At 38.0% G+C, this 288,358-nt stretch overlaps 2 protein-coding genes across 4 annotated transcripts; both read left to right on the top strand.

Moving 5' to 3' along the window:
* The first annotated feature begins 97,742 nt into the window (after positions 1–97,742).
* Positions 97,743–253,792, top strand: unc5da (unc-5 netrin receptor Da). 2 transcript variants are annotated; one of them, XM_056732053.1, is made up of 18 exons: positions 100,173–100,313; positions 106,973–107,431; positions 199,755–199,955; positions 210,461–210,604; positions 211,103–211,206; positions 221,067–221,247; positions 224,732–224,899; positions 226,235–226,399; positions 227,995–228,030; positions 230,661–230,849; positions 233,619–234,011; positions 234,816–234,900; positions 242,285–242,456; positions 245,273–245,500; positions 248,818–248,967; positions 249,867–250,031; positions 250,779–250,957; positions 252,961–253,792. In XM_056732053.1, the coding sequence occupies exons 2-18, from the start codon at positions 107,341–107,343 to the stop codon at positions 253,199–253,201; spliced, it is 2,892 nt and encodes a 963-aa protein (XP_056588031.1). In that variant the 5' UTR covers positions 100,173–100,313; positions 106,973–107,340; the 3' UTR covers positions 253,202–253,792. The 2 variants fall into 2 exon arrangements, with proteins under 2 accessions (XP_056588032.1, XP_056588031.1); XM_056732054.1 differs by lacking the exons at positions 100,173–100,313; positions 106,973–107,431 and adding an exon at positions 97,743–97,754.
* Positions 253,793–267,414: 13,622 nt separating this feature from the next.
* On the top strand, positions 267,415–287,506 carry tnfrsfa (tumor necrosis factor receptor superfamily, member a). 2 transcript variants are annotated; one of them, XM_056731634.1, is made up of 10 exons: positions 267,415–267,654; positions 281,065–281,215; positions 281,939–282,067; positions 283,532–283,643; positions 283,923–284,059; positions 284,203–284,286; positions 284,505–284,542; positions 284,648–284,944; positions 285,120–285,156; positions 285,291–287,506. In XM_056731634.1, exons 1-10 carry the CDS (start codon positions 267,625–267,627, stop codon positions 285,578–285,580), a joined length of 1,305 nt encoding a protein of 434 aa, XP_056587612.1. In that variant the 5' UTR covers positions 267,415–267,624; the 3' UTR covers positions 285,581–287,506. The 2 variants fall into 2 exon arrangements, with proteins under 2 accessions (XP_056587612.1, XP_056587611.1); XM_056731633.1 differs by having other exon boundaries at positions 284,200–284,286.
* The last annotated feature ends 852 nt before the right edge of the window (positions 287,507–288,358 follow it).

Raw genomic sequence — 288,358 nt, 5'->3', positions numbered from 1 at the left:
TTTGAGAAATGGTTTTATGTCCAACAGTGGAAGTCAATGGGGGCCAATCTTGTTTGGTTAAAACAACAGAAGAAAGTCAAACAGAAATGATATGAATGTAATCAATAAACAAAGAACTTTCATTTTTGAAATTGTATGACAAAAAAGTATGATTTACCATATCGGTTATGGCAAAAATCTATTCATTTAGGCAATGCAGTACAATGAAATGCTGTTAAAATAGTTTTGAAATGCTTATAAACACATCAGGCAGGATTATCTTATTTTTTCCCAGTTCTATTAGAGGGTTTTAGGTAACAATTCATATTGTTAAGTTAATGTTAATTGGATTTTGTTGTTGTCTTTTACCCTGAAGTTGTTTTTTTATGTTTGTGTCTCTGTATACATTTATTAGTCATTGTCTGTTGAAAGGCCAGTCTTGATGAGCTTTAATTCATCATTGTTGTACATTGTGGGGCTATTAACATTTTTCAATGTTCAAAGCAGATTTTAGTAGTTCAAGTAGTTTATTATGTTAACATTAAATTAGTTAATTTAATTAAAGTTTATGAACTGAAAATTAAACGGGAACCAAAGGTCCTCTGGTCATGAAGCCTCACGGCTACATTTATTTACATTTAATGCATTTGCCCGATACTTTATCAAAAGGTGTATATCGCTGCTGTCCTTCTAATATCTCATATCTATTTGTAATATTTTTTTTGTGCCTTAAAGCATTATTATTATTCACCCTTAGATGTTTTTCACTGGACACTTGTAAATGTTTAACAAATAAAAAGCTTTTAAAAGTGCTTTTCTACTTTGACAACAGTGGGTTGAAAAATTACAGTGTTTTCTATATCCTGAAATCAGTAAATTTGGACACGCAAGGTTTCAGAAGGATTGGAACGATATAGTGCTGATGCATTTCTTTATTATATAACATGTGTGTATAATTTGTAAAAAGTATAAGTTTGTGGACAAGATCACGTAGGAAAGATGAAGTGTTAACAATTGTAAAAAAGTACATATGTATAACAATAACACAAAGTGTAATAAATCAGAATTATATATATTATTATATAATTATATATTATATACAGAATTATATGCCTTTATAAACCCAAATGTTCAAAATAATCAAACAGATTAAGTTATGTAAGTTTTTACTTTTGAGTAAAGTACAATGATTATCTTTGATTAACTTGAAGTTTTTACTAAAACTCAAAAAATGGATTTAGTCCTTGTTCAATTAACTTAATTTAATCAAGTTAATTCAACACAATTGGACAAGAAGGATTTCCAATTCACAGCATGCTTTGCGTCAGACTGCATTAAAGAAAAGAAAGATTGATTTACATGTTTTTGTTTTTACTGTTTAATGTTCACTTCTCTTAGATATTTATAAGAGTTTGACATATTTTTCAGTTTTGTGGTTACCATTGTTTAGAAGAATGGTGCATGTGCTAAGGATCTGCGAAGCTACAGTAGACCAGTATCATATGTGTTATGTTACAAGTGAGCAGGAACTGATGCCAGTTCTGAGTCTCTTCTTGCTCGTTTTGGGTTGCACATGTCGAAGTGTTTGATTTATGCATATTAAGATTATGAGATATGTGAAATAAAACAAACTGAAAGAATTTAGTTTAGTTAACTTAAAAATGCAATTTTGTTACAGTTCTGTCTACTTAATTTCATAAATATTAGCACTTGCTAGGATTTGGAAAGAACTTTAACTTAAGAGTAATCAAAATTTGAAAATTCTGCTTACTTAAACCAAGGACCTCAAAATCTCAATAAATGTTTGAGTATTGCCAATTTATCTGGGTTTAAAGTGTAGCGTTAGTTGCAAATAAAACTTTTTTAGACTTTAAATTATGAAGTGAGGTGCAATATTAAAGGCCTCTCTGAAAGATGTACAACAAATTCATCCTAAATTTAAAGTGTGAACAAGACTAGGTGTTACAGAATGTGCAGTCAAAGATGGGAAAGGAAATCCAAACGACAAGGCCAGACAAAGCGATAGCTGGAGGGTTAGCTTGAACAGAGAGAATGAAAGAGAGAGAGAGTTAGTCTGTTCAGAATGGAAGGGCTTTCACAAGTATGTGCTGTACCTGAACTTAGCGCTCACATGAAAGTAAGTTCGGTTTCGTCTTCTCACAAAGACTTTTAATAGTGCTCAGTTCTAAGGGGTAAATTCAACGGAGCTTTATCTACCATCATATTAAAAAAAGACACAGAAGTTGCCACATTTCCAGCAGAAATCACTTCCCTTTTCTTTTTCCTACTCTCTGAGCTTCGTGACGGTGCCTTCAGTCAAAGCAGGAGGGATTTAACCTGATTTCTTTGAACCGTTATGCAGAACACACTCGAAGGAAAATGTGTTTGCCTATTTGGCTTGTGATCTGATTCTAAATTTAAGTTAGCGTTACTATTTTGATTCTTTGAAATGTGAAAGTAGGGAGAACAGATTTTTGTTTTGCTATCGCATTGCATATTATCAAATTTGGATTGGACTGGGTTCTCAAAATAGCAGTGTAGCTTTGTAGCCATCTGGTAATGTACTGTAATTTAGGTCATATTCTATCAAATCATTCAGTACGAAGATGATCAGCTCCAGGGATTATGACAATTGTCATACCTTTTCATTATGCAGTCAATCCTTTTTAGTTTTTAATGAAGTTTAATACCACCAGCATTTATATATTAGTGATGCATGTTTGGTGTACCCTATACACATATCTTCCCTTAGCATTCCAATTATATTCTTAACAAGGATCATTCCTGTCTGAATTTTGCAATACATTTGAGCTTGGATTGTTTGGTTAACCTGTCAATGTGAAATGCATTATTTGCAAACAGGTTGTCATTGCAAGCTTTTACATTTCACGTTTGAAGACAGTGCTTATTGCTCTCTTAAAGGCTCAGCAGAAAATTGTAAGCAAGAGTCAAATAGATGGGAAAAATTGTCATAAAAATGTAATTATATCTTTTGTGTTTAGATGACATAAGTATATGTGACATATTTAACTGCATGGGTCATTGGAAGAGCTAGTTTTCAAAGACCCAAGGTGTGGCGTTAAATGTCAAATTGATGAAAAACATTTTCTCATATACAAAACGAGAATAAACTAGTATAAAATGAACTTGTTCAAAGAATCTGTGAACTGGTAGTTGCTGTTGTTACATGCCTTGCTTTTCCCATATTTAAAAAGTTAATGGTGACTGAGGCTTTTTATTTTTAGGTTGACTAGCCCCAAAGCAAATAAATATTCACAAATGTGTCACTAGTTTAAACACGACACAATTATACAATGCCTTATTTAAACAGTCAACAGGGTCTGTAACATCACACATTAATTCTGCAAAATGACCAACAAAAAAAACCCAACAATCTAAAGCTGTTTTCATATCAATTCACAGCGCTAACTTTCTCACAGTATACATGCCAACGAAGCTTTATGCTGAGAAAGTGTCACTTTTTCGGAGAAAGACTAAAAAAACCAATCAGAATGTGAACTCCAGTTTTACATAAATTGTCACTTGTGAACAATCAGATGCATTGTCAGATGTGTGCCTAAGCATTACCTGAGAGGCCTTGATATGTTAACATATAGCAACAGCTGGGTGTTTACTTAAAAATATGCAATATACACAAAATAAGCAACTGTGTTAAAGGAATTTGTTAGAAAACCTTGTGAGGCAATCAATGACATTTGTGGTTCATGCAAACCCCTTTTTAATCAAATGCAATGATTAGCAAATCTACAGTAGCAAACTCAATGCCCGCTAAGTCAAACTTTGTAGTTTTAGCCCCTAGTAACTTATGTATTTGGTCAAAATAAATGCAGTTGTACGTCCATTATACAGTACATCATATGTGAATGATTTATCGATTAATAACCTCATTTGCATTTAAAGAGGTCTTAGCACTGAATATTCACTGACCCTACAACAGCAACCCTGCAGGAAGGTGAGAATTAAGGGCTGGTTTTCAAGCTGCCGAGAGTAAACACAAGAAATATGTAAGAGACTTTTGTGAGAATATGTGTGTGTGTAAGACAAGCAAGTGAGATGTCTCTTTGCTAGACATTAATTAGGTCTTGCAAACCCTCTACTCAGAGAACCTATCAGAAAACCATACAGAAACCTGATCGGGCTCTATGCATCTCCTTTCATCTCAGCCGGAAATTCCTCACTTCCTGATGGAGTATTGGACCACAGAAACGGTTTTAATGTTCACAGCAATCAAAAGACTGTTAATTAGAATGAATTCTAACAATGTTGCTCATGCATGCCAATGAGACAAAGTCTACACTCAGAGTTTACTTCAAACTATGATGCTTAAAAGTTTTTAGGGTAGAAATTATTTTAAAAAAATCTGAATTTATATACTGCCTGTATATAAGTCGAAATGGTAGCGTATGAGACGTAGATGCACGTAGACTTTACAGCAGCAGTACATTCCCGACATCAGTCGGTCTGTCGATCAAGGAAGCAGATGTCTGCTTTTCATAAGGCCACTGGGTGTTGTGGTTGTGAAGTCTGAATGCAATTAAAATTTCAGCTGCCACCTATCATGAGAGTAATTACCAGCAGCACCAAATCAAACAGTCCAGCCACTTCATTCCAGACGTTTAGGATGCCGAGGGACTGGGTAAAGCCTGACGTTTATCCTCTTTGGATTAGATTTTCTTCTCTCGCTTGCTCTGTATTGGACTGTCTTAGAGAGCTGTCATCAGGACTCCTGAGTCACAGTATGCTAAATACAAAAGTACTGTTTTCGTGGTGGTAAAGTAAGTATGTATTTTAAAGTTTGGTATAAATCAATAGTATAGGGACACACAGCCATGTCATCAAGATGCGAATGAATGCAATGAACTTCTTTTGGCGTAGTTGCATGCATGTCAGAGAAATATATGGGAATATACCGAAAAATATAGTGTAATGCATAAATATAACATTTCCATATATTGGAAACAAGTGCTTATCTTTTTTAATATATAAAAAGCTAAATTCTTTAATTGTTATTCAATATATTGTATTGTAATACATCATGATCTCCATGCTTTTTTATTTACCATAATCATTATTACTATTCACCTTTTATGTTTGTCACTTGGTTTCACAGATATTGAAGCAATAAAATCTAAAATTGCTATAAGCAAAACTTTGACAACACTGTATTAAATCATTTAAATCCATTTCCTGAAATCTGTGAATTTGCACATCTGAAGGTATGAAAGGACAGCAACAATATTATTTTTATTCTATATAATTTGTAACATTTTAAATGATTTAATATATATTGACAATTATAGTTTATTTTCTTTGCGTTACGGACAGGAAATCGCAAACGTTTATGTAAGAGTTAATATTAGCCCCAACAGCATGGACATTTGCACTATTTAGCAAAACGCCTCTTATTTTATTAATACTATGCAAATTAAGAGTCAGAGACATTATTTATATATTCATATTTACTATTCCTATATACCAGTATCCAGCAATAGAACATTACTTACAGCAGTGATTTTACAGTCATTTTATTCCAGATTATATTTTTAAAGTAGATTACGTTACTGCATTCATTTACACTTATGCATTTGGCAGACGTTTTTTATCCAAAGCAATTCACATTGCATTGTACGACATATTTGTTTCTGACTGTGTGCGAACCTCTGGGATCAAACCAATGACATTGGCGTTGCCACTGAGCCACAGGAAAGCTGTGGGTTTATCATTAAAACATGACATTTTTTCCTTGCTAAAAATGCATAAAATCTGGGATTATTAACATCTTCAATGCATCTATGAGTTAATTTCATGCTAGTGTACAGCATTTTTATAATGTGCATCAGAGTACATTGAATGAGTCGTGCTGGACATTATCAAGCACTAGGCAGAGCGAGTAAGTGGTCCGTCAAATGAATCCTGTGTCACTCGCCTGGGCTGAGATGGGACTATCAACCAAACGCGTCAAGCACTGTCAATCTCTGCTATTTAGGGCTATTACTGAGACGCCCTGTGCCAAGGCCCCGTGATAAGTGAAATACAGTACTCTCAGATGACAGGCATCATTATATTTTCATTACCATGAGGTTCCCATAAAAAAGAAGATGGGGGAATTTGCTGAGACGTGGAGGGAGAAGGAGCCATGAATCAGACAGGAGGAGAAACACATGCAAGAAACTTTTCCGCAGAGTCATCTGTATTAGATCGGCATGCAAGGACATGTGTCAGGGACATGACGAGTGTCAAGTTGCCATATTATTGATGGTACTGAGTGAGTTTGGAGTATGTATCGTTTATAATGATGAAAATTGATCTCCGCTGAGTTGGTGATGATGCTTAAGACAGTTGAGATCAATGTGCGTTTATCTCTCTGACTCTCCAACACATTCTTTTAATTCACCGTAGAGTCTTGATTGCTTTAATTAGGCAGAACTTGCAGCCGATCGCAGTGAGTGACTGAACTCATTATCACACCGTGTGCGCATAAATTTGTGTTCTTCACAATGAATTGTTTACGCTGGCTGAAGGTATTTTTAGCTTTCCAGCATTGCTGGAAATACAGTATGATTTGGATGCAGGTGCATGGGAAAAAATGTTATGGGCTTCTTGTGTAGCTTTACCAGAGATAGATGGAGATCACGGCACTCCGCTCTGTTGGTTCAAATCCTACCTTTCATACCTTTCAGAACCTTCAGGGTGTCTTTGAGGGGCGAGCTTTCCAAAGCTCGTCATTTGATCACTGGGGTCCCTCAGGGATCGATGCCAGGGCCTCTTCTATTCTCTATGTACACAACCTCGCTATGCCCTATCATTGAGTCACATGGCTTTTCATATCACTGCTAAACTGACGACACCAAGAGCTTCTTTCTCTTTCCATCCAGAGAATACTTCAGTAGCTACACACATTGAAGACTGTCTGGAAGATATCTCCACCTGGATGAAAAACCTGGCTAAAACGGAGTGCTTGTCATTCCAGCTCGTCCGGGGGTGCAACATAACCTCTTCATTAAGATTGGAACTACAACTATTACACCCCCCACATCCACAAGAAACCTTTGTGTTGTCTGACCATCAGCTGTCCTTCACGGAACAAACCCCCAAGACAACACGGTAATTCCCTCTACAATATCTAGAAGATTATGCCTTACCTAACAAAGCATGCAGCAAAACTGCTTTTCCAAACCCTTGTACTTTCTAGGCTGGACTATTGCAATGCTCTTCTTGCTGGTCTTCCAACACAAGCCATCTAACCACTCCAAATGGTCCAGAACGCTGCAGCATGGCTAGTCTTCTAAGAGCCCAAGAGAGCCCATGTCACCCAATCTCATCTCCCTCCACTGGTTACCAGTAGCAGTTAATTTCAATTACATTGACATCTCTAATGCTGTCTTTCAAAACCATCACTGACTCCTCACCTGCATACTTTCACTCCCTCCTTCACAAATTCTTCCCAACTAGACCCCCCGCAATCAGCAAATGAGCGGCGACCTAGTAGTCCCTTCACAGAGGGGCACAAAATCAATCTCCCGCTTATTCTCCTTTGCTATCCCTGGCTGGTGGAACAATCTTCACAATTCAAACGGATCACCTACATCCCTCCCATCCTTCAAGAAACATTTAAAAACTCATATTTTTCAGCAACACCTGACTGGAAAATGATAACTTTCGATAAAAAAAATAAAACAAACAAACTAATCACTTGTTCTCTCCCAACAGGTATTGTCTCGCCTTGTGTAACGTGATCATTATAGCACTTCTTCTATTGCTACCTCTACGATTTAACGCTTCATTGCTTTCGTGCCTCTTGTAAGTTGCTTTGGATAAAAGCGTCTGCTAAATGCCTTAATGTAATGTAAATGTAAATGAGATGCAGTGGTTACAGTGTAATTGAAAAGACGTGTTATGTTATGACCTTTGCCATTCATTATTTTTATACTTCAAATGGTTTATTCAATCTTTCTGTCATTTATTCTCTCTTGTCTTCACAACAAGCCAAACACCTCTCTGTTAGGTTCCCTGAACTAATTGTCCGTCTAGACTGAGACATGTGGGTCATGTAAAGGTCAAATATCCATTGGTTTTTCTATCCATAAATCCTTTTTAATAAATGTCTGCTTGTCTCATGAAAGCATGTTTGCACTTTTCTCCGGAGTCAAAATTCGTTTTTCTCTCCTAAAGCATATGATTTGTTCTCATCTCAATCACTTTCTATATCTGTCCACTGTCGCTTGTATAACGCTGCCCTAAAAGGTATGTTTTCAACATTTACTTGGTGATTGTCCTTTTCCAATAAAGAGCAGCTGGTGAATTTATATGCCAAGCAAGAATGCAACACAAAGAAATCATTAGTTTAGATTATCACATATTTACATCTTTGGAATCTTTCATTTGGAATTACGTCTTTATCAGATTAATTATATAACTGATGATAAAAGCCACTGACTTGGAGCACATTAGTAAATGACATTGGGCTGAAATACAAATAATAGAAACAAATATATGTCAGATTACTTGTGAAAATGTTTATATATTGCATTTTTTAAAATATCATTTTGAATTTAATAATTTCAAGGTACAGTGTGTAGGATTTTGAAGGATTTATTCACCAAAATGTAAAATATAATACAAAACTATGTTGTGAGTGGTGAATAAATACCTAACAAAATGAAGCGAAATGTTTATATTACCTTACAATGAGCCATTTTATGTATATACACCGCGGGCACACCCTTACATGTAATTTATCAATGTGCACAGCCATGTTTCTATAGTATCACTACACGGACAAACTAAGCGCGTTTCGTAAAACGAAGGATGCACGGGACTAGTTCTTCTTCTTCGGCTGTGTTTTGAGGCTGCTTGCAAAGCAACTACATAGAAGGATTAGCAGAAGAAGAGGAAGAACAATAACAGCATTTGCTTGTCGTGTTTTTTATTAGAAATATAAACGTTCGTTGTTGCAGTAAGAAGCAAAATTTGCGCTAATGGCGGACCACACATACTCTGAACAAGAGCCGATAGAGCGTCAATCTGTTCGTTCAAAAAAGAGAAAATACGATGCGGCAAGGCGAAGGCTTTTCCCAAATGGAACCAGTAAGTTTGTCCAATTTCCGCTATATAAGTCAACTGTTTGTTTGATAGCTTTAGATAATAGATGAGCATGAGCATCAAGTGAGTTTTTCCTTGTTTTTAGCACTCTAGCAATTGTACTATAATTCCTTTTTGCATGGCCGTGTGCAAATCAAATTAGAAATCAGTTTTACAATCATAATTTGTAAATTATATTATAATGCTGCTTAGCTTCTGTGCATACAAATGTGTAATTTAATAATTGATAGGATAAAATCCAAACTTCCAAGTTGCATAGTTTATCAGCAATACAGTGTCAACGAAGATTTGAGAAGATACAATTGATCAATTGGGGTGATGCCAAACGTCTGCTAAAACTTTCGCGGTTAGATTACACGCCTTTATCATTAGCAAACGGTTTCAATAGGGAGTAAATTACGAACCAAGTTACCGTGCCAAAAAATGCTATGCAAAATAAGCGAATACATCACTGACACAATGCAAAACAAGTAACAATAGTATTCACTATAACGATTAGAGTAAATAATGAATTAAGTCAATTTAATTTAGTTATTTTTCTTTGTAAATAAACCTCGTCACTTGACTTGCAAGGTTACTCTCTGCTGTCTCAAACAACGACATCTCGTCCTGTGTCCGTAACTTCGGTCTGTTGTTCGTCTGTGAGATAATCAACACCACCGATTGTAAACTTAAGGTAAATTCATAATATTTCAGCTTGATTTGAGAATGCTTCTAGGATAATTGTGTGTGCTTCAAAGGATTTAAGAAAATCTGACCTTTTTATGAACGTGTTATGGTCAATGTCACAAATTTGCTTGTATCATAAAGTTATGCAGAATCTTACGTATGTTTAATTAATTGCATCATTGCCTGTCAAGTTTCATGAATTATAATCAGCTTTTTCTTGAGACATTGTGAATTATAAATCGCTGTGGACGAGAGCAGTGTTCACTATGAATATAGACGCAGAACACACAGTACTTCAAAGCAACAGAAGTAAAGATCTTCAAAACAAGACAGAACAAATCAGGTAAAAGCCCCCTTTTGATCTGTACAGTAATGTTCTGTATTTTATCCTTTAGAATCGTACTGCGAATACATTCAAACGATTCTAAGCAAAACACAACGATGGCATTATCAATTAAACTGAGTTATGAGTACAAACTGTCATAGTTTTGTGAGAAATGTGATCACATTAACGAAGGATCACATAGTCTGTGTCCAATTATAGATATCTGTCTTTTTCACTGGGTCTTTTTTAGCTAGGCCTACTCCATAAACGACATCACGACTGGAATATTCTTTCTGCCCGTCGACCATCCCGTTCGAAGGCATTTAAATGTAATGAATATGGTTTAATGAGTCAGACGATTACGATGAGAAATGCTTTGGGTGTATGTTCTGGGAGCTTAATCATTTGGTTTGTGTCTCCAACACAAACAGCATCTGCTTCATTGTTTTCCACCTGATTGGAATGAATGCAACGACGCAATAATAAGAAAAAAATAAGGTATTTATTATTATTGCCTTCATTGCTCTCAGCATCAAGCAGCAAATTCACACTCTTTAAATATCCCCCATGCACTTTGCAAACTGGTGTGCACCTGTTGCAGGACACTTAAGGTGGACAATTTGTTTGGAGCCACAATAAAATGTTGAGTAATATTAAAACTATGCAATGCATTTAAATTTCTACTAACACTTCGCATGGATGAAAGATTGTTTCACACAAACTTGTTTTTCTGCAGTAATTACAGATTAACTATGTTTTTAGTAATAAAAGGGTTGTATATACGTATGTGTTCGTGGCAAGTGCTGTAAACGTTCAGTCGTGTTAAATCCGCTTGATTTTTCTTTCCATTGACTTCAATTCATGCACATGGGAATGTGTCAGACCGGAAGCCGCAAAGAGAAAGAGCCGCTTTCGAAGATGTTTCGCTGTGTAGCAAAGTTCACGTTGGATGAACTCTGACCTGCCAATTCGCATCACGTGAGACCAATAGAAGATCAAAAGGTGACAGGGTGACCTCTCGGTACTGCAAATGTAAAGATGTCGGAATCACTACCGCCTATTCTTGTACCACCGTCAGAACGAATTTCTCAAATCAAATCTGACTGCGGCATAAATCGAGATACGTGAACCGCTTTTAGAAATTTCTGTATCACTTTCTCTTTCTAGATAAACATCAAGTGCGGTGCAGGTATAGAGAATTGTTATAATGTAAATTTGTAAATGCGCACTCAAGCTTAAGGTGATGATTGATTTGACCAATTATTTTATATTTTACATCTTACATTTACATTATTGAGGCTTGTGCTGTTTATACACTAGAGGGTGCACTCATTGTTTTTTGCGTAAAATCGTTTGAATGTTCATAATTATAATTTTTTACATTTATATAGCGCTTTTTTGGACACTCAAAGTGCTTTACATGGATGGGGGTATCTCCTCAACCACCACCAAGGTGGTCTGAAAAGAAAACGTTTCTGGGAACCATTGCCAACTTCGTCCCTTTTATCGTTTTCAACAAACAGAGGGCACAATAATGGAGCAGGCTTTTGTGTTTAAGCATATAATCCATTTAATTTAAATATGATGTCTGCAACTTTTACTTTGTTGACATGGTCCTTCTTTGCAAAGCTTTTGTTGGATTACTGCATACTAAAATTCGAAACATATTTGCACCGTCAATGTAGCCTACGGTAGATTTTTCTATAGAAACTGTGAAACGATTTTTTGGATTATTCTGGATTACATGCCAATAGAGAATGTGAAGCTACATCACGCCGTTTTGAATGTCTCGCCATCTTGGGAGGATCCCTGTTAGTGCGTTCAATTCATTTTTTGTTTTTCTTGTTTGATTAGGAAATATAGCTATGGTCGGTCGGTCTCGCTGTGTTATAAACTCCAATTGCATTACGCAGAGTCGTTCAGGAAGCGCCAATGGTTCTTTCAGTTTGGATTTATCCATATATCAAACAAAACGACTAATGGTACATATAAAAACAATAATAGCAGTGGAGTATGATCCTCCAAAGATGGCGGTGCCATTGCAACGTAGGACATGACGTCAGCTCATTGTCATCTCATCTCATCTCATTGTTTGGACAGTCTATAAGGCCAGTTGAGTTTTAAAATGCATCAGTATCTGTGTATTGTAAGCATTTCATGTCTTATCTGTTTTCTGTTATCTTACTTTATACATATTTTAAATGTTTCATTGTTCAACACTGAACTTTTTTACCGCTACAGTCTGAAAAAAGACTGCACGATAGGGTGTTGTTCAGTACCAGTTAGAACTATGTTTTACTGTTTTTCCTTTTAATCATTTTGAAATTGAGTCATTTTTGTCTCAGTTTTTGGCCAGTGTTATTCTCATTTTACAATTTTTGGATGTGATAGTGTTGTCATATGATCCCACAATTTTTCTAGTTTATCACATATTTCAGAGAGGGATGTCTATATAAAATGCTTTGAAGTAAAAGCAATACGTTTTAAGTAAAATGCAACTATAACCGCATTTCGTTGTGGTATATAAAGCACTGTTTATTGTGTTGTGTACTTCAGCTTTTGGTAAATCTACTGCAGAATGTCATTCAAGTACTCATATACACAGTTTGCATTATGTAGTAGTGAGGTAGTGTGTTACTCCAAACGTAGGATGGAATTTGGCTGAAATTGGCAAGTTACCAGTTTGCATTGTTTCCTTGGGTCCTATTTCTCTCATCCCCACCTCGCCATTCTATATCATGCGTTTAAATAAAAGTTGAGCAAAGAAATGATTGTATAGGTTATACATCAGTGCACCACATCAAGGAGGAAAATACATCCCTGCGTTCTCATTCAGATAAAAGAATTCAGAACATCCTCCAGCAGCAGAGGAAGAGGTCAATCACAACACACTTATAGATCACTGTTACACAGAGCGATTGTAATCATCTGTCATCAGCCATCAGTACGCCTCTCCTGTCTGCAGCGTGACGCTTTGAAGGATTGTGTGCGTGTGTATTTATGTGTGTATGTGTGAATGCTTCACTGTAGCTCAGTGGTTAGAGCATGGCACAAGTAACGCCAAGGTCAGGGGTTCTATCCAAGGGATTGCACATATAATGCAATGTAAGTCACTCTTGATAAAAGCATCTGCTAAATGTAAATGTGTGATGAGACAGGATGAGGTGGTCCAACACCAGTCCAGTATTATACCTTTCATCGTATTTCCACCCTATGATACACACTCAGGAAACCAAGTAGGAGGTTAACTTCAACACCCTACCTTAAACAACTCAAGAATAATCCAACGTATTCAAGCTAAACCTTTAGAGCCTGCCATCAGAAAGGCAGCGTGTTTGACAGGTGGTGGTGGCGATGATGGGAAAGAGAGCTAATGGAAATAATCTGTAAAAAAATTCTGCTAGAAACATTGCCTTGCCAGAAACTCAAGCATATGTGACCCGGGACAACAAAACCAGTATTATTGGTAAATTTTTCGAAATTGAGATTTTTACAGTATCTGAAAGCTGAATAAATAAGCTTTATGTTGATGTATGAGTTGTTCGAATAGGACAGTATCTGGCTCAGACACAACCGTTCAAAACTCAGGAATCAGAGAGTGTAAAAAATTCTAAATTTTGAGAAAAGTGCCTTTGAAGTTGTTAATCAGGGGCACTGTGGCAGGCCATCCACTCACAAAAATAAAGTTTTTATATATTTAAGGTAGGACATTAACAAAATATCTTCATGGAACAGGATCTCTACTTAATATCCTAATGAATTTTGGCATAAAAGAAATTTTGATCCATATAATGTATTTTTGTCTTTTACTGAAAATGTTCCAGTGCTACTTAAGACTGGTTTTGTGATCCAGGGTCACATATGTGTTTTGTCAGTCTCTGTCCATTGAACAAATAATTTATTTCTAGATTTTTAAGTAAAGGTTTCTAAAAATGATAAATGTACTTGAGAAGCCAAAATGACTGTTCTTGGATCTTAAACAAATCTTTTTCTCTCAACACTTTGGAGGATTGTTTCTTCTCACTTGAAGCATAAACAATAATTAATTTAATTAAGTAAGCCCATAATATCATTGCAAGTTTGTTTATTGAATCTTTTTTTTCATATACATACAAATATAGCGAGAATATTTGCTTCTGTTATTTACAGATCCCTGATTCATGTGTGTTTTGAATTCAGTTTCGAAATGTTGCTAAATATTTCCGAATGCCTATGGATTTTAACATTCGGATCCGATTCGCAAGTAGTTTTTTGTCAATTGCAAATGTGAAGACATACATAATGCCCAACATCGTTTTCAGCTGTGGAGCTCATGTCACTCATTCTTACCCAATAGTGAATGAGACATGCGAGTTGCCTTTTACGGTGTAAATGTATGTTTGATTGCATAAAAAGGCTCTGACTTCTGTTTTTTATGGTAGATATCAGCTAGATAAGAATGGCCGGTTTTTGTTCTCACTTTCCACAAAAACTGCTTTTATTTTTCAGTTGTTGATATGAATGATATTGAAGAATGTTAAAAGCATTGACTTGCTAAAAATGCAATATGTGACATGCTTAAAGGTGATAAAATGTATTTAATTTGTATTCCAATATATTTGAAAACTAAAAATTATATAATCGAGATGTGTCTGTCTCTACATCAACATTGAACTTGGACTATACATACCTTTTTTAAGTATTAAAATGATCCAGTTATGGCTAACCAGTGTGATATGCGTATTTTGATCATATTAATAATGTTAATATCTTGCAGCTTTTTAGGTAAAGGGACAGTTCAACCAAAAATGTAAATTCTGTCTTCATTTACTCACCCTCAAATTGTTCCAGATCTGTATACATTTCTTTGTTCTCATGAAAACAGAAAAATATATTTGGAAAAATGCTTGTAACCAAACAGTTCTTGGCCACCATTGACTACCTGAGAAGGAAAAAATGCTTTATACATTTCTTTGTTCCGTTGAACACAAAAGAAGATATTTTGAAGAATGTAGGAAAGCAAACAGTTCTGGGGCACTTGTAATTTTCCCTATAGTAGTAAAGGGTGGCCAAGAACTGTTAGATTACACGACTTCTTCCAAATATCTATCTCTGTATTAAGCAGAACAAATTCATTTACACAGATTTGGAACAACTCCAGGGTGAGTAAATTACATTTTTGGGTGAACTGTTCTTTTAAGTATCTATAATTATTCTGGTGTTTTATTGACGTTTGCATCATTACTATAGTAGCAATTGTAGATAGGCCACAAACTTGCTGCACCATTTAAACCAAAACATCGGATTTCATTACTTACAAAATACCAATCAGTCCTAAAGATCAGATTGCAGTGTGAACGCAGCTTTTGTGTTTTATATGGACGTGATTTTTTTTATGTGCCTGTGTGTGTTTCTGTGTGCATGAGCGAACATGGTTTGATTTAGATTTTTGTAGGTTATGAGAAAATCAAAGTTGGACAGGGACAGCTGGCATCCGTTCAGACATGGCTTGACCTTTCAGTATAGTGTGCTCGCATGCACACACACATCCGCGCAGAGCATCAGGTGTAAAGTGTTTCAATTTAAAGTTTGGCACAAACATTATCAGGTGTTTTATCTAGACTTGAAAGGAGAAGAAAATCAAAGGTGCTTTCTGCTAGGCCTCTCAGCGTCGCGTAGATGCACACCGCATGGATACCTCATATGTTGATGTGGTGTATTGGCTTGTTTAGGGAATCATATTGTTGAAAATGGCTGGGGATAGCCAGACCTACTGGATCCCATATGCCATCAAACACACACAAGCACAAATACTAAGGAATAAAGAAAAACTGCATTCAAGCCAAAAATGTGGCAGTTTTCACAAATAATGCACAAAACAGGATATGAAACCTTGTTATTTTTAAATCAGCAAATGTCAACGAGAAGAGGTCCTTAACATAATGTTGATTGTCAACTTTAGAGGATAATATATATATATGAGTTGCTATTGCTTACATTTTTATGAGGTTTGCATTTTTATGCTAAATGTTAGTAACGTATGTGGTTATAAATACCTCTAAGGTAGCCTGGAGTCACATTCTATGTTAATTTTGTGTAAAAAAATATTTAAATTGGGCTAATCTGTAACCTTCTATTAGCATCCTTCAGAGGCAAAACATACTTGAATATGCAACATACATGCAAAATGTTACACTTACATTCAAAAGCAGAACATTTGCTATGTCGCACAAAGTCTATTCTTAAGCCTGCAATGTACTTCAGACATACCTTATGGTGATACAAAGTGCGCAATCATTGAGCACTTGACTTGTATTCTACATTACAATGACATGCTGAGATGAATACCACAAAACGTTCGCTGTCTTCACACCCAGCCCTTTCTCCCTAACACCAGGCACAAATTCAAACCAGCGATCAGGAACCGTTTTACAATAAAGAGGCCGTGACCCGATGGAGAGCAGGAGATATGAAGGGTTTAGAAGCAGAACAAACACGAGAATGAATCTGCGAAATTGAAAGATAATTAGGGCGGAAAAATGAAACCCGGAAGAAAGAGCTGGTTGTTTTTTTCTTTTTGTTCCTTTTCTATTTTGCCTGACGCTAATGTGAATACGATTGCAATTTGTCACGAAATGATTATTTCGCTCTCATGAATGTTCTTTGTCTAATTCTATCATATGTCAGAGTGCACAATAGTTTGAATGGTGCCGAGAATGAGTCAAATAAAAAACAATCAGCTCTGAATGGGTTTGCAGGCGCTTGACCCTCTCGTCTGTTCGGCAGCTTTAATAGGGAGATATTTTTGCCTTTTGTGGTATTGTTGTATAGCCTAAGCTTACGCCAGTCAAATGCTTTGGTTTAAAGTAATAGGCACATTGATGGAGGGAAAGTTGTACAGTATGTGCATTGTAAATGGAAAGCTGGCAGTTGTAGCAGCTACATACTGTGTATTCATGATTTCTATGCAAACACAAAAGGTGAATATTAAAAAGAATCCTGGTCGCTCTACAATAAAAAGGAATAGGGACTGGGCCTTTCACGCTTCGAAATAACTATAAAAACACCAAAGAAGTATCATAGAAGTGCTCCGTGTGACATCTGAATTCATGCAATGGCTTTGTGTGAGAAATGAACCGAAATGTAAGACTTTTTTTGGAGACCTTTCACTCAGCTTTCAAAGCAATTTGATCTCATCAGGGTTGAGGTCACCGTTGACTTATATGTGGAAAGACCGGATAGGATATTGTACAAAATAAAGCTGTTGTATCACACATTCAGAAAAATGTACTCATTGACTTGCATCAATGAAAAAAAATCCTGTCCTTATTCATTTTAGTCCGTTTTACTTCAGAAAACCCAGAGAACATTCATTTCAAATTTCTAAAGTCCCAAGTGCAACAAATCCATACAGTTGCTCATATTATTAGCTCAGGTCTATTTTAATCTTGAATTGTGTGCTGTAGGCTGACACCCAGCAACTCATAGCAGTGCTCTTCCTGTTGTACTTTCGCTTGTATTAGTGGAAGATTTTGTCCCTTTCTGACTGATAATTCCTTTTTCTCCATGTTGTCGTTTGGCTGATCAGCACAACCCTGCATGCCTGACCAATTTTTAATGAGTGCTTATTTGACAGCTAGGGCTCCCACACGCTTCTGTCCTAGTGTGTATTGCATGTTTTTAGGGCGGATGATGAAACGTGCTGACATTTTCCCAATTTTGACTAGAAGGTATACAGCTACCTCCACTGGGCATGCCTACTTCAACACCGCATAATTTTTGTCACGCTGAAAACACTTGATTAAATTTTTTTATTACTATGAGGTTAGGTTAAGGGTTGGGGTAGGTGTGCCTTTAGCTGATGTAATTTATTGTAATTATATGGCGAGATTGTGCACCAATTCCGGCCTTAGCTCTATTCCTTCTAGCAACAACATATTTACCCCCTCAACAACAGCACTTACATCCACATTTTAACTTCCCTGCTTCTTCTCCACCAGCTTCCTCCTCTGCGTCAGGCGTTTCCCACCTGGGCAAGCTGGGAAATGCCACTCACCTCGCTGGACCTCATTTATGACCTTTCAAATACGTTTCGCCGAAAAGCCAAGGCTCCTATTAACCACCCTTGCTCATCAAACCACTAATCAAACTATCAATACATGTCACCTGATCAAACACAAATTGAGATTTCAGTCTCTAAAACATGGCGCTGTACATTCCCAGACCTTTAAAATGCAAAGTTGTTTTCCATTTTTAGCTTTCTGTAATTTCACATAGCATGCTATTTATTGGACTTTTTACTAAGTAGCATACTGCAGTTTTGTCAAAAGGTGGCACGGGAAGTTGCTGGAAGCTAAAACTTAGAGGCAAATGCATTTTAGCAGGAACCTGCTGTTTTCAGCCATTTGATTATAGGACGATTTAATGCTGCAAAAAGCCCTTTTTTGTTTGACATTATAACATTGCAGGGCCAGTCCCACTCTCTCGTTTTCAATGCCACTGTAAAATAGCCAGGATGCAACAAGATTTAACCGTATTTTCTGACCATTGCTTATTTCTTATTCTGTATTTTACTGCTAAATCAATTTAGTGTAATAAATTGGAGTGTAATTTAAAGGGATAGTTCACTCAAAAATTATTTGATCCTTTATTCATCCTCATGTCATTCCAAACTTTTTTTAATTCTCCAAAACACCAATCCCCATTGATTTCCATTGCATGGACACAAAACCACTGAGACATTTCTCGAAATATCTTATTTCGTGTTTCACCGATGCAAAGGTCAAGTCAAGAACAACATAAATTAGGATGGGTGAATAAATGATGACAGAATTTTTATTTTTGGGTGAACTATCTCTTTAATTATTCATTAATTTGAAAAAGCTCTGAGCTACATAACTACTAGTATACAATAATAGCAGCTTGTTACATGGAACAAACTCTTTTTAAACAGTGTTTTTTCGTATGTCCATTCTCTTTTCAAGGTGATTTTTGCATCTGCATCTGCATTTGTGGTTGCAGCAGTTGTGTGACAGTGTATACGGGTATGCACCCCTCATGGTTCAGCACACACACGGATCACTTAGGGTGTGCTCAGAACTGTCCTAGATTTATGATTTATATACAGAACATCTGCAGCCCCACACACCCCATACACTTACACAAGTCTAGCACTCTCAGTACAAAATGTCATTGAAGATCGATTGGACTGTGTTGTTATTGGATAATCTGAAGACCAGGCTGGTTTATTTTGCTGATAAGGGTCAACAGTTGAGTCTGTATCGAAGGGTCATTATCCAACTCTCTCTCTCATACATGCAAAGAGGATTTAGCCAAACTGTCGGCAGTATGTATGTGTGTGTGTTTGAGCTTAACTCTGCAGGACTGTGGCCCTTCAGGAACAGGATTAAACATCCCTGGGTTAGGGGTTGAAAAATACTGTCATCTCAGTGATACATCCTCATAATTATAGAAAAGATTATGTTGTGTGTGTTTGTCTTAACTTACTTTTTAAAGGTCCAGTGTATGAAATCTGACAGCATCTATGGGTGAGGTTGAGAATTGCAACCAACGGCTCACTCCACCCCTCCCTTTTTAAGCACTATGGCTGCTGACACAAAATTTAGAAGTCATCATGTTTTCGGTTCTTTGTTTAAAGATATAATGTATTTACGAAACGCAGCTGTAGAGCAGTTTGTCAGTTTAGGGATACTGTATAAACAACATGGTTAATTCCATGTAAGGGAACAGCCAGTGTATGTAGATAGAAATATCTCATTCTAAGATAGTAAAAACATAAAGCAGAATGTGAGGAAAACAGAATAGAGATAGCTGATGTAATGATGGAGGACAGGTTATGGTCTTTAGTTTCAAGACTGCGGTTTAGAATTATTTTATTATTTATTGATTCATTTTGTCTCTTATGCTTGTGCATCTGATCACTGTTTGTGTTTTTCTCGACATACTGCAGGCTACAGCATTTTTTACGTAATTCTGTTTTCTTACTGCTCATCAGATCTGTCCCTTTCTCAAGTTCTGCTTCATGCACTCTCTTCTCGTTCTCTCATTCTCTCTCGCTCATCCTTTCTTTGTGCTCCAGGTATTTCGTGACGGATTAATGCCCTTGCGATTGTTGTTGTGTCCACAGGGGTCTGATTTAACACACACACTCGGGCAAACTTTCTTTGCCTTAGAACTGTGGCTGTCAGAGCGATGTCCTTGCGGATAGCGTATGCGGTCTGAAACATTGAGAAGCGGTGTTCAAACATCCAAGTTTAAATCTGGCTTGCAACATTTTTGTGACGACCTGACCACTTCTAATTCATTTCTGGTCTTGTACTACATTTTAAAATTCTGCTTTAGAAGAACAAAATCCATCATTGTTTTTGGTGGGTACTGAAAAGGTTCCTGGGTAGTTATTTGTTCATCTTATTTTGCTTTGTCATTTTCATCTCTTAGAAAGAAGCTAAATAAAAACAATGTTGTTTTTGTTATGTTGAGTGAATTATTACTGCATCAACCACCAAAAGGACGCAAAGCATTATAAAATAACACAAAGCGGCTTGTGCCATATATTCTAAGTGTCTTGAAATCATTCAAATGGGTTTGGTGAAAAACAAAGTTAAATGTATCACTTTATATCGCTGTTGCATAAATACAAATTTCAGACACAGAGAAAGAAGAGCAGGTCATGATGACTTCCTTCAAATAACTTTTTTTTGGGTATACTGTCTCTTTAAATATTGATGGTAGTTCTAAATGATAGGATTGTTTGTAAACAGTGAACTAAGCAATTGTGTTTTCACACAGGTGCATTGATGTCACACTCCACGAGTGTGACATCACACTGCTGTGAAGTGTATAAAAAGACGTCACCTGTGTAAACAAATCAATTCATGTTGTTGTTGTGTTCAGAAACAAACTCTTTCATCACTGTATAACATGTAGTTCAGTTTTTGAAAAATGATACTGAGTCATCATATATGTTTTTATATAAGGATTTGTTTAAGTTATTTTTTGTACAAGAGCAATGCTGCCCGTCTGAGAAATGCCCTCTACAAACATTTACATAATGCTCACAGGAACAGTCGTGTATAGCCGTCCAGTGTTTCTGCTTAATCTTCACATCTTATCCTTGATACAAGCATAATCATGCTGCGGTACTCATATCAGGAATTACAACGAGGTATCAGACACTTTAAACAGAAGCTAAATGTACTGCAGTATACTACCATTACATACTAAACACTTCTCAATGTAAAATCTAAATGTTAAAGGCTTTAATACAGCACTTTCAGCTGTTTTATAACTGAATGCATTTGATTTTATTTCTAACAGAAAGTAAGTTGGTGGTCCTTAAAGCTGTACACGCCATTTATTATAATTCAACCAAATTCTACCATAATTCAACAAATGCTATTGAAATGTGCCAGTTTAATTGAAACAATATAGAAACATGTTGAATTTAAAAGCGAACATGACCTTTATGCCATGTATTTTTGAGGACATTGAACTTGCTTCTTTACTTTCTACAGCTTCTTCAAAAAGTAGCCTACATTGTTCTATTGTGAGTGCAGCAATTTAGTGTTCGCATTTACTTCCTACAACAAAAATACTGCACTCACTCTGTGGTATAAATGAATATAGAAAAATGAGAATTAAATAGAAACAATAATGCACTATAAAAAAATGAGAAAATACATAGACAAAAAAACTGTACAGATGTGTTATTTACAGGTTGAACGTATTGTTTCTTGCAATGTACAGTTTTCAGATGCAATATGGAATATGCAAGTGTGCAATGTGATGGACAGTGGGTAGTAGGAGCTTTTAATTGTTCAGGCTGAGTATAGCCTGCAGGAAAAACTGTTCTTGTGTTCTGGTGGTGAGTGCTCTGTAGCGCTGTAGGATTTAAGGTTGTTAGAGTGAGTTTGCCCTCCAGAAGGTTTCCTGGGCAACCTAATCCACAAGTCTGTATCTCTCCTTAAACCATTCAGACAGAAAGTTTTTGCTAAGAGACGAATGAGCTGCATGTTTGTCAGACATGGTTGAATTTGCTAACAGCAAAGTCTGTGGTTAGCGAACCCTATAGCCTTTAGCCTTAAAGGGATAGTTCACCCAAATATGAAAATTCTTCGCACATTTACTTACTGTCTATTATGACAACACATCCTCCAACCCATACCACACACGTATATTGTTGTCCCTTCCTCAACATGACAAACATTAGGTTTTACAAAATTAGCGCCACTCCCAACAATCGCCTACCGTCATTTTAAAGTGTACATTATAAAACGGGCAGATCTATTCCTTGATTCTGATTGGCTGAGCCAAGTTTCAAGTCGTTATAAAATATCCCGATTTATAACTAAATATAACATAAATATCATTATTTTCTTCATTTTATAAAAGCTTGTTAGGCATAAAGAAATGCAGTTTTATAAAAGCATTAAGCCCCGCGCAGCAGTGTGTTCAAGTGCATTTTATAACAGCGTAGAGTGTTTTAGGCACTTCTTGGAGATAATTGCTTTATTTTGGGATATTATGTTGCAAGAATAGCATGTGTTGTGGTTTGATTCGTGATCACGGTTAATGTATTTATATTACACATTCGCACATTCAGGTATTTTGAAACAATTATTTATAGAATAAAAAAAAACACATGATACTGATAGCAAAACAGTTAAAATATTTAAAATATATACATATTCCTACAAGTGTTCTGAGGTTAAACAATCAAGATCCGACAGGTGGATGACATCAAAGTACCGCGAGAGCGATTCGAAAGCAAACTTTTGTATGTTTTTTTCGGATCGCTCTCGCGGCACTTTGATGCCATCAGCCTGTCGAATCTTGCGCCCCGCATCAAGTCGAACAAGCCTGTCTCTCGTTACAAATAGTTTTTTATATACCGACAAATAGTCGGTATTATGCGCATACGCTGACGGATCGCGCAGCCATCCCAGATCTTTTTTTTTTTATATTATTAGTAGTGTACCGACAGAGGGTATGGACGTGTCGTCACTTAACCACGTGATCACGCCTGAGCGTGCCTGGGTGGTAAAGCACTCAGCAAAATTAATGCTTACAATATCAGGACAGGTTCTCTTAAAATATCTTTGAATCCATAAACATTTATTAAACCATTGATACATTTACAAATGCAAAAATAAACACGTCTTTATCTGACTGCACAAAACGGCATGGGGTCCTTTTCATAACAATATGGGGAGCTTAAATTTAAATCCTGGACTGTTGTTGTAATACGCTATGTGAGCAAACAACCTTTTGAGTAGTTTTTACTTGTATTTGAGGAATGTTGGTAACCAAACAGCATTTGCCCCCTTATTCATTATATGGGCACAAACCCAAAAAGTCTGTTATTGCATTGTCTGATGTGAAACCAGCCTTCATTAAACTTGTGAGGTGAGCTGTCGCTTTTCTTTTTCCGTGAGATCCTGTAAGCTCTGAATAAATAGGTGTGACTTTTGAATGTGCTCGTTTTCTCTGGAACATCTGGAGAGGTAGCTGGATGAAGAGCAGATTAAGTAATTGTGTTTGAGAGTTCCTGCATTTCCAAGTTTTACAGCGTTTAGTTTTGTCTTTAAACCGCTAAATCACAATTTGTTTCCTTCAACTGATGTTACACTGGACACGATCTTATAAAACAGTCATATTACAATTCATTTTAAAGTAGAACCCATCAATACTTTGAACGAAGACAAGACTTTCTTTTAGTTTGATTTTTCTGGGGTGTGAAATGAAAGTGTAAGATGAGTGAAGATCTTACTCTGACTGGCGTATTTACATATGCTCATGCGTCAACCACACATTAACATTTAGGCATTTATGTGTTTTGGTGTTAAGTGAGGCAATAACATGAGGAGAGGGATTTTTTAATTAAAGTAACTAAGTGTTTTAAAGAGGCAGTGTCAGCATTTAGCTGCATCTAGTGGTTAGGTTGTGAATTGCAACAAAGGGCTCACTACACCCCTCCATTTCGAAGCACTATGCAACTCACACAGGAATAAGATGTCATCACGTTTTCGCTTCTTTCTGAAGGAGATACCATATTCACGAAACGTGCTCTGTAGAGCAGTTACTTCGTTTATGGCTACTGTAGAAACAACATACACCCGCGGTGTATCTACATAGAAATAGCTCATTCTAAGGTAATAAAAACATAACTCTTCATTATGTAAGGTCTTTATACTATGGAAGCCCGTCACTGCCAGGGTTGGGAATTTTTTTAGATTTAAAAGTCATTATAGGGTTATCTCACAATAATGAAAAACTAAGTTGAAATTTCGACTAAGTACTAAGTATCTCATAGTAATAAGAAGCTAAGTCGAAAGTAACTCATTATAATGACTCAGTAACTCATAATAATGAGAAACTTTCTTATTATTTTGAGTTACTAAATCGAAATTACTCATAACAATAACTTAGTATCTCATAATAATGAGAAAATAAGTAGAAATTTCGATTTAGTAACTCATAATAATGAAAAACTTTCTTATTATTATGGGATACAAGTCATTATTATGAGAAACTATGTTATTATTATGAGTTACTAAGTCGAAACTTTCTCATCATTTTGAGATACTAAGTCATAATAATAACTTTTAAATGAATAAAAAAATCTCAACCCTGGCGGAAACGGGCTTCCATATTCACCTCTGAACCCATAGTCGTGTATATTATATCGCATTTTTGCCAACAGACCCTCCAAAAATGACATGCTGGACCTTCAAGCTATTGCAAGATTATTTCTGTTTGACAGAAATTTTAAGGTCCTTCAAAGCTAAATCGAAATCTTTCTACTTGTTACAGCTTTTTGAGAATCACTGGTTTAGTGTATAAACTGGTCGAACTTGGTAGGAGTCTTTCAGAGATAAACGCAAGCATTTTTTAACAGCTGTGGATAAGAGTGTCTGCTACATTGCATATAAAGTGTGTTTGGGTGTATGGTTGTTGTTCACGTGTGTGCTTGCATGTTTCTTACATTGGTCTTCTGGAGGGAATGGCTGAGTTAAAGCCCCCTGTTACTGTTTTTGGCTGTGGTGACTATATGACTTATTGATGCATACAGTATACTCATAAACACCTACACATATCTCCAACATTCCATAATGCCCATAAAGGTTAGGTGCGGCTTAAACCAAAGATAAGGTAAAGTAATCTAGACCTTATGACTTGCCATCCACACGTAGACATATTAAAATGACACACAAACACACAGACTGTTTTCATAAATACACAAACACACAGACACACACAACCTCTGTATGCTATGACTTCAAGACAAACCTCCTGATTGTTATTCTCGTCCACAGCTACTGTAGCAAATAACCAAGGTGCTGTTGGGCACTCAGTATCGCCTTTCCCTGTTTAGAGTAAGCAAAAATTCACACACCCACAACCTCATTACGTTTATCGAGCCCCTTATCAGGCTTCCCGCAGCCCTGCGACTGCCCCACCCTCCTCCCCCAGTTACACACGCTGGGGAGCCCCGCGGGCCGCCCGACATGCACGCAGAATCACAGAACATAATGCGAAGTTACGCTTTGCACGGTGCATTAGAGCAGAGTTATCAGAACCTGCAGCGGGCCACATTTGGCTCCTCATTTTTGTCTCTGGTCTTGTTCGTTCAGGAATGTCTCTCAGGAACAGGGTACAGGGTAAGGTCAATGTTCTCTAAGCTCCATTATTGGGATTCCCGGTGGATGGGTGGTTGAATCCAGGACGTTTGAGGACACCATTGAACTGTCTACAATGGTGGGAGTGAGAGGGATTAATGTCCCGAGTATGATTACAAAGTATCTGTGTATGACAATGAGGTTTTTAAATGTGTTTCTGCATTTGGTCATGGTGCATATTTTATGGCATGATGAGGATTGAAACAGAGTGATTTATTCTATTTGATTATTGATAGTATTTGTACAAATGTTATTGACACTACCATACAAAGGTTTAAGGTCATATTTTATTATTTTAATAGAATGATATACATGTATCTATATGAATGGTTAAACTGAGGTCTTGTATAGATGTTCGTAAGTAACATTTGCACAGAATTTTCTTTTTTTGCATGTTATCCACCAGTTTCACCCTACTTTTTAAGTAGTACTGAAGGAGTTCTCATTGGGTGTCTTTTTTATCTGGTCTATTGGTTCTTTTTTAATATTTTTAATTTATAAAAATATATAATATTTCTAATATAATATATTGAAATAATGTGATATTTTTCTCCACATAATAATTTTACATTCAGATATGCTTTTACATTTTAACATTAAAACTTTTCTAAACAATTCTCTGAACATTTGAATAAAAGTGTTTGCTTGTAAGGATGTCAGATATCAACTTTAGAAATTACATAAATCCTACAAGATAAAAAAGTAAACAGAATAGCAAACTAAAATGACAATTATGAATAGAAGTGCTAGACTTGACCCTCAGCGCCAAGTCAAACTTCTGTGCCAATTTAAAACTTTTGTTATATGTCATTGTTATGACCCTTTAGATTTGCTACATTAAATAAAGAGTTAGCCTCAACACAATAGCAGAAAACTGAAGAGTGATGTGGGAAAGATAACATTTATTCTACCTATGGCAGCTGACACTTTCACAAATGTGTTAGCAGAAATATGCTCCCACACAGAACATCGGAGAAGTTGAGGGGTGCTGAAACTTTCTGAGCCTGTCACCATAACAACCAGGTGTCTTCTTGAATGCCCCATCACAATGACTATTGTGCCATTCTTGTCTTCTCTTGTAGGGTTATGGCTGCTCTATTTTCAGAGATGTGTGTTTTCTTCAAAACATTTAGTCGCTTCGGCTGTCTTGATGTCCAAACGAAACTAATCAAAGAATTGCTGGCATATCTCTCATAACCATTGTAACCTTATTTAAAGAGTACATAGCTAGGGATATTTAAGGTCCTACTTTAGTTTATGGAGTGTCCAACAAGTTTATGTACGTAGAAGGTGTAAAAACGCTTTTATTTCGTAATAATTGACAGTTGTTCTTACATTACTTCTTTACTGCATCTCAAATGATTTGTTCCGCATCTGTCTAATCCTCTCCTTTCCGCTAGTCTAGTCTGATGTGATCGGTCAGAAGGTCTGGTCGGCTTTGATCGGTCTAACGGTAATGAGGCTCACGAGCTAAAGTGTTAGCGGGAGAATAGTGAAGTTTTCACTGCAGTCCTAGCGTAATCTGCAGTGGATATTTAGTGCCGCTGTTTAGGTCACATCAAATGTTCGTTTATATTGCATTCTGAAATAGTGAAAATCTTATCTGATGTTCAAAATGTGAGATATTACGTCAACAGTCGCCTACAGAAATGGATTACTGAAATGTAAATTTACAGTTGTAGAGAATCTCAAAGTAGCCAACATACAGTATGAGCGTTTTCAAGACCTCAAGTGGGCCATCTTGCTTTTCAAAGTCTTTATATTTAACATTTCCTACTCTGTTTTATGACTCCATCCTATAATGTTAAAATGGACCGTAGTCATGCATTCAAAATAGACTTGTCTAAAATTACACACATGCTCACATAGCAGTGTCAGTCCAAAAGTGGAGTCCAGAAACGCTCATGTCATTTCACAGATGTCCAGTCACGGTCTCAGCAGACCGGAGTTAATAGGCCGTAAAATCACTGATTACACGGAGATCACTGCATCTCCTTCGCTCTATTTCTGCTATCGCTGCTCGTATCAAAGAAATAATCTCGCTCACTGTAAATAACAGAGCACACACAGTCGCTTTCAATCGCTTTCAGTCTCCGACCAGTATTGATGTCCACTGAAGCCGAACCTGATGGTGTGATTCATTCTGCAGAAAATCCCTGTCAGGACTGCTCATTTCATATTTAGACCTTTGCATTGACACATGTTCTAATGAACCGCTCGTGGTCATTTCTATTATGCAATACATTTTCATGTTCCCATCATAGGTCGGTCTTAGTAAACCGCGTAAAATATTCAACTCACATTTTGAGAGAACTTTTTTAATTAGTTTTCTTTTATCACTGTATTACATTTAAATGAACATGGGGTTGATTTTTAATAATCCCAGTGCTTTGGTTTGAAATGTTGCCATTTTAGTCACGTCCCAGAGTGTTGTATAGAGCTTTTAAAATTAAAACTTAAAAAAAAATAAGTGGTGTTAAAACTTAATGTTTATTTGGAAATATTGATTTTTCATTATATCAATTGCTAGTTTTTTAACAATATCATCCTCACAGTAGTGACATCATAATAGGGTAAAAGAACAGAACAAACCTTTGTCATTTTTTGCTTTGGTTTGATGAAATGTGGGATGTTTTGGTGTTGGTTGGTTTGTTCCGAAATAACCTGTGTAATGGAGTTACAAATAACGCTACAACTATATCTTAAAATGGATTAAAAATATATCAAATTAACTTTATGTTGAGGCCTTTATGTAAGCTAACTGTCTCTCTCTTTTATTTCCATACTGTACTGTTTATTTTCTTGAATTGGTTAAATAATCAAGTTACAATAAACTATGTTATATTTTATTGTACCATATGGAGTTATAGTATTTATATTCTTTAAAATATTACCATCATGCATTGCATTACAAAATGATATTTTACTTTAAACATCAAATAAAATTAAAGGGACAATTCACACAAACATTTTTTTTATCATTTACTCACACACCAGTTGTCCTTAATCTGTACAAATGTACTTGTTCTGATGAACACAGAGAATTGCACTTATGCACTGTTGTCTTTGTGTTGTACTAATTGCTTCTATTGTTTATCTGTTTATCTGTGTATTAACGTCTGCTAAATGACTACATGTAAATGCAAAAGCTTGTATAATGCATGTAACCAAACAGTTCTTGGCCACCATTGACAACCATAGCAGGAAAAAATACAATGGTAGTCAATAGTGCCCCAGAACTGTTTGCTGCCCTACATTCTTCAAAATATCTTCTATTGTGTCTCACAGAACAAAGAAAATTATAAACCAATTTTTCTTGCTATAGTCAATGGTGGCCAAGGTCTTTCTTATTTTTTATCGATTCAGAACAAATAAATGTTTACAGATTTGTTGCAGCTTGAGTAAATAAGGACAGAATTTTCATTTTTGGGTGAACTGTTACTTTAAGTACACAGATCACATTGAAGAAACATTTCCTCAGATAACAACATATAGCAACATTTAATTACAGAGTAAATTCAAAAATAAGTTCATATGAAAGTTAAAGAGGTCAAATGGTACTGCACAACAGAAATAAGCCAATACAGGGGCTGTTCTGAAGACGTTCGAAATAAACATCTATGAAAAGCAGCACCCTATTCCTTAGATGTTAGCTCGGAGCTGGCCATCTGTTTATCAGCTTGTGCATTTTACATTTCTCTCTGAGTTTAACATATGGAATAATGTTTTTCCATTAAAATGCCTGTCTAGTGTATTGAAATGCAGAGACAAAATAGAAAGTGTGTGCATGTCTGTGTGTGTTATCTGGAGGGTGTTGAAAAAAGAAAAATAGTGATTGATTTTATTCATGCCTTGAAATTCTCGTCGCTGTTGTGCTTGAGTGCATGATGCGTCCAGAATGTTAATGACAAGAATGCTTTTTAGCAGCCGCGGGTCATGAACCCTGGAGTCCCGGCCAAGGCACAAATCAATTCCAATTTGTCACAGGAACATCCGAGGGGCGTATTTGGTGGCACAAAATCGGGGACAATTTGTTTGGAGGGAGGCCTATGTCAGGTCAGCACTACCTGTGTAAGTCTCATAAGCTTAAGAGAACTCTAATGGCCCAGAGTAAGATTTTCTCTGCCTTGCCTCCACGAGCTTTAGAGGTTGCTTGGAAAAATCTGTTGAAAAATGACTCTGCTGAGGCTGATGTTAGACCAACCTGCAGTCTTTCTCACAGAGACGAAAAAAAGTGACTTAAGCATGGATATTTAGGCGCAGAGGGATCATTCAGTGTTCATTTACTTTAATGCTGACAAGAGTACAGGTGGAAGTCCTTTTTGGGCTTTTTAGTAATTCATTTGTGCTTTGAAGGATTTTATTTTGTATAGTTTGTATGAAGTTCCTGCTGTGGTAACTCCAGGGAAGTGCTGGCCTCACTCAAGTATGTTTATTGGAATGGTGTCAGTCTCTCAAAAGTGGTACCATCAACAGTTCTCAACTAATGGAAAGGTTAGGTCATTTGCTTTCAATCAGATCTTTGCACATCCCAGTGCCTAACCCTGCACAAACACGCTCACACACACACACATTTGCATGCAAATGTGCGCACACACACCCGCATGCAGATATTGCCAGATTAAGGAGGATCTCGCTGTGTGCCAGTATTTTAATTGTGTCCTAATTATGCCTTAACCCTAATTAACCTGATGGGATGGCAAGCGAGTTTAATTAATCTTGCGGCGTTTTGATCCCAGCATGACGGAAAACGCAACTTTTTCAATGCACAATTTTTCCGTAATCTGCCATCGCCCCCCGCCCTTGCAAGTGCGGTTATGGGGGCTTGTGCCGTTCCTGCACAAGCAAAAACAACTAGGCAGATTAGCTAATTACCAAGAGCTCCACCAGGACCACAAGCCGACACTCGAAGTATGAAAGACAACGAGAAACAAACTTTACCACAAAGTAATTTGAAACAAGCTGTGATTAAAGGTTAAACAGTTAATGCATTTTCTGATAGCATCTACGGTTGAGTTTACCCAAAATCTTGTTCAAAAACAAGTTCATGAAACAAAGAAAACAGCCTTGATTGAGTTTTCCATGAGGATCAATTATTTTTACAAGTTTTCATGACTATTTTTCTTGAGTCATTCAGAGCTGCAGTTGACCTTTTGCTCAGCTCCGCCCTCTTTGGTAACTGTTGCTTGTCAGATAGCTTTTGAAGGGTGTTTCATATACTGGCAATTATGCTTGGACAGCATGATTATTAGTAAAATGTGCCCTTAAAGTGATAAAAAGTTTGAAGTTTTTATTTTGCAATGAATTGTGATATTGCAAACTGTTTTATGTGCTGCTTTTCTTAAAAACACATTTTAAATTACGCACAATGATGGGAATGAGAATCGAAGCCAACGTTAAGCACAGTCAACTTGAACAGAGAAAAGCCTCTTTTGGACATTTTCAGTTTAAGTTATATTGAAATGCAAGATTTACATAAAATGTATATTTTTCTGCATTTAAACATCTATTTTAAAGCAAATCATAATCCATAGTACATATAAACTCAGACCTCAATATCTGCTGACTCTATTTAGTTTGTGTGCAGTCGTGTCTCGTGCCGTGTGACCAAGTTCATATTCTTCATGGTTTGCTGTTCTTTTTGTCTAACACTCCTGTCAATCTTTGTTTTATGCTCATACATGCCTATATCTGGGCGAGATTCCAGAGTCACCCTGTTGTATCCCTCCAGGGTCACACTTTCCAATCTCACCCCTCGCAGCTCTGGGTTATATTTTCTTGGCTCCAAACACCTTTCCACCTTTCAACTTCTCCTTGTCACGCCGGACAAAAATAGTTTTTGTATTAGTTCCTAGTAGTGTAGTATTGGGTGCATAAGGTTGCCCCCGAGGAGCGTGGAATAAAAAGGAACGAAGGAACCAGGAACACAAAAAAAGAAAAAGAACACGAAATGACGAATGAGTGGTTTGTGCTAGAGCGTTCGCGATCAGGAAAACAGATCCAGCAGGAAGAGATTGATACTCGATCGCTCTGTAAAAATGAGCAGGTGTCGGTAGAGAAAAGGAAAATGTGAAATGTGAGTTTGTGAATGAGTTCATTTGTTTTTGAAAGCCCAACTCTTGATTGAGGTTTGTGTGATACAATGCGGCTGTCAGGAAATGCAAATTCAATGTGTTGTAATGTGTTGTACTCTTGGCCATTGCAGAAATATATGGGATTAAGATTGTCGGCTGCCTCCTTAAATGGTAATTAAACAAGCAACAACTGAGAAAAAGATTTATATACTCTAAAGTGACATAACAACAACTCTGGCTCTGGGGAACTATTTTATTGACAGTTCTCAAATGAAAACAAAGTGCCTTTTCCTTTCACACCTCAAACAGAAGTTGGTGCATTATCACCCCATCGCTTTTTAACCTGGAAAACAATTGATTTGCTACCCGCTTTCAGTCACAAAGCTGCTTCAAATACATGAGCTTATTTAGTCTTAATCATAGTGGATCAAGGAGTCTGTTTCATTAGTCCATTAAAGGGATAGTTCACCTAAAAATGTTAATTCTTTCATCATTGACTCACCCTCATGTCATTCCAAATGTGTATAACTTTCTTCTGCAGAACACAAAACACAATATTTGAAAGAATCTCGGCAACCAAACAACACTGGCCTCCATTAACTTCTATTGCTTGGACACAAAACCACTGAGACGTTTTTCTAAATATCTTCATGAGAAGGTTTATGTTTGGTTCATGTTTTGAAGTTTTGAATGACATCAGGGTGAGTAAATGATGATGGAATTTTATTTTGGGGCGAACTATCCCTTTAATATTCTTAAATAGGCCCATCATATATTTATTTGGTTATACTACATATGCACAGTTATAATGCCACCCCACTTACAATTAACAATATTAAATTATATTATACATTATAAAAAAAATCTAATAGAATAGTATAGATTTGTAGAACATTGTGCTAGAAACATCAGACGCCATGGGTTAGATTCCCAGGGAATGCATGAACGTGTACTGTGCATCCATTCTACAGTATGCATTTTTAGTCGCTTTGGATCTAAGCTTCTGCCAAATGCATAAATGTTTACGTCGTGCTTTTCTTGGCTTGCGGATATTTTGGCCCCTGTACTCAATGCTGCTGTTTATGATGCTGAACTCAACTTTCCCTGTTTATTGACGTATTCCCTATTTTTTCATGTTCGCCACTTCTTCCTCCTGTTGTCCCCTCCAGGAAAAGAGAAGAGCACCAGATGGGTGAGTGTATGGGTATGAACGTTCTAGGGCAGTGATGAGATGCACCCCATCTCTTTGAGAAATGACGCTATCCGTACTGTGCCCCTGAGTTGCTGCTTCGTGATTCCATGGCAAAAGGCATTCTGGGTATTATGGAGGTTTTGTTGTTGTTACTGCTGACTCATACTACTTAAACCACAGAGACGTCACAGAAATGCCTCGAGTCTTTACAAGTTTCAGGACAATACTGACTTTGCGGTTGTCCATATATCTTTATGTGAAGTGTGTTCATTTTTCCAACAACCAGCACTCGTGGAATATTATTTTTTGGTCTGGCAAATGAATTAAAGTGATTGTTAAAGGCTGGGAAATATCCCTTCTACCACTGATCGAAAAAAAAATGAAACAGTGAAAAAGTTACGCACTCCACTTCTAATCATGTTGTAGAAATTCTGTTTTGTAAAAGAAAACAGTGGCACGAGAACAATTGCAGTGTCATCCTATGCAAATCCCTTAACCCCTGTCCGCATGCATTGACAGGTAAGGCATACGGTTATGTGCAATTTGAATAAGCTGTCGCTTTACCCGAAGTGCACTGGATGCATGTTTGTTTCCAACTTCATAAGAAAAACAGTAATTATCTTTTTTCATAGACCTTGGTTGTAATGTTGACATCGCACTTGTGAGGGCGAGTGTGATGTATTCAGATGAGTCTCCACTTCGTGCCCTTTTTTTGCATTGCAGATGAGTTGTTTGCGAAAGACAGTTATTTTCTTGACTTCACAAAATAATTTGAACCTGAATTTCAATTTGCATACTTTTTAAACTGCCTGTAGGAGGCCTTTGTTTTTGGTTTATCGCTCTTTTATTTTATCTCTCTGTTCTTGTATTGCTTTTCTGTTTGACGTCCTTTCTGTTGGTTATAATTGAGATTTTCTTTTTTTCCGTGTTCATCCATGTGAAGCAGAGAAGCGAAAGGTTATCTCGCCACCTTTATCAAACCATGGGCCGTTTATCCTTTCCCCCACTTTGCATGTGTTTACATGCACACAATTATTCCGTCGGTGCTCGGTTGCCAGTGATCTGTGACATCTGCGTGTGGGGGCCTGTATGTCGCTATCTCTGGTTGTGTTTGTCTGCATGTACTTGAATGTAAAGTATTATTTCTCTATATGCGGTCCTTTGAATGTTACAGTATAGAAATCACAGAAAACCGGTATTCATGAGCAGGTGAATATCTGTCATAAAAGAATGCATAGTTATGGTATCTATATTCTTTAAAATAGTACCATCATGCATTACAATACAATTTGATTACATACTGTAAACATAAAATACATTTGAAGAGACAGTTCACCCAAAACTCAAATTTCTGCCATCATTTACTCACCCTTGATTTGTTTCAAATCTGTATACATTTCTTAGTTCTGATGAACACAAAATAAGATATTTGGAAAAATGCTTGTAACCAACAGTTCTTGGCCACCATTGATAAAAATAGTTGGAAAAATTAGTTAGTCAAACAAAAGTGCCCCAGAACTATTTGCTTTCCTATATTCTTCAGAATATCTTCTTTTGTGTTCAACAGGATAAAAAAAAAAAAAGCATTTTCCCTTTTATTGTAGTCAATGGTGGCCAAGAACTGTTTGGTTAAAATCATTCTTCTAAATATCTTTCTCTGTATTCATCAGAACAAAATTGTATTTTAAGTAAATGAGGACAAAATTTTCATTTTTGGTTGAACTGTTCCTTTAAGACTGGTCAGAACTATTATCATACATTATTATAACATGGCATTATGGTTCAGAATCAGACATTTGTTTATGCGTTTGTTTATCAAATTATGTTTTAATTGAAGGAAACTAAAATCCAGATTACACCGTACTAATCATGTAAGTAAAGACTATGTCATCCAGGTCTTTGCAAAATTCTCCAAGCCACAATAAATGGATAAACGCTCCGACCCACTACAAATGGATAAACGTGTCTCAAAATCCTACTTGGCATTTTACCAGAACCTGTATAACCTTCACCTATAGAAGACCTATAATCTGGTCCGTATTCATTTATCTACGACAAAATGTCATAATGTTAGTAATATCAAACCATATGTCAAACATACATTGGTGCAGTCCAGGGTGCTGTCCGTGGTCCTGAATTCACAAACACTCGGATTCTACAAACCTGTGCTGCTACAATATTCCCATTTTACAGTTATGAATGTGAGAAGGGATGACGCGGAAAATGCAGATAACCTGTAATGCTATTAGTCCTTTGTTTTAGTTCCCTTTACAGTCTTTTAGTTATTACACTATATTAGTTTACAGTAAAATGCATTAATTTTTTCATAAATAAAACCACTTTATGACTGTACAGTACTATATAGAAATGCTAATCACTTGTGCAGCGTAGGTTTAACTGTTTTTCCTTTAAGAACGAATTACTTATTTCATTCTTATTAGATTGACATTATTTACTTAATGACATACACCTGCGATATCACCCTCCTGGGTTTTCTTTGAGAGCTTTATTCATTTCAACAGTATGAGTGCAATCATCCCAACAGCAACCTATGCGTGCTGTGTTTAGCTAATTACTCTAAATGACTATGTGTAAAAAGCATGCTTAGGTTCCGACACGAGCTCGGGTAAAGAGCATGTGTCTTGGTTTTTGTAGGCTAGAGGTATGTTTATTGTTAACCATACATTGTATAGAATATCCTGTAAAACGGTAGGTAGAAACCTTTAAGAGATACTCTATAATCACACAATTAGCTTGCGCAGACTCTATTTTTTCTTCAAACATCTCCCCTGTCACCCTTCGCCAGCTGTGCTTCCAGCGGTTAGGGACCCAAGGTGACGCAGCTTTTTCCTGAATAACGAGTGAAAAGCTGTCGCTTTGTGGACCCAAACCTCCCTACAAATATCCTCCAGAGGCCTAAGCCACGTAATTAAGGCAGTTTATTATAATTGCCAATCAATTCTGAGAGGGGCGAGGACTTTTGTGTCCGTATGTCTCACTCGGCACTGTTCTGCTCCTCGGGAAAGTAATCGTGCGACAGAAGTGAGGCTCTTTTCCACTCTTACGGAGGCGTAGAGCGTGTTTCAGATCAGCTGCACATATGCGAGGGCGAGGCGGGAGGAGTGTTTAGGGAGTACAGACTGTGATTAGGAATAATGTAAGAAGGAAGGAAATATCATAAAAGAGAGCACTGAGTTTTTTTTCGTATCCAGACGTACAGTATTATATACAAGACTGTGTGCGTGACATTAATTTACACCCGATGGAGTGTTTCTGTGTTCAATTCTTTCTTTCTCTTTCTTCCTGTCTTTCTTTTTTTCTCAGTAATAGCGTCTATCTGTCTATCCTACAATCGTTTCTGTCTGTCTGTCTGTCTGTCTGTCTCTCTCTCTGTCTGTCTGTCAATCTAATCTATCTTCTCTCTCGCTCTCTCTCTCTATCTATCCATCTATCTCTTCCTGTCTGTCTGTCCTTTTCTGTTTCTATATTTCTTTCTGTTTCTCTCTATTTCAGACCTCCCTTGCAGGCAGGCAGCAGTCACGCATCATTAGCGGATGCTGACCTTGTGTGAGTGGCCCTGGCTGAGCAGTGATAGACGAGGCCGTCTCATCGGGGAGCCGTTGAATAGGTGTTGGCATAGTCCATGGCTTCACCTAATGGCTCCCATTCCACCTTGTGCCATTAGCCACAGAGAAAGAATGCTTTCACCACGAACATCCGCACGCACACAGCCCGATAGTGCGGGAGGTGTGCGGATGTGTAAAAGCACATAAATTACAACAGGGTAAGAGTTTAAAAAGCGGTATTTATGGATTTTGGCTGGAGTGTGTTGTTTATTTCTGCAGAATCACTGCAGCTCTTGTTGAAAGTGAAGGACAAATTCCTTTCTCATAGCGTTGAGACAGAGGCATCAGCTTTTAAAAAGAAAAGTGCACCTCTCAGGAACAACTGGAAGCTTTTTATTTTTCTCAGAAATGCGTAAACAACTTCATAAATGGCTTTACTGAAGGATGGCTTCACTGAATCTGCGCAATTACTTTGCAGTCTGATGGAAATGCCACTGTAGAAAGAATAAAAAAGAGCGAGAGAAAGAGATTGTTTCGTATAAATCTCTTGCTTATGAAATGGAATTTGCCACTTGCAGTCTTGGAGTGGGTGATGTTACCAGATTTTGTACAGATTTCCATTATGTTGACAGGAGTATATAGTTAATGTATACCAAGAGGTCTCAAACTTAGATGGTGTCACTTGCCACATGACTCAAATATTAATGAAGGATTGTGGTTACGTATATCAGTGATTCTCAAACTTTTCCATTATATGGTCCCCTTTGTGTAGAGTGCCGCCCAAATCCCCCCATAAAACGTACGATCTTAAACTTAGAATTTTACAGTATTCTCAATCGCTTTGGCTCATTTCTGGAATGAGACTTTATTTTTCTCATAACAATAAATATGGGTCTCTGAAAAGTTAGTTTCTTGTTCACATCAGACTTGAGTTTCTTATTGATTTAGGCAAATTGGATGATTTTTGGCAAATGTGTGCAAAATGTTGAGTACAATTCTCAACAATATGCGCAATAACTAAAAGCACATTGCTTGTTGATCAAAACGGATTAGCTGATTCTCAGTGAAACTTCAATCTCTTCAAATCTTCTGAACATTCTTTCATAGTGTGAACCATCACGTGCAAAATTATCCATTCAGTTATCAAAATCTATAAGGCATGCATGTACTGTATATTCTGTGAATATCTATGACATGGGAAATTGCTAATTGTCTGCCACTTGCTGCAAAAGACTAAATACAATAAACCAACCAATCAAGCAGATTTGTAAGCATATACTGTATATGGTGTTTGCCCACAGCACAAAGGATTTTTTTCAGCATGGAGGTGGAAAGTTTACGACCATCAAACACAAATGTCTCTGTTAGATGCAATGAATGCTGCTTGTGAAGACATTACAGGTACATAAATCACTATAGGGGATGATTACGCCAATCAATGAGTTTTCATGTCATTTTGTGTAAAATGTTGTTTACAGTAACATGTTTAAAAAATGTATGCGATTTTTTTCATTTTACATAACATATTTTTACACACAGAAATACATCTATGTTATATTTTTTTTCTGGGTATTACAGTACTCATTATTCCCAGTAAATCTTTACTTACTGTAAGCTTTATAACATTTTCTTGGATTACAGTAAAAAGTCAGTTTCATAAATAAGAGCATAAAATAAATTTGCATATTCCAATAATTTTCCCATGTGGGAATAAAACCAAAAACTAATTCTGTTATACATCATTACTTTTGGTTGTTGGACTTATTTTTTTGATGTCTCTTAACATAACATGTATGACAAATTTCAAATCTGTTGCCCCCCTGGATCCATCTTGTGACCCCATTTTGAACCACCAACTTATATGATACAGTATCTGTGTTTGTTATCTAATTTAATAGAAGGACCATGCTAGACTTGAATGACTATTAGTCTTATGAGCCACTGGCTGCTGAAATGGTTCGAGTCGACTTTATCAGAGAGAAAACATAGAAGCTTTGACATAATTACCAGGCCCATCAAAGCACAGAGGGGTCTTCAGATTGTCTGAGGGGTTGAGAACAGTAATGAATTGATATGTCTTCGTGGAGATGAGTTTGACAGGTCTCGACGCAGATGTGTTTGCACACTTAAAGCCCTTGTCTTCAGAATGAAGGATATAAAAGCAAATCGCTTCTGTTTAAAAGATGTTGTGAGATGCTGTGATATCAAGAGTAATACGAAGCAATGTAAAAAACCTATAAAAGAGATGTTCCCTGCACATTCACACAGAGAGTGCCAAAAAGCACTCCGAGAGAGTACATAGCATCTCAAAGCATGTTACATGTCCAAACAAACATTTTACTTCACGAATATGTATAATCTTTGAGGAAATGTAAAAAAACATTGTTTGTTTAATAAACTGTGCATAGATACTTACATAAATGCACTTCTTTTGTGTGCAAATGTTGGTGTTTCCTTGAATGTGTAAAAACCGGCGTGTATTTGCGGCGTTATTTATGGAACAAATTGACCAGGCTTTAAAACCAGAGCTATGTTATTAAAAGTGTCACACAGCCAATTTCCTATTGCCAAACTAATATTTATCCTCTCTTTCAATACAGAGAATACTGGTCACGGATTTAGCTGCCAAATTCTATTTATTTTTCTTGTTGGCAGAGACGGGGGATTAGGCTTGTTTGTTTGCTGTTTTGTAAAGACAAACATTCATTCTCTCATGGTGGATGCATTGCAAAAGATGAGGTCTGAATGGGTATAAGGAGCCTGAGATGCAATGCAGTGGCTGCTTTGCAGCCTGTATTGTCATTGCGGGGTTTTCGCGGTCATAGAGATCTTTTGGATCATGTCTTAAAGGGATAGTTCACAAAAAAAGAAAAATCTGTCATCATTTACCAACCATTTCAATCCTGTATGGCTTTCTCTCTTCTGCAGAAAACAAAAGAAGATATTTTTAAGAATATTGGTATAATGGTGGTACCCATTCACTTCTATTGTATGGACACAAAACCAATGCAAGTCAATGCTGCTATTGTTCAGTTACCAACACTCTTTATATCATATATCATTTATATAAGTGATGACAGAATTTTCGTTTTTTGGTGAACTATCCCTTTAAAGAATAGTAAAAATAGCAACGGTGACATTACTGCTTAAATGACACAAATGCACCATGCTAATGAATTTCCTTTTTATTTTTTGCGAATGGGCCATAAATATTTGAACAGTATGAAGCTGTAAAACAAACAGGAAATCATCTGTTCTCCATCTCGCTTTGAGTCGGAAAATTGGACATGCACCAGTGATAAGCAAGCGCGGGCTTATGACTGCATTACAGACAATTTGCATGGACTTCCCCTCCTACTCAATCCTCTTCATCTCCTCTCACGCTCTCTCTCTATCTGCATCTCTTTTCACCTATGAAAACATTCCTGACATTTCTCTCAGCAAACCTTCTTGTCTTTGAATGCCGTTTGGCCTGGAGTGTGCTTGTATGAACCATACATTTTTCACAGCTCTGGATTTGATGAAGTAAATGAATCATAAACCACTCCTCACGCCATAGTTAATTAAAAAAGGATGATAAAAGAACTGGCACTTGTCCACACAACAGTAAATTACTGTTTTTCCCACTTGGAGTGTGTGTGTAAACAGACAGAGGCAGATTGGCTAATGTTCAGAGGAGGATGTGTCAGAGGTCAACATCTCTGTAATGTTTTCATGAAGACCTGAAGAGCGGCCCCGTCAATGAGAGCAGTCATTCGGAATGGCCTTTGCTTGACCTCTGCAGGATGTAATGACATCATGATGCCGATGGGACAGAAGATGAATGTTTGTAGGGATTGTGATGGAGAGGAGCGTCTCCTGTGAGAGGGGAAAAGCGATGAAATAAAAGACTTCTCATGAGAGTCTAATGCACTCTCCGCATTGATTTTTAAATGACGCCTGGCCAATGCAATGTTTTGTTTCTAAGTGTTGCCGAACAGTAATCGCTGTGGATTGACACAGGCTCCTTTTGTTTTTTTTCATACTGTAGCTTTCAGTCGTTCATAAATCATTTTTGTGTATGTATACAACATATGAACACATGTACACATTCTGTCCTGTTCACAAGTCAAGCACGTGAGCTTTTATTTAGTTTGATAATGCTTTTTGATATTGATACAGATTATGCTGACATGATTGTCCAGAAGCTTCAGGTGAAGGCTAAATATTGTGTTTAGATCTACAATTGCATCCAGAATTGTTTTGTATTTACAACCACAATACCACAACACCAGTTGAATAATATTCCAAACCTGTTTTACTTCTGTACCGTGTTTGATATGCAATGAGAACAAAATCCTGTATAGCATCAGGCTTCATTTTATCCAACGTATTGAATTGTGAAAAGCATAAATGTATTGACTTTAATATCCACATCCGAGTCATTAATATATAAATAAATTAATGATTTTGAAGACCAAATGGCGAATTATATCTGGAAAAAGATTCCTAGGTTTTTTTGTAACAGGAAAAACACTATGATGCTGATGGCAAGGAATATTGTTTACAATTCCCAGACCATCTTAAGCTGTGACATCAAATACAGCAGACAGGCTAAACAATATCAAATGTTACACTTAAAAAAATCCTTAAATGCATGGGTTTAATATATTACATATAAAGTAACATTAATTTAGTATTGCTGTAATAATATAAAAGAATAATGTTGAAATCTTATACTGTTGATAATTTATTTTATTTTGCAATGCTACCTATTGAGCAACATGAATACCACATACCACATTATAAATATATGTTTGTGATTCATAAGTGCTTGGAAATAAATATTTTTCCAGAAAGCATCCTGCTGTTTTAAATAGCTGTCAATGAATAAACAATCATTTTGATATCAGCTTCAACACTCATGTGTACTGTGGGTAGATAATGGACATTTCACAGTTGGCCATACTTGCTTTTGCAATAACCCATCTCCGATTATGCTTAGTAAGCTGATTACAAGTAAGGTCACGTTAACGCGTAAAACGGTTTTCTTCGATCGGGGAAAGCTCATAAACGCCGTAAGCTAAACCCACTCGGCAGAGGTAGTTTTTTGCCAATTATTCCGATTTCACGCTGCATTTAAACGCCTTTACCTGTTTTCTCTTAGTTTTGTTTTTATGTGCGTATGTTTGACACACCAAAAAGTAGTAAAAGTCCCAAACGAAAGAAACAGTAAAATAACGCATAAAAGTCCGGTCTCGAATCATGCAGTTGATGTGGAAATGGCGAAATGAAAAACTATTGTTGCAGTTGCAAGTAAAGCGGAAACGAAAATAGACATAAAAATACAGATTCTGAGCGATTTCCTTGGCATTTTTATTTACTGGTTACTGTACACGAGAAACCTGGCAAGTCTCAAATTTCAATGTAGGACTAACGTTAAACGCGGTTTTCTGCGTAGCCAGTTTATTGATATGCATGTGAAAACAGTTTTCTTTTATAAGCTGATTTTGGATAGATATCCGTTTATTTTGTGCATGTAAACGCACTCATTGACCTCATTTCACAAACAGCACAAATGCATTTTGGTTTAGAAGAAATGCTCATTCCACTTGGGTTGTGAAGAAAAGCATTTTCACAGACCTGTTTCTAGTTTTTATACACAACGCCTGTTACATGAGTATGTGAGACATGGAGAGAGATTGAAAGAGATAGGAGGGTGGAGAGATGAATGCATTGTTTCCCCCCAAGATAAAACCATATATCAATAAACGGAAGCTAATTAATAGCACCAGAGCCTCTAGCGTTTCCTAGTTGCATGAGAACTGCATTTTACAGCAGTGAAAGACTCAGCGTTGCACAGCTGGCTGCTTAAATAACAGAATTCTGCTTAAGGAAGAAAATTAAACAAATGTGATACGTCAGCATGACCCCCTAGAGATGACATACTTATGATGGATTCAATCCTGTTTAAGGCTCTAGTCAAAGTATCTAAACTGCATACAAGTATGAGCCCTGGATGGGTTGGGGCAGATAGGCTGATGCATGAATGGATGGACGCACAGTGATGGTACGTACAAAAAGTGCTTCAGGGTTTTGTTCTGTTATTTCATATAGTTTAGTCTTGTTTTAAAAACAGTATTAAGGCGTTTCGCAGAAGGCTTGTTTTCTTTTCTTTTAAGTGTCTTCCTCCAAAGAAAGGGTTAATGTTCCAAGTCACTTCGGAACATGTAGCCCAGTCTGGCTTATATGGAAAATACCCAATGTGCCATTTGATTAGATCTGGCAGCTCTCAAATGCAAATTCAATGACCGTCACAATATTCTCTTTCATCATCTTATTAACTATTATTATTTTTCTGAGCTTGATCCCGTTTTAAATAAAGTGAGGGGATGACAGGAGGAAAATGTATCTGCATCTTTGAAAACCTTCTCTTGATGGCTGCCTGTTATTCCCACCCTGTTGTGTCCCACCTGACTGGATCTTTCCCACAATCCTTTGCTCTTTACAATCCCCATTACAGATTTATCGTGAACTTGCGTTATGATGTAAATGACCGCCAACATGCGTCACAAATAACCCTGTTTCAAGATATGAGCTGCTGAACAAAGCTGGAGAAAATAACCAAATCTATCCTCTCATACAGCCATGAAATCCCTCATCCTGTTTCATTCCCGTGAAACACGAATACAATCTCTCTCTCTCTCTCTCTCTCTCTCTCTCTCTTACACTCCGTTGCCCCAAAGCGCTCCCCATACACACCTGAACTTGTCTAAAAATTCGCTTCTGCATTTTTAACCTTCAAACACGGCCGTCCCCTGACACCAAGAGTCCCAAACAACCCTTCAACCAATGTCACTTGGCATTCTTTCTCCGTCATACTTTTAATAAGCGTCTGAAGAATACAGAGCGAGGGAGAGGGAGGGAGAAAGAGGCAGAATACATAAATGTTTAAAAGCATAGCCTAAAGCCACATATAGATTTCTCTTTGCCTGCTACATCTCTTTTCATTTGTTGACTGTAAGTGGTTCTCTCTTGTCTGGCTGAGGAGGTGACAGCACCTTTGGGCTGTCTGACAAGTGTTATTGCAGAATGAAAGCGAAGAAGATCACAGAGAAGTTAAGAGGGGTCAAAAAATTCCACAGCGAACAAAGAATCAAAGAATAGCTAACTGGAATCTATAATCATCTATATGATCAATCTGCTGCATTTCATAAAAAAGACTATTCAGTTTTTTCATAGACTTTAGCTATTTACTAAAATCTTGACCGATCTGAATTGATCTGTTTTAAATGTATATTATACAACAGTAAGTCCACAAATCTGATTAGATGAGAGAAAGGGTTTTACTTTTAGTGACCATCACAGTTGTTTACATTATTAATATCTCACAGCAAGTAGCCAAGTCCGCAAAAATGTATCACAAAAATAAAACTCTCATTTTGATGTCTTTCATTCACTTGGATGCTTCGCACTGTTTTAGCTGATATCACAAATGCGTTTTGTTTGTCAGTTTTCATATTTTCTCTTTAGGCTTTAAGAAAAAAAAACACGTCCCTGTTGTTCACTCACCCCCTACTCTCTCCCTATCCACCAGCGCATTCTTCTATTACCATCACTTTCTTTTTTTGAGCTTTGAGAGAATTCTCATCATTGAGAAGATGCTCCACTTAAGTCTGTTTCGCGCAGCTTATACAATGGAGTGTTTGCCGAGTGCCTCAGTGGCTTAGCGACTTCAAAGGCTCGCTGTGAGCCTCTCTTCATTAAGCTCCGATTCGTCTCTGTTCCATCTGAAATTGACAAACAAGCCATGTGTGTTCTCACTGTCCAGTGGATGTGTTTAATGATTCCAACACAAGCGGAGATGAAGGAACGCGCTGTTAAACAAAACCCCCGGAGTCGCTTTTGCCGTGATTAACTTTTGAACAAAACGTGCTTGAAAGGCAAGTTCCAGAGCTTGCGTGTCCTTGGTGGCGTGTGGGGGCGCATGTGTTTTCTTTATTAGTGAACTCGCTAGAATACTCGTGTTATCTCACAGCTTAGATCAACACTTAAAAGGCTTTGTGGTAAATACAGCAGAAAAGAGTCTGCACTTACAAGTGTGATGTTGAAAACATGAAATGTGTACTTGATTTCAAAGACGAAATGTAACATTCACTCAGTCGCTTTAAAAATCACTGATGTTAAACACTTAAGGCAGCGTTTGAACTTAAATTATGTATGCATTTTTAGTCAGTTTTATATAATTCAAGTTCAGATTACTTGTAATGCCAACGGTGCAACGGTGTTTCATGCATTTATACTTCTTTACAATGTTAAACATGCTGTCTTCTCAAAAAACGAGTTGGACGAATCACGTAGTATTTATATGCTCGATACAATTTCCCACTTTTCGGAAAGTTTTTCTCAAATATGAAACACGGTTACTGTCAGGATCCTGTCCTTCCTGTTCTGAGTTACTTTTCGTGCCTTGTGGACAGGTCGTGACAGTACCATTGTCTTGTCTGGAGACACGTGTTGTATGTTTTCACATTCGGCGCGTGTCTTCCGTGTAGCTCCGCCCTCTTGTTTCTCCGTTAAGGGCTGGTTAAAGGGCTGTTTATACTCGACACATTCGCTAGTTCGCTTGGGTGCATTTTTTTGTGAAGGCCTGTTTATACATGAGCCTGGCTCCGCTTCGCGCGCGGCGCCGCAGTCAAAATGAAAGCTTTAAGAGATAAAATAAAAATAAAACAATATTTATCAACATTGCTCTTTTGAACTGTTCTTATATCTTCTCATTTTATATAACATAAAGACATCCAATGGGTTAATCTATGGCAATGTACATTTAGCAGTCCCTAACCAACAATATGTAGAAATGTCTCCCTTTAGTGTTACATCTCCCTCACCTGTCCCATCTTCTCCCCGCTAGTCCTCTTGTTATGTTAAGTCTTGTCACCTGCCCGTCACCGTCCCTGTCCTATCATCCCTCATTAGTTGTCCCTTTATTAATCCTGTTTATTCCCAGTTGGTTCATTTTATATGTAGCCTATATGCATGTGTTGCAGTGATTTCAGTGATGGATGTTATATAAATGGTGAATATAACACATGCTTTAGTGTGTAGGATAAGAAAGCTATTCATTTTTAAACCTTATTTTGCAAAAATGAAGCCAAATCAAACGGCTAATTAAAATTTTTCCAACACTTTTTAGTTGTCAGATTATATTTTGTCACAAAACATACACTGTAGTTAAGAAATTCATATTAAAAGAACTTTGTGTTCATCTGAGGAGAGGACGTCATATAAATCTGAGATGGCATGAAGGTGAGTAAAGTGTTAAAGCATTTCTATTTTTGGGTAAACTATTCCTTTACGTAGCAAGGTTCGTAAATGTAATTTATTTTATCCTCAAAAAGCACAAAAAAACATTCATGCAAAAATTGTAAATCTTACTATATCTTGTAAATATATTACAATTCCCACCCGCCCATCTTTCAGTTACATCACTGCCTTTCGGATGAGTCAGACAGCAGATGCATCTACTGTCTCATGTAATGCTTGCCTCATTGTCATTGCATGTCTCCTCCCGCTTGCGTCAGACCACCCAAAAAGTATAAAACCCTTGTTAGTCCAGATGCAGGGGAGGTGAGTGATCTCGGTGTGGAAAGAGCGGCATGACAAAGCAGCTGTAAGCATGGTGGCAGTAGAGGTTGTGTCCTCCACAGGGCTCTGTTCAGATAGTATCAGTAAATAAAAAGATCCCAAGGGAGCAGACAGAGCCTCAAGCAATACTTCACGGTCTACACAGTGCCTAATCCACCGCTGTGGACAAAGCTAATGAAGAGAAACGGCATTTGAATTGATTCTGTTTTGAAATGCAGAGAAGGGATGATGGGGTGGAAAAGACTTGTTTATTTTTTGAGAGTATTTGAGAGTATTTGGGTTTTATTTCTCGGCTTTGGTACTGGAGAGTAAATCTCTGCTTGTTAATGCCATAACTGCAATAGTCTTCAAATTTGAAGTTACATCGTAGCTCAGGAGAGTCATCAGCATTGTCATGATGTCATTTTCATGGTAATATGAACTTATTTTGTTGCAGTCATGTACAGTACCAGACAGTTCCTTCATTTCACACAATGTTTCTCTCCTTGTTAAAAACTATAGAAACCCATCACATAAATCCTAATGGCTGTAATGATTATAAGGGGAATTGTTTTGGTTTTAATAGAAACTAATGGTCTCTGCTGGTAATGTATTGGGATATTGAATACAAAAACACACAGGCTTCTCCATAGCATGAGGACGGAAGGTGCACACAGCCGTTTTAAAGGTTGGTAAGCGATCAAGTTTATTGAAGCGCTGTGTACTTTCTTGTTAATATTTTTGATAGTAGTGATTTCATATTAAAACAGAGTTTAGAAGCAGATAACTCTATTCTCCCTTATGTTTGGTGATTATGACTATTGCATTCATCCATGATTAAGCTAAAGACAAATAGTAGGAACAATTTTTTTTGTATTTTATTTACAAAAAAAATCGCTTAGCTATATTTGTTTTCACAGCCAAATTATTTTTACGATTTATTATAGATGTGTGCCATCACTACATGGCTTTTACAGCATTGTTTCTGCCTTTTGTTCACACATGGCGCTTTCCAGGACTGATCCCGTTTATGTTACTAGGTCCCCTTTCCAAAAACTTTTCATCTATGCGTTTTCGTTCACACAGAAGGCCCTCTGGCAATTTTTGGGCAATTTTCCGGGATCAGCGGGCTGTGTGAATGGGGTATTGGTGGGAAATTTTCTGGAGTTCGGACCAATACAACACCTTTTAGCAACTGGTAGATTACTTGTTGCATTAAATCCTACTTCAACAAAGGCAAAAACTCACTTCATTAATGAGTTTTGTAGAGGTTTTAAAGGTAATTGTTACTATTAGAATATGATTTTTTCAACAACTTTCAATTGATGCTTGCTAATGCTACTATCACTGCTAGTATTACTAATATGGCTTCTACAAGCATTTAAAAACCTTCAGTCTAATGAAAATTTTAAAGCTAAAGGGTATTTTAGGTTTGCGTAGCTCTTAGTTGAAATTAGATTTGCTCAAGTCCTGGGTATGGCAAGTCCGTCACATGGTGTTTGATATGGTTGAACACAGGGGCAGATGCTTGACTGGAAGACCTGCTGTAAAACAAACAGACACACAGGGGGTTGGTTTTCAGAACAGCATCACAGAGCTGACCTTAAAACCTCAGGACACAAACAGTATTTGTATACAGCACTGACACACACCACCCACACGCATACACACAAGAGGAAAGGAGAACAGAGGACAGCTTGATTTTAACATTGACTGGCTATGCAAAATTTGCTACCAGATATCTCATGTTTGGTTATTTCAACCCAGCATTGGGTCAAAAATGGACAAATTGAACTATTGGGTTATAAATTAGTTTACCCTACGCTGGGTTGTTTCAACCTGAAACCGGGGTTGTTTTAACCAATTGTTGGGTCAAATCTAAACATTTTCTGGGTTAATTTAACCCGACAGTTGGGTTTGTACTTTTTGACTCCATGATGGGCTGAAATAACCCAACATTTGTGTGTAGAGTTGAGAATTGCATGTATGGATCAGCAGATTGCATGTGGACAGAGAATTCAAGCTAGATAAAAGGAAGGAAATATGTTACAAAAACACAAATTAAAAAGAATTCCTGTAGCTCCACTTGTAGAGCACGCCTATAGCATCTCCAAGGTCATGGGTTTGATATCAAAGACATGCATTCATTGATAAAATATAGAGTTTGAATGTTGCTTGAAAACATTGAAAATGAAAACATCTGCCCAGCGTATCGTTCTAGATTTTTCTTCATTTTATCCAAAGCTATACATTCAAGGAATTCTTTTATCTGTTTGTGTGTTGCCATGAAATCAAACCCATCTTCACCGTAACGCTGCTATCGCAATACTTTACCTGAACTACATGAGCACTAGATGAAACGCTAGATAGATGGTCTATTTTTACGATATGTGGAATAGAAAGATAATATTTCCACCTTTCAGTCTGGGATAAAATCTGCCTTTAGTGTCTAACTTAAAAGGAATACCTGCAAATCCTGATAGCCCATGAGGGATATGTGGAATTTATCTATATAGCTATATGATGTTCAAAACCACCCTGGCATTTCCACTTCAAACCAACCTAATTTGTTCCCAGATCCCCCCAATTTTCCTTGATTCATGCTGAAATACATTTACACACCTTTAAAGAAGTATATGAAAAGACCCCTGGAGTGGCAATGGTAAAAATATGCCAACTCTTCAATTTTTGCCAGTCTTAACTTTACACTCCTGCGAGGGTACTTTCTCCCTCCGTGACATGCATGATTTCTAGTGGATTTGGCTGATTTAGGCTTAGTCTGGTACTTATGATTATTGAGTATGTGTGTTTCAATTTTCACACGTATTAATCCTAGAACACGCTTGACTGGGACGCTCTCCCCACACATAGCTGGCGTTTTTCCTCTGAGCTGAAATGTGATCTGCCAGCCATGAGAGACTGTTTTGTAAAATTTCATGAAGGACAACAGCTGCTGTTGTCTGAACATGTTAGCTTTGTGGTCTGGTTCACTTCTGGATTTGGTTAAAAGAACCTTTGTCGACTTTGTCCTACCTTTTGTATAAGAAAAAGTTAAAAAGTGTTTTTCTGTTACATCATGTAACACTTTTTAGGTATGTATTTAGAAACTTGTTGAATAAAAAATACATATTCAATATGTAGTTTTTATTTTCGTCACACTGTATCATCATGTGCACTTCTTCATACATATAATGTTCTACCGAATGTTTTCTTTTTCATGTTTGTGTATTTTTCGCTGTCAAATTTATTTATTTAGCAATTTTTACAATGTTGCATTGTTTCAAAGCAGCTTAACATGAGAAAGAAAACCAAAGGAGATGGAAATTAGTGGAAAGCGTATACAAACAGAGAGGACCATCACAATAAAAGCAATGTCATCTAGTCTAATATCATATCTAATATCAGTCGTCTCCCAGTGAGCAAGCCAACACGCCAACGATGGAAAGGAACCAAAACTCCAATGATGAATAAATGGAGAATTAAACCTTGTGAGAAACCAGTATCAGCTGTTCAGGCTGTTCCTGTAGCTACAGTGGTAATCGCATTGGGTTCGATCCCAGGGTATTGCACATACCTAAGTATAAATGTATAGGTTACTGCGATGTAAGTCGCTTTGGATAAAAGCATCTGCCAAATGCCTAAACGAAGATGTTCAACAAAGAACTTGTATCCTTTATTTGCATCCCTTTGTCGTAAGTGAAAATTTGTCTGCAAGACGTTGTACATTATCTAGCAGGATTTGTGGCAGCTTTGCAAGGGACTTGGTAAAGTCCATTTTGAGGCGCTAGCGGAAGTAACGCGACGCTGCTTCGCGGAAGAAGCAAACAGTCGTTCCTGATATGACATTAAACATTCAACAAGTCAATCTGTATGGGTACATTTATCAAAGTTTTGACTAGAAAACATGGGAACACTGTTACATTTTCAATGTTATTGTCTAGGAAAAACATGTTAACCTTAAAGTTGTCCCAACTGTTTATTGACACATTAAGGAATAATAGTTTTTGAAGAATGAAATGCAGCATGTAGAGTAAAAAGCCAACTTGCACAACATAAATTGTAAATATTATAGTCTGTTTTTTTTTTACTTTTTTTTCAGTGATGCTGCAGTTACTGACATGTAGCCCTTGTTACAGCTTCACCATGTGACTGTCTGAATAAAAAGGATATAGACATGATGGAGATGATGATGTTGCTAATTGCAGAATGATTCCCATCAGAGTACTAAATCAAGGGCACAATGATACCCTATCAGAATACCAAACCTCTTCTCCCACCTGCCACCCCACCCATATATCTGTTTGTAAGCAGGAGAGAAACTGTTGTTCTACCGAACGATCTATGTCCCACCCAGCGTCCCCACGGGCTCCCCTGCAGCATCCTCCAGAGTCTCAAAAAGCCTGACCTTTCTACCTGTTCTCCACATGCTACTGTGTAAACCGTATTAAGAGCAGCTGCCCAATATAATTACACTTTCAGCCTCACTAAACGTGGTCTCCGCAGTATTCTTTCTCTCTCTCTCCTTCATTTCCTGTGCTTCTGCGCTGTGCTGAAATAGGTGGGGGCAAATTACTACAGATTCAATCCAGAGTATGAAATGAGAAACCCAAAGATCTTTCCTTTTGCTTATTAGTCAGGCTTAAGTAGCCTTAAGCCGGTCGCATGTAATGCATGAATTATGTGCTCTGATATCTCTCAAGTTAGCTAATGGGTGACATCAGACCATTCGTACCTCAGACTGTGGGTGAAAATGAGCTGCTGGTGAAGGAATAGTTCACCCATAAATAAAAATGTATAATTTGCCTTCCTGTTGTTTCAAACCTGTATGACTTTCTTTCTGCTGTGGAACACAAAAGCAGAATTCTGTGTCGGTTGCTCATGTCCATGCTATTACAAAGAGTGGGGACCGAAGCTTTGAAGCTTTAAAAAGGATATAAAAGTATCATGGGAGCATGTGTGTCATTTTAAAACATACAAAATATAGGTTTATAATCTCACCCCAAAATGAAAATTCTTCAAAAATAAATTTACTTACCCTCATGTAAGACTAAACCTGTATGAATTTCTTTCGTCTGCATAAAAGAAGATATTTTGAGGAACGTTTTGAACCAAACAACATTGACCCTCATTGACTTCCACTGTACGGACACGAAACCACTGTGAAATTTCTCAAAATATCTTGTTTTGTGTTTCACAAATAAAAAGTGTCACATACAGGTTTGAAAGACATGAGTATAATTAAATGGGAACTTCATTTTAGTTGATCCAGTTCACAAAACAAGTCTAAATGATTCATCCACAATACTATAATTTCCCAGATGAGAAGGTCACCAGTATAATACAACACAAAGCTATCATATGACAACAAAATTTCAGTCCCCATTCATTGTAATGGCATGGAAAATAGTGGCCAGTAAAGTCTTCAGCATTTCTTCTATTCTTTGTTTTTGTTCCACAATACAAAAACAGCCATTTGGGTTAAAAACGACATGAAATGATGACACAACTTTTATTTTGGGGCGAACTGTTTCTTTAAGAGTGTGCATGTATTTGGCTGCCAAATCATTTACACTCTCTCTCCTTCAAACACACACACACACACACACACACACGTTCTAATGAGAGGCAGTCAGGTGGTGTAAAGCTGTGTTACGCTGACGGGGCCCGGCTGGTGACAGATCGCACTGCTTTCTACAGCCTCACTGAGTTAATTACACAATCCTGTGTCAGCGCACTACCTGCCAAAAGGAACGCGGGAGGCGAAGGGGAGGGGGGAGGAAGCAAATAACATAAATAATGACAGATGCATTGTACAGTTCATTAGTGACAAATCAGGCCTCATGATTTAAATCTGGTGATTAATATGCATGCGGGCAAAGCAGAGGATATTAGGCGATATGAAAGTTGGATTCAAGTGTGAAGGTTCTCATCACCTGAATACATAATGACCATCAAGCATTTAATTGGGAGTTGTGGGCAGGCGTCTTGGCGCTAATGCACACCTGCTCTCTCTCTTTCTCTCTCTCTCACACTCAGTATCTCCTCAGGTCTTGATTAGCAAAGATGGGAAGAACTTGGACTGAAGAACGTAGGGTTGCATGGCAACCTGGACCTTTGGGTGATCTATTAGTAAAGGTTGTGCAGAATGTGTATGGATGTTTAATGTTTAAAGCTCGATATGATATTAAAATGGACTTCTTATATGTACTTTCTTAATGATGTCCCTGGTCTTGTTATGAATGATTTATTGGTGCATGTACCAATACTCCTATTTTTTGTCAGTAGGCTTATATCGTATTTTATAGAAACAACTTGGTCTTCCTGACTTGGAGGGCATGTTAACAAAGACGAATATAGCTACTCGCAGGAATTGCTTTAGCGCACCCGCATGGTTCCATTATGATATGAAACACTTAGTTTTACAGTCCTGGCCATTTCAATTCAAATTGAGGGTCTTGTCACTTTTTTGCAAATAATCAGTGGCCTTTAGTTCTCGTTAGAGCCATGAACTATGATTGGATTTTGAATAAGAAACATTTGGAAACATTTGCAAGAAGAGCTAACAATAATAGCGCTCTGATTTACTGAAAGTACTGAACGTTTTACTTTTACTATAATCCTCAAACTTTTGGGGGTCAGGGATCCCGTGCAGGGGAAAATTGTTCCAATTTATTGAGCATGTACTTACCACACTTGATAATTTTCGATGCCATGAAACTATTTGTATTTTTTATACATAGAGTAAATGCATCAAATCAGTTTCATTAAGCGCATTTTAGCTTGAACCGTGTTAATAACACTTATATAACATTCTTACTTTCCATGTTATCAAGACTGGCAACTATCTTGGTTATCAATAAAAAAACACTGGGTTTTTTCTTAATTTACATGGTTTAGGATTCATTTTGGGGAATTTAGGGAGTAAGCAGACATTATGGCAAACTGTTTGTACCCCAAATGGAGATTTTACACATGTGAACTAGACATAGCAAAACTGAAAAACTGTGCAGTTCCACATTAAATAAGGCAACAACAGATTGACAGTTAGAGGAACTGATAGAAAGTGAGTGAGAGAGAGAGAGAGAGAGAGAAAGAGAGAGAGACTTTTACTGCACATTGAACTCAATTAGTGTAACAGCGGGGGGTTTACTGGATTAGTAGCATTCTGTTTTATTTGTTGAAATGAAATAAACCAGATTTGTTCCTACAGTGCACCTGGCAAAGTTTATTTTTAGTATTTTATCTCAGGTATTAATTATTTGGCAACCAGCATTAAACTTCATAAATTGTAAGAAAGAAATGAACATTTTTGGAATATTCTAATAATTCTAATAATAAATAATCTGTGTATTCATCTAAGTGTTTTATCTGAACAATCCAGCATTCAGCAGTGTAATAGTGCAAGACACAAGCTTGTCTATCACAGCGGTGCAGGTTGGCTATGCAAAGAATTGTGAGAAGAATCTGGCCAAAATAATTCAGAATTGTATTTTTTCTAAGATCAGTTAGGGCATTTGTGTTTTGTTTGTCAGGTTTTAAGGTATTTGATATCTAGTTCTAGGTTCTAGTTGAAAGTTTTATCAAATTTGTTGTGATATTGGCTTCTGAATTCCTTCAGAATTTAAATTTGAGCTCTTCTCTCTCTCCTTTCAATTAAATGCATTGCAAATTGTGCATGTATATGTATATGTATACTAAGTGCACTGTTCGTTCACAAAATTTGTACTTGTATACTTTGCACACAAACATGCCAGTACAATATTATAATTTCCAATGATTGCAGAGTGCTTATTAAAGACAACATATATATAAACAAGATATGTTTATTAATTGATTTTAAAGTTTTACTTAATTAATATTACATATAGGAATTTGTTGTCAGTTGTGGTCTAATGGTTAGAGAGTTGGACTCGTAGCCAGAAGGTCGCTGGTTCAAATCTCAGTGCCACCAGGAAATGACTGAATTACCCTTGCGCAAGGCAACTTACCCCTGTTTGCTCTGGAGTGAAAACTGCCAACTGCACTCTACTTGATAGTCGCTTTGGATAGATCTGAATGTAGTCTGTTTAATATTTGAACTGTGTTTCTCTCTCCTTTATCTTGAATGTGTGCTTAAAATTATCTGCATGATCAATATGCTTTAGGTACAGCTGTTTTCTTAAAAAGAAAATTGTAAACAGCGCTATATAAATAAAGTTGACTTGACTTGACATACTTGCACTCATAACTCAAATGCTAATAGACTTGGCATAGCCTATTGTTAATACCAAAGTGCTGTTTTTATCTTAATTGCTGTTTTGAAGTATAGTTTTTGTACTGCCCAGACTTGAGTCTAGGATTTTAATGTACATACTGTCCCTGGTACTTTTAGATAAACCTTTTAGATAAAGGACCTTTTCTTGACGTTTTCGGGTTTCTCAACAGCGAAAGTCATCATAGTTGGGTAAACTTCTATAGCGGTAATTAGGAGAATATTTCACAAATATATTTGTTGCATTCTTATTTGCTCAAATAGCAAAAGAAAATTCAACGATCATGTTTTCACTACTTTCTACAAGAAAAAAATGGAGATGATAAAGGCAGTCAAAAGAGAGAATGATGTCAAATTGACCGCGAAATCCATAGACGCTGTATAAATAATCCCTTGCATTAGCATTAACTATTTTTTGTAATTTGATGCAACGGTAATATAATACAAAATATAGTGTTATAAACGTGCATACATTTAAAAAAATGAATATGTAAAAAACTTTTCTCGTAGGTCCTTTTTGTACTTTTTGTAATTCAAGTTGTTTCAAATCAGCTTTATAAAGAAAAGTAGTGCAAAATCCTCTGTAAGCAATTTGTAGAAGATGAGGAACAGAGCTATTGGGTAACATGTATGTTTGTGTTTGTGTGCGTCTGTGTAATTCTGTAGTCAATGGCCATTTGCTGTATTGACAGTCGGTTTAAATAATTTGTTCAGGTTTTATGTCAGTGTCGTGTGTGGGTAAAGAAGCCGCTGTTGTGTTGCCATGAGAACAGCATGGGCCATGGGGAAGAATCACGCCATTGATTAGCGACCAAAGATTAGAGAGAGGGCAAAGCAATTATGCAGCATAATGGCTTTAAGTGCCTGTGTGTGATTTACAGTTGGCTGATGCTTACATCCAACAAATCATTGAGGACCTGACACTGCTCATTCATGTGTACATTCTTGTGTTACTAGTGATTTTTTTAAATTGCATGTGCTTTTGGTTTCCTCTGCCCGTTTGTGGAGACAGGTGTCTGGAACAGCACAATATCTTGCCTATGTCTGTGGTGAGCCTTCTGTTGTGTCATCAAAAAGATACGGCTGGGTTATTGTATCTCCATGAATCGGTTATTTTCAGGTCACTTTTACAGACGCCAGGCTTTGCAAACCTTAGCTCCTTCTTATTCTGTTTCTTCCTCCAGCTGCTGCATTGGAACTATTGATCTCTCTTTTCACAATAGAACAAAAAAACTGCAAGTCTTGATGCTGAAAGAGTCAAATATGCAGACTCGTCATGTATTCAAGACAGTTCTTTTCTGCATATTGTGTGTGGGAGTTTGGGTCACTGCTTGAGGGGGTAACAGTCATTGTTAGGGGCTGTGACCACCGAGGCACATTTACGTGGCTGAAAACGGCAGGAGCTTGGCTAAAAACGCCCGCTGCAGGCAGAGTGTTCTGCCCAAAGTTGAGCATATTTTAACTCTGGGCACCTGGTCAAACGCCGGCGCTGATCGTGGGAAAAACGCATAGCACCAGCGCTGAGCGAAAATAAATGGCTTTTTTTGTGATTGTGGCTTAACCGTTGAAAACAATTGAAAAAACACGCCGGCAGCAGGCGTAAACGCCGCGGTGGACACAGTCCCTTACTTTTTTTTGGATCACTGGTGTGGGTAAACTTGACTCAGGCCCGGCTCTTTCTGCTACTAGCAGGCAAATGTGTTCCAGCTCAGCTGGAGCAGGCGATATGAAGAATTCATGATACATATAATTTGTGTATTTATGTATATAATAAATATGTGAGAGAAGCTTACAGGTAATTAAATGTAACAAATATGAAAATTTAAATATTTTATTAGAGAGTAATTATTTTTTCCGGTTTCATCTGATGCGCACATGGTTCCGATCTGTGTTTGTTGATCAGTCTGGGAAGTCTATTTTAATTAAATTTAACTTATATTAACTTATATTAACCTTTTGTGTATAAGGATTGTATTAAATAAATAATTTGTTGAATTGTATTGTATATAAAAAAAATTGTTGAATGGGTTGTGTAACTTTGTCGCATTTAAGATTAGCCAAGCAATGGTTCATCTACTGGTACAGTATACAGTAACCAAAAATAAAACTGGCTCTATAACTCTATTCTTTGCAGATGTCCAATGGAAGTTAAGTTTGGGCCACAAAAGCGTGCATTCACGGAGTCCCCTGTAGTTGTTGATGTGCATTTATGCCATTACACCTTAGTGTTTGACTTCTATATATACACCCTGTTCAAATGACATTATATTGGACACCTAAATCTATGTATGTTATAGAAAGAATACTTGTTTGTGTGTTTAAGGAGAAATTTAAGGGGACGTGTGTATCTCTCAGCGTGACCTTGGGAACAGTCCCGGCCAAGAAAACCACAGCAGAGTCACTGATGAGTAGTGATTCAATTATAACAATCCAAGGTGTCCTTTTCCCTACCTGAATTCTGGATTATCCCTCTCTCTTTCTCTCTTCTCTCTTCTCTGCTGTGCTACTCAACCACCTCTGGTACCACTGGGCTCATTGTTTAGGGTGACTTGCTTTTACAAAGGAAGAGAATGTTCTTTCCCTTTGACCACAGTGTAGTCAAACTCCTGAGAGGACATTGTCACTGCCATGGAGACATGGTGGAGATGTTGCCTTGGGAACGGTAATCATGGCTTGAGCGAGGGGTGAAATGGAGTTTTTTGAGAGTGAAAGAGTGTAATCCCTTGCACCTTGTTATTAGAGTTGCAATTGACTCAAAGATTAGGCAGAGATGAAGGTGAGAGCTGGAGATTGCTTCTTTTCATACTTATTTCTTTTAACATACTCTTCCTGCCTCTAAACTCTATCATTTACATCCTGTCTTTTTCTTTCGATTGTCCTCTGTCTCATGCATTACTAATTCAGACCTATTCATGCTTGAATTTGTTCATTATCTATTAATTGAATTTGGAAAATTAGCATCAATGCATTTTCAAGGGCAGGGTCTACTAAAATAACGTCATGAAAGTATTCCCTTTATGTTTACATGTATTTCTGTAATTATAAGTGGTATCATTTTTAAAGCTTATCGTATGAAATTCATCGCATCCACATGTCATAGCCCCTTTAAAATCATGTCTTTTTATGATCATGAACATTTTCATAACGCTCAAATATGACCAAGTTCAAGTCAAGTTATATATCAAATGAAAGCTCTTATTCTACAGAATATAGATCTCAAGTTTGATTTATTGATATTTTACCATAGACTGAATGCAAGTCAAATGAAAATTATGTATGAAATTGTTCACTGTATGTGGATATGATTTGCGTTTAAAATTGGGTTTTGCATATTCTGGCGGAAATCCAAAAAAACAAGTTAAATAATCACTGTATCTTCTACAACAAATATTATCTCATTTCTATTTATTTGTCCATTTTTATTCGGTCTGAAGTATACATATTCAGTAGGCAGGCCTTGGGTCCCTGTCACAAGATGCTGCTATTTTTTGTGGGTTCCCATTTCCGTGGACCGCAAGTATAACGAAGCAAAAAACCTGAAAAGGTATGCATAAAAATATGTTGTGTTGTTTCACATATTGGACAAAGACGATAATTTTTTTTTAGAACTGGAAAGGAAGCCGGGCATTCATTATTATGATGGGGATTTAAAGGGATAGTTCACCCCAAAAAAAATCTTTTATTATTTAGTCACCATCATGTCATTCAAAACCAGTACATGACTCTTTCTTCTGTGAAACACAAAAGAAGATATTTTGAGAAATGTGTATGTGATCTTGTCCATACAGTGTAAGTCAATGGGGTCCAATGTTGTTTGACAACCTTTTTTTTTAATTTTCTTTTGTGTTCTGCATAAGAAGGAAAGTCACACAGGTTTAAAATGAGATATGAACAAAATAATTTGTACCTTTCATAAATACGTTATATCCTTCTGTAAAGAAGCTAAAACCTGGCAACATCTTAGTGCTGTGCAGCCTTTTTACAGCAGTGGGCTAGAAGTCTTAACTGGGCGTGTCAGACCACCTTCACCCCCGTTTTTGCACCCCTCAATAACTATTCTTAAACAATAACTGATTTGAATGAAACAGTTCGCCCCCCCACCCCCGCATCTGTCTCTACATTGCACTCTTACATCCGTTTGTGTGTGGCACATCGTGTCGTCTGTGCTTTCACTACGTCCCAGTAGGGAGTCAAGCACACATCATAGTTCTCCCCAGCTGCTCTTTTCACACAACCGGTCTCGCATCCGCCTCAGCTGTTCCTGAATGAAGACAAACACGCCCGACGCCAATAAAACCGCAGCGCCACGCTTCTCTCCGCGATTACTGAGCGGATGAACGTGACAGGGGGGCTGCAGAACCCTACCACCTCCCCACGGCTCCGACTATGGATCCAGCCTGTGCGGCACTGTGTGATAGAAGATTGCGAGAATTCAATAATCATCAGACCTCGTCTCTACATGCTCCACTGAACAGTAAAATAATTACATTTCTTTCATTTTTTTTGTCTCAGATAAATTATGGATCCCTTATCTCGCTCCAAGGATAAACCAATCTGATTCACGGGCCAATTAACAAGCATTCTCGCCATCTACACAGCGCGCTCGCTCTGTCATGAATGAGTGAAGTGAGCTCAGAAAATCAGTCGCGATGCTTTTATGCGCCTCTCATAACATATTCTCTCTCAAATGTTTCCACTGCACATATTTTGATTTCTTACAGTGCGATATATTGTCTATTATGCCATCTGTATTCCAATTCTGCATGCTTTTAAAATACGACGCAAATTCTTTGGCTCCTCTCTTTCACCGCCGGTCTTCATCGTACACCTGACTCTCACCTCTAACCTCACGCTACAGAAAGGCTTGGATGAAGTGTAATGATGGTGAGGCAGAGCAGCGCTGAGATGCAGGAGGGATTGTTATAAGGGCGCTCTTTGGTGCTGGGTGCTCTGAAGCGGGCTGCGTTTGATCTTCTCGAAATGCCACAGGTCATTGTGTTTTTGCTTAAAGTGACCTTACAGGATTCATCTGGAGTGCTGTCAGGTATGGGGCTGAATTGGGATGGAAAGAGGGAAGTTTTAAAGAAAGAGCTCTATTTTGTTGTTCATGGTGAGGTGAACTACTACAGTAGTTCCACTAAGACTGTAAACTTTTATTAGCGCGCTTCATCATATTTCACAGCTTTCACGACAGCGAGAGAGGAAATGTAATTATTTACAACGATATTGTTTTCCTGCCTTTATTTCACACTCCTGCACTACACCTACAGTACATCAGGTGCGCATAAACAGAGGGGGAAAACAATAAAGAACAAAAACAAATATTTTTTTGCTTTCCCTTAATCAAATCCCACCGGCAAATAAAACTGTTTGTTATAACACCCTGTAAGAACTCCCTGTAGTCCACACGTTTCTATATAAGCCTAAAGATTAGGCGCACACATTTTTTGTATAATGGTGACTTTCCATTTGCATCTATTGCCTTTATAATGAGCTGATGATGTTTTCCATTCCCTAATTCTCTTATTTTAGCATTTTTAGATTTTCATTTAGTATAAGTTTTATTATTTCTTAGACAGGTGCCCTTCAAATTTTTCATTTGTGATCAATGTGCCAATACACGCACACACCACACCCACACACACAAATGAACACACGCACACACACTTTTTTATATTTTTTTAAATGAATTTATAGTACTTTGTCAAAATGCAGCATTGTGAAAAGTTAATCGATTTTATTCAACAATTACCCTCTATTAAATCAATATTTGGAGTGATCATCCTTTGTGTTTTAAACAGCTTTTTTACACTTGCATATAGGTTTCTTTATCACAGTTCTTTTAAATCAAATCTGTCTCAGTTTTGTCTCTTTGTTCGTGAAATATTACAACTCAATCCAAAGAAATTATTATAATATATATAATAAATATAAATGTTTTGGACTATTCACAGGCATTTCGCCTTGTAAGCAGAGGTTATTTACACTAACTTCAGTTAGTGTTAGTTAAAGTTTCATATTGGAATAGAGAAAATGTAAGAATGGCACAAACAAACAGGCGACTCCACTGGTGTAGAGTGTGAAGCACGGGTTTCCCTGTTACATTTCAGATAGTAAATTAATTTGTTTTCAACAAAAGGATGAAAATATTTGAAAAGTAACATTAAGCGCTTAATTGCTGTCTGTTGCTTAGTTCGTCCATATTGTTCTCGATATGCGGTTTCTATTTTCTATTGAAAGATTAATTAAATTGTATTTGATAGAAAACTTGTCTCAAATAAATGGAAAATGTCACAACTTTGTTGTTTCATGAAATGTATCAGTTCAAAACAAAATGTTGAAAGTTCATTAATATATTTGTAGCCTATCTGGCAATGGCCGAAGTAATAAGTGAGATTGAGAAAGAAATGTCCATCTGTTTCCCCTTGATAAGTCATGTTTGTCATTAATTAGCAGTGGGTTGCCAAAGGTTTCCGTCCGAGACCCACGACAGGTAATATGTGTCAGACGCACCAATTTGTTTACATGGGGAAAACAGACACAATCTTTTCAGTCATTTTTATTTTATCACAAATTGATTGTTTAAATGCAGTATTAAAACACCTTTTACATTAATTTACATTTATGCATTTGGCAGACGCATTTATCCAAAGCATTTTATACCGTGCATTTTATTTAGAATTATGTGCAATCCCTGGGATCGAACCCATGACCTTGCCGTTGCTAGCGCCGCTAAGCTATAGGAGAGCTATACACCTGATGGTAAAAATCATTATTGGTTTTCCCAATGATATTGTAATTGTGATCAATAATGTTTATGCATAGGGGAAAGTGGGGTGAGTTGTGCCAGTTTTTACTCAAAGTGACTTTAAAGTGAGTCCATGACAGTAAGAATGTACATATATTTCAGGATGTGGTGCATCCCTGAGAACAATAACTTTGGATCTGAAATAAATTGTTTCAGGAATACATCTTTTGGGGAAAAAGTGGTCTTGTGGCACAACTTGGACCTGGTGCGGGCTAAATTGTGCCTTTGGGGAGAATATGTTGGGGTAAATTGTGCCAGTGATTTCTGAAGTAAAACAGAACATTTTAATGTTATGAACTGTAATGCTATATGAAAGCAAGACAAATTCAATACAAAATGACTCATTTAAGGTTTATTTAGATTGTTATTGTTGAAATAAGTCCTATTTTGTAGTTTTTGGGAAAACACAAAAACTTAAATACACAATATATGATATTTGTGAATCATTTCAGGCAAAAAAGCTTTGGCAATAGATGCCTGTTGACATACATATAACGCTGTCTGTCAATTATGTAACATATAAGAATAAAGTGACTAGGCTAATTTCTAAACATCCTATTGTGACTAAAATCTGGCACAACTTAACCCAGGCCCTTCGGCACAAACCACCCCAGACCCACAAGTTTGAAAAACTAGCATGATCCAACAGTTAAGAGCTAACATCATGCTAACTGTATTGACTCATTGTGGAGCCTGCTAAAGCATTAAAACGTGTGAAATGTTTGCAGACTTGTCTATAATTGTTCAGACACTACAATCAAAAAACCTTGTAAAAAAATTGTTTAAGCTAAAATGTGCTTACATCTCATGCCATGTGTCGCTCTTCTTTGGAGGATGAGTAAAATGGATGGCTTTTCAAAATGATCTGGTCACATGACCAATTTCTTCTATGGTTTTCCAGAAACAAGGGGTGGAACTACTTCCCCCCTGGCACAAATCACCCCACTCTCCTCTACCGCAGACGTGTTTTTTCATAGAATCAAACCCATGATATTTGTGCTGCTAATGCAATGCAATTGAGTCCCATGAACACAGACAGTGGTAACATGCTTGGTTATAACGCTCTTCTCTATTAGTAGATGAGAAACATTTGCATTTATCTTCATGTTCTATGTGCATAAACATGTCTTTTAAACAAAACCTCAGAGGAGCACTGTAACCGTGTTAATTTTGTAAAACATATAGCATCAACTTTTTAAACACCATCTATATTAAGCCTAACTGCTATCGAATGAATACCTGCTTGAAAACAATGATTTATTTAAATGCGCATGGCACAGCTGTTGCAAAAGCTCAGCTAGCGTCTGGTTTAACTGGATTATGGATGCTTAGTGAAAATAACACAGGGTTTTAAACAAAATACATGCATAAAAGTTGCTGTTTAGTGTATTTAAGTCCAAAATAAATAGTTTAAACTATGGTATACAATGCAATTGGATTATTCTAATGCAAGCCAACTGAGAACAGGTTTTAAAGCAGATGAAGTGTTAAACGTTGCCAGAAAGCCTGCTTACAAATGAGGTGCATTGTACACCTGCTAAGGTGGTCTGTGTTTGTGTGTGCAACAGAGGAACCATAGCGATGTGAAAAGAATAAATCTTGAACCCTGATAGGGAAAAATCCAATAAATCTTAATAATGTGGCACTTCAGTAAGAATCACTGAGAGCTATTGATCCCAGACGCCCTAAGAAACCAACCAAAAGAGACCAGAAAACTTGAATGACTTAAGCCTTGATAAAGGACGTCAATGATTTATTGTAACTGTTGTATCCTCTCAACAAAATCTGACGGATGCGCGTTTCTGTTGTATTACCATCAGGCTTTGTTATTCAATAAAGGTCTTGTAAACAGATCAATGGTAATCTTAGGCAAATCATTATAATAAAAATTGCCCTTCCGTCAGAGACGGTTCCCATAGGCAAAGCACCCAACGTGTCAGGCATAAGTCTTACTGACAGACAGATTCAGATCCAGGCAAGGCTCAAGGGACAAAGGTATAAAGCAGTTCACTTAAACACAGCTAATAAAATCGAATCCATCTGCTTCTTCCGCCCACACAAAGGAATGGAAACTAAAGGGCTGTAAGTACAACTTTCATTGCGTTAATTAATTTCATTGTCGGATTACGCAAGAAGGTCGAAGAGAGAGCGAGGAACAGCGCGATGGCTTGTATCGCTCTTTCATCTGGATGTTGAGGATGATGGAGGGATTAGAGGATAGAGTGATATAATAGGATCTAGATGTCTTTTCTTACAAGGCCTCTGACCTGACTCTTCACACTAAACAGAACAGAAGAGCTGCCTGTCTAGATAACAGCATGTCAATAAACATTTCCCCCTCTTCAGTGTTCTTGTGCACCACCTTCTTTCCACCTGACAGGTGCTGACATCTAAAGAATAGGAGAAAAAAAGAGATGTTATAGACACTAATGTGAATTTCCATTCTGGTTCTGGCTGGTTTATGCTAGTTTGGCTGGTTGATGAAATCTGTTTTTTACAGTATTTTAAACTGCACTCTTAAAAGTAAAGGTTATATAAAAGGTTATTGACATTGATGCAAGGGCGTAATGTCCAATGGGGACGGGGGGACATATATCCCCCTCACTTTTCAAAATCCCGTTTGTGCCCCCCTCACTTTTAAATTTGTTTGTAATAATTTTTGAACCACACGCCGTCATCGCCACCGAGCAGGACACAGAGAGTCTGCCTGTGTTGATGTGTGTCGACACATCTAAAAATGTATCCATGAAAGATTGTTTTCAATCATGTGCTTTTGATTTGAAACCTGGTTTACTTAAAATGGACTTCTATGGGGATGAAACGCGGAACTAGTGATTTATTACTTTTTTGTTTAATAAGGACTCGTTCTTTGAATAGCAGCTAGTGTTTATGACAAGGCTTGACATAAACATGGGCTTCCCTGGACGTTGTTTAGGTACGTTAAACCTTGTTAAGCATTTTACTTCTCCTTCTGAGGTTCAGGTTTACAAGCCATGCTTTCCTCCGTTTCTCAGCAAATACCCGCTGTAATAAAATTCAGACATGGAAGGAAGGAGGCGGGAACCGGCAAACATTTAAACATTTAATAACAGAAATAATAACAGCCGGCGGCCCCTCATGGACGACCGCCGGCGAACAAAACATAAATACAAAACACAAGAACATAATTATAAACTTAACATATGTTCGGGCCCGGTCCTCTCACTTCGACGGTCCGGTCGCTTTTTCCTTTTATATGCTCCCAATCTCCTACGTGATTCGAGCCCGGTGTGCGCACAGCTGGCGCTCATTCACAATTACTCACCGGACTCGAACCACGGTCTCGCCCCGCCTACTCTACTACACTCGCATTTTTCCACTTCATGAACATCAACTTTTGCTACACAATAAAAACAACTCAAAACATAGCTTTTTTAAATTTGTGATTGGCTTCAAATCAAAAAGATTTTCCCCCATTTTGTGTCCTCCCCACTTCTCAAACCAAGGTTTCACCAGCTGTCCTACTCTTTTCTTTGTAGTTGTAGACCTGATCCAATTCACTCATTCTCTAATTTAATCTCGATGAACCCCATAAACAGGATCTGGATCGTACCACTGACCCATGTGTGTAGTTTCATAAATCATAACAAGATCTTTTTGGCCTGGGGGATTTTTAAAGTCTCTCCGCTAAAAGATTTGAATGGCTCTTCTTTAAAAGTGCCCAAGGCGATTTAAAAGTCTGTATTATCTAAATGAATTATCCTGATTTAGTCAAGTATCTTCAGACTGTATAGCAGCTGCATTAAATCCCACTGTGAATAGCGGCCAGGTCGTTCCTTTAGGAGAGGGGAAATCCAGAGAGAGCCGTCGCTTACGATTCTGACAGTGTGTGCTGATGATCCATCACTGTTGTCTAACACCAAGATACTGCGATGACGGATGACTGCAGTTAGAGGAAACCGGCCTGAGCTGTGATTGATTGACTGCGTGACTGCTAGTTGAGTTGCTAGTGCAGTGTACTGCTCATCCAGAGCTACTGTACTGTATATGTTAAACTCTTATGGGGAGCGTTGGAAAGTAATTCAAGGCCTGCTCCATTTGCACCACATCCCTGCTATTATATATGACTGACATAATTTTTTCCCCAATATTTTTATTTCATTTGGTTATTTACTTTTGTTTATTTTTATCTGTTTGTTTATTTATTGTTATTTACTTATTGTTATTTTACCTTTTCATTTTGATTCCTCGTTTTCATATATTTGTTTATTTATTTTTATCTGTTTATTTCTTATATCTGTTTTTTTTGTACTTTATCTATCTGTTTTACATCCATCCATCTATTTATTTGATCTGTTTTTTTATCTGTTTATTTCTTTATTTTTATCTATTTATTTTGATTTGTCCATTCATTTTGTTTAATCTTATTTATTGATATTTTCATGTAGCCATTGTTTGAGGGTTAGAGGTCATGGCACATGAACCTGGTTAAGCTCTCCGTCGAGTGAATGAGTTCTCATGTCAAGGTACTTGACTCGAGAGAATTTCAATTTGAGATATTTCGAATGAGAACACACAAGAACGGAGCCCAGGCCACAGGGTTGTTTGCAGTACCGGATAATTGTTTGTTCTTGTACCATGATTTAGATTAACCGGTGTGTCATGACACATAATGGGTGACAGATCTATTCTGATAGATTTGCAGGGAAAACAATGATGAATGCAAATTAAAAGATGCTGTTGGTGAGATAGCGAACTAAATAGGCTTGTTAGCTTCTTAAAGAGAAGAGAAAACACGTCCCAGATCTTTGGTGGTGTGACAGACATCCATATAAGCTAAATTGATCTCCTTCCTCAACAGGGAGAAGCTGCATGATTATAATTTTTTTCAAGTGCATATTTGTACAGTTTTGTGTAGCTTGTACATATTTGTCTAGTGTTGAATCGCCACCGGATTAACTAAGGAAAATCTAGGCCCTGAGGCAAAGCAGGTAATTTAGATAACAACCACAAATTTAGATCAAAACTGCAGAAAGTTTATGATTGCAAAAAGTTTACACTGCCGATGAAACTTCATTGTGGAATTCAGAAATGCTTTCGCTTTTCCCTTTCTGTGACTGTGCAGAACTGAGTTTAAAACCCCAGTCAGCACAAATTCTCATCAGTAAGTCAGCATGGCGCTGCGTTGTATCCGTGAGAATCCATCAGTTCAATGCTGTCAGTGTTTAAGCAGGGAAATCATCACTATTGTCTTAGACAGTGATAGATGCAGCCATGATGACTCGGAGTATTGGAGTAATGAGCACTGTTTGGAATAACCTCAAAATGACAGAGCATTTTCTGTAACATTACCCACAATGCCCCTGTGCAATGAATACATTGTCTTGAAAACGATTAATCAGCAAGCTCTTATCAGTAGTTTTGATTAATAGTGCACCGATGGGTTCTATTGCATATATCAGAGCTACATAAAGCTCCTTTGGAGATGCATTAGTTGAGAAGCTCTAATTGACTCAGTTAATGAACATTATTAAGTTACTATAATGAGTTGAATTAATGCAGCTAATTATACAGTTATTTATTATCTGCATAGTATGGGCATCACTTTTCCTTATTTTTAGAAACAGTGAATGGAGATGCATCTTCTCGCATTCATGCTTAAAAATTGGAGATCTTCACCTGTGCATAGAACCTCTCCGAACGTATAGATGCTTAGAAAGTTTGTTTATTTTTGGCACCCAGAAATTCGTCAATGTTTGGGTAAATGGCCGCTGTGCTGAGGGCACGGCTTCAGTGTGGGAGAACGTCCATCAATCTACATCTAACATCTATATCTCCCGTTAGGTTCCCTGTCACGGGTGATTTCAGTAATAAATGGACATGCATAATCCCCGTTCTTGCTCGGTTGTTGAGGATGTGGTATGCTAAACGCAACTTAAATCTGTTCAGTCAACAAAACAGACTGGATATTTATGAGTAGCAACAGTATTTATGAGAAGTCTCTGAGTAGCTTTCCAGTGTTGGAAGTTTGTTGTTTAGGCAATACTTGTTTGGATTTTTCAGTGCACCTTAACAAACTAGCAAAGCATTTTAATATAGAATTAAAGGCATAATTCGCCCAAAAATGAAATGTCTGTCTTCATTTACTCAACCTCTTGTCATTTCAAACCTGTATGACTTTCTTTCTACTGCAGAACACAAAAAAAGACTTTTTGAAGTACGTTGGTTGCCGAACAACACTTATACCCACACCCACTATTGTATGGACAAAAAAACAATTACATATTTGTTCAACACTATCATTGTACTGCCACAGTAAAATAATTTAGGGTTACAGAGAATCATCTCTGTCAATATTTGTAAAATAAAATATGCATCAGCTTTCTTTCGACACTTGTCATTTCACATCATGATTCATAACTCAACTTCTCTTTTTTTTGCTGTGGTTATTGATCATTTTCTGCGTGACCGACCGATCAAAACCTCATGCTGATTCTAGAACGGCTTCTTCCTCTCTTTTGTATAAATTCTTTTCTACCTTAATTATATTTTCCCATCAGACATCTGTGCATGCTAGCTTAGCCTTGTGTCATTATGCCAGTCAGCTGGCGTACTCAATTGAATGCTGTTTAGTGTCTCTCCAGTGAATCACACAACTGAATGGTGTTTAATAGGATATTTGACATGGATCACCACGTGATGCTTTCAAAGCTGATCAGGTCACTAATGATGCAATTCGCATCATCACGTGTTTTGGTTCGTGCGTGACGATGGAGGTACTGTGGCCTAGAGGTTATCGATCCAGGGTGGTTAGAAAAAGGTTATAGGTTCCGCTCCCTCAAAGGGTGTACAAGGAATTAAGGGAGGTCTAATGATTATCATTATGTCCTTGAGCGAGGCACTTAACCCTCAGGTTGCTCCTGGGAGATTTTTCCTTGTGACAAGTTAGGTTAGTCGCTTTGGATGAAAGTTCCGGCTAAAAGACTAATGCACAAGTCATCTTCTCAATGGTCTCGCTGCGTAAAACAATGAAGGAGGGAGAAATAAGTGGATACAGCTAGAGCTTTTTGGTGAATCTAAACATTTATCTCAGCATTTATAAAAGTCATGTGGTGAGGGGCAAATGTCACGTGAATGAGATGCATCTAATCTCAGTTTGCAGGCGTGCAGAAGCCAAAGAGCTCATAGAGTTCGCTTAGGGCAACCATGAATATATTTCTCAACGGTTCACCTTTAAAGCAGAATATCTTCATCGAAATGTTTGATATTCATGTACCATAAGGAGACCACAGAGTTGGATGGCTAATGCTAAAAGGCGGTCTTGCTAATGTCTGTCATCCATTCGCTAATAATCACCCGTTGACCTTGTGTATAAGCAAGCACCGGTCTGTCTTTTGTTCCAATTAAAGCTGGCTAATTATCTGCTTAGCCTTTTAGCCTTCATTTGCAGTTCAATGTTAGCCAGAAGCCACAGCAATTAGCAGTCGGGCAGAAGCAGAAGAAAGAGGCGTAAGCCGCTAACACACAACCATTTTTTTCTGTGAATGTTGATGCGAACGTATCATTAACTCACTGGGTCATAAATGAGTTTGACAGATAACGTTGATACATTAATAGAAACTGATGGCAGTTTTTGTGAAAGTTCAAGTGATAGTGAACATTCTGTCTTCATTTACTCACCCACAGGTTTTTTCCAAACCCGTATACATTTCTTTGTTTTGTTTTACACAAAGAAAGATATTTGGAAGAATGATAGCAATTTTCCATTCTGGGATATCATCCAGAACCATAGATGAAAAAATATTGTATATTTTTTTATTCTGTTGAACACAAAATGAGACGTTTTGAAGAATTTAGGAAAACAAACAGTTTTGGGACACAATTGACTACCATTTCATTTTTCCTATTATATGGTATTCATTGATGTTCCAGAACACTGCTAACATTCTTCCAAAAATCTTGATTTATACAGGTATGAAATTACATGAGGCTGAGTAAACCATGGCAGAATTTCATTTTCAAGGGGAACTATCCCTTTAAAACTAAAAGTCAAGATATTTCATGTTTAAGGTTGGTGGTCATTACTGTCATTATCTTGTAAGATGTACTTGAACATTCCTCAAAAATGTATTAACTGTAGATAAGGTTGTCATTTAAATCATATAAAGGCACATGTGAATGATGTAAAATGTTGTTCATTTAGCATCCACTGACTCTCGGTCAGTTGCCGTCTCTAATAAAACACAATCGTCAAGCTCTAACACAAACACATTCACACATAAAACTCTACATAGCTTTTAACTGATGGCCACTGTTGAATTAACTGACCATTAAAACCAATAATGTCCCTTTGACAGCGTGAGGAATGGAAGGTCGCTGGGGAAGGACTCTGCTCTCTGTCAGCGAAGCATAATCAACACTGACAGAGGTATCATTTCACAAAAATGCCTCGCCCCCTCTCTCTCGCTCTCTTTCTCTCTCTTTCTCTTTTTTTCCACACTCACTCTCTCATGCATGCATAATGCGACTTCATAAAAGAGTGGTGACATGAAACAGGTTTGATTGGCAATTCAGCGCCCGCCGTTCTGCAGATTCATTTAATGCAGAGAAAGCTTTTTTCATATAGATGATAATGTAACATAATTCTATTTACACTTACTGCAAAGCGAAACTCAGATGGCATTTTGATGACATGTTATTTCATCTCTGAATAAAATAACTTTTTGTTGCCATTGGCAAATATGGAAAGTTGCGCAGACAGCCGCCTGTTCTTTTAGACGGGCTACATTTTGCCTGTTATGAAAGGATTCAGAATTGGAAATTATTTTGAAAACCACGCAGAACCCAAACACACTTTTTTATAATATTTTGAAAAATATGCTTCAGCTTGGAAAATAGACTCTTCTCTTACAACAGTCACTCTTTAAAGGAAAGTTATTTCATGTCAAGCTCTGTTTGAATTAAATATTTCGAATGCAGAGACGTCTTTAAAAATGTTTTCTCAGGGCCATTACTGGGAATTCAAAGTTTTTGTTGATAATGGCAAGTCTGGAGGCTGTAAAAGTTCTTGTGCCCCCTGGGCATGAACTCAATGCAGCACTTATAATGTGTCCATGGTGGCAAATTTTGCCATAATTTGTCCCATACACATCTACACATCTATTGCACCCCAAGCTGCCTTAATCTTTAAATCATAACAAAATTATTTTTACTTTTATTTTTCTCCATAAATGTTTAATGGAGAAAAACTATATTGTTCAATACACATACACTTTAGAAATTTCATTTTTCCCCAAGGTTATCATTTTGCACTCATGTAACCCACACTATGATTTTATTGTTCAAATCAGTTTCATATCTTTAATTTTAATTTTGCAGGACGAAGGTGGAATTGAACTCAACCCTGCCAAAGGAGCAACGGTCAGTCCTCTCTATTTAGCCTGCCCAGTGTCCAGGGCCCGGGGTCCATGTGCAGAGCATGACAGTGATTTAATTAAAGTGTCATTTCAAAGCAGAGGAAAATGGGCAGGCAATGATATAGGGTCATTCTAAGTGTTAATACGAATTAAGACCAGAGAAAGGCTCAAGGGCAGATGATGAGTAGAAATGGACATTACCAGTCATGTATGCAAACGAGAGAGAGGATATGGAAGGACAGAAAATTGGAGAGGAGGGGTAATGGGAAAAGAGATGAAATGAGGAGAGGGAGAAGACGCTAGAGCTAGGTTCAGAGACCCATTATGTAAACCTTGAATCCTTGTGCAGGGGACAGATCAGCTATGAAGGGAATGTTCAAACAAAATAATTGACCTGAACAAAAAAATAACAAAAGATTTACTGGTAATCTACACTTCCATAGAAGAAAATCATTCTTTGCATGAACCAAGTTAAGTCTGTTTTAAGGCCATTAACTTTTATTTGGTGAGATTTTAATAGCGATTACGCACATTTAAATCCTTCTCTACCGATTCTCAATAACTTACTCTAAAATAATTATATTTCATTCTTATTGTAAAGAATAGTTGTGAAGGACAATTGTACTGTAACAGCATTTGTACTGAATTTAATTTCCACTGGTTTAAATCAGTCTGGCCTTTATTATTGTGTTACAATAATGAGAATGAAACACTTCACATCACCATAATGAGAATTTGGGGCTTGATGGGCGGAAATGTGCTCAATTGTCTAAAATATTGCAATTAAAAGGTCTTAATATTCCTAATAGCTTTGTTTTACAATGCTACCCAAATTTAAAAAATATATTACGATTTTGTGGTATAAAAATGCAGACTTTTTTTCACCCAAATAAATAACTCAAATACACAGAGGATGTATAAAGCTCTGCTTCGATCTAGATACTTATTATGTGTTTACATGCTGAATTATGTATTCTATGCATAATTAAATATGCATTTAGTTTGAATGGTTGTGGTAAACATACGTTTATGGAGGCAACGTGACTAGAGAGACCAAAAAACTGAACTCCACTCTCATCCTAGGGGTTTTCCCTCCTTTAATAATAAGTGACTTTGAAACCTACATGACCTTTCTGATCAAAGCCTAACACTGTACCTTTCTGTTTCTGCCCTTTATCTCTGCTCTCTTACTGATTCTCTCATACACACACAGCAACATTAATCAAGTCTTCGCCCACAGCTAGTCTGTGGTGCAGATGTGTTAAAAGAATGTTACACCTATAGCTATTTGACATTAATAGTCTTGTACGTTTGCCGTAGGAAGGGAGGGATGGATGGAATGACATGTGGAGGAAAAGAAGTCAATCGTTTGGGCTGGGACAGCAGGATCTCCGGAGCTCTCGGAGTCGGCATGACACTCTTCAGCCAGTGCATATGGCCCTCAGGCCTTGAACAGCAGGACACCTCAGATCTTCTCAAAGATTGAAGGTTGGTAGAACGGCTCTGAAAAGAGAAGAGAGAATGAGAGAAACAGATCATGAGAAGACTATAAGCGCACACTGAACGTTATTCATGAGATTGAGAAAATCTATATTTGTGCTCTAGCTACTGACAGTAACACGCTGTGTGCAAAATTCTTTGTTCTTTTATTACAATTATGACATTAAAACAGAATCTAAAAACTTTAATTCACTTTAGAATTAGTGCGCACAGTAAGAGTCTCTTATGCCTCGTTTCCACTGAGTGTTACGGTTCAGTGCGGTTCACTACGGAACGATAGTTTTTCCCTTTCCACTGTGAATGGTACACAAATAGCGATCCATACCGCACCGCTTTTTTGGGACCCTTTCGTAAGGGTACCTAGCACAGTAGTACCAATAGTACCAATAGTAGTCACACTGCAGAACGCTGATTGGTTTTCAGAGAATCGTCACTTGCACGCACTACAAGGAGAACCAAAGAGTATAGATGCCAAGAGGTGAAACTCAATAGATCGTTCCATTGCAACACCTGCGGCCTGGGTTTCTGCCATTTTGGGGTGAAAGCGACTCTGCTTTCTGCTCTGGCGATGGCAATATCAGCTGCTTTTTTTAAAAAATATATCATTAAAGCTGAAATTCAACCTGAATGATAATACATGACGACAAAAGCCTTGGCTAGCTAGAAATCTTGTCAGAAATCAAGCATTTTCACCCCAAAATGGCAGCCGCGCTGTTTTCTCTCAAAAAAGCCCCAGCGTTGCGCCATTTACAGTGTCATTTACAGATTGCTTTGTTGCGTGAGAATGACTTCGATCGCTACTTTCAAGCCTTCCTGGAAACTGCAAGCCTGATAATGGTTACCTGTAACGAAGCGGACCATACTGTACTGTACCGAACCGTAGAAAAGTAGAAAAAAAAGAACCCAGTAGAAAATGAGGCATTATGTGCTTTATAGGGACAGGTTTTTTAAAACAATATTCCAAATAGATGAGTTTATACAAAACCTTTCATTTTGATTTGAAAAGGTCTTTAAATGTTTCACACCATTAAAGGGATAGTTTACCCCAAAATGAAAATTATTTTTTTATTATTCAGCCTGCAGATTATACCACATCTGTGTGACTTTCTTCTGCAGAAAAAACTATTTGAAGAATGAAGAGCAATTTGGGACACCATTGACTTCCATGGTATGGACACATAACCACTTAGACGCTTCTTAAAAGATTTGATTTTGTGTTCCACAGAAGAATGAGTTATATATGGGTTTTTAATGACACAAGGGTGAATATTTGATGATAGAAACATCCCTTTAAATCCCTAAAACATTTTCCTTGTTGATTTTTTTTTAAATTAAATACATATACTGTATCCACATGACCATTTGATACCCCTTCAGAGCAACACGTACATCACTGATGGCAAATGTTATGAAAAGCACACGTGATGCACTCTGATGTGATGCGTGAATGTTTGTGCTTTTGTGTGTTTTGAGGTTTACTCTATCTGCAGAGCTCCAGGTGTACCACACACACCGCTGCTCTGCCAGCTGTCATCTAGCAAGAGGAGACACCGATCGTTTGAAGTGTGATGTGTGTGTGTTCTGTTTCTCTCTGTTGCTTATGCTGTCCTTCTCCCTAAGCCCATCAAACCTGTCACTTGATGTTTACACTGACTATCTGAATCTAGAATGCTTCTTATGCACAGACCTTGAAACAGACATACAGTTCTTTGAAAACTTATCAGACAACACAATATATTAATACATTTAGCGGTTTCAATATTCTTTTTAAAAAACATGTTGTCGAATCTCTTGCAACTACATCACATGCTCTGAATCTATTAGGGATTGTTTGAAAAGGATAGCATACATGCAATTTTTATGATATTTTAATGGTGCTTTTGTTGTTTCTTTTAGAACTTGACAGCCCCTAGGCAGGTCCCTATCCACCTTCTTTGAAAAATTCTTTGATGTTCGACGGAGAAAAAAAGAACATCATACATACTCGGAATGACAGCAGGGTGAGACAAAAGTGTCCCTTTAACTACCCAACAAAGACATCCGTATCATTTATAAACTCAATTCACAGATGGCTGTTGTTTTTAAAATCTTGTCTCTTCAAAATTAGAAGACAACTACACGTGCCAATGTGAATCCCAGCTGTACTTGTGAATGTGATTTTATTAATTGAGTTTCACAGCTCAAGAATGTGTTCAACCATGCAGAAATACCTGCTACTTGTACAATGTCCCTGAAACAGTTGTAATATCGTCTCTAGGGAACAAGTGTTGGCTCTATCCACACACAGTATCCGTGGGGTTACTGGCTTTTGAAAGACTCCAGAAGGAGTCTGATGTTACAACACACTCCTGAGGGGGTTTAGGTTGGCTGAGGAGTTAGTTGTGGAATTCCTTTGTGAACTTGTGAAGACGGAAATAAGAGAAAGCTAATTTAGGAATTAAATTTAAAGGAATAGGCCTTACTTTAAAGATCTGCATCAGACTGAGAATGCCAGACATACGGACAGCTGAATGTTTGATTTGAATGAAGTTGAGACTGTGAGTGATAGACGTACTGTACTGTTTGTTCAGTAGGTTGGACTATTATGTCCATAAATTATCAATATTCTTTCCTATCATTGTTGTTTATGCACAGCAATTTTTTGAAAATATGTTTTTCTGATCTATACTACAAAAAACACAGCCAATTAAATATATTTTTGTAATTTTATATTTATCCATTACAGTTTTCACATTGAGTATGGTCTTTATAATATTTTTCTTAATTTGTAATTTGGTTGGTTTTACTGTACAATTACCTAAACATCATTAAAATGATATTTACTTAATAATACAACTTTTCAAAGCTTCAAGGCAATGTTTTAGAATAATTAAATTCACTAATGGGTTAAGTAAACATATCTATTTCAAAAATAGCTGCATGAAAACAGGTCCTAATATTTTATTTTATGCAATTCTCCTCACATACAACTTTTTATAAAGTTTAGAAATCGTCACTATAAATTCCTGCTGAATTATCTCGAAATTACCCATGCAACTTAAGTACATGAGCATTTTCATTATCAAAATTCTTTAAAAAATCTGATTGAAATCAAATATGGAACAAATTATGCACACAGACAACAAAAATTCCCCCAGAAGCATTATATTTTTAGATTAAGGGTCATGTGCATTGCTCGAAACCCTTTTTGAACCAAAAACATTTCACTTCATGTTAATAACCCTTCATGCAATTCATAATGAATTGCTAATACAAATAGAGAGAGCACAATTGAATGCGTCACAGAAAAGGACTCTGTGACAGTTAACCTTATTGATAATTTGCTTTGATTTGCAATTATCTGCTGCTGTTGCTCAAACTGGAGCTCAGTAGATATGACAATACTGTGATTTCCCTTCATTTCATTTGACATTTTATTTCCTGCACAGTAAATGAGAAGCAAAGTCAGAGTCACAAACACAGCGTGCGCCCTGTGATCCGGCTTCGCGGATGCGCAATTGTCTTCGGGCCAGTCTCGTGGTTTAAAAAGCACTTAGATTTTTCACAAGTGTCTTTTGTGTGTATTGGAGATGTCCTTCTGTCAATGTACAGTCTGGTGTTTGAAAGTTAAGCGAGAGAATTTTGCGAGGCTTTAGAAACCAAATGAATAAAACATGGACCAGGGCTGTATGCAGCACGCCGTTTGATTACTATGAGGAATGATGTTTATGTGGAAGAGTGTGTGTGCGCGTGTGTTTGAGCGCAAATGTATGCAGATTTCAAGCTCCCGTTCCCACAGCCCCTCCATTTTTCCTTGTAATCATGTTATCAGGGCAGAAGAAAGGATTGCTGGAGAGTAATAAAAAGAATCAGTGAGTTATCTGGACCGCTAGCTACAGATGCAAATGTTTGAGATATTTTCCAAGTGAGGTATAGGGTGCTTTTCTTACCTTTACTGTCATTTTTTTTCCTTTTAGAAACTTTGTACTTAAAGTGAAGGTTCATTCAAAAAGGAAATGCCTGTCATCATTTAGTCACCCTCAGGTTGTTTCCCATTTCATGACCAAGACATTTTCAAGAAAAAAAGGACATATAGCAATATGGGTTTGGAATAAAATAAGAATAAACAATCACAACATTTTTATTAAAAGTAAAATCTTGGTTATACAGACAAAGTTTAGCTTAAGACAGGACTATGCCTTTGATAAAATAGGATATTTAAGGTTTTAATAAAATGCCTTAAATAAAAAACATCACTTTTGTGCATCTTGATAAAAAAATTTTTTCATTTAAAACAAACTTTCATTTTAGTCTGGAACCTGTTTAAAGCCTTGTCTGTGATACCGGGCTTAAATAATCTCATATGTTCTAAATAAATGGTCATTTTAAAGGTCCAGTGTGTAATTTTTTGTATGAACTATTGACAGAAATGCAATATAATATACATAACTATGTCTTCATAGTTTACATCTCGTCTTTAAGCATTTATATAGTTGTACAAAGACCTTAAATAATGAAGCGTTATGCTTTTATTACCTTAGAATGAGCTATTTCTATCTACATAAACCGCAGGTCGCCTTGCATATAATTCGCCTTGTTCTACCAGCCGTCGTTGTGTTTCTAAATGGGGGGGGGGGGGGGGTGTTGGGAGAGGTGGAGAGAGCGGTTGGTAATAATTCATAACCTTGACATAATTCATAATAAGTGAGTGTGGCTAACTCATGTTCAAACGCAAAGTTCAGGAGGACTCACAAACAAATCCTGAAATTGTAACTGAGAATGACTACCACACAATATATGTGACAATGGACCACAAAACCAGTCATAAGTAGCTCGGGTATATTTGTAGCAATAGGCAACAAAACATTGTATGGGTCAAAATTATCAATATTTCTGTTATGCCAAAGATCCATATTAAGTGAAGATCGTGTTCCGTGAAGACATTTTGAAAATTGTTTTATCGTAAATATGCAGCAAAATCGTGAACAAAAATGGTCGGAAAAACTCCTAAACTTCAAGTTTCTATATCGAACTCAAAATTTCCGCTTTCGGGTTCATCAACTCCACACAACATCATTATAGCTGTAAGCCTGTAGAGAGCATAAAAAGAAACAATCATGTTTCTTCTTAGCAACGGCCTGCTACGGCGCTGCTGATTGACAACTTTAATGACAATTTCTCAATATTTATAATATTTTCAAATAGTTGTAACTCGGTCAAATATTATCCTCTACTAACAGCTTATTTACTCAGCTATCAGATGATGTATAAATCTCAATTTAAAAAAATGGACCCTTAAGACTGGTTTTGTGGTCCAGGGTGACATATTTGGTCTCAACCTTCATAAATATTTGGAAATTCACCAATATTTTACAAGTGATGCTGGGATTAGGGGAAGGGCTACAGTGTTGCTTTTTCAAATGTATATGAATTAGCCACATTTGTACAATGTGAATCGTATAAAAATAAATGAATATGAGAAAATAGCAATACTGAACCTGCTCCCCCATCCCAAAACCTGACATCTTTGGGGTGAAAGCAGATATATATTGTAGAAATTTACTAACTAGCCACATTGTAAAAAAGTTATGAATTCCTGTGATATTGTGTTGGTGAGACCATGAAGACATTGGTAGATCAGATCTTTGTGCAGGTCAAGTAAATCAGTGCCATTGTGTTTGTATAGTAAGACGGTTAATATGACCTTACTCAACAATTGCATTAAAAGATAGTCATAGATACAAAACCCAGACATCTTCATACACTGACATTTGTATTTAACAGTGATCGATTTAGCCATCAACAGCCGATCAATAAAAAATCAATCCTTTGCCACCCCACACTGACAGATATGGCAAGTTTATGGCATGTTAAAGCACATCGGGGGAGTTTTTCTGGTAGGGAAATGTTTTTATGACAGGTTAACGATGCAAGGGGTGTAATTGCAGTAATTAGTGAAAATGTAATTGACTTTACCTTCTGGCTGTCAGTTAGAGTTCCTTTCAGTCTTCCCATCGTGAAGAATCGCCCCTTGTGTGTTCAAGGTAACAGCGAGACACTCGCTGCATGCTTCAGGCTGTATTGATTTCAAATAGTGTCATGAAAGAGCCCATCAACAGTGTCAATATGGAGTAAAACTTCATATTTGTCCTTTAGAGTGACCTGTGTGTGTGTTTGTTTTTATGTCTGAGCTTTGCTTTTCATCTCAATTTTGTGATCAGACAGTAATTTCAAAAAATGTTCTTTGGGACCAGACAGCGTGTTCAAATCACCTGACCAATACAAAAAAGGAGAGAAAGAGTTGGGCGGGTAACAGATGAGACGGAAAGAGAGAGAGAGAGAGAAAGAGAGTTTGATGGATCAAGTGTCCTCTGTTAAAATGTAGCGACCCCACCTGCCAGTTACACCATTCGGAGTGATCCATCACCCCACACAACACCCTCCTCTTATCGCTAATGCTCTGAATCTTTCTCTCTTTCTTTCATCACCACGAACCTTCACTCCATCCCTTTAGTTCAGAGATAGGAGACACTATTACTAACTGTCGTCAAGTACTTGTTTCTCAGGCGAGAGACGACTGAACATGGAAACGGTTGTTGTGTAGATGTTAGACCACAGGGTCATTGGCTACGCTGTTTTTCTAGTTTATCTAAATAAAGTGTCCTCTTGGTCACTTTCTCTTTCATTTTTTGCTCATTTTGTCTTTTTTGTAAGGAATCCAGTCGAGTGTCTAGGATCATGGAGAATGGTATTTATCCATCAAATCTTTTACCAGGTAAATGTGGGATGTGAATGGAAGGTTGTCATGCTTTTATATTAAGTTTAAAACCAATAAATCAGATTGCATTTGTGAAGTTGTTTAAATGTTTCATCACTCAAACTGTTTGTTCTTCTCCCAGAGGAAGTGTGGTTCTTAAATTTGGGGTTGCCAGATCCTCTCCCTCAAACCACTTCTCTTACATCTAGTGAACTCCACAGTGAAAAAGAGTTAAGCATTTTGAAAGAAAGAAAATATCAAAATGAAGTATGTTAATTAAAAAAAAATATATATATATATATATCTGCCATGCTCATGGAAAAACGTAAACCAAAATGTACGTTTTTCACCCATGATTTTTGCTTGTTTTAATAAAAAAAAATCTCCTATACTTTAATTCTTATATTTTCTTTCATAAAACAAGACTTAATACATCTTATTAAATGTATCTTGATTAAGAATATTTAGATTGTACTAAAGAAATGTGTTTGGTAAGAAATTAGTTTTTTTGCTGATGAATAAGGCCATTTTTCTCATCAAATTTCCCATTTTACCCAGAAACAAACTGGTTTGTGAATGCTGTTTCAGGTTGTGTTGAAATAGTTGCAGAGGTGTAGGCTACTTATCTACATGTGAAAAGCAAGAGCGATTCTAAAGCCATTTATCAGTTAAAGCAATATTTCTCACTACCACCCCGTGCCTGAAAAGGTCTGCATTGAAAAGCGGGACACGCAATCTCATGTGATTTGGAACGAACAGAATGCAACGGAGCTCCCAAGATTCGGTGTAATTCTTTCCCAAGGTAGTTTATTTGTCAGAGAGAAACTGGAATGTTTCCTTTAGACCATAAATTTAATCTGTTGATGTTATCCTGGCCAGACTATGCAATGTGACTGAATTTATCTGATAAAGGTCTCCTATCTTTTCCTTACTTCTCCTTTTAATAAAAATACATTTTTAAGCAGTCTGTTTACTCTCTAACCCTTGGGTTCTGACCCTTTTTTTTCAGTGACCCTTCATTCTACCACACAACAGTAAGAAAGCACAGGCACCGTTTACATTGTAATCTTTAGTCCGTTGCTATTTATTGTATTATTTTCATTCAGTGTTCATGCATGAAATAGGTTAAAAAATATTGCTACGTTTTGCTCCCTTTCTCTTTATCCAACCGTTTTGAACACAATAGCACATCCAGTGAAAATGGCCCACATGGGAGAGCAACCATAGGGTTAGATAACTAAGAAAGGGAGAGTGTAACACCCGTCTAAAACAGATGCCTCCCACGAGAAGCATCTGACGGCCAAACGTAGGTCACGCATAATTCATAGATCTCAGACGCCTGTGTCAGATATGAACGTTCAAAGCATCGAAGTACTTGTCTGCTGAATAATAATCTACCCTTACACTTCACTCAGATTTCTGAGGAAATCCCTGACTCTAAGCATCCTGCATCAGGACGGCATAACCAACCCATCTGAGATACTGAATTTCGAAAAAATGCAATTTGAGTTCTTTTCTGATTTGCGGAACGTACTGCACCCGTATCAGCAAAAAGAAATGCACACCGGGGATTAAACCCTAACCTGCAGTCATATATAGAACAAAATTTACCCAAAGAATTACCCAGCCGACCCCAGTCTCTATTACTGTCCCTCTCATTGTTTAACAGTGTTATTGGGCCTGGCAGAAGGGGGCAAGGTAATGAGGTTTCATAAAGCTTTAAATATATATTTGGAAGTCAAATGTTTGGAAGACTCATACTGGGTGAAGATTGGATCCCCAAGAAGATCTGAGTCTATTTCCTTCTAATATATTTCTATTTGTCCTCTCTGTGTGCCAAAATCTGAGCTCATTATCGAAAAATATCTCACATCATTTCCTCTCATAAAATTGAGAGAAAATTCCAAGCAGTGGATTGATTATAAGAGACATCATTGTACAGCACAACAGTACAGTTCACTTATATACTGTAAATGACTACCATAAACTGTTCTTGATCAGAGGTCTATACCATATTTAAACAGTTCCAATGCTGTTTAGGATTATGCAAAAATGTCTGCACAGCCGGAATGAAATTGGGTGAGAATAAAGTTGATAAAATTAGTTTTTGCCGCTTTGCCTTTTATTGTATACAGCTTATTGATAGAGAGGACAGGAAGTGAAGAGGGAGAGAGAAGGGGGTGGGTTCAGGAAAGGACCACAAGAACACGGGTCACCCGATGCGCAACCGCACCACATGTCGGAGCACTGCCCACTAGGCTATCGGCTCCGACAGATTCTTTTATTTTTACAGGAAGTGGGAATGAAGAGAACATTAAACCCAATTAGTCAATGTCTTGTCCTCTGATTGACCCACTACTGTAATAAAAGCAGAAATTATAATATGGCTGTAAATCAAATTTGAAGAGTATTGAGGATGAAAATTTGGAATCCTTTGTAGTGTCCTAATCTCAATGTTTTCTATCCTCCAGGTTTTACTGCTACTCGTGCCCATCCCTGCTGACAACAGCCTAAGGTACTTCAGCTGTGATGTCATAATGCTGAGCAAATGGAGGATCGGCTTCATGTGGAAGACTGTTGGACTTTGCAGAGCCAGAGATGTTTATATAGAAAGATTTGAGAGATTTCCCTCGAGTAAACCAGCGTGAACACAAAATCAGCAATCGATGGAGGTCAAGGGTTACAATAAAGTGAATGCAATTCTGACAGTTCTTGTGTACATGTCTGCGCAAGTACATAAGGACAGAGACCAGTGAAAAATGGTCCACATGAGTTATTCCCTCGAGACTTATTACCTTTGTGTGTGCTTTGACTAAGAGAGATTGTAGTGGGCTTTGGTGAAAAGTTATAGGCCTCTATGTTTCACAACATTAGGGTCTTAATATAATATTTAACAATTCCCTCTGTAATTGGATCCTTGACTCTCTAGCCGGAAGACCTCAGTCAGTCCGTGCTGGCCAGAACACCTCAAGCACTACCACACTGAGCATAGATGCCGCACAAGGCTGTGTACTTAGCCCGCTTCTCTTCACGCTGCTGACCCACGACTGCATTGCCAAGTTCAGCTCCGACCACATCATCAAATTCGCTGATGACACAACGGTGGTAGGTCTCATTTCATCATCGATGAAACACACAACAGAGAAGAAGTGGCACAGCAGGCGGTATGGTGTGGCACAAACAACCTGTCCCTCAATGTGGAGAAGACAAACGAGGTTGTGATGGACTTCAGGAGTATCTCGACTGACCACACCCCACTGACTATCGAAGCCAACAGTATTGTGAAGAACCCAACCCAACCCACCCCTCCCATAGTCTCTTCCAGCTTCTACCATCAGGAAGACCGGATCATCTGCCCACTCGGCCAGACTGCTCAACAGCTTTTTACCCCAGGCTGTAAGTGCCCTGAACTCAATTCAACCTGCCCCTGTGAAACCCCACACAAACCCTTTTGTGCAATTCTGAGTGTGCTCCTCAAAGGTAAGGGGGCCTTCAAAACCACCTGCAGTAACATGCTCTCCTCTATGTCCACTAGACACTTTTTCACACACACACTGCTGCATTTGCACACAGACTGTACCGGGGGCGATTCTAGGTTTTCAATATTAAGGGGGCTCAGCCTCCAATGAGGATATATATACATTTTGCTGGAGGTAATCTAAACAACTAGTTAACGAGGGGTGAATGCACAAATCTTTTAAACAGTTTATGGGAAAGGGTCTTGAATCGCTCCCGTATCATATTAAGCTGCATTTAAAACAAAGAATGGCAAAAATGCAGATGTCATGTTAATCCACAAACCTTGTTATGTTACTCTGCTAATGACGTTCACTCCAATGTGCTGCTGTGTGAACTGAAGAATGCGCTAAATAACGCAGTCTAACGCTGTTTTTCATAATAAGAGTTTTAAAGGGGCCTATAAAGCGATCTCGAATTCTTATACATTATTACTCACAATATTTTACCTCCCCTAAAAGGGGCCTATCAACGCCACTGGACTGTACTATATTTATAGTCACTGTTTCAGTAAATTAGAAAGTTATTTTGTGTATAGTTTGTGTAAAGGGTTTGTGTAGTTTGGGTTTATTCTTGTTTTACTCCACTGTTGTATGTTTGTATTCGTGTAGCACTGTAGTCCTGTGAGGCACGACATTTCATTCCAATGTATGTCCCCAACAAATTGTAAATTGTTATTATTTATTATTGTGGGACATATTTGCTAAAAAAAATTCATCTGGAACAAATAAAATCATACAAATGATTCAAGTTATGTATGACCTGAGGGTTGATTTTATTTTGTCTCACTAATCTTTAAATTTCACAGTGTGGAGGGAAAGAATGTGAACACAGTGGCATTGAAACGGTTTTACAAAGACAAATCTGTCAGTGTGGCATCTTGGCAGCTATTATCGGTAAAAACCTATTTAGCCAAGACACGGAACACAGAAGAAAGAAAGGTCCATGCTTGAACTAGGAAATAACTGTAGCAGAAAGTGTCAAAACAAATCACAAAAGCGGTTGAGATTTGATTTGAAAGAACTTTAAACTCAATCAAAATGTTAGGAGGTAGTGTTGAAATGTATTTCATTTTTGTAAGTGCATGTTATAATACAAAATGAGTTGTATAAACCAGTATAAATGCAAATGTGAATGTGTGTTAAAATGAAAAGTGCAAATCTATCTTTCTCTTTAACTGGCCTGATATACTTTTTAGAATTCTCTAGTCAATCATTAAGATTATTATCATTTTGGTTGAATACTTTTCTATTGGTTGACACCTCATATACTTTTAGGCTCTCCCTTACCATTTCCTATATGAACTAGCATTGCTAGGATTGTGGTTTATGTTTCTTCAACTAACAAATAATAATGTATTGGAAACAGGCTTACATATATTTAGTGTAAGAAACATTTGGAAATAACATTTGCTTGCTGATATTTCCCTTTGTATTTCTATAACTATCAGAGCAATAAGCCATTCAATGGCCTGTATTACAGTGATTTGGCCATGGTTAAAGGGCTGTGGTTAGGCCTAATGCACAGTAAAATCACCTCCATCAAGTATTATGGAATGCAGTCTTTTTACGGTTGCCAAGCAACATAGTGGATTGATACATTGATGTAGAATTCATTTGATGTGCTGCCATAGCAGCTATTTTACAACAGCTTCAAACATTGGACATTTCATATAATTTCAGAACCAACCATAAACAGCTGGTCAACATAGGGTTTCACATTTGCTGAGAACAACCGCTTGAAATGTAAAATATAAATTCTGTCATGAGTCATGAATGTATTCATAACAATACAAGTCCATAAGCGCCAGAGTTGTTTGGTTGTTCTTCAAAATTCCTTTTTTAAGTTTTCTGTAGAAGAAAGAAAGTTAAACAGGTTTGATATGACTTGAGGGTGAGTAAAACCCTTCCCAAGGCGATCAATCCAAAGAGGTTTTTGGAGGGTTTTGGGCAAACAATCTTATCCAACTAACGCAACTAAACTCCAGTTTTAGCTTTGGGGGTGACCAGTGAGACCAGTTAAATGCCAGCTTCAACCAGTTAAGACCAGCAAACCACTTTAGGCTGGTTAAAGATGTTTAAGCAAAAACTATGTCTATTGAAAGATCATTTAGAAAAATAGACTTGAATCACAGTGGCACTGTCAAACAATGAACTATTGGGAACCAACGCTACAAATTGATCAGAAGGACAGTTTGTTTTATACTTTTTAAATCAGAACATTAGCATTAAATAATACTTGATGCACAGAACTACTATGAAAATAAACCTTAAATGCAGCCAACACATTCTGAGGGCATTAGTCATACAAATTCAGCTATCATGCCGCTTTTTTATGTGGACATGCGAACTGTCCCATTTAAGACCCTTTTCTATGTTGCGGTGATAAGGCTTGACATATCCTAAGCAGTCTGACAGCAACACAAAAGCATGCGTTGGAGGGGCTATGAAAAGGTGAAGGAAGCTCTGACAGTATGTGATTCCAGCACATAAGAGAGTCAGATGGTGAATTATAGTTCACAACCAGGGATAGACAAAACTTTAAATTAAAATGTGACTCGTGAACTTTTTTGTGAGAAAAAAAATCGTATTAAATTACTTTTCTACATATTTCTCAAAACTGTTCAACATTGTTAAGCAAATAAATTTGACATTCAAAGAAATTAAATGTTCCCACATCATTCAATTTTATCACATTTTTCTATTTTAGTTTTGAATCAAAATAAAGGAACTAGATTGAAATTTAATGGCACTCTTAATTGAATTCTGAATGGTTCCCAATTCCGAACCGCAGTGGCTCTCCACGCCTTCACAGTTCAGTTCTTCTCCCCTCTCGTTCTGATGACATATGCTGTTGTCCAAATCAGATGGACACGGCCATGCTCCAGATGGGCAGTGTTTCTCTGGGTTTGTGTCTGATACCATCTTACTGTCTTCACTGCACTATAATCGAGTTAAAGATAGAGGGAGAGTGCGAGAGAGAGGGAGCAAAACAAGGAGAGGCTAAGTGATTGAATCAGGAAAGATAGATGGAAATATATAAAGGAAGAGAGAGAGGGGAGGAGAGAGGCAGGGCGAGAGAAGAACACAACTTATTTTACTTTGCGAAAACGTAATCTATCTGTCTCTTGTTTACCTGTGCGATTTCAGTCTCTCGGGTCCCTTTATTTCGTTCAAGCCCATATTGTCTTTTATTAATCTATTGCGTTGGTGCAGCAAGATATTGGTTTGAGATGATGTTATTATATCTTTGTGTGTGCGCGCATTACCTCTCCATATGTACGCTGTGCAATGGACTGTATGATTTACTTCTAACGCATTTGCATTCTGCATGCCTGGATCACTGTTGCCAGGAAATATAAAAGCGTGCAGTCTGAGAGCCTTCATAAATGTCAAAAGCCTTCTTCGAGTATGCATACATAGTGTCTAGAGACATGTCTCTGCATCCGATTTGAATTCACTTTGATTACAGCACTTAAGCTATCCACAGGTGAGCAGAAACTCAAGAGGCCAATTTGTAGTCTTATTGTTGACTTTAATAATAGATGTTGTAAAGTGTTGGTAAATGCTTTACATGTCGCAGGAGCAATTCCACATAAGAGTCAGGGTGGAGCAAGTGCACGTTAATGTCTGGTCTAGCCAATTAAAATGGGGAAAATTGCATGTCAACATATACGAAAATAACACTAGCTCAAACAAATTCATTTCTGTTGTGTTAAAAGAAATCTGCGATCTTTTTGTGAATACAAGTTTTTCTTTTAATTGTCGTTCGGAGCAGATATCATGTGAATGACATGCCTTCTATAGGTCCAATGCAGTCGTAGCGCGCATGCATCAAGCGCGTCCATAACCGAATGTTGTGCGAGTGGAAGATCAGAACGCTGGAAACGAGAAGTTCTTTGGCCTTTAACATGAAGTCAATGTACACATCTCTTCAGTTTGTGGGAATCGAACCCGTGGCTTTTTGACCCCATAGTCAATTGAGTTTAATGAACAGTCAGTTGAACGGGTTTGACTTGAATCTGTCACTTGATTATGATCGATTTTGCAGTCAGCTTTTTTGTGTAACGACCGCTACAGTGTTTGAGTGTTGTCCTTTAAATCCCCTGAATAATACACTATTGCATAGGTTAGCCTATATGTTCAAACTTCAAAGCAGATGCTTTTCCTATGATAAAGTGGACAAATCATGTTTATAAACAGCAGGGCGTAACAGGTGTTTAAGAATGCGAGGACCTGTCAGTTACATAAGCCACCTAAATCAAGTTTGGGTAAAGAGATTGAACCTTCTGTGAACCTGTATTGAAAGGCTCTTGCCTGCTGTCAGTCTTTGTTTGGCTTTTGTTAGTTCAGAGCAGCTGTAACAGTGCAACGGTCCAGCACTCTCTGTGAGTAGGGCAGTGTGTGCTACATTGCTGCACTGTTTACTGTGTTTCTCTAAATCTACAGTGAGATTTCTACTTTAAAAAGGATAATGGTCTCTTTTATCTCTCATTTGTTCCAATTCATGGCTTTGGCTTTGTTTTTAAACTTTTCAAAGTGTGTTGGTGTGATATAATCTGTATTTGTTTATATTCTCTATTCAGATTGCTTTTTTGCATTTTGGTTATCGCTGGCTGGAGATTTTTTTAATCAAGCATTCCAAAGCCTCAGAAAGAATGTGCTTCCAAATACAGTTCTTAAATCTTTTATCTTTAAAACCATTCTTTATAGCACTGAAGAAAAAATCAAACGTGAGGCCAAACTTGAGGTGAAAATGGTCCCTTCACATTTTAATTGATTAACCAGCTCATAAGGTATTTTTACATCCCGTCTTAAAACGTTTTATTTTAGGTTGGCTTTTAATCGATTTCTGGTTTCTAGTGTTATGTAATTATGCATTCATGTAATCTTTTTGTTGATTAATGTCATGATGCCTCATCATGTCATCTCTTTCTTGGTCTGTGGCAGAATCATGGCAGGATCCATTGTTTAATGTTGAGAGAGGCATTTTGATCCTTTGGGCGTTCTATATGCTCTCTACGGTTCCCGCTCTCTTGTCTCTTTATTATTGATTGTTAATAAGTTCATGCCCCGCATCTGTCCCCTCTTGATTTGCTCCCCTCTAAATAGCCCTCGTGTTTATTGTCCTGTGCTCGTTCATTGTGCTAACTTGTGTGCTCGCCTGTATTCTTGTACCTAGGTGCTCAACTGTATTCCTGTACCTCGGTGCTCACCTGTATTCTTGTACCTCAGTGCTGCTGTGCATGTTTCCCTGTGGATTACCCCAAGTCAGTTAAGTCTAGTAAGTGTTTAGTTTTGTTTATGTCAAGTGGTGTTTAGTTTAGTGTTAGTCAGTCTACATCCTGTTTTGCTTGTTATCCTGTTTTCTTGTCTACACCCCATCGTGGGTTTTCGCTTAAATAAATCCTTTTGTTAACCCCGGTATTCGCTGCCCGCATCTGGGTTCTTCCTCTGTGATTCATGACAGATTTATATTGTTTTCTTGTATTGTACAGTGCGTTGAGAAAGCAACTTTTAAAGGTGCTTTATAAAATAAATGTATTATTCTTAATAACTATTCATCAGTGGCATTTCGGATTTCATCACAGCTGATGTTGGTCCTGCTTAATTTTTTTATTTTTAAATCGAGTTAGGGACATGGTTGATCGACACAGGACGACCCTTTATGGTTTATGGTCTGCCCAACATTGTGTGTGCTCGTGCGTAAGTTGTCAGCTCTGGGGCTTGTTGGGTCTAGTTTTGCAAAAAATCCAGTATTTTAATTGCTTACACACAAGTGATGGCGTAGTTGACAAATATACCATACATCTACCGTATCTTATGGTGTGACAGCAAAAATGTTAAAAAAAATACAATGAAGATAATTCTCTCTTATGCTATTTTATATATAAATATATAGATATTAATAATATAAAATATGTTAGTAACAGTTTGTTTTCATCATTTTTGCTAACACACCATATGACTGTTATTGGTCAATATACAGATGTTTTTTCCTCAAGTGAATGACTAATTTAATTTATATTTTACAAATGCAAATTAACACAATTTTACATGTTTCCTCTGATTCCTTTAGTTTTTTCTGGTTTGCTTTAAATCGTAAAATCAAGATTGTAGTAGAGTAGGCGGGGCGAGACCGTGGTTCGAGTCCGGTGAGTAATTGTGAATTAGCGCCAGCTGTGCGCACACCGGGCTCGAATCACGTAGGAGATAGGGAGCATAAAAGGAACGAGCGACCGGACCGTCGAAGAGAGAGGACCGGGCCCGAACTTGTGTTTGTATTTATGTTTATGTTATTTCGCCGGCGGTCGTCCATGAGGGGCCGCCGGCTGTTTTTATTTCTGTTAATAAATGTTTAAATGTTTGCCGGTTCCCGCCTCCTTCCTTCCCTTTTATGGAGATTTATTACAAAGATGTTTCTTGTTCTGTCATCTGACTTAAATGTTGCACCGCTGTAGCCTACTGACTAACCCAGTTGCATTTATTCTGAACAGCATTATTATGCCAGAAGCAATATAGATTTCATAAAGACAAACCGTTCTTCTTAAGAGCAACTTTATGTAGTCCTATAACACTGAATCAAAAGAAAAATATCAACCCTTTTTACCACAAAGATCAATCTATCCTTATAAATGGACAGAAATAATGAAACATCTGACAGTCTAACAAAAGTGCAATTTTGTTAGGCATGACAAATGTTGTCAAAGTACTGTAGATGTAAGTAGTAAGTACACTATTCAGAGTTTGTGTAAAAAGAAATGCCAAGTTCAGATAAAGAAATTCTTATATGCTGCGTTGCGTGTATAAAGTAGTGGTTAGATGAATAAACTTTATAGAAATCAGAGAGTCACAGGATAATTTGAGGGTTGGGCCCTCAAACAGCTGATCATTATATTTGACCTGTGAGGTATACTATAATGAAGAAGGCTAGTTGTTAGTATTTCCATCTCATTGACGGTTGGCCTAATTTATAGTACTGTTTTTTATCCAAGCAGCATATAAACCCCAAATTCTGATTATATGGTCTATCATATTTTGATGTTTTACCTTTTTAGTTTGCTCTTGGATCAGCCGAGTGAACGCCATTGAGATGAGTGAGGAATGCAAACAGATAACCTTCTCAATAGGTATTATAAACCTCCTTGCCAAAACCCCTGAAGCTAAGTATTCAAAATCAAACGATAGTTTAATTTCACCTGGGATTTTTCTCAGTTGATACGGCTGTTTTAGAACACAAATGAGAGGCTGTGTTTGCCACCATTTGAGGCTAGCTTTTCCCTGTTCTTTAATTTGAGAGCCGCATACTTCATATGTCAGACAGAGCCAGGCATGCTAGCTTGTAGCGTTATTTTATTCAAATGCTGCCGCTGAATAAAAACTTGTATCTTGTTCGTATGCTTTCAGGCTCCGAAAGAAATGTTGGACCTTGAAAACTGTAGCAGCTGGAGGAGGAACGTGTTTGACTTCTGTGAAGTTAGCTGTTTTATACCCGGATAGTGAACAAAGTATGAGCACTACATACACCTTATATTCAATGACAGAAAACTTGTGTGTGTGTAGATGAATCGTGGTCTGTCTCAATGCCAATCACTTGAAAATGTAGATGGCATCAGTAGAGTCTTCATTAAATGTCATTTATTATGCAGATTAAACCTTGAAATTAGGCTTTAGTTGAATGAGAAATATTTATAAGTATCCACTTATGTAAATGGTCGATAATCAAACGTGTCCACGTCTTTTCAAAAAGTCAGAGAGGTCCTTGTCTGCGATATTTATGAAGTTTGAGAAAACTAATAGTAATTATGTTATTTTTTTATTCAACCTTGAGTCACAACATTATGAAAATATTTGTATTACATTAGAAAAAATGTGAGATTGAAGCCTTTTCATTAGTACACCTCAGACTTTTGGACCTGTTCATTTCTGTATTAAATGACATTCTTGAATCGCCAACTAAACTTTCGAAAATTCAGCAGTTGAATTTTTCCCTTCATATTGTCATATTTGATAAAGTCTGGCGGTGTATTGTATTGGTAAAAACTAAACTAAGAATTACCAAAATAACATCATGTATTTCAATTAGTGATGTTGCAGAGATGAGTTGAAGCGTAATACTGCACTGAAGCATTTTATTGCTTTTTAAACTTTGCTTTTTATGTTCCAATCCTGAATTGGTTGAGGAAAAGAAAATTCTTGTTGTCCTTGTTTATAGGCTTATTATTGGGACTCACTCTACCCCTCCCTTTTAAAGCACTATGGTGGCTGCACAGCACTAAGATGTCGTCACATTTTTGCTTCGTTGCCGAAGAAGATAATCTATTTACAAAACGCGTACCTGTGATGTATGTACATAGCTCATTCTGAGGTAATAAAAACATAGCGCTTCATTATGTAAGGTCTTTATACACCCCTGAAGACATAGTTATGCATATTATGTTGCATGTCTGTCCATAGATCCTACATAAAACATAAAATTACACACACCACCTTTAAATTGTCTATATTGACCTGGCATAAACATCGTTGAGCAGAGATTGAGATTGCTTAATCTTCAGCAATAATAACAATTAGGCATGGTTGTTTAAAAAAAATTAAAAAATGGTTTTTTTTTCTTTAAACAACAAAGTAAAATTAATGTATTTTAAAGCCTAAAATTCAGAATTAGGGTTAATGTTTGGGTCTTTATAAACTACAATAAACTGTACAACAGGTCTTTTTTCACATTATGATAAGACAATTTGTCAAGTTTATGAAAAAAATTAAACGTGGGTTTGCACTTGCAATAATGCGATCTAAATTAAACAGTTCTGCAGAACAAATTGGGGGACAGTTTGTACCTACTCAGAGTAAATTACAGTAGAAATTGGTGTGTGTTGAATGAAAAATATGTCCTGGAAGTCAGTGAGAAATGTGTCACTTTAGTCATTTTGAATAATATTAATGAAAAAAAGCTACATTAAAATCTAATTTATGTTGTATTTTCTCTTGGAAGTTTGCTGAGGACCCAGATGGTAACGTTACACAATGAATAGACTGTGGGTGGTCTGTGAGCAACAAATGCAATTATATATAAAATAATTTATTAAACAAAATCTGCTAAACAAGATTGTTCAGCTTTTCTGTTACAAATGTGCAAGAGGGGTTAAGGATAGTAACCACTACATTGTGATATTCCTATTATAACAAAAATCGATTAAACTATAAAAGTGCAGTTTGTTCTAAAAAATAAAAATGTCTAACTATACCTTTAAATCCCACAATGTGAAACATTTATAGCTGTAATATTTGTAGCAAACAGGCATGGTAATGAAGAATAGGAACGTTTTCTTATTGCTCTCTTTAGATAACCTTTATGTTAAAGCCATACTAAAAGTTAACAGTCCAGGTATCGGGACTTTTTCCTACTCATAATTGGATTAAGTCTGCCATAACATTGGCTAGCTATTCCTTTCATTCTCAGAGTGGACGGACACAAGGATTGAACCATTGCTAAATGTTTCTGTTGTGTCTTCAGCATAATTGCTTTGTTTTTACAAGGACACAGCGGTCAGAGATAACCCACCACGGCCTGCTTGTGTGTGCGAGCCTGTTTCTACCTCAATATAATGGATTTGGCCTTTCCGTCTCTCTTCCTCTGTTTTACCTTGTCCTCCAATACGTGTGAAGTTGTATACATGAAAGCACAACAAGCCTATAGGATTTTATCAGCACAGCCACAGAAACCTCTCTAATCTTAACCTGTGCCCATATCTTCATTTCCATTCTTGCTTGTGATCGTGTGCTCTCTCCATTCCTCCGTATGCGTCCGTCCTTTTTTTATCTCTCTCTCCCTTCCCTCGAATAACTCATTGATTTCTCCGTTATTTATAACAGATTAATTTCAGGGGTGGTGTATATTTTTATTGCAATCATTACTAAGCACATTGGCGGCTGCTCAGTGCTCTGGTTAGTGTTTTCTAATGAAGTCAAAAGGCCTGCTCTGAAACGCAAATGAATAGAGGTTATAGAGTCAATGTCAACTTGGATATACAGTATAATGCTGCATGGCTCAAACCGCATGTCAGATGCAAGGACACAAATAAAAACAATAAGGACCTCTTTGTATAAATAAATCATACATTATGTTGATGCTTATATTACTGTATGGAATACAAAGGTTTATAAAGGAAAGCAAATAAGAGCAACATGGACCTCTATGAATTTCTATACATACAAATATATATTTTGGAGCAGATCTTGCTGTATTCCATGTCACCGCTGTCCTTCTAAAACCTTGTATCTCAATATTTCATTATTTTTATTTCTTACCATAAATTATTATAATGTTTGTAATCGGGTTTTGCAAATATCTAACCAGTAGTATTAAAAGTGCTTGTCAACTTTGACGAAATTAAAAAAATTTCTTCCATTCGGACATCCGAGGTTTCAGAGGGATAGCACTTCAAGACTCGACTGTGTTGTGTATTGTGAAAACCAGAACTTCACCTACATACTTAGAAAGTGTGAAAGATTGTACGTAACACAGTATACTGTGTTTTGTTCACTTCCACTGCTGAGTATGCACATTATGCGTTTATACCATCATTTTTATTTATTTATTAATAACTAATTCTCCTCTATCGTATCTGCAAAGTGACAGTGTGCCATTTTAAGGAGGTTTGTAACCAACACAACGTTAAAAACATTGTCTGTTAATGTGGCGTGTTGTGTCAAATTGAAGCTAAAAAGCTCAAGGTAGGCGAATATATCAACGTACGATTTTTCCTCCCGTCATAAAATTAGGCAATCGTGATTGTTTGCAATACATCTTATAAACGCAACGTAAATGCAATTTCTTCTCACAAAAGTTGAAGTGTCCCCTGTGCACATGTTTATGTTATCACAACATTAAAAAAATGTTTTGAAACCAGTAACTTTGTATTGACACCTATTGTATTATTGCTCCTGTATGACATATCGCTTATTGCTCCCTAAACTCTTTGTTAGTAGGATGACAAAATGACTTAATGTAAATGTATCTAGGAGCTTATTGAAAACACTAAGAAACGTGCTCCACCACAACCAAACACATTTAAAAATCTAAGAAACATGTATATCACAGTATTGATTTATTTATTTATTTTTCTTCTAAAAAACAAGTTTAGTTTACTCACCTTTATTGTCTGAGGAGATGATTTTCAGAAAATGACCGTCAGCGCTCTAGAAAGCCAGTCAGTGGTTGTTGCTAGAAGGCGAGTAGCTGTATCCCTTCTAGCCAAAACCGTCAAGTTTTTTCTTCACATGATCAAACAAAATCTTAAAGGTGTGGTTGCCCGTGATGCCAATTTTCAAACTAATGTTATTGTGTAGTGTTGCTGTTAGAGCATAAATAATATCTGCAAAAGAATAAAGCTGAAAGTTCAATGCCAAGCGAGAAAATGGGTCACTTTCACTAAGCATGTGTTTTGAAGTGAAGATGAAGGGAAGTTGACGCCATTGTTACAGTCCATACATGTGCACTCTTTTTTACAGTGTGAGTTCAACTTCGCCAGCATTGTCTAACAGAGCATAATTAGACACATGTGGGTTGGGAGAAGTGTGCTAATATAGTTTCTTTTAATTGTCTTGAGCAGTAAGGGTGATAATGTTATGCAAGGTTAAAAAAAACTGCACAGAAGGAGAAAGAAACATAGTCTTTCAAAAAGTCAGTTTTCAATAAATTACTAGCAAACCTTTTCTGTATGTTCTTGTCTTTTATCTCTGTCTCTCACTGGTGCCGTCTTTTAAATCATGAGGCACTCGAATGATCGATGTGGATGAGGGGAGTTTTGATTGTTTGTTTTGAGATGTCACAGCGGGGTGACACTGATGTCTTTTTCTAGCCGTTGGCAACCGTTAACAAGACGTGTCCCAAAATTCAATTCAACACATATTTCCCTGCCCATCATTTCTTAGCCTCTGGGTTTTATATTTGGAGTTATTGGATGATTTATTACAATCAAAATATCAGAATAATAAAACTGTCAATAATGGTACTTGTTTTATGTGTGAAATGAATTGTGTTGTGTGGCAAAAATAGGGAAAAGTTGACTCATTCTTTCCTGGAGGTATATTCAAGTTTTAGTCAACAGTTCCACTTTTGGTTTGGTTTTATGTCATTCGTATTAAAAATAATGTTTGCCATGTTAATAATGTGCCATATTTTATACTTAGTTATCTTTGATTTGGAGCTTTTCATGATTTCAAGTATTCACAGGCTCAGATCAAGGATGGAACTCCTGTGATTTAAAACAAGCTATTAATAAGGTTTTTGTAAGCCTGATGCAGCTCATTGAACTGATTGTACACCTGTCTCTTGCAGCTTTGTTTTGATTCATGTAAAATTAAATATGCTGTCTTCACCGGATAAGGTTTATTTCGCTATACCTACTGTTTCACAATAGCCTCAGTGGAGTCTGTGTAGTACCTTGAATAGACAGTAACAATGGTTTCAGACTCACTATTTATCCCTTGTTTTATATCGTCCAACCATTCTGTTTCACTGTTTGGCCACATACACATTGCAAAGTTTCAGGAGTTTACAACTGCTTTTATATTCAAAAGTAAATGCAAAAAAGCAATATTTTGTACATTAAAGCTCCAGTGTTCACAATTTAGCGCCATCTAGCGGTGAGGTTGTGATTGCCACCAATGGCTCACTCACCCCTCCCTTTCAAACCACTATGGTGGTTCACACAGGAATAAGATGCCGTCACATTTTGGCCTCTTTGCCGAAAGAGTTAATGTATTTAGGAAATGCTCTGTAGAGCAGTTTGTCCATTTACATGTAGAGCCACTATAGACCCAACATGGAGAATTCCATGCAAGGGGACCCGCAGTGTTTGTAGATAAAGTAATAAAAAAAAAATAACGCTTTATTTTGTCAAGTCTTTATACACCTCTGAAGACATAGTTATGTAAATTATACAGCATTTCATTTTTAAATGTATCCTCCAAAAAAAAAAAACACATTGGACCTTTAATGTGCTGCTTGTAAACTTGTGTTCTTAACCCTCCGTGTTTAAAAAAATCCGCTCCACTTTCTACAGTATATTGCTCTGTTATTGTTTTTCTTGGTTTCCTGTTTGTAACCGCATTTGCTGTTTTTATTTTCAGGTAATGTGCGACTGATGAGATGAAACCCACAATGCTCACACCGCTGCAGAAGCAGGTGATTGAGTCGGCTTCTGTTTGGTGCAAAGATATCCATTCTTCTAATAGGTCTCATTCAGCGCTTGCTCCTGCGGGAGACATAGGGAAACAAGCCCAGTCTGAGGCCTCATAGTCTCTCGCCTCTCTCTAGACCTCTGAGCTCAGGTGGATGAGTTTATATGAGCTGCCAATTTAACTCCGGTTCACACTCTCAAATGTTTTTCTCCTGGTCAAGTTGAAAAAGAGAAAATGAGAAGGACATGACACAAACACGGGCCAGGAAATGAAGGAAAGCAGTCTGGGATGGTTTACGATTGTGCTGTAGGAGCGGACCAGGGTGAACATGTAGTTGTTGTATAAATTGTCTCTAAATATGGAGTTGTGATAACAAAAAGGGAAATAAAATCTGTGTAATATGAAAATCGGTCATACAGAACATAGCTATATGTTTCTGTAAGCTGTTGTGTGAATGGGACAACTCCAGAGTAAATACGCTTATCAATCTCAAGCACTGACTTTGTGAAAGCAAGTGTTAATTGTGTGAAGTGTTACAGAACTGAACAGCTTCCTGTTAAATGTGCTTCTTTTAAGCATTGACAACTCATTCAAGGTGCAGCGTTAAACAATAAACAAAGGTTTGTGTTTTGAGTCATTTACACTTTTGAAACAAGTCTTGGTTTTTGTGTTACTTGTAGTTTCTCATAGCAGCCCTGTTATACATATATATTACATTGAGACATGAGACATTGAGGGCAACAAATATAAATGTTTTGCTCAGTATACAAAAGTATGTATTTTTTAATCGGTATACCAATGTGGTGATTGTATGACCTTCCCTTGAGTCAGAAGAGACTCCTTTCAGATAGATGGCCTTTTATTTTGACATGGGGCAGCAGAGAAGGCACAAAGACCTAGCTTTTGGATGTTAAGGGCTGCGCATGTTGGGAGCCATAAGCCTTGTTCACATGAATCGGAAACTACGTCACCGTAGGGTAAAGCAACTTCCGCTACAGATCATATCCCATCGTAATAAAATGCGCTTGTTTCATTTAAAGCTACTTGTGTTTATCTGTACTGTCTTGTTTTGCAACATTCAAATTAAATACATTTATCTGTTTTGTGCACTCAGATTGCTAATATTCATTTAAGTGTTTTTGAGATTGTATTGAAATGAGATCACGTCATTGTATTATAAGAAATTACTTAAAAATGCTGGCACACTGTTAACAGTGTAACTCGTTAAAATTTGTTAGTAAATAAGATATCATAAACTGCTAAGGTGGTTTCTTTTTTTATTGTAAATAAATAATAATACGATTATTTGTTCATTTATAATACCATATGTAAGATGTTAAAACTTAAATTGTGAAAACGTAATAAATTTAGAACTTTAAAATGAACCAAGGTCAAGAAATACAAAGTATCATTGCACTGTAACCTATATTAATATATTAGACCTTATTATAAAATGCTTACCATAAACAGCTGTACTGTTCTTCTCCAAATTTTTAATGGGTCGCTTACAATACTACACATAAGATTCTAATTATTCTGAATAATCATGGTCTTTCGTTCATTTTAATATACTGTATAGGCTACAAAAACAATTATTCACTCCCCTATCACAGTAACACAGAGCAGAAATAATAAATCACGCATACATGATGCATGGCAATGATCCAATGCACCCTTGAGTAAAACAGAAAGTGGGATGCGAGTTGGGTGATGTCTTTCCAGCACAGCGCGCTGCCATTACTGTAACGTTTATTTTATCGATATAATGCAGAACCAAACCAGACAGACATAAAGAACAAAATGAGACAGAGAACACCATCTCTGGATTTATTATATGCAGTTCAGTAGTTAAAATCAGCAAATACCTGCCTCAGGTTGCTGTCCCATAAGCGTACAAACTTTATATTAAGTCCAGTACAGTAGTACTAGTAGTAGGTGTTTTTAAATTAAGATCTTAACTTTAAGCAGGGGGTAATAAGGTATTAAGATCGTTTACATTATTTATATGAAGACATTTAATCCAGACACTGTTATTGTACTTGGATATTGATATAACCGGAACATCGTTTACCCTGCGTCAAACGATGCGGAAGTCAAAAACCCGGAAGCGTTAATAATGTATTAGAGCTGGGGCCGTTTCAGAAAGCAGGGTAAGCGCAAACTCAGAGCGCGAGCGGTGTTGAAATAGCATACGTCATTTGTTTATTGATTCGTGTTCCTAATCGCGCTCTATTTAGTCACACAGAATTTAAAATGGCATTTCCGTTTATTCAGGAACCCATAGATGAGGAAGCTGCATTAATTCGCAGAGAATTATATTTATGTCGGGAGAGAATTGTGAGGCCCCGTTTGGACGTTTTATCTTAACTTTTAAGGCCAGTTTAAGAAGTTTATTTAACATTTCCCAATCAGGCATCTTACTAGCAAGACCATTTTATTTCTTTAAACTTTCCTGAATGAATGATGTTATTGTATTTCTACGACGGCGTTTTAGTGCCACGTTAAAAATAAAATAAATTCAAGATTACGAGAATAAAGTCGAAATGTTACGAGAATAAAGTCGAAATGTTACGAGAATAAATTCGAAATTTTACGAGAATAACGTCGAAATGTTAGGAGATTAAAGTCGAAATGTTACGAGAATAAAGTCGAAATGTTACGAGAATAAAGTCGAAATGTTAGGAGATTAAAGTCGAAATGTTACGAGAATAAAGTCGAAATGTTACGAGAATAAAGTCGAAATGTTACGAGAATAAAGTCGAAATGTTACGAGAATAACGTCGAAATGTTACGAGAATAAAGTCGAAATGTTACGAGAATAAAGTCGAAATGTTACGAGAATAACGTCGAAATGTTAGGAGATTAAAGTCGAAATGTTACGAGAATAAAGTCGAAATGTAATGACAATAAAGTCGAAATGTTACGAGAATAAAGTCGAAATTTTACGAGAATAACGTCGAAATGTTAGGAGATTAAAGTCGAAATGTTACGAGAATAAAGTCGAAATGTTAGGAGATTAAAGTCGAAATGTTACGAGAATAAAGTCGAAATTTTACGAGAATAACGTCGAAATTTTACGAGATTAAAGTCGAAATGTTACGAGAATAAAGTCGAAATGTTACGAGAATAACGTCGAAATGTTAGGAGATTAAAGTCGAAATGTTACGAGAATAAAGTCGAAATGTTACGAGAATAAAGTCGAAATGTAATGAGAATAAAGTCGAAATGTTTACGAGAATAAACTCGTCGTAAAACGTATTTTATTTTCGTGAAAGTTGTAGTTTAAGAGTATAAATTATGTTTAAGCATCTGAATCAGTGAGTTTATTCGTAGTTCATGTCTGATTTTTTCTTCTGAATAAATTCAGTTTCCTACATGATCGCTTCAGTGTCCTTTTACTAATTATAACTCCGTGATGATGCGCCAAAAGACAAAGAATTTCCTTATTGCTTAATCCTAATCTAAAGTAGGATTCAACGAAATCCTCCACAGCGATTGTTTCTAGCAATTCTGTGTTTTTTTTCTCAAAATATTACGAGTTTATTCTCGTAATATTTCGACTTTATTCTCGTAACATTTCGACTTTATTATCGAAATCTTTTTTTTTTACGACGCCGTCGTATATTTCATATTCAGCTGCTCCCAAGATCTTTTTATTGCAGAAGGATTGCACCTACATGAGAGAGAGAGCGTTAAATATAATTCGCATTTTCACAGTTTCAACAAAATAAATATAAAAGTGATTGACATATAAACTTGCGCATTAACACGTGAAGCACTTTTCTCCCACGCCAACTCTCTTTCTTTTGCTGCTGCGGCTGTGTTGCTCTTTTATATAAATATGTGCTCATATTCACCGTACACTTGGAATAGTACCTTCAATTCCATTGGCGAGAAATGAACAGAGCGCTTTTTGTCACGTGCCGTTGCCATGGTAAATCGTGCTATCTTCACTCAATTGATGATGGCTTTTCATCGCCATGCTGCACGCGCGTACCCTTTGAGTGAATTTACTCAGAGTGGACTGAACTAACTCAAATCCGTTGGTTTGAAACTGAAAACTCAGAGTAGCGATTCTCAGAGTAAATCAACTCAGAGTTCAGATTTTAACTCGGTGTAGGTTGAACTTCCTTATTGAAACGGGCCCCTGGTTGGAAGGTTTGTTTTCCTGTTGTACACAAACATTTGAACATTTCAACGTCATTACAGCGGTTAGCCAATAGAGAACGTTTCTTCTTAGCACGGCCTGCTACAGCGCCTCAGATTAACAACTTCAAAGGCCATTTTCTCAATATTTAGACTTTTTTCACCTATATATTCCAGAGCTTCCGGCTTTCAGAGATTGTATAAATGTACCCTTAAGATTGTTTTTTTTCGTCTAGTGTCACATATATTATACTGTAAATTGTTATATCCCATTGCAGCTTTATGCCCTATGTTCTATTCAGGCATTTTAATATGAAGATTTTATGCGTTTACCCCGATTTCCCTCGAAGTTTAAATGTAGTTCTATGATCGGTGATACATAGCATGCATATTCATTCAATATCCGCTAGAGAGCGCATGATAAAAACAACAACTATCGTGTAGCTTGATGACGCTGTGTAGAAGCGTGGAATGATGGGATATGTTGTCTTCACCTCCACCGCTGATGGTACCGCTGTGATACACCAATCAGACGGGAACGAGAAATAATGTATCCGGAAAAGGTAAAGTTACAAAGTTTTATAAATGTTGTGTTTGATGAATTTATTTTGTTTCATTATAATGAAGTAGACCCGAGTACTGCAAGGTTTAAAACTAAATTGTTAGTCATAGATGTTACAGTTATTGTCCAATTCGATTGTGCGATAACACTGCGCAGTTTTAAGTGTTCAAATCAGTCATGGTAAAAGTTATTTTGAATGGACCAACATCATTTGCAAACTACTTCCGCATCTATCTATGACAGTGTCAGGCGGATGCTACGTCAATAAAGGGGGTAACAAAGAGTAACGCGGATATGACGCCATTGATGGGCGACTAAACGGCCCCGGTCCACTGTTAAGAATGGCGATTTTCTCAGGATTTAAAAGCAGTTGGAAACATTTGAGGTAGTGGAAGTACTCAACTGAAAAAAATATATATCATTGGCGTAGTGTTTTTTTTTTTTTTTACAAAATTCTTACAAACTGTACCTTTAACTATTATGCCTCATAAACTTTTCTCTGTTCTTTAATGTTTCTGCTGCTTTAAACAAGGTTACAAAAAATGTGCGTCATGTTTTTCATATTTCAAAAAGACTGCATACTTCAGATTCCCCTCTAGTATCTCAGAGGAGCAGAACAGGATCTCTTCACTGGTTAATTGCAGTTAGATGGACTTTTTGTGCTCATCAGAACAAAGTATGAAGGACAGATAGTTCAACGGCCACTTTAAATGTGGCAGTCTGAGTAATTTTAGTGGAAGAGCAGAATGAGAAATGTTTTAACTACCCTAACAGAAGTTCTGCCTATGGTGAATGAAGCGGTTTTCTTCCATTTCTTTTGATCACAGAATCCTTCAGACTATTTAAATTCTCAGATTTTTATATAACGACAAAAATGTTTCAAAGAAACAGTTTGCGAGTCCCCAAAAAATTGTCATGTCATTTTCTCATTCGCATTTCTTTCCCAACACAAACCCAGAGTTGTTTTGCAGAAATAATTGGCCAAAGTGTTACACAGTGAAAGTAAATTGCTATGCCCTTATGGAAAATGGAAAAAATAAGTATGGTATGCTTTAGTAAACCTGTTTTTAGAGACTTGATTAGGATTTACCTTAGTTTTACTGCAGACATGAATGTTGAAATGGTAACTGTCAGACATAGTACATTTTTGGTTATTCTGTTTATACAGTAAATCAATGGCTTATGTTACCATGGTAAATATGTTTATTTTATGGTTAAGGACCAGATCAAAACATGACACAAAAGTAGTTTGTATGACTTACTGTATGTACTTTATTATTATTAAGTCTTCTGAAGCAATACTAAAGCCTGTGTGAGGAACTGGAATTTAAATTATTATCACCGTAACTCAAATCTTAATAGTGCATAAGCATATTCTAAATATCACTGTGTTGTGCCAGATTTCTACAAGAAGGTCATATGTGACCCTGGCCCACAAAACCAGTCTTAAGTAGCATGGGATCATTTTTAGTAATTGCCAAAAATGCGTTGTATGTAATTATTGTTTTTTTCTTTTATGCCAGAAATCATTAGGATGTTAATTAAAGATTCTGTTCCATAAAGATTTTTTTAATTTCCTACTGTAAATGTATACAAAAACGTTATTTTTGTGAGTGGGTTCTGCACAACACTTACAAAAATGTCTGGAAACAGGCCTACAAACATCGCTCACTGCTGCCCACTCAAGGGAATTACCCACTCAAGTTTGGTATCTATAAAGCTTAGAATTTCAGCTTTCAGGTTCATATACTCTCTAAAACGTCATTACAGCAATAACTCAATAGAGAACATTTAAACAAACCTGTTTCTTCTAAGCAACGGCCTAATACAGCGCCTCCAATTAATAACTTCAAAGGCCATTTTCTCAACATTTTGAAAAACTTTTGCACCATATATTCCAGAGTTATTCGACTTTCAAACGAAGTATAAATTTACCCTTAAGATTGATTTTCAACGTTTTCCCCCGATTTCCCTAGAAGTCTAAATGTAGTTCTGTGATCAGTGATACAAACTGTAGCATGAATATTCATCTCAATGTACTGTACCAATACCTGAGGAAGTAATTAGAGGCTGATTTGTTCTTTCTTTAGCAGCGGAATTCGTTCAGTGTAAATTTTGAATTTCAATTCAAGCCCTCTTGCTAATGCAACAGGATGTTAATTTTACACAGACGTACTATAAATGATACGACTAAATTGAAAAGGTGTGTTACATAGAGGTTTGAGTGTCAGAGAGGGAGAAATGTATTGAAAGCTGTAGAGACAAGCAAACTACTTGACTTTTTGTCCTCAACTCTCAAATGCAAGCTCATCTTACATATGGATGCTGACCCAGTTTAAACCTTCGAAACTGGGAATGCTCGAATTTAGCTCAAGGACTACTCGAGTCCCTACTTGAGTCTATTACACATCAACCTCTGGAAATTCCTCTCCAAGAAGTCTCCCAAATGCCCACACATGCTGTAAAAACCAAGTAAATGCAAATTTAGTTTTTCTTTAATGAGACCACAAAGCCTGAGGCACAGCGCCTATCAAATAGCGCAAAGTGAATTATGAAAGGTTTATGTTACCTGGGGACAGGACCCTTAATTATAGCAAATCCAGATGTCTTAGTTAGGACGAATCCTAGATGTAGACAGGTGGAGAAAAGATAACTTTTAAGGGAATATAGCCTTGGAATGATCAAAGCTTTTAGAGTAACTTAGAGGCCAACCACTGAGTGGAAAAAAACACATCCCGACCTCTACAAACACATCTAGAATAGTGAAAATCAAAGTATCTGTTTCAAATCCCTCATTAGACCTGAATCGCTGCACCGTTAGATGCCATTTCTTCTAATCTGGACAACAAAATCTTCTAGTTGTAATAAAGAATGCATGAACTAGCTATAGAGGGTTGGGGGTTTCTCGGCTCCCACTGCTCGGCTCTGTCCCTTCAAGAAACGAAAGGATTTTTGTTCTTTAAAGTTTGTGAGAACATGAGTTGTTGTGGTGTACAATGATGTATGATGTTAAACTGTGGTAAGACTCCTTTCAGTTGCATGCTTTAAGTCTCTGGGCATTTGTCACCTGTCACTGTACAAAAAGTGTGGGAGATTAAGCTTTTATTCCGAAGAACAAAAGTTGCAAGGATTTTCTTATTTAGTTGTAGTTTCAGTGACATCAGAATTGCATCAGGACAATGTTTTTAAAACTATGCATTAAAGATGCACACAACATTATAGATCAAGAGCAGGGTTTTGTGTGCGGTTGAAGGCTACAAAATAACATTTATGTTGTGTAAACTTGGCGAAGTGATATGGAACTGTAATGTGATCAGCAGACCTGTAACACCTTCATAGCATTTAAGTGAAAGTTAATAAATACCCATAGAACGTTTGTCAACCAATCAGATTGAACCATTCAACAGCACCATGGTATAAAAAGAAATGTTGACACTGTTAGTCACTAACATTATTCGAAACATATTTTTGTACACACACACACAACCACACAAGGAGTACGAGTTATGACAGAATTATGATTTATAGGTCACGTTTTTTACTTTCCGTTTAAGGTAAGCACAAGAAAATTCAAGCCTTACATGTCATAAAAGCCGTTACGCATTGTTTTATTCACTTATGGTAGTTCACGTGTCCAGCAAGCAGTCTTCATGTCATGTGATATAAAGATATTTTCTTCATGCTACTTGTCTAATTTTCCTGCATTAGCGTTGATCGACCCATGATTTTCCTCCTTTTTTTCATTGGTATACAGCCCTCTGACGGCTCGCTCTTTTCAGCTCTTCAAGCTCTTTTAGGATTTTTCCCACGTTTGTGGGCAGGAATAAGTGTTTATCTCGACAGGGTGCATGCATTAAGGAGAGCTAAACTGCCTTGACATGCCTCTGTCAGTGACTTTCAAACCGCTTTATGGGGTTGCGCTGCATGTGTAAAGCGATTTTTCATTCTCTTACAAGACCAAACGTATGTTTGCGGTTGTATGTGGGTCTCGTAGATGGGCACACAAGTGACATTAACAAATGTCTTCCTCTATACCAATTACTGTAGCAGCATGTGGCGTGCACCATGAACTGAGAATGAGGAAAAGTGTTGAAAAGTTTGTGGTGGAACTGAAACAGCACACTAACTAACCGTGCAACTGAATAGTGCAACTCAATAGATGCTTTATAAAAAATTTAAAAAGCTTTTTAGAACATACTTCTAAATTTGTTTCTTTGTTAATCCTACCAGAGGCTGTGTCCAAAACAATATTACTGTAATTATTAACAATTTTATTAGATGGCTACTTTGTATGAATTCATATGATCTTGTTTGTTGATTTTAACATGATCTGCTTTTTCCTGTTGATGGTTAAGTTAAGGGGTGTGGCTTCATTATGACCTCTTTTCTACTAATCATTTATGTTTTTATGTTTTCAAAAATTTTAAGATCAGGCTGGAAGGTCTGAAGTATTCAAGTAGAGGATACCTATACAGATTCATTCCAAATGTACCTAAACACGAAACTATACACTATAAAACTTTGCAGCAGTTTTGCCAGTAATGTGTTGTAGATTTAATGGCGAAATAATGATTTTATTTAGCAGAGTACGAAATGAACATTTGTAAATCTAGCAGTCACATCATCTCCAGGTTTTGGTTTTGGATATATGTACTGCCAATTAAAATTGTATATGTACAATTTCGGAAGAAAAAAGGTACCAAAACGGTCACTAGGATGCTACCCTTTCAAAAAGTACACTGTTGCACCTAAAAAGTGCATATTAGTGCCTTAAAGTTACATATTGTTGCCAAATGTATATAGTCCATATTTATACCGATATGGCAAATATTAGGAACTTTTCAATAGTTGCTGTCCAATGAAAGCCTTTCTACCTGTTTCTGAAAGTGTAGTCCCAATGCAAATGCATTAAGTAAACTTCCATTTTAGTAATCTACATGGTCTGTATACCCTGAATTTAATTAAATGTTGAAAAATTGTGTTGCATTAGCTGATTATAAATACCTCAATTTAAAAAGCAGCAAATATTCATTTTCCCAGTAAACGGAACCGTACGCATAGAAGAAGCTTGTTGCCACCTGGACAATTTGGAATAGGCCATAAATCGCAAAAGCATACAACAGTAGACAGCCCATAATAGACCGAATGCCAACTCTTGATATTTGCTCTTCGCTATCTCATTTTAGAGGGCAACTAATGGCCCACAACAAAAATTCTGTCTCATTGTCTCTGATGGGGTTTCTCTGTCTATTAAAAAGGACAACTGTGAGTGTTTCTTGTCCTCAGGGTAGGAGGCCAGTCGCTTTTACAGAGAGATATTTAAAGCCTGTTAAACATTTAACCCTGGACACAAGGTCGACACATGCACACGCGTATACACATGTGGACTTTGGTAGGACACACTCAGACAAATTGCACCAAATATTAACAAATGCTTCAGGCTGCTATTATGTTGATGTTCTCGGTGGGTTCTATTAGTGGATCTGGCAGCGTGTAAGCATGTGACAGGGTGGGAATAGCTCTTTACTTTAAAGTGTAGCTGTATGTGCTTTTTCATCTGAGACGTCTCTCCCTGCTGTACTTTTAATCTCAACTTTGGGTCCCATTGTGGCGCTTCTCATCACTATAAATATCATGCCCTGAATTCATTGCTATGGGGAGTCATGTTTAATCAGCATCATTATTGGACTGTAACCATGTGTTTCAGTCCCATTATGGTACGTCTAGACGCATTTTGAAGGACGGACAATTATCGAGCACAGAAAGATATTTTCATATTTAATGTGGTGTTAATATGGGTTTATTTGCCGGTGAGCAAAATGACCCCATGAATTATGTGGTCAGTGATGGTTGCCTTGCCAGGTGGAAGAAAGAACAGGCAATAATACTGCATGAGAGGCACTCGCTGTAACATCTTTGACAGTGTCTGAACTGTCACTGTGGGCTAATCTCTATAACTGAAAGATAATTAAGAAATGATAACCAGCCAATTGAAAAGAGAGGATCAGACGCACTCATTTAAATAAATGTCAGATAAAAATTCGGGTCTGAATGCTTATGTTTAAAAACGTTACAACATCAAAATCTAAGCACAATCTAGCAAGGACTATAAAGGACTTCTCAGACTTACTTGTTAGAGATGCTGATGAGTTCATTTTATGCTATTTATTTAAGTGACGTTGAGGGGCTATTCGTAATTTGTATATTACACATTTTTTTAAAGTAACATTCCGTCTCCTCATGTTGCATATTTGTTTGCATTCTAGGTAAAACTATTTGTGATTACTGTTTAATTAATTGATAAAGAGTCGTTTATTTTTCTGTTTGTAGTTTATTAAATACACAGAGCCCATACTAATGTAAATTGTTTTCTGTAAATGTTATAGTATATGAATAATTAACTTCCATATTACCGGGTATTTATTAGGCTATTAATGTTTGAATAAATCCATCCTTCTATTACACGATAATTACACGCAAGAGAATGTGTTAATAGCATCTCCTCTACTCGGATGTACAGCGCAGCTCCCACCCCATGCAGAGGCCCCGCGGAGCCCCATACAACCCGTGATGAACAAGTCTAACGTTACCAGATGTTCACATGTCATCTCGAATTTAGAAGACATCTGACATGTATGCTCATCCTTTTCTCTAGAACAGCTGGTCACTTCCCACCGCATCCGCGTACCGTTGAGCGGCAGCGGGGTAGAGGACAGCCGCCGCGCTCCCTCCGCCCTCCATCACCCTCCGCTATTGGCCAGCGCGCAGCCGGTTCATTATTTTAGTCTCACGGATGCGAGAGACGCACCCGCTCGGCGCTCACTACCACACGCGCTCCGCCCGGATGAAAGAGATGCTGCTACTTTCTCCTGAGTGAGATCCACGTGAAGTCGCAGAAGATCGCAGAACTTCGGGTTTATCGCGACGGGAGAGACCTGTTACTAAAGCCGAGGGAAGCGATGGCACATGCACGAGAGCGTCCGAGCGGCTCCCCGGTTTAGTTGGGGACGCAGACGAGCAGCGCAACGATGATGGGACGCTTTGGAAAGAAGGGACGTTACACTTGCGTTGGCTTTCTCGCGGTCCTCGTTTTCCTGCTGCCCAATGCGATGGCTCGAGGTAAGAGAACTTAAGTCTTTCCACAAATGACATTGATACGATGTACTTTTTTCCACGGTTATCATCTATCCTACAGAGTTCGTGGGCTCCTAAATTGCCATAATGTGCTTGTGAATATTAGGTTTTATCAGTCCATGGGAAGCGCGAGACAGAAATGCGCATTAAACTTAATACACCCATGTACAGGTAATACCCACGGATAAGTTCATCTCATACCATTGGTGCCTGTAGGCAGCACTACGTTTATTTCGCTTAATGCCACAGATAAGCTCAGTGCCAGTGCAGAGAGAGCAACACATTTGCGCACATTATTCCGTAAACGTGTGCATAAAGCAATTGACAGTCTTCAATTGGATTCTTGTCGGCAATTTTGTTAGCATGTGTCCGTATGTATTGCCCCATGTGCGTGACTGCATGTGTGTGCCGCGAGATGCGCAGCGCAACAGGCGTGAAAGCACATTTCCATCCCATTCCCCACGATTCAGTCTTCAAATGTTCTAAATGGGAGAAGTGCCATTTTGTGCGCTATAATAAGTTTCATTTTAATTAAGTAATTTTTAAAGCATATAATTAAAGTCAGCTTCATAACGAATTTGAGACTAATTCTCTGCGCGCAATTATAATAATTTATATGTACAATATGACTTTTTAAGAGCAATGCTGCGTTTCTTGCTGCATGTTTAACAAAAGTATCTGTACAGGAGTCACTGATGCGCACTAAATAGGTGTACAGTGCATGCTGTAGACAAGTACAAAAACTATCATTAAGATGTTCAATTAAGATAGCTAAATTGGAGGTTTATTAACAAGTGTCCAATTACAATGGGTTATTTGCCAATGCTGTTTTTGTCCTTGCATAAAACCTACAGTAAAGGTTTGTTAATTGATGTATTTGCTCGGTTGCCGTTTCTGCAATTTGAGACAAAACACTTATAAATAAACCTGATGCTATGAAGTGGGCAATTTGAGGTTGATAGTCTTGTTACTGGCCGAGTACGCTGTTATTACCCGAGTTACCCCTTAGGGCCACCGTTCATATTGGCAGATCAAGACATTGTTGTTAGCTGGTTGTGAGGGTCATTCATGTTAAATTTTGGAATTTGTCTTCTATGAACATGCTGAACATGTGGTTTCTTTGATATGCTATCATATTAGTTGGATTAAATACTCAAGTTCAATAATAAAGATTTGAGTCAGCATCTCGCTGTATTTGTTGAGCCAGACTCGACCTCCTGATACCAGCATCCTTTATAATAAACCATTTGCAAGTCTATTGTCAAATTAGCCCTCTAAATTTGAACCTCCTTCTTCCCTTAAACTATGGAAATCAGCTTGGCCTAACATTCATAATTAATAAGTTGTTCCCCCAGCATTAAGACCATATTACGTAATGTATGTCTTTTTCTCAGAGAGAGACTGCTTTGTTGCCTCATTTAAGAGAATTCATTAATATGTAAATGAGACCGTGTCATTAAAATATCCAATCGTCCGTCACGTTCACTTACACCACCTCGAGACATTATCTATTGTTTCGCATCCATGTTTGGAAACGTTCCACAACTGTCAGAGCGAGCCTGTTATCGAAAACCATAAACAAACCCAAACTGTTACGGCGTTCGCCACATTGCCTGTGGTCAGAACGTTAATGTCGTTTTCCTTTAATGTATTGTTTGTTTTTTCATAAAGTTGATGTGAGACACAGAATGAAGCTGTAGCCCCGCGGCGGCAGTAGATGGAGATGTAACAGTCTCTGATTCAGTGATAGAGGCAAATGGTAATAAGTTTAAGTAGCTTTTGAAGTCTCCAGAGAGGCTCTCTCATTGCATGCGTTATGAATAAAGCCAGTGGATTTCATCTGAACATAAGGAATGTTTAATTTATAGTCCGGTATCGCTAGACCGCAGCTTACGCCATGCTTTTTGATGCACACTTTAGTTTAAAGAGAAACATTTGCAATGTAGGGCAAAATTCTTTGTGTTTTTGAGTGTGTGTGTGTTACTGTGTGTGTGCATCAGCAGCGACGTGATTTAATATGACTTGTGCAATGGTATATTAATGTGTCATAAATATGTGCAACGATATAACACTGAGCTCATTGGATATTCTCGAGATACATCTGTTAACGCTGATGCATCGTGCTGTCGGCAAGAATCTTGTAACGCCAAGACATACATTTCCCAGAATGCATCAGTGATATCCCCAGAGAAATGTTGAGCTGGTCGTGTTGTGAGAGGTTGTCACGGTGCTGGTTGGTGGAGAGTATTTATGAGAGCACGAAGAGGGCCAGGTCTACTTATCCTCAGGGACCATGGAGCATAGCTGGATCAGAAGTTGCTTGTTAGGTTGATGGAATCCTCTCGTCATTTGTCATAGCTCCAACATGGAAAGCCAGCTTTATCCCTGTGGAAGACCTCAGGAGATGCTGCTTGCTTTTCAAGAGTTGCACATGCGATTTTTGTATTTGTGTGAAAGGGTGTTGTGTGTAATTTGTTGAGGTTTGTGATTTTATATGGGTGATGTTTGCTGACGAAACCGACAAAGGTCACGTTTAATCTCTCGAAAACAACCTTGGCACTCATAAATTTGTCAGAGGGAGGGAGGATCTGAATAACTACATGAATTTTTCACCAGGAGGTCGGCAGGGTTGATCCTGGGGGAGGCTGAGGAATTCTTAGATTTTTATGTGGTCAGATGCATTTCCTTATGAGTGCTTGGGGGTGGATAGATACGTTGTATTTTTTTAGATGTTCATCTTATACTGTAATAGGTGCTCATTGACAGCTCTCTTGACTGACAATGACTACATACCTAAATGTGGGTTCTGAATTCAGAAATTGTCAGCATAACTACCCATAACACCACCAGAACTGCCATGTTTTAGAGCTTGAGTATGTGAAAGAAGTGGAGTGATGGCAATTTGCCCTCAACGCGTTCTACAATCACTCCTCTCCAACTCCACTCCAGGTTTTACATTTCCCACACCTTGTTCCCACACTCCATCGCATAATTTACCTTTATTTTTATACATAGACTAACAAAAGCTTGGAAGCACTCACTCTTTATTTATATTTTCCCACCTTTTGAAATATATGTTAAGTCATCAAAAATATAGAGTAGCGCAATTGTAACTGTATGAAGTGTCTTGCAAAAGCAAAGAAAAAAATATAAACTGGAATATTTAAGCATCTTCAAATTGTTCAAATTTCGCAGGCACAAACCAATGCAAGTCAAAGGCCCACCATTGTTTGGTTACCAACATCCTTTAAAATATCTTCTTTTGTGTTCTGCAGAAGACACAGAGTCATACAGATTTGAAATGACAAGAATTTTCATTATTGGTTGAAATATCTTTTTAATCTTTACTAAGCGTTTCGTATTAAGGCTAATCGCTAATAAATGTACACATTTCTAACATTTAGGAATGAGGTTGTTAATGACTGTCAAAGGTGACATCATCGTAGTGCTGACTGTGTTAGCAACAACACCAACGTTCCAACGCTCCAACTTTCCTAAAACAAACACTCTTCCCACTAGGGAAAACCTAGCACTCCGCTCCACACTCCTCACAGCTCCGCACACTCCACCTGACAGGCCGATAGCAAATTCGCAGTGAAAGCTTAAAACGCAGCTGTCTCGAAAACATTTCTCTGCCTTGCTGTTTCATTTAGTTTTACGGATTTTCACAGAGCCCTTAAAGTATTGGCGCTCGCTTCTCCCAGAACATGCACCCACCTCGCTTCTCTCCTCCTAAGTGGCCTTGTTTCCCGTTTCTCCATTTTCATTTGTATCTCTTCGGAGTGCTTTTGATAGAGCGCTGAACGAAGAGCCTTGAAGATGGCTGTCCTTCCTCCACTGACCCTGGGTTTCACCACCCAGCCATAACCCGCACTATTAACCATGAACCATGAACCCTTAAGAAACAAGTGCTTCCCTTTCTCTTCTCCTGCCCTCCATCTATTTACCTTTTCAGCATGCACACAGACCACTAAAGGTTCTCTAGATGTCCCGAACTGTCTTCTGTATCTTGAGTGCTCTTTCGGTGTAAATATCTGTTTTATATTTCCACTTCGGGTCTAAACCTTTTGCATTGTGCATGGTGGTGTTGTTGTTTTTTAGATGGGAAGAAAAAGAAAAGGACTGACTGGTAGGTGAAAGAAGAAATGTAAAAGAGGTTATTAATAAGTGTAGATACGCAGTGTGTGGGATAGAGGTCAGCTTTAATGGACTTTGGCTATTCTTGAAAAAAAGCTTTTGTGTGCTGGTCCAATAACAATTTCTCTTATTCTAGGATCCAACTGGAATGCAGAAATGATAAATTAACATCCATACACACTCATATCGTAATTATTTTTTTGATGGATAACATGCATCAAACCCTATGCAGTAGTCAAAGAAATGTAAACTAGTTTAATGCGTTCTCCCCTCATTACCTGTCTGTGACAGAGTTTGCTATTGGCCATTGTATTTGAAAAATGATCCGACATGTCTCTTTGGTGTAAATCAATACAGCTCCCAAATATGAATATTTAATGTATTAATAATCAATTGCAACATTGACAGAGATGTAAGAGGCTGTCGGTAATAAAATATAATGCAATTTTACCTCCGAGGTTGTGATAGCCGCGCTGTCAATGAGGAGAGATCTGATTGGGCTGTGGGTGATATTGATCGCAGCGAGACGGGATACATGAGCGAGTGAAAACATGTGTGAGCTAGACTGTCGGAGAAGCTGGCTTTATTTTTTTCATGTGTCACGCGAATGAAATCGTATGCGTGGTATTTCAAATGCAAAACATGGCTTTGACTGGAAATGAATCAATGGCTTTGCACGGCAGTCGCTCACAGCCGGTGAACATGCTGGTTTGGTGCTGGTCCACAAACTTTCCCGGTGAAGCGGTAACACTGAGGACACCAAAATGATGGTCAACGGGGTTGGAATTGAAATGCTGGCCCTCAGCATGTCGGTGTCTTCAAAACAAGCGTGTACATTCAAACATTATGTGTTCTGACGGTGAACCGAAGAAGAACGGAGGTGATAGAGCTCAAAGCTGTGATGACCTGTTATGTTGTAAACAGCAGATTCACTCATTTCTTAGGATGTCTCTGTCTTCGATGTCTGACTTCTAAGGTGAGGTGTACATTTAGTATTCGGAACCCATCACTCATCATCCGTTCAGTTGATTAGAGCATAGCATCTGTCTAATGAAAGCCTTCATTCGCTAATGTGCCCATATACCAGCACGTTTTCCACACAACTTGAATTTCATTAAACCTACAGCCGTTAAATAATGAGCATGTCACTTTCGGATACGTTTTTTTCTCCTCTCTTATTTCACAAACATGTTCATGAGGTCGCTCGTAGGATGTGCACTGTTCCATGACTGAAGAGACCATCACGTTCGCATGTGCATGTATTTTTCATTTGCAACCCCACACACACATACAGGGGTCGTGTACAGTGTAGGGCCCGCCGCACCCGTATGTTGATGTACGGTGTCAGTATGAAAATCTGCCGTTTCTTCACGCTTCCGTGGCTTACTGCTTGTAAAAGAGCCAGAAATATGCACATAGCAGGTGTTTCACTGAAAACACATATATCTGGAAGAAACACTCTCTTTCTCTCACACACACAGATTTTCCACTCAACGAACAATAGGTAATTTTCTTTTTACAACCCTTAAACTCAGTGTGGGTTTAAAATATAGTCCGCATTATGGCTTGGTTGCCTCCCTCTGTGTGACATTGAAAATGTTCATTGGAAGCAAATTGTCTTCAAAAACTCATTTATACAGGGCTGTACATATGCACAGGGCTGTATGTCAACTTTTATTGCACATAGCACTGGTACTACAGAGGTTGAAAATTTTGCAGCACAGGCCTAACAGTAGCACAAGTATAACGTTTTTCAGCATGTATTCATCTTTGTTAATGTTAGTTAATGTCAATGCAATTGTTTATGTTAGTTCACTGTGCAGTAACTAATGTTAACAGATACAACTTCTTATTTTAACAACGTATCAGTAAATGTTGAAATAAACATGCATTAAGATGAATAAATGCTATAAAAGTGTTGTTCATTGTTTGTTTACACAATTTATCGTAAAGGGTTACAGAAATCACTTTGTATAGCAGGTCATGGTAATAACCTGTTGAAATTACCTTTTTTCATTATTTGATGTGATCTCATAATAGAATGCTTAGCTTCGCAATGTTTGCAACTGACGTCCCAAAATGCTATCAAGACTATAGCTTGCATGATACCAGACGGGTTGAAGCAGGTGTTTCATTAGATTTTTGGAAGGTGGAATTGTGTTTGTGACTACACTAAAAACATTATTGCTGTCTTAACACAAGATGAAGGCATTACTTTAGATTTTTGCACATTAAGTGCTGCCATTTTCTTTTTTTGTCTTAGCATTGCTAATCCTATGGTGCAAAAAACATATGAGATATTAAATATGACTCAATATGGTTCAATTAAAACAGTTGTTACTTTTACTATTGCTACTATTACTTTTGTCATGACAATCAACATGGCTTCTGTTTTGTGTCGACAAAACATTTCAGAGTATTTAAAACATTGCCTTCCTGAGAGAATAGAGCACCTAAAAATGAAAATGATTTTAACCAAACAATGGTAGTTCCCATTGACTTGGCCTTGATAAATGCCATTGTTTGGTTTCCAACATTCTTAAAAAAAAATGTGTTATGAGGAAAAATTTTCAAGAGGGTGAGTATATGACAGAATTTACATTATTTGGGTGAACTATTACTTTAAGAGAGTCCTGTGTGTATATATTTACCTTAAAGGGCCAGTGCACCCAAAAGTCGTTACCAGTCATTTCTAACCTGTCTTACTTTCACTCATAGAATTTACTAATAGAATTTACATTAAGATAATTTTGCACACCATTTTAAGGATCTCATCCGCTTAACACATGCATTTGGCACTATGATTTTGTGACTTTTTGAACCCGACCCTCCAATAACTGTCTGCACCTAGAGCGCTCTCATGATATCTTGCATTCTCACTTTCATTCTATCTTTGTCCGTCTCCCCTCCGCACACATTATTCTTTAAAATTCCACTTCCATAACTTTCTGATCGTTTTCCAGTCCAGACCCTTTTTTTCACAGATTGCAGCTTTCTCCCCCACTTTTGACAATTGAGAGGGGCAAGAAAGAGAAGCTCTTTCAGGAATCTTACATTGAGGTAAGAAAAGGCAGAAGACAGCTGCAGTATGATAATCTGGCTTTAATAAATGAAATCACGACCCCGAAATGGCTGGCTGACTGTGGCCGGTGCGCCCGAGGTCAGCGCAGTCTTTAATTTCCCAATCAGGAGGGCCGCAGTCTGACAGGATCCCTCTCGTTGAGAAATCTCACCTGCTTTAAGCCGTTCCTTCCGCCCGCTCATGTAATTCCATTCCGTTCCGCGATTTACATGTAAATGAGAGAAAATGACTATTCATTCAGAGGTGAAATTGGGAACGTGCATGCTAATGCTAATAGATCGCCATCAGAATCTTTGTTCGCCGTCACCCAGCAGCATACGAGCGCACCGCGTGTGAGTGTTCCGGCAATGCGGCGGAAGCGAGGAAATTGAAAACCATTAAAAGGTTGCTTTTTAACACAAAAAACGATACGGAAAATGACCCTGGGGAAAACGGGACATCACTCGGCTAATCATTACCCACAATTTCCCACTCTCCGACTCTGCGGCACATCAGGTAACGCTTCTTGAGAATGATACAAGTGATTGCGGTCGCTTCATCCCTAAAACATCACTGCTGTCTAATCATGCTGCTTGCATGCAATAAGCACGCTTAATGCGTGTTTCCGTTTCAGCAAGGTGTTTGTGCGTATATAGCGGTGTTTATCCATTCATACGAGTGCTCTAAGGGAAGCGGCGGTGATCATTGTGTTGAGTAGAGACGTCAAGTGCATTTCTCAAAGATCATTTGAATAGCACGGGTCAAAGGTCATGCTACACAAACCAATTAGCTTGCTGTGAGCTCTGCAGCCCACATTGCAGATCTCGACTTAAATGTATATCGACTGCATGGGAAGAAAGAGAATAAGTTTAACATTTACACAGTCTTGCCTTCCACTTAGCCTTTCTCTTTCCCTCCTCTGGCTTTTTAAATATACAGCCTATACTTATATCACATTGTAAATCTGGTATTCAAAATCCAATTTGAAGCTGGAAACAAACAAGAACAAGAAATGTTTAGCAATCTGCATGTTTTTTAGTGCATTGGCCCAGTTAACCATTGCACAGCAGGTCAGAATGTATTTCGCTTCCAGTGAAGCAGATGAGATGCTCCGTGGAACAAGTTGCTCTTTATAATACGAAATTTATACAGAAATATATTAAACTGCAGTTATGTAATATATAATGGTAACATATGGTAAATGGTAATATGTTTGTGTCTTTGAGTGTGTGTGTGTATACAGTATATATAATAAGTATGCTCAGTAAATATAATATGTATACATGTAAATGTACAAATATATGTGTTGGTGTGCGTTTGGACACCTGTACATTTTAATAGGCCTTTAAGTGGCATGCCCTAGCTACCTGGCAGCATCACCAAAATGGTCAACATGCATATTTTATAAGCGCTTTACTACCGAGCGATGAGGTTGCCCTCCATGTCAAAAAGCCATCGGTAGCAGCTCACTGGGCTCTGCACAGCTGTCTGATTGGTAAGAGGCCTGAGCCATGCACGTGCAATAGAGGGTTTCATCAGCAGAGTGCTTCAAAGGCGTCCGAAAACAGGAAGTGTTCGTGTTTAGATTACTCTTTAAATTTCTAAACAGCACACCTGCATCACCCGAGGCCACTGTGACCTTGGCTAGACTGTTGAGGTTTGATGTCTTTGAAACTCGTCGTGCTCACAATACGCCTTATTTTGGACGGAAAATGCATTTGTTTTTTGTTTTGACATCACAGTCATTTCGGTGGACTTGAACAGCATCTGGATGCAAAATAACAGTTTTGAAACTCATCATTTTGGTTTAGGTAAAGATTACTTAAAGGTCCAGTGTATGAAATTTAGCGGAATCTAGCAGTGAGGTTACGAAATTACAAATGTATGGTCTTAATACACCTCTGAAGACATAGTAATGTGTATTATATTGCATTTCCTTCAATAGATCCTCCAAAAAATTACACATTGGACCTTTAAGGAATAATGTTTTATAAATTCAGTGACCCCATACATAAAATTCAAAATTTCTGTCACCACTTAAGATGCTTATTAATTTTGCTTTTCAATATTTTCATTCATTTTTTTACAGCTTTCAGGGAACACACACATTGATCAAATGTTTTCCCAGAACAAATGGATTTCACCGAAGGTTTCACCGAGCATCTTGTGTGCTTCAGGGAATGTTTTTATAAATATTTTCATGACAGACCTATTCTATAATAATTTCTTAAAACAGTCATAATATTTTTTCCTAATTATATGTCTTTGTTTAATTTTCTTTGTTTGTTCCAGATTTAAATGAGATATTCTGCCCCATCTCCCTCTACTGCATGTCACAGATCATGATACACATTTGAGGAAGTGTTCAGAACTTTCAAGCAGTTGTGGGCTTCTTCTACAGTCAAGATGACCTCGTACACGTTGCTAGAATATCCACAAAACATTGTAATTGAACCGGAAAGGTCCTGCACTGCATTTGCCCCGCTCTGAGTCGTCCCCATTCCCCTTTTTCTCTCTTATTTCTCCCAGACACTTCACCCACAACAACCGCTTCAATTGTGATCTTTATAAAAGAAAAAGCAAGAGACCCAAAAATAAAGAGAAAGAGAAAAAGGGATGGAGCGAGTGAGAGTGAGTTGAAAGTAATAGACTGGAAGAATCGATTGCAGAGAGCTACAGCAAAAGGCATTAGAGAGGAATCATGGCCCACACTCAGTCTTCCCCTCAGCTTCTTTCTGTTTTTTTTAGACCTTTCTCCATTCACTCTTCCTCTATATCCTCTCCATCCCTCTCCCATCTTACCAAAAGTTTGTTTCCTTCAAGGGCCAATTAAACGCATTGCCGTATGTCTTTCTGCTCTGTCCAAAATGAATCTATAATCGGGCTATAATTTGACTGTTTCAACTAATCTAGTCCTCAGATAAGCATCTTCACCAGCGCCCATTATTTCAGCACAACCTAATGATGCTTCTTGCAGGCGTGAGAAGTGCTGTTTGTTTATTCTACCCGCAGACCATATCATGTGTACTTTGACATGACAAAAACAATGATTTTTTTTTAAAGGTATTTATAGAGATTGTTAGATTGTTAGACATCTCAGATGTCTCTTTTTTGTGAGCAGGATGTATAATATAAACCACTAACGCACAAAATATTTAGTACTTTTATTAAGTCGGTTTCAAAGCAATATCATAAACAAAAGTTTGCATGCAGATTATTTCTGCTTACAAGCAAAATAATATCAAGTAAATTACTTTAACTAGTTAAAAGTATGTCGAGACAGTATTATTTTGGGTTACCTTGAAAAACTGTTACTTGGCTAATCTTAAATGCGACAAAGTTACACGACCTCTTCAACAAATGGTTTATACAAAAAAAATGAATACACAAAAAAATCTACAAATTGAATTTCCTAAAATAGAGCGCTGCTAATGTTTCTGGACCATGGGAATGCAGCATCTATGGTTGGAGACAGCATAGCAGTTTTAGGTCTTGTTTCAGGAATTGAGCTGATGAGATTTCCCATCACTTTTCTTCATCCCCAAATCTCTCTAGCGGGATGGTCTTTGCAGTTACTAAGATCAGTTTAGATTCAGCATTTGTGCTAAACGACGTCTGTCTGAGTGAGTGTTTCTTGAGTAAAAGAGCCACATGTTTTGCTACATGTGCTGAAATGTCTTACGCAGGAGCTGCTGCCTCATTTATGTACTCGGCGTGTTCAGACGTGGTGAGTAATGTTTTTGAAATTGCCTTGACATGTATGATCTAACTATGCGCAGACTTGATTTGACAATACTGTGGCAGCCATCTTTAAACCTACCCATGGAACTCATGACTTTCACTGCTTGTGCACATCTTTATCCAGAAGCCTATGGGTTCAGCTGCATATCACTGTATCATATTAATATTTCAGAGAGAGTCTTGCTTGTTAGACTTGAGTATTTGTGCGAAACGGGCACACACGCATGCACACAAACCCATGCGCGCACACACACACAGAGTGTGCCTTCTCATTCCCTTACCTCATTTGATCGCTGAAGATTTTAAATTGGTGTCGCTCTCTGAGCTCCATTTAAAGAGAGAGTGATGGGTGTGCAAGCTGCGTGTGCATGTGTTCGTGCCCTATTCGTCCCGCTCTTCCTCGCCTCTCTTAATTCCACATTACGTTAATGGTGTCTTTTTCTTGAGCGCTAGCGCAGGGCGATCCAGGGAAGAGAAGAGGCCAGCTTAATGAAAAGGTAATGACATGCCGTCCACTGTCATAATGGCCAATTATCTCCCTCTTAGATTCCGGCGCATAGAAGTGTTGAGTTCCCACTGTCTGTCTCACCCCGTAGATACTTTAATGAGCACTCAACGTCCCTCTTTTTGTCATTTTTCTAATAATTCAAGTGTTTTTGTCACGGACACGAGCCTGTGTGCTTGTGTGTCACTTAGCAGTGGCGGATGATCTACATAAGGTGTGTTCATGTATTTCTTGTTGAAACAGATCATTGTGGCTGGGCATATCAAAGGAGCCATTTGTTTTTCAAATAGCCACTAAGATTTAGTTACATCACAGCTGTGAACCATGATTTGCTACTTGGTATTCAGTAGCGGGCGGTATAAGAAGGAGATCAGCATTCACAGTTTGGAGACGTTTGATTCATATTTTCATTAGTATTTTTGGTCCGTAGGGTATTCATGTGTCCTGTTAATTAAATATGTATATCTGCTAGATTTAATTTGTCAGTGTGGAAGTAAAGTACACTCACAGGTTTGGACTTATCCAAGGTATTAAAATTGAATCTCATATATAGTTGTATGTATTTTATTATATTTTGCACTGTGGATTTTATGCTTTCCACAATGAAAATATACTTAAAGGGATAGTTCACCATAAAATGTAATATTATTTTTTTATTTATTCACCATCCTGTCTAAATCTATAAAACAACATTGGTTACATCGACTTCCATTGTATACTGTATCTTTTGTGTGTTCACAGATTCTGTCAACAGATGATGACGGGATTTTCATTTTTGGGTGAACTTTCCCTTTAACCACATTAGGTAATATTAAGAGAATTAGACAAGACTTATTCAGCATATAAACACCGAAGTAAACATTAACGTTCTTCCCAAAAACACAATGCCTCTAGGTGTTTGTGTACAGCGTCTTATAAATTCCGTTTCCAAGCGGTGAAAGCCAAAGACGGGGTGGCTCTCAATCACGTTGTTTTCTCGCGTGTCTCCTTGAATGCATATGAATTCATGTTTGTCTTCGAAAGTGAATGAATGTTTACACATGGCGCTGCTGGTAAACTGTTGTTTTTATGGCTCTCCGCTCTCAGTGCAGTCGCAGTCAAACCTTCCCCTCCGGCTGCTGTGTTATTACACTGCGGCGACTGCCAGCGCATCCTCATACATCCCAGCACAAGGCTGAGAATTGAGTTTAACCACATCAGGCCATTAAAACACACCTATAACTGACTAATAGTGGCCATTACAAGTATCCTTTGGACGAGTAAAATAATAGCGTCTATAAATCAGGTGTTACAGTGACATTCTGTGCCCGTGGCGGGCAAAAAAGCAGCAAGAAATAGTGGGGAATAATAATCATTGGTCTTTGTAAATACAAGCCAGTCCCAATTTCTCCCACGTTTGATTACTTTACAAGTTGTAATGCCTTCAGGCCTAATAATAATAATTAATCAGGCCGTTTACAGACTGGCAAACATAGTGTCTGTGATCCCCTTGTGTGGCGGGAACGGAGAATATAAAGCTCTCCGTCGGCTCGCACCATATGCGATGGAAAGAGGCAACGAGATCTCTGCGATTTTAAATGAAACTTCCTCGGCCGCAGAGAAGTCAATACTGCCCGTAGCTCGTCTCATTCCGCGTCACGCCGATGCAATTTACAGAGTCAATTTAAATGTCAGAGGCACACAGCTTGGCCAAAACCACTCCGGTAATGTCATTAGCATCGAGTGAGCAACCGCAGTGCATCTCAACGGTACGGGGAAGGTGAGGGACGTGACCCAGCTCCAGGTGTCTTCCGGGCCTGTCGTTCTTTCCGCTGGCTGTTTTTTTTTGCCTTGGAGGGAAGGAGGAGAGGTCAGGATTCGGGAAGTTGTCTGAGGGTAGTTAGATTGGGTTGGATGGCCTCTGACATAATGGGGGAAATAGTGAAGTGAACATGGTGCATGTAATTGCTTGTTATGAAACACCAGGAACTTGGGACTGACAGCAAAAGTGCCAAACTGGGATAGTTTGCCACCAAGATTACTACAACGTGTGTGCATATAATCAAATAAATAGCAGTGAAATGTGTAGGCGCACTTGAATGAACGTATTACATCAAGACTTTATTTACAAAACTTAATTATATGAAAGAATAGCTTACAAAAAATGTCCAGTATTCAGAAGAACCTCAGGTATAGTTTTCCATTCCATTCCATTCCATTTTCTACCGCTTATCCGAACTACCTCGGGTCACGGGGAGCCTGTGCCAATAAGTATAGTTTTATCTACAAAAATTATATTTTCTTATACTGTGCTATATTTTATACTTTATCATGTTTTAAAAATGTATTCAACACATATTGTTTAATGACACTTAAGTTTTTCATGCAACTTTCTTGTAATTGTTTGACAACTTTCTTTTCATTTTAAATCAATTTTAAATTAGCTTTTATTTTTAGATTTGTAGCCAATTTGTATGTGGTTATTATAGTAAACTAAAAAAACCTTGATCCTGACAATATTATACAGATGTTATCACAATATTAGCATGATATCTATTTAACTTTTACTAAACAAATAATGCTATTAGTCAAATTCACCTTTAATTTCGTTGATTTAGTTTTCACAAAATCAACATATCACACTTAAAATTCGAGTTTAGGGATTAGAAATCGAGTTTGAAACCATTATAGCTCTTAAGGCAGAAAGTTAAACGGGTGCTGAAATATTTACGATATAATCATATTTTTTATACAATTACCATGTTTTTTATATATCCCTGTTATTGGATATCACGGTATATTGCCACACACCTTGTTTAAACTCTTATTTAGAAAAATGTCACTGTAATAATTATGCGGATGTGACTAGGTGTTTAAAACTTTTTACTGTTAGTATACATGCACAAAAATGGGGGGGGGTTCTTTTAGAAGCATTGCTTTGATGCCTCTCGCCATACCTTGATTTTTTCCACCACTCCTTCCAGTCTTTTTATCTCTTTCCTCAGACAATCTCTCTCTCTGTGTTTTCCCCTTTCTCATCTTCTTCAGCTAGTTCTACATTAACCTCTCTATAGTGTTTCTGGAATGAGGGCTGGGACTGGGGAAGTGCCATATCTCCCCAGGCTTCTCTGGTATTCTGCCTTGAGTACTCAGCTACTATACCCAGAGACGCAGCCCTCGTGTGGGGAAAAGACCTTTGATCTTCTGAGTTCTCTCCCTGGATATACTGCTTACCATGTCAGACCCCTTGAAGTTTTGGAGGGCTGGTATTACGAGAAGCAAGGCAAATATGGGTTGGGTTTAAAAGCTCCAGAGTTTCCAGTTTAACTTGTTAAATTTTGTTCTGTCTGTGTTTCCTCATATTTCATCTTTAAATTCAGTGCAAGGGACACAGTGACCAAGTTCAGTGCTGCAGCTTAGTGGTTAAAGATCTGAGCAGCTGGAGGTTTGAACCTTGAAAAAATTAAGAATTTGTCACCACTATGCTCCTTAATCACCCTGTTGCCATTCAAATACAATTCAATGAAGCGAGAACACACTTTAGTCTCCAGCACACTGGTAGATCATCCATCACTTAGCATTCGCCATCTACTTCCCTTCAACCTTAATGAACCTCTTCTCAGCCCTTAAATTGTTTGCGGTTTTAGTATCCAAAACAGACTAATTTGAATGTAGTGGTGAAAGAGGGTGTTTGCCGCTTCTCACATGATCCGCTGATGAAACGATCATTTGTTAGGGTCTGATTAAAGCCAGTTTAGAGCCGGAGGGTGGTGAGTGGCTCTTGTGATGAGGGCTTTAGGTCTTTGGGTGAGGCCTTTAGTAATTGATGCTGTCTTTGTAGTGTAATACTTTAATCTTTGTCGGCTTGTTTCTAGCCTGTTATAGCCCACTAGCGCTCACCGATCTTGCACACCGCTTCCGAAATGGATCTCACAGGCTGTGCATCATTCATATTTTTACATGTCGCTGTGGTTATATCCACAGCCCCTGGGTAAGAAACATTTCACAGCAAGGGATCCATTAGGTTATTGGTTTGCAGCCTTGGTCGGCTATATGGTATAAATATTTAAAAAGAAAGAACAGCAGGGAATGATATTAATGCAATGTCAAAAGGCAGATACAGGTATACGTTTCATATCCCATTTCGCATTTGCTCCGTAGGCTATCCTTAACATAGCCAACAAGGTACAGGCACTGACCCAGCTATGAAGTTGAATATGTTGACTTTAACTTTGATAAATCTCGGCAAGCCGAGTGAGGTTTGTTTCTACATCATGTTTTCAAAGACTTTTATCCAAAGGTTAGTTTAACACTGTATTGTACCTCAGGCAGTAGTTCCCAAAAGCTTGCCTCAAGCATCTTGGGGAGAACTTGAAGTTCTCGGGAGGTTTTTACCTCACATTTGGCCGTGGTCTATTTAGTCCCTTCTCCATCTCCCAACGCACCTTTCTGTACTCTCGTTTATTATTTATTAGGTGAATACCTGACATCACGTACCTTGTGAGAACCGCTCTGAGGAGAAATTCTTTGTCTTTTTGGGGGGATTACTGTACGTACACCTCGGTTTTATTTTGGAATACAGACTGTTCTCAAATGAACAGAAGTTAACTCAAGCTGAAAGTTGGTTCAACTTTTCGCAATAGGAATTGACAGTATATCTAGTTACAGCTTGAAGCAAGTCCTTCCCGACTTTCCCAAATTTCTGTCGTGCTTTTTGACTGAGACTAAAGATGTTCCATCAGCCTCAGTTCTTTGTTCACCGTTTGGTTTTAGAGAAGAAAGTGACGAACATGCTGTTTGACGGCTCAGTTTTGTAACCTTTAAAAGCAGTCTAAGAATAAATGTCCCGATAAACACTTTGTGATGGCTCACTGCTTGTTTTTACCTCTAAAACCAGACAGCCTTACTGCGTGGAAAGGCCAGTGCACTTCCATGTGGTGTAATTACACAGCTTATTTCCAAATTTATGTGTCTCTTTGTTTTTGTAAAAAACAGGAAATCTGATATAACATGGAAACGCAAAACATTGAATTTGTCATTTGCTTAGCAAGACAAGCATGATGCTAAATAGAAGTTTATCTTTGTGATTTGTGGTCGGTGAGTGATTTTATTTTCTTCCACACAGGAGAAGATTTGAATCCTATTTTATTTCACTTTTGGGGTGGCCCACATGCTACGTGTGCAAAACTTGGCAGAATATCCACGGCAACTGAAACGCAAAGGCACAGAATTGCATACATCCCCCAGACTTGTGTGCCTATTTGTTTAATATTTTGGCCATTTTAAGCAATTGAATGTAATACACTTTTTACAATCATTATGTTACAAGCCAGATTTGAACCTGCACCCGAGACCTTACCATGCATTTCTGCAACTTGCTTTTTGCGTGTGTTTCATCTAAGACATTATCATACATCTCTCTCTGACAAACACACACTGCCGTTCTTATGGTCAATCCCTGAACCACCGTATTGATTTTCATCAGATGTTGGGCCCTCCAGTGTCAGGTAGGGAGCTGAGATGTTGTTATTTTTATGTTGAGATCGATGGTCTCTCATCATCCCCGAACTTCTATTTATTTTGTTACTCTAATCTGTCTTTTTGACCTCATGCAAGCTTGGCCTTGACTATAGAACGAGTGTTTTTGTTCATTTCGTATTTTTTCTCTGTCAAGATGAGCTTCATGTGTATCGAATCCAGTCTGATGCTTCACCGCCCATTAGCGCAGACGTGGATGCGCAGTTATCTTACTCCTCATGTGGTCTTTGGATGTTCGCTGCGGATGTGCTATTGAAACATTTATACTCGAGATGTTTTAGAATGAAGCGGACCGGTGTGCCGTGTTACGTGTTGTGTACTTAATGCCCAACGGCTTGCGCAACCCATTGCTAAGCTTGTACTGCTCGCGTACGCGGTTTGCCTGCGGATGTAGTCAATATCTGTCTTGTTTAAAAGTTTGTGTTATATGCGTGTGCATGGGTCAAACGGGGCTATAAAATAAATTTCCTATATACTCCGGCCCATAAGGAAGAATGTTTTTTAATATATCAATTCTTTCCTCTTGACAGCAGTGGGGTTAAATTGAGAGCACAAGGAACATTTTGCTTGATTCTTTTGCATCACATATGTTTCTCCTGTGAAAAAGAAAGACTTATCAACGTCGCCACAAACTTTTCTCCTATTTGCCAAGATACCAAGTCTGCAGACAAAGATTATCAAAGGTTTCAATATAAGTAGTTACTAAATTAATTTCAAAGATCCATACTTTATATGCATGTTAACAGTTGTCTCATTTGATCTTCCTTGAAATATACCCCGCACCACCCTCGGCATACCCCCCTGCTCTTTCTTATCACATCATTCCTCCATTTTACCTTTCACCTCTTTTCTTTTAGATGAGGTACAAGCATTGCCTGGATGTCTGCATCACTATGACTTTCACATCCCTGGTTTGGTAGCCCTCCATTCATGTTTCTCTCTCCCTCCTTCTCACGCTTTCTCTACTTGTAGGTGTAGATGCGGGCCAGTGTGAGTGCTCAACGTTTTTTGTTTCCCTGCATGTCCTTTTTCTCTTCTTCATTCCTCTCCGCCTGCACATGGGCCAGAGAGCAGCTTTGTTTATATTTCTTACCCACATCTAGTGCCCAGCAGCCAGTCATATCTGTTTGAAGGCACCGGTATCAGAGGAGACGAAAAGAAGGAAAAAGGTCTTTAGGCTGTTGTACAGTACAGTTTTGGTCAGAATTTGTCAATCCGAGACCAATTTAAGCAATCGTGAAAGATTTATTCTGTCGCAGGGCAAACTTTGATCACTTAACATGGTCAACAGTTTCAGATGATTTGCATTCATAATGATTTTTTTTGCCTTATTTGACCTTTTTATATAAAAGACTATTGATGTTTCCTAATCTTCCTTGACTGTTACCCAAGATCATACAATCTGGCAAGCAGAAAAGACAACAGAAAGAACGGAAAGATCTCATTCTATGTGTTGTGTGTATGAATGGCCATATGTGTTTATGCATATTAATATTTGAGGTAATAATTCTTGTGCAATTTCAAGCATTTTATCTACCCAAAGGAAATTAAAGACTTTTTTCTATCCTTTTTGTAGTTCTCGTTCTAGTCTGCAAAATATGCGAGTACTCGTTCAAATCTTCCTTCATTAAAATTCTGCATGTACGTATGGTCTCCTGACATTTTAAATGGCGCTGGTTGAAAAATTGATCAATTATGTTTTCCATCATGGAAGTGTCTGAGCGTAAGAAAAAGTTCAAATGGCTTTTGAATTCACCATTCTTTCATGGACAGATATGCTGGTACAGCTTGATATGGTAGGTAGAGAACTAAACTTAAAAGCTCCAGTTTCTGCACCATTAGCAGCACCAACTAGAAAAAGGAAATACATGACCAAAAACATGACCAAATTTTACAAATAACTTGCTTGACTTGCATTGTTTGGCTAAACAGTTAGTACCGCTGTAAACTAACATCACCAGTTGAGCTGATGCTTCTGTGTCAGGCGGCTCAAACAAAACAGCAAAACAGTGCAACACTGTTTATATTTGTCAGGCAAGACAGTCTACGAATGCACATTCAAGAAAGTATTGTTACGCTGAAAGATAATGAAACACTTCACTTTTAAACATTTTTTAAGGTTTATGTTAGGACTCTCGAGATTTTTTAAAAACTGCTTGTGTCTTTGGCTTTTCTTAGCTTTTTCTTACTGTGGAAACTTTTCATAACTCCACAGCTAAATTTTACTCTGAGATTCAGCAACTTCACTCCCTTCTTGAAGCTAAGCTCAGATGCCACTACAATTTTTCTGCCTGTGCAGTTTTAACTCTGCCAATCAGTGTCTGCCGGAGGCATTTTAGCTTATAAGACAAAAAGTAGAGGAATCGAAAACAATTATTGAAAGAAGAGCTGCAGTGGGGTCTGTCGCCGCCTCCGAGGCTAAAACTGATGCGGTTATATAGCATCATTTGAGCAATCTTCCTCTATAGAAAAACAACAGTCATCCTCTTGATTATAGCACAATGGTTGTGATGTTTATATTGTGAATGTGATTTGAGTTTATGGTGATGATTGTGATCAAATAACTGGTGGTCCATTTTATGCATTCAAATCACATTACAGCGAAATGTACGATCTATCCAAGCGCTGGTGCAGCCACTTCCAGTCATCTCTAACTGACTGTCTATTATTTATCTGTTTAAGAAGGTTCAATTGAAAATGGGGCATCTAAAAGTTTGACTTCACTTTGACTTGACTTCTAGATTTCTGAACATTTAAACCTGAAAGCATTTAAAGTTAGGGGATTTTTTAAAAATGTGGGGCTAAATGTGTTAGCTTTACTATGATTCCTCTTTTACAATTCCTGCGATAAGCAATTTTGCAGCTAAAGAGTGCAAATAGAGAGATGCGTCCTGTTCTCATGACTTAATAATACTATAATATCAGAATCTAAATGTATGTTGTCAAACAAGTATTGCCTGTCCTCATTCATGTTTGGCGATTAATATTCATGAGGTGCAGAACTTACTTTGAATGAGAACGTTGTGTGGGTGGAGCTATCAGCCGCGACATCGCAGAAGTATAAAAACTTTTCAAAAATAGAAACGTCCATTGTTCGTCCCGAAGCGCTGGTTAGGAAAAAAACTCTGATTAACAACTCGGTGTAAGAAATATGGTTAAACAGTGACACGATGTTGAATTTGTACTCCCTATGGTTAGGTGTTGGGGGGCAGCCTTCCTGGCATAAGAATGAGAAGTGTACAAATGTATTTATTAAGTCTCTAATGTAATTGCCTCCTAAACAAATAAATGAAAACATTAAGCTAGTATTTTTAAACACATTATGGGAAATCGCAAATAATAAGGATAAAATAAGAATCATGTTTTTTTTAATCTTACTCTATTTGTGTAGCACAATACAATTAGTTTCTTGGAGAATTAGAGATTAAGAAAAGCTTTGAGAACAAAGATGTTCCTAGAAATGATGCAGTTTACTGTTACCTTTGTGTTAAAAAAAGGTACGATTTTCCTTTGCTCTCTAGAAAGCTTTTAAATCATAAACATGGTTTATCAAGTTTGGTGCGTGCACTTATAGCATAAACGTCCATGGTTAGTGCGTGTTGTCATTAATGCAAAATCACATGTCTGGATAATAATCTACAGTAAATCAATCTTATATAATGCAAATAATTCTATTTTAATAGTTTGAAAATCATAGACATTTTTACTCAGACATTTATCAAGTAATATAATTTAAAATAACAAAATGCCAAGCACAAGCACTAATGGAAATGCTTTCATTGCCACTAGTGTTTTGTAAAACCCTCTGTATTTTCACAAAACCCCTTTTCATTGCTCTCTTCCTCTTTTTAGTTAATGCGCAAGTAAACCTTTCTCATTTATTTCTCACTCTTAAACTGACAATTTGTCTCCGCTCACACTCTGTCTTTTTCCCACCTTCTGACACGCTCCCTTTCTTTTCCTGCTCTTTCTTTAGCTCAGTTCGACTTTGTCACATTAAACCGAGTTTCATGATTAATCATCACAGTCCTCTCTTTCTCTCAGCCCTGTTGTTGCACGTTTACAGTTAGTTTTGTCATGCTCTCTCTCTTTCATTTAAATGGCTTTTGGCACATCATTTCTCGCCATATGTGTTCAGGATCTCAATGCTTTCTGACTCTATGATAGCGGAAGCTTCCAGCACTGTCAGCCCTCCTGTTGTATAAAAAATATAAAAATATGCTTCTCAAAACCATCTCTTTAGCGCAGACCTTCTCTGATGAGTCAGTGAAGTTATGTTTTTCTTTATGGTTTACATGTTATGGTTTATTCTCAGAGGATGCCATCAGGCTGACAGCATGGAGGGACATATGCACGCCCGAGTCTTCGCTAGTAATGAGGATATCCTTAAGTTCATCACTGATTAGAATATGAATGTATTTATTTATTTGTGTATTTATTCACTCATTTGCATATTCACCTAGTCAAAGTCTAATAATTTGAATATTTTAAAGGAAAGACAATTCATCCTGCACTTTACACTGAGTTTATTTATGTTAAAACCTTGGGTTAAAGACACTGAGCTTTTGTGGAACCAAAGCTTTTGCAGCGCTGTTTGGTTAAAAACATTCTTCCATATATCTTTCTCTGTGTTCATCAGAACAAAGACATTCATACAGATTTAGAAAAACTCGAAGGTGAGTAAATGATGACCTTATGAGTTTCAACGTCCAAGAGTTATGGTTAACCATTTTTAGACATGATGTTGAATTTTTACCTCCTGTGGTTAGGTATTGGGTTGGCTTCAGATCAAGTCGCAGCCTTCCTGGCATATGAATGAGAAGTGTACAAAAGTACTTATTTAATCTCTAATGTAATAACCTCATAAATAAATACGTAAAAACATTAACCCAGTATTTTTAAACATATTATGTGAAATCTCGGATAAATACTGTCCAAGGATATAAGAAAAATTCTCTTCTGTTGAATCCTACTCCATTTGTGTAGCACAATACAATTTGTTCCATGGAGAGTAGAATAGTGCCTTTCAATTTCCATTGAGCAAGTCATAGGCAATGATGGCAAGAATGTTTAAGAAAGATGAAGAATACATTTTGAGAACAAAAACTTTCCTAGAAACGACGCAGTACACTGTTACCTTTGTGTTGTTCGGTGGACACTTGTTAGAGCCATTTGTTATCTCCGTGTCCTTGTGCCCTGCCTTAGTGTTCTAAAGAGGACATTATTGAGCCGTATTGATCATGACGGATCAGCTTTGATGGATGGAGCCAATTGGAAAGAGCCATATGCGTCTTTAACCAAGGGTGAATGAAGATTTGAATAGATAAGCTTGTCTTCACTTATATTGTCTTCAGAGATATGCATGGGGTTCCATGAAATCAATTTCTATTGTCTTAGAGTAATCGATATTTTAATAACCTCCAGATTTCTGGATATTGGATGGAAATAGGTGGGCTTGATGAAATACAATTTTATTTTCTGTGGTATTTAATCAAATCACTGGTGGTTTTATAACGTTCAAGAGAAAAAAGTAAATAATTTTACGTACTCATTTAAGCATGACTAGACATTTCAGCCTTGTTCATTTCTAGAAGATCTATAGCGACTTAAGGCAATACATTTACTTGCGCAGATGAAAGATTTTTGTCCATCGATCACGCCTTTCCATCTTTGTTCGTACAGTCAATAATCCACTCCCCTCGGATCATTATGACATCATTATCTTTCTCAAGTTAATTTTTAAACCATAATGAAATAACTGCAAGGCACTGCTTGGTTTTAATTGTATGTCAAGTTGTTTGAATTTCAAAGTGCCTTTGGGTCTTTCTCGAAAACCTATGAAAGTCAGCTGTATGTATCACAGCTTTACGAGGAAAGCTGCTGGCCCTCAGGGAGGCCGAACTTTTGAAGGTATGCTTAACTTTAAAGGACTTCCAGAAGCTAGGTTTCATATTTACCATCTGTTAATGCACCAGAACAGGACGGTATTGTGTATTGATTGAGCCATCTAATTGTTTGCAGTATCTAAATGAGGTTTAGCAGGCTTGTGTGATGGTGTATGTGCTCTCTGGCTGGATCTCCTGGGCTTTGTCTGTCTTAAGTTGACACGTCTACATATGACAGCACAAAACTCAAGAGAGCTGGCTGTTCAATTATTGATGAATATTTTGTCCTTTTTCACCCACTTCCACTTATCCTGTCTTTTGTTCTTTTGCTTTAGCTGCCAGAAAAGGATTCTGAACCATTTTGTATTTTTCTGTTTAGTGTTGTTCATTTTTCTGAACCTTTTTTTCCTAAATCCTTTTCATTTCATTTGTCTCGGTTTCTACTTTTATTCTTGTTTTTTCCTCTGTTCTGAAAACTGTCAGAAAGGGCTATTAAACTTCACCCAATGTCTGGCGTTTGCCATTTTTTCCCGAGCTTTGTGCATCGGTGAACCTTACAAACCTTGACCACCATATGAGACCCTGTTCTCTGCAAATGTATCAGGAACATATGGTATAAAACTCCTTGCATTCAATATCCACCTTACTTTCTGTCCCAAATTCACCTTAACACAATTCTCAATGTGCCCTAATATTGAATTTTGTACTTCAATCCTCTCTCTCTCTCTCTCTCTCTCTCTCTCTCTCTCTCTCTTTCTCTCGCCCTCCATCTCTCTCTCTCTGAAACCAGCAACCCCCGCAATAAGGATCATTAGTTTGCTTTAAAGAGGAAGTGTCATTGTTTCCCCAACATGCTTTATCAATTATTCACGTGTGATTAATAGAGTCTGCAAAGTGTTGCGCAAATATATCAATATGACTTGCTTCAGGGATTACCAACAAACAATGCAAATCATTCCGCGCTCTGCCACAGACGAGAAAAAGAGAAAATAATTGCCATGTGACTCGTATCGGGACCTTCACAGAAATGCGTTTAGAAAAGTAAGCTGGTAAAGATTTAAATAAACACTCCCCTCGCTGGGCTTTGAAGACGGCACATGAAAGAAGCCGCGACCACAATGGCACTTTCCAGTCGTGATGCAGAAAAGTCGGAAAAATCGTAAGTTGTCATTTTCTTTCTCTGCAGGCTCGAGTGATTGTGCCTGCTCTGAATACAAGCAAAGAGGATATTAAAGATGGTTTTAAGATAAGCCGGGCAGCTGATAGTCTTACTGTTATTAGTATTGCTAGAAGCACTCAAAGCAATGTCTGTTGGGTAATACTGTATGTGGTCACAACTATGTCAATATGTTTTATATAGTTGTAGGTGTGGAATTTTGAATTAGACATATGGCCTATTGTGTGTGCTGTACATTTTTATGAAACATATTTTTAAAACCAGGGGTGTAAGAATTCCCATAATATGACATGACACACGATACAAGTGTTTCAACTGTATAACAACAAAATATAAAAATGTAAAAAACAAAAATTAAAGTACATGTATGGTATATGATATGATATGATATATGATTTGATATGTGACATGATTTTTTTTGTGATATGTGGTACTTTGAAATAGCCCTGTAGAAATACACAATAAATACACAATATACTGTAGTAACAGCTTTGATGCAAAAAACAGCATTCATATTGTATCTGTAGATCTTTTATGGTTTTAAAACATCCAGCAATGACGTACAGATCAGTCTTGTTAAATTTTCTTTAAAACTACAAGTTGCATTCTTCCTTACCATTTATCATTAGTAGTCAGGTGGGTCTTTCTGGCCCCTAAAAGATCAATAAACCTCTCTCTGGCAGAACGTACTGTTAACTGCAGTAAAACCTTCGGACTCTACTGAAGAGTGCTGGTCTTTATGTCCTCTCTTCCCGCACCTCTGTGTAAATCAGAAGTGCTCTTCTGTCTGCTTAAAAGCAGCCGCGCTCTAGTTCAATTCATTAGTGCTGCTCTGTTGCCTTTTACACCTTCAGACTCAGCCGACACAGTCATAGATCAGGGCAGAGGGAGAGAGGCCCGCTTAGAAACAGGAGACGCCCGAGGATTGATCCTACCTGTCTTCCAACTTCTGCGGACAGAGTGGCAAAACATAAGGTGGTAAAACGCAGATAGGACAGGAGCGTAAAGAGAAGGGACAGTCTTGAAGAGTAAAAGTGAAAGGCAGATTGAGAGAGAGAGAGACTCTCGCTATTTTTTATTTATTCTCACTCCCAGACTAAAGTACTTTGAAGGTCATAAACTCTTCTCTGGAATACAGCCCTCAGCCCACTGTCACAATTACTGACTACAGTTTGAATCTGCATCTTGTTTACGTATTTATTTTCCGTATCTTATTATTTTATTTTCAGAGGTAATATATTATCTATACTACGGAATTATCTTTGTTAATATGAGGCTTGCTTGAATAAAGCTAGTGACAAGTATAATATGTCTTCACACTTAATGCAGAAAAGCTTGGCAATAGGACAATTAGGTGTCGTTCTCACCTGAGCTGAAAGGATTCTGTCAAAGCCTCACCAGTTTTTGGATATTACGGGTGAGTAAATGATGACAATTTTATTGGAACCCTAAATGTTTTGCTTTAAAAAAATTGAGAAAATAGTAAAATTCTGTCCAGAGCGATTTTATTTTACCTGTGCACACCACGCTCTATTCTCGCCTCGTCTCTTTTGAGTTATTTTGGGTTTCATCTCCTCTAGGGGGCTCATATCACAAGAGAGAGGGAGATGTAAGAGATGAAGTATTCGTGTTTTTGTTTGGTATTTTTGGAGAAGCCACCAAACAAGGTTTTTCTATAGTAACTGACAAGGGACAAACTCGGCTTTTTAGAAGGCTCATGCCTTATTCAGCCTGGTGTTTTTGTCATTCCACCGTCAGTCATTCATAGGGCGCATGTGTGTTTTTGAATACTATCGTTTGCATATCTTGACACTAGTGATGTCACCAGGGACAAAACCGTAAAACAAACATCTGTGTGCTTGCTGTTGCAAACTGGTGGCTTCTGTAAAGGATGTGCTGTGTGAAAATAAGAAGTAAAACCACCTCTTATTATTGGTTTAGATTAAACGGTTATTTTTTTATTTTAATTTTGCACTATCAATAAATTTAATTGAACGTTTTCTTGCATTTTCCATGACGTCACGTATACTGATTTTCATATCTAGCTTCTGATTCAGCAATGGGAGAATGTAGAACTGGCTCATGAGCATCTTGTATGCATCATACTTGCTTACTCGCCTTCTTTTTTCTTCTATTCTTACATTCAGCCACCTGCATTTCAGATAACACAGGTGCGTTTTACCTGCTCTGAATACGTATGGATATTTTAGTTTCCGGCCGAGAGCATAAAACAAATTCCTGAATGTGAATTACAGCTTCTGAGATTCAATTAGGGATGATTAATGTTAGTTAATAAACGTATTTAACCATGATGTAGTAAATATAGTGGCATCCAAAAGTCTGAGACTACATGAAGACATAAAGTCTGCAGTATTTCTGAAGTAGGTCACTGATCAAATGAGAAAATTTGGTTCATTAGTCACGTTAATTTTTTTTTGCACGGACGATGCTCTTTGGAACATTCTCAAGGCATGCTGGGAAAAGATTTTGGAGTTTATGTTCAACAACACTTGTGGGGTTAATGCCAGCTTGAGTGCATGCAGTTATTGAAGCAAAAGGAGACATCCCAAATTATAGCAATTTGTTATGCTGCCGGTATGTAAGTGTTGAATTTTTGTAAAATAGAATAATTTTAACTGTTCTCAGACTTTTGGATCCTCTAAACACTGGTCCAGAAGCACTTCCTGTTTAAGTTATTAAAAATGTTTATTACATATATAGTATTTAGTCAATGTTTGTCGTATTTGAGGGATAAACGACATAAGTATGTCATAGGGGTTGGTGGAAGCTGCATTAAAATTTCATTAAGTTATAATACTCGTCAAATAGTTTTATAACAGTGTCATGAATACTTTTCTTGACCTCAACTTTAGTGGAACAAATCAACATGTTTATGACAGATTTATGACATGTTGTCTTGGTAATGTCAAGTTGTCATGACAAAGACACTGACAGTTTATGATGTATTTCTTTATGTCAAGTTGTCATAACAAAGACAACTCAAACAATGTTATCTTTGCATTAAAAATGACATAAATCAGCAAATGACACTTAATGACAGTTGTCATAAACATGCATAAAATCTCCTTCACATATCAGGATTATGAATGTCAGTTTCATGAACATCCCTTCAAATAAAGTGTTACCTAACCTTTTGAATCGTTTTTGCTTGGAGGACAGGCTGGTTATTTACGAATGTAAATGCTCAAGGCAGTGATGATTAATATTTGTTATCCTTATATAAGGAAAAGATTTTTGTTCTGCTGAAGTCTGACTGTCGGCTCGGTTCAGGAGTCAAATCACAGTCATTTTAAAACAATGGGTTGTGTGATGGCTTTATATCCAGATCAAGTTCAATCACATCCTTAAGATTAGATCTGTATGTTTTTATCATCTTGAGCATGGCCGCACTGAATTTCTGGACAACTTAATTCTGGATTTCATTAAGACTCTGTGTTTATCCAAACATCTCTATCCTTTATAAAGCATTTACTGTCAGTCCTGATTAAAACAATGTTAAACTCATTCTTGGTCTTTAGTGAAACATGCTCCTTTTCTCTTTTCATCTCCTGCTTCTCTAAGCAATTGATGTAATATCCGCTTTGAGTTTAGAATCCGTCTCGTATATTCACACCACTCATAGACACACAAGTGGTTTCATGCTCTTGCTTAAAGAACAGGCTTTGAATCATGATTTGAGTTGTTGTTTGGTGATACGGTGCAGAGAATAAATAATGCCCTTGGGTTTACTTTTCATTAGAGTTAAATTAAAGATGAAATGTTTTGTTTTCTCCATGCTACAATGCTGCATAGAAAGGTGCAGTGGGTGGAGTTACCTTTTTGTCCAACCAATAGCAGAGACGCACAGACACCTTTCATTTATTAAATTACATTTGTTCCTGATTTCAGTCCCAGAAAAGTAATAAAACAGATTAACAGTGAAATTTTGGAGTTTCAATAGGTGTCATCGACAATTCCTCTATAGTCAGCGGGAGGCTGAAAATCAAAGCAAATATGTAATAAACCATAACATCCACATGTGTGAACACAAAGAGTAACTTCTCATCTTTCTTTCACACTTCAGTAAATGTTCTTTTCAGAGTCAAGCCGTCGGCAGCCGATTGACAGACAGCAATTTAACATTTTGCAGCTTTACTTTTGTGAAGAAACATTTTAGCGTTTCTAAAAATGTAAAATCTAAATAAACCGGAAAACTTTCCAGCGGAGTCGCCAAATTGGTCATTACATGTGCTTTTGAAGCCATAAAAAGACATTAATGTTATAATTGGCACCACTCTGAGACGATGTTTTCCAAATCTTTTTTCAACATCTTGTCGTCAAACCCCAGTTGCTTTTTTCTTAATTTCTAAAGTTTAGTTCCAAAAGTCTTTTTGGACAATTTTTACAGAAATGGTTACAGCATGAGCTCAAACGAATCCAGGCTTTTTCATTAGATAAGCCCACTCTTATTTCTCCTCTTTACTTGTGAAAGTTTGTCAGCAGTTAGTGCAGGACTGGGAACTGTAATGCAGCCTTATGCAATATAATGCAATTATGTTTATATTTAGCTGCATCTTGTCTCTGCTGGCTCTTCTCGGTTTATTGGCTTGATGACTATTTTATAATCATGACCCTTGTAGGCAGGTTATGCTCCCGGTTGTCATGGACACCGACAGCGCTGTGGTGATAACGAAAATAGGGATGATAATAACTCCAGAAGACGCTAAGGTTAAAGACAAGATCGGACGCCAACTCACTTTCTGCGACAGTATAGAAGGCGAGTAGGGAGAACTTTGGTTTCAAACTTTTCATTTAGCCCTTCGGCAGCATATAGTAGATACATTCTGCTTGTTATGTATAAGAGGTGAGGCCATGTGCTGTAAATTACGTTTTAAGGGATAGTTACCCAAAAATAAAAATGCATTTAGCTATTTTGCTGAACGAATACACATTTTTGACAAATATAATGCATATTGTGAAAAATGTTTATTATTGTTAGGAATTGATTGTATAAATGGTTGCATACATTTAAATGCAGTTGCTGAGAAAGCAATCTGTCCCTTTTAATTTGTCCTCTTTTAAAAAGTCAATGAAACTTAATAGTGTATTTTTTCTTGTGCTGCTGTAGCAAAATGTAACGCTGTAATAACATTTGCAATGCTCTCACATTCTACCTTTACGTGCCAGCAGCGATATCTACCCGGCTATTGTTTACATTCTTCACTCTATACAGAAATGTGAAATGGCTCCATTAAGACAATAGTTGGATACTAAGTAATGTCTTAGATTTACTGGAGAGAAGCATGAAGTGATATATAATCACAACGGTGAAACAAACACTGATGTTCTTTTGTCATTCATCAAATCTTAATGGGAACTAGGTTTAATATTTCTACATGTTCTCCCTCTTTTAGCAGGAACTTTTTCATACTGTAGAAACAAAGTGTGAAGGAACTTTAGCACAAAAAGTTGTCAATTATATCACATTTGAATAAGGAGGTAACCATAGCAACATACTGCTAAATGCTTTTGTTACGAACAATATGAGACAATGCAGTACATCAATGTACCATTAATACTGTCCAAACATGATTTTATTACAGCTTTAAATGTCTCAGAATATGTTTGTGCAAGGAGTACAAAAAATCACTTTCAGTACAATCTGTATTTGAAATGTTCATTTGCAAAAACAGACCAATCCTTACTTATATTACTTGAAATGCACAGTGGAAAAACATGGTTATTGAAATTTTAGTATTGTTTCTTTGTATTATTTCTCTTTGCATACAGTTGATAAAATTGTAAAGTATATGAAAACAAATGTGTTGGTTCATTTGAGTTGTGAAACTCGATTAGTTTGTGTTGTGATAATAGAAACGAGTTAATTAACTAACATTACAGAACAATATAGTGATAAACCCTTGAATCTGAATAAGCATAACACAGGATGCCTCCATTGAATGTTGACTTTTTCTTGTACAAAATAGAATATAAAGCTTACAAGAGCTAATTATTGCTAAGTAAATAGTTGAATTGTTTTTTCTCCTAACAGCACAGATAAATCTAGTTGTACTAAGGGACAACGTCTGACTTTATGTTATTCACAAATATTTTGTAAAAATCCAAACTTCTTTCATGTTTCTTTAAGATTCCCCTTCTTTTATTCTTGGCACTAGGCTTGTGTTTTTAAGTATCATAAAAGTAAGAAGTCTCATCCTCCGGTGTGCAGAGGTGGATATTCACTTGCTTCACTTTATTAGCATTGAGAGTGTTTTTATACTGGAATGTGTCCAAACTCTCATTCCGGTTGCTTCTAGTGCCCAATTTCTTCCTTAGAGTGGTGTGTGTGTACCAAGACTGTGGACGGTTTGTTCAGTAGAGGTGTGAGAGAAAGAAGAGCAGAAAATGTCTCCACTCCCTAATAGGGGAATTTATTAGTGTGAATCCCCAGGTCTTCTTAAACGTCCTCTGAAATCGAAGTGTCAGCTCTGAAGTCAAGCACATCAAATTCCCCTCGCAGCGAACACGTCTGCGTGTTGCATGTGCGGGTGTTAGTTTGCGGGACTTGTCAGCACTGAAGTCAAGCACATCAAATGCTCCTCCTCACCGAGTGACTGCATGTCTGTCTGTAGAGCAGAACAGACATGGAGCTCCGAAGTGTAATTACATTTCACCTATACTTCAGACGTTTGGGTATGTGTGATGGGCCTTTCTTTTGAACATTCTAAGGTACTATTCTATAAAAGTTTTATATTATATATTACATCTGTTTCTTATTCTATCTCAATGTATTTTTTGGTTAAAAGCGTCTGCCAAATGCATAAATGTAATGTCTTTTCTGTCCCTCCAGACGGTATGTGTGTATCCATATCTGATTATGTGTATGAATGAAAAGCTAGTGATGACAAAGCAGTGATAAATAATAGCATTACCTCAAAGGACTAAAAATCTGTTATTTATAACTGTTATATTTCATTCAAGCTATTTCCACTTCGAAAAACAACAGAATTGTGAGTCAATGAAGACTCAGCTGAGTTGAATTATCACATCAGACAAAGGTCTACCACGAGGTTACTTACAGTTCAGTTATATCGCCCCTATGGTGACTGATATCTGTTTACACAGCGTTACGCTAGACAGCCCCTTTGTTTTCCTGTCAAGGTCAAGGGTAGTTCATTTAAGGATCGCTCCGTCGTGGCCTTTGCATGTAATGGAGAACTAGATCATAATTTGTGTCCAGTCGGGGAGCAATCGAGGACGAAGGAGTGACCTTCAGTGCCGGCCCCTGTGGTATTGTCTGAAGTGTGCCAGGAATAATCAGAGACTATTTTTGACTCTCTATCATGTAGATAATATAGGCCACTGCGAGCCAGCCCACATGGTCAAGAACTCACACACACTGTGGCTAATCTCTTAAATCAAATGTATCCTCTGTGGGATCTTCACTAATGTTTAATGCACCAGGGATGAGGCTTCAACATGCTCTTGATATTCCTGTCAGGATCCTAATTAAAGGTTTACCTATAAACATAAATTCTGTCATGATTTACTCACCCTCTTGACATTTTAAACCTGTATGGCTTTTTTCTTCTCCAAAACTCAAAAGAAGATCATTTGAAGAATGTTGGTAACCAAAAACGTTGCTACCCCTTTAACTTCTAGGGACACAAAACCAATGCAAGTCAATGGGGACCAACGGTTTTTGTTTCCCGTCATTCTTCAAAATATATATTTTTTGTTCTGCAGAAGAAATGCACATAGGTTTGAAAAGACAAGAGGGTGAGTAAATGATGACAGAACTTTTGCTTAAACTGTCCTTTGAAAGCTGCAAACCGTAACATAGGGTATAAATTGAATGAAATCAACACGACGCCTCAACTAAAATTGTAAGATTACTGTTGTGCAGTGGCGTAAGATAAGGAGACAATTTTAAAAGTAGAAATCTGTTTATTTTTTAAAAAGTTACAGATTGCAGCAATAACTACATTTTATGCATTATGATTTTTAGTAGGTTAAGTCATGTTTTAGTCAGATCACCATTGCTTTGTGTCATAATGTGGAAGTGTGGAATTTTTTTATTTTAATCTTTTAATAGCTTGAATGTAGTTCAAGCAACTTATTAATGGTACTGTAATGTACTGCTAAACAGCTTGACTTGAACTATTATATTTTCAACGAGCTTGTCTAGCAAAGACCACTGCTTCATACAGGAAGTGAGCTTCATCATCACAAACAGGGATCTATTGATGGAGGAAGGGATGGACGGATGAGTGGATGAATGGGACAAAGTAATGCCATTTCTTTCAGACTCTCAGATAAAACTTGATGGACCTCTTTCTCTCTCATCCCTGTGGGAGCTGCACCATTCTTCTCTCTTTTTCTTTGTCTCAGTCCTGTCGCCTTGCCCTGACTGCAAGCCCCACATTCCTGGGCCCGTGGTTTGAGGAGATTGTGCTTTAATAATGAATGAAATTAAAGCTGTTGCTTAATGTTTTATGAATGATGTTCTCCCCTGGCACTGCTTAATGAGTTGTGCTTTGGAACAGGTTCCTGCTCACTCTGAAAACCACACATTTGCCCACCCTGTAACATAAAGGCTTCATCCTAACTTAGATTTTTCGTCTGATTTACTGCGCTGCTAATTAGCTTTTATTCGCCAGTTTAGGGAAATCAGGTATGTCGGAGCGAAATGCGGATGAGTAATCTATACAACTCTATCCCAGTTTATCCTCTCCTCAAAGGAAAGGAAAATGAGTTGTGAGATCATTTTAATATTTCAGTTGTTTCTGCCAGACAGTGAAATAAAGAGCACACAAATATGTTGGCAAAAAATCTGATGTGCTTCTCTTCTAGAGTATCAGAGAAGGTTTTGCTCTGATGTTTAGTTTTTAATAGATGCACCGATACACACTTTTTCACCGATAACCGATTATTCAGAGTGAACCGGTGATGTTTCTTAACATTTTCTATACAACTCATTTAATCGACAGGGTATATCGGCTCCGATCTTTGGCTATTTTCAAACTATCAGCTTTTGGCTGCTTTATTGGTGCATCTCTAGTTTTAACTCATTTTAATTGTGTTGACTGGTAATTTTTGTAATTTATATTTATACTTTCTCTATATCAACAACTAAAGCGGCCCTAACACACAGGGTTTCTGCCAATCTCATATTAATATTGAGTACCTATAGAGTAGTATTGCATACGTTGTATCTTCGAAGAGTATTAAGTATGATCACATTTATAAAAGATAAACACAACTGTACGATTACTTCTGAAATCATACGGCGCGTGCGGGGGGGAGGGGTAGGCTGAACTAGAGCACATTGCCAACAAAACACAGACATCAGTTTCACTCACTGCATGCGGTTCATGTCCGGCATCTTTAATGCTGGGACGGCTCCATATATTAGTTTCAAACGATCTCCAAATCCAGTGTTATATCCACCAGTTATATAACATTCATCACCCAAATGCAGTGAACAAAAAACATTGTAAAGACGTCAGAATTTATGACACATAGTTGCCTTTAAGTACGTTTTTTTTATTTTCTAAGAGATTTAAAAAGAAACATCTGAGACAAAATATATACGTAAATTACACATAACTGTGAACTTAAAACCTTCGAGCAATAAGTGTTCTCTCTGCACTTTCTCATCTAGTCTCTCTTCTCTTCTCTCCATTTATGAGTTAATTCAGAATGGCGCATTCATGAGCGGAGTGGCACAAAAGCGTGAATGGCTGGTGCCACGTCTGGTTTGTGAAGATAAACACTGCGTCGCTGGGTGCATGCTAAACTTCCATATTTATTGCATTTTTTTCCCCGCTCCCTTTCCATTTCACAAAATCGGGGTGTGAAATATGTGGGTTTGGGCCAGGATGTGTTGCCTGTTCCACAGGCTTTAGAAAACCTCCCATGTGGACCGCTTCAGCTGAGAGACTGATATTATTTTGCTGGCTAGAGCATTTGCAGAATATTGCTTTTCTTATAAATCGGCCAAGGTGGCTTTGCATGGACTGGATCTAAAGCCCATAGCAGGGAATACTGCTTACAGCCATTTCATTACAGCCTGAAAGTCATATTTAGCTTTAGAGATTTGGACTGTACATTTTTAATTCTTTTCTGTAGGCGTACTTAACTAGTCTGATACTGTTTTAAGATCATAGACTGTACCAACTCTATACTTTTAGATTATTATTTAGAAATATATTTATTTTGTTAATTACTTTTATTGATAAACTAGTGACATACATATATTGTATAGCTTTTCAAAGCATAGATTGTGTTTTGGATGCTTCCCAAAGGAAAATTATTGTTAGAAATGTTATTACTCATTTTTTATCTTTTTATTTAACAGTTTGCTAAGTTGTGTTTTATTTAAGAATCAACTTTGTCTGAGATATTTCTAATTAAATTTCACGGGAGACTTCAGCAAAACTTTCCATTTGCTTTCCTTTCAATCTAATGCCTATTTAGGAGAAACAATTATATTAACACACAGATCTTATCTGATTTTACTTTGATGGGCAAGGATGGTATGTGCCATCCCCAACTCACATTCAACATTATTAGCCTCCTCCACACACACACCTGTTTTTTCCACCTGGTGTGTGACAACCTAACTATTTGCATTACTCTTTATTACCTTCTCGTACTCACTCTCTTTGTGGAGAAGTGGGAACATTTATGAGGTCTCGCTATTGAGTGCATAATCGTAAAACCCTGGGTTAGTATTGGTTGGCCTGCCCTTTAGGCCTCCACTTCACAAAGCAGAAGCTATTCTAATGTGAACTCACACTAGAGAATAGTGCTTTAAACAGTATGTTGCATGACACAGCTGAGAGAACATTTAATTTATAAGACCTACTGAAATTTGTTTGGAGAATAAAACCGTTTAAAAGAATGTTTTAAAATAGATTTTTGTATCAAGTTTATTCTTTGAAAGCTTTAATAGAATCTCAAGATTTCTTCTGAAGAGACACTTGTCGTGTATTTTTCCAAATGCTCTCTGTGTGAACAGAAAATATGATCACTCTTACTTTATGACCACTACTTTCTTAATAGAATATATTTATAATTTTTGAAATACATTATATTACAGTGCATATTTTAACTTGTCTTTTTAATCCTATGTATTACGAAGCTTCAACAAACTTTTGCCACGGGGGTTCGAGGACACACAATACCTGTCAGGAAAAAACATTTTGTACCTGACCTTCTGTCGGAGAAATCTGATTGGCTCTCTTGTGGCTGTGTGTTTGGGGGGGGAGTATAACCTTTAAATATTTTTCTGGAGCTTTTAAAAATGTCTGAATACTTACTAAGAAATATGTCTATTTGTAAGAAGTGTGGTGCCTAGGCAGGTGTACTGTTTTACTTGATTTAATTTTTTCATGTTCCCCCTTTTTCTTTTGTCTCTCGATCTGCCTTTTGTTCAACCAATACCTGCCCTTCATGACTTTTGCCCTTTATGTCTTAAAGGCAAAATCCCAAGACAATAACAGCCCCATAAATAAATTAGACACATGTCCTGCAGTGCTCTTGTAGCATCTTTGAAATGCGTGTTTGTGAGTTCGTCTGTACAAGACCCATAATGCACTGCTGTAGTTGAACTGGAAGAATATAGAGAAAATGTGACTTTTTATTAAACAAGTAGTTAGTTATGTCTAAAACTCTTTTTATTTGTTAAGATAAGTAGACAATTGTCTGAAAGTGGTTTTCATCAGCAGGTATACCTACGTACGCAAGACCCTCCCCATGAAGCCAGCAAGACGTGCTGCCTCTCTCATCCATTGTCTCTGAATATCTTCTTTTTTGCAGAGCTTCATATCTGCTCAACACACAAGACTTTAATTTTCTAGTGAACTCAAAGTCGTTGTTTAGCTGTTTCAGGACTGTTTGATTAGAGTTGAAGCTAAACTCTACAGGCGGCAAGACCACGAGAAACAGAACTGAGGTCCCCTGCTATAATGCTGTCTTACAGTCATGTTGGAGTGATGGTATTTACAAGAAGAGCCCACATTGAGCGCACCTTGTGTTGTAATAACCAGTAGGAAACTTTGAGCCTGACTTTTCAAGTTGGGTATGTGCCTGTCATGGTGAAACTAAATTGCGGGTGGTCACAATGAAGGTGTAATATTTAGTTTAACTGTATTTTCTGTACTGTTCATGTTACTAGTTTATGTGAGCTTGCTATATTTCTTCACTGCAATTCTTTGTGGCAACAGGAAAATGATGAAATATATAGCATCAATTACGCGCGGTCCTTTGCTGTTTGCTTTGTTTGTACTAGAGCCAATCTATGCTTTTAAGAAAAAGAAAGAAGCATATTAAATTAAAACTGGGTGAAATTAACTCAAAATAAAAAAATGAAAAATTTGTTCCATTTAAAATGACTTAAAGGCACATCGTAATTATAATGCTATAAAACTTATTAATTATAAACTTCCCAGAATGAACTGAAAACTACATAAAGCTTAATCCCAATTTTCATACTTTCTACTATATATATATATATATATATACACACTATATATATGTTTTTTTAGACTAATACACTACACTTCTCATGAGTATTAGTTTGAAGAGGTTCTCTGTTATTGCATCGAGATGTAATTTTATGATGTAGTAATACAGTATATACTAAATCTGGTGTACTGGGACACTGGTTTCCATTAGTAAAGGAGTAACTTCTAACCAATCATTTTTTAAATTGCATGCTTGCCATCTGTTGATCTCAACAGTACATATGAAAGCTGAATTGCTCTTTGTAAATTGCTCTGGATAAAAGCCTCTGCTAAATCACTCAAAAGTACTTCATACTTAAAAAGTATACTTTGCCACTGCCAGCAGAGTACATACTTTTCTCTCTATTTTAAACTATCAAAAGTCACATCGATGTACAGTTTGTAATCCGGTCTGCAGATGCTGTCCAGTGAAATGTTCATTTTTCTTTTGAGAACTGCTTTATGAACGAATCCCGAGATATTTGCTGTCACAGATCTATTGATGTCGTTTTTGTATAAATATAAAAGAACATATTCAAAAGTTGGAAATACAGTGGAGATGTCAAGCGTGTTAACATCTTGCTGTTTGTTAAATAAATGGAGTTTCACTTGTCATTAAAATCTAGCTCCATTTTTGTACCGTGCCGCTTCTTGTTTGTCTTTTGCTGTTTTGTATGTCGTCTCCATTAGCAGCATCACTTTGAATGTTTCTCTGATCTTATGGAGCTGCTCTTCTTTGCACTATTACATTTCTATTTGTTGCTTGAACTGTAAATCTCTGTTCACTGTATTTTTATATCCAGTTGCTTTGTTGATGTGAAGGTGGTAAGTAACTGCATTGTAACATTGAAACTGGAACATAATCTCAATTTTGATTGTCTATCTTTTTATAACATCTGACTTGTGCACAGATTATCCAGATCCAGCTCATCTATGCATAGCATTTTTGCATATTGCTTTCTATACTGTATATATACACACACAAGCACACACACACACACACACACATATATATATATAATTCAAATTTATATCATATATATATTAAAATTACAGTTGTATTATATATTTTATAATTGTATAATGATCAAAACGATTATAATAATATATAATGAAATATATAATTTACTAAACATTGTAATCATTGTAAATTCTTGTGTCCCAGTTTAGTATGTGTCAGCTATAATTTGCCTCATTACTAAAAGTAATTTGCATTGAATCATTAATTCATGCCCAAATGAACACTGCTATCAGAGATAACCTATGGTTAAGTTAGCCCATTATGGACCTTTCAACCCCTTAGAAATGTATAAGCAGTTATTTCCCCTAGTTGCCCAATAGATTGTGACATCACGGCACTGCGCAAAGTGCCGACGGAGGGCATCAAGAGACTTTCTCAATAGGATAATGTTTTGTATATTTTTTTATTTTTCATAACGATTAAACCATGAAAGGTATTTTTACTGTGTAGCAAAAGTTGATGATCATGAAGGGGGGAAATGGGAGTATTGACTGAGAAACGGAGATAAAAGTGGCTTGAACCTGAATCTACAAGGTTTAACGTACTGAAACAACGACAACGTAAAACCAAATTTATTTTTCATAAGGAGAGAATACGTGTTTTTTGAATCATTGTGTCTTTGGTGTGTTATAAGTTGCCCATGCATGTAGTAGACACGTAAAATTAAACTGTCGGAACAAAAGATGCATTCTTTCTAAAAGCGAATGCTCACCCAGACCTGCCTGAAACGCCTCGTGTAACCAAACCCCAGCAAATGTACGTCACTTCGTAACATGATTTGACTAAGACCGCCCAAATCTAAACGCAAGTTAGGTGAGCATACTTGTAAATCTCATTGTATCGTCACTGCCGCAGTCATGTCGCGGAGACGCTGTGTGTTTCGTTGCGAATGATTGTCCTGTTAAAAGATGAGACAACTACAAACAAGTGGTTACATTTTATTTATAACACTGTTCCAGAAAAGTACAATCAGAATGTTCAAGTTTGTGCAGCGCATGTCACCAACGGTTGCTTCACAAACCTGGGAGAGATCAAAACCGGCTATGCACGAAAGCTTTGTTTAAAAACTGGGGCCATTCCAATCATAACAACATCGCAAGGACGGTCTGGCGCTTCAGATTTGCAGCCTGTTAGTATATTTTCATCGTAAAAAGACTTTGTTACGGACGAACACGAGTTGAGTTTGTCGTGTGTTTGTGATCTGCAAATGCAACACAACGTGAAAAAAGACAACATAAGTCCTAATAATCAGTAATATGTTCCAACTAAAGACAACAAATGTTGTGATTATAATGGAGTTCATTGTCTTTGTTGAGTCGCGACTTGACGTGGCATAATACTGGTTGATCAATAAGGTCCATAGGTCCAGTCTATCCGTCCTTATAGTTTTCTTCCCACATCTGCCTCGCTTTCGATTTCAATATGGCGGCGGTGTGTCTATTGTTTTTCAGATGATGCATTTTTCTGTGGAATGTGCTGCTGGGTGTGTTTTGATCATCTGTTGTTGTTTTATTTTTTCATGAGTTCACAATTTTAAATATCCCAGATCCTACAGACCGTCCGCATGTAGAGTTCATGACTCTCACAGAAGCCCTATCACCATCAAAATCAGTGAAGCTGTCGCATCTCTCCCCTGCAGCGTAGAGGTGGTGCCAAAACACCCTTGTGCTAGACGTGCAACCTTTTTTAGGTATAACAGACCAGCTGACCTGCTGTGCGTTGGAGGTCAATGTTAAGGGCGTCCATGTATGAATGAGAATACAGTAGCTGCAACTACATCTGAACAGCCCTCCCACTAGCCAGCCATGTGCCCAATTTGTTTTTTCATAGTGAGTGAAGAAAACTTTCGTGGTACCTGTTGTTTGTTTTCTGTGTGGTTAAAAATTCATAAGTTGAGCTCCTGCATGTGGCCTGCTGGTCTTTGTGGAGGGAGAGGAGACGTGAATTTGGCGTGTAGCCGCGCACAGTGCTGGCAAGAGGAGATGAAAGCAGAGGGGTGGATGGAAAGATGTGAGAGGAGTGTGTGTGGCTGCTGTTCTGTGCCTGTGGGCATGATAAAACATGGATGGTCTGAGGCAGAGGGAGGGATTTAAGGGTCGCCAGGCAGGGCAGTCTGGACCAGGAAAGATAGACCGGGACCAGCAGAAGAGCATCGCTCTGGAGGGAGACTGACGGAAAGGTCTTATGTCGTTCATTTCATCCCTTGTTTTTTTCTCATCTCCTCATCAAACAGCCCCAAAGGGCATCAGCATTGAGCCTCAGCCACGTGAAGGTCAGGCGGATGCCGAGGGTCCGGCGCATCTGTACACGTACATATTTGAGCCCACACACACGCACATACTCTCAGCCCGAAGCGGTGCAGCTCAAATCCGCCTGTCAAAACAAAGCTGTCTAACATCATCCTCTCTAAGGTCATTCTTCTGTGTATGTGTGTTTCCTCCGAGGTTCAGCTCAGGGGGTTTTTAACATCACAGTTAAGTCTGATACCCTGACGCCAAGGTTCATATCATTGACGGATCATTAATAATTTATCAGCCTAACTCCTTCCATGTCGCTCCAACTTCCTGTTAGCCTCGTCTACTTTGCACCAATGCGTACCAAAATATTTCTGACAGCGTTTACTACATCACAGGTTAAATGTTTTCTGCATTCTTATGTATTCGTCTTTCTCTCTCTCTCCTCTACGCCCGGTGGATTAATTTAGGGAGCTGTCGAATGCCGGTTCTTTGAGGTCCTAGTTAGGGCTGTCATGTAGAATATTTGCTTGACTGTTGCCTGCCATGACTAATTGACTTTTTCTGTAAGCCTAAGCGATGGTGAAAGAGCTCATATTTCATCTGCTTGGTTCTTTCTTCCCCCTCATTCATGTTTGGGGAGGGGGAGAAGTGTCAGGGAGCAATCTAAGATGGTACAAGCAAGCGATTGTCCTTCAGAGACCCTGCAGTATAGGTAAGGGCATCCAGACGTCAGGACTGTGACATCACGTCCTTCTAGTTTAATGGAAAAATTACAAACCATTTTCTGTAGAACACAAAAGGAGAGATTTTCCTTTCAGATGACGCATGAGTACGTCTCTAGGAAAGGATAAGTAAAACTTGTGAATGAATCATTCAGATTGATTTAGTGAAAAGATTAGCCAATATATTGAAAAATTATGCATGTGCCACTCTTATTATACTTTTTATGATGCCATTGCTTTCTATGAACAAATTGAAAGCTCCAGCACTCTTTCTTGTGAAAATAGTGAAATTCTCTCAGTCATGACAGATTGTCATTTTTAAAAAGAGAACTGTTCCTTTAAGCATTGATGCAATCGCCGGTGAAACCTTTCCTGTCTCATGCTGCAACATGATATTTGCATTGATCTGCCATACTTGACCACACGTCACTCACAAGCATCTTCATGCAGATTGAAAGCTCTCTTTTTAGCTTGAGTTTATCAACTTTTAGCAAGATTAAAATCCTCCATTTCTTCATCTCTCGACCCCACAAACACACACTCACGTTTTTGGAGACAAACTCGGTTTACTCCTGCATGAATGCATCAATCTGACTCATGCATTGCCTCCTTTACTCTGACAATGATTTTTTGCTCTAGGTCACTGTACTGTTGGTCGCTCATATTCATTTTATCTGCTGAATGCCTTAATAAAGGGATCATTTACCCAAAAATTAAAATTCTGTCATTTTTTACACACCCTCTTGTTATTCAACCTGTATGACTTTCTTTGTTCTGCAGAACACAAAAGAAGATATTTTGAGGAATGTTGGTAGCCGAACAACGCTGGTAGCCATTAATTGTGTCCATTTGGCTTTTTGTCCATTTGTTCGGTTACCAACATTTTTTTTTGTGATCTGCAGAAGAAAGAAAGTCGTTACGAGTATATAATGTTTTAAACATTTTTAATTTATCCGTTATCAGTGGCTTGGGAAAATGTCCATAGCTTCTAAAATTCTGATCTTAGGTCAACCAGGTAAAAGACGATGTAGTTACAATCAGAGTTAAACAAAAATGATCAATAAATATAGCCTTGTGCCATTGTTAAAGTGCCTATTTCTGTGATTCATTGAAATCAATATGCCGTCTGCATACCCTGCGTGGCTTCTTTTGTCATTTCCCTCTCATTTCATCTCTCTGTCTGTTCTTCACGCCCTGTCATTGGTTATGCTTTAAGCAGTGTTATTGACTGCTGAGTTCTTTGATTTACTTCAGCGCTCAGGACTCGAGCTGTGGAGATCTCGTCTTTTCCTTCTTGCCTTGTAGCAAGAGTACAGACAGAGCCTCTCAGCATGGTCCAATCAGCATCAAACTCAATTTTCCTGGGCAAGCTGAGACGGGCTGACCTCGCAAAGACCAGAGAGCGAGAGAGAAGCTGGCCATTCTTTCGCAGCCAAGCCCAAAGGCTGCTTTTCTGCACTGTTGAAAAGGCAGGGGGTGGTAATGCCCCCACACACTCACACATCTTGGCGTGTACAACACAGAGCTAGTCCTTTAGTCGCTGTGCTATTAGGCCAGTGTGGTTTCAAACATAAAATCTGACAATAAGAGAAAAATATGACGGTCGGCATTGTGGGAAAATCAATAAGGCAGACCTCTGTGAGCTTTGTTTTCTCAGCTCGGGGTAGATCGTTTTCTCTCATATTGTTGCTAATATAATGTATAAAGATGTAATTTTGGTGAGTTATAAGGGCAACAATCTCTTTATGGTTTAGATCATTGTAGCACACAAGAAAAGAACACATCCTTATTCTGCTTTAGTTTTACATCTTGATTAGATGAAAATAGTAGCAAATTTCTTTCAAGCATTTTCCTGCTCGGTGTTAATAATTCACAGTGATTACCTTTCAGTTTACACAATCGATATATTTGCCTCATTTGCTAGAAAAAATATTTTTTCTCAGCCCTCCTCATTGGTTTTACAAGCGCCCAATCACATCAAATTTGTTTGCAAGTATAACCTGGTGTATAAAAATAGCCTGATACGGTAAAAGGCATTCCGTCACACGCTTGCAGTATTCGACTAACTACTACGCACTGGTTAACTGGAACATGCACAGTATGTGGAAAAAAAACATCTAAAACAAATGATTATAGTCGTTTTAACCGTGTCATATGACCCATTTAGGGGTCTAGATTTGCCTCTGAGATTGTTTTTCGTGTCTGAATAGCAATGTTTCCTCACAATATACTGTAAAAGCACAATATATCAAGTTTTTTCAGTCTCGTAAATGAATTCAGTAAAATTATTTATTTAATATTTTAAATAAAATGTGATCCTGTACCACAAGACTAGTCGGGGACTTTTTTATAAGTGAGATCTATACATCATCCGGAATCTAAAAAATCGCCTTTAATGTTAAATAGTAATAAACATATTACAAGATATTAGAATATCACACACACGGAGATAACTTCCGGTTCACGCAAATCGAACAAATTAAATATCAAAATCAAAATCGGTCGTGCCCCCTTTATTTCATTACCTATTTTTGATCTGAGCATTAAATCAAAAGTACGAAAAATGACCCGTTATTTGTTTTTTGGTATTACATTTATTAACGAATAACGAAATAACAAACTGTTTTTAATTTTACGATTTTGGAATCTCAATTGAATATGAAAAGAACGAATGATACACGGATTGTTTTGTCACATTTTGTAGCATTTTTGCTTTGAGCTAGCGGTGTTCAGATTCTGAAATTTACCCGCGCTCAAAGACTACATTCAGTCTGTATTGAGAAGCGTCTGTGTCTACAGGAACATTGCCTGACTGAGTCTTTGCCAAATTCCAATAACCTTTCAGATATATTTTTTTGTCCAGTGTTATTAAACACTCTTGGCTATTATTCTGTTGCCATGGATAAGTGGCTGTATTTAAAATGTATTCAACTTTTTGTGCTTCATGTGTTCCTGTAGAAATATAAGGAGTAAATGTTGTTCCACACGTCTTTTTGCGAATTTACAAGGCAATTATTCGTCTCTCAGTAGCTCAGATTGTACTCAAGCCGCAAGGAACATAATTAAACCTTATTCATGGATTTCTTGAGTGTTTGCTAGCGAAACTTATGGTTGAGATTCCTACGATGATTACAAAATGAGAAGGTCAAAGAATGTCAGGTCAACGTGATTCTGATTGAAGGAGAGCAGAAAAAAAAAATCCACTCCCCAGCTCATTCATCTATTGTATCCACCCACTATACTCCATCCATCGTTTTCATCTGTTGAGATAATCCATCTTTCCCTAGATTACCACAGCGCTGGGGTGTTGGGATCTATGTGGAGAGAGAAACAAAACATCCATTTTGACTCCAACTGTCGTATGGTGACTGCTAGATGTGAGGCAAGAAAGATAAAAGAGTATAATATCAATATTGATTTCAAATTGTAAACTCAAGTATTAAGCTTTCTGGAAAAACATGCCATATCAGTTGAAGGTGGTAATGTGATTTATTTTTCACAGAGCACCGTCACATCACCACTGTCTTTTTTCACACAATGGTCCTTAGTTAAATTTATTAGTTTGTGTGTTTCCCAAAAAACTAAATGGTAGATTTAGTAGTTTTATTTTCCAATTTATTAAATACATTGTTAGTGTTAAATAGTTCACTGTGATGAAAGAGGTAGTGATGAAATGTGTTACCGCAACGCAGAAATGGGGTCCCATTCCCCGCGATCCCATTTTCCATCTTTATTTAGTATGTTGTGTTGCTGTTAGAGCATAAACAATACCTCCAGAGTGATGAAGCTCAAAGCTCAGTGCCAAGCGAGATAATGTCTTGAACAGAATTTGCTCTTCAAGGACCACAGAGAACGGCTGGAATCGGACTACAGCTCTCTACTTCCCGGGTACATGATGTCACTATTCCGAGTGCTTTTTTTTATAACCTCTGCCCAAAGGAATACACCAAAAACGGGCCAAGGCCTTACTTAGAGAAGAAGAAGAGCCACTGGAGTAGTTTTTGGTTATCAGAGATTGCAAACATTTGACTGAGCTACTTTCACCTTCCTCACAGTCCTATAGCTGGTAATAAGAATTCAGCTACACACATTCTAAGATAACCAACGGTCAAATAAAAGCTTCCATGACTTTAACATCGGCTGTGAACGCTGTTCTGTTTTATACACTGATATTGCGTGTGTGTGTGCATACCTCTAAAACACTTCTATGAAACGTCCTTTGAAGTCCTGCTTGAAAATGTCTCCTGGTCAATCTGCTTGTTTTATTATCCAACTCTGGTCCAATATTAAAAGGCAAAACTAATGCTTCTGTCATTAGTGTTAATTAATATGACCGGTCGGAAGCCATTCGGTCTGGTGACATTTCCTTGTCATAGTAGGAAAAAAATGTGATCTTTAAAAAAAAAATGACGTTTGCACATGCACTAGCAGACACTTCGATCAATCTGCATGTTTTTAACTGATAAAGTGAAGTTGACGTCATTGTTACTGATTATAGCTAAAAGCCAAAGTTTATGAATACACGTGGACTGAGAGGGGGGCCGACCAATCACAACTGCCTGAGAAGGAGAAGCTTGCTGATATGGTATGGGTGGGTATCTTCACACACTCTCTAAGCGGGGAACCAATCACCACAGACCTGGTCAGCTTTACCAATCAGAGCGTTTGGAGGGAGGGACTTTATATAGACCGGAAGAAATCAAGTTGTTTTGTTAGAAGAGGGACAGCGGTGAACAATAAACTTGAAATATGTGAAATATAAAGCATTTTTTTAAATTAGAAACATGAACATCCATTGTTTAACACCCCAAAAACATAATCAAAGCCACAGAAACAGCAAAAGAATGGCTCCTTTAAACAAATGCTGGGATAATGAAACCCAGGCAGATTGAATTTGAGTCTCAAATGCAAAAAATCTTTTTTGGCTGTCTGAACATGCCATAGGAGTGATTTGTTGTTAGTCCAAGTTGGTCTACAAGATCAGAAGGTCCCACTGAGCAAGCATCTTGACCAGCTAGAATCCATGTCAAACTATTCAAACGCTAGCTGTGTAATTTTCAAGCAGATATTGCTATAATATAGCATTTTATTTGAAGGGTTTAGCAAGTCCTTTAAATATAGCAGTGAACTTTTTCTATGCTCATTTGAGGGCCGAGGACTAAAAATCGCGACTTGCCAACGTTAGCATATCATAGCTGCACAGATCTGAGCTGACCGCATTCAAATCAAGCACATGTATTGAACGTTTTATGCGCTAACATTGGCTGGCTCCAGCACCGGGATCTCTTTTTAATCTTTTGAGCATGAGAGAGCGAGTCAGGCACATAAAGGAAAGAGGAATTTATGTTTCCCTTTAGCTGAATATATAAAGCTATCTCCAGCTTAAATTCAATGTGTATTGAATGATGTAGGAAGCTGGGCGTCATTGTTACGATCTTTCCGTTCGTATGTTGGACGTGTGACTGCGTGTGGGCTGACGGACTGATGCAGTGTTCTCGTGCCGTGTAAACGATTGCTTTCCCCCGAATGTTGACAGTAAAGCTGGCAGTTCATTAATCCTGCCAAATCCCCCACAAACTTACTGAAGTGTGGATTCTATTTCCACATTTTCCATTAGCCTCTTTTTGTGGATTAAACAGAGCCCTTTCAGAAAGAGTGGCCCAGGCCCGGTTCAACACAGACTTGTGTAATTGGGTTGTAATGGATTTCCTACAGCTGTAGCATCCCTAATTTAGTCCGATATATGGAACAGAAATATTTCATACAAGACTTCTGGTTCATTCAGGAATTATAGTCACAATTATACATTCTTGGTCTAGAGTGTGTTTGATGGAACGAAATTGTGAAATCAATAGTCATCAGTATTTCTGCTTTCTTTCTATATCAGTTTAGACAAATAAAGATGGCATTACATCTAAAAGACATGAAAATGTTAAGGTCATGGAGTCTTGAAATGTATAGCAAAAAGTTGTGTAGATTAATTAATCAGTCTTATTGATTTACAAATACCAAATATGATGAACAAGACACCTAAAATATTGGTTATAATATATTTCCCCGAAATTCCCCATATTTTTTTTTTATATGGTCAAATGTCATTGTAATGTAAAAAATATTGGTAACATAAAGGTCCAGTTTATGAAGTTTAGCGGCATCTAGCGGTGAGGTTTCCGGATTGCAACCAACGGCTCACTCCACCCCCCAATTCCTTTTTTAGTACTGCGGAGGCTAACACAAAACTAAGATGTGTTTGCCGAAGAAGATAATGTATTTATAAAATTCACTATGTAGTGCAGTTTGTCCGTTTAAGGATACTGTAGAAACAACGTGGCGAATTCCATGCAATGGGACACGCAGTGTATGTACATAGAAGTCACGCATTTTAAGGAAATAAAAACGTAACGATTCATTATGTAAGCTCTTTATACACCTTTGAAGACAGTTTTGCATACCATATTGCATTTCTGTCAAAAGATCCTCCACAAAATTACACATTGTACCTTTAAGATACTGATCACTGCGAATGTTGTTTTTCCATGTTTTTTGGGGACTTTCCATAGATGTAATGATTCTGTACTTTACAAACTGTTCTGTAACCACTAAAATATCAAACAAACTTTATACTCTATCTATACTACTATCTTATGTTGGGACATTTGGCCACACACATACACAAACACTCTTATGTGCTCGTCCATATTCCAACAGACCACAAAAACTGCCGCTCTCTCTCTTTCTCTCCACGGTGTGATTTTGATTCTCTAGTTGTGAGTTGGTACAAGCGGAAGGTGACAGGGCGCTAGATGAAACATGTCAGGTGTCTCGCAGCCTTTAGGCACGACTGTTTGTGCGTGCCTGCGTGTGGTGGGCGTGAGCACGTGCTTCATTGAGATTCCAGGCCCGTCTGCACGTTAGACTGTCTTCCAGAGCATATGCTGAAACACATGTATTCACAGGAAACGCTCACACCTTTGTAACATGCCGCTAACAGTGGCACAGATACCCTGTCAGGGATTCGTTTTCTAATCTTAACTCAGGTTTTTGATGCACACCAAACTTCTCTCTCTCTTTTTCTGCCTCTGTTAGATGTCTGGTGATAGATGATGAGCTACCAGATCCAGATCGCCCCCCAACCATTTGGTGTCTCTGGGTGTAATGTTAGCGTAACCTCCCCACGGCAACAGATATCCAGGTTGCGATCTCATTTAGAGTTGCGAGCGGTGCTTCAGGGTGCTGGCTTTGCTCGCTCGGATTAACCGTGAAACGTCAGCACTCGGGTGAAGTTGGTAGATGTTTTTTGCACACAAACTGGTATTACGCCTCTAGCAGGACTACAGGTCTGATGTCTTAGGCAGTGAAGTAATTTTTCAGTGCTCGCTGAGAGCAGAAATGTTGTGTGAAGTGATAAAACATCAGTAAGAATACATTCAATGCTTGATATAATGCAACAGTTGTGCTCCTATGTTGACATACAATATGAAATATTATTTTTATTGTATTGTATTTTATTTTTCTAAGACTTATTTTGACGTTTCTTCCCTTAATTCGAAAGTACAGTGGCAAAGAGGACATGATGAAAAGAGGGAGAGAAAGGGGGCAGGATCGGTAATTGACCAAGTGTCTACTTAATTGTATTTTATTATTACATTTTTATTTAATTTGATTGTGTGCTGAATTGTCTATTTTACACATATTTAAATATTTTTCACTAGACAAACTTATAAAACAATTTAATTGTATAACATGAAAATGTGTTAATATTAATATGTAGGTTATATATATATATATATAATATGTTAATATTGTTTCACCATGATCATTAGCCGCGTTTCTCCCGCAAAATTAGAATGTCACATAAAACATTTGCCAATAAGCACCGTTTCCATCCAAGTAAGAGAAGCCACTGAATGAAATAATTTTTATTTATAATAATTACTTGCGCAAACAGACGAGAAACATTAAATGCTTTGGTTTTGTGGATGCCTGCTGTTTGGGAATCACAGTCATGACAGTTCTGGGAGGCAATATAACAGAAATATATACTTTGACGACTTTGCTCAGGTATTTAAGAATGGCCATAACAACATTTCATATGCTGTGCAATAAGATCAGTAGGCCTACTCTGGTTAGTCAGGTTACACCATCTCGTAGTGCAGTTACATGACTTTTTGGAGGAATTTATTTGACAAATGCGTCTCCATCTCCCAATTTTCGCATTAACTCCTTTTCGCAAAAATGAAAAACCACCGAAAAACCTCCTCAAGCAAGCGTAAATACTTTTTTGCGAATTAATGTTTTTTATTTCCAAAGTTCCAAAAATAACCCGGTTAAGGTCTGTTTGTTCTGTTGTGGGACCACTGATCTTAAGAAGTAGGTTCAGCTTGTACTTTTCATCTTCAGATTGATCACATATACTGATCAAGTGTATATGTATATATAACTCAAATTAACTGTAAGTTTCTTTTGTTTAAAGCGTCTGCCAAATGCAAAAATATAAATTTTGAAATCAATTCACTCACATGAAAGGGTAATCTTTATGGCAGGCTGTTCTGCATCACCGTTACTAAAAATCGCTCTGTTGTTCTTTGTGTTGCCGCTTGCATGTCACTCTCGTGACCAATTGGAACGTCGTCGGCTGATATTTCCCAGGGCTCTGATAGGTTCCTGGCCTAACAAGTCTGCCAAATACCACCTCATTAACACTCCTGAGGGTGATGGGCCATGCCTAATAAGCTCGTAAAGTAACGAGCTGCTAAATTGCGTATGCTTGTTTGTTCATTTCGAGGTCTGCGGTAAAGAGGCCCGCGTGTGTACGCCGAGCGACGGAGGTGAATTTGTATTAATGGAAACCGCAGGCTCGGGTGCGTGATGGGGTATAAGATGTTAACATGGAGATGTTTATGAAAAAATATATCTTGTTGTCTATTATTGCCAGATTGCTTATTGAGAATCTATGGGACACATTTTATGGATGCTTTGTGTGTGTTAGTGTCTGGACTCGCAGCTTGATGGACTGTAAGTTGATCTCTTATTTGCGGTCATTACCTGCTTGAATGCTGCTCAGTCACGCCTGGCTGGACGTATTGTGTCTCTGTTTGTAAATGGTGAAGTGTGTTCCTGTCGCCGTGTGTGTGTTTGATGGCTCTACTTGGTTGCGCGAAAGTTAGTGTGTTTCTTTGTGTACATGGATCTTTTTTTTTTTTGGAACAACTTGAGGGTGAGTAAATGATGAAAGAATTTTATTTTGGGGTTAACTGTCCCTTTCTATATTCCCATGATTTCAGAATCTGTCCTGGTGTGTTATGTACTGTATGTTCTCATGAAGAAATGGATGGGATTTGTTTCCGCTCTTTTGCAGAGAGACCACAACAGACAATCCTTCTGGTCAGCAAACAGCACTTACAAGTCATCTGTTTTCACTTAATCTTTTCCATGGTTTACTTCGAAGTGACCTTAGTTAGTGTTCTTTATATTCTCCCTCAGGAACTCACTTCATATGATACTGAGAGTGTGGGTTTTTCTCCATGCAAAGTCATTAATTTAGCCTTTCTGGTTTAGGATTAGATCAATTTGAATCCAATTTGGTTTTCCCTCGGCCCCAAAGAGTAGGGGGCCCAGAGCTGGTGCTAATTCACTCTTGTTGTACTCGGAACTCTTTGCAAATGAAGTGAGAACATTATGATGAATGATCCCTTTAATGGCAGCTACATTAAAGCGGCATTAGATATTATTCCACCCAAAGCACAGAACGCAGCGGAAGCTAACTGCCTTCCGTCCACATGTCTTTGTTCTGAGCCTTATTTTGAGACCTTGTTTTTATTATAAAATCCCAACATATCATTGTAGTCTGAGTCTCGCATAGCCAGAACTTTGACAAAAAAAAAATGTCTGGTCTAAATTGCAGTTTATGCAATTTATGCTATTCTGACATAGAGTCACCCACGCAGAAAGAAAGAGACGTTTTGATTGGCATGTGAAGGAACCAATCACATTTTGTTGTGATTTTGGGGTGGGTTTATCTGAAATATACTGTACTATCAAATTGGTGTGAAATAAAGAGCCTGTATAAACATTTGCCTGTATATTGCCATCTCTGTAAGCATATAATTGCAGGTTACTTTACAAACTTCAATCTTTAGCCTGTTAACTGTCGCCCGTTCCATATACGGGACACCTAAGTTTGCGTAAATATTGTGAATGCAATTTCTAATCAAATCATGAGAAACTATATATCATTGGAAAGGTCTAGGACTCTAGAATACAGATTTCTTTGGTGTTTTTTTTATAATTTATGTAGGGAGAGAAATTGATTTTTTTTTATCAAGAGTGTGCTAAGATTTTTTGTTATTATTTTGCGACCTGTATTTTTCTCATTTATTTTTTAATCAAAGAAAAACAAACTTTTTCAATTTATTTTTTACAATAAACATAACAGCATACCTTAATTTTTTGTGTGTTTGTGATTTTTTTTTTAATAATCAGCTACTTTTCATTTTCAAACGAGACCAACCGTAAGTCTGTATTCCATGTTATTTCTGAACTGTCCATGGGTGTGTGAAGCTCTTGTTTTTTCTCTCTTTCACCCCTTCTCTCTCCTTTCTGTAAGAACAGAGAAGAGAGAGCTTTGAAGGATAGAAATGAACAGCTTCTCTCTGTTGGCCTTGATTGCGAGCTGGTCATTACCATATGATTATAAGTGATGGACTATTGGCCTCCCAGATTTTCCATTATGAATCTGCTCTCTGGGAGCTCATTAAAGCTCTGCATTCGGGTACCGTCAGTCAGACCTGTAGTACTCTAGGCTGTCTCAATCAGACCGAATCGTTGAGTTTTTAATAAGTGTCTTAAACCTCACGTACTGCAGAAAACCCAAAGTCACGGGCTGGATATATAAAAAGTAGAATAAGACCAAAGCATCACACCAACTAGTAAAGCAGGTCTTTTCTTTGTCAAGAGAAATCCAGCCCTTTTGATATTAGCGTTATTTTATCATCGCTCCACTTCTTAGGCACTTTTTCTCTGCTCACTTGCTGGCAAGGTATTGTTGGTGTTTGTTATTCAAAGGCAGGTGCATCCATCATCAAGATGCAATTTAATTTTTCTAGTGCGCTGTAACTCCCTCCCTCTCATCTGCTCTCTGCGGTGTTGATAAAGTTGCTGACTTCTGCCTATCCTCCAGATGAGATCGATACATGTTTGTTTACGGTTATAATAACACCGGTGGCCGTATACCCACAATGCCTGTTTTAGTCAAGGCTTTCCAGGCACAACGCTTTAGCGGTTAAGAGGAGTTCTGGGACCTGGAAGCTATGCATTCTATGTATCTTATTCTGTGTCAGCGAATTGCCAAAGCCAAAGGAAACAATTGTAAATAGAGTAATGTCTCTTTAGTTGCCATGGCACTGTAGGATTGACAACTTCAGTAATTTCTGTGAGGACAAATCTTTATACCACAGTGTGTAATGATATTCTAGAAAATTGTGTGCTTCTAATTTTAAAGGAAGACCCTTTTCTATTCCAGGATGACAATGCTCTCTTTGCATAAAGAAAGGTTCGCAAAGAAATGATTGATACGGTCTAGTGTGGAAGAACTTGACTGGTCTTCAAACCCAGCAATGACATGTACACCAGGGTACAGTAATTTCTGAACAGAAAAAGACCCAACCAAAAGTACCAGGTAATATGGTATTGTATGGTATAGCGTTGACATGTTCTATTGGAGTTACTGGAATAGATAAACAGGTTTATTCAAAGGGGCATCCCAAGACTTTCGGTCATATAGTGTGTATATACACTGATTATATTATTTTAATATATATGCAGTAGGCGAAAAGTGAAAAGTAGCGTCTTGTATTAAAAGGCCTGTGTTAAAAATACTATTAAATATAATTTAAAATAGGTAAAAAACTAACGTTAAAGATCCAATGTGGCATTTTTTTGGAGGATCTATTGACAGAAATGCAATATCATTTGTATAACTATGTCCTCAGAGGTGTATGAAGACCTTACAAAAAACCTTTCATATCAGCACTCTTGGAACTCTTCTCGTCCAATAAGATTCGAGAACTGAGAATAACTGATGTATGATATGAGTTCAAAGGACGAGATTGCTGGGTTGGTGTTGATGAAGAAATACTTGAGGGACTGAGGATGGATAACACTTTTGTAGAGCAAATAAATTATCTTCCTTGACCTCAGTGGGCTTTTGCTCAATGTCATCTTTTAGTTTTAACTGCTTGCACTTGAGGGCTTCACCCTTCAGTGTACAGTATTCTTACCCTTAGTTTGTTATATTGCATAAATTGGCATGATATATATTACGCTTAAAGCTGTTTGGTGGACCTTGTAATCACATGACATCATACAAACCAGAATATGCTCTCGGCAAATCATAATGAAGCCTGGAAAATTCACACACGCCTCATGTCAAATACTGTCAGATTCAATAGGCTGCACGATCACTTAAAGGTGTTGGGCGCATGTGACTGTCCACATTCTGAGGAAATGCTTCTTGGAGGAATTTGTCAATACTAAAGGGAGGTGAGTTAGTGGGATAAAAGGAAAATAAAGTTGAGGAAGGAATAGTAGAGAGGAAGAGAGAGAAGATAAATAAATAAACCATGACTTTAACGCCTTGCTTAAATTTCCCAACCCCTAAAACCAGTCATCCATGTTTAAGAGGTGTGTGTGCGTGTGTCACAGAACTGCCCTTCATTCCACTCTTCTCTTGTTATATAGTTCTCTCTCTCTTTTGTGCACTGCATCGATTTTCCCTAAGGTTGATGTGTTTATTGTTTCAGGGCAGGAGTACTGTCAATAAACCAAAAAAGACAGAAAAAGAAGGCGTATCAGAGAAGAGAAGGGACATGGCAAAATAAATGAAGCGATTGGCCCGTGCAGACGTCGACCTCGCCATTGTTTGTTTTTCAAAAAGCTAAGAAAAGGATATTAGCGCTTGAGAAATGGAGCCCGGCTTCATCACCTCTTCCCTTGAAGGTGGCCACTATATCAAGCTCCTATTGTATGCTCGTCCAGTCCGAGACGGCCTGGCGAAATCATGTTTACCTTGCAGAAAATGGCCCTTGCGTCAGTAAATAGCCTTTTTATCACCCATGCGTCGCTGTAGCGGGGTGGCGTTTGCCATACATTCTTTGTAATTGCGCTCAAAATGATGGCCGCCGGCCATTCCAATGTTACACTGACAGGGAGCGATTCAGAAAAGAGGAAGTGCGAGGGGAAAATTTCCTTTGAGCTTTATTTTTTCCTGCCACTTTCTTCCTTCTTTTGATTATAGCCATCCCTTATTAAAGTGCCAGCAAGTGAGTTGTAGGAATAAATCAACGCTATTGAAATTAGCTGCAGGTCTGAGCTGTTTTTTTCGCAGCCACCCTCAACCGGCGCTGATGGCAGAGCAGATGAATCAGCAGCATGGGCTCTTAAGAGACGCCAGGCTCAGACTAGAGCAGGGGAGATGGGTGACAGAGAAATCTGCTACACCATTAATTACACTAATGGTGATGCAGCAGGCGGGGAAAACGGGCTCACTGTATAATGAGGTCCGTGAATAAAACTCACTCTCCGTGCTGTGTGCCCAATAAACACTGATTAGACCACGTAGAGCCAGAGTTTTAAGAGTCTGGGAGAAATCAGAGGGCTGAAATTGACTAAACGTTTGCCGTGTTGTATTTTTCTGAACAAACCTGTGCTTTGTTCTAAATACTGGCAGCTTAATATGAGTGTATATGTGCAGATATGGGGGTGCACTTTATTTCAAAAAGTAAAATAGGCTTTTTATGGTTTGAACATTACAATGCTTAGTATTTTTTCGCAGCTTAACTGTTAACTGTCACCCGTACCATATACGGGACACCTAAATTTGAGCAAAATTTGGGCATGTAATTTCTAATCTAATCATGACAAACTATATATCATTGGAAAGTTGTGAGAATCTAGAAAGCAGATTAGTTTGGTGTTTTTTTAAATAATTTATGTAGGGAGAGTAATTGATTCTTTTTTATAAAGAGTGTGCTTAGATTTTTTGTTATCCTTTTGCAACCCGTATTTTTTTAATGTATTTTTTAATCAAAAAACTTATTTTTTAAAATAAACCAAACAACATACCTTACTTTTTTTGTGTGTGTGTGTGATTTTTTTGTTGTTGCAATAATCAGCCTTTTTTCAAACGAGACCAACTGTAAGTATGTATTTCAAATAATTCATGAGTTACCGCCATTTTAGTTTTCACCATGCGTTTTCATGTGTGGTCTCAAAAAAGGCTCCGACAGTTAAGGACCATTTTACCCAAAAATGAAAATTCTGTCTTCACTTACTCACCTTAATGTTGTGCTTAACTTTCTTTCTTCTGATTTGGAGAAATTATTATAATCAAAGAGTTCTTGGACCACATTGACTACCATAGTAGGAAAAATTGTTCTGCAGAACCCAAAGAAGATATTTTGAAGAATGTAGGAAAGCAAAAATGTGTTTGAAAACACATCTTTTTCGATCCGTTTTGGCCTTTTATCCAAACCACGCGTTCGGGAAACGCTTGAAAACGCTAATGTGGACAAAGGGCGTTTTGAAAACCAAAACTAGTGCGCAGTACTGTAGACAGAGTTTAAATCAGTTCCCTAGTACATTTTCGAAGTCTCACATCTAGGTGTAAGGGTTTAGATATGTTTGCATAATTCAATTACAGAATCGGTCACAAAAACAACGCCAACAGCCCAGGCAGGGGAACAGCACTATTCATTTAGCCTAATCCCTGGCTAACAACTAGGCGCAGACATAATGAGGCATGCATGCAGGCTCCATGCTGGAGATCTTGCGCTGCCACAAGCTGTCCCTCAGATTTGGTGTCAGAATGATGTTTAGAATAAAATATTAAAACCTCTTGTCATTCAGATGTATCATCCATCCTCGGTAATTGAAGCAGCGGATCTTAAACTTCAGCTCTGTGAAATATAAATGATTGCTTTGAAAGTTTAATTAACTTTACGTAAGCTTTGGCTCCTTGAGACCTCGGTTAATATTCTAAGATCGCAAATGCGTGACCTTGCAATATATGTTTTAGCAAACTGATTTCATCAAAGGTGACTGCTACTGTCAGTGTTTGAAATATTCAATAGCTCTGATTGGTTTAAAACATCCTGCAAGGGTACATTGCTGTGTATCGCCAATGAGGATTTTGTTGGATTATGGCGTCACAGTTCATTGACCCCGCACATTGGTTTAGACCAGGTGCTCCCTTAAATATCAATGCCCCATTGCTTCTCGAATCCCTATAGCTGATCCCTAGGGCTGTTTAAATTTTTTGTTTTTTTTGGCGGGATAATTATCAATTGGAAAACGATCATTTTTATAAATTCAGCAAAGCTCCTTTTGGTCTAGGTTAATCCTGGTCATTACAACACAATGTTAAATTTATATGTAAAGTATACATTTAATAAGACTATAATTCTCGTTCTTCAGAACATAAGCTGTAGGATGTTTTAAGACTTGACCTACTATTGATTTTCAGTCTGCATGAAGTACAACATGAAAAAAATAGCTTAGCACTTAAAATCTGGAAGTGAATTTAGAACACTGTACGTAGCTAATTAAACCATTAAATTGACTTTTGCAATCAGAGTTTAACCTTTGTAATAAATTTAGAAACGGGGAGAAAAAAAGAGAAATTAATTTGCTCTAAGATGTCGATATAGCCCGTGAAGAGTATAATAGCATTGCAATATTACTCTGGAACTAAGATTAAAGCCTTATAGCCTTTTCAAAATGTGTCAAGTTTGGGTCAATTGCTATTTATTTTTGCTATCAATTGCTATTAAGATTTTTGGGTACATTGATATAATCTCTACTGATTAAGTCTCACATTAAGATCAGTCAGCAATTTACTTTTTCAGCTTCCAAAGCATTCACTCATTTGTTTTTTAAACCTGATATTTTTCATGACTAAACCAATGATGGCTTCTATAAAGATGTGCTAGATAAATGTGTTTGAGTGATGGCTTGCTTTTTTATAAATTCTGTAGTTGTTCAAAGCAAGAACACATCTTTTTGTTTCACAGTTTGTGCAATGTATGTTCATCGGTCTTGTAATTGATTCAGACTTGATTGACAGCATATATCATGTTAGACATGTTTGAAAACGTTATGCATTGAATGTCAGTCATAACCTCCCCAGCACAAAACTTTACAGGACCTCATTTACAACAAAGGCTCTGTGATAGTTCTGTACCCCATAAAATGCATTTTTCATTTGACAACACCATCTTGGCCCTTTCATATAGTACAGTGGTGCCTATTCTATAGAACCGATCTGTTTTGGATGTGAACTATGGCCATTGGCAGCATGCACCAGTGTAAATAATGTCAACCTAAACAGCAATAAATCGATTCCCACGCCATGCCTCTGTCACCACTCACTGTCAAAAGCCTCATTCCGCACAGAGCCAGAGGATTGTTTCACTCTGACCGCAAACGACACCATGGCAATAACTCGTCGGTTAAATGTTCAATCACGTTCTCAAAGCTTCAGTGAATAACAATTATCCTGGAGTTTTTAATGACTGTCAACCTCTTTTTTTGCAATTGCTTTTTAACGACCAGAAAATTGAATTTGTGAGTAACCCACATCCCCGAGTACGGTCCAATTTCCCATCAAGCTATGAAATACTGAATATTTAGATGCACAGCTTCCCCATCAAGTATTTCATGGTTATCAAACACAATTTCCCCAGTGCTTAGCGAACAATATACACCAAAAGTTCAACGGTAATTTTGCTCCATATAACGTCGTTGTAACTAATACATCTAAACTGCGAGTTCTACCATAATTAACGATCTCCCATAATTGTATTTGAAAGGCTGTGACAGTGGTTTATTCTTCTCTGACACAGTGATATATGCTGTCTAGATGTTTCTGTTACTCTTGTGATTGTTGAAAAGCAAAGCACAACCTTCTTATTTCATCTTATACTGTACCATCTTGTTTATATCTGCTTTGAGAGTGTTGTGAAGGATTTAGATTCTGCATGTCTTTTATTGTAATGTGTTTGTTGAGATCATCATTATTGTTGTTGCCATGACAATAATTATTGCTAAATATGGTATCTTTGTTTTCATCATTGCTAAACGTTGTCATTGTGATCTTCCACCATTGTAAAAATCTTTGAAACTGTACTATGTTTGTGCTGATCATTGTTGTCTGCATCAGTATTATTTAATTCTAAACAAAGTATTTTCATTATTAACATCATTACCAATGTTTTAATCAAATTGATAATGTTGTAATTTTTAAATATATATAATAACGTCACTCTCCTTCCGAAATCTTGGATGTACAAATTAAAAGTTTTTCAGGAAATGGTAGAAACACTGTACTTTTAAAATGATTATGTACTGTTTTGTCAAAGTTTGACAAGCACTTTTTAATACTTTTTATTGGTTAAATATTTAAAAAAAAATTGGGTTTCAAACATGCAGTGTGACTAGTAATACGTTTTTATGACGAAAAAATCACGAAATATGGAGAAACAAGGTTTCAGAAAGAGTTATATGTTCAAATCTTTAAGCATCATTAGCCAGATTAACATTTCACAATTTTTTTCAAGCTACACTGGGTTCTCCTTTTTTCCAAAGCGCCTTAAATTTGCGCTCTCCTGGCGTCTGTCGTCGCTAAGCAACCACAGGCAACGATAGCCGTTGAGACGAGGGAGTAAAAACAAAGGATATATGAATTTTATGCGCAGAAAATACCTTGCAATAAATCTGCTACTTGATTTAGTTATGCAATGATCATCTGTGTCTCCATCTTCATTGAACTTTATCTATCTTTATCAGTCTATATTGGCTGGTTGGTCTTTATCACATGACCTGCGGTGCTCTTGCGGCTCACAATGCGGTCCCGAGAAATGTGAATAAGGCCTTATAGTATCATGATCAGAATATCATCTTCCTCATCGTTCTCATCTTCATCATCATCACTGTTCAAATATTGTCATTCTGCACTAAATTATCTCTACTTCTTTACCCTCGTCTTCCTCTTCATCATGCCCATCCTATTTATCAGTGTTGAAATATCTGTGTCCATCATCCCTCATGCTCATTATTCCTTTCACTCTTCTGTCTCTCTCCGTTCCAAACAGAACTGCAGTAGTTTGGTGTCTATTTCTGTCCTCTGTGGGACGGCGGCCTTTGGTCTCCTCCTCTGAACCCCTACAGCTCTTTCTTCCCTATGTCTAATAATCTGCTGTTTTGCTGGCTTGCTCTTCTCACCCATGACCGTTTCACTCCCCGAGGCGAGCCAACCACAAGGCATCAGACTGCCCAGCACAATTCTGTCTCCAGCGCTGACAGCACCCTTTGCATCTCCCTGTTTCTTCTAGCAGATCCAGAGATCTCGCCGCTTTGTGAATTTGCATAACGTGTCAACACAAGCAGAAAAGGAAGAGATATGACATTCTGGCTGGCTTTTGTCTCAAGCATTCAGAACCTACAGATCGTTAAAACGGTTTGACAGTGTGTCCCGTAATTTTATAGATTCTGAGATTATTGTTAGGACGGGAAACATATGAACATCTTGAAACTCACAGCGGTAATATATCACTGGTTCCGTTACGTAAGTGACAACTAGGTCATAACAGACCCAGCTGATATACTATCTTGCTTAACATGAAAAGACAGAAAGCACTCCATTACGACAGCACTGGGAGCCATCCATAAATCAGAAGTGTTTTGACTGCATTTCAGCTGTTGTAAGAGAGCGTCAGTTTACATTGTGTGCTCATTAATGCCTCCATTTGGCTCTTTTTCGCCTTGCTGTGAGATAGGAGTGTTTCCCATTCATTGTCGAGACTATGGCGGCCCGCTAGAATCTATTTTGTTCCGCCATAGTCTTAAACTAGCCAAATTTTTCTGTACATAAATATTTGTAACATTGAACTGCAACATTGTTTCATTGTTGTGCCATTGTTCAAAGCTAGACGAAATGCGTCCCCCTCTCTGTTGCTTCAGCACAATGTGCGCAGCACACACACAAACACATAATGTCGCCTGCGTACAAATCACTTAAGATACTGTTTCAGCTTTAACAGTTGAAACGCAGACATGTGAACTGGCCAGGATTTGAGGCGTCACCAAGCCACACTGAATGCTGTATCGATTGATCTTAGTAAAATCGAACTAATGTTTCAATATTCACTGCCGTCATAAACCTGTACAAACATGATTTTATTAGTGAACGACAGAGCAAACAGACAGAGCAAACTTGCTGTGTTAAAAACTGCAATATTATTACGAAGAGTCGTTCAGGAAAGGCGCCTGGTTCTTTCACTTTCAATTTCTCCATATATCAAACTAAACAAGTAATAGTACATATCAAAACAATAATAGCAGTGCAGTATTATCCTCCCAAGATGGCGGCGCCACTGCAACATGCAACATAGGGGGTGACGTCCGCTTCACATTCTATATAGCAGTCTACATAAAGGGACATTTGACAAACATCATTTCTGTCGTTTAAAATGAGCAGTGCGTCTACACAACGGAGATGTACGAATCATGTGCACCCATGATATTTATAATGATGATCTTTCGACGCTATATCCTCTAATATCCTTATTAAGCGCCAAACCCCCTTAGTTTTAACCCTTCCCACATCGCTCCGAATCCGATCGTGCTTCATGCTAGAACACTGCAGGGGGCTCAAATTTAAGCCCTGACCCGGCCCATGTCTGATAGGTTATCAGAATTCTCTGCCCATGTCCGACTGAAGCCTGTCGTGATTTTTATACCTCCGAATTACACAGGCTGTCGCAACAATTACAGTAGTTCAGTTTTGGTTTCAATTGCAAATTATTCAAAGTTTCTTTTGTTTCTTAATTTATTGTTTGAAGTATTTTCTGTTTGTGGCTAAGGTGGAGAACCCATAGTTGATTGCCACATGCCGCTGGAACGTCTGATTGCTAACTGTGAAGGAGCGCGGATTTGAATTAATGATGTGAATTATACTGTTGAAACTGCTGCAAGCAATAAAATAGTTTTGTTTTGTTTTTAATGCCAAATTATTCGTATTTTGTTTCATATCGTTATTAAGTTAATTTAGAAAAATGTTTCGAGCATTTTTTTGTTAGTGGCTAAGGTGGAAGAACGCATAGTTGATTGGCACATGCCGCTGGAGCACGAATTTCAATTAATGATTTGAATGACACTGTTCAAACTGTTAAAATAATAGATATAGTTTTTAATTTAATTTAATTTAATTTAATTTAATTTAATTTAATTTAATTTAATTTAATTTAATTTAATTTAATTTAATTTAATTTAATTTAATTTAATTTAATTTAATTTAATTTAATTTAATTTAATTTAATTTAATTTAATTTAATTTAATTTAATATATTTTGTTGTTGTTTTTTTAAATCAGGGTTTTGTTTTTTTAGCTATAAGTTCCTGTCCCCATTGACTTGAAAAGCTGGATTTGACAGTTTTCCAAAATGTGCTTCTACTTTTCCCCAGAAGATAAAAAAACAAAATTTCCCATTTTTGAGCGATTTCTCTGTAATCTATCAACTCTGTATCGTACCAAACACTTAATGGAAATTTCCAGGTTGAAATTGTGACATTAAGCATGGTGTCCAGCTGTGTAGAACGAATGATTCTTATTTATGTATTCTGTCTTTATACTTACTTTCTCGTGTATTAAATAATCTTTGGGAAAACAGCTTGCCATGTAAGTGATGATTCGGCTTAACGGCAGGGTTCCCTCCGGGGGTGGGCTTTTGTGGGCGTTTCAAGCAGGTGCCCTGTAATCCTTTTCCAAACGACAGTCATTAGAGAGTTTGCAGTATCGGCATTCCTGACTTGCTGTGATTCAAGCCGGTCTTTGGCAAACAGAGGAAAGTCTCCATCATCAGTGCTTATTCACTGCAGGATAGGACAAGAGACAGTTAATTAGTTTGTTTGTTCTTGTGTGTTATGCTTGCCAGGAGTGGAAAGGCACTTAAGACAAAAATAAAAAAGAAGCTTAGAGAGAAATAGGACAGAAGCACCCTATATGGAAATGTTATCATAATTAACTCTTCCCTCAGGTCGTTCTAAACCCCAATGCTGTCAGTTTTTTGGAAACCCTCACTTTATTGTTTTTATATAACTTAAGTTATACTGACTACATTTTATGCTCTGAAATAGACTGTACACTGCACAATTATAGTAAAACTAGAATTCCATCATAAAGTATGATGTTTAAAGCCTTCCGCAATCATTCAATGGCATTATGTGGAGAAAAGACTGAAATTCACGGCATCATTCACTGATAAAGTTCTCCTTCAGGGAGCTGTCAACACCAGAACCGATGAGTCATTGAGTTGAAGTCAACAACTGGATCAATGAGATTCCACTGAAAAGAACCGGCTCAAATAAGTTATTAGCTGATAAAGAAGGAGTATATTTCCAACATAAGTACAATTCCTAGTACATAAGTTGTGTGAACTGTTTTAACTATGCTTTTTTGTTTGTTTTCAAGCTTGACAGATGTGGACACTCATTTGGCATTTCATGCCATGATATTTTGTGCGTACCATTTGTGTGCCATGAAAAAAATTGGATTGTTCTATACTGAAGAAAGTCAAAATTTGGGTAACCGTACAACTGCTGTACCCATTGACTTGATTTTGTGTCTAAACAATGCAAGTGAATGTGTACCACCATTGTTCGGTTACCAACGTTCTTCAAAATATATTTTCTTGTGTTCTGCAGTCATCAAGATTTGAAGTGACATGAGACTGAGTAAATGACAGAAATTTCATTTTTGTGTGGACTATTCCTTTAAGATCAGTTAAATGTCTTTCATAGCAATCGCACCCATGTCACTTTGGAGTTGAAAGTGCCATGCTGTACCAATTGAGCTACAGCAGCACATATAATTAAAAAGAACATAGAGCGGAAAAGAAACCGAAAGGATGGTGGAGGGTTGTAAGAGACTTTGATGAATAGCAAATCAGACGTAGCAAAAGCCTCCCGTCAGTGGTCAATCAAAGCTGCAATTTATCTCAGACACAAAGCTGGGGCCCTGCAAAGACCCCAAAGGACCCTGGGAGAAGGAGTGAGGTGATTTGGCAGCCTGAGGTAGCCAAGCTGAACCAACACCCTTTCTCCAGTGAAGCGTAGAGGGCAGCTAGTGCACAAATATGTCTGGGCGTTTGAGACTGGGGGGCATGCTACTTCCTCTGCATGCTTTCTAAGAGATTTTTCACTATTTTAGTTTATAAAATCTGTCATTTACTCATACTGCCTTTTATTAATTTTTAACATGAACACTAGGGAAAAAAAACTTCTATGTTAGTTTAAACCTACCTATTTGGAATTTCAAACAAAAAATATATTTTTTAGATAAACTATTCAGTCATAGAACTTTTGTACACCCTGGTCATAGCCATTAGTAGAGGGTGATGGTCACTTCCTGCTGGAACAGGAAATGGACTTTCTTTGGTTTGAAAGAGAGTAAAGTTATCCCCCCCACAAACACACCGCAGTCTGCTTAAATTCACCACTAAAAAAGCCTCATTCTGGCATTAGCTCATTTCTTCTCTCCTCCTCCACTCCATCCCACGATCCGCTTCTTCAGGATGAACTGTCATGTGCTCAGTATGAGAGAACAGATTTCTAAGTTTGTTCAAATTTAATAGATCTGTTATTTCTTCAACTTTTTTCAATGTATCCTCTTATTAAGTGTGGCTAATGTTTATTTATTCATGAAGCATGATAATGGGTTATAGGATGGATATGATCTCTTTCCTGTAGCTAAGCTCATTACTCTATTATTATAAATTATTTCCTTTTTTCCTAAATATATTAATGCATGTTTGGACTTCTGTCATATTATTATTTTAAAGCGGCCCTAACACACATGGTTTCTGCCAATCTCATATTAATCTTTAAATGTTCAAAAAAAACTTTCCGAAATCTGTACAATCGCTGGGGGAGTGTATTGAGCACAGAAGTACTACGTAATGCGCCCAAGTCATTTTTTGACAAGTTGACAATGTTAAGCATGAGAAGACAGCACGTTTAACATTGTAAAGAAATCAGAATGCATGACACATCGTTGCAGCACCCCTTTAACTAGTCTTGTAATGTCAGCATCATAGCAATTGTTCATACTTATGGTTTGTTCAAATTATTTGACTGTTACTTTTCTTTCTAAGTAAAACAAGCATTATTGGTCAGCTTTAGGGGTTAGCTGTTTGATACCCTAGCAAGTCCCTAGCAACCAAAAGGAAACGTTATTAAACTCCCAGTGATTTATTCCAGAGTAATTAAACTCCCAGTGTAAAAAGAAAGTACAATGTCTATTTTTTCATGACAGATTGCAGCGTTTATTGCAAATAGTTTATCAATGTGGCTCGTTCTTGCCTGCCTGTGTCATTTGCCTGAAAAACAAGCCTCTGGTTCACACGCAGCCAGGGGATATCGTAAAAAAGGACATTACCGTTTATAGCATTGTCAATATGGATATTTCTATATCAAATGGTTTGGCTTATCGAAGTGCTCAGCAATTTAAAGTGGATCTGTGATATTGCTTACATATTACTTTCTTATTTTTTATCTATAAAACACCCATATTTGCCTTTTTTCCATTTTCCCATACAGTGTAATATGACCGGAAATTGGGAAACTGACATCCCAAAACAACTAGCGAATATGGAAGTAAAATCATCGCAACCTCCAGTTCACAGAGACTTTAAGCAACCTGGCAATACCTCAACACTGTAATGACAATTTTAGCACAAGGAAGAAGCATTCCTACGTTTTCTTTTTTCTGCATTTATAATACTTACTTTTAGCACTCGTGGGAATGTTTGAAAGTGTCTGATCCTCTCCGTGTCAACCAGTTTTTAGCATTTCTTAGTCTAGGAACTTCTCGACTAATAGTAGTTGATGGCATGAGCACTGAATGTGGACTACCTGGATATGTACTCGTGGCTTTTTAACCGCTGACTAATCACATTACAAAAAAAGAGAGAGAGTACACTTCCAAATTTAACAGCGAATTAAGCAAGGGTGCCGAATGCGCTATTTGTCAATGGAGTGAAATGTGAAATAAAAAATCACCCATTTAAAATGAATTGACTTTAAGAGAAACATTCGGATATATATAATTAAGTCGCTCTAATAGGCCGCTAGATCATTGCTCTCTTTAGCACTTATGATATTAATTTAGCAAGGCCTAGTTTCCACTCTTGCAAGCACGCTGCTTAGATAAAAGCGGGACCAAAAAAGTCCTACTAAGATGTATGAATAGACAATGAAGAAAAAGCACAGCCGGCTAAACAGAACTGTTCACTGGATTTAGCCCTATCCTGGCAACACATGCATCCAAATGCACAAGCATTCATTCACGCTTCTTTGTTGCTTATGTGATGACCGTAGGGTCTAAACTGCAGCGGGGTAATTACAAGGGACAACTCAGTGGTGGCAACCAGATGGAGAGCCGTACAGCCATTAATCCGTGGCGAGCATATCACTAAAAAAGATGTCTTGAGTATTCACTTTCCTACAACATATAGCCATCTGCAGAGTACGTACTTCTGTTCCCATGCTAATGTATGCCCTTCATAGAGACCTGCTGAGTGCATACTTCTGTTCCCGCATTTCCGTCACACCCTGCTTCACCCGGGTCACCTGCTGAGTGCATACTTCATGACACACGTTCCTCTAATAGCAACCATCCCATGTGTCACATTCGCTTGCTGTAGACTTTGATTTGACCTTTCTGTTTTACTTTAAAATATCTCAAAGTGTCTGGTTTCACTTTTGATACGAACTGCAATGCCTTCATGGTGAACTTTCCTCTCCATCAATTTGTGTCATTGTTCAGCTAGTCCTCTGTCAAAGAGCGTAGAATAAATTGTCTCTGCTTTTAGCCCAGGAACCGTATGCTTGCCTCAATTTTTTGTTTTTTAGAAGTTTCTTTAAAATTGCGTTGAACTTGTTTAGGATGAACTTAACAAAAATGCAGTTCTTCACTACCGCTTAAAATGCTTTGATTGGATTATCCAAAAATCACATATAAAATGCGTTCACCTAGTGATGCTGAAGGCAGTATGCATACTTCAACTTGGGGATTTGAACAAACACAAAGTTTTAAACTTCAGGGCGTTCGTAAACTTGCATAAAAAGAGGGACCTGAGCCATATCTAGAAACCAGAATATGATAGAGACGTGGGTTCTCACTTGGGCAAGTAAGCAACCACCTACAACATGAGAAAGTGTAAAAATCGTGTTTATTTCACCCACCTGATGCATTATATATTTTTCCATAATAAACATATTTTCCGCCTCTTTCTAGAAATCAGACCTGACAGATAGCACTCTCACATTGACTAATGTCAGTAGCTGGATGCAGTTGGACAATGAGGCGTTTGTCAGTTTCAAAGAGTTCACTCATTTTCCACATCTAACAATTCATTACCTGGCCATGAACTGCTGAAATGTTGGCTCGTATGTGTCAGGTTAAGTGAGGCCATTTTAACACATGTTGTTCTTGTGCCATTCTCTCATTTATAACCAATGTGTTGTCAATTCAAGAGTAAATCAAAGCATATGAGAGAGAGCCAAAGAAATGATAAGTAAAGAGAAAGATGATTGTGAAAGGATAAAACAATATTGGAGATTGTAGGGGCTCTAATAAAACTACCTGAAAGCAAAATAAAAGCAACGGTAAGTATTAAGAAGAGATGATTGTTGTGAAGTATGTAGTTGTAACCTGAAATAAGGTGAATAATAAACACGGTTTGTTTACAGTTTAGATGAATAGGGATTGTGTTTCTTATTAAAGTCTGTAAAATCCTCTGTTTATGAATACAACATTGGTTTTAGGGTAATGCAAAATGCACACAGGGGTAATCTATGTGTTTATTATTATGATAATACATTTCTATTCTCTTTTTTCTCTTTTGCAATTCGCCTGTATGGACATTCTTGTACAGGTAAGATCAAATTTATGTGTGTGCGACTGTGTTTGTGCATGTTTATGTGTGGATCCACACGCATGTTGAAGTAAAACAACCCTGTACTGCATTTTCTAGGCTCTTTGATGTAGGTGCATTGGGTGAAGGACATGCTATGTTTCATTGAGATGGTCATCCAATCAATGAACAAACACACATGCTCGAACTGTAAAAAAGTTCACAGCAAACTTTTATCCCTGCCAGTGGGCAGTATTGAATTCAGTAGTTTGGTCTTTGTTGAGGTTTGAGAAAAAAAATGAGTTGTGAAAGTTTCAGCGTGAAGTCGGAGAAGGTTTTCAATAAACTTATCAAGGTTTGATGTTTACAGTATGCACTATTGCAATATTATGCAATATTTGTATGTTATTACAAATCTTGAATATGAGTGGTTAGGACAGTCTTTCAATATGTCAATGGTGGGAATTTGTACTTTTGTAAGTTAGAATATCTCAGGAAATGTATAAAATCAAAACTAAAATGTCACCTCATAAACCCACGCAGACCCACACAGCAGGCACCTTCTGCTAAAGTTAATCCAGGCTGCCTGATATCAAATGGGTTTGACACTCAGTTCCTGTTCAGTGATGACTAATGTAGTTCATCCTGAAAACAGAGACGCCACACTCAGAGAGATGGAGGACGTGTCTGACTGTCCTGTACCTATTGTCTTACATGCACTACAGACCAAAACCCATGAACAGGGTTGGCAGATCTTTCCCCTCTTGAAATATTGGACCATGTAACAAATGTAATTGTATATACTGTAAGCCCGTTTGACTGACATTTATGCAGGGATTTTAGGATAGACATCCATTTGTTCTTTCATCACAATTAATCTCTTTTATTCTCTTTTTTAGAGTGCCTGTTTGCTTAATATGATAACGTTTGCACTTGAGGTCTGGTGTTTCATAAATTCATTTGTATTATTTAAATCTGATTATTTTTGCAGGATGTGCCCTCATGAATGTTTTTATCCCTTTGATAAAGACTTCGTCGTAAATTATTCAGTGGACTTTGTAGCTCTGATAGGAGGGCTTGAAAAATTAAAAGGATGAAGGCTTAAAATGAGAGTATTCAAATTCCAAATGAGTTTCAGCTGAAGAAGCTAGATGAGCCAATATTCTCACAGAGGGTTGGAAGCAGGGAGTTTGTCTGTAAATCATATAAAAAATCACTGACAGAACAGTTGAGAGAAGAAAATACAGAAATTGAAAATAGATCTGTGAAAATGACTGAAGGGGTCATGTCTTAACCCAGCACCACAGATGTAATCAGTCAACAACAATGATGTCATCTGAAAGCCCAACACACATTGAATCAGAAGTGAGTCATGGTTCATTTTTAACCTACTGTAGCACTAGCTCATTCTGAATAAGAATCACCAGTGTTGAATCATTTGAATCATCAAATCCTTTTGTATCCTACTTAAGCACATTCTGAATAAGAATCACCAATGATGAGTCATGACTCATTTCTTAACTTACTGAAGCACACTCTGAATCATATTCATCAGTGATGGGTCATAACTCATTTTTAGCCTACTGAAAGGTGTAGTTCACTTCAAAATTTGCCATTCACTTTCCGTAGTAATTTTTATTCCTACTATGGAAAGTCAATGGGGACAAATTTTGAAGTGAACTACTCCTTGTAAAGCACACTCTGAATCTGAGTCATGACTCATCGGTGGTGGTTCTGATTCAGATGAGTCAAGTGTTTAAAAAAAATGATAAAGATTGTGATTCTGAATGTGATGAGTCTTTTATCTTCTTTTAACACACTCTATTACACTCTCAATCTGAATCTTTAGTTACATGCCTCATCTTGTAGCCTTCTTTATCACACTCTGAATAGAAATTACTTGTATTTAGACGCAGCAATAAGCTATGACTGAGTTAGCCCAGCAGACTCACTGTATGTAGCATGTTTTATTTCAGAGTAACCAGCGAATCATACCTTAAACCATCTTCATTGAGTAAAACCTAATTTCTCTGACTAGATGATGGTCTCTAGACAATTTCACGTATAGTTGCTCTCTAGTGATTTTCATACATCTCAGCCGCTTGCATGTGTGTCCTCGCGACCAAATAGCACTCTTTTGATGAAAGTGTGAGCCCTGTGAAGTTTGAGAAATAGTCATTACTATGAATTATGGCAAAATGGAGAATCTCAGCAGTGGGTCGCTCTGATGGCTCTGTCTAATGGGCCCTCCATTAAGGCATGTGTTTGTGTGCATTAGATTCTCAGTTGGGCTGTAGTCTTTACGAGCCGATCAACAGGGAAGCTCTTTTATGATGTTTTCAAAGTACTTGTCCCACAGAACAAAGTGATTTAAGGGAAAGTAGGAAGAAGAAACAGGCAGAGAATATGAGGAAAACACATTAATTTCCCTTTGTGGAGATGTCTTCCGACATGTCAAGATACACTACAAAACCACTCTAGAAATTGTGTCCCAACTTTAGTGAAAAGAAAGCAAGACGGGAACCCAATTGTCTCAAAGACAGACAATGACACTATAATTGCCTTTTACGTTCGCGGTGGATGACAAGGAAGAATCAGAAATGACAGCCAATGAGCTTTTATTCTATAGTGCGTAAACCATTGAACTCCCGCTGGCGTCTAACGCTGAGGGACTCGACAGGTTAATAATTACAAGCGCAATTCCCTCGTAATTGAGTTCATACAATGTTTTATGAAAAGGACCGATATGATCAACTGCTATTGTTAAAAATGCTAAAATCTGTTTCAATGCAAAGATCTAGATTGCAGATTCTGCAGATGTATTGCAATGACATATTCCATGTGGACCTGCGAATTCTGTCTTGTTAAAGTTTTTCGCAGATTGTCAGTTCTGGTGCGAAACGGTGGAAACGTGTCTTGCGCATCTAGGCACGCCGTGATGGCGGTTTTGATAACCGGCCAGTATTTGATCCACATTACACAGTTGGCATACCGTGTTCGTGGGGTTTAATTAATAATTCTGGATGATAACTCTTCTCGTTCCTCTCTGTTCGAGTGCTTTGAATGGATGCTCTCCAGTGTGCTTCTCCGCTGCTGTGAAGAGCAGCTCCACAAGCTTTCCATATTCTGTCGCACTCCATACAGGAAAAGAGCCAGTAGGGTATATGATGTCTATGGTGGGATACGAGAAAAAAACACTTCACCAAGTGGCTAAAGGCTATTCTTGTGGTCAGAGTTTGTAGGTTTTAGACTAACTTTGTGAGCGTTGAATCTTGGTTTGTCACTTATTAAAAACATTTTCATTTGATCCTTGGAATTCTGTGTCGGCTAATGCATTACCTTAAAAGAATTACTCCTCCAAAAATAAAACCCTCATGTCATTAAAAACTTGTATATGACTCTTTCTTCTCTAGAAAACTAAAGAAGATATTTTGAGAAATGGTTCAATAGTTCTGTGTCCATGCAATGAAGTCAATGGGGTCAGTTTTGTTTGGTTACCACCAGCATTCCTTAAAATATCTTCTTTTGTCAGGTTTGGAATGACATGAGGTTAAGTTAATACTGAAAGAATTAATATTTTGGCTGAACAATCCCTTGCGCTCTCATTTCTTTATAGCTTTTGTTAAAATATGCCTGGCTTGGTGTTTTTTCTTAACAGACAAATTTTCTTCACGAATGTTTCATTTATGCATTCCTGCCACATTAGTAACAGGACTCGTTATTCGTTTAAAGAGAATACACACATGGGATAAATTCTGTCACGTTGGGAACACGTTTTTATTTATTTCACCCGCCGGGGGCTTAAGATGTATAGGTGTATTCATTTTCTAGCGTTTGGGCTGTAAGGACGCCAGCCGTTTATGAATATTTCGTGTGCAATTAATTCTCTGTGCGTTTTCAGGGAAAGGTTTTGTCAAATTATGTTGAATAGATGACGCTCTAATTATCTCTTAATTCATGCTATTAGCGCTCGGCTAAGCAAAGATTCATTCCTCATTCCCGTCTTTCCGCTATTGATTCTAAACGGACATCTTGTCTATGGCACAACATCTAATTGAGTGTGAAAAGGGACCATTAAAGCAAAAGGATCGAGTTCCAAGTTGCCTAGGTTGTTTAGTCGTTCATACAGAGGTCCCTGTGGGGAACTATGGGCTCTTTGTCTTGGCTTTTTCATGTCACACGCAGATTCCTTATTTATAAGCATGTTAGGCTATTCTCTCTCCCGCTGCAGTCAGCTTCTCTTTTATCCTTGATTATGGTGACCCTGAATTGTTTGAACTGCTTTTATGGGTTCTTAAAACATGCATTGGAGGTCTGCCTTCCAAATTCCTTTGGTTGTTATTCAAGCAAATGCTATCTTAGATGAGGTAAAACCAATCATGGGCTACATTTTCGAGTGAATTATTTCATCGACTAGGACTACAGATTGCTTAATCCTTACAAGAAATCATAATATATGGGATTCCTGTCCTAGCTATTGGTTTATTCGGGAATAATGCATGATTTGTTTTTTGATTCATTATTTTGTTTGTGCTTTTGCCCTATCTTTACTGTACATACTGGATTTGTCATATTCTGTCCATCTGCTCTCCTGCTCCTCTTTGCTTTCTTATCCATCCTTGATCTCGTTTCTTTTTTCTACTGTATGTGTGACTTGCCATGTTCAATTCATAGCCACCATAGAAATACGTAGTACTTGATCTGTTAACTTTCGTTGAAAAGCTTATGTGAAGTGTGCATGCGTGTTTAAAATTTTTAAATTATGTGTACATTCGTAATTGCAAGATTGAAACTAGTGTTTTTTAAACATTTGCATTTTCTGTGACCTCCAAAGAGTCTTAAGTGCATGTCCATGTTCCTTGTCTTTAACTCTCACTACAAGATATCGCACCGTAAACAAACATAGTATATCGAACGGCAAATACACACTATCTAAACCGGATTTCAAGCAAAAATGTGTCAGCTGCGAATGAGAATCTGAAATGATCTTAATGGTTTTGGTGTGAATGATAAACAACCCAGGTGGCCTGATGGAAGGGATCTGAGTTAATTCGGCACTGGTGTTTATGCAGCGAGACTTCTGTTTCAGGGCCAACTGTGAAGTGTCCCTTTTCCCTCAGCCTGGCTCCCTTCTATAATTATGACAACCTCCAGATGTCACTTCTTCATCCTGTGAGCCCACCTGCGCTGCTGCCAAACCACGGCTTGTTTTTCTTAACACCTTCTCACTTCTCGTGACTTATAATTGGCAGTCCTGCACTTGTTGAAATCTGCTTTGCATTTTTTATTAATGTTTATCAGCTTTATGCTACATCTGTATTTTGTCCCACGGGTGATAAGACTTTTAAAATGAGATCTCGGGTGAATCTCTTTTGATTCAGCAGTGAGACTAAATATGCTTGAGCCCTAGATCCCATAACTTTTTCTTCAAGAGTTTAAGATCTAGGCTATATCTCAACAGTGTCACATTTTCCCTATAAATAGAAGATTTATCATAACATTTGTCCAAAGGAGGAATATCTGAGACAATGCTGGAACTGTTAATGAATCATAACTCTAATATAAGCTCTAATAATTCTCCAGGTTTGAAAAAGCCCTAAAGTTTTATTGCTTCCTGAACACAATGATAAACTTTCAGATAGCAGAATGCCATATAAACATGCCGATGTTGACGTACTGCACTAATTGTGTAATAATCACCGAATGTGATGGTAATTGAGGCCTGACAACCCCACTGAAGATTCTGTTTCCTCCAGATCAGAAGCGCATTACGATTTCAGCATGATTTACTTTGACATTTACACACAATCAAACTGTCGCTTGTTACACTGTATAAATGGTAATGATGGATGTATCAGTGTTATTTAAGTATTTACTTTTTAGTATAGTGATAAAGCACGCATAAATTTGAATAAATGTTTGTGAAAATAGCCAACTGTTCTGTGAATACCTTCCCCGTGGTGATTGATGGCCTACTTTCAACTGCTGTAGATGGAAGAGATGTTCAGGGAGAGAGATGGACAGATTGTGCTGATATGCTTAGAGAGAGAGGGAGAGAAAGAAATAAGACGGAACTTCTGCCCCGAGTTTGAGTTATCTGTCACCACGGCAGCGCCTCATTATTTCTGCCTCGTGTGTGGAACTAAATGTTTTCTTCATCCGAGCAATGTTTGAAAAGTTTCTTAAAACCGTGGCTTCGCAAGTTACTCCTACTATAAGGAAGTTCAAAGCGGTTTCCCTGAACATTACAAACCAAGTCCACCAAGTTTGACAAACAGAACATTACAGATAACGGGACACTTTAAGGATTTAAGGGATTTTAAAGGGATTTTCACAACCTTTTTTCTGCAGGACACGAAAGAACAAATTCTGAAGAATGTTTGTCAACGAGCAACGATGTATGGATGCAACACCAATGCAACTCAATGGGTGCCGTTGTTGTTTAGTTCCCGACACTCTCCAGAATATCTTTTTTTTTTAAGAAATAATCCTATAGGTTTTAAATGATAAAAGGTTGAGTAGATTTTTGAGTGAACTATCACTTTTAAGATAACCATAATGTTATCTACATTAGCATCCACATCAGTGGTTTAAAACATACATTTATTTTATTCTTGTATGCTGCAGTTTCACATTTTCAATGCGCAAGCTTGCAATGTTTTTTATTCATCAGCAGGAAAAAATGCTCAAAATTGATCCAAAAATATCTTTCCTCTGTCTTCTTGTAGTTGTTGTGAGGACTCTGCTGGTCCCTTAAATATAGCAAACTCTCTGTAAAACCCAATAATTACAGTTACCAGTATGAACGACCCTTCAGATTGAACTTTTGTAACTGTACCAAAATTGAGTTAATTAGCATTGCTACTTTTATTTAGTTGCTTTACAACTATAGTAGCCAGCATCAAGCAACACCATTAACTAACAAATAGCAAATTGGAAATGCTACACCATCTGTCTACACCCTGTCTACTTTTCTTTCTTTAATGCTGTCTCTAGAAATAAAGTTTTTTTAATATCCAAAAGTTGTGGTCTATTTTCCAGTGTTGCTCATTTTGTCCATTTATCACAGTGCTTTGTGTTCCGTTCTGACCCCAATTAGAAAACAGAACCAGCACATTTTGATTCGCTGATACAGCAACTTTAGCTCAGCTTGTCTAGCTCTGTGATATCTTGTACGATAGTTATAACCAATGAAGGGTGAAGAATTCTCCCAATGGAAACAGAGTTTTCATACTTTGACAGGAGATTTTGTAGAACATTACTTTTACTGAGGGCTTCATTGCCTGATAGTGTTTCACAGACCAAATAAAGGACTTTATCAGTCAATTTGACTTAGATGCAACAACATGATCAAATGCACTACAATCAAGACACATTGCTTTTCTGTATTATTCTTTCTTACACTGCTGTTGGCTTTTTCAGTTTAAAAAAAGCCTCTTTTTGCACATCTTTTATTTTGGGTATAAAAGAGTGTTTCCAGACTTATATGCCCACTTTTGAGGGGAGATTGTTATAAAAGCCCACTTTTAAAAATGTTACGAAATCACACGTCAGGGGATATTTTTATGGCTCAGACGTTGCTCTTTTATAGCTCTTATAGCTATGAGTTCTCAGTTGTGTTTCACTTATGTATCAACTTTGCAATAAAGTCTCAGATGTTTCTCCTAAATTTGCTTGTGAGAAGTGAAAATGAATAGAATACATTAATTTATATCATAGATTTTTATTTTAAAATTATTTATGGGTAAAATAATGTGGGTATAGGAAAACATTTATGAGAAATGTCATATTGACCTGGTAAATCTGAGCTCAGTTTGTGACATTGTTGAGATCTGATGAAAGTCTAATAGAGACATTTGTGAAATTTCTCGGCCTTTAAACAAAATCCCCAGTTTGCTCTCCTTTTAGAAATGACAGAGATATTAAAGAGATCTCATCTGTGATTCGTCTTACCCCTAACATCCACCCTGTTCATATATTAAATTCCTTCCACGCAAACACACTTGCCTCATTACATTTACTGTATTTAGACGTTGAGTGGCTTACAAAGATGTGAGAAACAATGAAGTGATGGAACCATATGAGAAGTGACACTTTCAGTTGTCCCTTTCAGATTTATGAGTATGTCCATGTGCTTTTAATCGTCTGCACATGTTTCTCTCCCTATAAATTTCACGGTGCACGTTTGCCTCCCTTTCAAGCTGATGGAAGGCTGCTGACACAGCTCATGATTACATCCCACAGGACCTATTCCAGTTGTGGAAGCGGCTCTCGGAAATCAGTAGTAGTCCTGTTCACCAATTAGCCCCATGAGAGCTATAATGGCCGCTGTGATCAAAGGCTGAACATCACGCCGGCTCTGTTTCATTAGGGCCTCCTGAGGTGCATGCTACAACTGTGGGCTAAAAGTTGCCAACCGGCTGGTCACCGCTACAATGAAAGGTGTCAAGAACATACACCTCCAGAGGGCTTTATATATTCATGTGCAGAGTACCACAAGCACTCATATAGGAGAGCTTTGGACACTAGCGGTACTTGAAAAGAGGTATTTTAAGTAGGCTTATTCATAATGCACTAATGCCTCAATGGTATCTAATGCTAGCAGACTTGAAGAAGCATTTTCACTTTCTCTAGAGAGGATGAACAAACAAAGGAAATCATTCTCGGAAACACTTTATGGCGATTTATAAAAATGAACCAATTCAGTGTAACAATTTACATTAGTATCTTTTTTATTTCAAAATTATATATACACAGTAAATAAAAAATTAACACAATGTTCTACCAAGTGAGCGACAGGAGCAAGACATGCATTTTTTGTTCGGTCTGATTTTTTTAGCTGTTTATTGCAGCTCCTCAGCTCTGTGAAACTCAGCAGGCTAACACTCTCAGTCTGTTGGGTCTGTCAGAGCTCGGAAGGCTTGCAACATATTTGACAGCAAGAAAAGAGAGAGGAAAAGGGAAGGCTAAAACGAAGCCATCAAAAAAACTTCAAAGTCAGCGTATTGGAAGAGAGAAGTATGTTGGCCGCCGTCAAACTGCATGGAGTAGAGAAAAGACTGAACCGTGGTTAGAAGGTCAATGCTGAAGCACTGATGCGGCACAAATATTGGGATGGAGGAATGATGAAAGGTCTTCGTTGCTTGAGCGTTGTACACTTACCCTCTATTCAGTATTCAGCAGTCTGGCTCGCTCTGATGAAGTGTAAGAGAATACGCTCATGCAGTGTTTGGGAATCCAGGAAAGGGTCAGAAAGAGGATGCAGAATAGTCATGTTTAACCCAATTACTGTTTTTATTTATTATTTTATTTAATTTTTTGTCTGTGTACCGAAGCATCAAGCCATAGAAAATAGTTTCCGTTTAAAGCAAATAAACCACATCTCCTCAGTCCCAAATGGGATGATGGGTAACATTAGGCATTTAATGGCTATTTAAAAAAAAAATCTTCTTTGTATTTTTAAACTCAGATCTTTGAGTCAGTAAGTCAGTTGAGATCTAGATGAATAGGATTCTTTATAGATCCAGTGTATGAAATTAAGTGGCATCTAGTGGTGAGGAGCGAATTGCAACCAAGGGCTCACTCGATGCCTCCCCCCTCCCTTTCAAAACACTACAGTGGCTGACACAGGACTTAGATGTCATCGTGTTTTTGCTTCTTTGCCGAAGGAGATAACGTATTTACGAAATGAGCTATGTAGAGCAGGTTGTCCGTGTGGTCCACTGTAGAAACAACATGGTGAACTCCATGCAAGGGGACTGTATGTAGATTGAAATTGCTCATTCTAAGGTAATACCTAATGAACACAACACTTCATTATGTAGCGTCTTTATACACCTCTAAAGACATTCAGTAGTTAAGCATTTCTTTAAATAGATCCTCCAAAAAATACACATTGGACAACATCTTTAACGAATCATATGGATCATTATTTATTGATCAAATCTGATTCAATATCGTAAATCAGACATTGCTATTCCACCTTTCCTTTAAGGACCTTAAAAACGGTTGTTTGTCTTTGTGCAAACTAGAAAAAACACAAGCAGGCTGCTTTCTGCATGTACACATGCACCTACTTTATTATCCTCATAACGCTGTCTGTCTGTTTGTGGCTCCAGCGCTGTTTGAACAGATGGCTCTATAAAGGTTATTGCTGTTTATTAAATGTTGGAAATCTGGTGTATTTATGTACATTCTTCTGTCTCCGAATGTTAATATTTTGCTGAATCAATCATCTCTAGTTCATTGGACTGTAATCAGGGTTTTTGAAGGTGTCAGGAGTGTTTCTGATCAAACGGAGTAGATAGACAAGGCTGGCAGAACCTATATCCTGTTGCACTTAATTAAATTCAAACCTCCCGAGAACTACCCGTAGTTTCAGAGCATGGCTTTCATTTTTTCCACCATAATGCATATCGCACCTCATTTTGGCAGTCTGCGTAAATGTGATGATTTGTAAACCGCTTACATTGGCCACATTGGGCGCGCTTTCATTTCATCCTAATTAGACGCGAGATTTCGAGTTTCAAGTCATTTATTTCTGCCCTCACTGATAGCGAAATGTTTCACACAGCAACGAAATCCAAGTTAATAAGAGCATGTTTGAAGTTTAATATGTGATGCAGATTTTCAGACCAAACGTGATACCGCTGAGAGTGAAACTACCCACTGGGAGCTGTTAAAAAACAAGCGACCAGTGAAATTGAAACTGTGGATGAAAATTGTTGACAAGGTAGGACAGAAACTCAGAAATAATATGTTATTTATTCTTCAATGCTTTATTGTTTTGCGGCTAATTACAACATGGTGATCTTGAACATCTTACGTTGTGTGGTTCTTAATGACTGTTGTCTTCTGGGTATTCAGACGCTAGAATAACATTACATTACATCCGTCCTACCTCAGAATGTATCCATCTCGAAATGTCAGTCAAGGAGATTGAAATGTATATAATAAGGTTTTTAGTTTAAATGTATGTGTTTTAGTTGAACGCTGTCAGCGTACTTGACATCCCTCTTCCAAAAATCCACATACAGTAGTCTTTGTGGTACAAAAAATGCTCTGAACAAATGATACGTGATATGATCAGATAGTTATATGCTTAAAAGCTTTGCCCCCTTAAGTAGCTTGATTGTAGTTTGCTGCTTTTGAGGCACTTTGAAAAAGAAGAATGAAATTTTAATTACTGTCATTTCATGTTTTTTCAGTTACTTTTTTACAGCATTACGTCCACCCCGCCCAGCCATCAGATTTCACCCACATTCATTTGCTTGAAAAATGTCATTCAATAGGCAGTACTTTATCACTTTTTAAAAGGTGCAAAGTGGTAGGCTGAATTGTAGATATCGTGACCCCACCTATCCACCTGAACCGGAAAGCTGAGGGCGAGAGAATGAATGAGTGATGAGAGAAGGTGAATGAGGGAGTTTAAAGGTGAGAGGAGTGATGGTCAGAGGTGTTTGTCTGGCCTGCCTGGTTAAGTGGGTGTAGAGTGGTTCTCACTGATAACCTGGAAAGTGTTTGGACTCTATCAAGCTGGAGTCCAGGTTGTGGATTTGCTTTAGAAAATGTTAATTAAACATGAAAACAAGTGGTTAATTCATGGACAAAACAGCCCTGTTTAATATTAATGAGTTGAAGATTAACTGGACTGTGAATTTACGGGAGAAAACCAGTTTAGAGCTTGCAAATACATTGAGTTTTGTCAGCTCAACTGTGAAGAAATGCTTAAACCAGTGAACCCCGAACTAACATATAGACGACTTCAGAAAACAAACAACCGTGATTTCAGTTTCAGTTTAAACAAAATAAAATAAAAATAATATTTATAACCAATTTAAAATGTTAAACAAATATATTTAATATAAAAAAACCTGAAACCGGAATTGCTTTTGGACTAAGTGAAATCCTTAGGGGCATATTTGTGTCAAATTAGCTTTTTACGCCCCCAAAACATTAATCACCCAAAACATAAAGCTTAAACTCACAGGAAATAAAGCATAAATTGATAATAATTGTATACATTTTTAATATTATTTGATCCTGTCTCGTAATTTTTGAAGTATTTTCATTTGCCTTGACCCAATAAGCTTTGTGCATTTTTTTAGGCCAAGATTCCTTAAATTATTCTTACTTCTAGGCTGCTTCTTCCGAGCTTCAGTTTACACGTCGAGAAAAACTTCTTGCAAAATTGGTAACACTTTTATTTGTTAACATTAGCTAACATTAGCTTTGTTAGCATTAGCTAACATGAACTTACCATGAACAATACAGCACTTTTACTTATTGTTGATTTCAACATTGACTACATTGGTAAAATTATTTGTAAAAATCGATGTTAATCTGTAAACATTAGTTAACGCAAACTGAACTAACAAAAACAAATGAATTAACATTAACTAACATGTTAAAACAGCATATGTTGGTTTGGCATGTTTTGATGCTGGTTTGAGCTAGTTTAAGCTGGTCATGTGCTGGTCCATAGCTGGTTTAAACTGGTCAAACTAGCATCAAAACATACCTAACCCAGCATATGCTGTTTTTTCAACAGGGCTAACATTAACAAAGATGAATAGCCTAAATGCTAAAAATATATATTGTCATGTTAGCTAATGCATTTACTAATATTAACAAATACAACCTCATTGTTAAGTGTTACCACAATATTTTTAACACATTTTTAATAGTATATTTGAATAAAAAACAAAGATAATGTTTGTCAAATTTCCAGCCATGTAAATTATTTTGTTCTGAGAACAGAAATACACTATTATGCTGTTATGTGAAGATGTGCACTCATGTATACGGTTAGTGTATCTCTGAGTGTAGTACTTAGAGAGAATAAAGACATTTTATATGTATATATATGTGCACATAATGGTGTGCATGACCTGAGTAACCTACCGGAGCCGTGCGCTAATGAAGCAGGGTGTCAGAACTGCAGATGACATCCTATGAGGGTCAGTTAACTGCAACGAATCGCTCCGTTCAATAACACTAATTGCGGAGCTGCACAGCAGCAAGGAGACGTGTCCCTGTGACCTCACATGGCTCTTCCTCCAAGCTCTTCCTAATGATCATGTTTAAAGAGGAGGTCTTCGTTTGCTGGCATTCTGTCCTACTAAAGGAATAATAGTGCTCTTTTTCAGTAGCGTTAAATTTAATGGCGTGAAGTATATGGGACATTTATGATGTAATGATGTGGTGTATTCATAGGGGTCATAACTCCCTTCATTACTGTGAAGGGGTCAAAATGGTTTTGCCATATAGAATGTTTTACTTCATTATGCAGCACAAAGAGTGTACGCTTGGGGGTCATAGGATAGCAGCTGACGGAAAAAGAGACAGACAGAAGAGACATTCTGAGTGTGCTAATGCCAAATGCAAGTGGATATAACGAAATTACCTTTCACATCTACTCAACGGTTACTTGAGTATCACATCATTCCTGCGTCCTCCGCTCACCACGTTTCTGTTTAACAGTCATGTCTCATTTCCAGATCCAAAGACGGCCTACACAAGCCTGTCAGAATGCTGTATGAGAGGAAAAATTGGACACAAATTATGTGATTCTGGTTGGTATTCCACTTGTTAAAACCTGTGATTAAATGCACCTTACAGCAGACATGGACTCTTTTTCATCGCAAGGTGTAGTAACAGGGCTTGAGTTTTTCGAGCGCAATTTTAGTAAATACTGTATTATATGCACTTTACTTTTGTTTTAAATTTGGAAATCTTTGTACCAAAATGTGGTGGTGCTACAGTTTAAAACCCCAATATGTGGAAAACAGTTGTACAAGGTTTAGTAAATGTTATCTTTTTTTTTTATTAAATTAGCTCATAATTTTATATTCAATTCAATTTCACTGTTATTTATATAGCGCTTTTTACATTGTTGCATTCTTTCAAAGCAGCTTTTCAGTAAGAAAGTCAAAACGAACCAAAAAGATCAAAGATCAAATATAATAATTAAATTATTAAAATATACTTTTATACAAACATTTTTGAGTACACATGTCCTTTGATTACGAAGAATGCTCTAGTTCCATGCCAAAAAACGCTTCCTTGGAAGAAACAGGAAGTGATGCATCAGATTACTGGCCTTATTTCCACTTGGAAAGAGTGGGATGAATGGAGAGAGGGAGTAATGGAAGCTGGTGTCAAAGGGAGATAAAGAGCAGGAATGAGGAATGAAAAGAGTGGGTGTGAATAATAGCAAAGATTGGCACAGGAAGTGGTGTGGAAGAGAATGCTTGGTCAGGCAGCTGACCAGACGAGCCCAGATTTAATCTCCCGGTGCCTCCTGATTCGATTACTTGAAACTTGGGGGTACGTGCAGTCAGCTGTGCGCTATATGTGATGTGCCGGTAACAAAGCGAGACACTGGCGTGGAATTACCGGGGAAAAATGTTTTTCCATGCATGGTGCTTGGCTACGCTTTGTTTGCCCGGTGCTTTTCCACATCCGAATTCAACATTGATGTAGTTAGAATGTGTACTTTTGCTCATTGTAAGTATGTAAACCAAAGCAACCGAGCTGTTCTGGTCATCGATTGTGTTGAGACTTAGCATTTGAACAGGGATCATTTGTTTGCATGGGATTATGCCTGATTGATTATGGTAAATCCATAGGATTAAAAGGATAGGAGGAACCTTATGTTTATGCATAAAAAAGAAAAGTCGTACCTTTAAGAAAAGAGATAATAAGACGAGCTCGCCCATGAGTTTGAACTGAAACAGATCAATTAAAGGGAAGGTTTCTGCCTGTCAGCGGGCCCTATTACATCCTAACGCGTATCAGTGTATGGAGATTAGTGAGTAAGCCTGGGTATTCAGGGAATGTTAGCGTTAATCGTAGCAAACGAATACATACGCTGCTCTCTTTCACTCTCGGAGGCCAAAAGCCAGACGCCAATAATAAACTTTTACATTCACGCACACACATCCGTCTCTGGTTCTTCCCACACGCGGGATGAATAAACATAAAGCTTGGTCTAGGTTACTATAGACCTCTCTTGTTTTTCGTGTGAGTTTGTGACCTCACCTTGAACTGACGTGTTCATCATCGAATTGCGTCAGTTCATCTCTCGTGTCGGTCTTTAAATCTAAAACCCCTTCTGAAATGATGACTTATATTGCTGCACTGAGTCTATATTTGAATTTTATCACCCGTAGGTTTATAATCATTTCTGTTTCAGCATAATTGAATTCGATTCATATCAAGGAGCTTTGTGTCACCTATGCAAATGTAAATCGCCTCGTTTTAGATTCCGTTCCGATGTACCACATAAAGTTTTCGCTTAATGAATATTTTTAAACTCTCCGCTTAAGGCCTGTGGCTATAATTCTTAACATATTACACAAAGCACGTACAACCTTTTTAAAGTGATTTATTGTAGGCTCCTTATATGCCATAACCTAAGGAGACTTTACAGTAAGTAACTAAAAATGAAAAGAAATTGTGAATGTTTCCACTCTCGTCTTCATTTGCATTTTTTCACGCAATAAACCTGTGAATAAACAAAAACAAAAACACGATATTTCCAACCTCATAAAGACCGACAGCAGTTTGCAGGCAGTGATGAATTCAAAAGAGGTTGAACCGTGTTAATGTGCACTTTATTGGACATTATGATGAGTAGAACTTCGGGGTGAGACAGGTTATAACCTCTGATTAGTGAGCTTTAGACGCTAATGAAGAGAGATGAGGCTTACAGCGATGGCTGAGAAATACAACGTGTGACTGTGGAAACAATGGTTGGCGTCGTTTTTGCCCATGTGTGTGGTTATATATTTGTTTTGAATGTTTGGAAACCGGCACAAAAGCGTAAAAAGAGAGCAGGGCTCCATTACAAGGGAAGAATCGGTGAAACGAAGCCTGAAATCCTCCGAATGGCTGTCGTTTCAGTGGAAATCAGGTAGAAATAATAAGCAGGAGACCTTGAAGAGGAGGTCAAAACCAAGCGCTGCGATTGGCTAATGGGCCGTAAGCTATCTACAGTGCAGCACAGATGGCCAAACAATGCAACAAAGGGGAAAATAAAGCAAGACCTAGAAATTTGAATGATAATTTGTTGAGAAGTCCAGCTTGGGGGAATATGTATTTCTAGGCGAGTTTGTGCTGGTCTGGCTGGAGCGGCATGAAGAGGGTTGGAGGATTATTTTGGTTCTGCATTTTAGAATTTATTTTATTTAAATATCGTTTTGAAATTTCAGTTTAGTTTTAGATAGTTTTTTTCTTGAATTTTTTGTTTTAATTCAGTTTTTATTATATAAATAATTTTCTGTTTAGTTTTTATATTTGTTTGTTAAAGTTTTAGCTTTATTCAAAGTTGTTGGCCAAACCTCAGATCTTTGAAAGCACAATGCTGATTCTCACACCGGGACTGTGAGCTGCTAGCAAAGTCATTAGCCTCGTCGTTTTTATTACTCCTCTCCGAATCTTTTATCATGAAGTTTTTTGTACTCCACGCGGTGATTCGATTGCAAATGTACTTCCAGGTTTATCAGATTTCCCCCCCTTATTTCAACCCCACAAATCTAATCTTGCACCAAGACAATACGTTTGCTTTTTTCAGTTTCAAACAAAAACTTGAAATAGTCCCAAACTGGGCTCTACCGTTTTTGGTCAGCCATCAATTATGTCTTTCTTCTTCATCCAGTTTTAGTCGAAAACCCCAAATTATCAAAAATTATGCCCTGTCGTCTTCCACTTGGCAGGCATCCTACTGTCTTCTTCTATAGTATAGAACAGCTGTTTCTACAGTCAAGCCAGAATTGGCCACAATGGGAAAAGACCTGATTATTTATGATTTTTTTTATAATTATTATTTTAGTTTAGTTAGTTTTTAAACAACTGTCATTAGTTTTGTATCATTTTATTTGTTTATGTATTTACATTTTGAAATTTTATTTAACTTTACGAAATCATTTTTTCATCAATTGTTTTTGTTTTAGTTTTAGTTTACGAGCTTGTTAGAGCTTTGTCAATTGTTTAAAACATGTCCCATGAGTTACATCTTAGAAATTGTTAACATAATCTTGTGATCAGTGAAGTGAATATAAGATAAAAGTTGCATATCAATAAAAAAAATTGTTTGAAGATTGACATATACTTTGGCCATATAAAAGAAAAATTCCTGGCAGGGTAAGCAGGGTGCAATTCTGCCACGTAAACATGGCCATCGCTGACATTCAAATACAGGTGTTTATGATTTCAAAAATTTGTCACGAGAAACCACAAGCCCTCACAAGGTACCATTAAGCTGAGCTGTGGCTTTAAACTCCGTCTAATCCTCATCTCTGAGTCTGACATTTAGACTTCACGCCAGGTGCTTCAGTCACCGGAAATATATTTCTACATATAAACGATTATGCTCAACAGAAGCTCCACTGGAGTGCTGTTTTATTCAAATGGATGGGACAGATTTGGTCAGGTAGGCTTTTGAAAAAGACATGCATTCGTGTGACTCAGTGAAATAAATATGAGACCATTTGAAAATCATTTTTTCAGATTTTTATAGGTACAGTATGTGCTTAAGTGCAATGATTGTTTTGTTTAATGCTGTAAACTACTATCAATATTTCTCCCGAATTTCAAATAAACATATTGCAGAAAATGAAAACTGGAGAAACAGGTCAAAATAACAGAAGAGATGCTCTCTGGATTTTTTTCAGACCTCAAATACTGCAAAGAAAACAAGTTTATATTCACTTTTAAGTCATAAAAGTACATATTTGTACATTTATTTATGAAAATTTAAAAAAGTATTTTTTAAGTAATAATCTTAATTTTCATTCTTTCACATTGCTGTCACCGTTTTGCCAGAACCCATCAGAGAACAACTTCCTCAAGTGTACTTAGAAGACACAGATGTTCCATTATAGAGAGGACAGTAGGGTGTCAACCGGTGATTTCTCTGTTTTGTAACACTCTGTCTGTGATCCTGTCCCACCTTGCCGCAATGATAATCTCAATTTGTGATGGACTCCGTGTAAAAAAAAAAGTACAAGGTGCAAGTTTTATGAGTGACATTTTTCCATATGCCACGTATGCACGCTGACAGCAGAATAATGATATTAATAAATTCTCCAGAACGATCCGCTTTCGTTCTCTTTGAGGGATATTAACTTTTTTTATGGAATTCAGTTCCTCTCAGCTGCCAGGTTTTTAATGAAATGACAAAATGACAACATTTAAGGTATATTTTATCTGTTCCGCTCCTAAAGCTGTCGGAGTACCTGAAAGAGAGATTGTAATATATTCTGAGCTTCATTTAATAATGGTATGGAGAAGAGAGGAGAGGAGCAGGCGGAGAGTTAACCGGAGATGGAGAGAAAGAGAGAGAGATAGTGCTGAATCGTTCTCTCACTTAAAGGCTGTAATTACAAGCTTTTTTCTCTGATGAATGATAAGAGTTGCGGTAATGAATGAAAGGAGATATTGCAAGGGGAGAGAGACCGGAGTTGATTTTTTACACTGCACTCAAAATAAAAGACATTGTGGATGTATTATCACAATAATATACCTGCAGATTGTGTTTTAGGATATGCGTAATGTTTTAATGCTTTTTGAGTTGATCAACACTTCTTCATGTTAATACTGGAAAATCCATCAAATGATTTCCATTTTTTAGTGCGGGAGGGTACTAGACAGAAGGAAAGATGTTGGGCGAGCAGACGTTCAAAGCTCTATCTGCATGATTCAGACAGATGTTCGCCATAGGAAGTTCTCAGAACGCCATCCCTAGAGAGATGAAGAATTTGAAATCCGACCTTCATTTAGCAAAAACAGTGTTCAGTCACTAGTTATCTCCTTAGGTTCCTTCTGAGATTCCTTGACAGTACCCCTGGTAATGATCCTTCCAGCACACGTTTGATATTGGATCCTATCACGTATGTGAACAGATGGTGTGCAGACATCGATGGTAAATCTGTATGTGTGCGGTACGCTGACGCTCTCCTCTTGAGCCGTGATGCCCCCTGCTGATGCTCACTGTAGAGCTTTAGATCAATCTCTCTCTCTCTTTAATCTCTCTTCTTCTCTCGCCCTCCGTTCTTCTTCCTCTCTCCTGCTGGGTTTCCTTCACCTGTCTCCACGCTCAGCTCTGATCAGTGGCTGAATGAGAGAGGAGAGGCTAATTACACTGACTGACAGAACGCGCCTCTCCGGCACTTTGTAAAACCAGCATGGCAGGGTGAGTCGTGTGGATGGAAAGCGAATAGATAGAGGGTCGCTTTAGTAGATGGTGACCAGCCGGGTGTTTTGGGAAGAATAAACTTGACTTTGAATGATTGAGGTTATTGCGGCGACCCGTGAGAACTTGCTTTTTCCAGCCGTGTCTCGGGCGTCTCATTTTAGGTGGAATCTAAGGCCTGTCAGTTACCAGAAACCTTGTTCATATTTTGAAAATGCCGTGATGGTGAGTTTTATGGTAAAAGTGGTTTCTTTATATCTATTTCTGGCCCTGGTGTTGTCTGAACTCTCTTTCAACCCTAGAAAGTGTTTCTCTGAAATACTTTCGGAGCTGTTGGTTTGGAGTCGGTGTGTGGAAAACAGGCGTCTTTTCTCTTCCACTTCCCTCCATTTCTTTAGTGTCTCACGGCTCAGTGTGATTCATGATTAATGTGTCTGCCGTGTTCATCTGGAGCTCAGAAAGCCTTTCAGTCCTTCTTGGATCTTTCTTTCGTCTTTTTCCATCTTTTCTTTTCCCATCTCTTCTCTTTGTCTTTTTCTGTCTATCTTCTCTTTTCTGTCTCTGCTCTCATGCCTCATTATTGTCATTTTTCTACTTTTCTAATCTCTTTTTTGTCTCCATTTTGTCTTTTTTACAGTCTGTCTGATCTACTCTCTTCTAGTCTTTATCCATCTACTATGTAGTGTTTTCTCTCGTCTTCTTTTCTCTTTATGTTCTCCTATAGGTTACTCTTCATCTCTTCTGTTTCTTTATCTTCTCTGTCTTTTTTGTCTCTTCTCTTTATGTCTCTTCTCTCTTTGTCTCCTTTCTCTTCTCTTCTATTCTTAATTTTATATTTTAATCCTAACTCATCTCTTCTTGTCTCTTCTTATTTTGTCTCTTCTACACTATTAAAAATAAAGGCAATCCCATAGATAGAAAAAACATTTTTCCACAAAGAACAATTCAGTCAAACATCTTGCTTACCTTTTTATAATCTGAAGAACCTTTGTGAGACAGAAAGCTTGTTAAAGGTTAGATGTTAAAGGTTCTTTATGAAACCATTTAGGCAACCACCTTTATTTTTAAAATTGTACACTGTGTCTTCACTCATCTTCCCTTCATATCTCTTTATGGTCTATTATAGTTAACTCCTCTTGTCTTTTCTATTCTATTCTCATCTCTTCTCTTCCTGACTCCACTCAAAGTATGTTGTCTACTTTTCTCTCTTCTCTTATCTTGCCACGTTGCATTGCTTTCACTCTGTCTCTTCTTTGCATCTCCCACTCTGTCTCTCTTTTCGCTTTTACCTTTCATCTTGTTCAACATACAGTATATAAACCGAATATATGAACAAAAAGAGGTTTGGATGCTGTAGTGGGTTTTAAGCAGATGCTGCATAAACAGGCAGGATGTCACACTGGAGGGAATGGGACATTAAAGACTGCAGCAGTCTTACCTAACTCGCCATTAAAGCTGATGGACTAGTCTACAAAAACCTTTGATGGGAGACCTAGTGAGAAACCATGTGGGAGAGGATGCTGCGGTCTGCAGGGGATCCATGCTGTCTGAAGATTAACGCTCGAAGGCATTTTAAATTACAGCTGTGAGAAAACAGAATTCCTTTGCATGCAACACGCATGCAAAGGAATTCTGTTTTCTCACAAAAGTGGGTCCACGGTCTAGTTGTTATTACCATTTTTAAGGTATGAGCTGTGTTTACACAAAATTAATTAAATCATTAAGTCATGTAATTGATTTGATGTTTATGTTTAATATATTTTACAAAAATATGTTTTTTAAGAATATTATTTAAAGGCTTTATTTTTACCTAACGTACATGTTTTATATGTTTCTCAAAAATAAAAATGTATTGTGACCAGTTGAAAAGTTGTTTGTACACGCAGACAGTTGAAAATGACACATTGTTGTAATTGCAATACCGCAAACCGTGATGTTTGGTTAAGGTTATCATACCGTCAAAATATCATACCGGCCAATGCCTAAACATTTAGTCTGTCTTAAGAGCAATGTGAAGCGAATACTGTTTTATTTGTCATTTTGAACCTTGGTTTAGATTTTGGTTGCTTTTTAGTGTTTCAACAACTTTTCTGATGAAAAAAGAAGCATATGAAGAGCGCTTTAGGGGTTCCAAACAACTTTGATCCCATTGGACAGCAACGAGAAATAATAAGCAACTTAGTAATATCATTTAGTGTGAAGCTCTTTGGAGATGGATAAAGAAAGAGAAAGTCTTCGATCTGAAAGGATCAATGCTGTTGTGCTTTAAATCTTCTCCACACATCCCAGAGTTCTTTCATCCGAATGTTTGAGGTGTCTTTTGTGAACTCATGTTATCTTGACTTTATTTAACCCATTTTCTCAAAAAAGTATGGCCACTCCCAAAATGTCCATGATCTTCCAATATGTAAGGACCCCCTAGCTTATTTGATATGGCTATGTTACTTAAAGAAACTAAGAAGAAACTGTAAATTATATAGTAGAAATCTCTCTCTCTCACTTACACACACACACACACTCTAATTCATTTAGTCAGTCTGTCTTTTGTGTTTTCCTCTTTGAAAATCAGTAAACACTCAATTATTGGCCCCTGCCAGGCTGGTATTGAAATGATGTATTAGGCGAAGTCTTCATTTTCTCATCAGTGGTAATCCAGATATGAGTCCAATCACATTAACTCTTTTAATTTGGTAATTTTACATTTCTTTTTTATTCCACTTACGATGTAAAACAAACACCCTCCCTCATTTCCTTTCACCATCTTTTTCTTTTTTCAGTGTAATATCACACATTCAATCCTTTGATTTTGTGTAGAGGGCACTATGTAGAAAATACTTTACTATTGTGGTCTTGGAAATGTAGGGTTTTTATTATATACGTTTTTATCTCCATTGACATCAGAAATTACTTGCTGCAGATATAGCAGCTGTATCATATTCTTATTTCACCAAATAACAGGTTGAAAAATCCTCAGAGGTCTGAGCCAAACCCGGGATATTCAGTGACTCCTTCACCCCCTGTGTACTGCTCCCGTCTGCCCACAAAAAATATGTATGTGCTTTGACATAAACACTAGATGCAATCTAACATCAGCCAGGCATTCCTTTATCATTCCTAAGTCATGGCAGCATGTGAGAACTGTTAGCGTCAGTGTGTTCTGCGATGGAGTCCTATCAGTGTGACAGACAGGTGTGTGTGATAAACTCATTGCTCGGAGCTGTTGGCACTGACATCTTGTTTTGGTCCCGTGGCGTGAGATGTATCTAGTGTCCGCCATTATTGCCGGGGTGACCCGCCGCTCGTATATCATTGCAGTGGAAACCGTCTCGGCCCTGACAGCGGGGGATTGAGGAGGTGAGGACGGCCATTTTGCCACGTCATGATGTGGATTAAGAGAACAGTTCAGCGCTTTATCAACTCATGCAAATGAGACACATTAAATAGCTGTCAGAACACAGGGAGGTTTGGAAAACACACACATTTATAGAACTTTGTCCTCTCATGAGCATTTTCGTCATCAGTTGTTACTAAATAAAATTAAATATTATGTTATGTAATATTTGTAATAAAAAGCACAATCTCATTATTAATTTTATTTCTTTCAAAGGGATAGTTAACTCTTGTGATTTCAAACCTGTATGGCTTTCTTTATTCTGGAGAACACAAAAGAAGATATTGTTAAGGTGCTATAACTAAGGTGAAATCGACTGTCACAAAAACATAAACCTTAAAAGTTAAATATAACAAAAAATAATGCATCACATTATGCATCACACAGTTTTAAGTATTTCTCATTATATCCAAGTAGCCCTCTGGATGATTTTATCTCTTCAGATAGCCCTCGCTTACAAAAAGGTTGGACACCCCTACTTTAAGGCCATTGTAAGTCATTGTTGACTGAACATATTTTTATTTTATTACATAATATAAAGTTTTTCGTCTTTACCTCGTTTTTATTTCTAATAACGTATTTATTTAATGTCTGGATTTTTTCCTTGGAATGAATGGGTAACTGTGGTAACCAGAATGTGCTATCCCCCACGCTGAACCATGCTCACAGTATATGATGCATTACCGGCTGTGTGTTTGCCAAGTGAAGTTTATAATGGATTTTTTTGCTGTTTTGTAAAAAGAAACAGATACATTTTGCTTTCCATTGGGCACAAACAAACTGTCCCCTACTCGCTTGCTGTTATTATATTATATGCATCACTCTACATACAGATGTTACTTGCGCATCATCCGCCACTCTAAAATAGCTCTTTCTCATTTTTTCTCATTTTTTCTCACTTTTTCTTCTTCGCTTACTCACTCACTCTCTTTCCCGCTTTCCTTTCATCTGTGGTTCGGTCGGATTATTACTATTTTCCCCTTTCATCAGACTGCTATCATGTCAAGCACTCCGGAACATCTGCGATGGTATCTGGATAAAAGCTTGTGATGTACAAGTCAAAATGTGCGTTCGTGTGTGTGGCCGTGCACGAGAATGCTGCGATTGTATATTTGCTTCTGAATGTGAATGCATTTGTTTGTGGGTGTGCGAAAATAGCGTTGGCACAATACAGTATAGAATTGCATGGCGCAATATGGTTATGCGTCTTTGTGAATATGGATGTGTTTGCACTCCTACCTGGCGGTCTGTGTGTGGGAGGGTTTATTCTGCAAAGAAGCATATCGTGTCCGTAAGCACAAAAGCACTGGAATGGTACAAACATGAAATTGTGCCAGAATGCATTTAAAATTGTGTGTGTTCTGTTTGCATGTTTCTTTCTGTTGTCATTTCTGGAATGAAGCAACGAGGAGGGATGGGAGATAATAAAAACGAACAACCTGTAGGAATCTTTTGATTTTTCAATTGTTTCTAAGATCATATGCAACAAAAACATTGAGACTGAAAAATCAGTTTGATTCAGCTAGCCTTTCTAAGTCCCTTGCTCCTAGATACAGTATGAAGTGAAAGTGATGTGAGCCCAAGTATGTTGCTCCATACTCTGATTTTGTGCTCTGCATTTAATCCATCCAAGTGCACACACAGCAGTGAGTAACACACACAACGTATCACAAACCCTGCCATTGCTGCGACGCCCGGGGAGCAGTTGGGATATCGGTGCTTGGTCAAGGGTCTCACCTCAGCCGTGGTATTGAAGGTGGAGGAGAGCGCTCAACATTCACTCCCCCCACCTACAATCACTGCTGATACTGAGGCTCGAACCAGCAACCTTTGGGCTACAAGTCCGAGTCTCCAACCAATAGGCCATGAGTTTCTTAGTGAGTTTCTCAGTGTGAGCAGAACACACAAGTATTTCACCATTTGTTCTTATCAGGATGTGTTAGGTATGTTTGCCAGAGGATAACACACCTGTGCACACACATAGATAAAGTTTTACAAGATAACTGAAATCTCTATTATGCTTAGGATGTCAGGGAAAATCGCTTCCAAAATATGCCATCCAATTACATCTGTGACAGTTTTATTAGCGAGAGAGAGGCTAAGAGGACGAGTGTGTACGTGAGTACACATGCAGTGACAGAAAGAGAAATGGAGAGAGAGAGAAAGAGAGATAGAGAGAGAAGTGCTTTAAATCACGGTGTGCTTTGAATCACGGTGGATATTTCAGCTCCTGTCACTCTTGTGTGGGTCTTTTATCCAGGAGACACTTTTAGACCTTAAATCTTTCTCCAAATATCACTGTGTGAAATGGAATTTCACACTCATACGTGGCCGATTTCATGGAGCAGTCAAAACAGCTTTCATTTTTTCAAAGGACAGTTTATTATATATTTTGCAGCACTTCTTCATATTTTATTATAGATACATGTTTTTATTCACTTTTAATGTGCGGAGAGTAATTGTGGGAAGGGACCAGGACACGTTGCAGGCTAGACTCAAACCTGCATGAGCAAATGCATTTATTTATGATTGACACAGTGCAGAAACTGTTATCGTATCAATCATTTATTTTTATAGAATTTTTACCAAAAAGTAATGGATTGCAGCTTTACATATAAGATAAATCTTAACAGTTTTGTTGGATGATTTTATAAGTATATAAACAAACTTTAGAATACCTAGTACAGTATCAGTACAGTAATACAGTATCTGCTTGTCCATCTCTTGCAGTGACCCACATTTATATTTGCATGTAAGCATTCAGCAGATGCTTTTCTCCATATGTTCAGAGAACACATTCAGCTGTCGCATTGTCAGATTTTTTATGATCACCTTAGTTATAATAACCATAAAATGGCTTTAAAAAATTTCTGATGAGCTGTCCATGGTGCTAAATTTGCGCTGGCTTTTGTGTCTGCTGTCCATGGTCCTGAAATCCTCCGCTGGCTTCTTAAGGGCAGTTTTCACTGTCTCTAGGTATCAGGGATCCATATGGTGTTCGTTTGAAAGCATCGCCCAAACTGCTGGTGCTTTTGAATGTGATTGACAGCCCAGTTAAGCTAGAGAGTAAGCTTGTTGTCAGAGAGCCCCAGCTGATGGGTCTGATTATAGGAGATGGCAGGTACATAGCTGCCAGTGAACTGGATTTGCTCAGTAGGATATTCTAACTTTGCTTCAAACCAAACCAGGGTTTTCCTGATGAGCTGACATTTGACATCCATATGTTTGTTTGTTTGTTTACAGGGTCACGTGATGGTCTCTCCGCGATGTCTGGAACACTGCCTCACTTCCTCCAAGAGCCTGATGATGCGTACATCGTGAAGAGCAACCCCATCAAGCTATGTTGCCGTGCACGACCCGCTCTACAGATCTTCTTTAAATGCAACGGGGAATGGGTGCATCAAAACCAACACACTTCATTGGAGCATACTGAATTGGGAACAGGTAAGACACACTACAGACTGTTTGGTCTTTTTCTAGATAATTGTGTTAACCCTGTTGGTGTTTGTTGGTACAGTGTGATCATGACATTCAAATTCCAGCAGCCAACTTTAAAATGTTTTAAAGTTGTGTAAACCCTTTTGAAATGTATCGAGATCCACATATTGCGCAAAGCACTGTTTGCACATTCGCTCTCCAGGTGTAGTCAGAGTCCGTCATTGCCGGTTAAGATACTGTCTAAGAAGGAAGCTGTCTATGTAGGTGGCAAACAGCGAGGCAGCTCAGTGGGTTTTGGAACAGAGCTATTGTCCTTCTCTTTAAAGCATCTTCTGTCTCTCTGTTTCAAAAACAAGCACACAGCAGTGCCTGGTGGATGAACAGTGTCCAGAATGTCAAATCCAACACCAGCGGTTGTTCAGTTCAACTTCTCCCTGTGTTTCATCTTCCAGTTCCCTCTCCATCAAACGTAGTGTGCTATCTGTAAGAGCTTTGAAAGAGATTGATTGTTGAATTTAGTGTTTGGTGCTGCAGATTTTTGACAGCAAAAATAACTGATCCAGTGATGCAACAGAGTGAAATTGCGCTTTATTCCCCACTCTCGGATCAGAACTTGACCCAGGCATGAATGGCTGCTTTGTATTCAAAAACGTTTGAAAGCTGTCTGGCTCATTTCAGGCATGTTTTTACCATTTGCGCTTATTTTTTTCATCCCCTCCTGTTTTTGATCATTTAGACAGCGGTTAGGAAAATTAACAAATTTGAGTACTTTCAGAATTGAAAGCTTTAGAAAGGATAAATAGGACTGACCATGAAAATAATCTCCGTTCAGTGACTTCAACCTCAGCATTTAGGTAGTCTTTTAGTGGATACTTTTATTCTAAGAAAGTTTCAATATGAATGTGTACAACTGCATTTGCTCAGGTGATGTCAATTACCATTAGCAATGCTACTTTAAGGTTATGAGTTTGATCTCAGGAAAACAGGTGTGCTAATGTTCTTGCACTTGCACAAATTCACTTTGGATAAAAGCATCAGATAAATGCATCAATGTAAATATTTAACTGAACATTGTTGGTGTAGTTTATCCAGATTATGTGAACTATTTTTTATTTCAATAAATCCAGTTCCATGAAAACCAGACTAAACAAGTGAAAGATTTCAGTTTACCTCAACCAGCGATATCTACCTTACTCAACCTTTAAAAATAGCTTTGCTGGTGTAACTTAATATATGTACAGTAGGTCAAATCAGTTATATTAACCAATACGATGAATGGCTTTAAAATAAATCACATTTTTATTATCAACCCAAATATTAAACCATTAGGCCACATATTCCCATTATTAAATATTAGTTTTCGAGCTCAGGTCTGTTTACCTTAACTAACTCAACTCACAGGCTGAATTGCTCTAGGCTAATCTTAGATCATGCACTTAAAATAAGACTGAACTAAAAATTTTAAAGATGCAAGCACACAGATGACTTTAGATTTTCCACAACACACTTACAAGGATGTTCTGTATGTGCATAACATTGACTATTGAGTCCCAGCGGGTTGTTGGACTGCCTAATCATCTCTGTACATCTGTGAAGCTCTGTTGATTAAGACCGGGCTCCCTCAGTCCAGCACAGACACTCTGATCGCATCTCCAGCGGCGATACCGATAAATCAAATTCGGCGAGTGGGAGCAGAGGTGTCCTTGGACTGCCTGCGTGCCTGCTCGGATTATTTGTCCTGCTGGGCAGAATGGAATTGTCCATGGATGGATGGTTGGTAAATCTGTCAGTGCTTTTGAAATGGTGCCATTTGAGGAAACTGGTTAAGGCTGTAAAACCACACTAGGGTAGGGTGACACTAGTTGATGTTGTCAAAATGAAAATGCATTAGAGTGTAACTGCATGTGAAACATTCCTTTTTTTAAACAGACAATGTAAACAGGAGTGTTTTGTTCATTTATTATATTTATCTTTAAGTGCACAGAAGCCTTTACAATAAATATTGTGTGATTATATATTATATATTTTTTTAATACAAAATCGTCGCTGTAGGGCGGAAAACTTGTTTCTCCAAAACTGGCCTTCAGGGTTAAAAACACCTTATTTAAAAAAAATAAACACTGTGTTTTTAAAGTTAACAAGCTGTTTTTAAAACATTTCGTTGATTAAATATTTCCCATTCCCATAGAAAATCATGAATATTAACAATGACCAATATTAACTATTTGTGTGAAAAAAATCATGAAATATAATGAGGTTACATCTAACAGCAGTGATATATGAATAATGTTTATTGTATACAAATAGGAAACATCAACCCTTACCCATCATCATTCATTGTCCTTGGTTGTAACTGGTTTTGATACTAGAATATGGAATCAGAGGCATTAATAGAGATATAAAAGAAAATTTCAGGCTTTGCTGCTTCATGTTTGATGAATACTGTCAGGATAAGCGGCCAGCTTGCGGGTGTGTTTCAGAATTAACCAGCTCTATTTTATCCCTGTGGCCAAACACACAGTAACAGCTGAGCTGACTAACAGCGCTGGACACCATCGACATTCACTGGCAAACAGCAGAACCGCGAGGAACTCGCTTTTATTGAAAACACAATGATAAAAGATCTGTTATGGCTCCATTTGCCTCTAATGCATCATATTTTTTAAATAGTTTGAAGTCATGAGCATTCTATTCTATTCTATTTTATTGAATACCATAGAATAGAATATTCTAATATTACAATTGAATACTCTTGTTAAATTATAATATTCTATTTAATTCCAATACATTACATTTAGTAGAATTAACAATGCTATTTTAGTAGATTTACTACCTTTTATTTTGTCAATAGATTTAATACAAGTATCATAGTTAAACTGTGCTACTGTAGTTAGACCATGGTAAATATATGTTTACTGTGGTTTTACTACAAAAACCTTAGTTAAACTATAGGTATCGTAATAAAACCATCTCCTTTTGGGCCGAAAAGCTGAAGGAGCAAAATGTGCACCCTGCAGGAAACCTCAGGTGCACGACCCCGAAAGGACACCTCTGGTTTTGACAGTTCATTGTAAGGTCACGATTCATCATTTAGTCATGATGAGTTCGCTCAGAGTGTGCATTCAGTGCATTATCACAAAAAAAAAACACATTGGTGCACTCACCTTTGTGTGACAGAATGTGCTTGTTTGTTTAATAATTACAAGGACTGCTGTGGCTTTTATGCTGGCACTTAATGAAAATATATTCGAAAGGTCTCTATATACTGCATAGACTGTGAGGTGTCACATGTCCCGGTTGCTGAGAGAGTTTGTCACGGCTGTAGTTGTGAATGACTGTAGCCCTCCATGTAGCCTAGCCACAGTAAACAATGTGCTAATAAAACTCAGCTATAGTATAGCTGAAAACGTGGGGTGTGCGTATGGGTATCCAGTAACCTGAATGAAATGTTGAATATGCTTAAATATGCAGGAAGTAGCTCATAAAATAATGCTCAACCTGTTGTCATGACGACTGGTATAGGCTGTAAGAGAGCAGAAGGGCAGGGCAGAACAACGGTCCACAAGAGCACGTAACCCCACTGCTCGTTGATCGATACAGCTCACACGGCCAAAGCCTGTGATCGTGCTACCATTGAGAAAGAGAGAGATAGACCATCGAGAAAGAGAGAGATACACAGAGAAAGATGAAAAAGAAAGGAGAGCAGGAAAGATTTATAATAGAAGAGTGACAATACAGATATGTTGAAGGAGAGATTTAGGAACTAAAAGGGAGAGGAATTGGTACAAAAAGATGGAGGTTGTTAGAGAAATAAAGGGAATACATGGTGAAAGAAAAGATTTAGAGTCAAGAGGGTGAGAGGAAACAGGATGTTGGAGAAAAGAGACCAATAGATTTAAAGAATAATTCGTCAAAAATACATACTTTAAATTTAAAATTGATATATTTTAATTTATTTAACTATTATTTAAAATGTTTTTTAAAAATGAGATACTAATAAAAAACCAGGTTTCAAACCCGCCACATTTTGGTTATCAGGCGTTTGCTTTTATTTCAAAACCATTTGGTTTAGAACAGCATGGTGGTGTGAAACTGATAAGACATTTCAATTTTCTGTCAAAGGGTCATTTACTTCATTCAGGTCAAAAGGTTATTTCTCGTATGGAGTCATTTCAGCGGGCTTACGAGTGTGCAGAAGATGAGAGACGACTCTTGGAAGACACAAAGAGGGACACGGCAAAAGAAGGAGCAGGAGATGGTCTTCGCCTGCTGCTCGCCGACTGCAAGAGGGATCGACGTCCAACATTCTGCATTAGGATCACAGCTAGCCCACTGCGCTGTATCATCTACCTCCAACAGAGAAAGAGAGACCCAAGACAAAATGCATTGAGATTCGAGAAGGACAAAGACAATGAAGAGAAAGACAAAAAGAAAGAAAGAAAGTTAGAAAGAAAGACAGACAGACAGAAAGAAAGAAAGAAAAAAAGAAAGAAAGAATGAAAGAAAGAAAGACAAAAAGAAAGAAAGAAAGACAGAAAGAAAGAATGAATGAATGAAAGAAAGAAATCATACACATTTACAAACCACATAAAGTAAGCGATAAATCTCAAGGACATTTGCATTAATAAATTAGCCTTTGTGGATTTAATATTAAACAATAATAGAATGTTATATTATAAATTCTGGAATGCTGAATTATTCTTTGTGGAAATAAAAAATTTTTTACAAATTGAAGAAAAACCAAATCCTCCAAACAAGAGTGTAATTATATCATATGTAATTATTTAATATATGTCAACATTATGCTGATTTAATTTAACAAAATGTACATAATGTGTAATCTCCTATTTTTACATATTTTGGTAAAGAGCAAACTCTGAGCGAAGGTTGTTGTGAATAAACGGCTAAAAATAGAAAACTTGGAGAGAAGTTTCCAAAAAAGTACAGAATTCTGTTAACAAGGGGCTTTGATGCAGGATTAGCCGTTACACTGTCATTTAAGACACAAGTGCCACATTCTGCCAATCTAAAGGACTTTAAATTCATGGCAGACCAAACTGTCTGTCTTATCACATAAATACCGCCTTTATGCAGCATGAAACACTTCCAGACTGAGGAGCTGACAGGCGTCGCCTGTGCACACATTCACCCGATGTTGTTAATCCCTGAAGTGGCCCTATATGCTCAGATGGACCCATACACACAAACACACCCGCTGTACATGCCAACTGGATCAGAAGGCTCATAGAGTTGCTACAGACCTCTGACTGCTTGAGATAGAGCCCTAAGCCAACAGTCGGACAGTTTCCCCACATACACACAGCTGCAACCCGATGGCCGCCAATATGTGGCTAGGAATCAGATTTTGTTGGCTATGCCAAGCCCTGAGAGACAAGGACAGAGAGAAGAGACAGAAACAGAGAGGACACTTTGGACGTGGCAGTGCGACAGTGTTACTATTGTAAAACGCAGATTAAGTTCCCCAAATCTCTCCCAGAATTCCCCACTGCCACTCAGATCCTATGCTTAGACACACACACGCTCCTCTTTCTTCATATGTTGGAAGAGGACGGGAAAGGAAATGAGGATAAGGGGAATAGGCTAGCAAAGACCGACAAAGCTGCCACTGACTCTCTTTTAGACCGTGGGCTTTCCAACTCTGAATCTGGCGTGAAAAGTATGAGCAGGGATGGAGACGAGAGGCTGCTTGGATGTGAAAGAGGATGGATTGAAATTTAAGACCACAGATATATGAGGCTGTACTGGGATGGAGATTATCACAGAGTGAAGAAAAAAAATCTTTGTAAACTTGGATGAGGTCAAAGACAAATGTTTTATACATCTTGGTTTTAATTTGGGAGGGTGATGGGGGCGATAAAGAATGCAATATTTAAATAAACAGCATCATCTGTCTGTCTGTATAAACACTAATACAGTGAATTAAAACAGAGCAATTGGAGTTCATCTAGATCAAAAAAATCCTCCAGCAAAAATAATTCCACAAGCGCATTAGTGCAGCATCAGAGCGTTGACATTGCATAAGCCTGACTGCAAGTCAAACATAATGTTTTTAATATTGCATGAACAAATCAAATAAGACGTTCTCAGCCATGCGTGTAATCACGTAAATTCTGCTTAGAACCGCCACGTGTTGAAAAAGAGCTCTGTTCACGATGGATGCTCAGACGTAGTAACTCATATTTGGCCCTGGGCTTGGAAGAAGTTCAGGAACACAAGGTTTTCATATGTGTGTACGTGTATTTGTGCGTTTACTAAAGCAACATGAAAAGAATAACCCAAACTGTCCAAGGAAGCCAAGTGTGTATCAAAGCCACACCAGACTGGAATACAAAAGACTTTGGAAGAGCTATAGATGCGTATCTGGGCTTCATACTTTATCCGTTGCTTCAAGGTCTTTGGCAGCCATGAGCCGTGTCACATTCTGTTGGTTTGTGGAGGATCTCCTTTCTTCTATTCTAACGGATTCATCAGAAACGATGAGTTTGCCGTCACAAATACCATTGATTACTTTAAAAGCCGCACGCAACACGTGCACAATCTTTAACGCTCTCCACATGTCACACATTCATAATCATTAGTCATGCTTCAGTCTTTCTACTTTCTGTTGTCTGTAGACACACACTCTGTCTCTGTCCTGGGCCTGAAATCATGATTTATATAGTTTATTTAAAGTCAACGGTGCCTCCAGCAAAACGGTTTACATGGTGGTAAGCTTGTTTAACGCTTGGATCCAGACTTTGCTCGGGCATCTAGGTTCCTCTGGGTACCCCTGGATGATTCTACATCACTTGGAGGTTCTGTTTTCTTGCCAGACTCTTTTAGGATTTGTTGATGATTTTCCTGTTTCATGTGGACTCACCTGACCCGTTACGGTCCTCGAGGGTCGCTTGCACAGTTCATGGACAATGCTCTGTCCGCAAGATGGCCGCCAGCCCAGCGCCCGCCCAAGATGGCCGCCATGCCCGATGGTATCCGTTGCTGAGGTTCTGCCCTGGAGTCAGCTCTAATGGTTGTGGCTGCTACCTGGTTAAGTGTCTGGGGTGTGAGTTGTTCATCTACTCCTAAGGTAATTTCTGAACCTGCTTAGCTTCCTGCCTGTGCCAAGATAGCAGCCTGTGAGTCTCTCAAGCTCCCTGCCTCATCTAATATGGCTGCATCTGAGCCCCCTGCCTTGTCAAAGGCCACCACTGGCCTTCCAGCCCTGCCTGCGACTCCCTGGCCGATTGACCAGCCTACGACTCTCCTCTACAACCCTGACCTGCTCCTGCTCCACACCACATGTCCTGTTCCCCTTCATTGGTCTGGCCCTCCATCCCTCGCTCAGTTCCGCCTCCACTACACCACCCACCTGGACTGTTGTTTTGTTTCTTTTAGAGCGTCTGGAATCCGCTCTAAGAGGGTGTGCTCTGTTATGATTTGTTGAGGATTTTCCTGTTGTATGGACTTTTGGACTGTCAGTCTTAATTATTGTCAGGCGTTAAATGTTTGCCTGCTTGTTATCCCATGTGTATAAAAATCCCTAGTGTTTCATTTGTACCTTGTCAGTCGATGGATTGGGTGTACGATGTATTGTTTCTAGTTCTTGTCATGTTAGATCTTTTGTTTTTTGTTCTCAGTTTGCCACATGGGTTACGACTTTCTTTATTTTGTTATCATTTAATAAGCTGCAAACGGATCCGCAACCCTTACTTGGATTACTCTTTTAAACCATCCTCGTAACTCTCTGTTTAGTCTTCATTTCCCTCACAATTATTCATTGAATTTGCTATTTCTGTTTTACACAAGTGTGATATTTGTTTCATTTAATCCAGAACAAAAAATACAGAAATTATACATTTGGTTTAAATTAATTTCCCAACATTGTATGATTCTGTTCTTTTCAATAGTGCATCAATGTTTTGGGGCTTTCGTACTAGGCAAAAGAACTGATGGGTTTGAAAAGATATGTTTGCTCTTAAAGTCTGTGAGCAGTATATAGATGCTGGATATCATGAAGGCGAGCAGCAGTTGGATTAAAGTGAAAGCGTCTTTTAACTAAACTAAATAAATTCAGTTTTCACTATATATATATATAGAAGGTAACCAGACCGAGAGAATTTCAAGGCGGATTTAAGATCAAGATCCAGAATGTGCGTGTTTGTATAGAAAATTGCAAATGCATTGTAATCCCTTTTTAGTGTTAACTTTTTTTTGGTACAGTTCATTCGTACATCAACAACATTCCACCTGAGGGTCTTTGGCATGGTTTTCCACCATTTTATTTTAAGTAGGCTATATGAATACTAATAGGCTGTCACTGTAGCAGATTTTCACTACACGACTATTGTGGAGTAAAGAATTATCTTTTTTTTGTCGGATATTTTTTCCTAATAAATGATCCTATCAGTCAAAGTGATATTTGTGTTTTGTCTGTTATATGGACAATTTTTTTACACTCTCAATACAATTGCAGGGAGGCAGAAGGTTTGGGGTCTCATTGTACAACTTTAAACCGGTGCCAAGTAGGTTATGATATTACATTATGTGTGAATTAACAACATAGCGATAATCTTATTGACATATATATAATTGACAGTATTGACAGTAATATTGTGAAACCCCTACTTGATTTTAAACATGATGTTATTGGCATATACTGATATCATTAACTCTAATTTTCACTTTCTTCAAAGACTGCATTTGGCCTGAAGTGTTTGAGAACAACTGGTCCAGTATCTCTCACTTCTTTAAAGAAAATACCATGTTTGATAAGATTTCCTAAATATACCAATATGACTGTTCAGGGAATGAGTCAGTTCAAAATAAATAAAAATATTCTATATTCTATCTACAGTTAATGCTTTTAGTGTTTCCCAGCATGCTTGGTAGCTTATCTCAACAGGCTATTTGCAAAGTTATTTAGAGGTCTTATTTACTGAGTATTTACCCTTCAATACAATCTCACAAGTGTATTCATTTTGTATTATCCACAGGAGCTTTGGGTAGTCATCACAGACGATATATTTGGCAAAGTCACATTATCTTGTGTATATAACGTGCGCCATCTGAACAGTCAGCGGGGAATTTTCTTATTAGTTATATTCGGCAGGTATTTGGAGCTGGTGTGCTATACTGAAGGTGTCTGTTGCTATCTTTCTCTTCTCCTTTCGGCACAGAAAGCTTAGTTTCTCTTCTGTCACTTCTGTTCCGTTCCCCACAGGCCTGTTTGAAAGATAATCATTCAGATTTAAGGGATTATAGATGCTCAGAGTCCTGACCTGACTCGGATTCCCTTTATTTAGCAATTCCCTTTTCATTTCAAATCTTCTCCCTCGCTCTCACCTCTCTGAGTGACTGAGACTCTCTGCTCTTATCTTAGAATAGCGCGCCCTTCTCGGACTGAGCAATTTGAAATAGATTTTCTTTTGCTTACTTTAATATCATTAAAGGTGAGTCTCATAATCTCTGCGCTTCAAATACACCCACAGAGACCCACACGGAGGTTTGCATTAATTCTGCCGTCTGTGAAAAAGTAACATAGTCATGATTGTGCCTCCGCTCACCCTTAACTTAATTCTGGCGCTAATTCACAATGCGGTTTCATTTAAATATGTTTTACTACTTTAGCCAATAATTCTCTCTATTGGGCTTCTCTCTGTGATGCATATTTTGACTCTAAAAGAAATGTTTCTCCAGGATTGGCCTGCCTCATGTATTTTTGTTGTATTTTGAAGAGCATTCTGGGCATTGCCTGCGAGAGTGTAATCCACCACCTCAAACGTCGCCTGCATAATTTAATGTTTGGTCGGCACGACAACAGCGCTAAAATTAGGCCTATGACAGGAAGAATACATTATAGAGCAGTTTTGGAAAAGAGCCTGGGGATTGCTTTTGAAAACTCTCTATATAGAAATATTTTTTAATAATTCTCACACTCTGACTCGCATCATCTAGTCTCTTTAATCTATTCTTCTATTCTTACCTGCTCTCATCTCATGCAAGTGTATATAAGAACCGCAAGATTTTAGTTCAATAAACATTGTTGATAAATACTCATAACATCTCTTATGTAAACTACTAAACTACTTTTGCTTAGAGGTGTCTCTTTTATTGTTAGGGAGTCTTGAAGCGTTTCATTTAAGCGTCAACATCTTTATGGGAGAAATTCAAATAGACAAATTGAACTTTGCTCATGTTTGCTTAGTAATTGAGTATAATTATATAATTACATAATAAATACATTTGAATCCATGTACATTTGAAAGCACAGCTGATGTTTGAAAACAGATCTTAAAGAGACTGTTTTGTACTTTCTCAATATATGTTTGGTAAAAAACAGGGACGATTATTTTGAACACTAAACATCTGAGGACATGCAGCTTAACTGGTTTTTAATTTCAGCGTTTGCTGTTGGTTTAACTTTATTTACTTAAGTCATTATAAACTAAAGCTCATTGGATTAAACCGAAGTCTCTTTGTCATTGACGGTTCTTCCTTTTGTCTTTCTGCAGGGCTGAAGATCCGTGAAGTGATGATAAATGTTTCCAGACAGCAGGTGGAGGACTTCCATGGGCCAGAGGACTACTGGTGTCTATGTGTGGCATGGAGTCATTTGGGTACCTCCAAGAGCCGCAAAGCCACTGTCCGCATCGCATGTAAGTATAACAAACCAAATGGGATAGCTTGTTTAATGTTTCTGTGCCACTACGGGCATCAAATGGTTAAATGAAATACGAATATTTTTTACCAGCTGATCAGTCCTTTAAATTCCACCATAAAATAAAAATGCAAACTTTATAAAACCACAATTAAAAAGCATAAGAAACCACTGGAAAATGCCAGATTTTACCTTTGGGAGTTTTTTAATACCTGTCAATCCCACAATCCACTTCCAAATAACTCTTGTGTGTATGTTGTCAATCCCATAACCGTCTATTGAAATGAATTGATAACATTTATTAATCTCCACTCAAAACCACCTGTCCAAACTTATATTTCACTTCAACAATCTCATCACACTCAGCAGTGTGGATAAGTGCTTGTACTTAAGCAAACCTTTGAATTTTGTGACAGCCTTCACTTTTTCTAGTTTGCTTTTTCATCTATGAAAACAGTAGCTATCTGCTATCGATATTCTTTTCCTTCCCATATAGATCTGAGGAAGAATTTTGAACAGGAGCCGCAGGGGTTGGAGGTGCCAATCAACGGCATGATCGTTCTCCACTGCCGCCCACCAGAGGGAGTGCCTGTAGCAGAGGTGAGTGCATTCACAGCGCCCTCTACTGGCCTGGAGTTACCACAGTTTAAGGAACATAGACGGATGAATAAATCCGTCATATGTAATGCTTTATAAGCAGATGAGCACATTTAGCTAACATGATATGGTGGATTTAGTTTGCATTTATGAGACAGTTGCTGTGTTTTTTACCCACAATGCAATTTGATTTTAATGTACTCACTATTTCCCATAATACAACATGCGATGACCGCTTGATTAGAATCAGCTGGATACACTGTGACTGTTAATGCCACGAATGCACGTTGCACTTGTGTTTGTTTGTTGCTGAGAGTTATTTTCGTGTTTTTGAGAATAAACAGATAAATGAATGTTATTGATAGTGGTGCTTTATTTTAAATAGATTAAATATTTTTAATAAATGTAAGAAACGGTGAAGTAAAGAAACGTGGCAAACCATTGTTTTGTTCTCTTTATTAAAAACTAACACGAAAACGTGACAAATTAGGTGAATATTAACTTCACCATTTTATTAAGCAATCCATAAAGCCACACAGGTGTAATACAACCGTTATGTTGAATGTCCGCGACAGTACTGTCAGACGAAGGTATTACGTCAGTGTCCGAAATAGTTCACTTATTTTCATTCTCCTCTTCCCCATATAGTGGACTCAAATGTCATTCGCTATATAGGGAATAGTAAAGAAGTGAGCGAGGGAGCTGTTTCAGACAAAGCTATGGTTCTGTGTGTCATGTTAAGTGTGTTTGTATACATACTTCAGGATCTTCTGTGTTTGTACATTTGTGTTCATCTTTGAGAGGCTTTTTAGCAAATACCTTTTCGGGTTCATTAGCTAAAAGCATGTTTGGACGTTGCAGTATAAGGTCCATCTCAGTTCTCCCTGAATAATATGGAAAGAAAGTTTGTGTCTGCATCTAATAGGCCTACAGAGAAAGAGAAGTATAGGGAAGTCTGCACTTACCGTATGTTATCTTTGCTGTTTTATATCTGCTGTGAAATCTCCACACTGTGTACATCCAGATTAATCTTATTTCAAAAAAAAATTATTACATCATAGCATCTGCACCCAACACTGTGTACAGTGTGTCTGCTTGGACTTTTTGACTTTTTAAGCATGAAGGGTGAGTTTATAAGTTTGTGTGTGTGTGTGTTTGTGTGTGTGCGTGCCTGCTTGTGTGCCTCCATGTGTGCGGCCTTTTAAATCCCGGTGGGGAACTAAATCTGAATGCACACCAACACATGGGGACTCGTGTCGGCAAAAAAGCTTATAAATACTATGGAACAGTATTTTATTTATGTTATCTACAAATACAAAACATTTTCTATGATCATTAGGTAGAGGTAGGGTTAGGAGATAAAATATACAGTTTGTACAGTACAAAAATCATTACGCCTATGGACTGTCCCCACGTAGATAATAAACCAGACTGTGTGTGTGTGTGTGTGTGTGTGTGTGTGCGTGAGTGTCTGAAAAGGAACAGCCAGCCGTGCTGCTTAGTTCCAACAGAAGATAAAATATTCAGCTCAAATGAACAGATTGTGTTTAGCACCTCTTCTTCCATGTGCCGGGTGATTTGCTCGGCTTTTTCTCATATGTGCATGAATGCCAGGAGAAGAGCACAGACTTTGAATGATGCAGACTGAATCCCATTCTACCCCTCTGAGCTACTGTTCTTTGTCCCATAGAAGCTTGCTCTAGTGGGAATGAAGCTTCAGTATGAACTAAAATGCCACTGTTTTGTAATTAAGGAATTTGATTTTCAGTTTGTGGCAGGCAGTGAAAAGCGTCAAAGAAATGACTTAATGCTAGTTTGATGAAGGATTGATGGTGAGATGGTGGTCTAGTGGGTTAAACCACTGAACTGGTAAATCAAAGGTTGCTGGTTCGATCCCAGCAGCCACCACCAGTGTGTCCTTGAGCAAGACACTTTACTCCACGTTGCTCCAGGGGGATTGTCCCTGTAATAAGTGCACTGTAAGTCGCTTTGGATAAAAGCGTCTGCCAAATGACTAAATGTAAATGTAAATGGATTGAGCAAAATTCTGAATTTAGGTATTGGCACCCTTTTGGATCTTTAGTTGGAATGAATTGGCCATGTCCCACAGAGTGTTGAAAAAGATTTTGATTCAGAATTAAATTGTAAACATAGCAAGTTTTGAAAAAAACAATATGAACAATATGAATGACTTCTTTAATGCGTATTTAAATGTATTCTTAGATAGTTAGACGTTAAATGGATAATTTTCCCTAAAATACAATTTCTGTCATCGTTTGCTCACCAACAAATCAGTATAAATGTCTTTGTTCTGATGCCCAGTAGAAAGATATTTGCTTGTAACCAAACAGTTCTTGGCCGCCATTGACTGCCATAGCAGGGAAAATTACAATGGTAAGTGCCCCAGAACTGTTTGCTTCCCTACATTCTTCAAAATATCTTCTTTTGTGTTCAACAAAACGAAGAAATTTATAAAGGATTTTTGTTCTACTATGGTAGTCAATGGCGGCCAAGAACTGATTGGTTACAAGGATTTTTCTAATTATCTTTCTCAGTGTTCATCATTCAGAACAAAGACATTTATACAGATTTTGAACAACTTGAGGGTGAGTAAATGAAGACAGAATTCTAATTTTTGGGTGAACTGTCCCTTTAATCGATCAAAATCAATCAATACTTATTTATTGAGCACATTAAAAGCAACCAACGTTAGCCACTGTGTTAAATTTGTCACACAGCTCACAAATTTGCACACCAATATTCTCAATAACGTTATAAAAATAATCGATAACAACATTTTAGTAATTCAAATTGGAAAATGAAATACACTTCACACTGTACATTTCATTGTACTTCCACTTCCTTAAATTCGTATTTAACTTGGATTGCCGTTTGTTCCCTCAGTTCAAATTCGGGATATAAAAAGCATTCCCAATTCATTCTGAACGGCTCAAAACTCTGGTTTGATGCTCTGCTCAGGTTCGCCTCAGTGACAAGAGTGCAATATCAAGCCTCCTACAGAGTTTTGTGACAAGCTTAGGAGGATATTCATGTGCTTAGAGGAAATCAAACTGACAATTGCTTCTCATAAACCCAGTGTCATATTATTATCATCCCCCACTTTCTACAGAGATGATAAGTGATACCGCTGTGTGTGCCTCTCAGAGGAGAGATGGAAGTGCTCACGACAGATTCCTTGCTTTTTTGTTTTGTTGTTTCATACGCTCCCATTTCTTTGAAGTTGTTTCAGAAAGAGCGGCGCGTAAACTAGGCCACCATGAGCACATTTCAACATCAGCTAAAAAAATCATTTCGTGCCATCTGTCATGTTGGAAATCGAGCCAGAATGGCTGTATACGGTGTGCTGCTGTCCGTAATGTGGATGGGAAGAAGCCATGCACCACCACCACTACAGCTAATCAATAGTTATCAGAGCCAACATGGCGCTTCTGTCGAAATGGATAGCCATTGTGTTGAAGCACCGCTAGCCAGGCCGAGGCAATGTTTGAAAGCGAGCCAAGATCTGAGTCCAAAGAGCGTAGTGCCAGTAGGGTTTGTCACTGGAGATTACAGGTTGGCAGCTGAATTCTCCCTCTGTAATCATTACCGCTCTAAGTCTAAAGGTCAAGCCGGTGAACTTCGCCTCCGGGTAGACATTTGAGCCAAAATGGCTCCCCGGTTGACTGTCTGATACCATCTTTGGACGGAGCGCAAGTCAGACTGACACTGGAAATTGATCAAGGGCTTGGAGAGGTTTGCCAGGTTGCCGTAGACACCACCTCTCCGTTTCTCACGGGTTAATTATTTTGCTCTTTATTTTGGCAGCGAAACGTGAAAACTTGATTAAATCCCATGTATTTAATTTTTTCCAAAGACATCTCCTAAAGGTCACAGGCTCAAAACAATTTTGTCGTTGTTTACTCTGGCACGCGTCATCGCTGTCCTTTGTTTGTTCCCTGGTTGAAAGCTGTTTAGAAAATATCATTTCCCTGGAGCTATAAGATCATCCCTGTTGAATAATGAATGTAACATAATTAAAAGAATTACACCAACAAGGAAATGAAAGTGTGATATTAGCTGTCAAAGTAAAGTTCATACAGATTACTCACAGCAAGGATGAGAAGAAAAAAGCCTCTCAATAACTTGGAGAGACCAGACCGATCATTAAGCCCATATTAGCTTCACAATCTTTGTCCTGCAATGCAATTAATCATTCAGTCTGATGAAGCAAAGTCATTTAAAGTGCTTAAAATGTAATTAATCAGCAATAAACACAGCGTGGCCCACGCTGTCAGGAGGAGAATGAAGAGGAAGGACACGTTCGGTCCAGGCTAGCCTTGCATCCGAAAGAGCTCCATTGAATTGGTAAAGTTCATTTCTTTAATGTGATTCAGTGAAAGTCATCGCGGCGCAAGTGAGGGCCCGCTGTCCTGACTGATGCAAAGTGATGCAAAGGGACATTAATGAAACTGGAACTTAATTGAGTGGGATAGAACAAAACCGAACGAGACCTCCGTCTGTAATTGCCTTCTTGTCACTTCCACTTTCCGTCTAAATGAATGTAAATCTGCAGGGTGATTTTTGCACAGAATGACGATGTTATGAGGTGTTTTACCCGGTACAGGTTTAATTGAATTGACCTGTTAGGTACGTGCCTTATTCATTCACGCCGAGACGGTTTTATTTCGTATTGGGAGGAAAGGTTAAGGACTTTCGACATGTCGCAAACTGTCGACATAATGTCATGCAGTGTAAACATATAAAATGAAATTTGTTCATTTTATATGTAATGTTTGTTTTTTGATCTGTGTGAAAATGATTTCTACAAAATTGGTGTTTGTCTAGTAATACTTTTTTGTGAGGTTTTAGAAAAATATGTTTAGATAATTAAAATTGTACTGTGTCCTCTGAAGCTATATTTTTTCAGTAGAGGTTGAAACTCGCTTTTGTCACTTTGTATCCATGTACATTTCTGTTTAACAGACTCTTTCATTCAGAGTTACAGTTTTACAATTTATTTAATATAACAAGGACATTACTTGTCCTTCAAGAGTCTATTTATGTAGAATAATATCTTTATTGAAGCATAATTAAATGTTTTCTTGCAATACATAAATGTATGTGTGTGAGGAACACAGATGTTATTCCTTTTTTTAGAATGTGAATCCAGTTTTTGATCTCAGATAATGTCCTTCCAAGAACATTCCTAGATTTGCTCCCAAAGCAGTTTGTGTCCTTGAGAACCTCTGCATGCCTGTTTTAGCTGCTAAGCGTGTGACAAGATCTCAAGCCAAAAGATCTCGCGAGATTCAAACGTGACACAATTTCTAATAGAGGAAGAAAGCTGTCTTGAATTTCATTAAAGGTTATATGAATTCGATGGTGAAATTAGTATTGAGCTTTTGAATCATATTATAATTCAGTCAAATATAATTACAATAATTACAAACTTATTTCAAAATGCACCCGTTTCTCATCTTGTCGGGTAAGTGTCTCTTCACATCCCTGTTAACTGCACAATGGTGCTGCTGTCCCTTTAAAGCTTGTCTAGAAACAGGTTGGGTTATCATGACATCAGAGGTTATCTATGTTGTCCTCCGAGAGGCTTAGTTGGTGGGCCTGACGGCAGTCCACTTTCACAGGGCTTTAATAGGAACAAATTTGGTAATTAAGCAAATTCATTTCCCCTGTTTTCCGTCTTGAGGCTTATTGCACTCGTTTGAATCTGTCCCTCTGTGTACCTCCCAGCAACAACCAGAGGACACATGCAGACCCAGAAACAGTCTGCAATTAGAATACAAAACACAAACGCTCACAGAACAAGACACTTTCTAACCAACAGGCTCTTTAAGAAGAGTTAGAGGAACTGATAAAGCAAAAGCTTAAGATTAAGTCTTAGATAACAGAAATAATTAGTAGAAAGAAAATGAAAGTATTTAGATAACAAGCAGTGCAGGAGTTTGTGGGAAGGTATTCTGAGGTGAAGTCGGGTTTTATATTTGGTGCTGATGATAGTCGATGATGGTTTTCAATAAAATAAAACAATTGAAACTTGATTGGATTGGCTATAGAGAAAAGGTCTAAATTGTTATATTTAACCAAAATATGGTATCTTTCCCCATGTGTTTTACCTGCCACAGTGCGTAGATGCGTTTGAAATGACTAAATCAGTAAATTGAACATGAATTGTTTGTTTGTTTTGAGCAGCGGTGGATCTTGGCATTGGCGATGTAGACAGTGGCCTGGGGCGATGCCGTTCTCTGGGATAACACGTGGCACAGAGAAAGCTGTGAGACGTGCTCCCCCATATTTAAGAGTTTCACAGAAATGTGAAAATGCAGCTGTTTTCTTTCGGGCCCCTCCCTGTGTTTTATTCGGCTGCCATCGCTCCCTTCAGCTGCTGTCTGTTTTCACCATAGTAAGGCTGAAAAGGTCTCTTATTCTGCCTGCCAAAATCCAGCAGCGGTGACGGGATGAAGATGTTGCCATACAGGTCGAGTCAAATACATTAACTCGGAGATAAAATCAAATATAAAACATGCATATTTTATTTGGTTTCTTCAATAAGTTTGGTTTTTTTAGAGGCAACCGTTTTGACTTTATTTATTTAGAAGTTTGCTTTGTTGTTAGGGTCCTGCATGTATGGGTTTATCACAGCAATGTAACACAAATTATTGTTCAAATGAAGAAACGCTCATTTTTTATAAAGACGTTATCAAAGCAACAACATGTTACCGTGCATGCTCTCTTTTGTGGCCCAAACTTAACTTCAGGTACACTTCTGGAAAGAATAGAGTCCCTACAGGTTATTTCTGATAACAGGTAAATGACATTAGCTACCAAATTAAAAGTATGTCCAGCCAGTATTACTTTGGGGAACCAGTAGAAGAACCGTAACTTGGCAAAGCTTAAATTTGACAAAGTTACACGACCAATTCAACAAACTGTTTATTTAATACTGATATTAAACAACATATTTATATTAATTAATATAAATTCATTAAATTATTAATTTTTTTGTCACTGATAATCCAACAAAGACCGAAAGTAAATTTTGGGCCAGAATCATGTGTCCGGTGAAACAGCAGATATGCTCTGTGCAAGTTCGAAATGATTGACAGGCAAAAAACACCTCAAACTGTTCTGATCGGCTGAACAATAGTACTAGCCATTGCCATAATTTTGTGTTTTTAGATCAGCGATTCCCAAACATTTCCCTACCAGGACCCACCTAGATAGGTATAATCTATCTTGAGACCCACCAAAATAGTTTTAAATGGAAATATGGGGAGAAAATACACATTCATCCTCTACAAGTAAAAGAGTTTTTATTTTCCCTAAATGGAATAAATGAAATTAAAGCTGCAATACCATATATATCTAATGTCTAATAAATATCAAAGCAATTGTTATTGCCAGTCATTACCTGGACTTAACTGTGTTTTTGTGTGTCATTCAAAAGCCAAGTGACTTTCCACGACCCACCTCATGCCCCTGTGCAACCCACAGTTTGAAAGCCCCGGTCTTAGATTACAATCTAGCATATTAAAACCTGATACTTGGACACATATTACAGTGATATACCCATCAGGTAATCTGGACGTTTTGTGTTTGCCGTTCCATAAAAATATCGCTTAAAGCACCTTTTAGTAATTCAAACTGGCACCAACTCAGTATTGAAGGGCAGCTGAATACACAGGGAAGGGATAGCAAGAGAACCTCTGTCAATCTGGAAGCTGTGGTCTGGAACGGAGAAAAGAGTGAAATTAAAAGCATATGATGAAAGAGTTCTCTCCGGCCATCACATAGATGAGAGAGAGAGAGCGATAGAGAGAGAGAGATAGAGAGAGAGAGAGAGAGAGAGAAAGAGAGAGAGAGAGAAAGAGGGAGAAAAAGAGGAATCTCTCACACATGACAATCTGATGGTTGATATATTGATTTTTAAATACCTCTATTATTCTTTCAGGCCAATTTTATCCAGCCCATGTGCGTGTTTGCTGCTGTGGTTTTCTTCCTCAGGGGGCGTGAACTTACACATACACATTGCTTCCCAAGGGGTATGCTGTGTTTTTAATCTGCGAACATGCCGTGACATAAATCAACCCGTGTCCCCATGGCCCGATGACTACCGCCCCTATGGACCAACTTAGAAGTGGCGGCTGGCGGCAAACAATTGCAATTGACACAACCAACCATGCGAGCAGGGAGCGTTGTCACAGCGTCGCTACATTTGTAAATCCTAATGAATCTCGCCGGCAAATGTCAAAGCTGAATAAATAACTCCAGATCGGCCGTGACCTTAAAATCCCCTCTAAATCCCGTGAACGAACATCAGGCTTGACCTTACCGATAGCTGAAAATGTACTGCGCAAGTTGACAATTGATCTATAAACTGTGACCTAGTCATCAAGTTTCAACATAACTACGCGACAATGCCAAACTTGGATCTTAAATACACTACACAACTGCTGGCGCATCTACTGTAGCACCACAGCACATGCTGAGTTTCAATCTGTCAGTCTGTCATGGGTCACGCAGGGGTCATTGAAATGCTAGCTGTTTCATTGATATAGCTTAGGACTGTTTTGACGGTTCTGCTCTTTAATTGGCTGGAGGTGATGTCTCCTTCAACCATCCTGTCAAGCATGCTGCACTATAAAACTTTGCTGTAGTTTTTGCAGCAGGTTTGCTAGTAAGTTACTGTATTTTTAGCACTTAAGATACTTTCCAATTAGTACTGTTTTCAATAATTTAAATCAAAATTAAAACACTTTGACTTTTGAGATATAAAATGAGCAAGCGGAGACTGGCATTAGCACAGCAACACTGAAAAAATTACATTCTTGCTAAGCATTTTTCTCTTGTTTTCTTAAATTACGATACATTTACAAAACAAGAAAAGTGACCCAAGATATTGAGTCTTGTTTTATGAAAGAAAAATACATCAACTAGGTAAGTTTATGCTTAAAACAAATTTGTATATTAGATCTACAGTAAGTTACTGGAAAACCTCTTACAGCAAAGTTTTACAGTGTGGTTTGAGAATCTCCATGGTCTCTCAGTGCTATCAAAAAAGGGTTATTTGTTATGGTTAAAAGTTATTTGAGGCCTCAACATATCTATTTTTTCCACAAACACTGTTAAAAAGTTAGCGCTCAATGTATGAGTTAAATTTGTAAAAACATACAGGGTTTAGAACCCGATCAATTGTGGAGAATAGAATTTAAGAAGGGAGAGAGTTGTTATTAATAGTTTCAGACAGACACTAAGATTTTGCCGCCCTCACAGCTTTTTGCAGACAAGGAGTCCCTTGAAAGTTCATATGAGATCTGTTGTCTATCCTTAAGCCATTTCCTTTCGCACATCCTGCATATTCGACGAAGCGAATGGATTGAGTCATTAAACCAAGGTTCAGATTTTTCCTTCAGGGGTTTTGTCTTCATCGGTGCAACAGAGTTCAAAATATTCAACACTAATCATTGAATGAATGGAGGAACTCGTCCACATTAGGGTTCCGAGGCATTGTCTAAATGAAGTCCACAGGATCAAAAGGTTTAAACACCTTGAAGAGAAATTTATCACTGCATTGTCCCTAAAATAGTGAGACCTTTGGGTTTGCACAGCAGATCTGGTGGGTCGCCCGGGAAACATTGCCGTGAAGCAGAAGGAACTGTGATCTGAACAATCTGTATTTCTGATTTGAATGTTAGTAGTAGAGAATCCAAGTGTACAGTGGGGTTACATTGTGCAAATGGTCTCGCATTTGTATGGGTTCCCTCGGGTAGGATTGACAGTAAACCTTTATTAAAGGGTTATTCAAAAATGCAGGTTTTAACCTGTCAAATCTTCCATGTCTTTTTCAGGTGCAGTGGCTGAAGAATGAAGAACCGGTGAGTTCTCTTGATGACGTCAACATTGACACCCGTGCCGACCACAATTTGATCATCAATGAAGCTCGACTGTCCAATTCGGGAAACTACACCTGTCTTGCTAATAACGTTGTTGCTAGGAGACGTAGCGCTACAGCGACCGTCATCGTGTTTGGTATGTTGGATAAATTTGGATCATAAATGTGTTGAAATTCCATAACATCAAAAATGTGTTATTATTTGATACATGTTTTTTGAGTCTTGTTTTTATAAATGCAAGTTTTTAGTACAGTAATGCAAATGGGAAGGGAAATGTTAACAAACATTAGGAAAACGTTAGGAAATTTCTAGCTTTACCTTGTCATTTTGAGCATTATGAATGTTCATTCACCCTTTTTCTCATAACGTTCGAATGTGTTTATTGCGACGTGTCAAAGTTTGATATGCTTCAACGTAGAACCGTCCATCCATTTAGTCAATCTGCACCAACTTTTAGTCAAACATATTTGAAAAATGATCACCTATAAATCAATGCTCCTTCGTGACATGACATGTAGCTCTCGTTTTTCAAATCCCTGATAATTCTTTGCTCGAGACATAATGTATAAATACCTTTGTTTCCGAGATCTGTACCTGCGTAAGGCCATTACTTAGACACCTGGCATGGGTCGATTATCTATTTTTGCCAACACATATAATAAGGTAATGATTCTGACGCTGGATGTATGGTCATGTCCGCCACGGTTCAAGGTCCATTAGCCTAATTGACCCGGTTTTCAAGTGTTTATTCCTCAATATTTTGACGGTATAGTGATGCGATGCGCTGGCTTCCTGTTTGTGCCTTATAAAATTCAGTCACAGATGAAGGCTAAGGCTGCCGGCGTTGGATGCTGATTAAACACACTGAAAAGCTTTGACATAAGTTGTCAGATGCAGGCAGGGCTGATTGAGCGCTAGCTGACTGATCCGCAATTAACGTTTAGCAGCTAGCGTAGCATGCACAATTTTAAATGACTCCCGGAGGTCCCCAAGCCTTAGCGTACACCAGAGAATTGGCCCTTACAGTATGCTTTTTTAGAGAAAACAAACGTTTTTTTTATTGTTTTTTTTGTGTTTCTTTACAGTAACTGCGCTAACAGGATGATGCACTTAGGGTTGCCAGACATCCTAAGTAGTTCAGATTCGTCCATTATTTATAGGAACAGAATAGCAGCCGGTATTGTATCCATATACATTTTGTCAATTTTTGGAGTATTCCACCCAAACTGCTTCAGTATTGCATTTCAATCAGATTCCACCCAGGCATCAATTTAAAAAAAAATCAGAGTAGAATGGGAAATAAATCACAAAAGATGGATTTGAAATACTGAAATTTTGTGTGAGAGCCTGAATATTTGCTGTTGCTATGTAACACGGTCACTACACTTGACATCAATGATAGGATTAAAGAAGATCAAGGGAGGTTAAATGCTACTAGCTTTTATCTTTTGGCTTTGTGATCTCTGGGTTGTACTGTTCATCATAGATTTTATTTCATTATTTTTGTTTATTGTAAGCAGTAAGATATCAAGACAATCCATCAATTTAAGTTAATATCATGTTTTCAATCCCCTTTTCATTATACAATGTCTCAACTCCCAACTCAACTCAACTTTATTAATATAGCGCTTTTTACAATTTTCATTATTACAAAGCAGCTCTTCCTTTATGTTATAATAGATATATTAACCAGACTGTTAAATTTAAAGTGATATTAATAAATACAGAAACTTGAAATCCTAAAAATGATGTCAGCAGCCCCCCGATCAGGCAAACAGTGGAAACAGGCAAACAGGTCTCCAAATTAGCTTTAAAGAAAATAAAAAAGCATAGGAAGACTAAATTATGCAAAGACAAATCTTACAGACCCCCTGTGAGCAGTTCACTCCTCCATCTGTTTCTCCTCCCATCCTTCTTTTTCTCCTTTCTTCCTTCTCTCCTCTTCTTCCGCCTCCTCAGGCTGACCCCAGAAGTTCTGTTAACAGAACATTTTGTTGCTATGGTGATAAAAAAGTCTAGCTAATAAGGCACTTAAATGTTTAATTGTTCATCTGTCTGTTCATGTTGAGATATTTATATCCTCCTGTGTTCTCATTTGAAAACAGAATTGGTTTATGTGTGTATGACATTAAAGTTCATTTTACAGAAGGAGAAATGAAATCAAGTGTCACTTAGTGAACATCATCATGTGATTGCATCTCAAATTTAATTTAGAACTGTATTTAGTCAAGATGTGGGTATTTTTTATACAAACACATTTTTACAAAAAGTTTTTGCCGTAAACTGACTTGAGGGGCATTGTTTTCCGTTTACATGTTTTCACAGTTTCTGCATGCCCAATACACTATTGTATGATTTGTCCAATATTTTTGGTGGCTTTAAAAATAACAGAAGTAAGGACTTTAAACTCAAATGGTATATGAACAGTTTCCTTTATTTTCCTACTCTGCATGCACATGGTAGGACATAAGATAGCACGCACATCAAATTTGACATTGTTGAAATTCATCTGCCCTTTCGGCGTATGCTTCATCTATTCATGAATCTATCATCTTAGGCATTTGTTTTTCTCATTAAGTTCTCAGTAGGGCTGTCAGCGCGTGTCCGAGACATGTTTATGAAGTCACTGCCAATACTCAATGGCATCTATTGTAATATCTGTATAATCCAATTGAATCTCATCCACGTACCAATTAGATGATCCAGTCAGTCATTTCTCGGTTGAATAGATGACAGGGGCGCTATTACGTAGAGCTGTGTGTCTGTGTGTGTGTTGTTTGTATGTGTTTGTGTGTGTGTGTGTGTGTTTTAAGCCCTGCAGCCAAGTAACAAGGTTGTGCATTATTCAGATTGAATTGAGATTGACTTTTAAAGTCCAGTTTCTGAATTTCAGTTGAATTTGAATTGAGGACATAAATGGGATGAATAATTGTTGTTGAGCTTTAACTCTTTCCCCGCCAGCCTTTTTAAAAATAAGTTGCCAGCCAGCGTTTTTTAACATTTTCACTGAATTTTGATGGCTCACAGTACATTTTCTGTAATCAATTTATGGACAAACAATATATCAAATGAAAGAACAGAGTCAGCTTTCAAACAAAAGTAACTTTATTCTTCTATCTTCATTTGTTCTTTTTTTATCACCCCTTAGATGTGGGTAGCTTTCTTCAAAAATGCATCACTTGCTAAGATAATTAATATTATCCACCCAGATTACACTCAAAACAACCATTAAAAACAGATAAAACTTTTTCCAAAGGTGTGTAACAACGCCACCTGCTGTATAGCAGTACAAACACTGATTGCCGTAATAACTCGTCTTTGGCGGGGAATGTTCTTTTTTAAATGACGAGATAACTCGTCAATGGCGGGGAAAGTCAAAAATCATATGCATGTGCTAAGTGTATAAATCCTCTTTAATGCAATTTTCATAGATATGTTATCATACACCCAACAAGTGTAATTTCCAGAAGCATTGCACAATTTGTCTCATACTGCAGCTCACTAAACACTAAAATGTACATCTTCCATACAAAAATATGCACATTGAGTGTCTTGCTTTGTTATGGTAAAAACAGCAGGCTAATGCTGAACCTTGCCTCACTTTTTTCGGTTGACTGCAGTGAATGGAGGGTGGTCATCCTGGACTGACTGGTCAGAATGTAACGTTCACTGTGGGAGAGGAGTTCAGAAGCGAACGCGGACCTGCACTAACCCTGCACCGCTGAATGGAGGGGCTTTCTGTGAGGGAATGTCCGTTCAGAAGAGCAGCTGTACCTCGCCCTGCCCAGGTCAGAGGATCACCGAGCCCTTAGCAATACAATAGCAATGAGCTGAGAGGATACAGTTTAAACTCAATCTTATAAGAAAGAATGTTCGTGTTTCTCAGAATAAAAGAAATCTTCACTTGCTGGTTGCAAGCAGTAGCAATACTGCACAACGTGACAAGGATCCAATTTCCATAGTTTCCCATTGAGTGGTTTCAGCACTTATATTTGCAAGCCTGCAAGTCTCAATGATTTCACATTTCAGGCTGTGTAAATCATAGTAAAGCTCCTGTTATTTTTCCCAAAAGAGAATTTACAGTTTATATTTATTGAATAGTTTAATAAACAAACCATCATCATCATCTTTTGCACTTTAGGAGCTCTGCCTGGATTAAATACAGAATTTCTCTCTTGTCTTTTCAGAACAACGTTGTATTTTACAGCCCAGTAGTGCATTTTGCCAGCAGATTCAAGGCTGGTCAGTCAGTCAGTCAGGCAGTGTGACTGTCTCACCGCTGTGCCTTGTTAATTAAACAGGCCTTCTGAACACATTGATGGCTAATCCATCTGTCTGGGAGCCTGCATTTCAAACAGCACTTTGACAGTACGTGCTGAATTTGAATTGATCTCAGTGGCAGAGGCCTCTCGAGTTTTACAGTTGATATGTGTCCGCTTTCAATTAATGTGGCGCCTACCGTCATACACCGAGACATTCAGTTTACTGTCTAAAGCATAATAGAATGCTCCTCACAGCCAGTGAAATAAATGTAGATGAAAGGAACTCAGAAAGACAGGAGGGAAAGTGTGTGCATTTAAGAAAAACATGAAGGTTAAAGAGGCAAAGTTAAAAAAATCAAGAAGGATGAGGCATATAAAGACAGCTACAAAAAAAGATGAAAAAATCGCCCCACGTAATCGCCTCGGTCTCCCTTCGCACTTACACCGGCTAAATTTATGGTTTCATTGGAAGCACCAATCGCATTGGAACCACTAGTCATGTTGGAGAAAAAGTTATCTGAGGAGGGCACCGGTCGCTCGGCGACGAGAAAACCTAATCTCGCTCTCCAGCCCCACTCGATCCCGCTTCCCCACTCGACAGAGACACACAAACATGACATTTGCATTTAGATTAGCCGCAGAGGAAACACCAGCAGCCCGTGGAGTTGTTAAGGGAACGGGGAAAGCCTGATGGAACAAGACAAAAAAGTAAATTGTCTTTCGTTTTTGTCAGAGACGAATACTGGAATTATTGGATACCACACAGAGAATCTTTAACTGTTCTAAGAGATCTGGGAAGTATTGCAAAGTTTGCATCAGATTGTTGTTTGGTTTTAATTGTATTGTCTGTTTGTGTAACAGTGGACGGTGGCTGGGCGGAGTGGACCGTGTGGTCTGTTTGTAGTTCTGAATGCGAGAGGCAGCGCACAAGAGAGTGTACGGACCCGGAGCCCAAACATGGAGGCAGATTGTGTGATGGAGCCGCCCTAGATACGGATAACTGCACTGGAGACCTCTGCATACAGGGTGGGTGATCATCACCGTGCAAAGCTTCACCTTCACTATCACTGTCATCTCAACATTATTATTACCACTATCTTCATGATCTCTCAACACCATCATTACCACTATCACTATATTTCATTGTCACCATTTTGACCTTTTGTTTTCCATCACCAATATCTCCAAATTCTTAAATCAAGAAATGTTAGATATAAAGCGATAGTTCACCCAATAAAAAAAATATGTCATTATTTACGTTATTCATTCTTATGTTGTGAACATATGTATATTACTTTTTTCTGTGAAACATAAAGGAAGATATTTTGAGAAATGTCTCGGTGGTTTTGTGTTTATACAAGAGAAGTCAATGGGGACCCAATGTAGTTTGGTTACCCACATTTTTCAAAATATCTTAAGAAGTCATACATGTTTGCAGTGCCTTTTAGGGTGAGTAGATTATGAACGGATTTTCATTAACATTACTGAATAAGTTAAAAGTTAAAACTGAATTGAGTTCATTTTTCTTACCCGATTGGCAGAAATGATTCTTGTTTCAAGCATAAGCTCACTTAATTTTTACAGAAAAAACGGTTTTACTATCTTAAACATATTTTGAAAAAAGTTGTTAACTGGTCCCAATTGACTTGGCATTGGTTTTGTGTACATACAATAGAAGTGAATGGTGGCCAGTGCTGATCGGCAACCAGCTTTCTTCAAAATATTTTCTTTTGTGTTCTGCAGAAGAAAGTAAGTCACTCAGGTCTGAAATGACAAGAGGATGAGTAAACGATGACAGAATTTTCATTTTTGGGTGAACTATCACTTTAAGTCATTTTGCTTCTCAAGTAAACTGATTAACATATCTTAGATATTTGTACTGATGGCACTATCAGTCACCACAGATGTGTACCGCCAATATGTCATTGGTTTGTGACTCTCTGTTATACGACTCTTTCAACTTCCCTAGTGCAACACAGACGCAGAGCAGTAAAAAATCATCACACTTTTGTTTAGATCAGTGGAGACAAGTGCGCCGTGCAAGGCTGTCAGCGGCTGAATGAAACCAGTCAGTCAAACCGTGAGACGAGCAGCTCTTGACAGCCTGTTTTGTAATTCCTTAGGAGAGGCAGAAATCTTCTGTTTTAATCCTCCTCGCTCATCATCCTGACAGTTCTTTAATCAATCTTTCCTGCCTCCATCCCCCGAGGAAAGAGGGCGCACACCTCGCCATCCTCTGCAGATGAGTCTAAAGCCCGACGGTGATAGACATCCCTATCAGAGACCGATTTCCTCCATCTAATACACAACGCTGATCTGTAGCATGGGCCTCGTGGTAATTTTGTGTAAAAGATTGGACAGTGATTTCACATTACATGCCTGTCATTGAGCATCATACATATGTAGATCTGTGTTTGGACAGTTTGCTTGTTATTAACCTCCTACGTAATTTGTGGAGGACTTCGAAGTTCATGCTTCTACTCAGCGATGCAGTCCGGTCAACTCGTGTTGTCACCACCCCATGGGGATTTCTGATCCCTGCAACTTCTGAGCATCCGTCAATGTGTTGTTTATGTGTAAGCATTTGACAGGTGTCACAGGTGTGTGTCTGTTTCTTGCAGACAGGAAGCTGCTCCACGACTTGAAGGTGCCTCAAGGTGAGTTACTTTTCTTATTCTCATTTGAGTTTTTGAACCTCAGTTTCATCAAGTCATTTACATGCATTAGGCGGCGTTACTTGAGAGGCGACTATTAAAAATGCTGTCAGGCATATGAAGTATGGTGTAATAGTGGAATATTGCATCACAGTCATCCATTTTAATATCACCGTTCTCGACGCGTCTGTACAATTAACCCCTTTTACTGTTATCATCAGTTTGAGTCATGCTGCGCAGACAACCTTTTCGCAACTTTCATGTAACCTCGGTTCTACACTGACTTGTTCGGCATAGGGTTGATGACCGGAGCACAGTTATGACAAATATTTATAATTCTAGGGGCATCATAACTAAAGGTTTTTATTTACTTTTTACATAAGAGGTTTGTTGCAACTGCCTGCTGACAATTACAGTGGATTTTCGGTGAATCATTATCCAGTTTTCCATTACTGCTAATGTATTCACCATGGTTGTCATAATCACTGCTGTAATCACCGTCCTTGTCTTCATCACCGCTATTATTACCATCGTTGTCATACATTATACTCGACGTCTGCATTATTTGAGAAGCAACTATTAAAAATGCTCGCAGGCATATGAAGCATGATGTAATACAACCACATTCCATCACCACCATACGTCTTAATATCTCAGTTTTCAATGTGTCTGTGCAATTAACCCCTTTTTACTGTGATCATCAGCTTGAGTCAGGCTGCACAAACAACCTTATTGCAACCTTTATGTAAGCTCAGATCTACGCTGGCATTCTTCAGCATCGGGTTGATGACCTGACAATTGAGTTTTCTGTGAATCATCAGCTGGTTTGCTGTTTGAAAGAACCTGGAAAAGCAATTAAGTCCATGACATTTTAAAGACAGCGTTCAGGGGCTGACTCGACATCTGAACGAGTGCCACATTAGCTCAACGGTGACGCATTACAGCGATTAAACAGGTTTCAGTGAGGAACGTCAACCCTCATCTGGAATATAATTTAACCAAACGAAACACAATAAATGTCACAGCGATAAGACATTTACAGAACATATTGTACTTGAAATAGTTGCTTCTAGACTGAAATCATGTTTAACAGGGTAAATGCATATGGGTTGTTGACATGTGACAATGTGTCCTTTGGTGAGACCTAGCAAAATTTAAATATATATTCATATCTATTATTAATATAACATGAAATAGCATAAGAGAGATATATCTTCTTTGTTAGTTTTTCCACAATTTTTTTGCTGTCACACCATAGGACACCATGTGTGGTTTTTTTTGGCATCTACCCATATAAAGACCACTACACCTTTGCTTTTCATCACATTTCTGCATGTATTGTGGCAATTCCAGTCCAGTGTTACTGATACTAAAATACATGTAGAACATCAGTATTGTGTCGATTAAAAATTACAAATATGAACGTGTTATATATGCAGCAAGATCTGTAAAAAATGCATTTTTTTGTTTTTCATGTTAACTTTTTTTCGCAAATAACAAACAATATTTTCATATGGAATTTGGGAAAAACGCTGTTCACGGAATGAAACTAAACTGATAATTTTACTTAAACATGTACCTATAAATGCTAAATTAAATAAAACAGAGGAACGAGCGATAAACGGGTCGTGGGATTTTAATTGAACACACATACAATACTTATCATAAAAATGTATATCTTCAATGTAAATGATAAGTGAGTCTGCTGCTTTGATTTTTTTTTTTAAAGAGAAATATACTGTAGTAACCTGCATCTGCCTAGAGTTTCAGAAGAAAATATGAAAGAGCAGGTGAAATTACCTTAATGCTGCTTATAATACAGGACATTTGCTTTCATACAGCAATTTCATGCACAAAGAAAGAGTAAACGAAGTCAATAAAGCTTATCTGAACTCTTAAAGCTTATCTGAAGAAAGAGTTACAAAGACAAAGAGCAAAATACAAGAGCAGAAGTGCAAAATCGATTCATTAGCCTGCCAAACTTTAGAGCTCCCAATTAACCTGCTCTCAGTATTTGCTTTCAGTACCGCTCCACGTGTTTCTGTCTGCTGTTTTCGTAGCTGCAGGCCTGACGTTCAGCACCTGTCTGAAGGCTTTGAACGCTCAGGAACGAGACTCTCGCTTTTCTTTGTGCCTTCTATTGTTCACTGTGTCCTGGTTGAATTGTTTGCGGGAAGGAGTCGTCAGATAGGGCTTAATCACTGCAGCTGAGATAATATAATGAGCTTCGTTGTCGTGAGTCCCAAAGGAAGGCGCGTGGTTTACGGTACACCAGGTTTTCCGGCGTGTGTGTTCGTGTTGAGAGTCAGGTGCTCGGATGATTGCGGATTGTAATTGCCCGTCACTGGAGGACTTTCATTAGTGTTGGAGGTACCTGGGAATGTGGACGCGAGAAAGAGAGGGAGATCTGTGATGAACGTATTTTATTATTATGTAATTTCATTGCTTTGCTTTACGACTGGGTTGCATCTGTACGTCGAAATGAGATCCCTAAGCTACTCTATGTGATGGCCATTTGGAAAAACAACATTATGTAACAATTTTCCTGTAGTCACTCTAGTTACTTTCTAAACGTTTTTCGCTGGAGCTTGCTTGTGTGTTTCACTTTAAAATGATTTTCTTTTCTTTCATAGCTGAAATGGAGACCAATAATGATGTCGCCCTTTACTCCGGTCTGGCTGCGGGTGTGGTTACCGTGGTCATGCTGGTCGTTGCGGTAACGCTTTACAGGCGGAACCAAAGCGACTATGGCGTTGATGTCATCGACTCATCTGGGCTGACTGGAGGATTTCAATCTTTCAGCTTTAAAAGTGCAAGGCAAGGTGAGAGAAAACAACCCTTTTTTGATCCAATATGATGAATTTTCTGGCTTTATATTGCTTTTTAAGAGATAGTATACCCAAACATGAAAATTCTGTCATAATTTAACTCACCCTCTTGTCATTTCAAATCTGTATGTCTTTCATTTTTCTGCCGAATGCAAAAGAAGATATTTTGAAGAATGCACGTAACCGAACAATGGTGTTACCCATTGACTTGCATTGGTTTTGTGTCCATATAATAGAAGTGAATGGGTGCCGCCATTGTTCGGTTTTCAACATTCTTCAAAATATATTCTCTTGTTCTGCACAAAAAAGTAGTCATACAAGTTTAAAATGACAAGAGCGGAATAAATGTCATTAAACAAAGATTTGCACGAATAGCATCAGGTGGCAATGATCTCAAATAAAATTCTCCAACTTCCTGTAGAACATTCTCTCACTCGACTGTGTTTTCTTGTCTCTCTGCGCCTCTACACCTGAGCTAAAGGGCGTCAGTTGATTTACTTTCCACATCTCTTTTCTCCTCTCCTTTGGTCTGTCTGACGCCCCCAGAAAAAGAGATTGATGTTGATGGAGGGGTGCAGAGAGAGCACAGCACTAGTTCTCGCTTGCTTGTCGCTTCAGTAATGGGGCCCGTTCACAGTGCTATCACTCTTCCCGGCCCACTAAACGCCACCATCACAACAGACACACACACCTATCACCAGATGTCTACGCGAAGTTTCAAAGCACTGAACTAAACCCAAAGTGGTGATGGATTGCTCAGTTTATCCACCAAATGTTTAAAGAAAAACAATGAAACATAATGATGAATGATAGAGTAGATAGACCCTCAAAATAGATGTGGATAGATGAACAGATGGAATTTGTTAATAAACAAATGCTCATTTTTCACTGTGTTTAAAACACAGCAAACTGTTGAAATATGGTTGCAATTGCCACTTTGCCTCGGCAACAGATTTTTGACAGCGCTGTCAATTCACACGCAGCAGTGAAGGCCCTCGATAGCGCTCAAATCAAGCAACACAACTGTTGTCATGGAGATCGGAACCTGTAGCCCTGCGTGACAGATCTCGCACATTTTGATTTGGAATGGATGTGCTGAGGGAAAGGCTTCGAGTGCGATCTGCAGTCTATCCTCTGGGGCATCAGTGCAATCTGAGAAGGAGAAAATGACTCCCTTTCGCACCTTCTGCCGCACCTCTCTTATGGAAGAGAGCTCGTTCAGCCATTGCTTTCCGATTAATAAAAAAGATTGAAGATGCGTGTGTGTGAATGTGGTACATTTTTGTGATCTGTGACAGCTCTCACCACAGCTCATGGTAAAGGCGTAGTTGAATCACTTAAGACTGCAGAAACAGCAGCTGGTTGTTATCTTTATATCTTTATAGCATAAATAATGTTGCTGTGTTGTCTTTTTTGTTCATTTGATAGAGACATGTCTATATTTTGTCTCTTTTTTATTCAGACACTTTTATAAGGACTGCACACAACATGCACTTTATGTTGATGCGTCATAAATATTGTTTGAGTTTTCTTAAAATCGGAATGAGATATATCTAAAATACCTGTTTTGAAAAACACAACAAAACCATGTTAGAAACTGTAAAGCGCAACAATTTTGTTACCGATAGTACTTATGATACTTATTTTTGAAGAAAAACGTAATTATTTCTTATTGTGTTGGGTGATATAAAATCATTGCTTTTTAAAGATCTCTTGTTATGTTTTCTTTTTTCTTTTTGAATAATTTTCATGTTGAGCACTATAAATTACCTTTGTGTATGAAACGTGCTTTATAAATAAACTTGCCTGGCCTTGCCTTGATTCCCCAGCAGAATGTACTGATAAAAATTTTAATGATTGAAATATAGACATTTAAATAGAAGCATCTGCCAAACGCATACATTTAAATTGAATCACATTTATAATTGTTGAGGTGGCTTTTTAAATTTTAAGGTTGCTTGGATTAAAAATAAAGTGACAGCGGCAACATATTGTTTCAGCGGCAACAACATAAAGAAATGTTATGTGGCCCAAACTCTGTGGCAAAAAAAATCAATAACTAATGTGTAGTTTTCATTTAATTTAATACAAATACTATACAATAGAATATTCATATAAATGAATGTTATTATAAATAAATATTAAATAAACTGTTATATTATTACCACAGACCGGAAGTTAACTTAAGGCCAGGCAAGTGCGTCCAATGAAACCGCCTTTTTGGTGTCTTTACAGCATCTACCAGCACAGTTTAACTGCAAAAGCAAACCAGTTGTGATACTTGACCCCCTGGTGTGCATAATCTGAAATAAACAGAGCGGTTGGCGGTAGCAGAGTCTTGTTTTTGAACATGTTCTCCTTTAATCTGTAAATGAGATTAAAATGTGCTAAACATTGCTGAGAGTGCTGCACTCATATTGGTAACTGAAAGCATTATTGAATTATTGAATATTCAATAAATATTTAATGTCCTCTAAATATTAAATTATTTAATAAACAAACAAGCAAAGGGCGGAGGATGTGTACAACAATGACAATCTTATAAATTCAGCGAAAATATGAAAGCTTTCAGCAGAATTTTGGAGGCTTCAATTACATGAAGATCTGCTTACAGTACCTGGACACAATGTTATGTGTATAATAGGCCCACAGAACCGATTACAGCGGCCTTAAACTTCTTTATCTGTGTGACTATTGTAGATTATGTTGTACATGTACATAGTATGTAGTTTAAAGCTGTTCCTTTCCTACTTTGTCTTCCAGGTAACCCTCTGTTAATGAACTCCTCCATGCAGCCCGATCTGACCGTGTCACGGACTTACACCGGCCCCATCTGTTTTCCTGACTCCATGGAGAAAGAGCTCATCCCTGAACCTGCGCTGTTTGACCCCCTCCCTGACCTCAAGGTCAAAGTTCACAGTTCATTCATGGTGTCCCTAGGTGTGTCAGAGAGGGCGGAGTACCATGCAAAAGCCCCTTACCAAACCTTTCCTCGTGGCGTGGTGCAGGACGTGGGAGGTGGCACCCTGGGCGGGAGGGGGAGGAGTCAGTTGACCCCTGCCCAGCCATCACTGGTTTCCAATACGTGTAAAAGACCGCTTAGGACCAGCGGGGTGTTTGGGCACAGCGGTGGGCGACTGGTAGTCCCCAATACAGGTGATTGAACTTTGTGTGTTTTTTGCATTCGATACAAGCTGTAGACCAGACAGGAAGACAGCAAGTACGCTAAATGAGAAATGACAACAAACACTGCTGCAGCAACTGAGGTCTTGAAGCTGAGTTTCTGTCACAACATCCCATTGGCCTCTCTTTCTGTCTCGCACGTAGCATCTCCAGTGATGTGTGTCGAAGAGATTGTGGGCACAGCACCCAGCAACTGAGAGTATGAGCAGCTGACACAGGCAGACAGACCAGTAGGGCAGCATTGATTCCGAAATATCCAGGGTCCATTCCTCCCTCTCTTTCTCTTTTACATACCCTCGCTCTTTCCTCACCTCTGATCCTGTCTCACGCGGTAAAGAGTCTTGACAGGCGGGCCGAAGCGTGTGAGAGAGTGAGAAAGGTTAGAGGCTAGCAGATCCGTTGAAGCATACTGTAGTTTTTGCTGAGCCATTTTTAAGATCTTTACAGCCGAATACTGACTCTTAACAGCTCTACTGGCACCTTATCACGCTTCACTAAGCTGCTGCCCTTGTGCCCGCGCCCTTTCATGAGGGAGGCTTTACATTGATTTTTAAGAGCACATGCTGTCATGTAGGAATCCCACAATGCTCTGTCGTTTCATGATTCCGGGCCAGCACCGTACTATTCATTCTGCTGAAAGGGCTTCTGGGAAATCAAGGCGTCTAAAGAGGAACTTTTGCTTGTTTCAGTTGAGCATCAAAGACCCATTCAGTCATGTTGTAGGATCATATGAATTGTTTTGTTTTGAGTGTGTATCTGTGTGTTATCTTTGGCCAGGTGTGAGTTTGCTGGTGCCACAAGGCGCGATCGAAGAGGACACAACCTGGGAACTGTACATAAGCATTACCCAGCAGGCCTCCAGGTAATATATCCAAGACAGTGACGCACGAAACTCAAGCTGTATTCAACTGTTTCTCTGTCAGGCACACACTGAACAACTTGTCTTGCTTGGTTAGTTAAAGGTCCAATGTGTATTTTCTTGGAGGATCTGTTGACACAAATCCAATATAATTTACATAACTATGTCCTCGGAGGTGCATAAAGAAATTACATAATGAAGCGTTATGTTTTTATTAGCTTAGAATGAGCTATTTTTACACCACATGTTCCCTTGCATGGAATTTGGTGTGATGTTGCTACATTAGCCCTAAACGGACAAACTGCTCTACTAAGCAGGTTTCGTAAATATGTTATCTACTTAGGCAAAAACATGACAACATCTTAGTCCTTTCTCAGCCACTGTAGTGCTTCGAAAGGGAGGGGTAGTGTGAGCCGTTGATTGCAATTCACAACCTCACCAGTAGACGCCGCTAAATTGCATACACTTGACTTTTAAGGATTTGTCAATTTTATTAAAATATATGTCATCATTTGCTCACAATGAATGACAACTTGAGCTTTCATATTTATAAAAGACACAAACACACCATGTAGTTGAAGGAAGTCATACGGTGTGTGAGAAAAATGTAAAGAATAGTTCACACAAATAAGAAAATTCTTCATTATTTACTCAACCTCCATTCCAAACCTAAATGACTTTTTGTCTTCGGCAGAACACAAAATAAGATATTCTGAAGAACATTGATAACCAAACAACATTGACACTCATTGATTTTAACTGTATGAACACAAATCGCATTTGTCAAAATATCTTCTTTTGTCTTCCACAGAAAAAAACCTCACAGAATACAGGTTTTGAAAAAACGCTATTTTTTGGGGGGGTGCCCTCCATTTTAGCCATGCTTGCCACATTTGTGAGATTGACTTTTTTATGATACTTTTATGCTGCTTTTTGTGTCATTTTTCTTTTAAAGCTTCAATCCCCATTCAGTATAATTGCATCCTAAAAAAAACAATCACATTCTGTGTTCCACGGAAAGAAAAGCAATACAGTTTAGGAACAACATCATGGTGTATAAATGATGTTAGAGTTTTCATTTTTGGGTAAACTACACTTTTACAGCACACGCTGGTATATTCTCTCCATACACATTTATTTCTTAACCTCATTTTACCTTCCTTACCTTCAATCTTACCCGCAGTCTCCGGCTCTCCGCTCTGAGAGAGGGCATTATGTTTTAGAGCAGGGTTGCAGTTACAGCGGTAGCTCTGTATATTGAAGGCAGCTAGGTGCGACTGGATCCCCTGGGGCTCATTTAAAATGGTGTACCTTCATAGCGTTAGTATTCCGGGCCTGGTGCGAGAGCGGCGCTGCTCGACGCCAGGGTGAGTGGTTAAACACAGCTGAGTCCAGTAGGTTATCAGCCAGCTGTGCCAGCCTGTCGCAAAAAGGAAAAAAGATGGTGCCTGTAAAGCGGCGGAACAGCAAAGCGGGTGTTCGATTGAGCCGGAATGGTATTTCACCCCCGTTCAATTCATTGTCATTCTGTTTGTCAGTCAATTCCATTTCGTATGTTTTCTCCAGTACTGTATTTTAATTCTCAACAGACTTTATAGCTCCTTGTACTTGTGTGAAAATGTGCCTGAAAATGATTACACAATATAACTTTTATGTTTCTTTATCAAGATTAAAATGCTGAAAACGAAAAATGACATAATTTTCATCACAATATTTTGATACAATAACACAATAACAAAACAACAGTTAACTTTTACTAAAAATAAGTTGTCCAAAACTTCAGACGAGTACATTTGATAGTTTTCGTTTTTTATGACTAATACTGTCCACACGAACAAAGTTCCAGACGTAGTCACCCATCGTCACTTCAGCCCACCTTCCCTGTGCTACAGAAATGTCTTGAATTTTCTTACATTTTTTTACATTTTTTGTTTATTTGCAAGAGACCTATAAATCGTAATTAATGATATAAGCTCAAAATTTACTTGAGCTGAATATACAGTAAAACATTGATGCTAAATGAAAATAAATATTACCACAATAATTAGCACAACAGAATTGTACAAGAAGTACAAAAAGGTTGGGCGAAACAAATATTTTTTACACTGTGTTATCATTATTTTATCTGACGGAACAGAAAATAAGCAAGTATTTTAAAGAAAGTGGTAATCTTGATAATGGTCTTGTAAAAGTAAAATAGTGCTGTATATTTAAATATCCGTCAAGGGATAGTTCACCCAACATCAAAAATTGTCATTATTTATTCACCCTCATGTCTTTCAAAAGCATGTATATGACTCTGCTGTGGAACAGAAAAGAAGGTATATTGAGTAATGTCTATGTTTTGGGGCACCAACTTTCTTCAGAATATCTTCTTTTGTGATCTAAAGAAGAAGAAAAAATCAAACAGGTTTGGAATGGCATGGGGGTGAGTAAGCACTGAAAGAATTTCAATTTTTGGGAGAACTATACCTTTAAGGAATTAAAATCTCCCAGAATGTTGTTTACTTTGTTTCTGTGAGCTGCTTAACTTTGGGATTAACCCTTCAGATAATTGCTTCAGAAAGTGATTACAAACTTTAGTGACTGCAGTATTTAAACAGAAAAACTGAAAAATATCACCTAGAATTAGACAGAGACACCTTCTCCACATTCTCAATCCTCATCCGCTTTCTTAGACTTCCTGGGACTGATGGAGATCAAGGGTCACGAGTGTACCGAGACTCCTCAGCATTTTTTCGCCGGTCCTTGATGAAAACCTCAATCTCAACAAGCCACGGATGAAGGTTCCTGCTAGCGTACGATAAGCCGAAAGCTGTTTGCTTCCCCCATCTCCTGGCCAACACGCCACTGAGCAGCCACCCGTCAGTCAAACTATAGATGCGCAGCCCAACTGTCAGTCAAAGCCTATCTTTTGACATTGCTTGAGACTGGCAGATAGAAATTCAATCCACAACACTGAATTTGGACCACAAAGCATCTACAGTAGGTGGAGGGGGGGGGAGGGGAGACAGAAATCAATCCGCAGGAGCTCCTAAATTTAGCCTCATGATCTGCAGACTCTGCATAACCGCGGCTATAGAGAGAAGAGTCATGAAAAAAGATCAATCAGAGACTTTTTATTTGTTCGCTGTGATAGGATTGAGGTAGCTCAGACCTCTGAGCTGTTTGCAGAACTTAAAGCTCCTCTGTACGATTCCCCGCGGATTTACTGGGATGTCACACAGACCATTTGTATTGCTGGGAAATAATTCAGGATGTGTTAATGAAAGTACACTCTGATTAATGAAAGCTGCAGTTTCTCTGGTTATCATGCCGGACGGTAGTTCCAATAAATCAACCGTCAAAGTGTGTCTGTTGCTATTAGCACTGCATCAAAGGTGCCTATTTACATTTGATGAATCATGGGAAAATAAATAATGGGCGGACTCATGGCTGCTAGCTAGCTGACAATTTAAACAGGACGCCACTGCACCAATTACGTCCACGTTGTTGACAATGGTTGGAGATTTGAGGAAACGTGAGTGACAATGACCATTGGCGATTTCATATGTGACCTTGGACAACAAAACCAGTCTAATAGTCAATATTTCGAAATTGATATTTTTACATAATCTGAAAGCTGAATATATACCTTTTCCATTGATGTATGAGTTGTTAGAATAGGACAATATGAGATGACATTTAATAGATATGAGTGTTGTGTGAATACCAATGGTTTAAACACAACAGTGCATATGTGGAGTAGATGATGTAAATTATGAATAGGAATTTAATACAAACTTTGAACAATTTCACTGTTCCTGGCCACAGACAAGGATATCATTTTTAAAGAAAAATGTGTGGAGATACATCTTTAAAAATTGTTAGCATTCCAGGGGAGTTTAATTCATGGATAAATTATCATTCATCTTATTTGTAATATGATGCACTGCTGCAGTTCATCAACAAAGAATTTCCATTCCAGAATATTAATGTGGAGCAGTAAAAAAGCTGAATCCTTTTTAAAAAACAGAGACATTTTCACCTATACACTTACAGTCGTGGAAAAAATGAATTGTGGCCATTCCAGTGCAGTGTCTGTTGAATTTCAACAAAATCAATCCTCAGGAGTGACATAAAGTCATCCAACAGCAACTTGAAAGATTGACAGCATGACAAGACAGACGAAAGCAGGTTATTACATGAAAGGAGGTTGTCACATGAAATATAATATTTGAACTTTTCCTGAATACATGTACAATTTTGACTGTATTGCTTAAAAGTGAACATGAACTTGTTTTCTTTGCAGTATTTGATGTCAGAAAAACGACAGAGCATCTCTTCTGTTATTTTGACCGGTTTCTAAAAAATTTTTATTGTCTACAAATAAATGCAAATATATACAAATAACAAAAATAGATGTGAAATTTTCGGGAAAATGGTGTTAGTACAAAATAAAACAACAATGATCATTTTAATTAAACAAATACCTATAAATAGTACATTTAGAGAAACTGAAAGTAATTTTGAAATGGTCTCACAGCATCAACTATGTAAACACCTACTATGACCATTTACATTAGGCTGAGGTCTCTCCAACATACGTAACATACAGGGCTCTACCAACAAACGCTCACCGACTCTAAACCAAGTGTCTCAGCCACTCACTCTTATCTGGGGATAATTGTAGATATCGATCAGGCCATAATCTCTGTGGCTCGGAATGCAATAAAGACCCTTGTGATGCTTCCCGAGAGACCAGTTTTGGTTGATATTAAGCCCGTTGGTCTCTGTGTGTGTGTAAAGAGAAGAACAGTGGCTTGGAACCAAAGAACCAGAATCATAATTAGCTCTCCAAAACACTGGTAACCAAAAAACACTCTTATTATGAAAAGCATAGAGGGGTTCCTTAGATCACTTTTCACCCGTATGTCGCCGTTTCGGATGTTTCAACAACATTTCGTTCCGTTTTGATGTGCATTTTATGTACCTGTGTGAGCATTAATGCGCTTTGGGTGTGTGACGCTTCATTAGACTGTAAAATGTCAGGTAACTCGCTCTATCTCCTCAACAAAATGACACGCTTAGTCACTTCATCAGCATTAATTGGCTTTTTCAGACACAAAAGAATTTGGATACAATGCCAATAGGTGGAGAGTGAGAGGAGGGAGCAGGTAATTACTCAAAATAAATAAATCAACATGTAAACAAAGAGTGCAAATGAAGTGAGAGAGTTGTTCAGAAGCGTGTTAAGTGACTGGCCTGTTGACACCGTACAGTGTCGGCTGCTGTAATTTGACGGCTGTCGCAGCGTGCCACCTTCCTAGAATGAAAAAGTGCTCCGATTGTAAAAACAGCACTCGACATCATGCTTGTGTTTGTGTGAAAGAGCCATCTTTATTAGTGGTGCTTGCTATAGCGAGTGACATTTTTTAGCCCATACTTGACTCTTTCCCTGCCATTATATAGAATATCAGTCATTTTTAGCCCTACTGTTCAATGCCGTTGATAAGTTTTTATGACTTTCCATGTTTTTACTGTCATAAAGTAGGGGGTGCTGTTACTCATCTTTGAAAGAGTATAGCATCTGGATTGCATCTTTTTAATGCAATTTCCTCTGTGTTTTGTTCAAAATGTATGTACATATGTAAGTGTACATTTTTCTTAAGAATTGATGAAAATGACATGAATGGATTAAACCAGTGGTCAAGGGGGCCTCAAGGATGACCAATATTAAAAAATTGAGACAAAATGAGGACAGAAATAAAAAACTATAAACCAAGATATGTCTTATTGTTTGGCCATTTTTATTATGAAATATTATTTGACTTAACGTCAAGCTCTAAAATATTTTAATTTTGAGTTTTTGTTTAAGTGTGGGGCCTCGGAGTCAAAAAGGTTGAGAACCCCGATAAACTGTCTTTAACTGTTATTGACTAGCAGACAAATACCAATCACCCATAACCACCTAAAAAGCAGACACTGTAAATAAATTCTGCTCAGAAAACTTAGCAAATACATGGCAATGCTCCGGCGTGTTGTTGTGCACAACCACCACAATTTCCTCATGAAGCGTAAAACGAAATCTAGTTTAAATCTGTGCTCACTGCATCGAGCATAAATTGTAAATCATCATGTATTTTTGACAGCAGGTGTCTGGTTTACGTAATCTGCTGTGTCAATGTGTTAGTTCACGCCGGTGCTGCCTAGCCCAGTCTGATCTCTTCCTGCTTCAGATGACTAATCCTTGTTGAGGATCCACAGCAGTCATATCGATCGACGCTAACACATCCAAACTGTCTCAATATGTCACCAGGCTCCTCAGAAAGCACTTCAAACAACACAATCGACCCATTGAACTCACACACACACACACACACACCCAATCAAGTTCAGATGCCCCCTGGAATCACCACTTCTATCACAAAGTACAATATATCTGTATTAGCGCTGAGTCTGCAGGCTTATCTGTGGTGTTTGAGTTTCTCGGGACCGCTGTGCGGCTACTCGGCATGTTTTCATTGACGTATCTACCTGTCTGTTCAGCTATCTCGGTGGCTGGCTCCCATCTTTATTAACTCAACTAATTTCAACATTAGCATCTTCGGGCAGAATCGATGCTCGTGTTTTGACACTGAGGCACATATTGAGCAAAGATTTCCCTTGAGCGCTGCACGCAAGGTTATTTAGTCTGTTTTTGTTAATAGTGGGCAACGTTTTTTTTAATTTTTAATCACCTCAGATAGCATTCAGGGGTGACATGTTTACCTTGACATTTTACTGGTGGTCTTAGCTGGTTTAAGATGGAAGTAGCTGGTCTAAGCTGGTCCACAAAACATGCCAAATCTGGTCAGGCTGGACAAGCTGGTTTTAGTCTGTCCACCTAAAACCAGCTTGACCAGCAAAAAAGGCCAAAACCTTACTAAAACCAGCCTGCTTAACCAGCTAAAATAGTTTTTCAGTATAGGTTCAGGTTCAACTTTGAAAATATTTGATTAACAGTGGGACCTGCATTCATTTTGCAGGCCTGTGTGTTGCATCTGATTTGTATAATTCCTTTAGTAAATCAAGTGCTGCAACAATGCAGACAACAACATAATTGACACAATTATTCATTCTGAGTGAATTCCCCCCTCAAGAGTGTTTTAGGCCGTTTGCTGTGCGTGTTTGTGTACGTGTGCGTTAATATCTTTCCATCTTTTCCACTCGTGCCTGTTAAGTGAATCAGAAGCGTTACATTTTTACATTTATTTATTTAACAGACCATTTTATCCATTTAGAAATAAGGAAAAACAAGCGATTAATCATCATGAGTCACCAATATTAGCAGTGTCACAATACAAATTACAAAGCAAATAGCCCTCTTTTTTTAACTATATTAATTATTCACTGTCTTTCTCTTCAGTTCTTTGTCTGATGAAGGTCAGGAGATTCTTCTGAGTCCAGAGGTAACATACGGCCCACCTGGCCTGATTCTTTCCTGCCCCGTTGCCTTGACGATAGCCCACTGTGCAGATGTGAGTTCGGAAGACTGGAGTATTAAGCTCAAGAGACAAACCCAGGACAACAGCTGGGAGGTAAGAGTGCACGGAGTACACATAGATCAGTGTGACTGAACAGCGCTTTTTGTGCGCGTAACCTTAGAATATTGTTTATTTAACCATGTACTGTAGGTTACAAGGACGGCCCCCTGGAGCGGGATCTCGAACCCGGAAGCTTTTGTTTACCACATCTTTTAAGAAATAGTTTAGGCATAAATAATAATTGTGTTCCAAACCCAAATTCAGCTAGTTTGTCAGACAAGGTTATCAGTAAATTAATACTTTTTTTTTTATTGTTATTTATTTTAAAGGTTATAGATGGTTTCAGTGGCAACAACATAAATGTTATGTGGCCACACTCAACTTCCTCCGCAGAGAATCAATAACTGTTGAGTAGTTTCAATTTAATACAATGAATATACAATAAAGCAGGGGTTCTCAACCTTTTTGACTCCAATGCCCCCCATTGTATTCAACAATATTCGTAGGCCCCCCTCCCACTCCCAAAACCAACATTTCTACCTAATAAAATATTTTAGAGCTTAATAATAACTGGAAAAACGTTTGGAAAACTATTCAAAAGGCCAAATAAGATGACCAACAAAAATATTGTTCATCTTGAGGCCCCCTTGGAAGTCAGCTGGGGCCCCCTTTTGGGCCTTAACCCCCCCGTCGAGAATCACTGAAATAAAGTTTTAATATACATGAATATTAATATAAATTAAATATAAAATAAATTGTTATATTATAACCAAACACCAACCGAAAGTTAACTTCGGGCCAGTCGCATGCATCAACAGGTTGTGATTGTATAGTAAGAGCTGCAAATTGATTCTTCTAAAATGATTTTGCGTTCCACTTAAAAAATAGAATAGAACAGAACTTGACATTTTTATTCTTAGGCAACTACACTTTAGCCACAAATGCACAAACTGGAAAAGTGTCTTGAATGAGTGTATTTACTTCACAAGCTGAATCTCAATAATGAGAAGAATATAGACGCTTGTGACTATAAAGAACATAAGTGTCATATTAAATTCAGATGTGTTAAAGGTTACCTAAACTCTTTGTGTATATCAATAGCATGTTCTCTCATTGTAGACCGAACTTCCCACACGTCTACTTCTGTTGATGCACTTTCCTCAGAACTCGGTGTGCTTTTTCTTTAAACACTGTGCTTTCTTTCACGTCTCTATATTTTGATTTCCTTTATAAGAGTTTGATTCTCTTCAAGAGTCATAACGTCATCAAAGTTGCGTTGGAGGTCATTGATGCGGCCTCGCCCTGGGGAAACCAGCTCTCTGTTTGTATATGTGTAGCTGAGTGCACGTACATACGTGTGTGTGCAACCTGACATTTCTGCAGACTATAATCAAACGCAGACGCTCTAATTCCAAGACACATCACAACACCAATCAACTCTTTTTCTTCCTGTGAAAGTGAGTCATTTTGACACTATGTTAAAGACCCACAGACCTCTGACGATTATGTTCGAAATAATGAGCTTTTTTCCTCGCAGGCGTAATGCGAGTGCAAGTGCGAGACAGGCAGCAAGTAATGTCCCCACAGAATTGGGAATAACACTGTTTTTGTGCAATTGTGTGTGTGTGAGAGATACAGAAAGAGTATATTAATGTGCACCCACCGATTTGTGGGTAATAGACAATGCTTCCCGTGTGATGTCAAGCTTCTTTCTGAAATATCAAGCGGTCTAGTATTCCGGATACCGTGGGTCGCTCCAGGGGGCAAAGTTATGCTTAGCTTCTGCTATATTGAGCCAGAGAAAAAGAGACCCTGGACTCTGAATACCTGCTGGCCGCTACACACCTACTGTTCCTGACATTCAAATACCAGATGCATATAATAATATTCAAGCTGTGCTTCCATCTGTAGCGCAATACAAAAAAACGGGGAGCATAATTTCAGCTAAAGATCTTCACCTTTTTACAGTGTGCATTTTCACTTTTCTGCTGACCATGCAGTTTGAAATGAAGCCGGAGTGTGAAAAAGCTCTGGGTTGCCAAGTTAGAAATTGTCATTTGGACTGTTCAGACCGCAAGCGAGTAGGGATCTCATTTATTTCAGTGGAGAGCCGGCGACTTCAGGTGACACAAGCGACAGTGACCGGTGGCAACAGGAAGTGGGCGTGTCCAGAGAAGGGAGTCTAACGACAAAGGTTGAGAACTTTATGCAAATGATGAGTGATTTTCACAAGCGACAACCAATTGCAGTGGAGCTTACGTCATCCATCTCTCATCAGTTACTGGAGGATTTGTTCAAACTGTTACAACCAAAGCTAGAAACGCCTTCTAATGATCTCATAGCAAGAGACAAGCGACACACAAAGACTTTGTCGCTTGCTGTCTGAACAGGGTTTTGGGGAGATGGTTCGTAGCAAATATTCATTTACTTTCTACATTTACTCAGGATCTTTCGAAAACAGTCAGTCGATCCTTTGTTATGAGCAGAACACGAAATAAGATATTTTGAAGAACGACGGTAGCAAAGCAATACTAAACCCCATAGACTTCCATTGTATGGACACAAAACCACATTTTAAGACATTTCTCAAAATATCTTCATTTGTGTTACACAGAATCAGTCAGACAGGTTTTAAATGGGGGGATAAACGATGAGATTGTTTTTTATTTTTGTGTGAACCATCCTTATAATTGATGTTCATTTCGTACAATGTGCTACATTTAAAATGAATTATCTTTTTTGACCTTTTATTATGTCAAAGTTGTATTTTATAACATATGTATTAGCTATTTTATTTTTGTTTACGCTATAAACAGTACAACGATTTACACTATTTCAAATTGTCTCATATGTTTCTGCGTGTTTGATAGGAGGTAATGGCCGTGGAAGCAGAGAGCACCTGTTGTTACTGCCTGTTGGACACTCAGTGCTGCCACCTTTTGGTCGAGAGACCAGGGTGTTACGCTTTAGTGGGAGAGGCCCTCACTCAAGCAGCCGGGAAGAGAATCCGACTGGCTGCGTTTGGAAACATGGAGCCAAACTTTCTAAACTATAGCATTCGAGTGTACTGCGTGGATGATACACCTCATACCTTTCAGGTACGAAGGCTTTTAAGTACAGTCGAGTGTGTTTGTTACTTCTATGCAGAAAAGACCAGCATCACGTGTTTACATTTATCCACCTTTCTTTTATCCGGATGCAATACAAGCTTTACCATTAAAGGGCTCTTATGAAACGGCTAAAACAAATATTATCGTTTGTTTTAGATGGAATGCAATGTGTATAAACGCTCAAACGCTGTATATTCCACATACTTGCATATTTGTATCTCTTCTTTGCCCTGCCTCTCTGAAATGGCAGATTTTTGACAAAGCTCAAGCTCTGAAAAGCGAAGTGTGCTACGATTGGCCAGTTAACCAGTGCGCAGTGATTGGTCAAATACTGCAAGCGTGTGACAGAAATGTAACGCCTCTTACCATATTTGGAACATCAGGTTTCAAAGCAATTGTACTGACAGGTACGCCCATCTTACTTGCGTAAACATTTGAGCGGTCTTAGTCAACTTATACCACGAACTGAGGCAGATTTGTGGGGGGGTGGTTACACAAGGAGTTTCAGGCAGATCTGGGTGAGCATTCGCTTTTAGATAGGATGCGTCTTTTGTTCCTACACTTCATTTTTGCAATTTTAGTTGTATAATACATGCAAGCACAAGTTGTACTGGTGAACAGCATTGCTATACTGCTAAACCAGCCAGACACCATAAAACCAGCACCTACCAGCTGAAATCTTTTCCATAGACTTAATTTTCACCTTAGATGATGTCTTCTTAAATGTCATGATAAATTTCCCCCATAAATTGCTTGTGCCATTAGATAAAAATCCACGGCTTAATGGATATTTGAATTAATGCGGTGACATGTTATGGCTGGCCGTCATGCTTTGTGGGTACTCTGGTTTTACGCTCCACCGAAAGTCAACTGGGCTCTCTCTCTCGCGCTTTCTTAAATGCACACATCTATTGGCTCATAGAATGCGTTCTTAAATTACTAAAACACGGTCAGCCACTTTCACGCTTCCTGTGTCGCACGAGTCCTTCCCCGCGTTCAGAACGTGACCGATTTCTTTCCGAGTGCTAATTAAAAGTGATTTACATTCTGCTAGGCGTAACGTCTAGCTGAGCGGACGCAGCTTGAGGAAATTCTTTGTTCATTTCTCCAGCTCGCTCGCACACTTTCCATCACACTGAGTTATCGCAAGCGCTGGCCTTTTGTTAAAAAACAAAGCATCATTTCTGTATTGATGTCATTTATGTTTATTGTTTCACGTGGAGCTTTTCTCGTCGTGGTTATGGAGCAATAAAGATGTTTTTATGTCGTATTGAAGCACCAAGATGTACACAAACATGATTATGATTTTGATCATAGTGGCTCTGTAGCTCTCTCTCCCACACAGAGAATAGCAGTCAACTTTGTGTTTGTGTGGCTGGATTTTTTGGTAGGACTACGCTTTGCAAGTTGAGGCTAAAATAAAGACTTTTGCTCAGATTTTGCCCAGATTTTCAGTCTGGACTTGTTGCAGAACGTCTGTGCCAGTCTGCAGATTTGATCAGTTAGTGTGTTTCTATCTGAAACTTTCAGAAAGTCTGCAAGTGTATGATGTCTAGTTTAAAATCTGTTCAGATTTTAAACATCATGTATTGTATTCCAGCCTAAACAGTACACTGTAAGCATTAGTTGATGAGGTCCAACCAAACGTTTCCATGGAAATTGGTTAAAACATATTTAATAGTTCCCTTGTTGAAAATCTAAATATGCTAAATATGCTTTTAATATGTTAAAAGGATAAAAATATCATTAGAAAAGAAACGTTGGCATCATAAAAATAAACATCTGTGTGTGTGCGCGCACGTGTGCTTGTGACGGCTTTGTGAAGTCCGGTCCTCAAAGAAGACGCACGCACTCATTACTTAATGGTCAAAGATTGCATTTCTCCACACCACAGTGCTCTTTCCATTTCGCTTTGTTTGTCCACACGATCACCGACCGTTTTTTCTTCCTTTGTACCCTTTGTTGTCAGGCAGTGTTGTTTGCATTTCACAAAACAGCAAATGAATTCCTCCCTGGAAACTGAACGAATTCAGTCCAGTATCGATCAGCAGCCATCACAGCGAGAGACTTTTTTCCTGTCTTTTGTGACCGAGGCAGTGAGAGAGAGAGAGAGAATGAGAGAGAGAGAGAGAGAGAGAGAGAGAGAGGGAGAGACCTAATGCTCTTAATGCTGCCTTGCCGTTGTCAACAATTCCCACAGAATAGATGCAAAGTGCACAAAATCACCAGTGCCTTTCATCAGAGCAGATTCAATGCCATGCAATGTCTTTTTTTCAATTCCATTGTGCGTGTGTGTTGTGTTCGCACACGTGGGAAAGGTAGGCGACTTTCATTGTATTCGACTGTGATGGTAATTGATGGCATTGTGCCTCGTGATTTATTAGTTGTTTTGTTACCGGATTTTGTTTTGTTTTTATTTTTTGGCCTGGAGTGTTATTGTAATTCCATTCTCGTATATGAAAAATGCAACGCAGGCGTTTCTTCTACCTGTTTTTGGACCGGGGGTTGGAAACGTCAAACTCGCATTGAGATTTTTAATCACTTTATGCTTCATCTACTCAGGTTACGAAGATTAAAGGTTCCTTCAGACCCAGAAAATAGCTGTTCTGTAGTGTGGGAAGACATTTTCTTTCCAGCTGAATAATTTAAACATGAGAAATCAGTTGAGTTGTGTTCTCAAAGCTGAATAGTTTTATGTGTCGGATGTGTTTATGCAGCCGTATTAGCATTTGTGCTTGTTTCTACAACTAAGGGCACTTTTGTGCCTGTCAGCTTGCCAGAGTTTTCCTCACTAGTTTATTTAATTTGACAACTAACACATTTCATGAATGGACATACAGCATAAGTTGCATAAACTTTTAAAAAATTCTGTCATCATTTACTTTGTATGGCTTTTCTCTGCACAACACAAAAGAAGATATTTTGAAGTATGTTGGTAACAGAAAACTGTTGGTCCCCATTGACATTGGTTTTGTGTGCATACAATATAAGTAAATGGGATCCAATTGTCTTTGGAATATCTTCTTTTGTGTTTAACAGGAGAAAGAAAGTCATATAGGGAAGTATTTTTGTAAAGATGCTATTTGGGCAAAACGTCTTGTTTTGGTGGAAAGGATGCAGCAGTCGTAATTTCAGAAAAAAATATTAAATATATATAAACTTTATTTGTTTGTCACTTTTCTGTGTATTTCAGTCTTATTTGTTAACTCTCTGTTTGATTTATTTTGACTGATTTATGTTTTTTGTTTGATTTATTATTTTACTCTATTTTTAGTGTATTAACTCTATTATTGTATTTCTTGCAGGAGGTGGTATCACTGGAGCGAGGTCGAGGTGGCCGCCTACTGGAGGAACCCAAGACCCTCCTCTTCCGAGCGAACTCTTTTAGTCTGCAGGTTTCCATCCAAGACATCCCCCAGTTCCTCTGGAGCATCAAACCTTTTACCACCTGCCAGGTGTCGTCCTCATAAATATGGATACCGTCTCCAAATTAATATGCATGGTTCTGTTAATATGCATATGATGTTGAATATTAATGAGATGTCAAATTCAAGTGTTCATTTGACTGGTTTTATGAATATTAATATGGCACTGTTTAAGGTAGTTTAGCCAGAGGCCATGGTTAGAGTCTGCTGTCTTTTTTCTGTAGATAGAGGTTTTACAATCCACTGCGTATGGTTTTAATTGGCCTACAAAAACGTCAAATTCAAAACGTTTTTGATCCACAAAGAGCACAAAGTGATAGTTAACACAACCATAACTATTGCTGTTGTTAATACCCAGTTAAACTTTTGAATGTGATCAGACCTGTGATTGATAAAACATGCTAATTCAATATGAAACTACACCGGAAACCTCCAGAACACTTTTACAGGCTCATAGAAACACATTAACAACCGCTCTGAATACTTTGGCCTCCACCCAGAGCATTTTAGCATTGTGGCAGCAAAGGCACAGGCATGCCCTGCTTACATTTTCTTTAGAAAATGAAGCAATCTAGTTTTATGTGTTAGTGCTACGCCAAGACGCTTTTGTATTTTTAAAGAGCAGTTTTTAGTATACAGTTTTTTTATCAGAATGCTGAATATATTATTTACCCACAGTTCCTTTTCTCCGAAAAGCTTTATAAGAGCTGACACATTTTTATCCCAATCATACCCATTGCGAGCTATGTTTTGTCACACTAGGCTGTGCACTGGCAAGGCCATCGGTGATATGACACTTAGTAAATTAGCTTCAGTGCAGCCAACAGAAGAATAACAATAGAGATGAGAGGACATGAGAGGAGACAATTTCTTCTTGTTTGTAATATACTAAAATGTTTCTCTGTGTGTTGCACTTGTGCATTGGACAGGAATTCACCTTCTCTCAGGTGTGGTGCAGTAACCAGACTCCTCTGCAGTGTGCCTTTTCTCTGGAGCGCTACAGTCCAGCAGCCAATCAGCTCTCTTGTAAGATCAGTGTTCGGCAGGTCAAAGGTCATGAGCATATCCTGCAAGTCTACACCACCATTGCAGAGGTGCGGAGGAAAATTATCATGTCTTGCAAGTTGTCATATCTCGGATCATATATCCGTTTTGTAAACTCCGTTCCAAGAGAAATCAATATGCATAGGTGATATTGTTAGGTTTACAAATTTGTCTGGATGCCACTGATACCGTAAATGTATGCAACTGCCCTTAGTATTCCCCTCGCTAGCATGAAAAACTGATTCTGTATCTTTCAAATTTGCATTATGGAATTCAATGCAAATGTGCAGTGATTCAATAACAAAACAACTTTCCGCTAAAGTTTATGGACTCTACTGTAAAATTAAGTTTGCAAAGTTATTGTCGCCTGCCTGGAGCGTTCACATGAATGTTTCTATGAATGATTGTTGTTTCACTCATCGGGGATATTTTGCAGGGTGACCTTAAATTCCACCATACAAAGATTGCAAATGACTATTTAAACGTTTCATCTGTTAAATTACCCAGAAGGACAATCTTTTCCCATCATTTACTGTTAAATGTGGCTCCGCTTAGACCGGTTTCAATCAGCTCCGGAGGTTCGATTTGTTTCACACAGAACAAAATTGAACCACTTTAATGTTAATTTGTATAAATCAACATTAAAGTTAATGGCCTTAAACTGAACGAAATATACTTAGTTAATCACACGTGTTACTGGATTAACTTTGACAGCTCTAACTGAAAAATACACAATATTGACTATCCATTTGTAATGGTAACTCCTAATCTGTCTCTTTAATGCTTTGTTCCTCCAGAGCGAAAAAGACACAGTGCCATTCTTCACACAATCAGACTGTACCGTCACCTCCCAGACGGGGTCCAGGGCCTTCAAAATCCCTCTTTCAATACGACAGCGGATCTGTGCGACCTTTGACACGGCCAACGTCAAGGGCAAAGACTGGCAGCTTTTAGCACAGAAACTCCACATAGACAGGTGAGCAATTAATGCATGTTAACATGGACACGCTTTGCCCACAAACAAACATACGGGTAAACACAGTCGACATACGGATGTGTAAACATTACTGGACTTCAACATATGGATGTCTCCACATCTAATTTGCTTTGTGTTCGTTTGGCACATGGCTTTCCTGTAAGAGCCAGAAGGTTACATTAACCACGGGCAGAGCCACAGGCGTTAAAGGTTGTGCTGTAATGAGATGCACAGATCTCCACACCATGCACCCTGTACACCTCGAGCCCCAAACACCATTGCATTGATTTAATTATGGATGTAGAATCTAGAACGTTTCTTAAAGGAATACGAAAAATACAGTCTTCATTTATTTCGCAACCAGCACTTTGGTTGCAACTCCTGTTGTTTTTAAATGTGCTCTATAAATAAATAAACTAAACTAAACTAAACTTCATGTTGTTCAAAACCTGTATATTTATTAATTTGTTTATTTATAAAAACTTTTTTAATTATAAACCGTTGTATTTTTCCTATGAAGGACAAAAGTAGATATTTAATAAATGTCTCAGTGGTTTGGATTTACAATTAACAGGGGCCAATGTTGGTTGGTTTGTTACCAACATCAAAATATCTTCTCCTGTGTTCTATAGAAGAAAGAAAGTCATACAGATTTTGAATGACATGAGAATGAGTAATGATGAACAGTTTTCATTTTCAGGTGTACTATCCCTTCAAGAACACAATTTTGATGTGCATTTATGTGTGTTTTGTACGATTTCGAGAGATGTCTAAGTTTCAGATCTGTTTTAAACTCTGTCGCGTGTTTTTGCGTTATGTGGGTTTACTTGTGAATTTTTTTCACCGGTGATGAAAAAAAGTTGTTTTTGAAATAAGACTGGAAGAGAAATAAGACTGTTTTGAAATAAGACTGGAAGAGTCAGACAGAAGGATTTAAGGGAATTTTCTAGCTGGTCGGAGCCCCAGGCAGTGTGTAATGAGAATGTCTCCTCCTTGTTAGGCGCATTTCTGCAATTACCTTCTGAGGATGTGCAGGCTCGCCTTAACAGTGCAGAGAGCAATTACCCAGAGGGCTTCAGGGCGAGAGTTAATGTAGTGCAACGCTGCCCCCTGCTGGACACCAAGCACCTGTCATAAAATTAGAGAATACACAATGTTTACATGGCCCCAGCAGCACTGTGGTTTATTGTTGTCTGCTTAATGATGATGTTACACATCCTGCATTGGAATTAATGCTGGTGTAAGCTGGACTTTTCAGACCAGTCGGATGCCTCAGTTTTTATATTTCAGCTGTTTGGTTGATGTAAATGTTGTATTAATAATAGGAGGTCAGCCTGAGGTCAACAGGTCATCTTCTAAATAAAAATGTAAAATTCATCTGCATTTAGCACAGTTTTTTTTTCAAAGAAGGCTATGTCTGCTTTTTTAGACACACCAGCAAACGCTCTTCTCTGGTTTCAACTTAGATTAGATTACGTCTCGCAAAGATGGGCTGATTTTCTTCCAGCAAAATTCCAGTAATATCTTTCTCCCTGTTATAAACTAATTTAACAAATTTTATAAGTCGTGGAGGCATTTTGGCATCACAGGCTGACATTATTAAATAAAAAGTTAGGCACACCGAGGCTGCTTGCAACCGAGTGTAATAACTTAGTGTCTCAACAGCATAATTAGAATTTATGTAACTAAAATGCAGGTTACGCCAATAAGGATTTAAAAATAAAAATGTAGTCCATTGCACATAGACACAAATGTAATAGATATACGGTTTACTTAATTAGGTTTAACATTCACAAAATTATGTGAACCAATTAAATTCAGTAAAATGCTTTAAATAGGAGATAGATGTTCGGCTAAACGAATCCTTAAGACACAACTCACTAAACAAACCCACTTTTAGAGTGGGATAAGTTCTCGCCCAAAGTGCTTTTTACCTGCATTGTTTTATGCAGTATTCACAACTTTTGATGTTGATCTATGTTTATCTTATCTCCATTATTCAGGAACCTCGGTTATTTTGCACGCCAGACGAGCCCATCCGCTGTAATTCTGAGTTTATGGGAAGCCCAGCATCAGGACAGAGGCGATCTGGACTCTTTGGCCAGCGCTTTAGAGGAAATCGGCAAAATTCACTCTAAACACTCAACCAGCGTGGACTCTCTGGACTGCATCAGCAAAACTCACCCTTCCATCGACTCAACCATAACCCGAAGCAGTGAGGAACTAGACAGGGACCACACCTAAGAACTATTTTTTGGGAATATGGAGTAAAATACAGTTCTGAGGAGAACATGAGGAGAGGGGAGTTGGCACTTTAAAAGGTTGCCCCACCCTTTCAAACGGTTGCTCCTCCCCCTTCTTGACTGACACAAACAGGGTGTTATAAATGGGACGTGACCAAATAGGCAAGCTACAGTGATGCACAGAAAGTCTCACACAGACATATCCACGTGGTATTCTTATAAATTACTCATAAACACATCGGAACAAACTGAAAAGTACACTGAGCCTGTCTGGCGAAATTTTGCAGCTAAAGATTGTGGGTGTGCTTACGTCACATTATTTGTTTCAGTAGAGACGAAATGAATGAGGCTTAAAAGTGTAAATGTTGATTTGCATCCACAGGCTTGTGCAACTTGGACCGCGTGACTAAACCGGGCTGCCTCAATGCTTCAGAGTGTGTCGTCGTTTTTGTGGGACACTTTTTTTGCGTATTTCTGTTTAAAACCAAAATGGTTGTCTGCATTTCTGAGTACCTTTCTGTTTGCAAATAGATTAAAAAAGAAAAATCACCTGTATTATTGAATACTATTAAAGCTTGTTGGATAGCAACCAGTGGAAGCTGAAGGGTATAATGATACATGAAAATAATGTTGCAGCCTATAAAAATATGCAATTATGTTGTTTTGAGGAAAAACTACAAAGAAAAACTACATGTTCATGACACATTCAAAAAGTCGGTTCATTCATTTTGACAGCTGATTGGTCAGAATACTTTTCTAGCACCTAATTGATTCTACCATCTGTCTCTCACAATGACAAATGATGGACAACTGTGTGTCAGATATTTCCAACAGCCATTTGAATCCAATTCTTTATTTCATAACTCTGCAAAATAAAAGTTGTGGAGATTATACCCGCTCAAGCAAGAGGAGTGACATCACCTGTCCATATATAATTTTCATCCTTTTTTGTTTCATCTGAATACATCCAGAAATAGATTTTGTCTTCGTTGTCTAGATGGAATGAAAATCTGAAAGCATTTTAAAACACATTGGCCTCCCAGATATGCTAATAGGTTCACACGTAGACATGCATAATATAATGTATTAAAGCATAAGGTGTATCTGCAAGCACGTCTCATCCAAGATATGAATATCATCCACGTCGCACATCACTTTATTTGAGTGTGAAAGATGAGCTGCCAGGATATGTGTGATGCAAATGCTTTATTACCATATAATTGTGTGAATATGTGATGAAATAGTCTGTTGCATCAGGGTATGAAGGAAGATAGATTGTGCTTTTTGATATGCTGAATTATTAACAAAACCTTATGTGTCAATTTTAAAGTACGCCAGCAGAGTGCAAAGTGGGGGTGATTTGGCTGTCAGGACACTGGTCCAACACAGATTTAGAGACAGAATCTGGGAACAGGAACACATTGTTATACATTTTGAAGTGTGTGTGAGAAAATGAGAGAGACTAATATATGTTTATTTTATCCAGATATTATGTACGTGGTTGATAGCGTGTTATCTTCTAAAAGGCTATCGGTGACGACAAAAGAATTAATTCTGTGTTCTTTTGGGAGAAGAGTTAGTGAGTAAATATGAATAAATTATTATTATTTTATTAGCATTGAAAAAAGTTGTATTCCTTTTTTCTGTGCATTTCATACATGCTTTATTATTATTACTTGATTTCATATACTACAGTATTTTAAGTATAAGTACAGCAAACAGTATAAAGTCTACTGACCATGCAAGAATGTGTGCTCGTTTTCTGTAAAACAGCTAGAGCTGCGAATGACCAGTAGAGGGCAGCAGATGACCGTCTCAATATTTCTTTCTGTGGGAACAGACGTGAGGTTTAAGCATTTTTTATATTTTCCAGATTAAAAAGAGAGCTTAATGCACTGTTCATATTTAAGTTTTTAAACAAAATGTCTAGGCATATGCTAAATTCCTGTAATCTCAATATTGTAAATGTAATGTAAGTTAATGCATTGTTGAACAAAATGCTGTAACTTTAAAAGGACACGAGTGGATAAAAGATCCCAAACCAGATGCCACACTTAGCACAGATCTCACCGAGTACCGACATCTCCAACCTGGGCCTCTGACACTCTCACCATGCATACACACTTCCCCGATTTAAAACAGGCCTCCACACACACAGATTGTATTCCACAGTTCACATTCTATGCTGAAATAAAGCCCGAGAGCTTAACACTCCCACTCAAAGCCCTAACCTAAACAATCCAGGTCTCTGGATAACACAGGGTGTGTGTGGAGATGACTGCTTTACACAAACATCTCAGCCGCACGTCTCTTAACTCCAGCACCTCTAACAATCCCCTCAAGCCTTAACACTTCATGTTTAAGCATATTATTTTATTACTTAGAAGTATTACTGTATTTTTGGTGACGTCTGAGAAGTTTACAACTCCCTGGTAGAGGGAACTGAACATTTCCTGATGGACTGTCCTTATGTTTTGTGCTCCAAGGGGCCATAATCAGATATAGATCAAGTCACAAGACGCATCGGGGGAATAATTAACTCGAGGCCTCCGGCACTTTCAGGAGGGTTTCGTTTGGTTAACCGCTTAACATATCCACCAGACAGCACAAGTCAGTAATTGCAAACGTTGAGGCTCAGTTTTAAGGCCTGCCGGAGCTTTCTTTTAGTCGGTTTATTCAAACTAAGCTGTTTTATTCAAATTAGAAATTCTTTTACTAAAAATTCTTTCACAATTTATTCTTCTATAACAGAGGAAATTTTCAAGCAGCTCTTTTGCATTCAATGTGACTGTGACTTGCTTATATATGCAGTATATATATATACTGTATATATATATATATATATATATATATATTACTTGACCAACTCTGGTCCCATCCGCTTCCATTGTATGGAATATACAAATGCAGTCTCTCTTTTAACTTTTTTTAGAGAATGCCTGAGAGAATATGTTTGGTGTTCCACAGAAGAAAGTCATACAGGTTTAAATCATGAGGGTGAGTAAATCACAGAAAATTCATTTCGGGTGAACTATCTAAACAAAGGTTTTGTGGATTCATGCTGCTGTGTGAGTGGGCCGCTTTGTCCCCGCTGTTCACAGGGGCAAGTAAGCCTGTGACTTGAATGAACACAGCATGTCCGCCAGATGTCAAACTGTACGGGGCAACCTCCACTCTGCTCTTTCTCACCGCCAAACGGCTGGGACAACTGTTCTCACTCGAATGGATAAAAGATGACTGTCTCTCTCGCTCACTAACTCTCTCTCGTTCTTTCTCCGGGCCGGATGAAAGGCCTCCCAAACACCCACTCCATTTGCATGCCATTGAGTCCAGAACACACAGGGAGCCTGTGTGCTGTAGAAAAGAAGGGAGAGGAAAAAAGATAGAAGAAGAGTGAGTGAGAAAGAGAAATGCACTGAAAGGTCACAGCTAACTGTATAACTGTACAGCAATTTGGGGTAAGCGAGATAACTAGATAACGCTGAAGTATGCTTTGTGTAGCGAAAGAAAGAGAGAGAGCGAGACAAACAGAAGAGCAGGGTAGAGTGGAGTCATGTGAAGCTCATGAGGACAGACCTTTCAGAAAGGTCTGAATGTTGCTCACCGCCTTGTTTTGCAGTTTACTTCCTTTGTTGCCTGGATACACTCTTTCTAAATGTTTTAGCACTTTTGCTTTTGTTGACGATTCTGAATCACTCATTTTGCAGTCCCTGCTGTAAAGATGCAGTTAAAAGTATGTAATTGCTCAGGAAGCGTTTACTGTGTGCGTTCGTGATATCTAGATCCACAACTTCATTTCCTAAACCCAACCCCCCCGCCGGTCTCGCTTGCTTTTTCTCATGGCTGGCTTTTCCATTTCTGCTCCGCTCTGTGCACTCTTCCATGAGTTCACTGCTGAAGATGTGGAATATTGTCTGCAGCACACTTCATACTGTAATGTAACCCGGAGGAATGTCTTTATGAATCCTACTCCATCACAGTGATGGTTGTGAAGATGTGTGAACTTGGAAGAATGATATAATGGAATCATCCAACCGTAGCTTTTCCCAACTGTTTTTTTTGTATCATGGTAATATTTGTTGACGTCTTTTAGAGTGCCAAGTAAATGTATCCATTAAGAAAATTAACCATGGGTTTACTACAAATAAAAAATATGGTTAGTAAAGCCAAACAAATCAACTATGACTTTGGTACAATAACCATAGTTTAAGTGTAGTTTAGGTGCAAGTGTAGTAACCATTGTTTCCCGGATTGAATACCATTTGAATAACCTATTTGTAGTAAAACTGCAGTCAAATGGTATTCAATCTGGGAATAAATGGTTACTAAACTTGCACTGTATTAAAAAACTTATTCTGATGTGAACTTTTTACAAACAAATATACATTGACCAAAAATAAAAGTGCATAATATCTTCTGTCCTCTCCTTAGAATCAAATTAAAGGAGTCATATGATACAGCTAAATCAAATATTATCATATACACAAATTAAGGTTAAAAAACGCTGTATTTTTCACACACCGTGTTTGTTTGCATCTCCTCTTAACAAAGCTCATTGCTCCGAAAAGCGAGGTGTGCTATGGTTGGCCAGTTAACCAGTGCGTAGTGATTGGTTGAATACTGAAAGCGTGTGACGGAAATGTAACGCCTCTTACCATATTTGGAACATCATGTTCCAAAGCAATTATACTAACAGTATGTAATGCGTATACATTTGGGCAGTCATAGTCAACTCATACCACAAACTGACATAGATTTGTGGGGGTGCGGTTACCCGAGGCATTTCAGGCAGGTCTGGGTGAGCATTTGCTTTTAGATAGATTGCATCTTTTGTTCCGACACTTTAATTTTTACATTTTACATGTATATTACGTGCATGGGCAACTTATAACACCCCACAGAAAAACATGTGTTTGCGCCTTATGACCCCTTAAGTCTTTGATAGTTCACACCGAAATGAAAGTTCAGTTATCATTTATTCAAACCTGTATGATTTTCTTCTGTAGAACACAAAAGAAGATATTTAGAAGAAATTTGGTCATCAAACACAAGCAGTCCCCGTCGACTTGCATTGTTTTTGTGTGTGTACAACAGAAGTGAATGAGTAACGCCGTTGTTCGGTTAAAAATTTTTTCAAATGATCTTCTTTTGTGTTCTGCATAAATATAGAAAGTGGGTTTAAAATGACATGAGGGTGAGTAAATGTTGACAGTATTTTCGTTTTTGGTTTAACTATCTCTTTAAAATCAAACATCCATTCATTTTCTATGCCGTCTCATTGTTCTATATTCATTATATTCTTTATTGTCTTATACAGGGTCACGGGCAGTTCCTAATACTCATTTCCAGCTAGACAGTCCTTAATGCGAAATAAAAATTCGAGTTTTGTTTTGATTTTGAGTTCAAATGTCACTCAGACATTTATCCAGCTGTAGGTGCTATATTTGGCTTTGATTTCACTTAGATTTCAGACTGAGAACATTTTAAGTTATAAATGTCCTTTTTATTATTTTTCCATGGATTAACGTAATTGAATGTGAAGACAAGCATCATTAGATGGGTGGAAGTGCTTTTGAGGACAATGCTTCAGGCGGAGAGGTGGAGCTCGGTCTCATAGGGGGGGTTCACCAACTATTGCAATTCGATTAGATATGGCATGAACATGTCCGCAAAGTGTAAATAATTGATCACGTGTGGTTATGACTGCTTGTGTTTTTCTGTATCCTACAGTATGCGTAATCTTTTTGTATATTTAGTTTTGTTTTACAAGCCTACAGCACACACACACAAACACATGCACTCTTCCCCCAACCGGCGTCAAGACGCATGCTTTGAATTACTTTACATTTACGCCTGGTGAGAAGCCAAGAGCGAACTGCCTTAGCCCGGATCAGACAGCAGTCTGAATCAACTCTCTCTTTTATTATTTCTTCTGCATGCCTGTCAGACCCTTCTTCAGATCTTTATTTGTTCACTGTCTAGGTCTGTCCTTCCCTCATTTATTACGTTCCTTTTTCCTTCGACTCGTCAGACCTGTTCACTCTTTACATTGGCATTTAGTCCTGTCAGTTTTTCCTCTTTATTTTTTGTCTGTTCTGATCTTTTTCCTACTTTTCTTTTCCATGTGTCTAAGTCATCTGTTTATAACTTCATTGCTCTTCTCTTTGTCTGAATATTTTATCTAGTGGGTGAACCGGCTCCTATGAAATATCTTTCTGCATGTGAGGGAGAGGTGTGTGGGTTGGTTGTCAGCGTCATGTGACTTATCAGGCCACATATCTTTGTCTCCACCCTTGGTTCATGTCTTGTGGTGCCCAAACCTACAGCCAACCCTATGATGTCATAAACATCTCCACACCTGCCGTTTTTCAGAAATTAGGAATGTAATGGCAGGTGTGTTTTCAATTCATAAGTTCATAAGTTTACATTTTGTCCTACCCGTTTTGCAACAAAATATTAAATCATTTTTTTAAATCATCATTTCTTAGGATCTTAAATAAATATTTAATTACAGATATTTTTCGAGGTAAAATATTATCAAAGCATCAAGATTTTGTGGATTTGAAATTTGTGAAAAAATCACATTGTTTTTGGAAATACCTTTACTCATTTGGTTTCCCTGTGGTGGAATGAACTTCCACCCTCCACACGAACTACAGCATCCTTCACAACTTTCAAAAAACAGCTCAAAACATACCTGTTCTGCATTATTTGACTAACCAATAAATGTCTGACTGTTTCTCTGTCTTTCGATCTTATATATATATATATATTGTTGTTGTTCATTCTCTCCTTTGCTTACTCCAGCTAATATCCTCCTTGTTGCACGGCCTTGTAAACTAACGGTACGGTGGTAAATGTAGATATAAGTCAAAGTTTTGAATGGTTCATTGATTTCTTTAGATATTTTTGTTTTGAATATTGTTTTGTTTTTTTGGTTTAATGCAAATATATATTAAAAATGAATGTATATGGATGCAATGTGTTTTATAAGTTTACACTTTATTCTGATAGTCCACTTTGTAACTTTGCAACTTCATGTCAACAAACGTCAAGGATTTGCATCTACATGTCAATTTACTCTCATTGGAGTATTAGGAGACTAGATTAAGGTTGGGTATTGGGTTTTGAGAATAAATTGACATGTAGTTGATGCGTAGTTATAGTTGGTGTCAACGGCAACACCATTAACAAACGTTATGTGGCCCAAATTTAACTTCCAGTAGTCCTCTGCAGAATATTAATAATGTTGAGTAGTTTAAATGTAATATAATCAAGTTAACATGCAATAAAATATGAATATAAATGTATATAAATTAAATACAAAATAAAATGCTATATGGCAACCAAACAGAAGTTTACTTCGGGCCAGGGGTGTGTTCGATGAAACTATAAGAAGAATGTATTTGAGGGAATATAATAGTAAAGTTTTGGCAGATATTAGAGGGAAAGTCTACTAATACACCACTGACTGGAAGTTAACAAAAAGTTGCGAAGTATAATTTGTACATTATCTAAACTGGATTATCAAAATATACTGTATCTTTTAATGTTAAATCTCCGGCAGTTATCATCTGGTCAAGCTTTCTCTGGAGATAATGCCAGAAATAGCATCTGATCCCATCACAATACCATGGTACAACTGCAGTATTTTTTGTAAGACTATCTCTTTCAACTCTCGTCTTCCAACCCTCTTCTTCCCTATCATTTTCTCCCACCCACACAAGCATACCCAAGTGTCTTCTAATCTTCAGGCCTACTGTGTGTGTAATATGAGTCCGACTGGGCATAGTGACCCATGTCTCATTAAAGACCAGGACTCAGTCTTGAGCCCTCAGGGAAAGGAGACATTCACTGGCGCACACACACACAAAAGATAGAGAGAATGAGAAGGGGGGTGCATGATGGTCAAGGCCACTGCGGAGAGTTTCTGCAATGTTTATGAGTCTGTTCTCTATGTTGAGGCCTGTGAGTCACACTGTACACATACCACCTGCTTTACTCTTACACAACAACGCCTGCGACTGAAGAATACAGAAGAACGCAAGATGAGAATAAATATAGAGTGAATAGTAAAAGTGACATCAGTTGATTGCGTAGTCTTATTTGAAAGCATTTTATGATGCACAGTTATAGGTAAAACTCTGACAAGCTATGATTTAGTCAGGATTCCTGCTGAAAGATTTATCATGGGCAGATATTCAACATCTGGATTGGCTAAAGGTTCCTGGCATATCTAAAAATTCTAGTCTGTTTCTATTGAATGAACAGTGATTCTTATCACGAACGACAGGTGGCATTGTTTGCAGATGGCATTTGATATTTTCTTATCCAATTGTTAAGAACTCAAAGGGCCAGTGTGTGAAATTTAGCGGCATCTAGCAGTGAGGTTGCGAATTGCAACTAACGCCTGATGCCAACCCCCATTTCGAAGCACCAGGCTGACACAGGACAGAGAGACTGGAAAAGCATCTGTGTTTCTGGAACAAAACAATGACACGTTAAAAACAGATCATAAAATAAAAGGACAGGGAAAAAGTGTGAAATGTGGTTCAGTATGCAATGCTCAGATCAGGAGAGCATTATATCCTCCCGTGATTTGAAAAGACCACGTGACACAGGAAAACACACACCCTTATCAGCTTCAACCATGCAGAATTACCGGATGTGCTCTTAGATAATTCCTTGTGAATTTACATGGACTTGACTTCTGGAGTCTTCTTTGCGAAAACGGATAGCTACAACAGAACTGTTGTTTTTATGAAGTGCACGGAGGCCAGAGAAGAGTAGAGCACTCAGAAATCACATTCGGATGTTTTCTCTATGTCTGGGAAAGGCCTTGAAGAGTTAGAATGATCTAATAGCATCAAGTAGGCCTGTTTATTATAGAAAATTCCCAGATTTTAGCGTTAGTGTTACTTAAAAGTAAGTGTTACTGCAGGATAGCTTGAGATATGAACCCTGTGTTCCAATCTTAAACTTTACTGTGTACTGTCTTAAAGTGATAAAAGGAAAAATTCTCTCATCATTTACTCACTCTCTTGTCATTTGGTAACCGAACAGCGGTCATATATTCGCTTCTATTGCACGGACACAAAACCAATGTCAATGTGTGGTTCGGTTACCAACATTCCTCGAATTATATTATTTTGTGTTCTGCAAAAGAGAGTCAAGCAGATTTCAAATGACAAGTGGGTAGGTAAATGATGAGCGAATTTTCATTTTTGGGTGAACTTTAAGTCTTCATTGGTGATTTAAAGTTTACTTAGTTTTTGTTTGTTTGTATTATCTCAGTGCCCCAGTCTTGACCTGTTTCACTGTGTTAAATTCCACTTGCTGCATCCACAGAGCTCAGTAAATCAGAAATGAAAAATGTCAATTTTCATAAAGAAATTCAAAAGATTCAAGTAAATAATTTAGAAATGAAGTCCGACTTATTTTCTTGGAATGTTTATTTTGTTTTAAGAGCACATAAAAACCGGCACTGGGAGCTATAATGCAGATGACTCAGTGACATCCTTTGGGACCCGTTGAAGTTTATTTTTAAGCATGTGGCCGTGTCCGGCCTGTTTCTCAGTGAATTGTCGGTGTTGATGATTGTAAGGGGCTAAATGAGGGGATGTGTGGACGTGAAGTTTTGCTAGAACATTCCATAACAAAATGGAGACAAACTGAGCTGCATCACACTTGTTTGCCAGGAGACAATGACCTAACGCGCATCGGGTTCTTAACTCATGCACTGTGCAGTATCACACTTGTGAAGAAACACGGTCACATGTTACGTCTGTCACATGGGTATATGTTGCAACAGGAATTGGTCTCATCCGACGGCGGGTTCGCATACACGCACGCACAAGCAAACAAATAAATTCTAAACAGACCACCGGCTTTCTGGGAAAACAGGGCAAGTTCACAGACAAGTTCAAGTCTGTCCTCTTATGTTTTTTAAACACTTGAAAAACAATGAGAAGGCGTCACTGGATTAGACTTTGACGGTCAGGATATTTCCTTCCCGTTTCTTCGCTCCTTTTTCCTCTTCAGCACCGCCCCCCGTTCAGAGCGCCCCCCATTATTATTTTCCTCTCCCCCTCCCCGTTTCATTTCCCATACGCTATGGGAGAAAACACAGGCTTGTAGTTTATCTGAAGGTCTTATAACGTCATCCAATTAAAATTAATATAGCAGCAAGAGACTCGGAGGGGACAGTTGTTTGTTGTGGCTTTTGTTGGCAAATGTAAAACATTATGAGTTATCTTTCATGTTGTTTCATTTCCACTCACACTGGCGTAAATGGTCCTAGCTGTTTGTGCTTAAAGTTTAGCACAGATGTGGTACTGCGAATGAACTGCAATAAACTTTGTTTTAACTGTGTGGGCGTACCCGGTTTAGTGCAAGCAAAGGTGTGCACAGGTGTTTGTGGGTTGGGCACAGCTATGGTATTGTCAGGCAAGTTTCAAATGAAGTCATTTCCTGCTTTTGAGAGGACCCCAGCAACCCAAGCACGCACACACATGTGAAATTAAACACAGGAAGGGATGTGAAAGAAGACAAACACTCATTTTCTTTGAGCAATAGACAAACAATGACCAGACTCTTCAATACATCATAACATGTTATTCAAACATTGCCTTAAAGGGACAGTTCACCCAAAAAAATACTTATCTCATCATTTATTCACTCTCACACTGTTCCAAACCTGTATAAATCTATTTGTTTTGCTGAAAGAATGTCAGTAACCAAACAGATCTCTTTCCCTATTTACTGCTATAGTAGGGAAAATAAATAAAATGGGAGTCTATGGGGGATGAGAATTGTTCGGTTACTGACATTCTTCATTCTAAATGATGAACCAATTTTTTCTTTTTGGGTGAAGTATCCCTGTATGTGTTGGTGTAAAGAAACGTTGTGTATGCAAACTGTGTTTTAATTGCATGTTACATTTTACAGCATTTTGTTGGGTAATTTATTGTTTTATTGTTTTTCATAATTGTTTTACTGTTTCCTAAAAATCCCACAATAGGCTGTGCAGGTTCATGTTGTGTCAACCTACCCCATACAAGGTTGTGTGCAAGCATGTTCTGCAGAATGACTTTTACAATATAAAGGCCCGGTTTCACAGACGAGGCTTAAGGTCCCAGACTAAAACGAACGTGTGACCTGTCTTAATTGAATATAACTTCCCAAGAAATATCTTAAAATATATCAGTGCCATTGTTTGGTCTCAAGATGCACACCATTCATTTTTATTAAAGCAACTTATATATTTTAATTCAACTAAGGCATAGTCCTGGCTTAAAATAAGCTGTGTCTGTGAAACCGAGCCAAAATGTAATTATTTACTTATTTAGAAGGGGGGTAAAGTGGGAAATGTTTAAAAGTTGAGGTTATACAGTAAGGAGTTTTACTATCTGTCAACATGTAGAATATCCGCTCTATGCCGAGCTAAAGGTTTTATCTAAGAAAACTTGAGATAAGTTTGTGTACAAATGCGTGATAGACAAGGCATTAACAATAGGCCTTCCGTTGCTTAAAACCTTGATCTTTATTAAGTCAGATCTGTCCTTCCAAGTATTTGCCAAATTCATGTGCTTAACATCCTGTTCAAATTTTCTGGAAGACCTACACAAAGATTTGATTTATACAACACAAAAATACACATGTGCACTCTATTGTTGATTCTCTTGTCATCGCATTTACATGAGACCAGAGCATGAGGTCGATCTTTGCTATGAATTATGAGACACATCCTGCAGCCCAGACAAATATATCCTAGTGTCAACCACCACCATCCTGTACTCTGTCAAACATAAACTGATTCTTCCTCACTGATTTCATACTTCTGCTCTCTCTTCCCCAAAAAACAAAATCTCTAAGCATTCCAAACAGTGTCAACAAAATCCTCCCCTTCAAAAGAAATAAAAGAGGCATGAAAAGAATCTCTGTACAACTCAAACAGTTGTGGTACAAATATGTGATAATTAGGTCTGTCCTCTAGTAAATCCATGCTGAGTTTTTCACTGCTGGACCCTCTTTATACTGTAAAGAATGCCGTCTTTTTGTATATAAGAGTGTAAGAGAGAGTTTGTGGTAGGGTGTTTCACTCAGATGCCAGACTTGTCAATTTAGGGTGCAAGTGTGAAAAGTTGCATTAAGATGTTTGTAAGCATCACTCCAGTGCAAGGTCAAGCACAATTCTTTGAAGTGTGTGAGTGTAGCATTCTCTGTGGCTTACCACAAGCATCACTCTTACTCACAGGCACATACGTCTTTACTGATTGAGCCCTTTCCAAAATGAGAACAATAATGCCGATGTGGTATTTTCCAATAGATTTCCACTCAGAACAGCAGAAGACATACCCAGCATGTCATCACAGACTTACCACGATACTCATTACAAGCACTCCTTTGATTTATTGGAAAAACAGAGATTTTCAATATGCCTGTCATAATGTTTTGACTTATTATTACATAAAATAGTTAATTCTTGCAAGATTAAAATAGTTATATTTAAAATTTCATTTAACTCTTACAAAATTGCACCGTGACTCCCATGGTTGCATTTGTAGTGTGAAATCATGAAGTTTTAGTATCAATAACATTTCTAAATAGTTTTTTACAGAAAATAGAGAAATACATTTAATTTAAATTATAATGTTATTTAAATTTAGTTTTAATTAACTGCAATTTTGTGTTTGGATTTTTTTTGCACAACACTAAGACAATAACATTGATATATAAATTCATTTAATCACACATGTCATCTATACTGATTTGTCCTACTTATAAAATGCTGTCTCTCCCTCTCCTTTTCTTTTTGTTTCCTGTCCTGATATATTTTCCAGGCCTCATTAGGCTAAGCTCTCCTCCATTGCTTACATACCAGTTTGTCGATGCATCCTCAGCCACCTTTGTGCTGGTATTTAGTTAGGCCACTCATGCAAGGTCACATACATAAACAGAGTCATATGTTTTAGAGAGGCAGCATGTTAAAAGAATTGAATCTCATTTTTCACATTTTTATAAAAGTTGATTTTGAATATGTGTGTTTTAAAGCATTTGCATCATGTCATAAAAGAATGAAAGACAAAATAGGCTTACAGTACAATGAACTCAACCAAATTAACATCATTAAGTGTGAAAAATGAATATTTAACCAGTACCCGCATGCACACAATCCTGCATTGTCATTCTCAAGCAATACATCAGAGGATATGAAACATGTCACAAAGGTTGTTAGCCAAAGTTGCCTGGGATATTACATTTGTTATCATCAACCTAATGAAAATAACTTTATGAGCTAACAAGTAACTATGTCTTCACAAACTCACAAATAGCACAAAATGAGTGAATCCAAGAAAATGTAAAAAATGGGAAAACCTTTGTTACTCTTAGAATTCTTATTCCAATCATAATTTATTTGAGATGCAGTATTGTGTGACCATTATGATGATATTTTGTGCGCTCACCTTTAAAGATGAAAGAGAAACCTTTGGCAGATCACTTGGGTCACGCGGAATTGATTTCGCAATATTTGCAGACTGCGTCAGAGGTTTGACACTGTATTATTGTGGGCTGGTCTTGTTGAAATTTCCCTTCTTAAACCCCATCGAAGACCTTTTATGGGAAATTGTTAATGTGTTATGATGTTCAGGTAAAGATGAAAACAGCCCTCCCCAAACCCTATAGCCTACAGTTAGCCTACACACCTTAATTTAACTACAGCCTTTTAGAAACAAAATAAGATCACATTGGTTGAATTTGTTTCATTTGTATAATTACCAGAGTAGAGATTTATAAAATAGTTAGGAATTTGTCTGCAAACTAGCCTGAAAATGCCAGAACGATTATATGGGTACATAAATATACCATAGAAAAACAGAATAAAGGTGTGACATACGAAATTACACGAGAACAGCAAAACAACATAATAGTAATACAACTAGGTGTGTTCGATTTACATGATGCTGCGCAGACCGAGTGACGTATGACATCAGAGTACCGCGAGAGAGTTTCGAGCGCGTCAAAACAGATTTATCTCGATTCGCTCTCGCGGTATCTTGATGTTATAAACAGAAGGATCTGCGCAGTGCCGAATGAATTCACCTACTGAATCACAGCACTCTCACTAAACCATAGTCCTTCTCTCTGATTGGGCGCGTGAAATGCGTCACACGAATTGCGTCAGGACGCTCGCTTTTCGTCTCTCCGCTGAGAAGCAAGTGAGAAGTTTCGCATTACGCCAAGTGCGTTCCTGTTAGTACGCTTTCAAAAATGAGCCGCTTGTGAAAGCCGCCATTCATTGGATCTACTTTGATTTTTCTAGTCACTTTTTTCCTCATAACTTGTGTTAAAAACATTGTTTCTGGGGTGTAAAAGGAATCAACAAGTAGTTGGAAACTTTGGAAAACAAGCCATCCGTAAGGGATGGACTCATCCACAACGATGAAACTCGTGGTAAGACTTCTGACGCTTCGTCGTGGATTGATTTAAGTTTTTGTTTGTGTAATATTTCATCATTTGTTAATGTCACTCATTTTTGAATAATGTAATGTTACAAAGTCGATGTGCTTTGTGAATCTTGTATATAGATACACGTGCAGTGATTTTATGTGATATATTCACACGGTGGTAGGGACCCTTCTTGGTTTTCTTTAAATCGTTTAAAATTATTTTAACTGTGTTGGTCTGTTGTAATTTAGGATTTATACCATTTGTATTACCATACCTTTACTTTAAATATAATGGTTAAACTGTGATTGTTGTAGCGAAACTGTAGTAAAGTTGCGTGTACTATGTTTTTACCAGAAAAACCAAAATAAATCATGGTTGCTGTAGTAAAAAACGCATACTTAATTTTCGTATAATTTGACATTGTTTTCACAGCTTTATTATTTATAGTTCAAGTGATGTTTTTACTTTAAAAAAGTTTATAAAGTAACTTATACCTGCTTACAACGACCGCAGATTTCTGCGCACCTGTAATGCGTAAAAGTGCTTTCCAGGTAACGTCAGGCAGGTTCAGAGGCACAGGCTTGCTGTTGGGTGTTATGGTTTTCGTGATATATTGTGCAGTTTCCAGTATTCTCCTTTCAAATGAACCTCATCGTGGGAGAAGTTTTCTGTGTGGTGCCAGTGTCAAGTTTATTCCACGTTGAAAGAGCCATTCACTGCCCCTTTGTTGCTTTTTCCAGCTCCGCTCTGCCAAAAGTGGCACCATAAAAACGCTTCACTTGCTGAGTGTTGTGAGACTCACCTTTAAAACTTTCCCTTGAGCTTATTACTCTCATGCTATCCTTAACAATGTCATATAGTTCTCTAATCAAGAGCCCTTACAGATAACCAAGAATCGAATAAACAATACTGAGGAAAGTTTTGAGCTAATGCATGTGTATAGTGCTATAAAACACATAGCTGTAGATGTGTACCTTTACTGCAAGCATTTTCCCCCATTGACTAAGCTTTAGATGATGAGTGATGGTCATTCTAACTGTTGTTACCTTTGAAGGCAACTCATTTTTCTCATTAGCCTCAGGCGAACATATCGCTGTCTGAAGGCCAGCAGTTATTCCCTATTTGTCCATTAAAATGAAAGGGCAGAGGTAGTTTGCAATGTGGCTGTTTATGCATGCTGTAAACTTTTCGGAGTTATGCGTCTGCTCTTGTTGGCTGGTTACAGGATGAAGATAGTGCATCCTTGCCAGTGTGCATAGCTCACGCATTCCTGGGCCAGCGAGAGCGTGTGGGGGGGGGGGTGGTTGGGGGATGTTGGACGAGGTTGGACGAAGGCGTACGGCTCCCACTGTAAACTTCCTGTCAACGCAGATGGCAGTGACAGGAATCAGATCTTTGTAAACTTTTCCACCCACACTCATAAACATTGTGCAGACAATCAGAGCAAGTTCTCTCACCCACTTTCTCCCTTTTCCCTTTCGTTCGGTTCTTTAGATATTGCACGCAAAGCTTTTTCACTGAGATTTTCTCTCTCCCTCTTAGTTCGCATCCCCTCCTGATGCTTTTACCCACTAGCACTCTTTAGATCTTATCACAGCGTGCTCTCTAGGGTGTGGGCATGGACAGGAAACGTGCACGGTATCTCTCCGAGCGGCTCTCAAATCCAAACAGGACATGCGGCGCATACCTCGGGATCCACAAGAAAGAGTCCAGGGCCGGGGCTACATCCCGCCGCTTGTTAGGAGCCTTTTAAAGCCACTTTCCATCATCAGATGTTTATAGAATCCACATTTACAAGGAGACAGGAAGAGAGACGATTGCTTGACGCAATTAAACGCAACACTCGTTATCAGAGTAATCAGAATGGTGTGGATGTGTGGGAGTCTGTGTGTTTCAAATTTGGCCAAATCTGTTTCTTGTTGTATAGACAGACAGCCCACAATAAACAAGCCTGGTTATTTAGGCCCATTACAGATGTTTATATCCACACATGAGGCACATTTATCATGTCTTTTAAAGTTTTGGGGCTGTTACTTCAGTTATGCTGATGGATAGATGACGTCTTGTGCGGTCGGATTCTATGCTCTTAAAATGTTTCAAACATTTGCTATTTTATAGTTATTCTGTGTGTGGCTTTGTATGGACTCATATTCGTTGAAAACATACTTGAGACGTTTGTTTGACAATGCAGGAGCGTTTTAGATGAACAAGTAAAGGCAAAAAGCAGAATAAGATGGTGAACAACTGGCAAGAAATGAAAAAAGGTTACAAGAGCAAAGATTAACATTTTTTTATAATACATTGTACATTTTAACTTATTATTGTGGTCTATGCACACAGAGGATCACCTACCCTGGTACCTTTTAAATGAGGAGATTATCCTTTTTTGACGTGCAAAATTCTTTCTGCAAAATATTCTTTGTTCTTGTGACATATATTGATGTCTCGCGGCTTTAAAAAGATCAAGTAGTGGGAGAGAAGCATCGAAAGGTTTTCTGAAAAGCGACAGCAGGTTGATGGCGTGTGGGTTTGTGGTGAAGCATCTATCTCACTTTTGTCATTTGCCATTTAGCTCTTCCCAGGTGAGCTGAGGCATCCGTCAGTATTTCATGGTCTTTCTAAAAAAGGTGGCCACACCTTACAGGTCACTGCTCCCATATTGAGTGACTGAACGAGAGATTTGTTACATATATTACAATGCGCCTGCTATTCAGCTACCCTTCTATTCAGTGTCTATTGACTCTGTTTAAAATGCTGATAGTGTGCTTTACCGCGTGTGTTTCTTCCTGCGTCTGTGTGTGTATGTGTGAGTGTGTTACCCCCTATCCAGTGTCTTCAAACAATAATTCTCTGCCGGTTTGACTTAAAATCGAACAGTCTGTGGCAATCCTCCACTTCCTTGAAAACAACACCCACTCTGTCCTTTATTCTTATGTCTTGTTGTCCCATGATTCCACAGGTGAACGGCAGATTGAATAACGTGACACAGTAGCAAACAGGTCTGAATTAGGGTGTGTGCCTAAATATAGGAAATTAGATGAGGGAGTTGTGTCTCCTGTAAGGTGATGGATAATGGTGTTGGTTTTTAGATTCGTTCGCTTTGTGGTTGGGTGTATTCCTGTAATACTGCTTATTTATCATGTCTAGGTGGAAAGAGCAACTTTAGACTTTATGAATAGAAACATGTAATAGATGCTAAATGACATTTCTATGTTAAATTATTGAAGTTGGTGCCGTTTTTGGGCTGGGAATCGATAACAGTTTTAAATCAAAATATAATTACATAAGATCAATGACATGAATTGAAGCTAATTGTCAATATCAATAATTGCAAAACATACTCGATAATTTAAGACATAACAGTATTTGGGCAGATGTGTAAATAGTCTCTCTACTTGTTTTGTTCTGTAGGCTCTCAAATGCCGCAAATCAAACAGCCTTAAACAAAATTTGTGATTTACTTTACTTTTTTTCAAAATTTAATCATTAAAGTGACAGTTTACCTAAAATAAACATTCTGACATCATTTACCTCGAGTTGTTCCAAATCTGTGTACATTTTTTTTTCTGATGAACACCGAGAAAGATATTTGGAAGAATGCTTGTAACCAAACAGTTCTTGGCCTCCATTGACTACCATAGTAGAAGGAAACATTAAAATGGACTAAAAATTCCCCAGAACTTTTTGCTTTCCTATACATACTTCAAAATATCTTCTTTTGTGTTCAACAGAACCAAAAAAATGGTAGTCAATGGTAAACTGGGCGATCTATTTCCCCTTTAAAAAGCTAACAAACTCAAATGACTTATGCTTAAAAATGTAACTAATAAAAATAAGTCACACATTTAAAGTAATGTGTAACTGGAGCCCTTATGTGGTTTACTCCTTTGGATAAAAGCGTCTGCCAAATGAATAAATGTAAATGTACTCCTCTAGAATTACTTCATTCTGAAAATCTTTTGTAGACATCTGAATTAATGTTCACCCTGAGCGGGTCAAAGAAAGCATTCAGCGGCCCTCACTCAACCCTTTTGCTGCCCATGTGAGTGATGAGAAAGGCATTCGGCACAAATCCTCTGTCTGATGTGAGCTCGGTGAGATGAGAAAAGCTAATGAGTGAGGCAACTCAGCGTGACATTGTCCTAATGTCATGGGTGTATGTTTTTCAGGATTAAAATGCCATTTGTATTATACCTTCAGTGGAGATTGCACTACAAGCTTAATAAACATGTTTGTGTTGTTGTAAACGGGATATATTGACGCATGTTTACCTTTGATGACAATTAGAATAGTTAAAAGATGAACAGAGAAGAATGGTGCAGGTTGTAGCCTTCCAATAAAATCTTTTGAAACTCGTTCGACCTGTTCTTGACAACCAATGGGGCCGTAGTACAAAGAGAAGAGCCTCTGAGTCATCCTAGCCTTAAAGCTTTGATTGGACAAGACTTTGATCTCTGACGCATAGACGGCCTATTCACCTCCCAAAAGTTTCCGTGGTAGGCACTGTGAAGAAATGGAAATGTTTAGGAGTAATTAAATTTTGGTTGAAAGGGTGATGCTTGTTTTCACTTCATCTACAGATGCTATTGTTAGGATTCAGTTTTTCTGGCTCTGTGGTATTTTATCATTTTTGTCGAACCTAAGCAAGGCATTATTTTGACATTTATTCATTGAGCTTTTATCCAAAGATACTTACAATTACAGATAGAGAATTAAGTGTTGTCCTATAGTATACAAAGCAAAGTTTATGAGTTAATTTTTTTACAAATAATTAATAAATTAAACCTAAAATCTGCGACCTTGACCTCCGTTACCATTTTTGGTTGAAACAGAATATTGCAGGTTATTTTATGTACTTATTTACTTTATTTGAAAAACAACTGACATTTTCTGCTAAATGTGACATGATCTTTGTTATAAGTTTACTATTGTGAATCTTAGTAAGAAGATATTTAGATTTTTTTTACACTTTGATTGAGGTTTTTGCTGGTTTAATAGAGTTGCATATCATGTGAGGCACTGATGCAGAAAGGGCGTGAATCAGTGATTGTGTCAGAGACTAAAAGTCGGTGTCAAAAAATTTCTTGTCATAAAGGAAATATGTCGCAGAAGTTCTGCCTTCAACAAGGAAATAAAGAAATTTAAATTGAATTTAAACAATGTTGGTTATCCAGTCCAAAGTAACTCAATTTGCAGTAATCCTTTTTTGTACATTCCTAATAAACCTTTTAGTCAGGGTGTGCATCTATTATTTTATCAAAACATTGTTATTGTGTAATATACTGTGCAGAGTGTGCAGAACTACAACTAACATTTCGCACAGGAAGTGACTCCGTGATCTCCTGTTTTCCCTCTTTCTTCTCTCTGTTGTCTTTGTCTTACTGACCCTCTTTTCCTCTTTTTAAAGGGAAGTGATTCGAACAGTCCCGTCTCGTTTCTATTCACTGTGCCCCACATTAACAGAAAGCAGAAAAGCCACAGGAAGGCTGTGCCGATTGCGTTTTCTCAAGCTATTAATATCCACCCACGCACACCGAGGACAGCAGGCCGGCTGCTCTGCCAGGCCGCCTGAAGGCCGCCATCTCTCTGTTGTAGGCTTTGAAACCCTCTGTCACCTCTGTGGGGCTGGAAAATCACACTCCCCGGACCGGAGGTTTCATAACCTGCAGGCCAAACTAGAGATGTGCAAAACATATTTTCAATGCGATGGAATGACAGGGGTCTTAAGATGTGTTATTATAAATTGGACTATTTTTAACTTGACACCCGTCCTAAAATCATGCAGTTCATGGTGGGATGCTCAAAAACAAGCAATGCAACGGCCAAGGAATGTGTGTACTTTGTAGCAATACCATGTTTTTTATTTAATGTGGATACATTTGGAGGTGATTTAGCGTGCAAGCCATTTAATAGCTAAAACACACTACCCGTATAGTACATTTCTAAACATACCAAAGGGAAAGGCCAAAATCTAGATAAACTCGATCATCTCAATAATGTAGTAGTCCACAATCATGACCCATCCCAAATTAGGGTGTTTTCAGGATCATGGAATAGCATTGACAAAACTAACACGTTAGCACTAGGAAGACAACAGTATGGTAGTAAAGGTATTAAAGGAATAGTTCGCCCAAACTGAAAAATCTGTCTTCATTTACACGCCTTCAAGTTGTTGCAAATCTGTATAAATTCCATTGTTTTGATGAACATAGAGAAAGGTATTTGGAAGAATGCTTGTAAACAAACAGTTATTGGCCACCTTTGACTACTATAGTAGAAGAAGAACCAGAAGAAGGAGCTTTATTGCCAAGTTTGTTTACACACACAAGGAATTTGACTTGGCGACAAGAAAAAATGGCTTCATAAATTTCTTTGTTCTGTTAAACACAAAATATAATAACAGTTCTGGTACACTTTTGACTACCATCAATGGTGGCCAAAAACTGTTTGATTACAAGCATTCTTCCAAATACCTTCTTTGTGTTCATCAGAAAAAGGAAAGTTCTACATATTTGGAACACATCTAGGGTGAGAAAACGATGACAAAATGTTTATTTTTGGTTGAATTGTCCCTTTAAAATATGTGGTATTAGAATCATGCTTGATTCTTGTTTAAAAAATGGTCAGGTTTGAGGACATATGGTTTGACTTTTATTTAGGATTGTGCGTGTTTCCTGTGTTCCCCGAGAGGAGCCATTCAGAAATTTTCACACGCTCATATCCAAGATGCTAGCGAGCGCGTGTGTGTGTGTGTGTATACACACACGTCTTTCTTAGTGCGCTTTCACATGATCTGTGGTTTAGGTAGAGTTCACGAGTTTCGTTGTGCGTGTGACTGTATCGTAGCACATCAAAAAGAACAGCTGTGACTTGACTACAGTTCGAGTTGTTTTTGAAAAGCGGTATGTGTTTGATCTGCTTGCCGTATACTTTTTATAAACCTTTCCCTCGCTTAAGCTGTGACCTGCTGCCCCGCAAGTGTTCTGTCTGGGGATGGGTCACGATGGACGACTACTTTTTCAACAACCGTTCTGGAGCAATGGTGTGAAGACCCATATACACAAAGTATCAAAGTTGTAATTACAAGCCTATTACATTTTTAAGTTCTTTGACATTTTGATTTATTACAGACAAATCAGTTTAGATTTTTGCACCGCCATGGTTCAATTCATGCTTGGAACATTTGCTTTCTTTTCTCTTTATTCTGTCTTCTGTTTAAGCCTATAAATCTATTGTTGAAACAAATTTTCATTCCGTCTCTTGGCTTTTAGCTGTATCCTTGTGCAATACATCCTGTTGTTATGATGCATTAAAGACATGGGATCGGCGAATAATTGGAGGCACATGATTCAATAAAGTTCCACAGCGCTGGAAGTAATGAAGAGCGGTGTGTCTTCCTTTAACCGACAGTTCTGATAGAAATCATCTGTTACGTACGGAAAAATAAGGCCTGTCTGTCCGCTACTTCCAATAGCCTTACATAAAGAAACTCACTGTATGGCACATGTACGGATGTTCTAATTGATCATGCATGCACACTCTACAAACCTGAAAGACTGACATCCTTGTCGTACTGTAATTCCAAACAGTACAACCTGTGTAACCCCATTCTTCCCCTGCGGGACATTTTGCCAAGAGCGCGTGCGCATATGAAAGAGATACAGATTGATAGGCAGATACAGACGTACAGTTGTCCGTCCACATGTGGGAAGGGGTTTGTTTTGAACAATGAGGATTTCTTGTTTGAGAGCCGGCAGTGTGCCTGTGTAAACCCAATTGTTTTATTGTAGCAAAGGAAGCCATCGGGCTTAGCACATTCATTCAGGTTGCTTTGAACTTTGTCCGCTGTAGTTGTTTGTCGTATGACTCCGTTGGCATTAACCAGTTCATTCATGAGCGCTTGTGTGTCCGGTGCTCCCAGTTTACATTTATTTTGGTGGGCAGCCAGTTAGACAAATCGCATTCATTCCTTTTGCACCATTCATCCGGGTTGTGCTTTTGGGTAACCGCCGTGTTTCGGGGTCAGCCGTCTCTTGTTTTTCTTTTAATTATGGCTGAGGCTTTTAAAAAAGGGTTTTCTCAGACGTATTGGCAGCCTCCTTTTCGATACGGGAGATCCAGCTGTTCCTTGTTTGTTTTTTTAACTGCTGTGATTTTCGGAAGTTTTCGGACCGCGTTCGGCAGTCACTCCATCAATTTCTCGCTCAAATGGAAAAGGGCGTACCCGAACACGCCACAATGGTGAGCTGCCAGTGTGCAGTGATTGTGGGTTTGGAGATCTCTCATCGTGGAAGTTAAGGTTACCACGCTGGTCTGCCTCCTGACCAAACCTTACCGCAGACACACTGGACAGTGTGAAAGTGTGTGTGCGTGTGAGTCTGGGAGCATTTCCTCTTGTCATTTCATATTCTGATTTGAAGGATGTTCTTTAAGATAACCGTATTGCTCTGATTTTAGACCTTGGCCTCCAAACCAGATCTCACTGCCGTTTCCTCCTGTATAAACGGATTGCCATGGGAAAGCAGGAAGCCGGTTTGCATTGAGTTTGTTCCTGTCAAGGCTTATCAGGATAGTCTTAAAGAACTGATAATAGAGACAATAGTTTGGCTTTTGCAGGGATGCGTAACAAAAGAAAGTCCTCCTTTTTTCCTAAAAGCTCTTTAGTATAATAAATGATGGTTCAATTACTCTTAAGCGGATGTTTTAATACAGTTTCATGGCAAATTTTAGTTTATACATTTTTGTATACATCTGTAATTTTTTAAGTTGTATTTTTTCGTGTGATCTGCTTACGCTCTAGTGATGTTAGTGTTTAGGGGTTGGGTTGGGGTGGCCCATGCTTTCTTTATTCTAATAATGATATATGTCTGTACGATTCGCATTGTTCAAATTTATACTTTATAATCGTTCATTGTCCGAGACGTTTGATGACTGTCATTTATATTCTAATTTAAATGAAAGTAATATTTGTGATAGATTATGCATATCATCATTGCTTTCCTTGGATGTCCAAATTTCCAGGAAATGGAGAAGACACTGTACTTTTTGAATTAAGCACTTTGATTCTTAGAAAAAAGTAAAATCATAAGATATGAGGTTTCACTGTATTTGATCCGAATATCCTTATTGCTTAGATTCTCCTTTTATTTTATATATGAACAACAAAGTTATTAGAATGGTAGGAATAAATTATGCTAAACATTTAACTAAAGAAAAACTCTAGTCTGAGCTTTTCTAAAGAGGTCCTATTAGTTAAACAAAATAAAATTGTTTTGAATTTTAAACAACCAGGAAGACACCATGTTATTTATCAAAGCCAACAAACCTGGAATGTCACATACAACCTAGGTGCGTCAGAACATCTTTTTCCTATTCCGCAAACAGCCAATCATTTGTCTGATCTGATATTGTTTGTTCATAGTTTAACTATGAGCTGTCAGCACATAGCAGTAGGCTGGCAAGTTAGTTCAAGTATAAACTGCCAATCGCAATCCAGTGATTCACAGTTCTGGAATGTGCAGACACAGGAAGTGATGTCACCCATCCATGACCCCCCCCCCCCCCCCCCCGAGTCCATGCCTCTGCAAAGAAGAGACGGCACCTGTTTGGGAAAAGACTTGTTGCCATGGAGACATCGAGCATGAAGTTTCCACAGCAAGCACGTCTAACTTGCAGTTGGGAAAAGTTGCTTCGGCTGGTTTCTTATGAGCTTTTGGCATAGATGCTTTTAGACGGGCTCCACTCTCATTGGTTTATCCTTCGTCTGGAAGATGATGTCATTGACAGATTTGTGAACTTTGACCTAGATAGGCTTGCATGATTCCGGGTACTCCGGTTTCCTCCCCTGGTCCAAAGACATGCATGGTAGGTTGATTGGCATCTCTGGAAAAATTGTCCGTAGGGTGTGAGTGCGTGAGTGAATGAGTGAGTGTGTGTGCCCTGCGATGGGTTGGCACTCCATCCAGGGTGTATCCTGCCTTGATGCCCAAAGACTCCTGAGATAGGCGCAGGCTCCCCGTGACCCGAGGTAGTTCGGATAAGCGGTAGAAAATGGATGGATGGATGGATGGGCTTGCATGATGTCGTGGATGTATCGGAGGGGGTCAGTGAACAGGTGTCGGACATTAATGTGGCTCCCAATTTTTCAGCCAGCCGCAAACTAATACATCCACTATGAACTCTTTCGCCCCGTCTGGGAAAGTTCTCGTCTTTCAGGAATGCGTGTGTGTGTTTGGGTGTCAGAGAGCGAGAGTGTGTTGTACTGTAGCTCATTAGTGTGACTTTTAATGTTCTGCTCGCCTGAAAGGCTTCAGTGTGTCTGTATGAAGTCGGAATCTCTCCCCCCCCTTCGTTCAGTCTCTATTTCTCTTTTCTGTGCCTTCCCAAACTCCTATGCGTCTGCCCTCTCTCTCTATCTCCACACTCCATCCTTTGTATCTCCCCTGCTTCACTGTTTCTCTTCGAATTCCTCCACAGCTTCTTAGCCGTCGCTCTCTGACCCCGCCTCCCGGTGGCCGTGTCTAAATGGTGCGATTGTGCGTGTGCACGCGGACGTCTGTGGAAAGTCTGACGCGAGCATGGAGAGAGTGCGGCTCGACAGCGCTGCTCAATCCAGGAAACTCCCTTAGAACAACAAGGCATGGCTGATATCCAGAGACTCACGCTGGAGCCAAAGTTTGCCTCAGACTTCCCTCCAACACACACGTTTCTGGTCTCATATACATCAGGTTTGCCTCACAACCTCATTCTTGCAGTTTTATTGTCTCAGACAGTTTTACTGTCTGTTTAGACACTCACTGACTTTGGTTTCCCTCAAGGCCGATTGAGTCAACAAGTCTTTCAACAAGAACACCATTGTACACTTCCAAATAGTTCCAAACATCGCATCTCAAACCTCAAAAAGGAGTCTGTACTTTTGATTCTTTACTGCGGGATTTGAGATGTTTTTTTTCAGCTTTTAAAGATGGGTTCGTCTGCAAATCTGCAGTCTGACAATGCTGTCCAATTACATTCTTATGGCTGTTGCCACTGTATTGCGTTTCAGCATATTCTCTAATACCCCGGCACTCTGCGGCGACTAAACGCAGCTGTTCAGCACTATTTGATACTAGTTTACAAGTAACACTCTCCAGTGTTTTTTTCTCTCTGATTGCTCGTCTGTTTTGGCAACACTGTTGCTATTCTATTTGGAGTGGTCCGTTATATTTTGTCATAACAACCAAAAGTTTTCATGTAGCAATTTATCACCAGTGATGCGGCAACTTGTTGAATAAACATTGAGGGATTTGGAAACTAAGATTGTTTTCAGAATTACAGTACAAAACGATTGCTTTTTCTGCAGAAAACATTACGAGTGTTATGTGTGCCAAAATGTGAAATATATGACAAGAGCAGACTACATGGGATAGTCCATCCCACAATGCAATGTGCTCAATTGGAAGTTTAGATTTTATTGATAAATCTAGAATTAATACCAACTGCTAGAGTGCTTAATTGAATATAATAAAAAATTGTGAGTGCTCCTCGGCCAATTATAATGACTACACTACAAAATCTCTATTTATACAAAACTGCTTTTGAATTGCCAAAAGTTGTTTTCTTTTTATTTATTTTTTATTGAGTAATATTAAAAATACATTAAGTAATGTCCACTGCAATTTATTTGCTCTACTAATATGTATTTGTAGTGCCAAACGTTTTTTATTGTTAACCCTAAAATGAACATAATCTGCAAAAAAAAATGTGCAAAATGTTAACTTAATTAAAAAGCCTATTATAAGGACTACACTACAGTATCTCTCTGGAAAATGCTCATAAACTGAATTATTTTGTGTTAAAGAACCCATGACTAACATTTCAAATGCTACAAAAGTGTACTATCGTTTCTTTTAACGTCAGTGCGGTACTTTAAAGGATGTTCCCAGTGCTGGTCATTGGCCAGTCAGTTCACTATCTTTTGTCTTTTTGTCTCTGAGTATAATGGGAAATGTAGGCCGTTAGATGGAGCAAGCGGTGTCGAGTTGCCAAAGAGGTGTATGGCGGCGGTGTTGTGTGTCTGTGAGAATGTGGGTAATTTGAAGTGGTGCTTCTAAAGTGTGTTGTTTAGTGGTAAATGAGGCCTTCTCATTGTGACACCCTGAAAAGAGGGAGAAGAAAGCAGGGGGACCTCAGGGACCTCGTAAAGTGCTCGTATGAAGTTGAAGACCCCCGCTCAGCCCATACAGAGTGCTGCTGTTGACTCCCTCTTACGAACAGACACACAGCTTGTATAAACCTCTCACTATCTGCTCACAGCGACCCCCAAATATATTTCCTCCCCTCTCATTTTCACACGCAAAGACACACACGGAGTGTGTAACTGTTGTCTTTAGTTTTCCTCTCTTATCTCCTACGCACATTTGTTTTCTTTGAACATCTATTAGACGCTTGCCTTGTTCCCCATATGGATCTGGTCTCATGTACATGCATTCACACTTGCCTCTTTATTTTAAACACTTAGGAGTTCATTGAACCCCCAGCGCTAGTTTGAGTATGGTTTAGTTATTTAAAAGATTTAGTTTGTTTGAAAATGAATGGTAAAACGTAACTACACTCTTTGCTTGTGGGTTGCTGTCATTTTAATGCATTAGGTGTTATGTTTTATTACATTTATTAACCTTAGTTAATATATATAGTGAGCACATTGAGTACCTTTTGTGAGTGTGTGTGCGCGTGCATGCGTAGGCTGTTTTGTTCTTGTCCAGGATAAGAGACTCTCCAACTTGGTTAATTTGCTTTGCTCTGCAGATGTGCACATCAGATGGTTTGAATTAAATACTAGATTGCTCACTCAAGGTCAGCCATGAGAACTCTCTGAATTCCTCTCTTATTATCTCTGAATTTGAGAGCGAGAGAGACCAGTAAAGTCATGTGAAAGTACAAAACTAATATTTCTCCTGCAGAAGCATCTTATCTCTTAGTGTTATGGCGTAATTCATACACCTGATTAGCAGAATCTCTGTGAATACTTTGGTGTCCTGTAACTTGTAAACAATAATGGCACAAAAACAAATCTGTCTAAAGAGTTTTATACATGTCTGGAACTTGTAAGCACGGCTTAATTTAGGCTGAAAATAACCCATTCTGGTCTAGTTGCAATGTGTTGGATAGGTTACCTTATGCTAGAAGACCAGAGTTTCAAAATTTAGTTAGGATTTAACTAATTGGTTTCTCACTAAAAAATATTATTGTGTTTTTAACCTTTAGTTGAAAATTAAGAAAAATCTTGACTAAGGGGCCATTCACATTTTTCGTCTGAAAACGCGAGCCGTGCAAAAGACACAAGATCTGTATGGCCCCTAAAATACAAGTTCACATTTTATGTTCAAGTTATTCATAGTGGAGAATCTCTGATCTCTTTTGTTCTTCCTATAGATCCTCGTCCTATCTGCTTTGAATCTGGGTCGTGGGGCAGCAGAACTGGGAGTTTTAGGAGAGCTGCAGAACCGCACAGCCCGACAGATGAACTGTGTGGAGAACCAAGAGTATATTCATAATGGCTTCTGCTGCAAGAACTGCGAAGCTGGTAAGTAGCCATGAAGATTCTTCATATTGGACCTTTAGAACTTCTATAGCAAGGGCCAGTTCTGTAAAAACTTGAGCATAAGCGCTTCCAGACATTATTGGATGATGCTATTAAGAACCTCAAGGTGAGTTATTGTGTATAATGATTTTTGTTTGTGACGTTTTTGTTGGTTTATGGTGTAAAGTTGTGATACGATGACTATGAGTTTGCCATAAATAGCTTTTAGTGCTTATATGGTGTTGAGAAAGAAAGAGTCTCCATACCATAGTTTCCACAGTTTTTTATCGTATTTATATAACAAAAATATAAATAAATTGAATAATATCTTGCTTGCTTAATAATTACTTATGACATTAAAATTTAAATGATATTATATTATAATATACTACACTATACTATTCTGTCATGTTGCAAAAGACGAATGTCTTAAGGTGGATTCACGCGGTGAGCGTTGAAATTGACGCATGGCAGCCGCCTTTAAACCGATATGGCTGCCGCTAACGTTCACAAAAAGATATGATATTTTATCTTCAGCTGCGCAGGATTTTGGCTGCACGAGCAGCACTTGCGCACCACCACTGCTCCCACATTTTGCTACTTACCCCATGTTTCCCATTGAAAATGAACTTGACAATCACGACTGCCGGCGCACCGCATGAATCCACCAATACTGTCTTTATTTATCTACAGGATTTTTTAACATAATGTCTTCTTCTTTGACAGGCACTTATGTGAGTGAGAAGTGTAGTAAGGACCAGGAGAAGGGCACATGCTCATCGTGTAAAGCGGGCACGTACGCAGAGCACCCCACAGGCATGGAGCAGTGTCTGCAGTGCAGCCATTGCCACATAGGTAAGGCTCTCCAAAACCAGCTGTTTATACCCGCCACTGCTCGTGATAAAGACTCAACACAAAGGGAGATCTGTATTTTATTTTCAAGCTGCGTTATACACTAAAGGTGAACTTCTTTTGCGTTTATATAATGAGGAAATGGTGTCAGAACGGCTCCTAAACCGATCCCTAGTATCTGACTTGCTACTCCGAGAAACAGGAATCCCATACTTCTGCTTTTGTAATTGATTGTTAAGTTTTCCAGTAGACAGCCATCTGCAGTCTGTACTGACTCTCTGGAGAAGCAGAGCTCTCAGGAATGCAACATTTATACAAATGAATAATAGAACACACATGGCCTTCGACATGCTGGGAAGGCAATAAGACATCACAGTGACTACTGGACGAACAATTAACTTCTGAATCGCTTCGAGAAATTAGAATAGACAAAACTTTCATGAATCATATAAACTGACGACGCTGCCTTCAGAATCCCATGCTTTTGAACATTCAGACTCTCCTTTATGGAAGACGGAAAAAATTCCGGCAAGCTGCGATCCGCAAGCGGCCCGGAACATCCAAAACACATTGAACTCATCACGGAGCGATTCGTCGTGACAGACCCGCTCTTCTGCGAATCTATTTAGTCTGTCTCCGGTTACTATGAAATCAAAGCCATTCATTTTGTTTCTGTTTATTTTGATTGGACAGCCCCGTTCACCGTTTATTAAACTACTTGATTTACCTAAACACTTAGCCTCTCTCCCACAAGACCGGCTGCTTGTTCGGATCCAAACTCTGTTGTAAACACCACAAACTCGTGTAAACAAAATCTCGCCCACCCGTTTAGACAATAAGGCTCCCATAGGATTCTCATGTGGATGGGGGACATAAGCAGGGCCCCTGAATAGAGCAGAGTCTAATGTTTCCCGTGCCGGACACATCACTCCTGGGAATCTGATCTCCTAACGTTACACAGCCTGGGTGTGGCCCGCTTCTGTGTTCTTTCTCGGGCCGTGTGTGTGTATGTGTGTGAATAAGTGTATTTGGCTTGCTTTGCTGTAGATGCGCTTTCGCATTTGTGTGTATTGTCCGTGATTAGACTTTATCATAGCTTTGGGTGTGTCTGTATCATGTGGTGTCTTGTTTAGATCTGTCTTTTATGACATAAATGGCCAATTAATCCCTCACAAGATTACCTTTCTGCTTGCTGAGTCACAGAGGTGTGATAGACTCTTAAATTAGTCGTATATTAGTTATATATTAGGAAATTCATATTAGATCAATATTCTCTTTGGGGTTGATCTGAATTGAATCTGGTTTTTGTCTTTCAAAGATGCATTTCAACTGAGGCTGATGTTCAGAACAATGATTGGATTGACTGATTCATCCAAAAATTGTGTTACTCCAGATCATTTAAATTCTCATCCACTTCTTACTTTTGATCTAGACCTTCCTCACCCTTCTTTTCCTCTTCTCATACAGATCAGAATGTTGTAGCAGAATGCACCAGCTTGAGCAACACCAAATGTGAATGCAAGGCCGGTTCCTACTGCCTGCCGGACGAGCCATGCGAAGTGTGCAAAAAATGCATTCGGTGAGTCCCTCCCATCATCCCTCTGTTGTGCCGCATGGCTCCCTGTTAAGCGCTGACACACAGGACACTCCCTGCCGCTCTTCTCTTAACCTTTGAGCACCCTCCTTAGATCATCCAAACATCCAATGACTCAGATTCTCTTTCCAGTGATTCATCCCTCCACCTTGAACCCCTCAGGGTTTTGCAGTGCTATTCATAATGACAATCATTTAAGGAGTCCTATTTAAAGCCTTCGGGTTCACACCCTTTTTCACCCATTTTTCGTCTGTGGTTTTGCAGGTGCAAAGCTGATGAAGAAGTAGAGAGCAAATGCACCGCGACATCCAACACAAAGTGCAGGAAACGCACTTCGATTCCAACAGAAGGTCCAACGGAGAAGACAACACCGTCCGGTCACAACAGGATTGTAGTTGCAGGCAAGCGCTTGTGTTTTAGTAATGCATATACATTGTACAAAAAAACAATTGGGAAATAAGTGCTTGTGACCTTAGATATTAGTTACACTTCCATTTGCAAAGAGCAGTAGAATTGAATGTGTTCTTCTGGTTTTCTTCAGCAGTTGTTGTACCGCTGTTTGTGCTGCTGTTGGTTGGTGTAATTGTACTCGGAATTAAATGGAAGAGGCGCCAGAAGCGACAAAGTGGTACGTCAAAATCTTTTCTTATAAATTCTTACTTCTTATATTATACCTTTCTTATAATCAAGTTAAAAGGTACATTACAGTATTATTTGTCCTCATGTGACCAACGTTCTTGAGAATATCGTAGCTTTGTGTTCTGCAGAAGAAATAAAGTTACAATGAAGTTAATAAAAAAGTTTGAAAAGTCAAATAAACATTTTGAATTGTCATCTTTGTTTTAGAAATTGACGAAAGTTTGAAGGAGGTGAAGTGTCCAAATGTAAGTGTCTGTAGCTTATTGTGTCGCTTTCGATGTTTCAACAACGATTGTCCACCTTTAAGCTGCAAGCTGTGATTTTAATGTGTTACTTTTGACATCGTTCAGGATGTGTTCCCAAAATCAGAAGAGGAGCAGGAGAACAACCGCAATGCTGGACTAGAGAGGACAGAGGAGGAACGTCCAGAGTCCCGGCCCTTGTTAACGCAAGAAACGCAGGAAACTGTCAAAAGCATACCTGTGGAAGATGAGGACCGGGGACTGGGGGACAGCTTGCCTAACACAACCAGCTCTTCCCAAACAAGCCTGTCTGCCCTCCCCCCTGTTTTAGGTATTGAGGACTCACCACGGTCAAGCCCTCCGGTCCAAAGACAGACGGAGGAAGACACAGAGCCCTGGGCACAGGTTAGTGAGAATGAAGTCCTTTCACACAGTTAAACAACAAAATCCAGAAAAACAAAAAGATAATGCCTTCGATCATGTGAAAGAATTCTTGTTTGCAGACCAAAACTTTGAAAAGAAACGTTGACTTTATTGTGACTTTATTTATGTAGTATTCTTATGTTTTGTTTTCCTTTAGGATGACAGTCCGCTCAGAAAGCTTGTTCCTGTACTTGGTGAGATATTCCTCACTCCATTTTGGCATCCTTGTTACCTTTTCAAACTATAAACACATATCTTTGTTATAACATACAAATAAAGTATAACACAACTGCTTCATTGTAAAGTATCATCGCTTTGGCTTTACTAGGTGATGAAGAGTCGCTGAGCAAGAGCTTCGACCTCTTCGATACCCTGGACGTGCGGATCCACAACAAGTTTTTTCGTAGCATCGGCGTAAATGACAACGCCATCAAGATAGCAGAGACGCAGAATCCCGATGACAAAGTCTACAATCTGCTGAGGGTTTGGATGCAGAAGGAGGGGCTTCGAGCGGACATCAACACCTTACTTCAATCTCTGCTGGACCTGGATCAGAGATATTCAGCGGAACAAATCAGCACCAAAGCTGTTGAAAAACGCCTCTACAGATATGAGTGAAGATTGCTAAAGAACAAAAGAACTACTCGGTCTCAACGCATGAACTTCCTGTAATGGAGCTCCGGTGCCATCCTTGGAGATTTGCATCTCTGTAGTGCCCACTGTGGGTTTAGAAGCCAACACTGGACCCATTTGAGGATTTACACTGGCTGACAGAAGAGGGCGCTGTGGTGCCTCTCAACAGTGCATACTAGAAGTATTTGGTGCACTGCCATTCGGCTTTTGAAACCGCAGGTTGGTCCGAAAGCCTGCATATAGATGTCATTAGCCCTTTGTTTGTGGGAAATTTTGAAGCTTAAAGAAGTGTAAATAGTCCTACAGCTTTGTGTTTATTTTAACCACATAGTGACAGGCGCAATGCACATTTGTATTGATTTTGACAAAGCCAAGCTCTACACTACAAGCTCATAAATCACTTCTGTTATTAGCGAGTCTTGTCAATTTATTCAAGGTCGTAAACGAACAAAAATGCCTTTGTTGAAGTTTGTTCAAACCAGTTGTTTAATCCATAACGACGTACGCATTATTTGTCATAATGTGTCTGCCGTTCCAGATTTCATTTAGCTATTTCCAGATTTCAGTATCCTGGTTGTTACAAAACGTTGTCAGTCTGTGAAAGGTGAATTCAAGTTTATCACCCGAGTTTCCACCTATTTCTAATCTGCTTGCTCTGAGGCAACAATGGCATTTTTATTTATATTTTAAATAAGTGATATTTATTTATATTGTGTAATTGCATATTATTTATACCTGTTAACTATGTCCTCCCAAATGTTTTCTCAAACATTTATTGTGACTGAGATGTTCACCAGATGAAATCCTCCAGCTCCAGATAGGCTAGAGCACATTCACTCAAAGTTCGTCTGTATCAAAGACATTTCTACATGTTACTTTCTTCCTATCCATGTCCTTCCCTGTGGTCATGCGTGATGGTGTTGCCGTTGATAACCTGACAAAAAAAAAAAATTTTAGTATCTCCTCCGGCGCTTGTGCTTCCGCAGGGCCTTGTTGAGTTTGCCAAAGGAAGCATTTCAAAGTTCTGCCTGCTCTTGTCGCTGTATGTGCAATAGTGCACAGGTACGTGTTAATAGTGAAAAGATGAAGGAAATGTATTCTCATCCAAAAACTACAGTTTAATGGCATTGTTTTGCTTAGGATGTACATAGTTTTGTCAAGAAGTCTAACAAAGGAAACTAATAGATATATATTTATAGAAGCCCTAGGAGCACATCTTAATGAAGTAGAGACTGTCTAAACCGAAGGAACAAAATGACTTGTAAATGAACAAATAGAATAGTCATAGTATAACATGATATATGAATACACAGCGCCCCTAAATTCATTTACGTCTGACTCGGCTGCAAAGCTATGCGTGTTTGAAATATGACCTTTTAGATTATTTACTATGTTTAGGAACACAGATCTCAGATCAGGTTTACATTTTAACTTGAACATGTAGCTGAATAAGGATTTGGCCCAAGATATCTCCCCCTCCCGTTTACTAATTAAATTGTACAGCTGTCGTACAGTGCAGGCACTGCCACCTATTGATGTAGAATAAAATAGCAAGAGAAAAAGCAATTTCAAGGGACCTTTCTATTCTGGCAATTATGTTCTTTTCAGATCTTTAATCCCTTTGCACTGAATTTAACGCAAGTCCTCTCTAAATATAGGTTCCTCTGAATGTTTAGTTTTGTACTTTTTTTAATCCACATTGTTTTTCAATAATGCCTCCTACACAGAGCGCCTCGGCTTGCTCATTCTGCGCTTTATTTTTCTCCATACTGTATCTCTCTGTGAGTAGAAGTCTGTTGTGTGTATGTTTTTCCCCTTAGACATTTGTTTGCTTGTTTATGAATGTAAAATGTTTGCCGTTGCAATGTTATTTGTAGAATGTTGTTTTAAAATAAAAACAAACAAAAAATGTTTCCGTGGTAAGAGATCATTTTATTGTACGCAGTGTCGCCTTAAATTCAAGAGTAATTTAGTTTCACATGTTAAACTTGAAAAAAATTACTGTGATCGATTGCTTTTTATTTCTTAGATTTTATGAGCATTAAATATAGTTATAGTACAACTTTCTACATTTTATTACAAGGAAAGTGTCCTCAAGTGAAACTCCACCCCAAAAATTCTGTCATTAATTACCCTCAAGTTGTTTCAAACCTGTATACATTTCTTGGTTCTGATGAACACAATTAAAGATATTATGAAAAATGTTGCCAAACATTTCTAGGGAACCTTTGACTACCATTTTTTTAGTATTCCCACTATAGTGATCAATGTCAATCTCAGAAATGTCCGTTACCAACATCCCTCCAAATACTTCTTTGTGTTTAACCGAACAAAGAAATGTATTCACGTTTGAATCAACTTGGGGGGGGGGGTGTTCCTATAATGTTCCTGACAGCCAAATGTAATAAGTGGTGGTGGTGGTGCTTCCTTCCATTTACAAAAAGTGATAACCAAAATATCACAGAGTGAGACCTTTTCACACGTGCTCCTTTTAATGCTAAAATATGGTTGAATTAATCTTGCTTTCTGTGTGCAAGATGAAATGTCATTAACTATTGTTTGCCATAATATAACAATCTAGAATGATTTAAGGCAAAATTCCTCATTTATGACAGTTAAAGAAGTCACCTTGGCAACATGACCATTTCAACATCAGTTTCTGTTGATAGGCACAGGCTCCCCGTGACCCGAAGTAGTTCGGATAAGCGGTAGAAAATGGAATGGAACATCAGTTTCTAAAGTGTATAAATAAATAGTAATTCC

This window comes from Triplophysa dalaica, chromosome 19 (genome assembly GCF_015846415.1).
Source record: "Triplophysa dalaica isolate WHDGS20190420 chromosome 19, ASM1584641v1, whole genome shotgun sequence".
Lineage (NCBI taxonomy): Eukaryota > Metazoa > Chordata > Actinopteri > Cypriniformes > Nemacheilidae > Triplophysa > Triplophysa dalaica.
This window is presented reverse-complemented; position numbering and strand designations above follow the sequence as displayed.

Bases quoted from the DNA above. Each gene is read 5' to 3' on its own strand.
- unc5da (XM_056732053.1), top strand. From the start codon at position 107,341: ATGATGGGACGCTTTGGAAAGAAGGGACGTTACACTTGCGTTGGCTTT. The intron at 210,605-211,102 runs GTAAGTATAACA...CTTCCCATATAG, and splicing joins AGCCACTGTCCGCATCGCAT to ATCTGAGGAAGAATTTTGAA. The intron at 248,968-249,866 runs GTGTCGTCCTCA...TGCATTGGACAG, and splicing joins AACCTTTTACCACCTGCCAG to GAATTCACCTTCTCTCAGGT.
- tnfrsfa (XM_056731633.1), top strand. From the start codon at position 267,625: ATGGACTCATCCACAACGATGAAACTCGTG. The intron at 281,216-281,938 runs GTAAGTAGCCAT...CTTCTTTGACAG, and splicing joins CTGCAAGAACTGCGAAGCTG to GCACTTATGTGAGTGAGAAG. The intron at 284,543-284,647 runs GTAAGTGTCTGT...GACATCGTTCAG, and splicing joins AGGAGGTGAAGTGTCCAAAT to GATGTGTTCCCAAAATCAGA.